The 239,490-nt window shown below is 42.6% G+C and overlaps 21 protein-coding genes across 31 annotated transcripts; 9 read left to right on the top strand and 12 right to left on the bottom strand.

The window, feature by feature from the left end:
• Positions 1 to 4,844: 4,844 nt before the first annotated feature.
• On the bottom strand, positions 4,845 to 23,648 carry klf13 (Kruppel like factor 13). The gene is made up of 2 exons (XM_076732407.1): positions 22,821 to 23,648; positions 4,845 to 11,566 (listed from the first exon to the last, which is right to left on the bottom strand). Exons 1-2 carry the CDS (start codon positions 23,296 to 23,298, stop codon positions 11,244 to 11,246), a joined length of 801 nt encoding a protein of 266 aa, XP_076588522.1. The 5' UTR covers positions 23,299 to 23,648; the 3' UTR covers positions 4,845 to 11,243.
• Positions 23,649 to 39,607: 15,959 nt separating this feature from the next.
• trpm1b (transient receptor potential cation channel, subfamily M, member 1b) lies at positions 39,608 to 60,068 on the top strand. Its single transcript, XM_076732100.1, has 27 exons — positions 39,608 to 41,564; positions 48,276 to 48,352; positions 49,141 to 49,336; positions 49,519 to 49,732; positions 50,047 to 50,171; positions 50,267 to 50,438; positions 50,782 to 50,956; positions 51,042 to 51,165; positions 52,834 to 52,906; positions 53,013 to 53,113; positions 53,721 to 53,888; positions 53,998 to 54,132; positions 54,259 to 54,309; positions 54,419 to 54,559; positions 54,657 to 54,686; positions 54,780 to 55,072; positions 55,161 to 55,389; positions 55,528 to 55,650; positions 55,735 to 55,866; positions 55,983 to 56,111; positions 56,212 to 56,463; positions 56,588 to 56,762; positions 57,436 to 57,456; positions 57,544 to 57,688; positions 57,787 to 57,992; positions 58,179 to 58,311; positions 58,405 to 60,068. Exons 1-27 carry the CDS (start codon positions 41,493 to 41,495, stop codon positions 59,780 to 59,782), a joined length of 5,070 nt encoding a protein of 1,689 aa, XP_076588215.1. The 5' UTR covers positions 39,608 to 41,492; the 3' UTR covers positions 59,783 to 60,068.
• A 3-nt stretch (positions 60,069 to 60,071) lies between these two features.
• On the bottom strand, positions 60,072 to 63,368 carry LOC143321648 (ras-related protein Rab-8B-like). Its single transcript, XM_076732103.1, has 8 exons — positions 63,119 to 63,368; positions 62,506 to 62,566; positions 62,352 to 62,412; positions 62,182 to 62,259; positions 61,968 to 62,057; positions 61,814 to 61,879; positions 61,678 to 61,728; positions 60,072 to 61,200 (listed from the first exon to the last, which is right to left on the bottom strand). Exons 1-8 carry the CDS (start codon positions 63,240 to 63,242, stop codon positions 61,108 to 61,110), a joined length of 624 nt encoding a protein of 207 aa, XP_076588218.1. The 5' UTR covers positions 63,243 to 63,368; the 3' UTR covers positions 60,072 to 61,107.
• A 630-nt stretch (positions 63,369 to 63,998) lies between these two features.
• On the top strand, positions 63,999 to 65,371 carry LOC143321649 (small ribosomal subunit protein eS27-like). The gene is made up of 4 exons (XM_076732104.1): positions 63,999 to 64,080; positions 64,697 to 64,805; positions 64,909 to 65,019; positions 65,130 to 65,371. Exons 1-4 carry the CDS (start codon positions 64,075 to 64,077, stop codon positions 65,156 to 65,158), a joined length of 255 nt encoding a protein of 84 aa, XP_076588219.1. The 5' UTR covers positions 63,999 to 64,074; the 3' UTR covers positions 65,159 to 65,371.
• Positions 65,372 to 65,374: 3 nt separating this feature from the next.
• On the bottom strand, positions 65,375 to 68,911 carry dnaja (DnaJ heat shock protein family (Hsp40) member A). Of its 2 annotated transcripts, none has more exons than XM_076732101.1 (8): positions 68,805 to 68,911; positions 68,268 to 68,408; positions 67,009 to 67,183; positions 66,805 to 66,909; positions 66,489 to 66,716; positions 66,162 to 66,392; positions 65,970 to 66,070; positions 65,375 to 65,878 (listed from the first exon to the last, which is right to left on the bottom strand). In XM_076732101.1, exons 2-8 carry the CDS (start codon positions 68,397 to 68,399, stop codon positions 65,663 to 65,665), a joined length of 1,188 nt encoding a protein of 395 aa, XP_076588216.1. In that variant the 5' UTR covers positions 68,400 to 68,408; positions 68,805 to 68,911; the 3' UTR covers positions 65,375 to 65,662. The 2 variants fall into 2 exon arrangements, with proteins under 2 accessions (XP_076588216.1, XP_076588217.1); XM_076732102.1 differs by having other exon boundaries at positions 65,382 to 65,878; positions 68,801 to 68,902.
• Positions 68,912 to 69,866: 955 nt separating this feature from the next.
• acsbg1 (acyl-CoA synthetase bubblegum family member 1) lies at positions 69,867 to 75,065 on the top strand. The gene is made up of 14 exons (XM_076732596.1): positions 69,867 to 70,165; positions 70,697 to 70,752; positions 70,943 to 71,211; positions 71,332 to 71,420; positions 71,554 to 71,674; positions 71,757 to 71,837; positions 71,928 to 72,077; positions 72,204 to 72,380; positions 72,550 to 72,731; positions 72,828 to 73,061; positions 73,153 to 73,370; positions 73,509 to 73,648; positions 74,061 to 74,307; positions 74,424 to 75,065. The coding sequence occupies exons 1-14, from the start codon at positions 70,119 to 70,121 to the stop codon at positions 74,498 to 74,500; spliced, it is 2,088 nt and encodes a 695-aa protein (XP_076588711.1). The 5' UTR covers positions 69,867 to 70,118; the 3' UTR covers positions 74,501 to 75,065.
• Positions 74,633 to 79,712, bottom strand: idh3a (isocitrate dehydrogenase (NAD(+)) 3 catalytic subunit alpha). Of its 2 annotated transcripts, XM_076732597.1 has the most exons (12): positions 79,619 to 79,681; positions 79,167 to 79,232; positions 78,262 to 78,324; positions 78,077 to 78,160; positions 77,750 to 77,864; positions 77,365 to 77,552; positions 76,950 to 77,083; positions 76,759 to 76,861; positions 76,562 to 76,626; positions 76,027 to 76,111; positions 75,714 to 75,866; positions 74,633 to 75,631 (listed from the first exon to the last, which is right to left on the bottom strand). In XM_076732597.1, the coding sequence occupies exons 1-12, from the start codon at positions 79,643 to 79,645 to the stop codon at positions 75,548 to 75,550; spliced, it is 1,167 nt and encodes a 388-aa protein (XP_076588712.1). In that variant the 5' UTR covers positions 79,646 to 79,681; the 3' UTR covers positions 74,633 to 75,547. The 2 variants fall into 2 exon arrangements, with proteins under 2 accessions (XP_076588712.1, XP_076588713.1); XM_076732598.1 differs by lacking the exon at positions 79,167 to 79,232 and having other exon boundaries at positions 79,619 to 79,712.
• A 971-nt stretch (positions 79,713 to 80,683) lies between these two features.
• lrrc61 (leucine rich repeat containing 61) lies at positions 80,684 to 86,197 on the bottom strand. 3 transcript variants are annotated; one of them, XM_076732601.1, is made up of 9 exons: positions 86,168 to 86,197; positions 82,629 to 82,724; positions 82,402 to 82,548; positions 82,235 to 82,295; positions 82,031 to 82,116; positions 81,879 to 81,944; positions 81,699 to 81,767; positions 81,412 to 81,537; positions 80,684 to 81,306 (listed from the first exon to the last, which is right to left on the bottom strand). In XM_076732601.1, the coding sequence occupies exons 3-9, from the start codon at positions 82,514 to 82,516 to the stop codon at positions 81,200 to 81,202; spliced, it is 630 nt and encodes a 209-aa protein (XP_076588716.1). In that variant the 5' UTR covers positions 82,517 to 82,548; positions 82,629 to 82,724; positions 86,168 to 86,197; the 3' UTR covers positions 80,684 to 81,199. The 3 variants fall into 3 exon arrangements, with proteins under 3 accessions (XP_076588716.1, XP_076588714.1, XP_076588715.1); XM_076732599.1 differs by lacking the exon at positions 86,168 to 86,197 and adding an exon at positions 83,713 to 84,189; XM_076732600.1 differs by lacking the exon at positions 86,168 to 86,197 and adding an exon at positions 83,489 to 83,668.
• cib2 (calcium and integrin binding family member 2) lies at positions 85,402 to 92,683 on the top strand. Of its 2 annotated transcripts, XM_076732603.1 has the most exons (6): positions 85,402 to 85,788; positions 87,302 to 87,336; positions 90,085 to 90,196; positions 91,054 to 91,201; positions 91,291 to 91,486; positions 91,899 to 92,683. In XM_076732603.1, the coding sequence occupies exons 1-6, from the start codon at positions 85,738 to 85,740 to the stop codon at positions 91,918 to 91,920; spliced, it is 564 nt and encodes a 187-aa protein (XP_076588718.1). In that variant the 5' UTR covers positions 85,402 to 85,737; the 3' UTR covers positions 91,921 to 92,683. The 2 variants fall into 2 exon arrangements, with proteins under 2 accessions (XP_076588718.1, XP_076588717.1); XM_076732602.1 differs by lacking the exon at positions 85,402 to 85,788 and having other exon boundaries at positions 87,025 to 87,336; positions 91,899 to 92,678.
• Positions 92,684 to 95,468: 2,785 nt separating this feature from the next.
• On the bottom strand, positions 95,469 to 98,718 carry LOC143322583 (uncharacterized). Its single transcript, XM_076733862.1, has 8 exons — positions 98,649 to 98,718; positions 98,416 to 98,558; positions 97,827 to 97,993; positions 97,093 to 97,182; positions 96,682 to 96,847; positions 96,447 to 96,602; positions 95,642 to 96,343; positions 95,469 to 95,545 (listed from the first exon to the last, which is right to left on the bottom strand). The coding sequence occupies exons 1-8, from the start codon at positions 98,701 to 98,703 to the stop codon at positions 95,498 to 95,500; spliced, it is 1,527 nt and encodes a 508-aa protein (XP_076589977.1). The 5' UTR covers positions 98,704 to 98,718; the 3' UTR covers positions 95,469 to 95,497.
• Positions 98,719 to 102,613: 3,895 nt separating this feature from the next.
• tbc1d2b (TBC1 domain family, member 2B) lies at positions 102,614 to 116,351 on the top strand. Its single transcript, XM_076732948.1, has 13 exons — positions 102,614 to 103,089; positions 103,815 to 103,959; positions 105,798 to 105,972; positions 107,039 to 107,193; positions 107,455 to 107,705; positions 109,701 to 110,126; positions 110,237 to 110,347; positions 110,553 to 110,749; positions 111,278 to 111,772; positions 111,860 to 111,977; positions 112,243 to 112,428; positions 113,466 to 113,587; positions 114,428 to 116,351. The coding sequence occupies exons 1-13, from the start codon at positions 102,748 to 102,750 to the stop codon at positions 114,621 to 114,623; spliced, it is 2,919 nt and encodes a 972-aa protein (XP_076589063.1). The 5' UTR covers positions 102,614 to 102,747; the 3' UTR covers positions 114,624 to 116,351.
• Positions 116,352 to 116,503: 152 nt separating this feature from the next.
• Positions 116,504 to 131,997, top strand: dapk2b (death-associated protein kinase 2b). 3 transcript variants are annotated; one of them, XM_076732950.1, is made up of 12 exons: positions 116,504 to 117,243; positions 117,842 to 117,976; positions 123,728 to 123,949; positions 124,658 to 124,796; positions 126,282 to 126,411; positions 126,519 to 126,567; positions 126,660 to 126,686; positions 126,783 to 126,935; positions 127,414 to 127,459; positions 129,925 to 130,014; positions 130,122 to 130,202; positions 130,936 to 131,997. In XM_076732950.1, the coding sequence occupies exons 2-12, from the start codon at positions 117,900 to 117,902 to the stop codon at positions 131,011 to 131,013; spliced, it is 1,092 nt and encodes a 363-aa protein (XP_076589065.1). In that variant the 5' UTR covers positions 116,504 to 117,243; positions 117,842 to 117,899; the 3' UTR covers positions 131,014 to 131,997. The 3 variants fall into 3 exon arrangements, with proteins under 3 accessions (XP_076589065.1, XP_076589067.1, XP_076589066.1); XM_076732951.1 differs by having other exon boundaries at positions 117,153 to 117,243; positions 117,839 to 117,976; XM_076732952.1 differs by lacking the exons at positions 129,925 to 130,014; positions 130,122 to 130,202; positions 130,936 to 131,997 and adding an exon at positions 128,143 to 128,845.
• Positions 131,998 to 140,223: 8,226 nt separating this feature from the next.
• Positions 140,224 to 149,588, bottom strand: ciartb (circadian associated repressor of transcription b). The gene is made up of 6 exons (XM_076733762.1): positions 149,421 to 149,588; positions 146,714 to 147,173; positions 146,167 to 146,242; positions 145,240 to 145,318; positions 143,273 to 143,399; positions 140,224 to 141,868 (listed from the first exon to the last, which is right to left on the bottom strand). The coding sequence occupies exons 2-6, from the start codon at positions 147,131 to 147,133 to the stop codon at positions 141,476 to 141,478; spliced, it is 1,095 nt and encodes a 364-aa protein (XP_076589877.1). The 5' UTR covers positions 147,134 to 147,173; positions 149,421 to 149,588; the 3' UTR covers positions 140,224 to 141,475.
• A 21,261-nt stretch (positions 149,589 to 170,849) lies between these two features.
• fbxl22 (F-box and leucine-rich repeat protein 22) lies at positions 170,850 to 177,031 on the bottom strand. The gene is made up of 2 exons (XM_076733731.1): positions 176,445 to 177,031; positions 170,850 to 172,361 (listed from the first exon to the last, which is right to left on the bottom strand). The coding sequence occupies exons 1-2, from the start codon at positions 176,909 to 176,911 to the stop codon at positions 172,013 to 172,015; spliced, it is 816 nt and encodes a 271-aa protein (XP_076589846.1). The 5' UTR covers positions 176,912 to 177,031; the 3' UTR covers positions 170,850 to 172,012.
• A 1,611-nt stretch (positions 177,032 to 178,642) lies between these two features.
• Positions 178,643 to 188,589, bottom strand: usp3 (ubiquitin specific peptidase 3). Its single transcript, XM_076733962.1, has 15 exons — positions 188,146 to 188,589; positions 187,763 to 187,823; positions 187,015 to 187,152; positions 186,544 to 186,627; positions 186,200 to 186,281; positions 185,805 to 185,884; positions 184,827 to 184,940; positions 184,310 to 184,423; positions 183,996 to 184,145; positions 183,489 to 183,595; positions 183,289 to 183,369; positions 183,036 to 183,154; positions 182,801 to 182,914; positions 180,514 to 180,581; positions 178,643 to 180,048 (listed from the first exon to the last, which is right to left on the bottom strand). The coding sequence occupies exons 1-15, from the start codon at positions 188,234 to 188,236 to the stop codon at positions 179,565 to 179,567; spliced, it is 1,887 nt and encodes a 628-aa protein (XP_076590077.1). The 5' UTR covers positions 188,237 to 188,589; the 3' UTR covers positions 178,643 to 179,564.
• Positions 188,590 to 190,958: 2,369 nt separating this feature from the next.
• On the bottom strand, positions 190,959 to 194,245 carry LOC143321810 (inter-alpha-trypsin inhibitor). Its single transcript, XM_076732469.1, has 6 exons — positions 194,179 to 194,245; positions 192,906 to 193,097; positions 191,697 to 191,879; positions 191,492 to 191,536; positions 191,167 to 191,245; positions 190,959 to 191,046 (listed from the first exon to the last, which is right to left on the bottom strand). Exons 1-6 carry the CDS (start codon positions 194,243 to 194,245, stop codon positions 190,959 to 190,961), a joined length of 654 nt encoding a protein of 217 aa, XP_076588584.1.
• A 1,627-nt stretch (positions 194,246 to 195,872) lies between these two features.
• On the top strand, positions 195,873 to 205,291 carry ca12 (carbonic anhydrase XII). Its single transcript, XM_076734152.1, has 9 exons — positions 195,873 to 196,126; positions 196,534 to 196,554; positions 199,135 to 199,314; positions 200,451 to 200,593; positions 202,375 to 202,470; positions 202,545 to 202,608; positions 202,793 to 202,950; positions 203,110 to 203,236; positions 203,905 to 205,291. The coding sequence occupies exons 1-9, from the start codon at positions 196,063 to 196,065 to the stop codon at positions 204,555 to 204,557; spliced, it is 1,506 nt and encodes a 501-aa protein (XP_076590267.1). The 5' UTR covers positions 195,873 to 196,062; the 3' UTR covers positions 204,558 to 205,291.
• Positions 205,292 to 210,248: 4,957 nt separating this feature from the next.
• Positions 210,249 to 219,933, top strand: man2c1 (mannosidase, alpha, class 2C, member 1). The gene is made up of 26 exons (XM_076732785.1): positions 210,249 to 210,384; positions 210,984 to 211,109; positions 211,366 to 211,489; positions 211,588 to 211,658; positions 211,767 to 211,944; positions 212,043 to 212,232; positions 212,486 to 212,592; positions 212,680 to 212,790; positions 212,877 to 212,969; positions 213,091 to 213,207; positions 213,293 to 213,388; positions 213,490 to 213,635; positions 213,976 to 214,099; positions 214,465 to 214,586; positions 214,683 to 214,768; positions 214,852 to 214,998; positions 215,098 to 215,177; positions 215,767 to 215,861; positions 215,946 to 216,050; positions 216,147 to 216,303; positions 216,408 to 216,551; positions 216,676 to 216,785; positions 216,882 to 216,961; positions 217,051 to 217,193; positions 219,398 to 219,501; positions 219,599 to 219,933. The coding sequence occupies exons 1-26, from the start codon at positions 210,284 to 210,286 to the stop codon at positions 219,708 to 219,710; spliced, it is 3,069 nt and encodes a 1,022-aa protein (XP_076588900.1). The 5' UTR covers positions 210,249 to 210,283; the 3' UTR covers positions 219,711 to 219,933.
• On the bottom strand, positions 219,907 to 223,613 carry neil1 (nei-like DNA glycosylase 1). 2 transcript variants are annotated; one of them, XM_076732787.1, is made up of 10 exons: positions 223,265 to 223,613; positions 222,181 to 222,664; positions 221,979 to 222,098; positions 221,149 to 221,257; positions 220,960 to 221,053; positions 220,719 to 220,840; positions 220,604 to 220,631; positions 220,420 to 220,490; positions 220,141 to 220,345; positions 219,907 to 220,048 (listed from the first exon to the last, which is right to left on the bottom strand). In XM_076732787.1, the coding sequence occupies exons 2-10, from the start codon at positions 222,633 to 222,635 to the stop codon at positions 220,002 to 220,004; spliced, it is 1,251 nt and encodes a 416-aa protein (XP_076588902.1). In that variant the 5' UTR covers positions 222,636 to 222,664; positions 223,265 to 223,613; the 3' UTR covers positions 219,907 to 220,001. The 2 variants fall into 2 exon arrangements, with proteins under 2 accessions (XP_076588902.1, XP_076588901.1); XM_076732786.1 differs by having other exon boundaries at positions 223,311 to 223,493.
• A 50-nt stretch (positions 223,614 to 223,663) lies between these two features.
• commd4 (COMM domain containing 4) lies at positions 223,664 to 226,341 on the bottom strand. 2 transcript variants are annotated; one of them, XM_076732788.1, is made up of 8 exons: positions 226,258 to 226,341; positions 225,909 to 225,980; positions 225,752 to 225,817; positions 225,615 to 225,654; positions 225,074 to 225,193; positions 224,450 to 224,530; positions 224,142 to 224,318; positions 223,664 to 224,025 (listed from the first exon to the last, which is right to left on the bottom strand). In XM_076732788.1, the coding sequence occupies exons 1-8, from the start codon at positions 226,258 to 226,260 to the stop codon at positions 223,985 to 223,987; spliced, it is 600 nt and encodes a 199-aa protein (XP_076588903.1). In that variant the 5' UTR covers positions 226,261 to 226,341; the 3' UTR covers positions 223,664 to 223,984. The 2 variants fall into 2 exon arrangements, with proteins under 2 accessions (XP_076588903.1, XP_076588904.1); XM_076732789.1 differs by having other exon boundaries at positions 226,157 to 226,264.
• A 2,176-nt stretch (positions 226,342 to 228,517) lies between these two features.
• Positions 228,518 to 238,325, top strand: sema7a (semaphorin 7A (JohnMiltonHagen blood group)). Of its 2 annotated transcripts, XM_076732947.1 has the most exons (15): positions 228,518 to 228,784; positions 229,107 to 229,189; positions 229,421 to 229,560; positions 230,354 to 230,395; positions 230,510 to 230,605; positions 230,867 to 230,969; positions 231,144 to 231,254; positions 231,543 to 231,685; positions 233,203 to 233,381; positions 233,889 to 233,997; positions 234,607 to 234,802; positions 235,003 to 235,115; positions 235,277 to 235,422; positions 236,105 to 236,163; positions 236,261 to 238,325. In XM_076732947.1, exons 3-15 carry the CDS (start codon positions 229,423 to 229,425, stop codon positions 236,674 to 236,676), a joined length of 1,851 nt encoding a protein of 616 aa, XP_076589062.1. In that variant the 5' UTR covers positions 228,518 to 228,784; positions 229,107 to 229,189; positions 229,421 to 229,422; the 3' UTR covers positions 236,677 to 238,325. The 2 variants fall into 2 exon arrangements, with proteins under 2 accessions (XP_076589062.1, XP_076589061.1); XM_076732946.1 differs by lacking the exon at positions 228,518 to 228,784 and having other exon boundaries at positions 228,935 to 229,189.
• Positions 238,326 to 239,490: the final 1,165 nt, after the last annotated feature.

Here is a 239,490-nt window from a genome sequence, read left to right as displayed (position 1 = left end):
GCCAAAAAAGGCTGGATCCTACGATTCCCATCATGCATAATGCAATAGTTCCTATTCTAAAATACTCCTGTCTGCTCTTTTACACTCTATGTCTCATGTTTGTAATGCAGACTTTCTCTTTTAAAAATTGAAACCTACAAGCTGAAGCTGAAATAATCCTGATGATATCACTATGACAAAACCAGGGTTCATTTTTTTAGACTTGACAAAGCGTCTCCAGAGCCTCAGAAGACGTAAAACTGTGTGCTACTCTGTGTGAGCACTAAGCTGATCTTCATGTGCAAAAAATCAGTGCAGTTCCCCTTTAAGAGGCTGTCAGAATTTTTAAGAAGAGGATGCTTTCGATGGTTATTTGTGAGGCTCAGCATTAGGAAAAAGCTAATCAATCTTGTGTCATCTTTTTCAATGAGTCAAACGAAACGGAACGAGGGGGAAATTTCCACCAAAATTCAGTCTGAGGTTACAGAGTTGAGATTCCGAGGAATGAACTTCCAAGTAAGGCAGCATTCCAGACTGAGAGCTGTAACTCTGGCTTATTCCTCCAGAGACACTCCTACACTGGCACGAGGTTTGACGCCACACAGCGAAACAGGCTTTGGAAAAGCAGCAGAAAATCTGCAAGTGCTTTCATGTGAAGTGTCCTCCATCCCTGCGACGGTTAAATCTGGTGAGGGCTTGCTTCATGTTAGCATAAGTCACACATCAAGACAAACGCTATCAAACACTACATAAAAATGACCAAAGGAAAAGCTTAATCATTTATTTGTCACTGTAGATGTGTAAGGATGAATTTGTTCATTAAACTTTTGCAGCTTGTGTGAATAACAGAGGATGAAGGGTTTCAAAAGCTGATACTAAAACCTTCCAGTCTTATTATCATCGTTAGTTTTACACACACGTTAGTCCAAACTTAAATATTTCCACTATTGGATGTAATTACATGGACCTTTGTACAGACGGTCATGCTCCCCAGAGGTTGAACCCTTGTGACTTTGGAGATCCGGTGAAATATCTCAACATCTGTCGGATAGATTGGCACAAAGTTTTTGCACAAACATTCACGGTTCACTGGCGTGTTGATCCCCTGACTTTTCCTCTTGCCATGTGGTTCACATTAGTGGTTTTTACTGAAACATCAGTTTCAAACAACAATTAGATGGATTTCCATAAAATTTGATACGGTTATTTCCCCCACAGGTTGAGTTGTAACTGTGGTGTTCACTTAATTTTTCCTCGACAACCATCATCAGGTTGAAATATTAATTAATCCAATGCTTTGGTTTCTGCCTCAGCTGTACTTGTGTAGGGCTAATTAGCAAATGTTAGCATGCTAACCTAAGATGATAAACAGGGGAAATATGCTAGCATGCTGATGTTAGTACTGAGCTCAAACCCACTCGTCAAGCTATGATGCACACACAGATCTTGAAAAGTGAGGACAGAGTGAAGGCCTGTCTCACTAAACAGAAGCATATACGGAATAAGAAATGAAATCAGAAACACAGAAACTCATGGGCTCTAAAAAGATTGCAATCTTTGAGGGTTTTTCGGTAGTCTCGGGTAAAATTAGCATTTGCTTTTTCAAGAGTCCACAGTCCGTACAGTAGCAGCTGACTGAGTTGGTGGAGTGAGAGTGAGGAGAAGGTTGCTCAGTGGGCAGCAGCCTGTTATGTGTGGGATGAATTGCATACTTCTGACTGAGCGTATAGTCTCGTGACTGGGCTGTGAGAGACGGCGATGTGGGCTGGACTCACTTCGCCCCATGCCTCGGGTCACGGTTGTGGACTGCGGCTGCCAATAATATGGAATGACTTGTTAAGTTTTGAGGATGAATTACATCTCCACGTGACGCCTACTGTTCGTTACACAATGGCACATGAGGGCCTCTTTCTCCAGAGCAATGTATCCCGAGCTCTTGTATCCTGCGTCTTCCATAACAAGCGCCGAATGAGACAGAGTGCATTGTCTTCCTTCTTGGATCCCCTTTTCTCAGAATTTCCTTTGAATTTGCATGAGGGACCTCCCTTTGCTTTTCAAGGCAACAAAGAGCCCTATCAGCGGCCGTTTGGCAGGCCTCTCATCCTCTCAAACAGCATAGCCTCCATGTTGTCAACTTCACTCAACTCATTTCAAACTAAGACTCATGCAAAAAAAAAAAGAAAAACAGAAAAAAGAAAAAAACACCAGGATACAGAAATTCTAAAGTGGCTTTTATTTCCCCTTCAGATGCATCTGTCTCCTCCCTCACATAATTAGAACCCATTAGAGGCCTTAACGCAACACAATAGTTCATAAATATTGATTTTTATGGTAAGCAGTTGTCTCATTAAGTCAGTGAAATTAAAACGTGGGACAATTACACATATCCATGGGTATATAAATTGAATATTTAGATCCTCTTTGCACAATTCTCATCATCAATTTTCATCAACTAGATTGTAAGCCACTCTACCTGACAGCGTTTACGGTGCTGTTGTGTTTTAAGCAGGTTGCTGGCTTTGATGCCTCTGCTGCAGTGAGTGGTAATGCCAAACTCCCCTCCCTCCCCACCTCCCATAGCTAAGCCTTGTTCTCAGCCAGTGCCAGCCTCCAATATCTGAGCTCATCCCACCCGCTCTGCAGGATCTCGCGCCAGCCCTGCCATGCACTGCACTCGAGAGTGGGTGGCATCACATGGCCCTTCAGCCTGCCTTCTGGGGCTTGGCATGGAGGAAGAGGGAAGTACACACACACACACACACACACACTGGCCCTGTGTGATTAGCACCACTGCTGCTGCTGCTGCTGCTGACCACATCTCTCCCTCGTTTTCTGAGGATTAATTCCACCGAGCCTTAAAGTTAGTGACGCCCACACACCTCAGTGGAGCAGAGACCCTTTCCAGCCCACCCAGCCTCCCACGCTCTAGGACTTTTGAGTGTGTCTAGGTTGGGTGCACCAATCAGCGCCTGGTAACACCACCCACCCACCGCCTCATCCTCGTCTTCCGTCTCTCTCACACACTGTACTGTACTTTCAGACAATGCATTCAAAATAACTTGGTTGAGGTTCTAGCCAAAATACTTGAGATTATTCTCCCTACAGAGCTCTATCTGGAGACTGGGTGCTCAGGAGTTGATAATCCAAAGACAAGGTGTGATTGAAGTGATAAATCAGTCAAAATGAAACCACCTCCTCCGCACCCACATCCTGTCTGCAAGGTGATACCAGCAGAGATGTGCTTTTACTACTCATATAGCTCTCTCTACTTTGCCCCGCATCTGCAGCAATATAACTCACTACAGAGGGGAAAATGTGTCATATTGAGAACAAACACGTGACTGAAAGGCATGCAAGCCAGAGAGAATATGTGCTTCACCCACACAACCATCAAAACCCGAGATCTTTCTTGTAATACGGCGAGATGCGTGAATCAGCTCAGTCAGTGGTCTGCAGAGGAACTCCAGTGAGACTCGACTGTTGCATGATCAGAGGCTCCACTATCCGCCAAGGAAAGATGCAGGATTTTTTCCTTGACAACAGCTCCCTGCCAACATTCAAAGCTTAAGACAATCAAAAAAATTAATATAAACACATTAAAACTAACTCTGCAGAAGTCCCTCATGTTGCCACACAAATATGAAAAACAGGCTCTGGGAACATGCCGGCTGTGATGGCACACCAAGTTGTGTGGCTGTGCCAGGGGTGGCAGCTTGTCTGTTTGTGTAGCGTGGTGTGCTGGGTAGCTCCAACCTGCCCGGAGACAGGAGGTGTGCAGATTGAGCAGGGAGAGCACCAGGCTCCTCATCAAGAATTTTAATGCCTTCGTTCTTTCTCTTCCTTCCTGTCTCACTCCACATCGTATGATTCATTGTGAGCAGGAAAGGCCACGCCTGTGATCTCTGCTGGTGTTGGTGGGCACACTCAGCTTAAGAGAAGGATAAGAGCATGCCGGCAGTGATTTTGCAGAGTGGCGAATGCAGATGGAGTGAGAAACTCTGCTTTTTTTGGTTTGTCACGTGGTGTTAAAAGTGCCCTTTGCACAGGAGGAGGCTGCAGTTTGTAGTGAATCATCCATTCTTCTGAAGTTGCAAGTGCAGCAGCTATGTGCAGGAAACTTCACATAATCTAACAGTCTATTTGGCCTGAAATGCAATAAGGAAGGAAGGAGTCCCCAGCATTTGGTGCCCCACCCATTGCTGATACCCCAGCAGTTACTGTAAATATTTGCATGGGTGAAGTAGGGGAACAAGGTGTACTTCCTGTTGCAAGAATAATACTGAAGCACATGGCAGGCTTGTGAGAAAAGGCTGTGTAACCACAGAGTATCACTGCACTCCTTCCCACAGGTTTATGCTGTTATTTTACATTGATGTCTCAAATATTTTGCAATTACAAATAAGGATCTTCTTCAGATGAAGACTGACATTGAAAAGAAAGTGTGTGCTTTAAAAAAAAAAATAAAAATCTGAATCTACAAGCAATAAAACATTGTTCAATTCAATGAGGTTTTCCCTTACAGCTTCACTTGATATGACCTTTAGCCTGTGGTGGCTAATATTAGCTAATGTAACTGACATTACTGAGTCAGTTCCTTGACTTGAAGGAATAGTTGGTAACTTTGTGAGTCACTGTTCTGCCGCAAGTTAGATGAGAAGCTTGATACCGCTCTCATATCTGCATGGTAAATGTAATGTTAAAGCCACAGAAAGCTGCTAGTTAGCTTAGCTTAGCAGAAACTCTGCCTCAGTGTTGCTTGCTTTAAGGACTCTCCTCTTCTTATGTTAGCCTACTAGCTTGTGTTTTAGCTACTGTCCAGCAACAACCACAAAGCTAACGGAGAGGGAAATGATGCACAAAACAAATTATAGCTGCTTATTTTATGAATTTATTTCCAAATGTAAACTTCACTATTTCATGCATACAAGTTATGACAACATACATTATTCAACAATCTGTTATTTTTCATATTTGCATAGGACATGGTCACAATATATTGTCTAACATGTAAAAAATAATGCCATAAAAAGGTACAGCAGAGCAGCTAAGACCAGCACATTAAATGTGTGTAGAATCCGAGGAACTGTACAACTGTAATACTTGAATGTAGTGATTTTGGTTTGCTGAGAAAATAAAATAAAATGACACCTGAAGGTTAGAGTGAGGTCATTGGAGAATGTACTGGCCATAGCTGAGTCAAGAGTTATTTACAGATTAGATTATATTGGCGCTGAGAGGGGAAACAGCACCATGGAGTCACTACAACAGGCAACTGATGGTGATGGGCAGAGGAGAAACGCACAGAGGTATCAAGAGAGCAACATTACACTGAGGAGGTACATTGAGGACAAACAGGTAGAGGAAACAGAACCAAAAGGCTGGTGAGAGGCTCTCTTTGTAATCAAAAGGAGGTCATTCACAGCACTGTGCTGCATAACCTGAAACAGACAAATCCTTTAAGGGCAAAAATATCCAACGCTTGAGCAAAACACTTTTTGTCAGCGTGCATTTCAGTGTCAGTTCAGGCAGTCAAGCAAGACCACATGGTCAGTGAAGGGTACAGACAGATATGGCCCGCTACGCTGCGAGTTCCTGCTCACTCCTTTGTCTCTCGTCTTTTTACTCATTCAAGATGCGTTTGCTCGTACGATTAAAAGGGTTTTGTTCATTCAAGTGATTTTTTTTTAAAAAAAACAACAAAGTTGCTTATTTGAGATGTAGAAAAAGGTCCATATTAAGCACAAGATCCACTGATCAACACTTACAGCATGTAAAGTTGAACTCAAGGGTCCAAAGTGGGTTGGGTTCAAAATTACTGCAACATTCATCTTTCCCTTCAAAGCCTTTGGTAACAACTTGTAAGTGCGGAGCCTCAGATGAGCTGCGAGAACTCCAAGCTCCTTCCCACCACTCTCTCCTGTCATGGCTGCCTCTTAGACACTAACCCCACCTTAAAAAGCCTCAGGCCTTTGTCATGAGGGAAGACATGCTCTGTATGTCCATCACTTTTAAAGAGTCTAATACTTTTAAATATTGCAAGTATGTTGTTCATTCAAATTGGCTTAGCCTACACAAAGAGCCTGAAGAGGAGAAAGGAGAGATTAAACCTGGGAAATGTTGACAATGACAAACGTACCTTGTGCACAACTCACGACGTGTAAAACCTCACAGTCAAGACACACTTCTATTCATAACCTACGAAAATGCAACGGGTTGATGTAAGCAGCACATTTATAGCAAATGCAATTTTCAATCCTTTGGAATGGTTGGGCGTTCTTTATCATTAAGATTGTTTATGTCAAAAATACCTGTAATAAGCCATTATACATTTGCTTGAGTATTGTACAGCGGAAAAAAAAAGAAGAAGAAAAATTAAATAACAAGAACCAAATGAAAACAAAGCTACACAATCAAAATGCTTACATAAAGCAGAAAAGAAATATTACTGTATATTACATAAAAACATGTCACACTGTATAAAACTGTACACATTTGTTAAATGTCTGATAGTAGCTAGTTTTTTTTTTTTTTGTTACCCACAACATTTGTATCATCTGTATGAAGTTACCATTATAGTTTTGGCACACAATTGCATCGATCATGCTTGTACGTCGAGATCAGCCATGAAGGTTTCAGTTGAGACGCTCTGATCAGTGATATATTCATGGAAATCAATATGAACTTCTTAAATAAGATTGTTAGTTCTTTACATACTAGGCAACAATCAGTCTGCTTTAATGCATTTTTTTTCATAATTAGCAGTAAAAGATATTAACTGGTACACTGTTAGCATCTTGCAGAAACCTTGCATTCTCGTTTTGTCACTGTTTAAAGTCCCTTCTCTCGAACAGATGTGGAAATCTGTAATCTTAGTGGGATTACAATTGTAAAGTTGGATTAAAAAAAAAATGCTGACATGGAGTTTCATAGTAATTTACAGCTGACATCATCCCTCACATAGACAGCGTTTAAACTAAGACGAATACGGAGCTCAGTAGGGATGTTTTAAATATTTTTGAACACAAATAATAAAAATAAAGGTTTTATTGTTTCCTGGAAAGATTACTATTTGAATCTACGAGGATGTGCAGGACCCTGACGACATGGGATGATTAAATGTAGCCCAGTGTTGTTGTTGTTTTTTTTTCCTTTTTTTTTTTTTTGTTTTCCAGAGAAAAAGTCTCTTTCTTCCTTTCCTTCTGCGTTCAAGTAGGGGCAAATAAAACCACCGATCATTTGTGCTACTCATCAAGCGAACATAAGCTACATGATGGATGTTCTGAAAAGATATGAAGGTACAACAAAAGTCAAATATTTCAAGAGGTATGATTTCTGAAAAATATACAAGCTTGAACACGTCATATGAGACAAAAACCAAAAGCAATTATAAAAACGATGACTACATTGCTAACTCACAATGCTGTGGTCTCTATTCTTATGGAAAACTTGCAAAAGAATCTACATAATAAAGAAAATTAGTCACTCCATCTGAAATTGTCGTACAAAGAGGTAAGGAAGTTTCCTTTTCTTATCGTCACCTCGAAAAATCCTTTCAGTTTGTGACTTGGAGGAATTTTTGGATAGCAGGTTAAACCGGAATAACCCGCATCCTGACATCAACAGAGCATTAACTGTTTCTGATTTAAAGGGGTGGGCCCCATCAGCGGGGCTAAAATTAGGTCTTTCTTTAACAAAGTACGGCGCCGTCGAACAGCCCGGCAAAAACAGTCAACCTTAATGCTGTGATAAATTCGAGATAGTCGCTGAAATGACCTGAAGACGATGGAAAAATCGAGAAAACGACAACAAAATAAATCAAACACGCTGTACACCTTTCTCCAGAGAGGTTAATAATTATTTGACAACAAAAGCAAGTACAGTAAAAATGGACAATGTACAAAACTGTGTTCAATGGCCTTTTGTGTTGAATTATTCAAGTAGATTTGGTACAGTGAGAGTAAAAGTTATGAGACACTCTGCCTGTGGAGGCCTACATGTCACCGGTGCAGTATGGATGGATGGATAGACTGGGCTGTTCACACTGTCACAGTCGGTTTGTTTTCAGATGGTAGGAGCTTCCTGCCACCTGCTGTAAGTCCACTGACACGAAGGGTCAAAGGTGTTTAAAGGGGCTTTTCACTGAAAACCGCTCCAGAGTGCCCAGTGCTTACTAAGGCTTATAGCAGGACCGCAGGATGTTACAAAGACATTATAGGCAGGAGCTGAGCCCGTATGGAGGCGTTCCTGTGTTTCCAGTGTGGTTGGACACTGACCAGCAGTGAGCACTAAGCACCCAGGAACACCGGTGGGGGTGGGGGGTGGGGGGGGGCTGGCAGACATTTCTGTGCAGCAACTTATGTTTAAAAAAAAATCCACAAACTGTCCCATATCTGCTTTGCGGATGTCGACCCTGAGGTAAATGTGCAGATTATGGGTTAAGAAGTGATCGAGGGTGAGCTACTCTCAAAAAAAAAGTTGTTTGTTTTTTGCAAGAGAAAGGTTCAAATCAAGTCAAAAAAAAAAAAAAAAACACAAAAAGCTGCTCAACAGCAATTTGAAGAATTTGTGGAAATCAAAGATTCTTTTTCAGAAATGGGGAAAGTAAAACCCTCTCAGCACCTCTTTCACTAAGACCTGCCGATCCGTGGCATTCAAAGTGTCATCTCGCAGCCTGAAAACTATTTTAACATCTTACAGAGGGTTGCTTTTTTTTTTTTTTTTCTTTTTTTCTTTTTAACGTGGTGTTTTGAGGAAACTACTGCATTCGATCTAAATAAGGGTTGTTTTCTTTCTGGAGGATGACAGAGCTGATTCTTCACAACTTTAAAGAGAGATGGCTGCTGTGGAGGACGAGGGACAAGGCCTACCATTCATGATCTTACACCTGCCAGACCGCCTCAAAAAACCCTCAGCGCTTCCAAGGCAAAGTTGTTAACATGCATATAGTGTGAAGCGCAGGACTGCGGTGCAAGAATCGGTCGGTAGGTTGAAGCTAGCACATGCAATTCACGATGGCAACAGTCTGGAGGGGTCTGACAGGACCAGATACATGGATGAAACTATTTCCAGCCGAAGCATTAAAAGAAAATGTAGGCATAACACAGACTGGCGGGGCTGCAGCAGTTTTGATAGTGGTGCCCGTGTCCATGGAAGGTTTACTGTGCCTTTTGCCTGACTTATTGAGGCATGTCTGTCTAGAAACACAAGTCAGCTTTCTCACGGGACATCTGAGCTTCACAGGCAGGACAACGTGAGGCTGGTGAGCGCTGCACTTTGCTGATATGTTCATTTTGGTTCAAATGTTTTTACAACAGTTTAAAAGCCCCCTTGTTTTGCGAGAGAGAAGTTTGAAAGCAGCTGTTTGAGAGCTCTGGTTGATCGGCGCGACCGCGGAGCGACATTTTTCCTTGGCATTGTGAAATTTGACTCTCCAGCAGTAGTAGAGGATTTCTCCCTGTGCTTAGGATGGAGTTGGGTACATCCCACCCACACTGCTAGCGGCGTCTAGGTAGTACTGTTGTTCATACGCTTTCTGCTCTTATCATACAGGTTGGATCAATCGCTAATTACAGCCATTTTTCCGCTCACAGTTTCTACAGTTGGAGGGAGGGAGGGAGTTGGGGAAGGTGGCTGCGACTGGGTGTCTCCTCCTCTGTGCTGCTCAGCTCATGATAAACCTCTCCTCTTTTATCAGGACCTGCCCTCTCTTGCCTGTCTGTTGCAGATAGCTGCTTTGTTCGCTGTGTTCTCCGCCACATCGCAGCCCAGCCCGGGCTCTGCCCAACACTCTCTGGCCTACATCTGACCCCCAAGTTAAGCAGCCTTGCACAATTTGGGAGTCTTGGAGCTTCACCACCTTCTAATAGGACAGGTAGAGCCAGATGGGTGAGGGAGGACTCCCGCAGAATGGCGTGTTAGCGCTCCTCCTGCGGGCTGTGAATAGCTTCTTGTGGGATGCAGCTGTTTCCTCCAGGGAGGCCACAAAAGGCAAAGGCAGGAGGAGGGAAGTGAGCAGGCCGTCTGGCTCTACCTGTGATACTGCCAAACACCAGCCCCGGGCCTCAATGAAGGGCGGCTTACAAGACTGAATAGAAAGCTTTCATTCACTCTTGTCTTTGGTACTTTTTCCTATGTGCTTGAGAGAGGGATAAACATTGTTTCAACTAAAGTCCCTTTGTGTCCATTTTGTGTGAAATAGCGGCTGATGATGCAGCGCTTTCTTTTTTAAGAAGAAGCATGAACAGCTGCTTTGAAACTTAACTGTCTCTATTTAAAGGGCCTAAAGTTTCTTCAACTGAGTGTATTTATAAAATCTGTCAACCCAATATAATCCCGATCCTCCCACAGTGCAGATTTACACAGTATATACTGCACACGCCGCTGTTTAATGACATAAATATTTAACCCAGTGTAACAGCAACTGAATATTAGCGTTGCAGTGGAGGAACAGATGTGTTTTGCTTGCTGAGGTGGGACACACGGCATTTTCATGACATATGCACCCCCTCCCCAGAACGCAAGGGAGAACAGGACAGGAGTCCCGTGAACGACTGAACGCTGGGCCAGTTTCCTCGAAACGTGAAAACCAACGAAAAACAAAGAGTGCAAATTGTGTTGAGTGTAAGGCTGCTATATATGTACTGTATGTTTCTCTTCACCATGTTCATTCTTTCAAGCTAACAAGGCCATCCCTGAGCAGGGCGTAAAATTCAACCCCTGTTGAATTTCAGAGTAAAGTGATGAGTATATTGTGCAGTCAATGTGAGTACTGTTAAGTACTGTGGTATTACAGAAAGAGCAACTGTCTTCAATCCTGAGGTGTGTGTGTGTTTGTGTTTGTGTGTGTGTGTGTGTGTGTGTGTGTACCCCATCTCCTCACCCGTTCAAAATAAAAAACTAAAACTAGGAAAAACAACCAAAAAAAGAGCCATTTTGATAAGACTTGTCAGGGTGTCTGTTTTTTTTCTTCTAAACCTTGTTTAGCTGACTGCAAACACACATTGGACAACTAGCCATGATCAGAAGCTAAAAAAATACAGACATATGGTACAGAATGTAAATATTGCCATCTGGGAAAGGCATTACCTTCTTTTAGGATCACACAAGTAATTGCACTACAATAAGCAGTTATGTACAGTATGGTACACCACATCAAGCGCAGGAATAGCAAAGGGGGGGGGTTGCTGACAACTGTGCAACACAAGTGTTATGACAAAAACACAGGCCTCCCAGGTCAGAGGCAGAAAGTGCGACAGGGTTTCAGTTTAAGGCGAGTTGGCTGGGCTGAGGGCGGGGCTGAGGGTGGGGCTGGAGGCGTCCGAGCGGCTGTAGTCGCTGAGGGAGCTGGGACGTGTGGTGACGCCGCCGCCGCTGCCGCCGCCGTGGGGCCTCTTCAGCATGCCGGGCTGGAAATCTGAGTGGCGCCGGGCGTGCTTCATCAGGTGATCGCTGCGCATGAAGCGCTTGTCACAGAGGGGGCACCCGAATTTCTTCTCCCCCGTGTGGGTGCGGTAGTGGCGGGCCAGCTCGTCGGAGCGGGCGAACTTCTTACTGCAGTCGGGCCAGGTGCATGGGAAAGGCCGTTCTCCTGTAACACACAGGGGGAAGGAGAGGGTCAGTGTTCAATCACAAGAAGATGGCAACATGGCACTAGGAACAACAACCCTTTCAATTAGCTTTTGTCATTTACACACTGCTGACCATTTCAGTTTTTGCACAACTTCCACCATGTTTCGCATGTTTTCAGGCCTTCAAGTTTCCAGCTGATGTTCATTTTGTGAAGCACTCTGTGAACATCATGCCTGCTATTATTCTTAAAGCTGATGATGTTTGTTGTGTGGTATTTGCAGGGCTGACTTTTCAAATCAATCCATGCTTTTGGCAATGGCATCAACACGCAACAGTACCAGTGCAGCTTTGACACAAATAAAAACAAATGATCTCAAACCAACTCCAAGTCTCTACAAGTTGATTTTAACTCCGTACTGAAGCGAATGGGAGCCGGTGGCTGCTGACAGATTGGAACAATGCAATCAAAGCGCAGTTTTCAAATCTAAAAATCTAAATCTTGGTTGAATGGTGGGCAGGAATGTAAAGCATGTGTCATTTGTACTAAATGGGCCAAAACATGTTAAATCCACCCTGAAGTGCTTTAGGTTCACAATCCCTTATATACAGTAAGCCTTTTCATAGGAAGAAACAAAACACATTGGAACATATGGAACTCAGGGATGTGCATATGTTCCTGCACTCTGATGAGAAAACTGCTGCACATCAAATAGTTCACCACAACAAGAGACGGTACTGATTGTCAGGTATGAGGTTAACAAGTCACGAAGGCTGCCGTGCACTCTAACAGACGTTTTTCAGAGAAGATCAGGCTTGCAGAACCAGACGGTGTTGTTTTTTCTGTACATAGTACACTCTGAGTCATCAAGGAATAATGATCACAAGGTTATTGCTGGGCCAAAACCACCCAAGACATTTTCATAATATTATAAAACGTCAGACAAAAAAAGAAGGATGTAGTGAGCCATGGGACTTGGGGGTAAATCACCTAAAAATTGGCGCTGTGCTGGAGGAGCAGACACAGTTTAATTATCTAAGCTCCAGATGCTAATCACACTCACAATGGTTACCCAGCCCATTTTCCAACACGCAACTATCTGTGACTCGGCACATGGGAAATTACACCCTTCCCCCCTCCATCAGGCAATAAAAGTGGGCTTTGACACAGATCTACTCAAAGCCAGATGGTACTATATATCTTGTGGTTTCCTTCCATTCTGATGTGGAAACAGTGTGCATGGAGCCTAAATGCAGCGCTCTGCATCCACTGCCCAATAGGTCTAATACTGTATTCCATTTACTTCCATTTCAGTGAGTTTCTGCCTGACAATAGCTACATCCAGCATCTAATTTTACCAGCGTGACATTGCAGCACTATCGTGAAGGACAGGACGGTTTCTTTTAATGTTATGGTTCTTTCCTGAGAATAAGAATAATCAATCATCATGTGCAAGCCCATACCGGGGATTGGAGGTATGAAAACGAATAGATGGGGAGATGTGTGCATGTTTATAGGTGGCATGACAAATGAGCACATAAGAACAGGCTTGCCAAATGCTTTCTTTGTTCTGTGGCTTCCCTCAGGGCCACAATGGAAACAGTGCCTGTTCAGCATCAAACACTCATATGCTACCTGATGCCAGTGAGTCTCAAAAACAAGAACTCAGTGCACTACTAGTCTTGGTCCCCCCCCCCCCCCATACTGCATGGTTACAAAACATGCAGACAGACAGAGCAAGTCTAGACAGCCCGGTCTGTGCTCCTGCCTCTGACGCCTCACCTCAGGTCCAGACAAAATCAGTCAACCCTGCCCACAACAGTTCATGCGGGCTCATACAGGGCTCAGTGTATGTAAACTCTGCAACTGACGTACAGACATTTGCATGTGCACGTCGCACACAGCCAAAATATCTTCACTGCTCTCACTCTGCTGCTATAGTTAACACACAAAGAAGCAATCCGCCTGCTCTGCATGAAGTTATTCATACAAACTGTGGTTGTTTGACCCCGTTACACATCCTGGATTACACCCTGAAGAAAAGGAGGCAGTTCGGCTTTTAAAGCACTAATCTCATTGAAGAGACTCATGATAGTCTGATTTCATACCTTATTAGCAAGAGAAGCAGCCTGTGCTGCCACCTGGCACTACAAAATGAGTTATTGGCTAAAAAGTGGAGCTAAGCTCTGCGGGCTGCTTAAGGCTCAATAACCAGTGCAACGGATCCAACAACATTAATATTTAACCAGACACCAGAGAGCTAGGCTGAGATATCCAGTCTAACTGCCCTGATACAGTAATGCAGTCATAGTAGAAGCATCAGGTATCCAACAGCAACTCACCGAGACGCGACAAATTATTTAGAGCTCCGTGACTTCTTAGAAACTGCAGAATAAACAGATAAACTGCACATTTTCACCTCCTGCTAAACTGCTTTTTGGCATTTAGGTCACCGATATGAATATGCATTCAAAACAATCCTGCCGCTTTAATGTCAGCCTTGGAAGATTCACTTACGTAAAGAAAAAACACGCAATGTCCCAATTAATTGTTGTGCTCGTTTCATAACATGAGGATTGGGATTTCCATGAGGCAGTAAATAACTATTTCTGGAAACAATGAGGAGCTTTAGGGAACAAACGCTGATCCTGAGAGGAAGTGATGATAGGGGCCATTACCCAGTGTGACAAGAGGATGTCACTGCCCAAGATATTTCAATCGACTGCAGCTATTACTCAGCATCGCTGCTGAAAGAAGAATGCTGCAAGCTACTCCCCGTCTCTGCTCTTACTCCCCACATACTACCAGTGCTGTCACAGCAGGGCGCTGTGGCGATTGTGACGCCAGACCCCACCGATTGGTTGTTGCATCTCTGGCAGCGTCCACATCCAGGGAGTGGTTTGTCTTTCTCAGAATGTGTCAGTTGCAGAGGGTGCGGGGGGGTGGGGGCTGCGTAATGAGGGAAGCTTTTCCCTAACGAACACAGTGACCCAGTTACCCGTTAAGTGAGTTACATCATGCACGCAAACTGTACCTCTACTAAGCACTAGTGTCCCCCCTCCAAGGAGATGCGATTATGTCACAGGTACCCTTGTTATATAACTGTTCTCTCAGAGGCCACTGGGTCAGTAAATAAACTGCTCATCTCTGCCCCTCTACCTCTACCCTTCTCTCATTCATATCAAAAAAAGTTTGGCTCCTTCGCTTCTCCAGAAATGGTTAAAAGAAATGGAATCTGAGTTCGCCTCCCTGGTGTAAGGGATGCTGTCTGCAGAGGCGAGATCAAATCTCTTTTTTGACGTGAGCAGCAGCGCAGGAACACAACTCGGTCACCTGCTCCAACGAGGGCTACCAGCATTTCAAACAAGAGCAGATAACATTCCTGGTGTGTCCTCAGGCATGGGCCAAATTCACACAGTGCACAGCTGAAACCTCCATGTGAGCCGACCATAAGAGAGCAAGAGTAAATAGCTCTGCAGGGTGAGGAGGGGGGAAAAGTAGAGTTCCTGTGGATACGTCAGAGATCACCTTGAAGTTAACTGTGCTCTGCCTGCACAGCGACAACCAGAACAGGAAATATCTTTCACAGAGCTCAGAACAAAAACAAGGTGCACACCAAACCTGCATGGACTTTTAAAGTAAAACAGCTTGAGAAAGTAAAGCTGGAGTCAGACTGTAGGTCACAGCTCATTAGAGTTTGGAGCTACCTCACTTCAGCGCTGGCTTAGTGGCACAGTCAGCTTGGCAACATGAAATGAGAGGGGCACCACTAACTCCAGTGGTAAGGCTCAGCACAATCCTGTAATTTGGTTGCATGTTTACAACAGACTATGACCTGTAACCAACCAGGAGCCAGCTACTCTGCCAGCAGACAACCATTCATGGGATTTTGGGTAATACCAAAATGACTGCTGAGTCCCTCATCAGCATAAACCACTGGAGCAGACAGGGTTAACCCAACCGTACCCAGCCGCTCCCTCTACACGCACCATCACATGCCAAGATGATATAAACACTAACGTGTGTGCATAACAATGCATATACGTTAAGGCGTTTGCAGCTCGTCTTTGTGTTGTTCACACAGCACTATATGCAGGCTGCGTTTGAGCAAAAATAACAACAAAGGCTTACAAAGTTCTGCGGTCTGTAGAAAGAGAAAAAAAACAGGCAGCACTGCTTGATTTGAAACACATCCGAGATCAGAACAACTGTTTACGTGGCTATTTGTCTATGAAAAATTAACTCAGTAGGAGAGGAGTCAAATTACCCCCAAAAAAATTACACAGTCAAAACATGTTTTCTCCGAGGCTCCTTTCAGAGTTTGTTAGAAAACAAGAACTAGTCATCTCTGCAGGGGCAATAATGGACCTTTGGGTGGGTCTGGTGCTCCTTATGAGGACTGGTTCAAGCCTGCCAGGAGACAGCTCCAAAAAACAGGCAGCATTTGATCTATTATCATCTTTTGTCTTTATTGAGAGGGACCTTGCTTGCAGTTGAATAGCCTACCTCCCCTTGTGGGCCTATAGCTGTCAGGTTGTGAACAATAGCAGCAGCCTCGCTCCCAGCAGGAGAGGCACTCCTGTAATGCATTTCAATCAGACAGGCTGTGCGTACTAACCGTAACTCACTCCCCTTGGTCTGCGCTGCGCAGGGCTATTGACATTCACCCAGAGACATGCAGCAGGGTCCAGTGTGACCGTCTGATTCCTGCACACACTTAACCATACGTTACTTCATCCCCTTAACTCTTTCAGGGAAAGGCGAGGATAGCATGTCCGCTTTGACCAGCTCATCACATTTGCTTCAATTAGCTAGAGTGGGCACTCTCTTTCGGCCTTGAGTGCATGTTAAAACAACCTGCAGCCTTGATGCGTTGCAGGCAGTCTCCTTATCTTAAAGCCTGGTTAACTGAGGACATGCAGACAGCTGCAGCCATTAGTGGGTGTTTACAGTTTGCAGAAGCAGGTGGGAGCAGGGATGCCCCATCATCCATGACTCTCACTCATACAGTACAATGCCAGCTCATTCCACTGATGGAGTCTGACACTATAGCTCATATGAGACAGACGTCCCTCGCTACCCAGCGCCAAACAAAGAGCCAATGCCCTGCGAGATCCTGAGAGGCCTCACTACACTGCGATAAGAGGAGATGCAGGCTGGAGATAGTGCCAGCTGTCCAGCGTTATACCTGCTACTCTGATGGCGAGTGGGAGAGAAATATTTTCACGTCTCACAGAAAATGATTATGCCCTCCTTCCCCCAAGACTCCACAAAACACTCCTCATCTCGTGCCGAGGGCCCCGCCCCCCATGTGTCGTGGTCCGCCACGGTCTGATTTATCACGCTGAGAGAGGAGACACACCTTACATACCGTGGGCAACATAAACAGCCCAGCCAGAGACACAACACTCCCTCTGACATTAGCTCCACAGCAATTTTCAGCCATTCCTCTCTTATTCCGGCTAAGCTGAAAACAACACAGTGGACACAGTCAGAGTCGAACTCCCAGACAGGACCCTGTGAGTGCCACGCTGACAGGGGTGTTCTCCACTGCAGAGGTCACAGCCCTTCAAACGTTAATCAGATTAGCTGCAGATGCAGCTGAATAAATGACCTACATCAATGGAGGGCATTGACAGTGAATATCCTGGTATCTAACCCCACCCCCACCCTGCCGCAATGTATATTCTCCGTCTTTCTGCTGCAGATCCCTCCCTTGCATGCGAGATGCAGTTGCTGTTTTTTCACATTGTGCCACAGGTCTGTATCCCTCTCTTCCTGCTGCTGGTAATCAACACCACACCACAAGCCGTGGCCGGGGCTCGGCCTTGCAACACAACACGCTCGAGCACCTATTTTGCTTTGCAAGCTGGAGGAGGGTGGGAGGGGCTGGGGGGGATAGACAGAGCAGCTTTTATAGAACTACTCCAGAGCAAACTAAAGAATACATGAGCCCTGTGGGCCACTGAAAGCAGCATGGCCATGGAACCATGGAACGGCTTGACAGGGGCCTTTCAGTGTGAACCATGCATGCTTGGCTGCTTAATCACAGTTAAATCAGGTTTATATACCAACATCGGCGAGGGGCCATCCTAGCTTTACATGGGCACATATAGCGTAGCATATGGACTGCATGTCCACCAGCACATGCTGGATGTCATCCATGGAGCAGCAACACTGCAGCAGAGGATTAGAACAGGCAAGATGGTGGCTCCACTTTGGTTTTATTTACAACCCGAGGATCAAGTAGATTTAACTAATACCTTGTCTCCATTCGACACATACAGCACTGCAACACGTGGCCTTCACGGGCCAACCAGATTTGATTCACGAGACCTGCTTTTGAGGAAAATGTTTCATCTCACAGCAGAACACTAGAATTTGTGCATCAGTAAAATTATAACAAGATGAAGAGTCTACAGCCAGGCTAGCAGCTCTGTGAGGCTGTACTTTGGCTCAGAGGCCTTTTGAATGCTAATGTTAGCATGCTAACATGCTCACAAGGACACTCTGATGTGAGTAGGTATTACTTATAATGTTAATCATCTTAGTTTAGTGTATTGCTAACACTGATAATTACCATTAAACAGTGGGGCTTGATGGGAATGTCATTTGTTTTAATGGAATTAATCATGAACCAAAGTACTGGACAAATTACAGATTCGATAATGCTGGCATTGAATGAAAAGTCAAGGGATCACCAAAATTATTATAATTCATCCAGAGGGCAGCATGTGCCGAAATACTGTATCAAATTTTACGGTAATCTGTCGAGACATTTCACTCAGAACCACAAACGTCAACCACATAGTCATGCAGAGTCATTAGGATTCATCATCTGGGAATCATGAATGTCTGTGCAAAATTTCATGGCAATCCATCACATAGCTGTTGAGATATTTCAACCTCAACCAAAGTGGTGAACCGACCGAAACAGTGCTAGCATGGCAAAAACATTTGTAATTCACCAGAATGGAGACAAATGGAAACTGTTGAGCATCTCCTGACTGAGGAGTCATCGATTCATCACATGTCAGGAGAAATGTGGCTCAGCTGGGTGGGATGGTGGAAATCCTGCTGTGTGGCAGGTAGACAGACTGACCTCTTGTGCCCCAGGAGGGTTTTTACCCACTGCTGTGCCAAGGTCAGGCTGAAGCAAGAGCAGGAAAACCCCATCTCCACCCTGCTACCTCATCATTGCCACCAGCCACACAGGAACACTGTGCAGTCTGTGCAGCAGTGCAGCCAAATATAAAACCACTGGCAGGGATGCAGTATACATAATCAGAGACTCCTGCTTCTTTTTTCCATGTGGACTTTGGGATAATTTCATGTTTAAAAAAGTGCCATTAACCACAGTTATTCGGCTGAAAATAGAAAGCATGCATGAATAACTGGGTCTATATGGCAGTGGAACTGTGCTGCCAGGTGGTGCCACTTATTTTTTTAGGGCAGGGATTTACAGCCAGCTCACAGTATTAGAGGTACCCCCCAGCAGAACACAAAAGAGGTGCACACAAAACATCAAACCAACTGTAAAATATGCCATTAGGCTCTTTGTCTTTGAGAAACACTGACCCTGTTCCCCGTGATTCCAATATTTTTCAAATAGGTCTTTGACACTGACAAGATGGCCTTTTGTGAGGGCCAGCTGTGGGGGGCACAGAAGGCCCGGGTTGTTCTTTCTGAAGAAGACATGACTTGTAATGAGCTTGTCAGGGGGTATCTCTCTTTGGAGATGGCAGTCTGCATGACATGACCAGAGCAGAGTAATGAGGCTTCACAGAGAACACCATGACCAAAAGACACCTCTTGGGAAAGTGGGTCTTCATCGTTAGAGTCGGTTATGCATCTTAAGACAAAGAATCTTTTTTGACTCCACGAGAGTGAAAAGAAACCAGCTGCTTAGAAAGAGTCACAGCCAGTTTCATTCATACGGCCTTCATTTGTTCTATTTAAAACTGAGTTTATCTCTACATCTATGTCACATGGCGGCATTTTCCATGCTGCAGGATAAGTGTATGTATTGGGAGAAAAACCCCACCTCCCACACCAGGAGATCAGACAAAAGCTGTCTGGTAACCTTAGACCCCTAAACTGCGGTGGATTCCTCGCCATCAAACTCAATGCAGGATAATGAGCAATTTAAATTCAGCATGTACGCTCATGTCTGCTACATCCTGGAGTCCGCATTACACTGTGTCAGAGCAGACAACTGTGGTTTGAGAAGGAACCTAAAATTAAACCACTTAGTCCCGACTAAGGGCACCAGGAACTTTTTAATACCATTAAAGAGAAAGAGTTCCCAGTTACTCGGGATAATCCACAGGCCTGGCTCTGGACAGTACATTGTTTCCTGATTTTTCAGTGGCCCACAGTTGTTTTTAATGCTTTGAGCACTGCAAATAAACTTTTATTCACCTCCATTGTAAAGCAAAAGTCTCATCAGAGGACTTCTAAAACCTAGACAAATGAAGCCGAAACTGTCTTCATGGCTAAGGGAATATGTAAATTAGGAGAACTGACACTTAACAGTGCTTCAGTAATTTGCAAAAACAATGCACAACACGCTGATACTAAAATTATTTACTTAGTTTTTCCAAAGTTGCTTAACTGTAATAATTCCTGCATGGCTTAAAAACGACGATGTCCCTCATAAGACACGACTACTGGGTGAAGTTCAGTCTGAGCTGGTAATGGGATTGATTTTTTTCATGTGCTGTAGACATCGCATAAGATAAACAGTGCAGCTCAGGTTTCAGATTCTCTGACGTGCTGACAAATCACACACAGGCATTGCAAAAGCTGGGATGATGAGGCTTTGGGCGTTACAGAAGTCAAATGAGGACGCCTCGTCCCTGGCTCTTTGTTTGGTGTTATAACAGTGTTCTCCCCCCCTCAATTAGATAGCGGTGCTTGGCTGGGACTGACTGGGCTGGAATCCATTCTCTCCTGACTCTGCTAGTATGGGCTGAGGGGAAGCACACTGCGAGAGTCTGGCTCTGTGAAAGCACTGCAAGGTTGGCTGAGGCAGCCCGCCTGAACTCAGATGACCCACATTCTGGGACTATCCAATCAAATAAGCAGAAAGAATCATTATTTTCAGGATTTATGGGACACAGACCAATCGTGAAGCCAGACGCGGGAGCATATCTAAACAGAGAGGCAGGCGAAAGGAAACGCTTAATAGGCATAGAGACAAGGGCAGGGCTAATATGGAGCAATAAAACTGCACTAAAAACACATGGTTGAGGCTGAAGGGAAGCACACAGAGAGGGCTGGGGGCTGGCTGCTGCAAGTCTGGGTTAGACGAGGCTGCTGAACTGAGATGACTCACGTTCTGTGACTACCCAATAAATACGCAGAAACCATCCTCATTATCAGAAATTATAGGACACAAACCAATCACAAAGCCAGACACAGGAGTGTGTCCCAAAAGACGGGAAAGACTTAATAGGCAAAGAGACAAGGGCAGGGCCGACAGACAGAAATAAACCTGCACTGAAAGGCACCGAGCAGATGATACAGGCATGTTGTTCCCTTTTGGAAGACATTTGACTAACGATACAGGAACAGTTTACCTTCATGTGCACACATAAAACAAATCAGTGCTCCATTCTCTTGCCTGTTCTTGACAAACACAGATTACACTCCACTGCAGCCAGCACCAAGCTGCAGCTGACTGACAGAAGGCGGTGCATAAGCAATCCTCAAGAAGAAGAATAGAAGAGAGGCATACCAGCACAGGAGTGTCCACCATCTACAAAGAAAATCACCATATTACAGCCTGACGGTGTTATTGTAGTGTGTACTTACAGATTCACAGTCACAGCACACTCTGTTATGCAACATATGGCATCCATGTGAAATTCTTCTATAGGATAATAAATCTAGTGATATAAGGACACAAACCCATCGCAAAGCCAGACAAGGAAGCTTATCCAAAGGAAGGAGAGCAGCTTAACAGGCAACAAGACAAGATTTCCCCCCTGTGAGGCTGGATCCCATTTTTAATATTGAGACAAATGAGGGATCACTGCAGGGAAAAAAAGAGAAAATGGCTCAATGCAAGGAGATAACTCACATATTTTGAATTCTGTGCAGATCTGCAGTTTCTCTTGCACACATCTCTGCAGAATGACACGTCTATACGACTGAAATATGGGTCAAGTTCACACGAGGTGTTTCTCAAGTGATCCAGAGATGTTTGTTGTCTGTGCACTCGGGCTGATGTGTGTTTTGTGTGTGTGAGGAATGGAGGAGGGAAGAGGGGGTTGCTGTGAGCTGCAGTCTACAGAGCACAGAGCAGAGGCTCCTCAGTCGAGGCTCAGCTAGCTGAGTCTGTTGCTGGCCAGATCAGCTGGCGGTCTATCTAGCGGGGGTGTGGCACATCACAACAAAGGGCTTTGGGCAGACAGGCGACTGCACAGCTCTTATCAACCCCCCAATTTGAGTCGATCTACATCTTTTCCCCCCTCTCTCTCTCACACAGTAGCCTATCCTGCGGAATGCAAAGCGCAAACACGGAGGTATGGTCCTTCAGGAAAGTCAAACGCATCATACAGCTGATCTGGAGCGCATGATAGCCGCTCACTCTGCAGTGTGACGGTACACTTCACTGGGTTGATCTTGAAAACTTTTTCTTTTTTTCTGTTTGCATGCCCATGTCAGCGCACACTTGGCTTATTCTGCGACGTGCACATGACACTTTTCTGGCTCGCGTCGCCGTGAAACCCAGCAAAGTTGACTTTAACGAACCCGCGCAGGAGGACGCGCTGGAAATAGGATCTGTGTAATTTTGTTGTGCGTTTGCACTGCAGTTTCGGTTTGTACACACTGGCCAATGCAGGGGGGTGGGTGGGAGGGGGGCCTGCATCGCAAGAGGAAAGCGGTGACAAAGCTCGGAGACTTGAGTGGGAGTGGCACTATTTTCGACTCCCTCCCTCTCCCGAAAATTAAAAGGACATTTCGCAAAGTTCACAGAACTTAAAAGGAACAATGCAATCATTAAACTGTGCGCCAGTGCCGCTTTTGACTCCACTGCATGTGCCGACTGTTACCTTTCCGGGCGGATCAGTGGACATTTACGCATATGGCTCGATGAAACACAGCAGTCAGTCACAATCCTCTGCACAAATATCGCTCTGACTGTCAGAGAAACCGCACTTCTCACCAGTATTCTCAGTTTTAATAATCCCGTCCGCTCTCACACAGGCGAGGGTGCTACAATAAGTCACGGTCACAGCAACAAACATTCGCATCCAATGACACTGACCTGTATGTGTCCTTAGGTGGGCTTTGAGGTGGGATGATTTGCCATAAACTTTTTCACAACCTGAATAGTGGCATTTGTGCTTTTTCTGAGGTGATTCTTGCTCAGTTCGACCTCGCGATCTTTTGCCTCTTTGTTTGAGCGAAGGATCGGAGATGGTGGTAGGTGTGGCAGAGTTTCCATCATCTATGAGGCTCGGCATGCTCTCATCCTTTATTTTTGCCTGCTCGGCAACATTGTTGGGAGTCTGCTGGTTAAAATCCGCCAGAATCCGCGCCACCACAAAAAGAGAGGAGTTATCTTTCACCAAAGGCTCTTTAATTTCCTCCCCGCTCTTGGAGGAGGACGGGATTTCTGGTTTAATCTCCCTATTCCCTTTAGGAGCGTGAACAATTGCACGACTGGACATTGAAACAAGGCACTCTGCTGCAAAGTGATCCATTTTGTCTTTGAAACAGCCCCCTCTGCTCCTTAATGACATTCAAAAAATAAAATGATGGCGTGTGGGGAGAAAAAAAAGTACTTGTTCCGTGGTTCCCTTTGTGTGGTGGTGGTGGTGGTGAGGAGGAAGAGGAGGAGGAGGAGGAGGAGGTCGTTCTCATCAGAGAGAACTGACTTTATGATCTTACCCGGCTTTCCAATATCATCAACATCCTGCGAGAGAAACGCCTCGGACAAAAATGCAGACAAGTCCACTCAGAGAGAGACAAAAGCGAGAAACCCACTGTCTTTTTCTTAGTGCAACGACGCTGGAACCAGGACCTCCACAAACTTAGATGTGTTAACTCCCATCGCGGCTACACACACTCTCCAGCATAGTGAGCGCGTCTCCTGAGCGCCTGTTCCTGCTGGTTGTATCCATGCTGGGGGCGTGTCGACCGGCAGCGCTCGGCAAGCATCGTCAGAGCAGCCGCTCATTCATTGGGCACTGCTTGTCCCCAAATGCACCGAACAAGACGAGTTACTTGGAAGTTTCACCTCAGGTTCCATCCATGCATTCAGATGATGTATCTCGACGGACGACACGGCCGTGCACTGCAGATGTCTTTACGTGGAATACACGGCAATGAAAATACTGATATTTTAGCGGGTGGGTGGGTGTTGTGGGGGGTGGATGAGTCTGCAGCATCCTGCCCGAGCTTGTACACCGAGATCTTTTGTAGCATTTGTTTTAAAAGGATAATGTTGGTTAAGCTTGGGACTGTTTGTTTGGTATTATGCTGCTGATTAGTCGATTAATCGCCCTAAAATAGTTTAAATACACTGGCACGAGGCCCAACTGATGTCCGCAACTTCTATTTATTCAGTTTGCAAAGATGTAAAACAAAGAAGAGTAACAATGGAGAAGCTGAAACCAGAAGCTGCGACCCACTAAGTGATGAATCGACTGATTGTTTCGGTCCAACTATGGGGGAAAATGAAATATATGTAAGCAAATTTGGTTTCTAAAGATATTAGCTGATGGGAAATTAGTGCTGAAGTATTAAATTAGAGCAACTTCCCCTTAATACACTGAATGTGCAACAGTAGGGGTCATTACAGTGGAGAAAACGTGATGCAGTGCAACATAGGCTGCTCTATACATGCTAGAAAATTTGTTGGCCTCTATTTCCCTTTAAATGGTTCAATAGTTAATACTTCTCTTTTTATTACAGAGTCATAGTAGTTGCACAAAGTAGTTAAAAAGTCTTTACACCCATTCCCCTCAGAGTCCACCCCTGTGATGAGGGCAATCTCAATAAAAGCCTTTATGCCAACTGTCTTCTCCACTTACATATAATCCAGCCACAAATGAGGAAGTAGTAAAGAAAAAGCGCACAAGTCAGAAAACAACTTTTCTCAGTCAAGTGAGTTGTCTGCTTTGCAAAATGGGCTGCAGCTCATCATCAACAGGACGTCCCTGATACTTTGAATATTATCGTGTCACCTTCTTGGAGCGAGCGGCACACTCTGGGGCCTCTGGCCAACGAGACAGCGCGCCAGCAGAGCGCTCGAACGCTGCAAACTGCCAAATTATTGGCTTCGCCTGCTGAGATTCCACACAGGAAAAATAATTCTTCTTCACAGCCTCTCAAAGGCTTTTAATTACATTCTAGTCAAAGACGGGATGGTGGTGTAAACACGACTACTGTGATAACTGATACACTTGTTCACATTCTTTTCCAGCTTGTCCGTTAAACCTACTTTTTAGAGACCAGAATGCACTGCTTTGTTTTGTAATGCACAATTATCTTGACTGTATAAATGCATATATGAAGACAGAAGCAGAACAGTTACATCATGTTTGCACTCTGGCCCTGATGATCCCAAAAAGGCATTCAGGAGTTGGTATATGTTGTGATTATGACCCATTTTCAAGTGAAATATTCTCAATGTAACATCAACAGTTTGCACATATTTTAGAGGATGGTAGCTTCCTTTCAGCAAACTTGCAATTTACCTCAAAACCCTGCTCAGAGCGACTCCGTGATCTCTGCCAATTGAAAACCAGCCAGCCACCACAGGCAGTGTCTTCTTCAATTTATCCTCCGGCAAGAGACAAGTGACACCATTGTGAGGAGGACAGAGTCAAAGCTGTGCCATATGAAGGTTTTGTCATTATTAGGCAACCATTTATTTCGTGGTGCTAGTTTTACAGCCAGTCGGTAGAAACCTGTTTCCAGACACCTGGAATCAAATCCATAAAACATCAACAATTCATTAGTTTTCAATTTCAAAATTTTCAGGCAGAGGCCAGCCTGGTGTGGGAAATAGCATGTCACCCGTCCTGACAGACAACAAACCAGCTGATGCTATTGATTAGCAGCAAGGTCACGCTTGAATGTTGCTGTTAACCCCATGCAGCCAAATTAACCCCACAGTTTTATATCAAAGAAGATTTCAGGATGCATTTGTCTCAGATTAGGAACACAAGAAAGTCTTATTTTGGCCTTAATGTTCTCTGATCATTTTTACAGCTTTTCATCTCTTATTTATCCATTTCGAAGCCCAATTAAGAGTCTATTTAGACACATTTATGAAGAATAAGAATAAACTTGCACTCTGCTGATACAGGATAAGACCTGCCTTCCTGCAGCAGCTTATGCTCTCCTGTGAGTATGAATGCACACTTTCAGCACTGTGCACAAAAGCCCACACTAGAAAGTTCCCAGTATTCAGTGTGAGCAAGGCAATGTGGCATTCAGAAGGCCATCTGGCTGTATTATTTTACATATTCTTTCACCACAAAAACGTGGTGTTCTTGTGTTTCATGTGGTGCTTTGGCGATCTTTTCTAACGAGAGCATGACAAGAGGGCATAGTTCCTCTTTCACAGGGTTATTTCCCAGAGCTGTGTAGAAACTGCAAGTGTTTATCAACTCCCACTGGGTGTCAAGCAGTAGAAGACCAAAAGAGACAGTGAGGAAATCAGCTGCAGCTTATACAGCTGAACTTCTCCAAAGGTAATAAGCAGCTGTAGAAGTGATCATTAAAAAAAAAAAAAAAATCTCACTCGGAGGGAAACGGTGAAACGTCTCTCTCTCTCTGTAGCTGCAGCAATGTGATGATTCAAGAGACCTTTTGTACGTTCCCAAATCCCAGCACCAACCCCCAGTGTCCAAACAGCACACTGTCTGGCACTGACATAAAGTTCTCAGGCAGGAACAGCATTTTGATTGGCCTCTTCACTTCTGTTTGTAATGGGAGAGATCCTCTTTAAGCACAGGACAGCCTGACCACTATAACAATCAGGCTGGGCTGTCATGTCAAGGCCAGGCTCTCAAGGCCGATAAAAAAAACAAAACAAAGAACTATAAAAGCATGAAACACCACAAGTGGATTTAGATTGTTGGCAGAGTTTTCTCTTCTCCGCAACGAGCGGTGATGTTCACTGGAGGGTGCTGACCTCTGGCTTATGACCTGAATTTGATCCCCACGTTTGGGTTGAACACTGAGTCAGACACCAAGCTGTCGTTGACTCTAGGCAGACTGTTGTTTTTCTCAATGTTACCCTAACGAATAGACCTGCATACCTGCTGCCAGGACTTGACTTTCTTTCTTATTCAAAACAAAATCCTTGTTTAAGTTGAGCAAAAGTAAAGACAAACAAACATAACAATAAAACCCAACCCAAAAATATTTTGTCTGTGTTTTTGCAAGACTGCAGGCATGCTAGCAGCTCTGTGCTAACATTAGCATGCTATCATGCTCGCAATGACAATGCTAACATGCTCCAATAAAATGTTTACCACGTTTTCATCTTAATTTCACGTCTTAGCACAAGAGTTACTAATTAGTGCTGAACATGTAAAAGTACACCTGAGTTTACTATGTTTTGCAGGTATTTTGGGTATTTGGTCAAATGAGCTATGTGAAATGTCCATCATCATCTCAGTTTAGCCTTTTAGCATGCAAATATTTGTTTATCAGTAACAAAGACAAAGCAGGCGTTTTAAAGTCATGTCATTAGTTCTGCAGGTGTTTCATCAGAGTCGGCCTGATCGTGGCTCTAGCTTCTGAAATGGGACGTATTTCCAAGTGAAACAGGATAGGCAGGTGGAAAGAATTTGATCTGAACATTCAAAAGTGGGGCATGTCATAACAAACATGCGTCATGTTCATGAGCAGGCAGACATACCCCTTGTCCATCCCGCGGAACAAGGTTTGAGGAGATAAACGCCTGAAGACACACCTATGTATCATACTAGTTGCTAGCGAGTTTGAATAGAAGATTGATGGATGGGTAGATGTTATGATATTACTGGCTGGTTCAAGCTTCAGTAAGCACACGCCATAGGAAGAAAACATTGGATTTTGATTTAATAAGACAACGAATTACATTTTAATTTATCAAAAAGGTGCACAACACGACCGGGGATGTGCTCTAAAAGGCATTATCACAGCTAGCATGGCTAAAACTGTCTTATGCTGTCTTCCTGTCAAATGCAACTTCACTCAGAAACTCAGGTCATTTATTGACTAAGAACTTCCTTCTGGGCTACCTTTAATCTAGGACATTCCATCTCATCAAACTTCACTGGAACTAAAGGAAACCAGCTCTTATCAGAACAGAACAAGTAATAAAGCACTTACGGGTATTTTAGTGCAGAGCCAGTCTTTCTGGAAAGGTCATGTATCTTATCTGTTATTGAATTTATGAGGATAGTACAAAATGACGTGTGGTTTCATGTAAATCGGAGTGAGTGGCAAGAACTGACACCGAATATAGGGTGCTATAGTGTGGTTTCTTATGAATAACCTACAATGCTGTCTGTCTTTTTTGTTGTTGTTCAGCAAAGCTTACTCATCCTAAGTCATGCAACAGTTGGGCCCCATGACTAATGATGACAAAACAGGCTGTAATTTCACCTGTACAAAAGAACCAAGGATTAGTCAGAGAGAAGACGTTGTACAGGTGTTAAAGAGGATACATGCTCACGGAAGTCAACAGTGAACACCCACGTTCTGAGCTTCTCTGTAACAATGTGCCTCACACGTGCTGCCGTTTCACTAGGCCACGGGTGAAATATTGTTCTTTGTTGCTTTGGCTGAGGAGGGAAAAGAACATCAGATCAGGTACAGCAGGAATGAACGCACCAATCACGTGAGGTCAAATGAGTCAGTCAGGCGTAGCCGAGACGAGTAAACAAGTCCAAACTACGTGTTATGGTAAGAAAGTGTGCCCTGGCTGCTGTCAAGCAGGATATACTTGTTACAGTTTTACAGAGTCTTTATCACCGAGACTCTCCTGTCACAACATTTCCTGTGCATACGTGAGACTTAACAAAGTGAAAGCCAAATAATTACCTGACATGAGATCACGTGTCCCTGCTATTCTTAAAGATCATCCAGTGTTGTTTAGTCAAGAGTCTTTATTTACTTATTTTGTCATAAAAGTCGTTGTTTTGCACATTTGGCTTTATTTGGGCTTTGTCCAAAAAGGACAGGCTGTTCTTTTTTAGTTAAGTGATACCATCTCTCGCAGAAAAGATCTACCACATGATGCCTTGGACATGAACTTTCCCATTTTAATTTGGTTCGTCTCAGCCAAATAATGCTGTTTTCTGATCACTTCATTCTTTAGTTTTTTATTTTGTAAAGTTCACCAGGGATATGCTGAGTGGAGGAAAACTTTGACATTTGGGGAACTACACTTTTTGCAATTGTTCCTGTGAGTTAGATGAGAAGATCCACACAGTTCTTATGTCTGTGTGGTAATATAAGGCTACAGCCAGCAACCAATTAGCCTATCATAGCATCAAGACTGAATGTTGTTTGTTTAATCTGTGGAAACCTGATAATTCATGGTTTAACTGGAAGTCATGTGACTATTTCTTGACTGGGCATGACCAGAAATTGCAGTGCCTGACTAAGAAATAGTCCAACACACAATCCCACGTGAAATCACACTTGTATTATGCAGTTTTTGTACAGATAACACAAACAATATGTAATGTATTAACTTGTGCTTTTAGGTGGATTCTGCTTCCTTTGAACAGAGCCAGGCTAGCTGTTTCCCCCTAATTCAAGTCAAGTTATGCTAAGCTAAGCTGACTGTCTCCTGGCTGTATGCTTATTTAGATGCATGAATCATATGTAAGGAAAAGTCTATGTGCAATGAGACAGCAGTGGCTGGCATATATACGTATGTGCAGTTAAAATAGCATGCAGATTAACCCACAAGCAGTGCAGGACCTCTTGTATACACTGCGTCATGCAGGTGTCTTTCTTCAGCATATACTGGTAGGTTGAAATGAGAAAGAAGACAAGGAAGCATTGTACAGTCTGATGGTACTAAAGAGCATGCAAAGGTGCTCCATGAGGCACCTTACCGGAAAGGGGGTGGAGATTGAAAGGGGGGCTCACTACATCAGTTCACAGAAGGGTGGGAGGTGTTGTTTAAGATGGAATTCAATTTGACCGTCATTCCTCCCTCTGCCTGTGCCTCCAGGCTGTCCATGTTCAGCTACACAACAGAGGCAGCCTTTTTCACCAGTATGTTAATCCTGCCTGCCTCCCCCGCCTTGGTGCTGCCTCCTCGGCACACCACCACAGAACAGAGTGCTGCCCAACACTCATTGATAGAACATGTTGAATTGTGTGTTGCATAACTTGAAAGAACAGCAGCCTCCTCAAGACAACCACTCTATCCGATGACGTGAAAGTGATGATTGCCATGCATGTAGAGCTGATTTCAGAATCACAAGATAAAACCTGACGTCACTCACTTGACCCTCGGCTGACGCTGAGCCATGATTCTGTACCACCATCATTGTTCCTTCACATCACAGCGTGGCGGCTTTGTCCTGCTCCACACAATACAGCTCAAAAGAGCAAAGTGAAGCGGACACAGTTTTGTTTTCGCACCCTTTTGCTGGCCAGTAGTGGCCCCATTCAGAATGCATTGATCAGTGCAGTGGCCGGGGAGGGATGTGCCTCGCAGGCACTGGTGAGGGGACCTGACTATGAAATACACCATTCAGCCGGGTGGTGAGTCCGCAGGCGCTGCATTAACTCTCCGTGCTGATGCTAAAGAGCTGAAGGTCTCTTTTCTAAGGCCATTCAACAGAAGCACTTAAATGGCAGGTCATTGACGAGGAACAAACCTGGACCCTGCTTGAGTCTGTGTGAGACTGCAGAGCGCTGCAACAACACACTGAAAATAGATTTTCTCATATCTATATCAACTTACAGTGGCAGCTGATGATTATTTTCTAGAGTAATTGTTTAATTTAGCGAGATATGCCCATTATCGCTTCCCAGAGCTCAAGCTAATGTTCAAAACTCATACATATTCAGCATACATCGATATAAAACGGAGAAAAGCAGCAAATCTTCAGAGTGGAGAAGCTGGAACCTGTCAAAAGGGCTGCTTCATTTTTCTACTGAAAAATGACTGAAACAGTAAATCAATTATAGTTGCCAATTAATTTACCTTGAGCCATTCATTGATCAAACCGTTAATTGTTAAAGCTCCATAAACAATGCCTTTGACGTTTAGTGTGATAGTAAAATGGTTTATGTGCACATATCAGTCAAATCCATACGGACAGTCTGTCCTCCTTAACTGTTTGCATCACATAAGAAAATATAAAAACTACTACAGCCGTGCAAAACGTCTTTCTTCATCAACTTCAGTCAAAAAGCTGCTTGGTCTTATAGGTCTTCTGGGAAAACGCTTTACTATGAGTCTGCCTGTACTTAAAGCCAGACTGCAATTACTGGGTGACATAAATAAACACGACTTTTTGTGTATGATTTGTCCTCACTCCAACTTTCAAGCCGCGTTTTTTCAGACTTGAAGATTTCCTAGTGTTTGAGGCAGTTCCTGGCATTTCCCCAGCTGTTCCTTTTACGTTGCTAGATTTCGATTTCCACTGCATTAATGAACAAACTCGCTCGCAGTTGCGCACGGTTCAGACGCATGACCATCGGCGTGTAATTTGGAGAGAGCAGATCGTGTGCGCTGCAGAGTTCTCTGCGGTGAGTTCAAAGCGAAAATAGCGAGGTTGAATTTCAAAACATATGATTTCCAAAGAGGCACTGTTACATCACATGACTGTTTTCACCGCTTCGACCAGAGTGCGCTCTGAAGTCACCGGGTTCACGACTGGGCGAGGCTCCACACAGACTGGAGCAGCGCACGCATGAACCAAGCTGGCCGCGGGGATGCGCCCCGGCGCGAGGAGGGGGTACGACACGAAATGTGAGAAGTTGCAGCGTCTCCCTTAAAACTTGTCGGCGCGCGTCGTTTTCGCCGCCACAACGCGTTTGCAAGGGACGCAGGTTGTTTATCCTCGAATGACCCCAATGCTGAAGCGAGAACATCCCGTTCCTGGGATATTAATAGCTCCCCTTGCGTCACCAAACTGTGGCGGACCGCTTTGCTAGACACGCAACGGAGCCACAAACTGTGCCAGCAACACATTTTCCTCCAAAGCAAACATGGTTATAAAACAGGTACTCATCATTCTCCACCAGCTGTCTGCGGGTGTTACAGCCAATGTGATTACCACTTGTAAGTGTTACGCACGTTGTTATTAAGGTGATGAGAGCTGAGACTCGATGACAATACCTCAGCCGGTGCACATTTGGGGAGTTCAGTGTCAAACTGAAGGACGGTTTATTTGCATTCATGCATAAGCAGAATATGAGCCAGTCTTTCAGAAAAGAAATGCTGCAAGAGACGTCTACAGTGCTGTTTTCCAGCCTGACAACCCAACACAGCTCTGCACCAGGAGGAGGGCCAGTGTTGTTGATGAGCTGAAAGCATAGCCTACAATGTACAATGTGCCATATGTTAACTCAGTCCCTTCCCCCAATCCTGGGGCCAAGTGAGGCTGGAGCTACAGAGCCTGGCCTGCATAGCTCCAGAGGGAGGGAGGGAGGGGAGAGAGAGGTGGGAGGAGAGTTTCTGTTGCTATGTTCTCTGGGAGTCTCCTGTCTGGAGTATCTATGGGCAGGCTGATTTTGAGGGCTGACATGGCAATGTTGTATGTAGGTCAGCAAACAGTGTAACAACTCAGGTGGCCCCAAAAGCACGCAGAAGGAAAAGTGTTCTCATGCAAAGCCTATACTGTACTGGAAATCTTTGCATATTACTGGTGTGCAAAAAAAAAAAAAAAAAAGAAGCAGTGACTGGATGGCACAAATGGGTGGTGCTCGTGTTAAACCTGACGTTTTCTTTCTTTCCATACTGTGGCTGCAGCTCCTCGACACCTGCACCCCTGAGCACAAACTGAGGCGTTTGGATGATGCATGTTTTCAGATGCCAAACAAAACATCTTGTGGAATCACTTGCTTTCTCTGGAGCTTTTGACTTATCACAGAGTTGTCATGAGAGGAATGAGTTTCCTTAGTTTCCATTAAAATGCAGATGTTCAAACTTTGCATGGTGTTTTTCCACATAGACTCAGAGGTTGAGCTTGATGGTTCATTCTTGACCTCAAAAGCAAAAGCAAACTTACTCTGCTGATTGCAGTAAATAAAGTAAACTGAAGTTGGGGCAAGATTGTTTTGTCACCTGCTGTTTCTAAGGTCAAGAATCAGCTGAGTTGGAAACTTAATTGAACCTAGTTTCTCCTTTATAACTGGGATCTGCTGATTTTGTGTGACTATCATCAATCTGTTTTATGAAGTTTTAGGTGCTTCATCAAGGCACGCACTTTGCTGCAGGGTGTTTCTGTATTATGTCAGCTCTGCCTCTACCAAACCCTACTTCCTGTGAGTGTGAGGACACAGGTTGTTTTTAAGGGAAATGATGTTGATTTGCGCAGATGTCAAGACCTCAGCAGAACCATACAGACGAGAGGGCTCAAGCGACACCTCTTGCATGAGACACCCGCACATGCAGCTCAAGATGGGAGTTAGCAGAAAGGCACTTACATTCAACACTTAAAGTAACTTTGTCATCCTTATAATAGCTAATCATAATAGCTTTGGAATGATACCTGAATGCACAACGTGTGCTTGAATGATGGCTTTGTCTCAATGACCTTATTCGATAAACTGCACTTCATATCCTTGAATTTCATTTCAATTCCGTCAGACTACGTTCACATCTCTAACTGTAACACAGCTGAAGAGATTTTCTTGACAATGCGTCTCCAGAGTGAGGACAGACTGGGTAGTCTGGACTAGATTCAATGATTCAAGTGTTTAGCCTTGTTCAGCTCCAGCCTTTAAAAGATTTGTCTGCTCCTGCAGCCCCAACCGATTACTTTACTGCCGTGTGCTTAGTCTCCCACCACCATCTGTGTTTCAGATCATCCAAGGCAGTTGTAATTACAGTCACAGGCAAGAACCCATAGATAATGACAATGCTGCTATGATCAGCAGGATTAGACAGGTGCTTGTCGACTTGGGCTTTTATGGTCTGTAACACACCCCGGACAATCAATGAGGAGATGAGATCCTCGCTGACTCTTTGTCTCCTGTTCCGATGCTACACTAACGATGCAATTTCCTTTAATAAACAGGTTTTCTTTTCCATGTCACGGGTGTAGAGCTTTGTCTTGACACATAAACACAATGATTAGTGTTGCAATTTAATCATATTTGGTGATCATGGTTTGCACGTCACACACTTCATGCAGGTGGTCTGTTAACCTCACACAATCTACAAGGTTTCATTATTAAATTCAAATTATTTGCTAGATTAATGAGACCAATTTCAACAGCTGAACAGTGCGTTTCAGCGTGGGGCATCTACATAACTGGTTATTTTTCTCATTTTGATTGAAAATAAAATTCTGATTCAGTATTTATAAAAATACAGTTTTACGCAGATAATGTCCAAGTTTACTTTCCTAGTTGCATGTTCGTCTCGCGACTTCCGTCTAAAGCAAGATAGACAGCTAATGGTCATAACCATTAATTTGACATGGATCTTCAAGAGGGTGGTTCCTAATGAGTTTGGGAATCCCAAAATTTGTCTAGCACAGATGCAAATGAAAACTTCCTCCTAACGAATGCTAAATTATCTTTCCATGAACTTTCTTGTGGGTATTCTTACTCCCCAGGAGATGAAACCTACAGTCATATATTTATATTTGGTGTCCTGACCCCTCCTCTAGTGGCACTATCAAAATTTCCACTTCATAAGAAAGTATCATAAGTTCATAAGAAATATCAAAATATAAAGGCCAGTTTGCCAAAAGACATTCCTGTTCTTCAGAGGATGAACCCTGGACATTATTGATAGCTTATTATGATACTGAGCTTACTCCCATTAAGGTCAAAGGGTATACAAAACCCCCCTGACCTTGTGCCACTCTCAGGACAAATTTTGAATGTTTAGTCCATTCATTAGTAAAACTCTAAGAAGAACTAAAGTGATGGTGTGATGTTCGTGTCATCCAACTCTTTTGTAATGCTTATTAAAAAGCTTTAGACTTTCAGTTATTCTTCTTATGAGTGTTCAACTACAGCCTTAAACCACCGTCATTTGTGGCCATGTGATGAATGGTCATCTACAGCTTTTGGTTTGGTCTTATCAAAACAGCTTTTTATGAATCACACATAAAGTTTATTTCATAATTTGCTCAGATGAATAATTCATTTCCAAAATAATGATTGTGCTCTATACTTTTACGCCGATTTAGCAAGATAACCCACATCCATTTGTTCTGTTGATTCCAGGTATTTAGCATATAAATGTGTGCACTGCTTTAGATTCGTTGAGACTGGAACAGAATAGTCAGAGTTCATGGCTTTCTCATGCCAGATAATACTATGTTTTATGTATGACCCAGTCATAGAAACGTCTCTCTGGATTATACAGAGCTAGCATGCATTAACAGCAGCCTGTGGCTCAGACAAAGCACTGAAAATATTGACTGTTTTTGGCTCGTAATGTTCAGTAATCCCACTCACAGCAGCTCTTTGGCCACAGAGGTAATCAACAAGCACAGCAATGACTATTGATTCTGCTTGTTTACATCCAAATCTGACATTCATTTACATCTATTAAACTGTGGTCGTGGTTTGACACATAGACAACTGTATCATGTGGCTTCAGTTCCCGGTGAAAAAGTGTTGATCAGCAGTTCTGTACTTTTTGTCTGTCTAGTTGTCTGTTCCCGTCTGGGATCTCCAGAGTGTTACTGGAGGGCAGCTCAGATCCATCTTTGATCCGATTCGTGGCGGTCCCTTAGAATAGTCAGGAAAAGTGTGGTGGGAAATAAGGCTTTTTAAATGTGAATCCCACATCTGGTTGTTTGGTTGTTGGACGATGAGTGGATTCTGGAAGTTTACGCAGCTGAGCGCAGTACTCAACACCCCCTCCTCCAGTGAGAAAGATCTGCTTCACTGCTCCCTGGGAAAGGCTTATGTGCCCCCACCCTGCAAGCACAGACACTGCAATCACAAACATGGAGGTTTATGAAAGGATCTGGTCAAAGGAAGGAGCCACTGTTCAGTTCAGTATAACATATTGTGAAATGGAGTCAGGGGTTGGAGTAACTTCCTGCAGGTCAAGAGAGCTGCTGTTTTACAGGCCCACTGCAGCATATGGATTCCCTGTTAACCTTTGTGTGGGCCCCAGGTCAGTCTTGGAAATGATTTACACCAGCATGCACTCGTCGAGGAGCCGAATAGAGATATGTACTTGGTCAGCCATTTAGCTGCACCGAGCAGGATATTCATGGAATGCGTCTGTCCCTTGGGACGGGTTTCCAGGAACAGTTTTGCTCTGCTGGTGTGCAATGAACCAGTCCGCCAGCAGAAGCAGACAGCTGGGTGTGCACAAGTCTGCCCTGGTGTTCAACAGAGAAGTTGTTAGCCACAAGCAGACCTGTAGTCTGCCGCGCCTTCTTCCCGTCTACTTCCTTAAAATCCATTTTGTGCTGACAGCAGAGTGCAGAGGGACCACTCCTATAAACACAGAAACAAATTGAAGCATCAGTGTTACCGTAAGCTTCAGGAAGACCCGTGGCTCAACACCACTGCTTATGCAATTTTTACCCATCACCACATTCTGGCCCCTCTTGAGCCCGAGACATTGTAAACATCCTTTTCTGACATGGGTGGACTCCACTGAGACTCCACCCCCCCTGCAGGAGGGACTCCTTCTTTATCTATATAATAACACCCTACATCATTTCCACATGTACCGCTAACATTACCTGCTCCAAAAAATGGGTTTAAAGAGCAAAGTTTTGCCAGGCCATTTTTACACTTCCCAGAATCAGCTATGAGCTTTTATCTTTACATCTTCAGTACAGAGGTTAGCTTCTGCTGTCATGTGATTAGATTTTATTGTCATTGCATGCAAAATGCATCTAACCTGACTGTGCAAACAGCAGCAAAAGTGCATACATATAATCGGAAATGCACAGAATTGATATATATAGAGTGACCAAAAAACAAATGTGTAGTTTCCTTTACTTAAGTACCAGCACAACAATCAAAAAATAACATAATAATCAATTACAAATAAAAATCTTGCTTTCAAAGTCTGACTCGAGTAAAAGTAAAACAGTGTAATCAGAAAAATGTACTTAAGGTATCAAATATAAAAGCACCTGTGGCTGATATGTAATTCAATATTCCATATTAGACTGTTAATGATGCCATTAATTTATTAAGGATTTCACTGTTGTGTGTGGTCAAGGCTGAGCTAGTTTCAGCTACTTTATACACAGTTTGGCACTTAAGCACTGTCATGTTTTTTATGTAAAGTCTTAATCTGAACAGTAACTAGTAGCCATAGTTGTTACATAAATAGTGGAGTAAAAAGTGCACTTTCCTCTGAAATGTAGTGGAGTAAGAGTAAAATGGAAAATACTCAAGTAAAGTATAATCACCTCAGAATTGTAGTTAAGTATAATACTTGAGTAAATGTACTTTCCACCATTGTCAGTATGTGTAGTTAAATATGAACACAAGCAGTTAAAAACCAAATCAAACACAGTAAATACTGCTTGCAGAAATGTGGATACTTTATGGCGTAAATCCCTTTTTTAAAAAACTGATTTCATATGTCTCCCACCAGTACTGTGTATATAAAGCAGAGGCTTGTACACTTGCATTAATTTTCAATCTTATTTTATATTCTCAACAACCACATATTTGTGGTTATTCCACACCTCTTTAATATATCCTTTTGTTGGATTTATGACATACAAATCAAGTTTTGACTGTCACGCCTAATAAGTGCTTATTATGTGGGGAGCTCAAGGTGCGTCCATGGACATGCAGAGGGAACATGTCTCAACACGAGCCACTCACAACAAACCACTAAAGACCATTTCCTGCCCTTAAGTTCAGGCAGCGTGCTCAGTCTGTGGAGAGAGATGAAATGTCAGCACTACACGTCGCCTTTGTGTTGTGTTATCTCCTTCCACACATGTTATGTTGTGTTTTTTTTTAAAAATCCTTTTCTCCAACTGTGTGCATGTTATTATCAGCTGAGTGTGTTTGCCCTCCTCTGCAGCACTGAGGGACTTAACACACCTGGAGCACCAAGGTCTCAGGTGAGGGTGTAGAGTCTTATTTCCTTAGCAACCAGGAGAAACACTGGCTGAGTCAAAAACACACAACTTTTATTGTTTTGTTACTGTAGGTCACTGCAGATCACCTTGATAAAGAACAGCAACGCACACGCAAACAAAAGCAGGCGCAGATGCCTTTGTTTGGTGTTTTTCACCCGCAGGTTTCTGCAGTTCTCGTGTTCCGTACATTTAAATGTTTGGGTTTCCTTGCCAGGGGTGGTGCCTCCAACCACTTTACAGGAACAAAGAAGGGCTTCCACAACACAGTGGATGTGCACAAAGTGAAACATGTCCGCTTCCATGATCGGTGTCTCCTTCCAGAGTATCACATGTGGAAGTCGTTTAGGCCTAACCTGCTTTCCAGCTGTTGGCTTTATCCCATCTGGCTTAACTGATGACATTAGACACACAAGGCATTTACAAATTATTAGGTAAAACAACTCAAGGTAAATTGAGCTTGATGCAAAGCAGGGGTCTCAAATAAAAAGTGGAGTCAAAGAAACCAGAGCAGCCTCTCTGTTTGCGTTAAGCATGCAGATTTCTGCTCGTGGTTCTGGCTGTGCTGATGGAAATGGCACACTGATAACCTCTGAAACAGCCTGATGGAATTAAAGCACACAGCGTTTCTTGTAACCACTCTGTGACCCCCATGGTCAGAGATAGGTGTAAAATCACTGACCATTCAAGATGTCAGAGCACCCTCTTGTGGCCAAAGTTGGAAACTCTCTGATCTCAGAGCAGCTGCGCCCACAGTGAAAGCAGTCAGTGGTTTGTGGAGCATTGAGTGCTGCGACTGTTACAATAATCCTGGCAGAGATTTTATTTGAATTACATAAAGCTGTCACATTGTTTCGACTCATGAACTAAACACAAGCTGAGTATTTGAATGAAACAACTCAAAATGAACTTTTTAAGGCATAATTTAGGCAACGCAAGGTGTCCACCTTCTCCCCCAACAGCATCCTGTTGTCGGGTTTACTTTAAATATGACCTGATGCATGTGGGAAAAGATCCTTTTTTTGTGGGGTCCAGTTTTTCCTGGCATGTGCTACAAATATAATGTACTTGAAATGTGCATTGTATTCTTCAAATTAAGATATGCTTACTGACTACGCATCTTTTAGCCAAGCCAATGTTCATACATGCAACCATAAAGCCAACAGACAAGTAACAGTTAAAGTAGTACAACCAGTAACAGCTGTACAACTGGGATATTGCACATAAGTATTTGTTTGTGCAATGCAATTAATTTTTATTGGAAAATACAGTTTTTGACACACTTTAAATGAATTATATCGAGAGTCATCCAGTTATTTTGCTTCTTACATTTTGTCAAAGTAGCACGTGGAGTATGTTATGCATGTCTGCATGAGTCAAAGAGACTAAATCTGAATCTGAAAATCCATTTAAAATCCTGTTAAATGCATTTAAGCTTTTTGAAGCACTTGTGGATTAATGTCCAGTATAATTCATTTTCAGGGCTAAATTTCCTGGTCATTTTTTTTCTTTCATAGCAACATTCCTCCTCTCTTCTGCTCCATTCAGTGCTCTACCGCCTTCTGGAGACAAATAATCTCCTCCACTGATACATGCAAAGCCACTAACAGATGATAAAGCTCATTTGTGTCTGCTTACTAGGAGAAATTACGCATTATCCGTTCTTAGAGGCAGGCAACGCCGAGGCCGGGGTAGAAAAGTCCATCAATCACTCATGGACTTGTTTATTGTTTGTTGTTTTCAAGGCTCTCTGTCAAGTTTGAGGTGAAGACCAATCGAGATTATCCGCCTTTCTTCACTGATTAAACCGGTAAGGCTGTAACTTGATGCTACAGTTGAAAACAGCAGCGCATACTTGTTGAGTTCACCGCGGATTAGCAGAATCGTTATCTCTTTGCTGCACTTACACATGGTTCCGCTGCAGTTTCATTTGTTACAGTGTGTCTCTGTGAGCCTCCATTTGAGAACAGAAGGATTTTGTTTATCCTCATAAACCCCACTGTCCCACTGGTGGATCAGTCATTAAAAACTCCAACCTCTGTTCACACCCACAGAGCTATACTCTCCACTCTAGTGGATCTCCAAAAGCTTATAAAGATATGAAGCATGCCACTCTAAATTTCGGGTGAATATAAAACAGGAAAAGGACATATAGAGTATTGGCATTTGATGGAAATGTGCATCTAGAAATAAGAGTCGTAGGTTTTAATATTTGACTCAAACATCGTATAATGTATCTTTAATGAGGAGCTGGAATAAGAAAGCTACTTAAGGGGCAATGCAAGGGAAAACTGGATGTTAAAGGGTTTTATCTGATCATCTTGTTTGATTGTAAAGCAAATATCCATTGAACAGGCTGCTCCCTGCAATACCCTGTAACCATTCCACTTAGTGTCCAGTAGAGGGAGATGCTGGATATTTAATTTCTCTGTCTGAACTGGACTAAATCTTGAATATTTTTCCATCTGTAGTTCAGACATGTTTGATTTGATAAAAAGAAGAAGGCAAACCTATATAAAAACTTAAGTACTATGTTTCTTTCATGTAAGCAACATCCTGTAATTAACCTGCCATAAAGCAGCAGGTCGCTTCAGTTCTGAGATTTAAAAGTTTTGGCACTCAAACGTCAGATTTCCTGCTCAGCTAAACATTCATTAGAAATAGCAAAGTCATAATGGTATTGCATAACAGGTTTCAGTTGGTCTGGAAGTGATAAATTCAGCATTAAAGTAATACAATTCATTAGTGCTAATGTTTCCCTTTTAAATATTCCAAACTCTGTTAATGAATAGCAAAATATTTGCTCACATGGGCCAAAAGCAATGTGGCATTAAGCCTTAATAGTTTTACTTTCCATCATTTTTGTTGGTATTATGTAACAGGTTGAACTCTTAACAATACTTAACATGAAGCTGCTCTAAATCTGTGTTGGGAGACTACTTTATGTGGAACAAAACTGCATTTAAAATGTCCCCATCAGATGGAAATGGGAGATTAAATCCACCATGCATTACATTCTGCTATACTCTAATGGTAACAAAATTCTAAAGAGCACAGGACAACAAAGATCAAGGTTCATTCTGAATGAGTGTAACATGGTGAACAGGAGGTGTGCGGTTTGCCTCTGCATCACCCTGCATGTATGTGTGCATACCTTTCTGTTTGCACCCTGATGGGACACTCCTGTCTTCCCTGTCAGACACACTGAGCCTCATCTGGTGGGACAACCTTTGGCTTTCCGCCGGCTAACTTTAGCTTCACAGCTTGCATGGTCTCTCTAAGCCTTTTTTGGGGTTGTGGTGTGCCAAAGTAGATTTACCTTCAATAACCATTTATTAAATCTCTATCCATTAGACTCTGAGGCTTCGTAAGAGCCGGCTGCATTAAGCCTGATTATGGGATGCCCGGCAGAGGAAAAGGGTCTATGTGTCAAGTGTGTCATCGAGTGATTTATATCCCTGGCTGGGATCTCTGTCTTGTCAGTCGGGAGTAAGCCTCAGAGAGGAGAGAGAAGCGCTGAAACCTTTAATGATGTGATCATTTTTCTAAGTGTGAATCCAGAGGTTGCTGCCATGCCTTGGTTCTGTAGTGGGTATCGAGGGTTTCTGTCTGTTTCTAATGTCGATGCTGCTGCTGAACCCTGACCTGCCGCCAGTCTCTGAGGATCCCTTTCTGAGTTAGTTTGTCTTAAATTCTGAGTCTTCAACATGGACACCAAGGGCCCGGGTACCACCATGAAACGGTCCTCCCTTAAACGCTCAGCATCCGGCTCGCAGAAGGTAAGATGAAGCCAGTTCTGGCACATTCAACAGGTGATTACTGAATTGGCTCTAATGGAGTGTTTTTCACTTGTCTTGAAAACTAAAAACTGTTATGATATTTTGATGTTCCTCTTGAAATGCATCTCATTTTTGAAAGTATTTGGTGTTGTTCTCAAAAAAAGTTATCTGTGACTGAATGACAACTGCACTTTATCTTAGTTTTTGGTCTTTGTTAACTTTTTTGCATCCAGGAACCATATTGCTGTGATAATGACTTGTGTTGCACTGCACGTCACATGGAACCTTTACTATGAGCTGCACACATTATTTCCTAACCAATCGTTTCAGAGCCCCTTTGTCCGGCATAATGACACGCACCATTCAGGACTGCTGCCTGTATATCAGTGAGCACATGGCCTTAACTCCAAGCCCTGCAAACTTACTGCTAAGTGGTGTTTGAAGCTGAGCGGGCTTCAAGAGCCGCTCAGTCCAGTACTGCAGTTTAATCCTTCATAATGGCCCAGTATGGACGACCACTGCCCTGACAGATTAAGGACTTTCATATCTTTCTAAAGTCTGCTTTCATGTGATTAACACACTCCTGTTAACGTGTCCTTGAAAGCAAGAAAGATGCGTGTTTTTTTTTTTTTTTTTTTAAATACATGCATATTTGAATACATTTGCTTCTGCTCCCAATCCAACCGGCAGTGTATGCCGGGATTAGAGCACACACACTATGAGCTAACTCAGTCTGTGTTGCTTTTGTAAACTCATGTAAGCACAGAATGTCAGTGGGATTTTGAAGGGGATATAGAACAAAAAAAGTTTCTTATTTAAATAGTTAAAAAAAAAAGAAGTAAATATAAATATTTCCAAAAGCTTCTGGAAAAGAAACAGTGACTTGAATCATTTTAAGTTCATCTTTTGTAGATTACATACAGTCCATATCCATAATCACCATGAAAACATTCCAGTAAATATGAGCTTTTCAAACACATTGCTCATTATATGGCTAAATCAGCCAGAGCTCCTGATGTATATATCAACAGTATATCTGACACTGACATCATTAAAAGAATTCAGTGTGATGGGTTTCTATAAATTAGAGCGGGCATTATTTGGTGAGATTAATATTCTTTGCATAATCCACAGCCTTTTTCTATGAGGTTTTACTCCATAAAGCAATCACCAATGTCATGGCTCTGAGCTGAATACGGCTGCACTTTTAATGAGATCGGATATGTTGCTAAATATAAACTCATTGGCTGCACAGACCAGACTGCAGAGATAACGTTCTGAACACGCATTTTTGTCATGTTGTTATGATTTTTTTCTTTGATCACCCATCTGCTTTACTCAAACGATATACTTCCATTTACAGTGGGTCTCGGTATGAAAAGGGATTTATGTTTCATCCACGGTCCAGTAAATCAGACATAGACTAAAGGCGATATCTCTTTGAAAACATTATAACAAACGATTAGAAATGAGGGTAAACGTCTGGCTTGTTTGGAACCTTAAGTTCGATTAACAAAGAGCGCATTCACTTAAATATGTTCACATGATATTACCTTGCCGCCATAAACGAACTTAGTAAAGAATTTCTGTTCATCTGTGGTGTTCTGTCTACAGAGGTCACCAGCAAATAAGCTGACCTTTAACCTCTTTTACTGAGAGTTAGTAGCCTATGGCTCAACAGTTAAAGAAAAGGCCTGAAAGCATCTGTAGCCTGCTGAGTTTGAATAACTACAGATGAGCTTTGGCTTCGCACCCTTAAAGCCAAATTCTCTGTAGCAATACAAACTGCTAAGGCAACAAAATCAGTTCAAATGTGATTAACAAATCCTGCAATTTTCACTGTGGGTTTGCAAGATCATATGACTGTGTGATGTAAGCATCAGGCTTCGGGTCAGGTGAGAGCCAAAAATCCTCACAAGCTTTAAGGCTCAGGCCAGGATGGAGCATAAAGCTGCAGGGTCACAGGCTGCGTGAAGCTCTGAGTTTGTGAAAAGATAAAAGTGAAACAAGTAAGATCTGCAAATGCTGCAGCAGTCTGTCGTAAAATCAAGAGAAATGGGTGTCTTGTTGCCTAAGTACACCCTTAATTTGGTTGTTGTGTCTAAAATCTGAATTTTAAAGGAGATGGTTTTTAATAAGAGGTGGTCAAAGCGAAGGGAAGTTGCCTTGAAGTTTTAATTCTGCTATGGAGATGGAAAACTCTGATATACATACAATTACATGTCAAAACAAGGTGATATATTTGCCACTGATGGGCCGTTAGCTGTCACACTCATGCTGAGCGTGTTGCAAAGTGTTGCAGTGGTAGCCCTAGTCTTTTTTTAAACATAATATGGAATATAAGGCTAACATTTGCATAAAACCATGGGGCTGTTGTCATGAACCTGTGAGATTTACAATGATTAGGTCATGATCTAACTTTCACTACAAAAAAGATCTGATAGTTGTTGCTAGTTTATTCTGATTCCCTGACTTTATGTAGAATTTCATTTGGTCTCTTATCAGTCAGACTTTCCTTTGGGCGGAAAACACAGAAAAACAGCAGCTTTAAAACATGTCTCATGACTCCCTCAACTCTTGGGCATAATCAGTGACATGTTGGACTCATGTGATGGCTAACTGGATTTTCAAACCCAGCAGGACAATGAGTGCATTTACAAACGGGGCTGAGGGGAAACAGTTAGCTTCACAGTTAATGCAAATTTGCCAATCCAGAGCCTATGACTCGGGCGTGTCGCTTTGTCCAAATATCTTTCGCCTCAAGTGAAAATGTGTAAAAGGCAGCTTTTTCTTCAGTCCACGTGGGATCGACCATGAGTCTGGAATATTTTTTTAGACAGTGAAGGAGTCTACGTGGGTTTCCTTCCTGTCACACTGCATCAAGCTCTAACCACATCGCCATTCAATACCAAACCCGAGCAATTAGTTGCTTTTATCTTCAACCCTGGTGACATCACATTCCATTAGGACCCCAAATCCTTTCTGATCCATTTCACTTGAGGCTTTTGTTGTGTGAAGTCCATCGTTACTACAATATTCAGAACGACACGTATAGTTTTTACTCAGCTTTAAAAAAGTCGCAGACCGTAAACAATGAGGTGTTCAGAATGCGCTGACATTGGCCAGGTCAGATGTCAGTGTACGCATACAGCCCCATGGCTTTGGAGCTGAACGTTCTATGTAATTGTAGCTGGAACAAATTTCTTGTGATCTAGTTGCTCACTAGGCTGTGAGTCAGAAGACCAGGACCATGTGATTCCAGGGCAAAAAGGCATGAATGTATGGCAGACAGTGTGTGTGGACTGTCTTAGCCAGAGCAATGCAAAACTCAGAGAAAAAGCACCACTGCACCACATCTGTATACCTAATATAAAAAGAGGTGATAAACATCTTTTCTACCTTTCTGCGATTCTAATTTCTACTTCACACAATTGCCTTTTGTTTGGACCGATCATTTCCTCAGAAATTGCTGCACGTTGGATTGAATGTTGTTTATTGTTCAGAGGCTTAAGTCTCACTAATTTGCTTGGTGTGACACAATCTGATCCTGCAGTATCCAGTTCTTCAAGGTTTTTGTTGTTTAAGTGCTCAAAGGCAGCTCGTAACAAGGCAGCTGCTTGCTGACTGGATTTTGGTTTTAATTGCAGTGGTTAATGAGTTTAAGTACGCTGAAATAACTGCGTCATACTCACCAAACCCTCCTGGAAATGCACTTTGTTTTCTTCGGCTATAATTAACAGCAGCTTTTTTCTTTTTTCTTTTTTAGCCGAAATGGGGAAGCTGGCAGGGGTGTTACGCTTCTCTCTCTCTGTGTCTTTCTGAGTCATCAACCACCAACCTCCCTTGTCTTTTTCACTGTGAGTTACAGTCAGGCTCAAACTGCTCACTTCAACCATAAAAGGAGTGCTTATCATACCATTTCACATGAGGAAGGTTTTAAATGGATGTCTACAACTTTGTGCTTGTTAACTCCATCTCAGCCTCTGGCTCACCTAATGCCTCTGTCTTGCTATTAAAGCATGCACCTGAAAGCCCTTAATAACATTAAGTCCAGCATGTACAATAAACAGGATTCATTTAAAATGTATCTAAATTGGTTAGATTTGACTTTGCTCTTTAATATCTAAATGATCTGTTTTAAACTGTTATGATATTAGACTGCAGCCAGGAAACTAAATGGGATTTTTTCAACAGTATCATCTGTTTTCCAGCCTGCTGCAGGGCTATTTATTAAATCGCTTAAGTTTTTGAATGCAAATCCACTTAACATGACCAAAATTGAAAAGCAACACTGAGAAACTACTGAATAGCTGGTGTGGTGAGTTTTCTTTTCCTCCACAAAAACATGGTGGGTGGAAATAGAGATTAACTGCAATTAGCATTGACTGACCTTGCCCCCAACTGGAGACCAGTCATGTCTTAACAAGGCGCCTTCCAAAAGAATGCCTGCATCCAATTCTCTCAATTATGCAAATTGGGTTGAAATCAAAGTAGTTGGAGGGGGTGAAAATTTTCTAATGAAAAGTTGGGGAGCCTCTGAACGAGACCGCAGTGCTTTTAGGTTAGCCAGCCTGCTCCTCACACAAGCTGAGATCTTCCACACTGTGAAGTGAACACAAAGAAAGGAGTTTTCAACAAATTGGGAGATTAGGGGCCGGTTATCAAAGTAGATTTATTGTGCCTTGTTCAAGCGAAGGATGAAAATACCCTGTGGGCATGGAGAAGGGGTCATGGGACTCCCAAAAGGATTACCTTGAACTGGAGTCATGAGACTTGGGCGAACAAAGACCCTGCTCACATGCTCATCATATTAACTGGCCCTCATAAAGTGAAGAAGTTTCATGTCTTGTGGGATTCAATGAGAGCACTCGACTGGGAGCGCAGCACCAGGAGAAGGCTCCGGTAGAGGAGCAGCAGACTGTAGACGTCCTCTCTGCTCCCTAGGCTTAATCTCCAGCAGCACTAGAGACAGGACCCTGCAGCTCGGACAGACGACTGTGCGTAAGTGTATGCACATTTTGTAACTGCAGCTCTATTCAAACTCCATTTCAGCTTTCGCTTTTATGGCAGAATTTGGAGGCTCGCACGGCGTGGCGAGCGGTAGAGAGTGAATTCAGATGTGGTGAATGTGAAGAGGCAGCACAGTATGAGTTCTGGGTGCTTAATGATGCATGATAACACTGAGATGGAAAACTGCTGAGACAAGACAGACAGCAACAACCACACGGTGCCTTGGAAGATACAACAAGATGGTAATATTTGAGCAAAACCCTACCTGAGTAAAAGTATTTGTATTTTATATATCCTATTCATAGCTGATTTGTATTTTAGCGTTTTGAACAGGAAAATGCAAAAATGCAAATATATAGTTTGAAACAGGAGCACTGTGTATTTTTACAACACGTTGTGTCCACTGATTTAGAAAAACATCATTAGTCATTATCAGAAGACAGTTTTGGATTAAGATCAAATGAGATGATTCTTTAATGAGTCTGGGGGGGAAAAGCAGGTTGGTGCAAGAGCAAACAATGAAGGGATGCAGAAAAGAAAAAGTTTCAGTTGTAAATGACAGGAAGAACAAAAAATGTTGATTCAAATAACATAATTCAAGTATGACAAAATAGTAAGTAATAAGCTAAATGTAATGAACACAGTGTCTGCATATATTTACATAACAGACACATTAACGAGTCATGCATTTGTATTCATAGTGTGCACACAGGTTTAAAAAACCCTATAGACCTCATTAAATAATAACATGTTAGCAGGTAATATTGAAGCCATCATATAAACCAAATATGAAATGATCTCTTTTGTCATTATTACTAATATAATCATAATATTTGTGTGGATGGAGAACATACACAGTGCACGCACAGAAAGGTGCTTTTTTCTTTATGGAGAACGGTCCAGGACAGTTTGTGGATTTGCAGCTGCCCGCTGCTGCTGCTGCTCCTGGCTAGCTGAGGCTATTTGTGCAGATAAAGAGAGAGAATAGTAACTGTAATGTGTTATGGGCACTTATGATTACAGTCAAAAGGACTAGAATTTATTGATGGTCTTTCATTTATACTCATGTGATTTCAGACTCATATTTAAAGCAAAGAGATTGTTTTTGTATGTTTTTAACCATTAACTCTGCTAAATAATATGATGATTTTTTTTTTCCAGTTAACTTCTGAGTGTTTTCTTGGAAAGATTTGCTTCCAATGCTTCAGTTTTAATTGGGCCTCCGCCGTCAACAATGGCCCTCAGAGAAACATTGCTTTGAACTCAGGTCATTTTTGCTCAGCACTGGAAAAAAAAACAGACAGCAATCAGAGCAGGATTTGACAAAGTGTGTGGGCACAGTGCTTTTCACTGGCTGCTTATGAAGCTCCAGCAGACAGTGAAAGGTGTCTAATTCTGCAGAGTTGGTCTAATAACCTCAGGGGTGGTCAAACATGCTAAGCCTCGCTGTGTACAAATGTTTCTGCCCGCAATCTAACCTGTATTTCAAAGTTCCCCTGAAACATTTTCACTTTGATTACATTTCCTCTTCTCTCACATGCTTTCTTTGCAGGACGCAAATGGTCTTCATCTTTTAGCCAGGATTACCACTAAGAGGATTTTGATAGTGAAACTTACATTCAGATATCGGCAGTCCCTGTGACCGCGGCATGACGCTGTGTGAGCTAACTTTTTTTCCTCTCTTCAATTTTCTCTCTACAGGCACAAAAAGCTTGGATTGAGAGGAACTTTCTGAAAAGAGAATGCATTCACATATTTCCCACCAAGGACCCGACCAGGTAATTCAAATGACCATTTAAATGGTTCTTTATTACTTGTGGTAAACATGTGGCCTTAGCTTATAACAGCAGATAAGTCTTTATTGTTTGTTATGAGAGATAAGAGGCAGAACATGACTCTGAAACTCCTCCAAGCCAAGTCTCACTGGCAGTGCTGCTCGTTTTTACTTCTTGAGACAACTTACTATAAGCAATTTTCAATTCACTTGATTACTTTAAAATGTGAATGCTGTGTAAGTCTACAAAAAACTGATATAAACTTCATCGTGATGCATTAAGACAGTGTTAATTATGTAAATGAATACACAAATAAGGATTCAGCTCCATATTCACTATGAGTCATTTTTTAAATGTATTCAAATTATTTCTCTCTACTTATTCATCAATTTACTAAATCGTGACACCTATGACTACAGATTATCAGACATTTATCGGGATTAAAAGTGATTTTTCAGAGCGTATTGTAGGACACGGTTACTATCCTGGGCTCCGAGAGCAGCCAGGCAGTGCAGCCCTTTGTTCGCTGAGGCACACGTTTCCCAGAAATGGGCACAGCCATGAAAGAGTCTGTGCGACGTGTGTTTCAAGGAAAAAACACAGCCTTCATGAGCAGACTAAACAGCCTTTGACTCGGCTCATTCGCTTCTGCTCATGGTTCAAACCCTCGGCAGCTATGGATAGCTCGCTGCTCAGGGATTTCTATGAATAATCAACACAGACCAGGTCACACAGCCACGCAGAGCCCCAGACTGACATGTTATCACTAAAGCGATGTTTCTTCTGTCTAGATGTGCCTGTGGTCAGCTGACAACGCAGCACGCGGCCATCCCTCCTGGTGCCAACTCAGTAGAGGAAGCGAACCAGTTGGTGCAGATTGACACCCCAAAGGATAAATGGAGCATGATCAAGCACACCAGGACCTACCCGACAGACGCCTATGGCTTAATCGAATTCCAGGGCGGAGGATTCATCAACAAGGCCATGGTGAGTCTCCACAGAAAAATGACTCCTGTGTTTACATAGCTGGTCTTGTCAGGAGTTACATCAGCATGAGAGAAGTGAGTGGATGTGATGTGGCCTTAAAACATGTAGGATTTAAAGCAGGCAGAGTGGTTTGAATTAAAATAAGTCACGTGACTCTACTTTCCCCTTCTTTTCTTTCCTAGTTTATTCGAGTCTCCTATGACAGCAAGCCTGACAACCTCCTGCATTTGATGGTGAAAGAATGGCAGTTGGAGCTGCCCACCTTGCTCATCTCCGTACACGGGGGTCTCCAGAACTTCGACCTCCAGCCCAAACTCAAGCAAGTGTTTGGCAAGGGCCTGATCAAAGCGGCCGTCACCACCGGAGCTTGGATCTTCACGGGCGGAGTCAACACGGGTAGGACGCTGACAGTTCGGGATAACGCTTTTAATGTCCACTTAACAAATAACCGTTTGTGACATTAGAAGATTACCTTTGCTCTAAATTGTCATTACGTAATACCTATTCTGCAATTTCCTGGGGGAGATTTGACCTACCCATTGTCACAGGTTTAAGCACTGCAATTAGAGCTTTTGTGGGAAAATTCATCACAAATGACAATCTGTGTGGATTGTGCGTGCAGTAACCACAGTGTGTCCCATGATGCAGCCCCATTAGGCAGCTGAAAGAGTCATTATTCATGCTGCTATGTTTTGCTCTTTACACCTCAGGGGTGATCCGTCATGTTGGAGATGCCTTAAAGGACCATTCCTCCAAGTCACGAGGGAAGGTGTGCGCAATAGGAATTGCTCCATGGGGGATCCTTGAGAACAAAGAGGACCTCATCGGAAAAGATGTGAGGACATTTGCAGCCACATTCAGTTTCCTTTAAGGAAAAACATTTTCCTTCTTCTAAAAACATTTCAAATTAATTCCATCTTCTTTTTCCAGGTAACCAGACCCTATCAGACAATGGCAAACCCACTGAGCAAGCTGGCTGTGCTCAACAGCAGCCACTCGCACTTCATCCTGACCGACAACGGCACCTGTGGGAAGTACGGCTCTGAGGTGAAGCTGCGTCGGCTGCTGGAGAAGCACATCTCCCTACAGAAGATCAACACCCGTAAGTCAAACAGTGCTCCACAGACAATGTTGACCCCAGTCCATCGTCCGTGGTGTGTGAGTGTGAGTCAAAGTCTTGTTGGCCATGTGGATGGAGAGCTCCTCTGTGACCTGTGGGCTTCCCTTTGTCATCCTATGCCTGGAGCTCGGATAAGGCAGGGACAGCAAAGGGATGCTCAGCTGTCACCACTGACTTCACTCCCTCCCTCCTCTGGTTTGTCCGTCCGCACATCACATCGACATGTTCTGCTTCAGCACTCTCAAAGTTTGGTGATTATAAGGTGACACGTTGGTGATAAACGGACGGATGGAAGGCCTGACTTATTTTTGCTTGTATGTTCCAGGTTTGGGTCAGGGGGTTCCTCTAGTGTGTCTGATAGTAGAGGGAGGTCCAAACGTGATCTCCATTGCACTGGAGAGTCTGAGAGATGAGCCTCCCATCCCTGTGGTGGTGTGTGACGGCAGCGGCCGAGCTTCTGACATCATTTCCTTTGCACACAAGTTCTCAGAGGACGGAGGGTGAGATTTTAAATCAGTTTCTCCTTTGCTAATATTACTCATCTAGTAAAAAGCTGAAATGTCATCTTTACATCTCCTCTTCCAGCCTGGTTAATGATGATGTGAGAGAGCAGCTTTTGGTGACTATTCAGAAGACTTTTAACTACAGCAAAAGCCAATCACAGCAGATCCTGCTCATGGTTATGGAGTGCATGAAGAAAAGGGAACTGGTGAGTAGAGATATAAAAGTGAAAAATACGGTTTTAATATCTGCAAGCTCCAGGTATTTCATGATTATCTTGTATTTGAATGTAACATGTCTGTGTCAATCAATAAACATTTCTGAGTTGTGAAACATCTGGTCTCCATCGTCATTCATCCATTCCACTCATCTGTGTGTTTCCATTAACATATTGAATAAACATAATCCCCTCAACGTGCTTGTCATTCCTCCTTCTTGTTACGGTCATGTGTGGCATGTCATGTAATCTGGGGCATTCGCAGCTTCGCTGTGGGTCATCATCCATCCTCAAGTATAAGCACACGGCCGTAAAGTGGTGGCGGGTGTCTGATCCTGCGGTGTTTAAACTGTTTACTTCAATGTAAACAATACATCTCATGGCTCTAGGATGAAGCACACAAGATAGCGGATTAATCCCTGAGCTGAGAGTGTTTCTCCAAAGTGTTGCTGGAGACTGCGGTGCACAAGTAGTGACAGCGTTTGTGCATCTCCAGCAGATGTCCGCAGGCGCAAGTGATGTGATTAGTAGTTTGTAATACCCAATGCATATAATCTCCAGACTCCATACATTTGGGTGGGAAAGATCAGCGCATACGACCACCTGCTTAGCAGAGGCTCTTACTTCATCCATTCACAGTAGACATGCAGCACACAGATGGAGGAGAGGATCCATCTCCCTAATCCTCAGCCAGGTTCCTCTCTCTCTCCATTCGCCAGGCTTTTTTCAGCCCGCAGAGTGCTATCACTTCATCAGGGACTCTGCATCCTCTATCCCCAATGTATTAGACCGGCTAATGCTCCAACACACTCAGATAAGCAACTTAAACTGCTTTTTTAAAGATCATGCTGCTGCGGGCTTTTTTTACGTACCATTTACTTTTCACTGATACCCGACGCAGACATTGTGATAGAACCAGAAGTTGTTTGAGCTCTTTATACGCAACTAAGAGGCCACACTATTGCCTGCTCTTAATCTAAAGTGCCATGACTAACCTACAGGTGAATCAGTGTCACCGTCTAGTCCCTGCATAATCCTTTCATCCTAAGTGCATCCCATGTGAACAGCTGGGTTAGACAAATAAAACACTGATTTAGAGGCAGAAATTTGCTGTTATGTAACACCAGAATACAATGTTTGACCAAATTAGGAGTTCACCAATTTAAAGGTCTCCCTTTTTGCAGAAAAGCACCCCATAACTGTCTGAAAGAGCAAGTTTTCAGTCATGATGCAGGCTGCTCATTACTAACGCATCCCGAGACCAGTTCTGGCACCGTGCCATACATTCATGCCAACCAAATCCCATTCATCATGGTCGCACATGTGACAGGCCCGTCAGCGTAATTTCATTTGATATAGTCGAGTCTATAACAAGGAAGGCACTATCAGACCGTCTAACAAGTAAATTAGCTGTTGCCGCTCAGGTCAGCCAGAGAGCGTTGCAATGAGAGCAGTGAACAACACGCATGTTTACAGCTACAGCGATGGTGGGAATACATTCCTGGTACAAATTCATTCATTCGTGTGTGTGTGTGTGTGTGTGTGTGTGTGTGTGTGTGTGTGTGTGTGTGTGTTATTAACTTATCAACCATCGCTGTGCGTGATTGTACATCTGCAACCATTTTGTCTCTTTTCATTTTTTTTTCTTCCCCTATGTAGATCACAGTGTTTCGAATGGGCTCTGAGGGACAACAAGATATTGAAATGGCCATTCTTACTGCCTTGCTAAAAGGTATTATCTCAACAGTATGTGTACTTTTACATAAGAACAATAGTTTTCTTGTGATGTACTACATGCCACTTGCTCTGCCTCTGCCTCTCTGTTTCTTCTGCATCAGGCACGAATGCTTCAGCAGCCGACCAGCTCAGTTTGGCTCTAGCCTGGAACAGAGTGGATATCGCTCGCAATCACATTTTTGTTTATGGACACAATTTACCAGTGAGTGGTGCTCATATCTAAATAGTGCAAATTAATCATTCCACATGAGTGCAGCTGCAAAGTTGGCAAGGTTGTATTCAGTACCGAAGGCCAAAATTCAGTTTTGAAAATCAAAAAGGCATTTGAAATACAGTTGGTTAGAATTACCCTTCTCTCAAAAATGTGTTTTTCTTCTAAAGAAGTGTGATGTGGAAAGTTGAAACCTTCAGCTTACATACACTGAGAATGGACCCTTCAGTGAGGTGGGCGATGTATTGAGTCTAGTCAAAATACTTCTGAAATGAAAAGATTCTGGATAAGAGGGAGATGGAGGAGATGCAATGTTAAGAATTCTAACAAGCTGCAGGAACTAAGCTTTCTTTGTGTGGAAAAACCAATCAGACATGAAATCAGCTTATGAATTATTCAAAGCAAAGTGTTTTTATATGCATTCAAACATGTCTGCAGGGGACAGAGTATGTTCTCAATATACAGCAGAAGGACAGAAAAGTCTTGTTGCCACTGTGTTGTGTTTATCAGACACACAAAATTCCAAAGATTCAGTGTAATAAAGTAATGCCTGAGAAAAGAGACTGCTGTGTTGATGCTTATTTATTTACCTTATTAGCCTGCCGGTGCTATCGCCAACACTGTGGCCCCGGTTCAGGAGAAGCAAAAGAGTCCTGCCAGTGCTCCTCGAAACAAAACCCGAGGAAAGAAGGGAAAGGGGAAAGGAAAGGCAAAGCCTGAACCTCCAGAGGAAACAGACCCGAGGAAGCTGGAGTTGATTCGTTGGGTAAGAGCAGGGTTTATGACCAAGACTATGGCTTTATTTTAAAATACGAGAATATAGTGATGGCTGTAATGTGTAAATAATCATTGTCTTATGTCTTACTCTGTCTTAGGTGAACTCACTGGAGCAAGCTATGATGGATGCACTGGTGCTGGACAGAGTGGATTTTGTCAAACTCCTCCTTGAGAATGGGGTCAATATTCACCACTTCCTCACCATTCCCAGACTGGAGGAGTTGTACAACACGGTGGGCCTGGCACACTGCAGTAAATGAAAATGACCAATCCCGAATCTCTCGAAATACAGAACTGACAAATATATATGTAAAAAAGGTTGACACTTGTGTATGTCCATGTTCTTCCTCTCCTCTCAGAAACTTGGCCCTGCTAATACACTGAATGCTGTGGTTCGAGACGTCAAAAAGGTAAAAATGATCTTTCCCATCAAATGTTCTTGCTCCACAATGTCTAACCTTTCAGACAATTTCAGGGTATATACTTGCTATATCATATATTTCTGTGGTGGCTTTGCAGGGAAACCTTCCTCCAGATTATCAGATCACTTTGATTGATATTGGACTGGTGCTAGAGTGCTTCATGGGTGGAGCTTACAGGAGCAATTACACCAGGAAGGCTTTCCGCAACCTCTACAATAATTTGTACGGACTAAAAAGGGTACGCATGGCTGAAAGAAAATAATTGATATTGGTGTGTGTTCATCATATTAAGTAACATTTGATATTAATGCTCATGTTTTGTTCTCTTCTTGCAGCCAAAGGCTCTAAAGCTTCTAGGAATGGAGGTGGGCTCTCCTTTCTACAACAAAATACTATCAGGTAACAACACAATCCACACACAGCAGAATAATCTATTGCCTTTTTTTTCATTTTGTTAGGATGATGAACCTCGAACAAAAGGCAAGAAAAAACCCAAGAAGAAGAAAGAGGAAGAGGTGGAAATAGATGTGGATGACCCTGAGGTCTGTCGATTCAAGTACCCCTTCCACGAGCTGATGCTGTGGGCAGTGCTGATGAAGCGCCAGAAGATGGCGCTGTTCCTCTGGCAGCGTGGAGAAGAAGCCATGGCGAAGGCCCTGGTGGCCTGTAAACTGTACAAAGCAATGGCCCATGAGTGCTCAGAGAGTGAACTGGTGGATGACATCTCCCAAGACCTGGAGAACAACTCCAAGTCAGTACATGTTTTTGCTTTATTAGGTCCTGTGTGACCTCAAACTCTTCTGAAGTGCTGCTTATAAATTGCCATTATTGTTTTACAGAGAATTTGGCCAGCTGGCCTATGAGTTGTTGGACCAGTCCTACAAGCATGATGAACAGGTGGCCATGAAACTCTTAACATATGAGCTGGTTAACTGGAGCAACTCCACCTGCCTGAAGCTGGCCGTGGCTGCTAAGCAACGTGACTTCATTGCCCACACCTGCAGCCAGATGTTGCTCACAGACATGTGGATGGGCTGCTTAAGGATTGGCAAAAATCCTGGTCTCAAGGTTGACATCATAAAATATTTTTCCCTTTAGGCATCCATAAAAATATTTCACAATAATAATAATAATAATAATAAGGTCACTGCCAATGAACATCTAACTCAGTGAGTCTTTTAAAAAAATAATAATTTTTTCACCTAGGTTATCCTGGGAATCATCTTTCCTCCTCTGATTCTGCTATTGGATTTCCGTCTTGGAGATGATCATGCAGCTGGAGGCAAGGAAGATGGAAAAGACAAGGATGATGACACAAAATCCAGCAAGGTTCACACTGACTGCCTGATTCATTTGTTACGAATGCTGTTTGTAAAAGGATAAGCTGAAACAGAGTTTGATGTTTTGTCGTAGGACCCAAATGCTGACGCAACTTCCCGAAAGGGGGACGAAGAGGAGGGCAGCGCTAATGTCCACAAAATCCCCATCGGCAAGAGGTTCTTTGAGTTTTACGATGCACCATTCACCAAATTCTGGTTCAACACCGTAAGTTTCTTTCATGTAAAGAAGAAGAATTGAATGCAGAATTTTTGCTTGAGTTGAACTTGAGAGTGTAGTTATTTAAGTGGGCCGACATTTTGGTATTTTTGTCCTTTCGACAGATTTCCTATCTGGGCTATCTGATGTTGTACAACTACATAATCCTGGTGAAAATGGAGCGATGGCCGTCTATACAAGAGTGGACTGTCATTGCATATATCCTCACACTTGGAACTGAAAAAGTCAGACAGGTACAGACTTTAAATCCAACGAAGTCAAGTCAAGTCATTATACTGTGTGTGTTAAAGATATTTTGTGGTCTCTGTGTGACCTTCAAACCCTGGTGTCTAGATTCTGATGTCAGAGCCGGGGAAGCTGAAACAGAAGATAAGCGTGTGGCTGGAGGAGTACTGGAACATCACAGACCTGGTGGCCATTTCCACCTTCCTTCTTGGGTTAATGCTGCGGCTGCAGCATGAACCTTATATGGGCTATGGCAGAGTCATCTACTGTATAGACATCATCTTCTGGTACATTCGCGTGTTGGACATCTTTGGAGTAAACAAATACCTGGGACCCTATGTGATGATGATAGGGAAGATGGTAATGACATTTAGTGTTTCAGTCTGAACTGAACAAATCACGTGAACCTTGACAGATGTGACATGCATTTGAGCAGAAAGAGTTCACACTGAGTTCAAATTTATGTTTACTTCTTGTCTTTCAGATGATAGATATGATGTACTTTGTGGTGATCATGCTTGTGGTGCTTATGAGTTTCGGGGTGGCTCGGCAAGCCATCCTTCACCCTGATGAAGAGCCAACATGGCGCCTGGCCAGGAACATTTTCTACATGCCCTACTGGATGATCTATGGAGAGGTTTTTGCGGACTCGATAGACCGTAAGACTAGAATTCATAGTAAGATTCTGTTTCCTGATTCTGGGCAGATGATCAGTGGCACATTAATTTCTTTGCTTTAAATTCTGTGATGTTTAGTAGATGTTACGCTGTGAGCCCCCTCAATACTTTGTCTCCCTCTGCTGGCACGTTTATCTTACTTCAGTGGTAGTTTTGCATTGAGGAAAAGCAAGATAGGTATTATTATCCCATCTCCTCAATCGTGATCATCTGCCTCCAAGTTTTTTTTCTGTCTGTCGGTGTTTCTTCTGTCAGGGTGAAGGCAAGAAGCAGCTATTGAAAAAGTGTAAATTAGGAGTGTTATAACTGCTATTTCGTGAAGAAGTTGCTAATACATCTGTTTTATTATTGATAATGAAAGCTGCATGTTTGATTCCCTCAGTCTTTATAACAAATGCTCACAGTCTTGATATAGCTTAACCAAGCTGTAAACTAATTTTAAAAATTGGTTTGACCACAAAGAAGTATAACAAGAGGCTTGAGGCAAGAAGTACACCAATTATTTCTAGTGTCTGATCGCCAGCCATTTGGAGAAACAGTTTGATCACAGTCGACTTGACCTTGACAGAAGTATGATGTAAAAATCCTACGTTTATTGATTTTAACGCTCTCTCCATGTTTCTGCATGACTGCGCCTCTCTGGGATTTCTCTAAGTCTATGCAATGGAGATCAACCGTGAGTAGCCCTCAAGTCAAGAATGCAGTTCCAATCAGTTAGTTTAGGATTTCAGAATAAATTCTGTATCTGTAACTTTCCCCACAGCTCCATGTGGTGAACATTTATATGACGAGGATGGGAAAAAACTGCCTCCCTGTATCCCTGGCGCCTGGCTCACACCCGCTATAATGGCCTGTTACCTTCTCGTGGCAAACATTCTTCTGGTCAACTTGCTCATTGCAGTGTTCAAGTAAGTATAAGCTCCAGTGTCTACTCTGCTCTATTATTTTCCAACACACATCCGCTATTATTGTGTGTACCCACTGCTCTTGGTCTCTTGTTCCACAGCAACACTTTCTTTGAAGTCAAGTCCATTTCCAACCAGGTGTGGAAGTTCCAGCGATATCAGCTGATCATGACATTCCATGACCGACCCATCCTGCCGCCACCTCTCATCATCTTCAGCCACCTCTACATCCTCTTCAACAGGCTGTTTCGACGATGTGCCAAGAAGAGACAAGAGGGCGAGCTGGATGAGAAGGACCGCGGACTCAGTTAGTCACGTCTAATGATACAAAACAATCCACACCAAATAACATGATAGACTTTGAAGTCTTTAAAATTAGGACCTAAGAAGAAACTCTTACCATACTGTGGCCCATAAATATACATTTACACAACAGTATTGGTCCTGACTGAAACACACTGACTGACATCATATTATCATTTGTTTCTACCAGAGCTGAGGCTGAATCCAGAGGAGCTAAAAAGTCTGTACGAGTTTGAAGAGCAGTGTGTGGAGGAATATTTCCGTGAGAAAGAGGACGAGCAGCAGTCCTCCAGCGATGAACGCATCAAGGTGACCTCAGAAAGGTGAAGCCCCTTTTCAAGTAGCTTACATATCAACAAGCATGCTGACTACATTTACACTTAAATAAACCTTGGTTTCTCTGGTGTTCTTGGCAGAGTTGAGAATATGTCCATGCGTCTGGAGGAGGTAAATGAGAGGGAGAACACTATGAAGGCCTCCCTGCAGACTGTGGATCTGCGCCTGGCCCAACTGGAGGAGATCCACGGACGAATGGCCGTTGCCCTGGAAAAGCTTGCAGGGGTGGATAGGCTGGAGCTGACCAGAACTTATTCACGAAACTCCTCTGTGTGCGACCCCTCCTCCCTACTTCGCCAGGGCAGTATTAACAGCGCTGATGGGTACAGTCTTTACCGCTTCCACATGGACATGGAGGAGTTTGCAGCGAAGCAGAAGGACACAGATGAGACGACTAAAACTGGTGTAGAAAGACAGAGGAGTCTGCGGCAAGCCTCCAGTAGTTGTACTCTCAACACAAAGGAAGGTGGGCAGACCTTAGAGGTTGGTGGTTTGGAGAGGTCGCGGCCAAGTTCGTGCGTGGACATCCTCATATCTCCATGTGAACAAAAACCTGCTTCTGTAGCATCAAGTCAAGAGACCCTAAGCAACATAAAACAAGGCAGCACAATGCTACTAGATAGACTAACGGATACCAATAGACTAAGGCCTTCTTCCCCTCCAAAAAGGACTAAATCCTTGAAATGCTACCCAGTGGAAGATCAACCCACCTCTCCTTTGACAAAGCGGAGGGCTATGAGCACCATCATTGTCAGCCCGCCTGATGAACCAGAGGCAGCAGCTGAACCCACACAGAAGGCTGAACTCCCACCGCCAAACCCCTCTTCCCCAAAGAGGACTAAATCATTGAGATATATTCCCAATGAAAGCCAAAGCCAGACATCCCCTATTACAAAGAAAAGAGCTATGAGCAGCATCATCTACAACCCAGCCGAAGCAGGTGATGAGGTGCTGCAACCTGCAGACTACAAATCAGTGGTGGAGCAGATCACTAAAACACCAAATCAGTGGCCAGCAAACTTGGAGTACCAGGTGGAACCCAGCCCCTTTGGTCGCATCCCTAAAGTCTCAACAGTCAGAGCTCTTGCCCAACAGTTTCAAACTAGCGTTACACCTACGGATCTTAAAAAAGAGGTGACCCAGACTGATCATATTCCTTTAGAAAGAAAGGAGGCTCTTCCAGCAACAGCGCCCGTGGAGGGCCAAACAAAGACGAAGGCCAAGAGGAACCTCTCAGACTCGGCTGAGTATCTGACTGTAGCTGATCAAAAGTATATGCCGTCTCACAGGTCACAGAGCTGGAATGAAAGCGAGAGGAAAGCAAAGTTCTCGACGGTCAGCAAGGAGCCGAGAGCCTCCAGCAGTGAGAGAGACCTTGCAGAAGCCTGCAGGGTGGATGAAGTGGGAAAGAAGATGGAGGCAGAGAAGAGAGAAGATGACGCACAGGAGACGAAATAGGAGCCACAAAAGAGGGGATTGATGAAAGCAGCAAGAGTAGACAATATAACAGAATGAAAAAAAAACATATAAGGAAGATGAACTGAATGCTACCAGTGAGGCAGAAAACTGGGAGGAGAAAGAGAACGTTTGGGGAGCCCACCATGGACTAGAGATCATTACTGAATTGATGAAACTGTTTTCACAACAATGATAAAAAAAAAAAAAATAGAAGGACAAGAAATCATTACCAAACTCTTTGAGATTTTCAATCAATGTTAGTTGACTCAACAAAGTTCTCTCTTAAAGATCCACTTTCTTTACTGTCTTTACTTTTCATTGGTGTAACATACAGTAGCTCACAATCTTTAACATTACAGCTTTTCCCATCACGTCTTTTAAAGTTGGATACGTCAAGGGAACCAGTTCGATTTCTACAGTTTGAGGTGAAACTAAAGTACGCACACAACAGTTAGTTGTGCAAAAACATGAACTTCCTATATACGAATGACACTTTCAAATACTGTCTGTAAACATTTTCTTTTCAGATACTGTAAAATGTGCTTAATAATGATCCACTCAGAGGTATCCCTACAGCTTTCATGCAAATACTGACGATCGCACAACAATATGTAGTAAGTACAGCTCCCAGGCAACAAATAACCTTTCTTTTCTTTTCATTTTGACACAGAAACCTGTATAAATAAAGGTTTCATTAAAAAGAATAAAAACTGATTATATTTATACATATTTTTGTCTTTCTATCACAATTCTGTGACTCCTTATAGGCACATGAACAAATACAAATGATGCCAGTGTAACAGGAGACAAGAGGCATATTACTATACATGAATTTACACAGACAAATACAATCAATGCTGAGACTTGATATGTCTATGTGGCAGCATCACAGTAGTAAATATGACAATAGGTAGTTTGTATAAAACAATGCTACAATTTATGAAAGTTTTCATTTTTTCCCCCCCAGTCATAAGACAACTACATGTAACTTATATATTCTCAAGAGATCCAACAGAGGTATCATATATGCCAGCAGACTCAGTGCCTCCTGTGAGCAGGCGCTGCAGGGCCAGCTACAAACCAATGCTGTCGTTCACGCACGAGTCTTTTGCATGATATACAGTATCAGGCCTCATTCCTCACTGGTCCTCTTCTGGTCAGTGGATCAGGGCGGCATGTCAAGCACTCATGAACCTGTGAGCTTCAGCTGGCAGTAAGGCCCTCTGAATGTGACCGCCGCTGCTGCAAGGACGTCCGGGAGGCAGGAAGGAACCCTCCAGAACAGCAAAGTCAAGCTAGAGCCGTGAACAGTTGAGATGAGCATCCTAGAGGAGCGAGCACTTCAACAGCTTTATTTTCTTGGACTTTTTCTCTGTGATCTTGACTGGTTTGCCTGACCCTCCGGCATTGTTGTCAGTCTGGGAAGGAGAGATATGACAGTAGAGAAAGGTAATGTAAATGTAACTACAGTGTTAAACAAGTAGGGCTTCTAGCAAGCACGTAGGTTTAGTTTCACAAGTGAGGGGCAGATTAAGTCAGAGGATAAACAAACAAACAAAGTAAAAATCTGAATGCAAACTTTCCAACATTAGAAATGCTATGTTCATCACAGTACTATTAAGTGCACGGGAGTGTGGAGAGTTTCTGCTGTCAGCAGTCGTTTGAGGCTCGAGGCGAAACACCGATTCTGATTCCACTGCTGGCAAAGCTTGATTGCTGTGAGTGCAGGAGCAAGCGAAAGCAACCTAGATGAGCCTATCAACATTTTTATCAGCTCCTCAGAGAGTAAGAGGACTGTTTCAAGAGATTTCAGTGATTAAATCAAATGGAACCTATAAATGACATGTGGACATTACGCCCCTGGCATCTATTATAAGATTGTCTTAACCACTTACTGTCTTTGAACTCAGATTATGTAAGATGTCTCTTCCCATGGTATAAAACGCCTAGAATGACAGGGAAACACAATGTTAACATACATATTCATCACTCATGTCATGGTACTTTCAGGGTTCATATCTTTTTGCTTACCTCTTCCACATTTAAGCTAGACTTTGCACTGGTTTCCAAGAACTTAACTCCATAATCAATAGCAAGCTAAGTGAGAAACAAACACAACGTCAGTGCCACACATTTGAATTTGTTTGACGCTGCCTTTTCGTCATGACTGGCTGCAGACACTTACCTTTTCACCTCTGTCTTTGGACACCTGTCTCCTGTCAGTCATGTCACATTTGTTACCCAGGACCATCTTCTCAACATCAGACGAGGCATGCTGGGAGAAGTTAAGCCACTCATTATGATAGGTTGTGAGTATTCTACTCTCAGTACACAGTAACACTATCAAACAGCAATTTCTACCAAATACAAATTAACTGTGGGTTTGATTCAGAACTCACCTCTTCAATATTTCTAATCCAGTTTTTTATGTTTTCGAAGGACTTCTCATTGCAGATGTCATACACCAGCATGATGCCCTGTGAAGACAAACAGTCATCCTCACTAACAATATCTCAGATCCTGTGATATGTGAGATAAACCCAAAGTGTAGGATGACGCACATACTTACCATTGCTCCTCTGTAGTAAGCTGTAGTGATGGTGCGAAACCTCTCCTGGCCTGCAGTGTCCCTGAAAGCATCAAATCGGCCTCAGTGGTAAATTGACAGAATGGGGTCACGCTCAGATTTTTGTAAGAGAAAAAGGCCCACAAGTGACACTCACCAAATTTGAAGTTTGACTCTCTTTCCGTCCAGCTCTATTGTTCTGATTTTGAAGTCTATTCCTGCATTTGAATACACGAACAGAGACAGAGATGGAGGCTTACTGCACTGATTAGTTACATATAACACAATTTTCACTTCTGCAATAAGCAGCTGCCCTTTGTAAACTAACCGAACTCTTAAGGCTCTTAATCCGTCAAGTTGTAGGAGGACATCATTCAATGTCACAGCTGCACTAACAGCTGTAGTTGCTTTATGGAGGATACAACAATCCTGAATGGAAGAAAAAAGGCTTCACATCTCAAAGGTTTCCTAAGGTAGTCAAACATTATGACTATGGTTTTGACCTCATTCTATATTTAACCTTACTGGTAGCGATGAGCCATCAAGGACAGGATATCATTCTAATTTGTCTCTCAGTCCCATTGTCTTGCTCTGATGCAGTGACTGCTCCTTTACACACCATAGGTCTGTGCAATATAATAAAAATTACAAGCCTATAGGTTTTACTCAAACAACATATTGATCGCCGCGGGCAAAGCGCAATAAATAAATATGTTCCGCTTATATGTGCATGTCAGATCGAGCCTCAGGGGCGGCTGCGGGGTACTCACCTATTGTGGATATGAAGGTGGTATTGAAGGAGTCCTCGCTGAATCTGAACAGCAGACATGTCTTCCCGACACCGCTGTCTCCGATGAGCAACAGCTTGAAGAGATAATCGTACGTTTTCGCCATTTAAACACAATGTAGACTCAAACGTCTCGAAAATATAAGGCCACACTGAGCCGGGATCCCCCGTCTGGAAGCGCTCAGCTGTCGTTTGCTGTCTGGCTGCAGCCCGGTGCCGAGATGAGTGACGTCACGTTTTGCTATGCATCATGGGGCATGTAGTTTAAAGGGATAAGTCGCCAGCCAGGTTCCGCGTGCTGGTTATTATTTCCTATCAAATGTAATTAATTATGAGGTGACTACAGCTTAACATATATTTATGGGTCTCTTAGTGGCCTATACCTCAAGTTATGATCATCTGAAATCATAAAAGCAAAGATAAGGAAAAATCTGTTTTTCCTTCTCCTTTTTCATAAATATGCCCTCATGTACACACAATGCATAATGTTGTCAAATATTGTTTGCCCAGGCTTGATGCTCAAAACCGAAAAAGCGCTAGAGCTCAGAGGCAGACTATAGAAAGTGTGCTATGATGTTGAAAAATGTGAAAATGCCATGAAAATAAAATCTCTGTATCTGCAACAAAATCCAGATTTTTTTCATGTTTTCATGTGAATCGTCCATGGACATCCATAATTCCTCTCTATACTGGATTTTTTTTTTTTTTCGTTACATATGTATGTATAAAAATATTGCAGTTGGATCCTCACCAGGACTTTCTCGAGCTTCTTGGCCTAAGACCTAACTTTTAATAAAGTTTCCTGGAGGCAGAGTTTTCATGCATCCTGTGGACAGTGCTCAGGGATATCTCGGCCCCGCAGTTCCTGCCGCCGCACAGCTTCTGTTCCTGCTCAACGAGCCCACGTATGCGCAGCAAAGCGAGCCTAGCACGCTGAAAATGCCTGTAAGTTACGATGTTTGTGCTCATTTGTTCACTTTGAGTTCATATTCAGTGTTGTCAGCTGTCTGTTCTTTTTATAATCGAGTCCTCACCGTCGTGCGGTGCAGCTGTGCTCGCTGTGTCAAACCTCGAAGTTGTGTTGTTGGTATGTGTTAGCGCCACATGGAGTCAAAGTTAGCTAACGTAGCTCTGACGCCACGGGCGACGACTACTTGCTGAAATGCGACTGTATCAAGCGAGTATGCGGTGCGACCTGTAGCGGAGTAACTTCGGTCCAGGAAACAGTCTGTGCCTGTATATATTTTATTTTGACACCAGGCCCTCTTTACGGTTTCTTTCACCGGATGGAGTTTACAAACACAAAGCCAATGTAACGAACATTACTTAGAAGAAAAACTAAAGGATGTGTATTTATTGATTTCCATCGCTTATGTTGTTGCTAAAACGTTAGCGAATATCTGGACGTGTTGAGTGTATATCAGAAAAGACAACAGACTGCTACTTATCTGGTTCATCACAGGGTGAAAGTAATGGCGAGTTCAGAAAAAAGATGTACTTTGATTAGCTTACACCGCTGTCTGTCTAACTAAATATCACCTCTTTTTTCCATTTATTTTAGCTGGCTAAAGATCTCCTCCACCCAACCATTGACCATGAGAGAAGGCAACATAAAAAGAAAAGACTTGTTCAGACTCCCAACTCTTACTTTATGGATGTGAAGTGCCCAGGTATATCAGTAAAGTATATATGTAATACATGCAGTACTTGAGTTAAATACATTGATAACACAATATGTTAGGCGTGTTGTTTACTGTGAGATACTGTTTGCAGGCTGCTACAAGATCACCACTGTGTTCAGCCATGCACAGACCGTGGTTCTGTGTGTGGGATGCTCAACTGTGCTGTGCCAGCCAAAAGGAGGAAAGGCCAGACTGACAGAGGGTAAAAACATCCACAAAATACTTCATTATTGCTACTGCTGTATAGTTTAAGAGTATAAAGTACCACTACCTTAGAGGACTGTCTAACTCGTTTTAATCTTTGCTTTACAGGTTGTTCTTTCAGGAGGAAGCAACATTAAAAAGAGACTACACTTAATCATGTCTGTAATTAAGCCATGCTGTTGATAAATCCCTTAATTTTCCATTGATTACAATGTAGTTGTGCATTAACTAACAACAGGTCTCTGTACAGATGTTCAACTTTTATGATACTTTTATAAAAATTGACATTTTTTAATATGCAACTTACTAAAAATGAAATCTGAATAAGTCAATAAAGAAAGCTGATATAAAAGTTCGGGCTTTCTGGGACTTTTATTGAGAAATAAGCAAAACATTTTGTCATGACTGCAATTACCTTCACAGAAAGCATAGGAGTCTGATGAAATGAAAGCATTTCTTAGGAAAACATCCATATAAAGACCTTAAATAGAGAACAGAAGAGACACAACACCAACATACAGTTTTGACAGATTGAGGTCCACTTGCATATTTGCGTCCCTGGAGAGTCCAAAATCCAAATCAACAACAAAAAACCCCTCACATGCTCTATAACATATTTTCTACCACATCACACATTTTGATCACTGTGTCTGACATTGCACTCCGCCTCTGGGACCCTCCTCATCTTCCTCATAAGCTTCCCTACTGTGGCTTCTCTGTTGTGCCTGCACGTCAACCTCACAGAGATCCACCTCCTCCATGTCATCGGTTATCATCACATCCTCCCTGGGAGGAAGCAGTCTTTCCAGCTGGAACATGAGATGCTCTGGGAGCCAATCTTTCTCTGGGAATTCCACCTGTGGGATAAATTACAATTAAGAGACTGATGAGATTTAAATCCAGAGAGTTGTGTCACACCAGTGAAATATTTTGCATTCATGTTCTTACCTGGAATTGAACAGTAAGCTGTCCCTTTTCATAAGGATACCTGTACTTTGGCATGCCCTCATTCTGAACACATTTGATGTCACCATGCTTTATGACTTCACCTGTTGATAAAAGACAGACGTTCATAAAATCTGAATTACAAATATTTTTTAAAAAACAAGCACACAAGACTAGCTGATCCCAGTCAGTTACCTGGCTGTGAGGTGATGATGAGCATTCTGCCGTCTAATGTTTGAATGGTCTTCTTGAAACCACACAGGGCCTCAACAAGTTTGATGTGCATCTTCGTCGACAAATTATCGTCTCGTCTCTGGAAAACGGGGTGATCCTTCTGATCCAGCACAATGATTACATCCCCGGGCTCCAGTCCAGGTTCCTGGTCACCTTCTCCATTGAATGTAATTCTCTGACCATCTTTCATACCTGCACAACAAATTTATCTTGAGTTTGCAAAACACATTTACACAAGTAACTTTTTTTTTTGTTTTAAATATGGGGAGGTAAACTCAACAAACATACCTTTGTCAATGTTAACTTCTAGAATTTTCTTCTTGCGCTCCACTTTGTGTCCATTGCAGTTCTTGCAGCGGTCTTTTGAGTTAAATTTCTCGCCCTGTCCCTGGCAGTCTGCACACATGCTTTGAGTCTGCTGGATCATGCCTGGACCAATCTGCTGTACTCTGATTTGTACTCCTTTACCTTTGCAATTTGAGCACTTCTCCAAGGCACCTTTCTTGCCACCATAGCCTGTAACAAACAAGATAATGTCATTTACTGAACTTCTGAAACACTTTCATTGTATATAGGATTAAAATAATAATGTAACAGTACATACCATCACATTTTTCACAAATGACATTCTTCTGAAGTCCAAGCTTCCTGGTGGTGCCGTTGTACATCTCCTCCAGTGTAACACTAAGCTGGTGGACAACATTCTTCCCTACAGGAAAAGCAGATGCATGTCAGTTGGAAAGTTACTAAGGTATAGGTACAGGAGCCTGCCGCTCGATTACTTGAACTGTGATAAAACACATCTTACCTTTCCTCTCTCTCTGCATCCTTCCTCCACCTCCAAAGAACATGTTGAAAATGTCCATTGGGGAAGACCTTCCACCCATGCCTCCCTCTTTGATTGCTTGTTCTCCTCCTTGATCATACAAGTCTCTCTTCTCTGGATTCGACAACACCTCATATGCTTGAGATATGAGCTTGAACTGTGGAAATCAAACAAAACACATTATTTGACATGATCTCAAAAGTAGCTATACCACACTGTGAAAATAACAGACTACAACTAAGAGTCCCACAGTCAGAACCTCACTCAAATGAAAGTATGCAAGATCGTGTCAGCAAAATTTAAGTGCATATGTATATGCACTTTTGGATTATACTGCATTAATGTGTATGTTGTGAAACGCTGAGCCAATTTTTACTGCTTTAAATGCTGCTGGGTAGTGTTATCTACAGAAATGCATCATATTCTTTAGGATCCTCATATATTGTAGTGTCACTGTCCTGTGACAACCACGCATCTCCAAAAAGTCAAGCAAAATAGTCCCATTTGCTTTGTGTGAATGAATTCCAGCTAATCAAATGAGATTTTTAAATAATTTGGCTAAAGGAATAGGACAATTTTCCCAAGCCATAAAAGGAACACCTGCTCATTCAATTCATTAGAAAAATGCAAATTCAAAATCACCAAATTTGTGGATACATGGTTCTCCCAAAACTGGAAGTGTATGAAACTGTTATCTGAAAAATAACTAGTAACTTAAGTAATGAGTGCAGTATTTGCCTCTGAGATGGAGCAGAAATGTGAAGTAGCACGTAACGAAAATACTCATGGATTTGGGTATATGTACTTTCCAAAACTGCCAGCAAGTGTTTGAAGACTGATGTAAATTTAATCTTTTCTGACCTATAATCTACATTAGAATCAGTGGATGTACATTTTAGGCGCATTTTATGATAATGATGCTGAATGAGAGGAGCCCAGTGAGGCTATAACAGTTGAGATATATCTTAATCTACAAGGACAGTGAATGGCCGCTTGATTAAATTAATTTCAAACACTACAATTTCACAACTTCCTGCCCTTTGACAGAGAATCATTTCAGCACAGTGAGGGCTAATCTTCCTGTACTTCAGCTCAGGAGCCGTGACTAGATCTTTCCAGAAGGTTCGCGCTGTCAATTCAACGAAGCGTGCGGTTTAAAATTAGACAGGGCATTTCCACCAGCCCATAAACAGCCGCAGGGCCAGCACAGAGATCCCTAACGCCATACGGAGCTAACTCACCTTCTCTCCTTCATTGGGGTTCTTGTCGGGGTGATATTTTAAGGCGAGTTTCCTGTAGGCTTTCTTGAGTTCCTCCGGTGAGGCTTTGGGGTCAACACCCAGGAGATCGTAGTAGCCGGTTTCGTGAACCATGGTGACGATCTAGCGAAAACATTAGTATGTTACATAAAGCTGTCACTTACTATTTTGTCCAAGAGGTTAGCGTTTAGAAGCCAATGCTGCAGTTAGCTTGGCAACCACATAACTCAAACATTAACGTTAGCAACCATAACCAACAACAAAGTTCACATTAGCGAGAGCGTCAAATAAACCTGACCTGAAAATGATATAAAACATGTTAACACATGGCTGGAATAAAGTGGCATAACTGTGCCTCAAACGCATCACCGACACCACGTGTGGACGTTAAACAACTCTATCAACCACAGGCTAAAACGTTACCGGCTGATCTCACGTTAAGCTTGAATGAAACCGCTTGCATTTAAGTTCCGCATCGCTAAATATTCCTTCAAATTCCAGAATAATGTACTAACTTACCTGGTGCTACTACTGGCCTGGCTTATACTCGACTATCTCCGAGACTGGCGAAGGAAGATGGCTGGTTCTTATGGCCGCTTCACAGTACAGAACTTTCTGGAGGGCTCTGGGAAGAAGGGGCCGGAAGTTTCGTTGGCTGGACAAGGCACGAGGAGGGAAGAGGGAGGAGCTGGGAGAGGAGGAGCTGTATGGATTTCCTGTGTATCTTCACCTGTTATTAGTCAAAATTACCTTGGTTTGGTGTATTATTGATTAAAGTGTAGTGGATCTAGCAATGGTGGGATATCTTTGATTTCCCCCCCCCCTTTTTTTTGAGCGTTTTATATGCTGCTGGGTAGCTTCATCTACAATAATACATCACAGTTTATTTGTGGTCTAAATCTGGTATTAATAATTCCAAAATAAGTAACTGAAGCAAATCAAATAAATGAAGTGGAGTAAAAAATAAATAAATAAATACAATATTACCATCTGTATGTAAGTGTATAGTTGCATAAAATGGAAGTACTAAAGTACCTCAAATTTTTACTTTGGTAGAGATCAGAAGGCTTTAAACTTTGACAGAATGAGCTTCCTGAGTTGATATAATGACCTAATTTATTTTTATGCCCATTTGGAAGTTCACTTGATAAGTATGTGCCACTTGTCACAATTTAAATAACACTAAGAATATGTACTTTGTTTTGGCTCTGCTATTTGTTTATTATCTAGTACTTCTTGGATACATTCGGCTAAAGGGACAGAACTGGAAATAACCAACAATTGCAATGATGATTGCACAAGTCCAAAATATAACTGCTGAAGATGTTGCTTTTACCGGCTAAAGACCACAGGAAGCTGAGATCATCTGCAGTGTAGGAGCCATATAAACACAACAGGTCAACGTTTGGAGTACTAAACTCAAATCTCATCCTGTTATAATCCCCATCAGATGTATAACCTTAGTCAAAGGTGAAAGTGTAGTATTGTTATGATCTGGGTTTTACCTTTCTGTGTAAGATGTAAGGGAAGATTATAATCACACTGTTTTACATATGAAAAGATTGAGCTAATTTAAATTCTGGACATGGTCATGAGCGATCGGTCCAATGCAATCCACACGTGGACTTTCTGACTTGTTTCGCAATCATTGCCGACTCCATGCAGTTCAACACTGCATGTCTTTTTAGTTTCCTAGTTCCTGAAAAATACATACTATTAAAGGGTGCATTTGTCCAGCAGGAAAAATACTGAAAAGCGTCTCCTTTCAGCAAATCCAGAGGCTTGGTCTTATAAAACCTGAAGCCACACGACCAGGACTACCACACAGGCAGTATGGATTTTCCTGATGAAGAGAAGGGAGATGATCAACTTGAAAAAGGGTAAGAAAAAAATCAGAAAAAAAATAACATTTTTGTTTTGTTCCATCTAGAGAACGAGGACATGCTGTAGTCTCATCAGACTAATACTCGTAAACAGAACTTAACAATTCATCTTACGTAGCTCTTGCATAAGTTTGAGTGTCTAAAAATGGCGCTCTGCCACCATTATATGAATATAAAGATAATGAATGGGAGCTAAAAGTCAGTGCACTCCCACTTAGCAGTTTGCTGAGTATTTTGTGATGTAGGTTTGCAACCTTTACTTCCAAATGCTTTGGTTAAATCAAACAAAATATGTGGATATAAAAGCTTTAATAGCTGAGAGTGAACTGTCTTTTCAGCTTTCATTGAATATATTCTGTCAAACAAAGCAAGGGGGCTTTAGCTGAGCCAAAAGCCCGACATTGTGTTGGATAAACAATGCGGCTGGAAATTAGACCCATGTGATGAAATGAGAACAGCAGCCCACAGTGTGAGGGTGGAGTGTATTTATGAACTGTTTGGAGCCCATGTTTCCTCTGTGTGTTTCAGTGTTCAGGAGTCTATGGCACACGAGCAGACAGATAGTGAAGAACATGCCTCTGTAGGTGAGTTTTGAGCACATGGGTCTGCTGAATGAGAGGACGTCCATTGTGGTGCTGGGATCGTGGTGGAAATCCTTCATCCGTACACCCTCCGGGTTCTGAATAATACTAATATGGCCACAGACATGGTTTTTACACCTCTGAGGGAAGAACTAGATTTGTTTTTCAGGTTTTGCTTTCTCTCTCGTCTTAGGAAAGAAAAACATAGAAGAGGAGCTCGCTGGCACACCTCTTGCTCCGGCTCATTCTCTTTGGACCACGGATGCTAAAGGCTCAGTAAGACTGAGAACAGAAGAGGGATGTCCGGAGGAACCTGTTACAGTTCACCAAATGTTCAAAGCGTCAGTTGAAAAATATGGAAACATGTACGCACTTGCCAGCAAGAAGAACAACAAATGGGAAAAGATAACCTTCTTAGAGTACTATCAGTTCTGCCGAAGAGCAGCCAAGAGCTTTATGAAGGTATATTATGCTAAAAGAGAACGTATTGTCTGTAGTGCATACTAACTGACAACTACTGAGTACTATTAATTGTCAGATTTGCAAAAAAGAAAAGACAAAAAGGTTTGTTAATGTGTGCAGCTTGGTTTAGAGCAATTCCACGGAGTGGCAATACTAGGATTCAATTCAGCAGAATGGTTCTTCTCTGCAGTCGGTGCCATCATGGCAGGGTGAGAAAGACACATGCTACAGCAACAACAACCAGACTTGCATCACACTAAATACTGGCCTGAGTCAGCCTTATATGTGCACTGTGCAGTTGTTGCTCTTGCTGTTCTATAATGATCTGTATTCTTCCTGCAGGGGCATAATGACAGGAATTTATGCCACAAACTCGCCCGAAGCTTGCCAGTATGTGGCTAGTGACTCCAAAGCCAACATTATTGTGGTGGAAAACCAAAAGCAACTGGATAAAATCCTGCAGGTACTTTTAAATTCAAATATATAAAGGTCTTTACACACATGCAAAACATACTGTGGTAAATTTCTCACTCTTGATACCTCAGATTCGTGACAGACTACCCCATTTGAAAGCCATGGTGCAGTACACTGGACTGCCCCAACAGAAGATCTCCAATCTTTACTCCGTAAGTTCTTGTGACAGCACATGAAATGATACAGATCACAGTGCCTGCAGAGCTCGGGCTATGACGGTGCATGTTGCTGTTTTGGGACAGTGGGAGGAGTTCATGGAGCAGGGTCTCGATGTTTCTGAGAAAGCACTGGATGACATCATCAGCAGCCAGAGAGCCAACCAATGCTGCGTCCTGATCTACACCTCTGGCACCACAGGCAAGCCGAAGGGAGTCATGCTCAGTCATGACAATGTAAGCGTTCGTGTGACTACTGTTAAGCTTCACTAATTATACCTATATGCAAGCAGTTGCAAAAACACAAAAAAGAACACAAAAAAGTAACCGAGGCTTCTGTCTAAATCTGTGATGAATATTCAGATCACATGGACTGCCTATCACGCCAGCAGGGCCGGGGACATGCAGCCGGCCGACACTAAACAGGAGTCGCTCGTGAGCTACCTGCCTCTCAGCCACATTGCTGCTCAGATCTATGATCTCTGGACAGCCATCCAGTGGGGTGAGCTGGTATACTTTGCACAGCCAGATGCCTTAAAGGTAAATGGAGAGGCCTGGATGTCACAAAGCAGTTTTTCATCAAACAGACTTTTACTTAATGAAATGAAAAGCAATTGTTGCTCCAGACATCCCAGAAAACTTAAGAAGTATTTGCTCCAAATGTTTGGGACAGTGTCTTCAAGCTCTTTCTGTACTTCACTGGTTGTAGGGAAGCCTGGTAACAACACTGCGAGAAGTTTGTCCCACATCCCACATGGGCGTCCCACGGGTATGGGAGAAGATGATGGAGAAGATAAAACAGGGAATTAGTGAGTGTGGATATGTGAAAAAGAAACTGGTGACATGGGCAATGTCAGTCAGTCTGAGAGCCAATCAAAAGTGTATGCAAAAGTAAGAGCTGCTGAAGGAGTATAAATGACGCTCAAAACAACCTACATGAATGCACTTTTGCAGAGAGATGATTCAAATGTATGTTGATGTTTTCAGGGATGAGGAGAAACCGTTTCTCTTCTCCCTGGCCGACAGCCTTGTGCTGAAGAGGCTCCGGGCTGAGCTGGGCCTGTCCTGCTGTCAGAAGTTCTTCTCTGGAGCTGCACCAATCAGCAGTGAAACAGTGCAGTTTTTCCTGGGTTTGAATATCTGGTTGTATGAGGCATACGGCATGAGTGAGAGCACGGGACCTCACTTCATGTCAGGACCCAAAGCTTACAAACTACCGAGGTAAAAAGTCGACAATCGTAGCATTTAAAATTTGTTATGCTTAAGTTCTGTGAGTATTAAATAATATGAAAAAATCTTTTCTCTGACCAAGCTGCGGTAAGGTGGTGCCCGGCTGTCGATACAAAATGGCCAACATAGACTCCGAGGGGACAGGGGAAATCTGCTTTTGGGGACGCAATATTTTCATGGGTTTCCTCAATATGGAAGACAAAACGAGAGAAGCTTTGGATGAAGACGGATGGCTGCATTCTGGAGACCTGGGGAGGATCGACGAAGAGGGTTTCTTGTACATCACGGGGAGAATAAAAGGTAGAGCTATCTGAGAAAATTGCTTGTCTTAGGTCACCACGGACTCACACCTGAGTGCTTGTAGAAAGAAGATCCATTATCCTTGTCATAAATCACAAACAGCCCTAATGTCAAGGTGCTCCCTCTCTCTCCATCCAGAGTTGATCATTACAGCTGGAGGGGAGAATGTCCCCCCTGTTCCCATAGAGGAAGCAGTGAAGAAGGAGCTACCCATCATCAGCAATGCCATGCTCATAGGGGACAAGAAGAAATTCTTGTCAATGCTTTTGACCTTAAAGGTAACTTTATTTTATTTATATAGAGTTTATAAAAAATAGCTACTGTCTTGACATATCCTATACAAAGTCCCTTTATGTAACTGTGTCTGCAAATAAACCTGTGCTTGATGAACTATTCACATACATGACAAAATGAACATTACGCGGCAGCAGTGTGCACATAAAGAGCAGTATACCTGCAGTACACAGTGCCTTTATGTTTAATTAATTCTTTAAAATACTGTTTTTCATGCTGAAAATTCAACTGTTGTATTCTAGCCCTGTGTTCATGTGTTGTACTTCCTGTCAAACTCCCTAGATAGATGTGTCACAAACCAGGAAGTGTAAACGAGGCGAAACTTTCATTTTCACAATTAGTCATGATTTATGAAGAAATATACAAGATTCCAGGAATTCAAATTCTTCGTTCCAGTGTTGCAGCGACACGGAAACCACGGAGCCAACAGAGGAGCTCAGTACGGAGGCGGTGGAGTTTTGCAAACAGCTCGGCAGCCAGGCAACCAAAGTGTCTGACATCATTGGAGGAAAAGACAAAGAAGTGTACCGCGTGATTCAAGAAGGAATCAACAGAGTCAACTCTGCAGCCATCTCCAATGCCCAGCGCATACAGAAGTGGACTATTCTCAGAAAGGACTTTTCTGTGTCTGGAGGAGAGCTGGGTAAATTTAACACGTTGATTATACTCCATGTTAAATAAACTTTCCGTTTTGTATTAAAAAGCCATGCAATTTTGAGGATGCATGGAGCTACTGCTCATCATATTTTCTCATTTCAGGTCCCACAATGAAGCTTCGTCGCCCCGTCGTGTTGGAGATGTACCGCAAGGTCATAGAGAGCCTCTATCAGGAATAGTGCTGCGCTCCTAGAGAAATGACCGCGTAACTGTTAGCATGAAATCATGTGGCACTTGCTTATCTCATCATTGTTGTGGGTATGAGCTGAATTTAATTATATCTGTGTCTTGTGTATAGAATGCATAAATAATAGAGGCATCAGATTTAATTTTATTATATTTCAGATGAAGCCAAGAGTAAGTTTTAAATAGTGGCTCATATGACAATACTGAGAATTTCACAAAGTCACACCAATATGATGCATCTTGTAATGAGTGAAGTATTTGTTTCTAATTTATATGTCTCTTGACAAGCATTCATTTTCACCGCAGTTTCTTGCATGGCAGGATCTGACCCCATATTTTGTGCAAATATTTGGTGGTGTTCAGTAACTTTGACCAGGAGTCTAATCACAGGGGTCATCATCATAGCAGCTGACGTGACATCTGACACTCACAAGAGTAATTTGCTTAACACTGGATGAAAAGTCTGACTCACTGTAATATTCATTTTTCTTCATACATTCGCCATAGTTGCAGAAAGAAAAACAGTACGACATGACAATAAAGACTTCATACAAAACATCTTTCCTGTCACAGAGGCCTGATTATATTTAAAGCCCAAATCTGTATTTTTAGCCACATAAATGTGAAATATATCAACACACAGTACATGCAGTAATTGAAGAGTTTGACCTGTTGACAAATGTACTGAGTGTTTCTCCAGTGATCATGGGGGTACAGATTCTCTCTTTAATGTCAAAATAACTGTGTCAAATACATTAGACAAGAGGCCAAATTCAGCCAATAAATAAGACAATATCTACCACAGATTTAACAGATTTGGAATAAAATGCATATCACATCCAGTATACAGTGACTGTTGGTCAAGAGTTTTAAGACGTGCGCTGGAGTATGCAAAGAGAAAAATAAAACATTCAGGATCTCAAACTCCTGAGTCTTTTTTAAATACATATTTTGGTTTAAAATGTGCAGATACAATACGACATGATGAAATAAAGTGATCCATAGCCTAACAATTAACTCGTGGCCCCATCAGCCTCCTTTTAGTTCATATCCTGCACTCTTTGACAGATTGCGTCGGTGAATTCTGAGCACTTTGAGTTTCCTCCCAGGTCTTTTGTTAGAACCTTGAACACAGAAAGCATTATGAATCAGGATGGGGAGATATTACTAGAAATGCATGTCTTCATTTCTTGAGAAGGTGATTACCTTTTTGTCTCGAATGGTGTCAAAGCAGGCAGTTTCAATCTTCTTGGCATGGCCATGCAGGCCCATGTGCCGCAGCATCATGACAGCACTGAGCAGCAAGGCGGTGGGGTTGGCCATGTCTTTTCCTGCTATATCTGGGGCAGTTCCATGAACCTGACAGGAAGAATTAATCACAATCCATCATCGTGGCTGACATTTCTCAAAACTCTAATTTCCGTAAAGATAAGAAATACAAACAGGTTATAGTTTGACATGAGAGTAACTGTGAAACCTGTGAAGAAAAAGACGAGTCTGACAAATAAAAAGAACATACCGACTCAAATATGGCAACACCATTGGCGCCAATGTTTCCACTAGGAGTGACTCCAAGACCTCCAATTAGTCCAGCACAAAGATCACTGTAACAGTAAACAAATAGAGTTACCTTTAGATGTATTCATGTGTTTACACTTTGGTAATTAGATTTAATTTACATGGGCACATATTTTTTAACTGATAAATACAATGCTTGTGCTATTTGCATTGTGCATCCTCACCACATATTTGCCATAACATATTGGGTTAAGTTTTTATGCACCTTTTCTTTGGAGGTTAGTAACGTTTTCATCATCGTTGTGCATCATTATTTTCTGCTAATACACTGCCTATTTGAATCCACTACTGTCCTGGTTTTAACATATTTCTACATGTACACTGAAACACATTCACGCAAGGCACAACTGTGTGTACATGCATGTACAAATATGCAGGATTTGCTGTATGACCAATGGCAAAGTAAATATGTTGCTATTTGGTGCAATTCAATGATGCACAAAAACAGGGAAAATGAGAACATGCCTCTATCTTACCTCAAGATGTCTCCATACAAATTTGGCATCACTAACACATCAAACTGTGTGGGATCCTGTACCATCTATAAAAACAAGTATAAGAATGCTACTATTAATTAAGAAATGTCAAAATTTTCAACAAAACACTGCTTCTTATCCAACTAAAAATGTATACACATGAATCAAATTCATGACAAAAGATACTTGGGACTTACATTAAGGCACACAGTATCCAAGTACATCTCAGTGAATTTTACATTTCTGTGCTTTTCGGCAGCCTCTCTGCATTTTCGGAGGAAAAGCCCATCTGACATGCGCCTATGAAACAAATGAGGATGACCATTTAATTCTGGCAAATACCTTCAAAATGACAAATGACATAATTTGAATACTGAATACAACTTACATAATATTGGCCTTGTGAACAGCAGTAACACTGGCCCTCTGATTATTTCTGGCATATTCAAAAGCATACTCTGCGATGCGCTCGCTGGCTTGCTCTGTAATGAGCTTAATACTCTGTACAACTCCATCAACAATCTGAAAATACACAAATCCAAGACGGATTCAGGTAAAACCTGTCAGCTATAAATAGTGTTTGAATAATTTCAAGAACAAAATGACTCAGTTCCTAAAATATAAAACAGTGTCTCTGCTGGAGAAACAAAAAAAGACCATGAGATACAAAGTTCTGCTCTAAGAAAAAAGAAATAGGCCTTCATGTTGACTCAGTGAAGAGATAATCAAAAGGTCAAAAGAGCAAAACTGCAATCAATAAAATGCAATAACTAGACATAAAGTGTGCTGTTAAAGCATCTTACCACATGTTCAATCCCACTGTACTCTCCCTCAGTGTTCTCTCTGATGGTGACCAGGTTCACATCAGTGTACGGGGTCTTGTAGCCCTCAATGGACACACAGGGGCGCACATTGGCATAAAGGTCAAAGGTTTTCCTCAGCAGCAGGTTCATAGATGGATGGCCAGCAGCTATTGGCGTCTTCAGAGGACCTGTAGAGAGTAATTCAAAATGATCCACTAGCTCACATGCCCACACAAAAAGAAAGCACATTATTCAAGTGGTACGATCTAAATCAATGTTTGTAGTAGACAAACCCTCTTTCCAACACAAAAGATACAATTATTTTATTGGTCTTGTAGTCTGGCAAGCATAATTCAGATCTCTAAAACTGTTTACGGAGGTTAACCTTTCAGTCCAATTTTGTTCCGGTCCATCGATTCTTTGGCATCAGGAGGGATCATCCACTTGCCACCTGGTCCTTGGATGGCTGTAACATTTCTCTCCTCCCACTGAATGGGTGCCTAGATCAAAAGTGTATGTACAGCAAAATCACTAGATTAGATTTTAAAGACTTTAATTGTGTTTCTGATTTGATCAGATTTTGTTTGTTGACTATCAGTGCTGGAGTGTTTCTAAGTGCTTCCAAAGTACTTGAGTGACTTAAGTGTTATCTGTTGCTGCTTAATGTTTCTGGTGAACAATGATGTTATTTTTCTGCTTCTCCAGAACTAACTTCAGCTGCTTCAAAGATCTTCATAACAGCATTGGAGATTTCCGGACCAATTCCATCCCCAGGGATTAAAGTCACAGTCTGAATCTGTGAGGAGCAACAAAGACACACAATGTTCATTGACACAACATTCAGTAAGACAATAAGTTAGATCAAAATTGTTGTAGCTCTAGAGAAAATATACACACCCCACGGGTGAACGTCCTGGGTCGTGGAGTCTCTTTCTTCAAAGCTCCAACCACCAAGGACACCTGATAGTCAAAAAAGGTCCAGGTTTTTACAGGCACAGAATAGCATTACAAACAGCTAGGATGTAATGTGAATTGAGCAGAGCGTACTGGAGTAATGCACATACTAGGAACAAAATGATTCAAGAATTGTGCCTCTCATGTTTTGTCAGTGCTTGATCTGGATAACTGTTGACCTGGAATGTACTGTTTTTTACCAAGATAGTACACAACTACTGTTGTACAAATCCTTGGTCACTCCATAAACCTCCTATCTGAACATGAGAAGCAGTACAATTACACGAAACACACAAGGGACTAATATCTAGTTGAACACAAAAGATATATATGTATGATTTTGGGAGCAATCTGCAAAGGACATTCTAGAAAAGGAGACTCCAGATGGAGTTGTCAGTCCTTAAATAGCATGTTAGCTGTGGTGAAAAGGCAATTTTCTGTTGCCTTTTTGGTACAAATGACAGTCAAATGATAAATTAGCCTTGGCTTAATGTATGGCTGGGGGTGAAGGCCCACCTCAAAATGCAAAAAGCCTGCAATAAGGGGAATGGCAACTAATATGGCAAATTAAATGTTGGAATGTAGATGACCAATCGGAAAAGTGAGGCAAGGGGTCACCTTTACTTCTGAAGCACAACTGACTACTTACAGTACATAAGCTACTTCAGCTCAGCTGAACTGCAGACACTGCAGACGTGCAACAGCGAAGGCGCTCTGATTTAGAAAAGAGGGCAAAAGAAAATGCCCATTCCAGATTTGGATAGCATTACTACTGAGGGAGTTTGTTAGCAAGCATTTTTCCTAAGGAAGCAAGGACAGTCAGTGTTGTAATACGTGGCTTAACTTACATCCTGTCCCTTGATTTTATCCTTGCCACTGAGCGATAAACCCCACTTTCTTAGTAGATTAAGAATCTGTAACGTTAGATGAGGAACATTTTATCGACATGTTGCCATTCTGGAACTAACAGAGAGATGTTCGACTTGAGCAATAAGCTATAAACTAACTATTACAACAATGTTTGATAAAAGAAAACATGTAGCTAATGCTACCTCTTTATGTTAAATGCTAGCTAATTAGCTAGCAGTCCACAGTCAGGTTGCTATAGTAACTATAAGCAAGTAGCCTATGCGTTAGCGCCTAGCTAGTTAGCTGGGCTGGGACTGTCTCTGGTTTTCTTCCTATCTTTGAATGTGTGAACGACAGTCAACGAGCCGAACGTCAGTCGATAAATGAAAACACAATGCCACGCGTTTGCTGAAATACTTATGAACGGTCAACATGTTTTTCCCGTACATACCGCTGACCTCCACGCCTTCCCAGCCATCCTGCACCAGCCAAGGTCGATGCAGCAGCAGAAGAAGAAGCACTTGTGAAGTTAACGACTATACAAAACGGATTTCCGTTCTGAACATTTTTCGAAATAAATCCGTCTTAAACAAATTTAGGCATTAGATACCGTCGTGATTTATGAGAAATTCAATTATTTTGTAGTAGCAACATTCAATTATGCACTCTTCTATTTTCTTCTATACTATTGACCAATTTTACACCCGTTGCAACGTTTGGCAGGATTCCCACCACTCTTACTCTGCATGTCTTCCGGGATTAGGGCTGGGAGTTAGGGAAGTGATTTTACATTTAGACTCGAGTAACACGACACAACGCAAACACTACACTAAATGCAAACTTTGCCGACGAAAAAAGGATATATTTGACCTTTCACGGGCTATTTTGTTGGTTGGAAGTATAGATGTCCTGCCTCACACGTGCATATCATCCATCATTGTCAAATAAATCCTGCAGGCTACACATAATGTATAGAGATGTATACATATATGCTGTACATAACCACCCACTTTATCTATATGAAGTAGTCCATTACACTACCCATTGGATATATATTCATTTGCACTACTCGCTTGACTGTGTATTAATGCACTGTTTGCACCTACTTGTACATAATAGCTGCTTATTTTTACTCATCTTTGCAGTCCTTGTTTCTGGAGTATGTCTATCTTCTTGTGAAATGCCCCTGTGTGCCAGTACACTAAAAGTAACCTGGGATTGAATTCCTTGCGTGTGTTCGCATACTTGGACAATAAAGCAGATTTTGATTGACAAATTTGAAGGATGACTACCACCAGCAGGTGGCGCCAGTGAGCTGCTTCTAAAATTGCACAAATTCCACCATTAGCGACTTTTAGAGATTGCTTATGTCTCCTTAAACCACATAATTAATGCAAGTTCTTTGGCTTTGGATCTACAAGCTGTGTACAGTACGTATCGCTCAGTTGTCCAAAAGTAGACTTTATAAAATCAAAGATGTGAAGTGCACCTTCATAAGCATATTATTTCCCACGAATTGATAGTACACATAATAAACTTTATGGTATAAAACAAGTAGAAACAGCTGAAACAATCATTCAATCACTTTTTGCAAAAGTTCACCTTACAAAGAAAGCATACAGCATGGGACACATTAACTCCCAAAATTATCCAGCAATGCAAAATGGAAAAAAGCTCTTAATTACTTTAACCTATAGAAATTCTTAAGCAGCATAGCTCTCAGCATAAACGCAGGGCAGGCTACAACATGGTACAAAATGCACACTGTGCAAGTAAAGACATCTTTGAACCAAACTGAGGGGTGTCAGCATGGATAAAGGTTTTCAAACCACTTACATGTATCGTCACTGAGCTAATGCATAGGATGTAAATTCAACAAATGCCCCACACAACGTGCGTCTGGCAATGATACTTATCAAGCATTTGGATGCAGCTTAGGAATTTGAAAAACCTACAGTACATTAGCCATGGTTTATCATACAACAAGAAGTTGCTAAATGTTGCACACATATGTGTCCGAAAATAGCCCAGCTCAGATGGCGTACTGCTTTGGCTGCTTCTTCAGGCTCATAGATCTTTCAGTTTGTGAAATTACATGAGTGGCTCTGTTGTTGAGGAGTCTGCATTCATGAAGAACATCTGCAGAAAAAGAAATGTAGGAAAAGGATTATACAGGATACCACACTGCAAACACAATGTATTTGAGATGACAATTGGTTAGATAACATGCAACACTTCTCTTACCGTTAAACTGTTTGTAAGCTTCTTCAATAATGGCATTGTTTGATCTCTTTATCTCCCAGTAACTATCCTCAACCCATGGTTTGCAGTCAGGGTGCTCAACGAGCTGTCCATTCTTGTATAAACCAGCTGAACATTTACAGAAAGCAAAACAGTTTGATCATCGTTTATATGAACAAGAAGACATCTATTCAAGCAGGGACAAACACAACAACTGCATCACAGGCATGTCAGTAATACTACATCAGACTAACTAATTATCACTCATAATACAATAACACACTAGTTACCTTTGATGGTATCATCAATGTCTTTGCATAATTGGTATAAGTCACTCCCACGTCCGACCACTCTTTCACCTAAAAATGAAAGCAAATAATAATAAAAAAAAGCCCTCCAAAATCCAGGGACGCAGTTAAAGAGTTAATGTTACATGAAAGACGACATGACCAGAAAACATAATATCTTACCATCCAGCACCTTTATGTTGGGGAACATCTCGAGAACTGTGGTTCTATATGATGCGTTCCTGCAAACTGACAGAGAGAAAAGTCACCATGAGTTCACGCATCAGGATTTTCCATCCGCTGGACTGATTTCAAATAAAGTCCCAGAAAATTACCAGGATTAGTGTAATTGTAAGTGTTGTCTTTCAAACGTATATTTTCTAGCTTTCTCAAAGCTTGAAGGCAGTGTAGGCTCTCAGTGCTGTCGAAAAAAAACAAAACAGACGAGAGATGATAGCAAAATATTTTTATGTTCAACATCAATGACATATTTAATTGTGTGTCTAATATGTAATGTAATTTAGGTTGAGTGGTGATACCTGGATACGATATTACCAGCCAAGTTTAGGTTCTGGATACTCTCACAACTGCGCAGGGGCTCTGAAATTACAAAAGCAACAATATTACATGGACGAATCTTCAGAGACTTCCATGATAAGTGAATACACAGCATGGAGGTAAGAACAAATCGTTCCTGACATCTTACCTAAATTGGAAATCCTGTTGGCAGACAAATTGAGTACAGACAGATGCCGCAGAGATGCTAGAGGAGCTAAATTTGAGATACTATTCCCAGACAGGTCTAGTCTCTCCAAATTCATACACTCCCCGATGCATCCAAGATCATGTGTTCCTGTGAGACATTCGATAAACAATTACAAACATTATGAACATTTTGAAGGCTTAAATAATGGTGCATTGATTAAAACTTACCAAGACCTCTCAATTTAAGGAACAGTATTGACTCCAAATCAAATTCTCCAGTATGGGACTTGAGCAGCACAGCAGTTATCTTGTCAACATCTGCATCTGGAAGAATCAGAGGAATGAGTCTGCAGCGTAACAAAGCACAGTCACTATGTGTACTCAAATACTGAACAAAATCACAGAGTCCTTAGTTGTGAGTCAGCGCTGCAAAAGCAGAGTGCTGGAAGCACTGTGTCCGTTCTGCTTAGGGTGGAACAATCACATAACCCATGCCATCATCTCGACATAGGAAAACACCAATTCAGGCAGATCATGAATTTCATATCTGGCAGCAGGCTGAGCGTTTCCTCTGCCAGCTCACAGGTCACAAACAGGGAGATTCGCTCTCTGTGATGTTATTAGCTTGAAAGCTGCATGCATGAATAACAACTGAGGAAGTTATATTTGGTTTAATTTCCTAAGGCAGAATCAGTCTCCAACTCTTACTCCACATGAATACTCTTTCATGAGTCCACACAGATGAAACAGTGATTCCCAGATGAGAACAGCGTCCCCGTAAGAACAGACTCATCAGTTTAACCACGGATAATGATGCTGGGGACTCTTTTTTTCCCGTTTCATCCGATTATATTTTCAGATTTACATCAACTATCTATTTAATTCAAATGTGAATTATGTAAGGACCTACAGTCAGGGTACTGCAACACTACTACAAACTGAGGAAAACGGTGGGTGGGTTAATTGGGGCCATCAAACACACATCTTGCATATGTGAACACCTGCAGAAATAAAGGTGACGGTATTTAGCTTAGCTTAGCTTGACAATCCAGTAAATGTTTTTAGCTAACGTATGTAGCTACCTGTACCTCAACTATAAACGTCGTGAAGCAGCCGCCTCGTGATTTCATGAGGATGACTCAGCCGGATGAAAGTGGGTGGGTGATTTAATGAAATAGTAATGTTAGTTCTTTTCTCTCATGATGATAAATTGTTGTCCAACGAGCGACTACGTCGTTCGCTACAGCTAGCTAGCGCAAGCTGCTACTGGCTAGCATAGCGACGTAGCAACAAGCTATCCATCACAACTTACCTTGATCTTTATCTCGCTTAGAGTCCATCGTGGGCAACTTTGCTACTTAAAAAGCTGCCTATCGCAATAAAAGGCGATGTTTTTAGCCACTGGAAAGGCAAGACAGTGGTTATTTTGAGTAAATGTGAAATTGGCATCTGTCCTGGGGTGCAGTCAGGACACGCTCACTGTACTGCTGTGCTGCTACAGCACGCAGGTGGATGAGACGGACTTCAGTCTCTGCAGTCCAGCACAGCATCAGCTAAAACAGAGGGAGGCAATGCACAGTGCGGCAGGGCCCTGCACGATGCAGACGTGGCTAGAAAAAAAAAAGGTCCAGGATTTCTGTGTAGCCTCCGAGCAACAGGTTCAGTGTCAATTAAAAGTTTTCTTCTTGGTGCATCACTGACCTGGAAATGATTCCTCTATGGGTTGTAATGGATCTGCACTAGTCAACTCTGAATGAACTGTAACATTAAGTAGTAATTACATAAAAACGGATAATAAATAAATAAACATGTGAAGTCTAATCCAATCAGGGGGTGAAATAAGCCGCAAAAATGTGCAACTGAAATAGAAGTTAATTTGTTATGACAAGACAAATTTGGAAAATGGATGAAAGGGAAGTGCCAGAATCACACATCTGCCAGCAAAGAGACTAAAAATGTCCCTAAGTGAAAATCCTGGAGTAGAAGTACTAATACCACACTTTGAAAATACTTCACTACATGTGGGCTAAATGTACTGCATTTAAAGCCTTGTATTAAGTAAATATTGGTGTAAGCATGATCAGTAAAATGGACTTAAAGTAGCAAAAGTACTAATTAGTGAAATCTGTCAGTGTTTAACTGTTATTGGATTAATGTACAGCTGCATTAATGAGTATGCTGCATTTTACTACTATAGATGTTTAAGGTTGAGCTAATTTTAACCACTTTGTATACTGTGGCATAGTCTAATCTACAGAAATGCATCATTTTCTATAAGACCATCATATGTTTGTCGCTGTTCTGAGAGCAGCATATTTCTAAACAGTTAACACTTAATCCTTCAGTTCAGCAGAAACATTCAAAATCACACATTTGGAGATATGTGGTTTTCACTGGACAGGAAGGGTGTGAAAAAATGTAATGAGGAGAGTAACTAATAACTTAAGATATCAGATAACAAATAGTGGAGTAAAACGTACAATGTTTGCCTCTGAGACGTGGTGGTGTAAAAGTGTAAAGAAGCATAAAATTGACATACTCACATAAAGTATGAGCAGTGCAATTTTGTACTGAAGTACAGCACTTGTGTAATTGTACTTAGTTACATTCTACCATTGACTACTACTGCTACTACTAAAACTACTACTACCACCACTACAATACAAACCATACAGTATGATCAGGTTATAACCCTAACCCCAACCCTATGTGCATTATAGATTAAATACACAAAGTCACCTTTTGACGGAATATTACAATACTAATTACATGTTAATGCATCAACAACAACAACAACAACAATAATAATAATAAACACACCCGGCATACACAAATAACAACTGTCGCATTAAATTACATGTCATGTTAGGGAGAGTCAGTTTTGTCTACATCAAGCAGCCCCACAATCTATTTAAACCAGCTTCTTTATTCCCTGCAGGTTGTAGTTCTTATTTATTAATTTATTTATTTGCCTGACCTCCCATTGGTCTGTCCAGCCTCCGGTGGACAGCAGCTGGGTGCATAAAGAGAACCAGATCAGTTTGCAGCTCTGGGACTCTGCAGAAAACCTCCACCGGCTCCGACACAACTGGACACTGACGAGCAAACTCTACTTTGCATTTTTTGCGTTTTTTCCTGCATCCGCTGTGTTTTGCGGTCATGGCGAACACCTCCTGTGAGGACGGCATCAAGAACCCTTTTTAAGAGTTTGCAGCGTCGTCGACCCTTCCTGCTCGGGGACTTTGTCTCCGCGGACCACCTAAATGCCTCACACTCAGACAAGGCTGCGGACGTTCAGCGTAGCGAATGTGTGCAAGCAACAAATGATTTGATTAAGATGGGGAATAAGCAAACTATATTCACCGACGAGCAACTCGATGCCTACCAGGTAAGCTCGCACGTCTGTGTCTATCTGCATCATATTGGAGAATGTGTCCAACTCCAATGACAGAAAAATCACGTCAAAGCGTAAAAAAGTCTTTGTATGCAAATGATGATCTGCAGTATAGACCTGAAGTTTAGGTAAGTTAATAAAAAAGATTAAGAGAAAACGTGTTTGTGAAGGAAAGCACTGAAAGGCAGAGTATATATGAAGAAGTATGCTTGTGCAGCATTATAGTGAATGCATTTCCCCATGACTTTTAATTACTATTGCACGACTATCATTATCATACATCAGTATGATATTGACCTCTTGACAGAATCACCCCCTGCCTGCCTGCCTGTCTTGGATTTAATGGGCAAAGAAGAAAAATTGATCACTTCACCTCAGTCTAAGGCACACAGGTGGTCCCGGGTCCCATCAATTCATAACAGCCAATAATCAATTTCCTCCCAGACTCCGGCCGGTTATGACTCTACTCTTTAAATATTTACAGTCTTGATAGGCGAGAGGAGCAGAGGGTTTTGATTTCATTGCGAAGTGGAGGATCTTGTGTTCACTGTGCCGCCGTCCGAGAAGATCTGACCCTCTGCTTCCTGTGATAAAAATCCAGGTTTGCCTGTGAAGAAACGCATCTTCATGTGCAGCACAGGTTTATCATCTGATCAGGCGGGGGCTTAATAATTGATGCCAAGCCAGTGCGATATGCTGTGAAACTCTACTCTCAGGAGACAGTTTAGTTCTCAAGAGCCTCTCTGGTTACTCCTGCTACTCCTTAAAATCCCTTATTAGAATACTGCTGCTTTCTGTTTGCCTTGGTAGTTCTTCTCCCCTCTGGGCATCAGTATGTTTAATATCTTATTTGTTTATTTTTAAGACCACTTCACTACCTTTTCTTCATGTAGGCATTACTTATAGTGTATTCTGACATTGTTGACATATTGCTTTATATATATAAGCCACATATCTTCAGTAGGTTGTGGGTGGGTGTAACGGTGAAGAGGGCTCCCAGGAGAGGTTTTTTTTTCTCTTCTTATTGTTAATCGCATTGTCTCTGGAGCTCAGCTGGCTGCGCTCTGCTTCTCACACTCAGGAGCACAGCTCAGACAGAAGGGATACAAGGGAAAATGTAAATTGAGGTGCCTCCAGTGGGGCTGTTGGATAATGTGTGCGCCAACACATGCATGTCAGACAACAGCAGATCATGTTCCCCCGCCGAATCGTTCCTATTGCAAGTGGCAGGTGACAGCACTCACACACACACACACACCATCATCTGAGAGACACCAGACACCTCGACAAGCGTTCACAGTAACGGGTTGCTCATCCCCCCTTCAGAGGAACGGTAATGTTACTATGTGTGACTCACAGATGTGTCATTGCGAGTGTTTTTTGGGCTTCTATAGAAGAGGCGGACATTCATTCCTCCATGAACAATTTGTCATGCCCGACAGACCTTTATGACACTTGGGTATTTTTCAAATTTGTGTTTTCACATGCTGTTTTTCTCTCATTGCAGGACTGCACATTCTTCACCCGCAAAGAAATTCTGCGGTAAGAGTTTCCTCAAGTGTCCACCTTGATTCTGATGCATTGCATCAGTTTCCAACCATTAGAACATTCACACCATGTTATACACATAAGACTTTCTTTTATTTCCCCGTGTTCCCACCTTGCTGTATGCACTGCTCTTAAGATGTGATTTAAGCGGATGCTGATTTGCATGACATGTAACACTGTATGTGAAATCACAAACCATACTTTCATTACAAGCTACTGTACACCACATCAGGCTGCGTTTGGCTCCTGTTGCAGGAATCGGATGTGTCCCACATGTGCGATCCATGCCAAGTCCTCCACACAAGCTCCTTCCCACTTTGGAAGATTAATGCTGAAGTTGAGTTCATTGGCAGCTTCAGTGTGTAATGTTTCAATGCTGTTCATTAAGGGGAAGATTAAAAAAATGTTGTGCATTGTGATAATATCTGACTTACAGCCTTAAGATGATAGTGAAATTATCAAATTCGTGAATTTTCATATAAGAAACACTATATTAGTAGTCACTTTGTCATAATTGGAGTATAAGACAATAACATGCATGTGCACAGTTTGTCTGCAGCAGATTAGAATAATTTCAACCTTGAATTCAAATGTAGTATAATACAGTAATCCATTATGGAGCACGAACCTGGCTTTTTAGGTGGTGCATGCGCTGTTGCAACTGTATAGAAGAAATAATGCATTCTGGCATGAAGTCTCAACTAATATAAAGTGAAGCATATGAAGCAGAAGAGAGCAAAATTAAGGAAAACAGCCATTTTTTAAAATACAGAATGAGTATAACGCCAGTTATGATTTAGTGGCTATTAAATTTCCTTGCGCAGACTAAATTACCCTCTTAACCAACCCATTAATAATCTTCTTGTATCTTCCCATCAGCTAACCACCCCAGCAAATACAAACAGGCTGCAGCACACCAACCAGTCCAGACACATGTTACAGCACAGTATGAGCGTTTGTTCATAGAGATTCCTGGTATATGTGACAAGTAAAAATGTCCACGTGATTGTCGTTGACGATCTGAAGGTTCTGCCCTGTAGCAGCATCAGTTTGTTAACTAAACCTTTGAAAGTCACACTGACCTTTTGGCTGCGGTGTTGTATTCAGTGCCACCCAGTGAGGTCTCACATTTCTCCCTGCTCGGACATGTGCAACGTAAAAAATGAAATAAATATCAATCTACTCTGAGTGATTGCACGACGTATCATGACTCACTGAGTGGCATCATATCTTCCTGTCACTCACCCCCTTGATCACAGGCATACATTAAACAAATCAGGTGCTTTTTCACCACTTTCCTCTGTGACTCTGGACGCTGGAAGATAAATTGCTGCTTTTAAATTAAATGCTGCTTCTGAAGGATGTTACTCAAGTGATATGCAGAAGTTTTGGGTCTGATTTGCCCTGACCCTGCATGTGCAGCAAAGGTTGTTTTTGAAATCCCAAACAGACCAACTGTCTTAAGATTTAATTAAGGATTCAAACTCAACAGAAAACACAACATGCTTGTTTCATCCAACATAATTAAAATCAGTTTTCAGGTGTAACTCCATTAAAATCACAGCAGTACCTGTGTAACTTCTTGTTTTTGATTTTCTCGTTGTAGCATTTAAGACAAAAATGGTGCATTTTTCTCAATGATGCCACTTTTTTCTCTCTCTGTGTGCATGTACCTCCTCTGTGATATTGGATTAACTCTGATTCCAAAGCCATCAGTGGACTGAAGACTGAAAATTGACAATCAGCAGAGGGCGTAATTGGTTCCTACACTTTATGACCTTCATAAAACACTCCTTGTTTCTGTCCCCAGCTGCAAAGGTTACAGCACAGTTATGTAACAGGCCATCACCGATAGTCATAAGGCCACTCATTTTGACCCTTTAGCCTTATGTCGTATCTTTGCATTAACACTACTTTGTAAAACATTTTAGTGTTTTGTTTTTTTTTTGTTTATCTTTAAATGTGCAGTTGTTTTGGAAATGAAACCAAACGTCAAGATGCAGCTGAATGTCATGAAATTTACGGAAGCTGTGCGGTCCAAACACTTTCCAGGGTCATGGTACATTAGAAGTGCAGCTTTACCCGTTCATTTGCTGCAGTGCACCAATGAAACTCCATCATTTTGACAGGTTTATCTTTTTTAATTGTAGTGAGTTTGCCCTGTAAGACCAATGTCCCTGCTGATAAAGTGCTCTGCTGTGGCAACAGAGGTACGCCGTGACAGGATTAGTCAAGGGACAGAGTGAGAGGGAGGCTGCGGCAGATAAGCACCGACTTTCTATCATGTGTTTGTCATTCATACCGTCTCCTTGAAGCTTGTTGACATCATCCTCAGTAATGAACGGCATGAAATTAAAGGTTTTCACCGTGCAAGACAAGAGAAGGACAGGAGAGATAAATCTTAAAAAGAGGAATAATAGTGTTTAAAATGATTTGATTGTCCTGCTGCAGTGTGTTTTCACACTCTTTATTAGTCACTCTGACCTTTCTCAGTGTTTTACAGTAGAGGACATGCATATACGCATAATATGTATATTGTTGTTTACATTATTTTCCCATTGCAGCTTGTTGCAGTGCTCAATAATTTTTATTCTGTGTTTTTGTCAACCATCTCATGTTTTTATTTATGTGCAGTGTCAGTTATGCTGCAGTTTTCTCTAAGTTTCAGATTCAGAGTAAAAATCACGGCTTGTGTTTTTTTCATAGTCTGTGTATTGAAAGTGTTTTGACCTTTTGTTCTAGGCTGCACGGCAGATACCATGAGTTGGCTCCACACCTCGTACCAATGGACTACACCAATGATCCTGATTGCAAACTGCCTTTAGCCTTAATAGTCAACATGCCAGAGTTAAAGGTAAAACAATCCTTCTTCACAGAATCAGAATACTTTAATGATCCCCTGGCTCAGTTGCCTCCGACAGCAATAAAAGTAGGAAAATAAATAAACCATAAATAGTAAACAGCATGAAATATGTAAATGCGGCTATGCAAACTATGTGCAATATGCAGCATTAAATAGCAGCTATCTGTATAGAATATAACTGCTGTGCAACTTTCTTGTTTCTCGCCGGCAGTGTGCACCGCTGTCATGTTGTCTTATTTTGGATTGTGCTGTAAGGACACTTTTAAAACAAACGCAGCGCCCACTCCTCATGTGGGCGGACGCCTAATCGATACGCACTCTCTCTCAGAGACAGAATTGATTTTTAACCACCACCGTCATCCCTGATCTGATTGTATGACGCCGCATTCTGTCAGCTTCTGAGAGTTAATGTGCCATGAAACGCTCAGCCTCTCTATCCTGACTGATGCATTCCCTCCTATTTTTAAGCACCTGTCATTTGAAGAGAGCATCCAGAAATTTCAGAAATGGCATGTTACATAACATCACTGTCAACGAGTACCGAACGATTTTATGTGGGCTCCTTATCCACTGAGGGTTTGGCACAGAGACTCTTAATGTGTCCTTCCTCTGAGCATAATTGGCCATTGCCTGTAAAACTGTCACATGATTGCAGGGCCTGTAAGGTTGGCAGGAAGAGGATGGAGACCACCAAAGGCAGGATTTATGAGGCCCAGATAATATACAGTCACACAAAGTATTCAGAAATATATTCCCTACTCTGTTATGATGAGCTGTGTTGTGTCGACTGCACTGATTAATGGCCTCGCTTTCATTATCTTACATTAAATGTGAATGTTCATCTGTAGGAAAACCCATTCCGCAACAGGATCGTCGAGTCTTTCTCAGAGGACGGGATGGGCAACCTCAGCTTCAATGAGTTTGTGGACATGTTCTCAGTCCTCAGCGAAATGGCTCCTCGAGAACTCAAGGCCATATACGCCTTCAAAATATACGGTAATGACCAATTTCTAAGACGTGCATCCTGATTTTTCGAATTAAATGAAAATGTGTGATCATTTGCTCTGAAACCTCGCTACCCTCAGATTTCAATGTGGATAATTACCTGTGCAAAGAAGACCTGGAAAAGACTCTAAATAGGCTGACGAAGGAGGAGTTGACTCCTGAGGAGGTGGAGCTGGTGTGCGAGAAGGCCATCGAGGAGGCGGATTTGGACGGAGACAACAAACTCTCCTTTGCTGACTTCGAAAACATGATATCTAGGGCCCCTGACTTTTTAAGGTAAGTAAATGCACCTCACTTTAGACAGATACTGTTGTGGTTTGATGTTTATGTAAAAGCATTCTACATGAAAAGCAGTGGCACTTTAAAATCGGGCGATGCAGGCGTTTCCCCTCAGGCTGCAGCGCTGCGAGCTGTGTCCCTGGTTACTTACAATTTCATTACCCAGATGGCTGGTAATCATTTTCATCATTTAACTGTCAGCCTTACATCGTCACTTTAATCCTGAGCCGCCACTGTGCCCATTCATTTATATGCAAATAGCCTCACCACTATCTGCCGCCACTGAAATGATGAACACATCTATTCCTGATTCCTGTGTGTTTATACTCGCGTAGTTCAGTAAGTCGGCGTGTTTGCATGCACAATGACTGCCACTGCTTCAATGCCAGTCCCTCTTTTGTCCCTCCAGTACCTTCCATATACGAATCTGAGGGAAAGTTCCTGAGGTGGGCAGCATGGTGGACTTCAGGACTCTACCTGCACCCTGTCCAGGCCACAGCACAGTGCCTGTCTCCCACTCCCATCACTAAAAAACAGTCCTTTCTGGCCTCAGTGAAGTCTGCTGAGGGACAATACTGGATAAGCTGAATTCCCAGGACCCTACATTTCTTTACTGTGGATGAAAATGTACTTTCCTTTCATCTGGAAAAGGGCTTGACCTGAATTGATCTCTCATTGGGAGAAAAGTTTATTCTTTCCATAACTGAAGAGTGAAAAATGGTCTGAAATGAGCCAAATGTTGCATTGCTGCTTATTGAGTGCATCCAAGTACACGTAAATTGCTTATCTACCTGTATTGCACATGAGATTCCCCCATGAAGTCTTCCTACAGTGACACACCAGATATGTAGTATTTAAAAGGACAAAGGACAAAGCTTGAAGTGAAAGAGAGCAGCAGTGGCATTAAGGGCATCCAGATATTTTAAATGAGCTATGCAATATTTGTACGTGCAGTGTATTGATTTTTGTCATTTTAGGTTGTGTTTTGCTCGTGGAACTGGAACACGATGACAATCATATCTTACTGTTCTCCAGTGAAATGAAGGGCTCTGTCATCTGAACTCATTTTGGTAGCTTTTATCTCCTGCCTCAGCCATTATCGTGAGATATTACACACAGCCATCTTTTGGATACACGTTACAGTATTTTATGTGACTTCAGGTACTTTGAATAAATGTTTTTTTGTCTGCGTCTGAGTGAATTACTTGGTGTGAATGCATTTGTGAGGTTTATGTTTATCACTGGAAAAGCACAAAATAATCCTTAAATGTCAACCAAGGATTTGTTCCATCATTAGTTTCCTGTCTGTATAACCAGTTAACCTCAACCCACCCACCCAATATCAGGAAACGGCTGTGCTTCTGCCGAGCCCATCACATGAGCTGTAATAACTTGTTAAGCAGGATGTGCCCATTAGGAGCGAGCTGCCTCAGCATTCACAAGCCTGATTACATCCTGCACACCCAGTTCATCTCTGGTGGAAATGGCTGTGCTCATGTTGTTTGATGATTAACGGGTCCTGGTTTCTAGGCTAATTTGCATCACGGCGTACAGTCCTCTGCGTTGTTTTCGTACAGTTTATGCTCTCAGCTCAGGTTGTGGTCGTGAGTCATATTGTGCCAGTATGTGTTGGGTAGCCAGACATGCAGAACATTTGTTATCAGTCACTGAGACGCTCAGGCCATGCAAGTCACATACGAGTCGTCTTTACGTCTTTGCTGCGAAGCGCAATGGCTGCAAAATAAATCTGACCTGGTTAATTGGTGCTGAGTCTGACAAATGCAGAACGGTTACAAAAGTGGAAAATGGGACAGTAGCTGCAGGCTAAAGCAACATAACAAACAAGCCAGCATAGACCATTTCATTAGGTCCTTTCCTGTTAGTGGTAACAAAAACAGCAGCAATTTTAGTGTGTCACTGTGATGATCTGTTGTTCAGGCTGGACCTTTTTGACAAAAAATAAGATAAAATAAACATACATACAGATCACCAGCAAAATATGAGCAGTGATGTGGCACTGCCAGCTATGAAAAATGAGGAAAAGTAGATATTGGGTGTCTTATTTGGCCTGAAAGAGGAGGATGTTGAAGTCAGTTAAACAGTGTGCAGTCGTCAGAGCAGCCATTTAATTCTTCACTCCATTATCTCCAGTTCCCTTTATGAGGGCAGTATCAAATATTCAGGGCAATACAGCGCAGATTGCGTGGCTTCATTAATTACTGGTCTCGCGGAGAACAATCTGTTAATTATGATTCCAGCAGAGAAGCTTCTGGTGCAATGCGATACTGAGGCTGTAAAGCAGCCATTACTGTAAGCAACCCTTTCTGAGGCAGAGAGCAGCCAAACAGTGTGTGACACTCACACTGACTTCACTCCACGGGACCTTGTTGTGTTTTAATTTGATCTGATTTAAGATGGGGCCTGAAGCTTTCACAGCCTGACGACAGCGGAGGTCTTACAAACTGCTCGATGGCACGTAAAGATCGTCGAGAAGAAAAGTCAGTGCAGCTGTGTGCTGTGTCAAAATCTCCTGCACATTCACATTTTATTAAGATTGATGAATTGTTTATTAAAAATGGTGATACTTTATTTTAGCACTTCCCTAGATAGCATTTCTAAGACGCATATAAACAGTGAAAAACTGGTTTATAACACACTGTGACGAGTTACAGTATAGAGTGACAATATAACACAGTTGCCATGAAATATACAATAAATATGTCTTCCCAGTCTTTATGAATATGAAACATAAAGTATTTATTTTGCTGTAATTATTTTTTATTGTTAGTAATTAGTTATTTATTTAAGTATATAGGTAAAGGCTATGAGATATCACTGAAAGCTGCAGGAGAAATTTGTTTTGTAAATAAAAACTGTTTATGAGAATTAACATGCCCCTCCTGCATGAAACCCACCTGTGAATGACTTGTTCATGTGTATAAAGAGTTGAGGTCTTAAAATACACTGTTAAAATTTGTTGTACGGCGATATCAATCATTCATTGGAGTGTGTTATACATAATTTGTCTTTATATAGTGCTTAAAATGCTAAATAGGGAGTTAAAGTAAAGTGTTACCATTAAGGGAAAGGCTTGTGCTGATATGATATTAAAATGAGGATGTTCCTGATTATATTAGTGTAATCTCATGATTGCGTTTTGTCAGTGTTGCTCACAGTTGCAGAAACCATCCGGCACTTGCGACATCTTGTTTATCTGTGAGTGACACACACTTGCTTCTGTTTTCCAGTGACACCTTATCATCTGTATCTCGAGTTGCCAAAGAGATAATGACAGAAATGTCATGAAGTATTGTCGATTTTCTAAGTATTGCTATTTCAGGAAGTTAATATATCCTGGTTTTCCTCATTTCTGCCACCCAACTTCTGCATTAAGTCGCACTGCAGCTGCTCCTGTATTTATATTTATATCTGTGATAGCTATGACCACAGAAAGCATTCAAGTCCACAGAAAGGCATTTGACGTATTAGTTATACTGTGGTTTTAGTGACTACAACTAGAACTATAATTAGAGAGTAAAGGAGCAGCAGATGGTAAAAGATAATAAATGACATTTCAGCGTCTTTGACCCATTTCCCCGTTGCTGTCATATATAGACATTTGAAATCTATGCAAATAAAGCTTCCTGTGAATGAAGCGCAGCATTGATGGCAGCAGCCTGCAGATCAAATATTTTCTAAAGATCGGCAGTAAACACAGTACACAGTGCTTCTCTGACGCTGAGCTGATAGAATGGATTTGTGTTTAATGACATGGTTTGTAAAATTTCAGCATACAGCTTGGCTTACTGCACATGTGGAGAATAAAATGTAATTCATATTAAATAAATATATTTAAAGGTAAAAACACAGCAGATGTCATTTGAATAGTTAGAAACATGAAAACCCACGTTGAATATGTAAAAGCTTCCACAGAGCGTGTATTAGGCAGGACTGTTGTAGTGTCAGAGTTAAATTAGTGAGTATTGTCTTCAGTAGCGGGTAACCTCGTCACCATTTCTTCTTGACCTCCGGGAACAGCCATTTCCATTTATCATTCTGCAGGAGGTAAAAAAGTCATTAAATAAATAGGATGAGCATTAAATACAACTTTTGGAGCATTAGGTATTTAAATATTTTCACTACTTCACTCACCTTTAACCCCCAGGACTGGGAATGTTTGGGTCTGATGTCCTCCAGAGGCTCATAGGTGTTGCTGGTGGGTTTGGGTGAGGCCGTGTCCTCGTGGCCAGGAATCGGCTCGTATGTGTTGACATGAGGGACGCGGCCACCGAGGGCTTCAGAGTTGACCTCAGCATACACTGCATCCGTGTGCTGCTCTGATCTCATCTCAGACGATGTAGTGTGTGCGCTACTGGGCCGGCCAGCCAGGTGATAGACAGCACTCTCGCTCGTGTATTCCGGGCTGTGGATGCTGCTCGGTCTGCTGCACGAGCCCGTCTTCTCTGGGCCACAGCAAGTGGCTTGTTTGACGGCCTTTGGGGAAAGTCTCGGTGGCGTGCTGGGGGGTGCGCTCAGCCTGTAAGACTGCTCCGCATCAGAGCCGTTGTCTAGAAGCGGGAGAGACCTGCTCTTGTTGTCCAGCGGGCTGAGCTCAGAGTAAACTCTGGAGTCTGGTCTGGATGGAGGACTACACCTCCTCATGTTCTGATCCTGGGTTGTGGATCTCTCAGCTCTCCCTGGATTATCTCCAGGTAAATTGTCCTGACACATGTGTTGGAATCTCGGTACCTCCCTGGGTGATTGCTTCCTGAGCTGAGCGTACAAAACCCTCTCCTGGCCATTCAGGGGAACACTGTCAATGTTCCTGCTCCTCCGAGGCAAAGGTGGCGCGTCCTGTTGTAGAAAACAAGCCAGGTTCTTAAAGTCAGCTTGGACACAGTCAAAATGTCATTGTAACACAGAGTTAAAATAACCTCATTGTTATTTATAGACTTGCCTTCGGTGTTCTGCTGCTCTTTGGTGGCCGTGTAGGCGGCTGCTCCGAGGCCAAATTAGTCTGTGGCTTTCGCATGCACTGCACAGCTCCAGCAGTGGCCGCAAGCTTTTCTTTAGAGCTAACCTGGATGATATCGTACAGCTCTTCATTCAGGTCCTGAGGAACAAAACACCAGTTAGACCTTCATTCCTGATCAATGTCACTTAAAGAAAGTGAGTAAGGAGTTTCATCGCACCTCAAAGCATGAGGATGTCAGAAACTCTCCAAACGGCTGGATGGGGCTTGTCTTGTAGTATTCGATGAGATCAGAGACCGTGTTGTGCCCTTCATTGTCTCCGCAGACTACAAACTGCCCTGATTTGGTTTGGTTTATCACAAAGTGTCGACACCGATCCCTGCCTCTGCAACAGGAGAATAATTGTTTGTTAAAGCCTCTGCACAACACATTCATGTCGGCCCCACGTTGCCACTGGAGCGGACTGAATCCAAAAATCAGATTAGACTTGAAGAACACAGAACAACGACTTTCCTTTGGCTGGAAAGTGATAACAGTTCGAATGGGGGGTGTTTGGTTAAAATGACTGAAATAAAATTTGTGGTTAAGACAGTATGATGTTTGGAGACTTCTGACTGAAGCGATACTCACTTATAAGACAGTATGTATCCAATGGCCTTATCACTGAGCCGGATCAGGAAACAGCCCAGCTCCTTTTCTCTCAGTATTTCTTCAGCGTCCCTGTAGATGGACCATAAAGAACTTTAGTACAAGTGTTTCCCAAAAGCCCACTGGGCCGGCGTTTACAGGAACAGTGGGCAGATTTTGAGAGAAGTGAAGTGGATCACGTAATTCACGTTGGAAATAACATCGCATCAAAGGAAAATCCACCTGGTTACATGTCTTTTCCAGAAACCTGTCATTTACTAACACACAGACTCTGACGAAAACATATCTTCTGCTGTTTATGTGGGTGTCTGTGTCTGCCAGCGGAGAGGACAGTAGGTGAGAGTGGGCGTGTTGTCAAGTGGACACTTTCCATCAGAAAAAGTTAGTTGATTCCACAATCCTCCAGACGTGACAATGACGTACTTTAGTGGCCTAAATGTCTGCTTTACTAGAATATCGCTTAAGTTCCACTTTAATAAATTAATTAATGAGTAAGATTTATTTTCCTGACCAAAAAAATAACACCTTTGATATCAAAAATACAGCAGGTTATTTATTACTACCCTTGATCCAGAAGTTAAATATAAAGAAAAGACACAGCAGCACCTCAGGACATCGGATAACTTTGTCGTCACAGACAAATTATGGCATTGATAAGCATTAAAATTAATTTTTGACCATTCTAATGTATACTGTGATGTTTCCTCAACACTTACTTTCTTGTGATGAAGCCCAGGAACCATGTGGGGAAGAAGCCGTTGCGGACCATAAGCGGCACTTGAGTATCTATGAACCACTTTGAAGCCAGTTCCCTGAGTCTTCCTTCAGTCACTACAGCGTGAGAATCCACCGGTGGTTCCCTTTGCTCCATCCTCGCCCGATCCTAATCAAAGCCACACAGGCAGCCGATGAAGAGTAATTTCCCAACGTAAGCACTGAGGCTGTGTTTTAACAGTCTAATTTGCTTATTTTCCAGGAGGCGTCAACCAGAGGCTAAAAGCAGCTCAATGTTCTCATTGTTAGAGGTTAACGATGGTGCTGTGAGAAAAAGAAACTATTATTCATCTACTTGAATTCACTTTTTAACATTATTCTATATACAATAGTTTTTCACTGTATCTATCACAATATCTAATGTCCCAATGTCCAAAGTGCTCTAAAAATACTCCAACAAGACTTGTATTTGCATTGACTTCCTCTGCTGTGAGGCCACACTGCCCTTAGGCAAACTTTTATTTGGCATGCAGATGAGTGATTAGTAAGTTAGTCATTAAAGCAGGAACCAGCTCTGGTGACAGCGCTTACCTTGAAGCAAAATGTGAGACAGGTCGTGAGGTTGGGTGATTTTGTGTGTTTTAGATCCTTTGTCCTTGACCCTGAAAAGTGGCAGATCTTCTCAGATCTGGGCTTCTGTTGTCTGTACAGTGGGCAACAATTCCTTTCAGTCCCTGGAAAGAGAATAAAAGTGGAGTTCAATGAAAAGCTCAGATAATGCTGCAATAAGGTGAGCTGTTTTTTAGTTGAGACGGCGTACATACCTTTCCTTGAGATTGCCAGTGTGTGATTTGAACCTGGTGTCATTTCAGCAAACATTAAAGTGCTTCCTCGACTTCTGAACAGTCAGTAACTGAGGGAGTATGACCCTACACGGGAGATATAGACACATGACATTTACAATTACACACTTTTTTCCACCGGCTTGGAAAGCAGCAGTGTTGAGGCAACGGCACACACACACACACACACTGTTCATGCAGCTCATTTGCATGACAGAGACGGCTGAAGGGCTGCTGAACAGAGCAAGAGCTTCCTGAAGAGAAACGGAAAGTAAGCTGTACAGAAACTGTGGTTTGTGTGCGCACAAGAGCGCCGGCTCTGCAAGAGGAGATGTTTTACCCACAGACTGTCAGATTACTGTAGTAATGGGAGATAAGTTGCGTCAGCAGTTGATCTTCTGTGTTTTCTGACCTAGGTGGGCCAAGTGTGTGAACGGATGGAGAGATTTGGGAAGATTCACAGTGTGTGCAGAGATTTCTGAGGGCATAAACAAAACTCTAGTGAGATGAGATATTTCCTGGCCTTGTTTTTAAGGTTGTCATAAATAATGGCTTAACTCATTCCCCCCATGGCTGAGGCAGTCGTCGTGAATCACCTCCTTTTGCTTTGTGCTCGGCGGTGAGCAGTAGGAACTCCCATGTGGGGGACAAACAATAACCAGAAACCGTCTGTGTCATACTGAGCGGGATGAGACGGCATTTCAGCATTCCCCAGTCTTAGCATGGCTCCCACTTTGATCTCAAATGCAGAGGTGGAATGCAGCTACTAGTACAATCACTCTGTACTTCAGAGGAAGGTACAACTTCGAAGTACTTGTATTTGTGTCACCTTTATGCAACTTTAAACTTCCACTCCACCACATTTTACTCCACTACATTTGTCTGCCAGCTTTTGTTACTGGTTACTTTTCAGATTATAATTTTTCCTACCCTTCCTGTCCAGTGAAAACCATGTATCTCCAAATGTGGTGATTTTGAATTTAAATTTTTCTGTTAAACTGAAGACTTACGTGTTCCTTCGTGTGTTAAGAAAATCCCCCTACTTCTTCAGAGAAACTATTAAAAACTTTTTGGATCGGTTGCAAAATGTGTCATCACAAAGATGAAAATAGGCTGTTTTTCCTTCTAGAGATACGAGGTTCTCACAGGACAGCGATTGAATTATGTAGATTAAACTACCATACAGTATATAAAGTAGTTATAATTAGCTTAACCATAAACACCTACGGCAATCAAGTGCAAGACACACATAAATGCGACACTAATATTAATCCAAACACATCATATATAATAACAAAACACAGGGAGCATTTTACTTTAACTTTTGACTTTAACTACAATTAATGTTACTTAAATCAGGTTTTAAATGCATTACTTTAACTTGCAGTGGAGTATTTTCACAGTGTGGTATCAGTACTTTTACTTCAGCAAAGGATCTGAATACTTCGTCCACCGTGGCTCAGACGACAGCCTGCTGCTTTTCCCTCTCTGCAGCTGATCGAACCTGCCCCTGAAGGTGAGCTCAGTGTGGCCGTGGCTGTCTACAAAGTCTGCTTTCCCTCCACTTGTCTTGAAGTTGAATTTCTAGCCCTGTTGTCCATGTTCCATGTATGACTAAGTGTTGCTACAGTACCACGGCCCAGAATTTCAACATCATCTTAGCAGTGCAGTCGGTTTTAAATGTCTTTGTGAGTCATTATGTGCTCCTGTGGGGGCGTGCAGAGGTTTGGTGTCAAATGTTATCACTGGTTCCATGTTTGTAACATTCAATATTATGTGCACTGTATCTTACGATGCACGTAATGAAGTGTTAACAGCGCGTGAACGACACAGAAATGCATTTTATCTACAGCAACTGTGAGGTAAACGGATCTATGAAAGGAAGCTGTTATCAGACAGTTACCAGACAAAAGGCTCTTTAAGATCTTTTTTTCAGTCTTGTGGTGACACACGAATGGGGGGATGTGGGTCTTTAAAAGGTCGCAAGTCTATAAAATGTCATTACAATAAAATCATTTTTGCTTACACTTAAATCTTCAACAGTGCATCTAAATGAATTCTCCCAAAAGTAAGCCAAAGTTCAGTTATCACAGGTGGTTTTACTGTATTATAATTACTGAAAAAACAGCATGAGACCACTCATCTACTGTTTGTCTTCCGGGGCCCACACGCATCATGTCACAGCATGTTCAGGTCTGAAACCATCAACCACCCAAAGCATCCTGAACAACTTGTTCAGTAGGAGCAGCTAAAATCGGCTCTGTTACAGGCCTTTGTTTTACTGTACGAGTCACGCCGTGATAACATATAATTAAGTGCATGTCGACATCACAAATTATACACTGGTGATAAAACAGCTGTAGATTCGATTAAGCAATATCCTGTAGCTCCTACCAAGAGCAGAATATAACAATAATAATCTAATCATCTAATTTAATTTTCTTAAGTGCTGCACTGTAATCAAATGTTTTCTGTTTTCTATTTCAGTATTTCTACTTTGTCAATGTCCTACTTCATGTAGACATTGTAGATTTTATAGTTTTTGTTTGTTTTTCTTTTCATTTTTGCCTTTATTGGATATAATGACAGTAACCATAGCACACATGAGGAAACAAAGAAGGCTACGGTATGCAACAAAGGTCAGCCGGCCAAAATCCAATCAGGGATACTGCGGTTATGCGTCTTAACCACTCGACCACCAGAAAGCCCAATATTGCATATATAAATATTTTCACTTGCATTTTTCCGTGGTTGCGTAGTTACTTTGCAGATTACTATTTTAGATTTCATACAGGCTGGGATTATAAAGTTTCATAATTGTTGTTTGCTAAAGAGTTTATGTCTCCAAAATGGAAATGTTTCAAGAAGTCTGCACAACAGCCCTGTTTCAGCTCGGTGACACAAACCTGAAGAGGAGACTTTAAACCTTCGGCTGATGCGAAAATCCCCAAAAGACACAAACTGCACAAAGGGGGGGCCCCAGAGGCCTTAGGCCCACTACAAGTTATTGGATTTTGGTGGTTTGGTTAAAGTAGAACATCTAAAGCAGGCCCTGCAGTGTTATCTTGTGGTGTTGTGTTTTAAATGGGCTTTATGTTGAGTCCAATTTTAAGACCTTAAACATCTTAGTTTATATTGTGGTTGGCAGCAGTGGAAATGGAAATGTACACAATTACTGCACTAAAACACAAATAGATTAGATTAGATTCAACTCCACAAATGCATGACAAGCAGTTGAAACTAGATTCACATCAACCAGCTTCAGCACTGAAGTTAACCTTACGTGTTAATGCATCAATAATTAGAGTCCAATGAAAGTAAATAAAACAAAGTCCTGGTTAGGCAGAATGGGTATTATTCTGCCTAACCAGGACTTTTACTTTTGATACATTAAGTACATTTTGCTGATAATAGTTCAGTATTTTTACTTACACTACTTTACTTACTTTACTCTATTTTGAATGTAAGAATTTTACCTGTGACTTGAGTATTTTTTTATTTTTATTTTTTTAGAGTGGAATTGCAATTTTTACCAAAGTAAATGATCATCATACCTCTTCCACTGGGCCTCTGAACATACATTGAAGCTGCCATGTAGACCTGCATAGGGTTGTGGTGGAACATACGCAGGGTGGTAGAAACAGGGGCCCAGCTGCAAAAATTTTATTAAGGGATCCCTAATCTAGCTGTTCACCTCACGATTTTAGCTATTTGTATTCTGTGTTAGATCTCTTATTTTGCACCTTTTAATTGTCTCTAATTATGGGGATTTTAATTAGACCATGACAGCGATGTAATACTTTTTAAATCTAACATCGAATCGGGAACCATTTTCCCTCTCTGGCCTTTTGCTTGTGTCATTCTTTCACCATTTGTTGCAGCTGCAGCCCTTCAGGGTGCGCACCTGGGCCAACACCGCCACCCAGCGGTGCCGCGGCGCGACGCGCGCGTCGTCCACCACGTCAGCGCTGAGACGCACTACATCTCCCATGCTCCCCCTCCCGAGGAGGCAGCCAGTCATGCGGATGAAAACAGGAGTGGGCATCCGCTGCGCTGCACGAAGAAGAAAGTTCGAGGAAAGATGCACGAAGAGGAGGATGGCAGCGACGCGCACTCCTGCACAGCCTCGCGGATCGTGGCCTCCCGGTCCGTGGATGTGGCCGAGGTCGAGGGAGCGAAGGAGCAGGCCTCCAAGCTGTGCGGATACTTGAACAAACTGTCCGGCAAGGGGCCTCTGAGGGGGTACAAGCCGAGGTGGTTCGTGTATGATCCAAGGAAGTGTTATTTGTATTACTTCAAGAGTCCCCAAGATGCCTTGCCGCTCGGCCACATCGAAATAGGCGATGCGTCCTTCAGCTACGACGTGGAGGGGGAAGAGGGTCAGTTTGAGATCCGCACGGCCGGGAAGGAGTTCCTCCTTAAGGTACAAACTTTTTCTGCATGTGTAGCTCAAGGCTGATCGCGTTTTGCTGTCATTTGTCTCTTCCTTTCTCACTGTGGAAAGGCAGACACACCCATTCTGACTTGACAGATGTGTCCTCGGCTTTGCTTTTCGTCGGACATGCAAATGTTTCTGCTGACAGGGATGTGGTTGGACAACTCTCTCAGAAAATCTGGCTTAAAAAAAAGAAAATCAGTTCCACATGTGGCTCATGTTTGCCGGACAAGATCTTAATCAGCACGTGATTCATCTGATTGCATCAAACGCAGCCCACTGTTGACATGCAGAGGCACTTTGAGGCTGATTGACATGAGCTCATCAGCCCTCATGACACCTCTGCTTTTGAAATGGTCACAGCATCTCATGTGATGGTCTTCCACGCTGTCACATGACTGTGAAGTCAGTGCCAAGACAGGTGCCTCTGCTGTGAGCCAGCCTGGCTGAAGTCTGCATCACTTTCAGCAGATGGTGGGAATAGTTAATACCAAACAGCTTGCACTGCCCCGAGGCTGGAACTGAGACTGAAACCAGCGTCTGCGCTCATTCACATGACCCATCTCAATAGTAACCTGCTATTTAAAGCGCTCTTTCATATGTTTTATGTAGTCCAACAGCCCAGGTGTCATATATAAATTATGATATATGAGCTTTCTTTTAACCGATGACCTTTGAAAGCTGACTGATAATGTGTGCGTTTGTGTTTCCAGGCCCCCAGCAGGCAGGTGATGCATTACTGGCTGCAGCAGTTACAGCAGAAACGTTGGGAGCACAGCAACACACGGGGTCAGAGAGACAGCTGGAGCTCCCCGACCCTGGCCTACCCTCCCACCGGCCTCGTGGGCAAAGACAACGGTAGGCAGACACGGGCCTTTTCACCGCTCTGCTCCACAGCTTCCAGCCAGGCACCAGCTGAAAGTAAACACCCGCGTCCGACGGATTAATATTTACACAGGTCGAGTTGTTTGAGCACGCGGGCGAGGCTGTGTCAAGCGTGCGTTACGTGAGGAATCAGTTCAAAGAAACAGAAATCTGACTGTGTCCACAAGCATCTGCTGCTGTAACACGGCAGAGTGAATGCAGCTCAGCAGCACCTACAGCACAGACATGAGGATAGATGTGTTTGTATCAGTCCTCCGGCGTAATATAAGTGTTCCATTTACCAGCTTTACACACCAGCTTAATGCTGTTCACAATCTAGATGTTGACCCTCGACCCTGATGGAGTCAGGCAGGTTAGTCACGTGGTTTGACCAGAAGAAAAGTTAGTGTTTGTTGTTGTTCTTGGACATGAGGCCAGAAACCTCACAGATGTCTTTCGTCATTTGGGTCGTTGTTCAGTAAAGAGCTGCCGCTGTCAGACGCCCTCACAACTGTCTCTTGAGCAGAATAAATTCAGGCGAACCTAATTTCCCCACAGATATGATCTTATATCCTGAATGCAACACACAGTAAATGTTTCATCATTTTCAAAACACTTGTGGTTATGCTGAATAGAGGAAGTGTAATATATCTACGTTTAAAGCTTCAGAGGAGATTTTTGAAGAAGTTTGTCATTGTGTTGTTTACAAGTCTGCTTACACTTGTTTGACAGGTGTTGCAGAGTGAAATGAGGTGTGAATGTCTCTTCCTTTTCCTGCCACCACATACACATGACTTTTCCTTTTTTAAAATGTCTCTGTCCATCTCAGTAAGGCACAAATACACACGTTATCACTGTGTATCAATACTGATTTTTGTTTTTTGTCTGCTCCATAAAAGACAAATCGTCTCGAATCACAGATCCTACAAACCGCAGCCGTCCCTGTAAAGAGATATAGAATACAAACTTGCTTTAAAGTACTAGTATTTTGTTATTCCACATTGTTTTTTTCATATCCTGTGTTAGTTCTGCCCCAGAAGGCCGTGACCTTTTGTCACTGAGCTGTGATGAAATGCAGGAAAAAATCAGCCAGCTGGGCTTCCAGTAATTTCTCCTTGACTGGATTTTTCCCTCCAGCCGTGAAGAGGACATTTAATGTTTTAAGTTGCTCTTTTTGCTCGTGAAAGATTAACTTAACTTCACGGTGAAGCAAAGCTAAACACTGATGACTGGAAAGGCCTCGATGCATCACAGAGAAACAAAGCCTGGACAGCCGTTACCCTGCCACCACCAGCTGATCTGCTGTGTAAATGAAAGCTTTAAAAAGGGTTAAATCATTTGTTTTTCCTTGACCGAATATGAATTCAAAGGTTGTATCAGAGTCTGATCATTGTCATGTTTGAATCGCACTGTAACACCAGCTGTGTGTCGATGACCACAGGTTTCCGCTCTGGGTGCGACAGCATAATTGTGGAGCTGCTCGGCCCTTTACGAAAAAGCTCCCTCACTCTCCCAGCTTATTTCCCACGAAGAGGAACGTTTATATTTAGCCTGCTGGGCTCAGAAATGCTACATGCTGTATTTTTCTGTTGGGGAGAGAGTCGCTCATGAACCCGCAGACATCCACCCTGCTGTAAATAGCATTCTGGGTAACTCAAGATATTGCTTCACTTCACTCTGGAATCCATTCAGGGTTGTTACGATCTCATTTCCTCTACAAGCAATGGTTACAGCTGAGGTCCTGCGAAACAGAAGTGGTCATACGAGTCATGCAATGTTATTATTATTATTATTATCATGATGCTATTCTGATGTTCTGCTTTCATTCTCAGATGCGTTTCCCTTTGAGAAGGTATGTGACAGCATGGAGAAGGTGCGCAGCGACTTTGCCATGGAGGCGGAAACAGATGGCGGGGGAATGGTGGGGCTCCAGTCAGCCAGAGGGCCTTCTGCTGCGTCCACAAACCCCCTCAACTTCTCCCTCAGAAACTTTGGGACAGAACTCAGGTACGCCTTAATTTTGTGTTTGTTTGGAGGCCCTGTCAAACAGGCACGACTAGTTTCTCCTCTGTGCCCCGGTAGAGCCGCGTTGAGGAAACAGAATACCTCTTCGCTTCTTCCTGAGGTTGACTGCGGCAGGGGAAATGGCTACATCCACACTTTGCTAGTTGCTCTAGTGTGCAGCCATCAACAGTTCCCCTTCTGGGCCACACAACACATCTATTCAAAGGAGGCAACATGCTGAAATGCTAAAAATGTGGCATGGTTTGGAATCTGCTTTGTGTCTGAGATGGGAGGAGAGTTCACTGATAAAGGTGAACGGGACGAGCTGCTAAGAGCATGTGTCCTTACCAGTGTGTTCTTCACAGCTCATATTTTATAATGCGACATGTGTTTCCAGGGATAAAACACACACAGCAACTAGACGTTTGCATGCAATCGCAAAATGATTCCTAGTGACTGAAACCTGTTATCTGTTACTAACTTATCTTAACTGTGTAACAAGCAGTACGTAACTCATGATCAGAGCAGAAGATCAGGAATGTTCACACCAGATATGTGATGTGAAAAGAGGGTTTGGGTCATAAAATGTGAGTGAATCCTTAATGATGCTGCTGCGGACAGATGCGTCGATTAAAGTGCGTCTGTTCTGTCACGAGCTGAAAAACATGGCTGAAACACGTCCAGTGCAGACGAGGTGCGAGGAAGTCGTGAGCTTCATTCTGCTGCACAGATGTAGTCGTGTATTTGCATTGAGCTCACGATCAAAAGCGTGAAAAACACAAGTCTGTATCGCCTTATATTTAGACCCGAGCCTGTTAATTTTACGTTCAAGAATGCACTGATGATTAGGCCTGCATGCTTCATTGATGTTATTTTTTATTTGGCGTGGACTCTGTATTTGTAAGCTCTGCTCTCAGGTTCATGTTATTATTTAGCACGAGGCTTCCCTCGTGTTTGACCTCGATGCCTGTGGCTTTGAAAAGCTCTAACAGAGTCTCAGTCCAGCTCAACACTGCAGCTCCACTGTCTCGCTCTTACTCGCCCTCTTGTCTTGTTTCTGTTCTGTCAGGAACTCCATGTCTTATCTGCGGCCGGGGAGAGGAGGCGAGAACAGGCGCAGTGTGTTTTACACTGGCAACAGCAGCTCAGAGGAGTGGGAGCTGGTGGACGCTCCACCCAAGGACTTCCCTGAACAGAAACAGCATCCAGACACACAACACAGACGTACGTCCACTCCCTGCTGCCTTATTCACCCTGTGGCCAGGGTTTCACACTTATTCTCTTCTATTTTTCCACTCATTTGCGCAACACTGTGACGAATGGACAAACAATGCATTTTTCTGCCTGCTTCAGCACCCTGAGTCATTTTTTATTACTTCTTTGTTGTTCTATTACCTTCAAGTGGAATTGGAAACAATAGGCGGGGCTCACAAGGCGATTAAAAATGAAAGCAGCAAAAAGTAACGCAGCCCTCTTCTCTCTCAGATTCCTTTGGATCAGCGTTTACTTTCGACTTTGTGCGCAACTCATCGCGGCCCCGGAGGCCTTTGCTCCACATGATGGGCTCCGGGAGGTTCGGGCGCACCGCTGAGACGCGCAGTGCCGAGAACTCCCCAGTGGAGTGTAACGGCAGCAAACCTCTGGAGATGCAGCTTCGCATCCAGAGCCAACAGGAAGAACTGAGCCGCATGCAGCAGGAGCAGGTCAAACTCAGAGAAGAGCTGGCCAGTCAGAAGGTACAGTTACCTCGCTCTCGTTATTTCAGGGGATTTTGAAAAAGAGTGTACTACACATATGCGCCCTGCCCCACACTCCCTTCTGGGTGAAAGCAGCCTCTGTAATTTGACTGGTGGTAGATGCAAATTCTGAGGTTTTTGCTAATTTAATAGCATAAGATAAGAATACTGTATTTCTTTTAAGCTATCAGGAGCTCAAATCATATGGCCAGTGAGCCAAACTGTTATTTCAGGGTAATGCATTTCTCACATCTGTCACTTTTTTGGCACTTAAACACTTAATTTTCCTGTTTTCTTAGTCCCCCCACTGTGATGTAAGTGTAAGCTAATTACATCACTGTGGTGAAGCGGAAACGTCTGTTTTGCCAGCTGTTTGTGCTTGTTACAGGCAGAGAGAAGCAGAAAACAGGTTGGTTTTAGCTCGTCTTCCCAAATTACTTTATGCTGTTTTACAAGGTTCATCGTGAGAAGTTAGGTCAGCTCAATTTATGTGACTTGTTAACATTAAATTACCCTCTGCTCCCTGCGGACCTTTGAGTGAACATACTCTTAAACCAAACTCCATTCTAAAAGCAGGTGTTTTATGAGACAGTCATAATTTTTTCACTGTGGAAATTATGATTACACCATCACCAAGACTGTTTCTGATCCACTTTGATCTACAGGCACAATCAGCACACGCTTCGTTTACTCAGTGATGCGATGTGATGAAATGTTTGCCACAGACATACACAGTTCCCACAGTTCAGCATTTTCATCCCCTCTGCAGATGGCCCGAAGCCACAGATTTCTGCTTTTTCTGTCCTTCACTCTTTGGGGAAGTAAAGGAAATTGTAACCAGTTCTTTTTTCCCCTTAACATGCAAAGCGTGATGCAGCAGCTTTTAAGCACTGTGCCATTAGCCTCAGCTATACTTTGCATTTAGCCCTCATTACAATCGTTAGCGCAGTACACAACTTTTTATTTTTATCATGAGTGAATTAGGCCAACATATTTCCTCCTTTGCATTTCATTCAGAGCTGCAATAATAAGCTGATTAATCGAGTAATTAATTGAAAGGAAACTGATTGCCAGCCAAGCTCTGCTCTGGTCTGGTTTGGAGTCATCGTCATATCTCAAAGTGAATGCAGCAAAGACTTGACGGTTCTCGCAGTGAACTGTAAAGCTCCAGACTTCATGATGTGTGAATTGTCCACATTTGCGGAAATACAAAGCTGGCTGGAGTGACTCTTGTTTCAGTTCATTCAGCACAAGCCTGGGGTTGTGGTGTCTGACTGAACGGCTCGGTATAATCCCGATGCTCTCGCTAACACAGGAAGACAGCGAGTGATTAGTCATGCTTAAGCAAGAAACAAGGAAACAGCAGTTCTCTGAGCAACAATCACAGATGCGTCGTTCCTTCCCATTACTCTCTGTTCTTGTTTTAGTGCTTTGTGAGCAGCCGATCACAGTGATCCTGGTCACAGTGGCTGCACCGTGAGCCAGATGAACGTATAAAGTACTGTATGTGAATTATCTGTTAAATTATCTGAGTTTCTTGAAGGAAACTCTGTTCGACCACATACATGCACACGGTCACACACACACATCAAATGTGTATTTGCACATTGGCTGCATTTTCTCAGAGCAGCACCTTAATGTTATACAGCTACGGTAAACTTCTGTTATTGGATGTCATGCTCTGTAAAACTGGTTATCTGGGCATAATGGTGGCTGTGTCGCTCGTTGCTGCTGAGGTCAGCGTGACTGTGGCCTCAGTCAGACAGTGTGAATGAGCAGTTTAGCGACCCAGACCCTGACACATCCTGATGAATGCTAGTTAACATAACAGACTCCACAACAGCCACACTAAATATCACAGCTTTTTTTAAAGGTGATCATTTCGTAAAGGTTTTTTATGGTGTTTTCTGTGAACCTGGCGACTGTATTTCAAGTTGTGATCCCGTCCCTGCAAGACAATATGTCAACCAAAAAAACCCCTCTTTCCTCACCCAGGAGCTGGTGAGACTTCTGCAGCAGACTCTGAGGACCTCCCAGTGCGACAGGCAGCCAGTACACCGTCCAGCCCCGGCCCCAGATTCAACTGCGACTTCAGACCAGACTGAAGGTTCAGCAGAAGCCCAGGGAGAGATCGCCCAGTTGGAGGCCCTGCTGCAGGAAAGAGATGGTCAGATCCAGTCCCTGTGTGGCCACATGGAGCGCCTGGCCTTGGAGAAGGACAGTCTGCAACAAGAGCTGAAGGGCCTGAAAATAAAGGTGGGGGAGATAAACGACCAGCTGGGGATGCTGATGGAGACCATCCAGGCTAAGGATGAAGTCATCATAAAGCTGTCACAGCAGAGCACCGAGCAGAGAGGCAGCGCAAACGATGCCGGTTCACCGACCCCCAACAAAGACCAGCAGGAGCTGGACATCCTCAAGGTACAGAGAAACTCAAACCAGATGATAAAGCTGCAGATTATGACAGCTGGAAACACTTACTGTGTTTCAGTTTGTACTCAGATTAACTTAACACATTTCTCCAATTTCAGGACGGTCTTCAAGGCTACAAGTCCCAGAACAAGTTCCTGAACAAAGAGATCCTGGAGCTGACAGTATTACGCAGAAATGCGGAGTGTAGAGAAAAGGCTTTAGAAGCAAAGGTACTGTCCTGTGTTTGTCGGCTAATGGTGCATCACTCTGTTATTAGAAACAGGAAGTCTGAGTAACTTTTAGGGGAAGTCCAGTGTTGACCTCAGCTGGTGCCCCCTAAGCCTAAAAATGCCAAGTTGGAACAATGAATAAGAAGCTTTAATGTTGCTGTTGACAACAAAGACAAACGTGTTTCTGTTTTCATCTTCGCTGCAGTATACGGCCCTGGAGGCCAAGCTGTGTCAGGTGGAGAGCAAGTATCTGGTGCTGCTTCAAGAGGTGAAGACCCCGGTGTGTTCGTCTTCAGAGCAGAGTCCAGCCCGCGAGGTCATTTCCAGATTATTAGAGGATGCACTGCAGGCAGAGAGCCCCGACCAGCAGGAGCACCCCATCTTCAAACCAAATACTGTCAGGTATGGACCAAGCCAACACGCCGGTGTGAAGAGGTGTTTTGCTCATGTTTAAGCATGTTGTCTCTGATATGATATTGTGTCTCAATGAGACATTGTCAGCCCTTCAGTATCAAAGCCCTGCAGTTCTTTGCAGACAAAGCTTTTTTTATCAACAGGGAAGGAAAAATCCATTGCAGGAGAGAAGGAGTCACTGCTGCCGCCTCAATAACCTTAATAGACCTAAAAGCGATGGAGTCACCGGACTGGTTTTACTTTGATTCACTCATTTTTTCTTGACTGGAAAAACTAGTTCTGCTAATTGGCATCTCAGCTGCTTTTGTTCTGACTCCTCTGCGAGCTCAGGCATGTCCTCTGCGGCTTGTCAAAATATGTTATTAGAAATTCAGGCAATCCCCAAGTGATGTGGAGCTAAGGGGAAGGTTTAGCTAATGTGGTTCACCTTAAAATGTTCATTTGGAGTCAGGAGTTTGAGTCACTGATTGGTTGATCGTTTTTCTCCGTTTTCTCTTTGCCTTGATTTAATGTCAGTGAGTATGACGTGTTCGGCTTCAAGACCGTCCCTGAGGAGGAGGAAGAGGAGGAGAAGCTGGTCGCGAAGGTGCGAGCTCTGGAGCTGAAGTCTCTCTCCATGACCGATCAGGAGGTGTCCGTCGGGGTGAAGTGGGAGAACTATCTGGCCGGCACCATGAACAGAGACCTGGTGCGCTCCCCTGAGCTCAAAGCCCTGATTCGCTGCGGCGTTCCCCATGAGCACCGCTCCCAGGTGTGGCGCTGGTGCGTCTCCTTCCACGTCAAGAAGTTTCGGGACCACTTGGCGCCCGACTACTATGAGACCTTACTAAACGTGGCCCGGGACAAGCCCAACCCGGCCTCCAAGCAGATCGAGCTGGACTTGCTGCGTACTTTGCCCAACAACAAGCACTACGCCTCCCCGAGCGCAGGCGGCATCCAGAAACTCAGGAACGTCCTGATGGCTTTCTCCTGGAGGAATCCAGATATCGGCTACTGCCAGGGACTAAACAGGTACAGGAAGGGTTCAGGTTTCTCTCCTTTTCCTTTCTCCTCTTTTATGCCTTTTATAACCATTTTTATTGCTTGTCATTTGCTCAGGCTGGCAGCTATTGCCCTGCTCTATCTGGACCAAGAAGATGCCTTCTGGAGCCTCATAGCCATTGTGGAGGTCTTCATGCCAAGAGACTATTACACCAAGACTCTGCTTGGCTCACAGGTAAACAAGCTCAAAGGTCCTTATCTAGGAGTGGAAGACACGGGACAAGTCGCTCCTCCTCACAGGGTTTCTCTGAGGTCACTGATGTCACACTCATGTGATTAGAATCAGCACTGTTTGCTTTCTGGATTTCAGCGCACGTTTTCTCCTGCTGTGAAAATAAAAATATATGATTGGGGCTGCTCAATTATGGCAAAAAAAAAACCTTTTAACAGCCCAGCCCCCGTACATGACATATTAATCTCTGGCGGCTGTGTCTGTGCAGGTTGATCAGCGTGTGTTCAAGGACCTGATGAGTGAGAAGCTGCCCAGGCTTCATGCCCACTTCGAGCTGTACAAGGTAGACTTCTCCCTCATCACCTTCAACTGGTTCCTGGTGGTGTTTGTGGACAGCGTGGTGAGCGACATCCTCTTCAAGATCTGGGATGCCTTTCTGTATGAGGGTCCAAAGGTAAGAGGCAGAGGAGAATTCAAAGCTGTGATCCCTCTCATCTCACGTTTCTGTCCGGACATGCTCACAGAGTTCTGACGAAAACCAAAATATTAGATAAGGAAGCATTCGAAAATTGTGATCTGCCATTCAGTCGGCTTAGTTGGAATTTCACTGCAGCTACAGATGGTGTGTCTGATTAATTTTCCGGATGCGAGTTCCCACAAGTACCCACTGTCTTAACCTCCAGCCTTATCTAACCAGCATTTGTGTGTGGATTTCTCCAGACCCCTGACATGGTGGAGTTAAGGCTGTACAAAGTAAGCTAAGCTGCTAAGCATTAAACCTGCAGTCATTGACTGTTGTCCACTTGGGGGCAGTGGAAACAAGCTCTCAACAACAATGACAAACCAGATTTTAAAATTGTCACCGTGAACTTGTCAGCAAACTGTTTGCTGTTTAAATCCAGCAGATACGATCATTAGCATCATCTTTGTTATCCTGAGTTGTATTTGTGCCACCTGATGAATGTAAGTCTAATCTTCGCTCTCCTTTTTAGTTGTGTTTCTGGTGTCCTCTGTCTCCAGAGGCAAACAGCTGGCTTTCTGGCTTCTAAATGCTCCACTTTGCTCACCAGCTGGTCGCTGACTTTGCCCGTCTGCTGTTTTGTTGCCGGGCAGGTGGCATGCCGTGGGTTTTTTAGAGCTTTTTCATAGAAAAGCAGCAGGCCACTGTGGCTGAAAACAACACAATAAGAGCAGAGAGTGAACCAGAAAACTCATGTGATAAAGCTTGTTGAACTGAGGGAAACTGCAGAGACGGGCGATACTTCCTGTGGGTTCATCACTGTGAGCAGCTGCGTTCACAGTATCATGTGATCCATCGTTGAGTATTGATTATAGCCACTGTAATCCTTTAGGTAATTAATGTGTCCTTGGTCCTCTACAGTGGCGCTGCATGTCAGATTGATGATGAGTGCCATGCGGTACGTTTGGTAAACGGTCACATGGGGGACGTCGCCAGGCAGATTTCAAAGCTTTGATCATTTTTCTCCACAGATCATCTTTCGCTTCGCCCTCGCGCTCTTCAAGTACAAAGAGGAGGAGTTTTTGAAGCTGCAGGACTCCACAGCCATCTTCAAATATCTTCGATACTTCACGCGCACAATCCTGGATTCAAGGTACAGTAACTGCAATCTGGTTAGGTACTTGTGATCACAATCACAGTCTCTGAGTGTGCAGTAATAAGGAGCAAGATAATGAACCTTGGAGTAGCTGATCATATCATCTATACAAACAAACATCTGAAGTCTTGCACTGGTAGATATTACAACGAGCATTAAAGCTGATCGGTCTTACATCAGAAGAGGTCAGGATCAGTTCATTCATAGTCAGAAAAGCTGCGTTTCTACCTAAAGCACCCAGAACTTCTAGTCCCAGGAGCTACTTTTCTAAAAGGGGGAGGTCTAAAGAAGGACATTAGGCAAATTAGTCTGCTGACATTTAACAAAAGCACGGCTGTTTTTGGTCATTTTTGTGTGACTAGACAATAACGAGGCCTGGACTTTTGTTGTTTGTCCATTTGTCTATGCTTTATTCTCCATGCTGATGTACAGATTGAGGCTGTGGACTTTCAACAATGGTGGCAAATAAAATGCTGCAAGTGCTCGACTAATCAGAAATGTTCACCGTGCAAGTCCCATCCCCAAAGTTCCTGTACTTTTGGAAAGTGCAACCCATCCTGAGCAGGGACTTTTTACGGGGTAAAACAGTGTCCCTGGAGCTTGAATTAGACCCTGATCCTTGAGGAGGAAACACACTGAGTTCCTCCAAAGGTTTCTAGTTCCTGGGGAAAGTTCCTGCTCTGGAAACGTGGCTGTAATAGTCATGATAGATGTATAGAGGAATATGTATAGTAACTTAAAACAAATGTACAAAACAGGGATAACAGGATGTATTCAGTAGATGCAGAGGAGTAGAAAACCATCCCAGACTGACAGAACTGTGCCTTTTTGTTCCAGGAAGCTGATGAACATCGCTTTTGTGGACATGAACCCCTTCCCCATGCGCCAGATCCAGAACCGCCGCTCCTTCCACCTGGAGAAAGTCCGTCTCGAGCTGACCGAGCTGGAGGCGATCAGACAGACCTTCCTCAGGGAGAGAGAGACGAGTCAGGACGGACGGAGCTTCGTCAGCGACGACGAGGAGGATAACTGAGCTGATGCTCGTCACATTTCTCGGCCTCGAGGCTGAAGTATGAAGGCAAAGAGGTCATCACCACCACGCCAGCGATGTGCTGCAGCTGTAAAGGGATTTTTTTTTATGAAAGAGTTGTCGGAGTTGGTCTCCAAATCAGAGCTGGAACAATCAACTTTGCAGACGTTTTGAGTGAGATGGCCTCAAAAGACCAGAACACGACAGGCCGCATGGGCCTTCCATCAGTATTCCTGCCATTTTTGTTCTACACGCCTTGTTTGTTGGATGCCTGTGTGTTTATATGACAGTATGCTTTGACCGTGGCTCTTCAACCTTCATTGCCAAGCTACACTCTTGCAGTCCGAATCAGTATTTTGAAAAACATGGCTGTGATCTTTTAATACCCGGCGATTTTATGCCTTTTGAAGGAGTGATTGTATTTTTTTTTTTTATTCTTGTTTTCATGAGGATTAAGATTCAGAAATGTCTTAAAATTGTTTACCTAAATCTTTTTTTTTTTTTTTTATTTCCACATTGCCACTCAGCCACACATCTTCCTGTGCTTGATCTCTGTGTCTCTTGATGCACGTGAATCACTTTTGCTGAAATTCAAATTCTGCTGAAACTGAAAAATTTTAGTCTTACATCCCTCTGATCACGAGCTCGCTCCCAAACTGAACACGTCATTCCAGCCTCCAGCTCTTATTGAGGGTTAAAAGAATAAACTCAAGGATTTCCCATCAAACTAGGGATCATAAACTAAATCTTCCTCTGTGTTATCACTTGCATAAACAGCATGTGGAACATTTTTTTTAAAAAATAATGTTGGATATCCCAGTTTATTTGTCCATATTTGTGATTTTATATTCAAGAACCACTTAATAACTTGAATTTTCTCAATGACACAAGTCTGTTTTGCACCAACATTTTGTACTTAAACTAAAACAATAGTGTATAAAGACCACCGGGTTTAGTTGGAAGAATGTTTGAATTTGGCAGCGACCAACATGGATCCTTACAAATCACCTCATTATCTGTTTTATTATAACCATTCTAAAATCTGTGTATTAAGATATTTTAACTTACCTTGGAAATCCCCCTGCTGAGCAGCACTGCACTTTTGTTTGCGTTTTCTTTCACCAATGGTCTTAATTCTTTGTATTTGGCGTTTAAAAGATTCATTTTCCCCAGACTAAAGCCTGCTGTGACAGACTCACAGTACATCTGTAATGCTGGGATCATGTTTCTGAGCCCTGTCTGAAAATGCTGATGTGTTTGCATTCATTGTCCTCAGTGTGGCAGTATTTGTCCATACAGTGTTTGCACCAGTTCACAGGTACCCTCCACACTTCATTATACTGTAGCTCAGCTTTGGTTGAAATGACTGTAGATTCAGTCTGTCAGCATGATTTTTTTTTGTGTGTGTGTGTGAAATGGAAAAATGATTTGTAATCAATGAGGGAAGTCTGTCAGGAGATCGCTGGACATAGCAGCACCTCTCCGTCTTCCACATCCAGGTACTTACAGATGACAGTTTACTCTTCAGCATTGTGATCATATTCTCTATTATGCCTGTTTTCTACAGTTTAACACACCAGAACAGTTAAAGTTATTATCCCCCTCATCAGAACTTGCTGAGAAAGAAGCATGTTTAGGTCTGCTTAGTCAGCTGTGTAAAATTGTTGTTTTAAATCTACAATGTTTTTTCTCACTTCGCCGCTTCTGTTGTGTCCTGATATGTTGTTTACAGTTAAACTTTTTATTTCCTTCATTGTGGTTTAACCGTGAGCTGTTTACGGGGATTACGTCATCCTGTTGGACCTGAACTCCGTGAACGAACGGCAGGACTGTGGTTGTTTCGATGATGGGAATGTGAATGAAAAATGGAAGTAGAAATGAGTTTGTCGTGATGAGAGCGGGCCTCTCTGCACATCCAAATTCTCAACCTCGGTTTAAGATAAGAGGTCCTTTTGGGTCCGCTCATTTTGTCAAATGGCTCATACAGTAGGCTTTCAGTGTTTCAACACACGACTTCAGTTTGCTGTCACTTTGAATAAGCTACATTTAATGTTATCATTTTCTTTCTTTCCTTTGCTTTTCCTAGCAGTGTATTGCACAAGTGTAACGACAAGATGACTTCAGAATATTATAGGGCACTTCACTTTTTTTTGTATGTAAACCTCCTTGGTATCTCGTTCAATGTTAATCGCTATCATTTAATGATGAAAAGTGCAAAGCCTTTGTTACAGCATAAAGCACGCACCACTGTATGTTTCTGGATTACCAGTCAAAAGACAAATTCAATAAACGACGGCTGACTCAGTGTCTTGTCTGCAGGTGTTCATAAGAAGCAGAAACAAAGCAGCTGGCTGTAGTGATCCTCAGTTCCTGAAATACACGTTCAGAATAAACACCAGACATGCCGGTCGTCTTTACTGACCGCCTGCCTCTCTCATGCTGCAGTTGCATAATAGAGCCATCAGGGGGTGGGACTTCTGCAGACACAAAAGCCTGATGGTGCTGCCACAAGTGACAGAACACAACAGAGAGGCCACAGGAGCAGATTTTGCATCTGAGCAGCAGCCATGAGGAGCGCAGAGCAGCTGTAGGAGAAGTGTATCATCAGCGTACGTGACTGGAGGTAAGACTTTAGGTTTGGTTGCAGTGAGTGTGTGGAGCCACTTTGAGTGTGACAGGAACTTACCAGATGGGAAGTTTGTGGTACTTCAGCTTGTCATCTTCTCACTTTGTGTATGTATGTTCACTCTTATAGTGTGCAATTAACTACTGCTCTGTTTTAAAATTCAGATTCATGGCAGTAAAAAACGGTTATTTGTAATGTTGGCAAAGCTTGTGCTGCTGTCGGCCTCTTTACCCAACAAAATGTTTCACAACAGGAGCAAATTTCACTGATACCCTGCCCTAATTACCCAAAATGCTCTTTTCTTTTCCTTTGTAATCCTGTTCTAATCACACAAACTAGACACTCTTATACTGGCCGGCTTGGAACAGCTGGTGTACTTATGAAACTTGTTAAAATTTAAAGCCAGTAATCAGTGTTCAGGACATACTACTGTAACTGTGCTGTTTGTTTCCTTTGCTGTCAAGTTGCAGTGTTTAGTCTTAGCAGTGAAAGTAGGTACAACTGTGAGATGGAATGCTTCACAGCGAGCTGGAACATGTAGTCAGCATGTTCATGGCTCCAGTCAGAAATCAACAGCGCCTCTTTGTATCAGCAGGGTTGGACTTGTGGAGGGAAGTCTTAAGTGTTGCACATCAAGGAGATAAACTACATCAATGAAGACACCTGGCATGGCGGTATTCAAGCAACAAAATGTGGATGATTTCTATGAAATTGGAGAAGAACTCGGGAGGTGAGTATGTTTCAAAGCTGCTTAATGAAGCGTGCATGCAGATGTTTCATTACCAGCTCACAGAAGATGATCCTCCTCACTTTGTGTGAATCACAGTGTGATTCAGCTCCCCCCTGCATGCCTCTCGGCACAGTGGTCCCCATGTGTACGTAGGTATGCAAACAGCTGGCCTGTTTAAGCTTGAAACGGGGAGTGTCGCCGCCTTCAAGTGGGTTGAAGTTTACAGAGAGTTAAAGTTTCAAAAGTAAACGCACTCTAAGAAAACAAGCCTTGTTTGCCCATGATGCACTCAATCCAGGAAAGAGACTCAGATGTAATTTGGTGCCTTTGCATGAGCCGGTTCTGGGTGGCGGGTCGGTGTGTTGAGGCTGAATGTTGAGGAGGAGCGGTGATCAAGCCTGTACAGGGCAGACATCAAGGAAAGCGTGTCCCATGGGGAAATACATTAAAGGAAGTTGGCAGGCTGCAATATGGATTTGAGGAAGCTGCAAATTGTGCACGGAAGGCCAGCTTGGGCATGTGCAGCACCTGCTAACAGACGTAGAGGGTGTGAAAGGAAAAGAGTCTGACCTCTAACTTTTCACTACTAGTCAAAATGTACATGATGTCCTGGTGTTTGCTCTTCATCTACTGCACGGCCTCTTTGACACACCCTGACAAGACAAACCCAGACCTGCTGCTGACAGCTGCATTAAAACGCCTGGAGAGGCAGGATGTCCAGCCGCCACGCTTTCTTTCTATTTTACATTGAGATTCCTCATACATTTGTGTCATTAAATACTCAGGCGAAAAGACTAAATATTGTTAGAATAAACACTCAATTCACTTAAAAGATATTTGCTTTTCAAACAGGGTAGCCTTTGTCAGTTGCAATTAATAATTTATTAATGGTTAAGAAATTATGCACTAATGCTTTATAGATCCGTATTAAGCCACCATGAAGCACTATAGTCTTCCACTTCTACTTGGAAAAACAGGCATAAAATGTAGAAACTTTATGTATTATTGAAAGAAACTTTTATTTATGACTTAGACAAGTTTTTTACTATCATATTTTGCAATATGGCAGGTGCCTTCCTGATTAATTGAAGAGCTAAAGAGCAAACGTAAGTGTCTTTCTGGTCACTGTTGATGGCTTCTAAGTGATCTTTAAAGGATTAGTGAATGATTTCTTAACTTAATAAAGCAGTTAGTTCCAACTGTCAAACCCTTTTAATAACAAGTTGCTTCTGAAGCATTTTTAAACTTCATCAACCATTTGTAAAGAGCACCTTATTGAAGAATAATGGTAGTGAATAATGGTGTGACTGACAATATCACTGAGCTGTGGTTTTAAATGTGTTCCTTGAAAAAACAGCTACGTACGTACGTGTTAAGCAGCACCATCATGAGAAACGCTAAAAGCTGCTGTGGTTAAAAGCCGCAAGTTGAAACTGAAACCCAGAGAGTCCTTTTCAGTCACAGAAGGTCTCTGAGAATTTTATTGCCCGTTCGGCAGCTGGACTTTGTGCTTGTGGGGTTTGTAGGTCTTATTGTGACAGCTTTGTAGTGAGTGTTGGAGGATGCGGCCCACCCCGCCCACCGTTTGTGAGAGCCTCGTGGGTTCAGCCCTCTCCTCCGCATGCCGCAGTGGAACTGTTACTCAACAATCCTCTTAAGAGGGTGGGGAAATTTGATGAGGGGGCCAAAGACTGATGAGATGTTCTGTGTGTCTCTCTGGAACTATTGAGCCATTTGCTACAGGAAAGTCCATTCATCATACTATCCCCCCATTGACAGATGTTAATGTCACAGGGCCCCACGCAGTTGTACTCAATGTTTCTTTCCACTAGTGATGGGGCGTTTTTGGTAAATCTATCTGTAAAACAATCCTTTGCTTGAGGTGTGACTGACAGCTGGATCTGTCCTACCATCTGAGTGATGACACTGATGATGACATACAGTAGGATCTGCCACAGTGGGAGCCCACAGCTGCCACCGCCCCCCCCCCCAGGAGACCGCTGAGACCGTGATGAGCGGTTACACAAGTGACCATCAAGGCAAAACAGAAAAAGACGTGCTTTTGTGCAGATGGTAGACGATGTGAACGCAACCTGTCAACAAGAAATTCATTTATGTCTAAGTTCGGTCATCACACTGGCGGTGTGGTCGAATACTTTTACCACCACTTTTGCTAGATGCTGATGGAAAAAACAAGATCTCTGTTAGTCATGATCAAGCAATGTCAAAGAGTCACAGGATACAGCGTTGGATGGGAAGTGCTATTGTCTTTGCATGCCTGTACAACAATAAAAGGCTCGTAAACTTCCTCCTGATTTTGAAATTTGTAAACACCGTCCTTACATCATCGTGGATATGACTCCTTCACAGGCTTGACACTGGTTAGTACAGAAAGCTGTGGGTCTGTGGTGTTTGTAGCCTTGCTAACAGCATGGCTCTAGAGATGGAAAAGGTCGGCCAGTCCACCACTTGGTCCAGACTCACAGTAAATGCCTTGACAGCTATTGGATGGATTGCAGGGAAATTTCATACAGACATTCATGGTCCCCAGAGGATGAATCCTGCTAGCTGCAGGAACTCTGAAAGGGTTAAACTTGCTTGTTTCCCAATTTGTCATCGCTAGAGATACTCTGCAACTTCATGCAGAAGGAAATGATTTAGAGAAATGTTTTCAGCTCGTCTTTGGAGAGGAAGCAGGGAGGGCAGCGATGCGCACTTCAGGCCACAGCCTTCACACTTTGGATGTGTTGAAGTGAAAAGAGCTGACAGTCGCGAGGCAGACAGGTGCTGCTCATGAGCGCAGTAAAGTGCTAGAATTTCTCCAAAGGGCTTTACTGTACATGATGTATCTATAGCACGGACAGCAGGCATGCGCGCACAAGGTGCAGGATGGGACTGCGTGTAGTCAGCTCTGAGGAACAGACGTTCCTGCGGGCGGTGAGCGAGAAATGTGTTTATTCAGTGCAGCCTGACAGAGGGAACTCCATGTTGACCTGAACATTCCCCGAGTTCCCATTTCACAGAGGTTGACATTGGAGCGATCAAAACAAGTGGGAATCTAGAGTATCCTGAACACTTTGTGGGCATATATGCAGAGAGACAGATGTTGAATTTACACAGTGACGTGAAGTTTGAGCCGTTTATCCTCACAGTCAGTGTTACAGATGGAAAGGGTGTGAAGGGACAGGGCTTGGTCAATTATGAATCTGGCTGTCTTTGTCACGCCGGCCCAGAGGTTGTTTAGTGCAGAAATGTGTTTAAATATTGGGCCGGCGCCACTTGTCCGAGCATTCCTCCAACCTTGGCTGTGGATAATGACCTTCAGCTGTTGGAAGTGGAAACTCTGCGGGGAGATGGTACTTTCAGCCCCACTGGCCGGCTTAGAGCTAAGACGGCCGGCACGCCTGGCCCGTTGTGGAATACCACTCCCAGCATCACTGCTCTCTCCACACCAAAGCAAAGACCTTACACTGACATTTGCGGTGTGCACTTTCCTGCATTTGGGCTTCAACAATCTGGACGAGGTGTAATTCTGTTCAGTCTTGCTTTAACAGGCAAATCAAGGACACTGTTGCTGCTCTCCTTGCCATGTGACAGCTCATCCCCTCTGGGTGCGTGATGCCTGTTTTTGCAAGTGGAATTCACTGAGTGACTTACCCTCCTTTTCAGTTCACACATTATCGTAGTCATCTCTAGCAGGGTCAGCCTTTCAGGGATGTCTCAGGGGTGGAAATGTCCTGTGAATAGAACAGATAGAGGGAGCATTTGAGATTCCAGCCTGCTGCTCTGCTTCAGCACCCAACCCGCCCTGTTTTTGTGTGTCTATTGCAGCATGTGTGAGACTCTTTGGAGACCATTGTTAAGATGTATATACCCCACCCTGACCCCTGCTCTCTGCGTTTTCTGTTGTGACATGTTCACGCTGAAATGTGTTTTTGTTGCCCTCTCATTTCAGACTGTGTCAAGAGAAATGTTGATTAAATATTTGAGGCCATAGTTTGGATAGTGTTGCTGCACTCGATTGCCTAACATCAGAAGCTCTAGTAAACATTTTATCCCTTCAGTGTGACACTCACTGAAGATCTGCACTTGCGTGGTGAAAGTTCACCCCCGCCGCTGTTGTTTTTGAGTGAGGTAAAAGAAAACAAAAAATCCAAGCTAAATGTGTTCAGTGGAGCTGCTCCCTTATGTGATGTGTAAGGGCAGGACAGGGAGTGCCTCGAAACAGTCCCATACTAATGCAATTAAGGAGTCAGCAGGGTTGTATTTAATCCATTTACTTGTTTTGTGATGAGCTGGTGGATGTCTCTGGATAAGCGCTCCTTGAAAGTACAAGTGTTAAACCGCTGTGTGAAATGAGTGTGGCACGAGCACAGGCAAATTGTTTGGGACTGTTTTTATCAGGCAGCTCCTCCAGCTCTCCTCCCCTCAGCTCCTCCGGCTCACCAGGCTTCGTCCCTCGCCCCAGCTGCAGCAGAGAGGTGGCAGGTGGAGAATGAGCCTGTGGGCCGGGCTATTCTTAGCCCACTAGACACCACGATGATAATGGACACAGACTGGACAGCGTCTCACAGCCACCCTGGAATCTCTGTGTGGACAGTTATGTCCAAAAAATATGAAAAGCCTGAGAGTTATTATCTGTTTCCACTCCCTGTGTACTCTTTCACAACGTCTAAAAATACACACGCTGAATATTTTGCAATGAGGGGCAATGGCTCGACAGGCTTTTATGTGTTTTGTCCACACTACTCTGTATGCATACTTGACTGAATGTTCCTCTTCTGTCTAGTGTTCATCTTCCCCACTCAGAAGCTCGTTGCCAGCTCTGCCACCACACTCGCCCTCGTACTGCTTGTTTTCACAGTCTGAATGCATAGGGTAGGGCAGGTCAGCTCACAGCAGCAGGAAGCGTGTGAAGTAGCAAGAGTGGCAGCAGGCTTAGTCAGGGCTGAGATTACAAGTGCTGGTCTGATAATAAAGCCATGGAGACTCATAACATATATTTAACTGGGTGACAGCGCTGGAATATGTTCTTACACTTCTTATTCAGGCTGTCAGTGGGTCAATTATGAGTGGAATGACGTATTGTTGTTATGTTAAAGGACAGCGACAAGTGTCCTGGAGGAGTCATCCATGTCTTGGAATATGAAATCCCCTTATTGGGTTAATATAGCTCAGGATCTAACCTCATTAACTAGACGCCATAACCACATGTCTGCAAGCTGTGGCATGCAATAAAAGAGCACAGCGAAAAGTGAAACAATAATCCACTGAGAGATGGTCTCTAAGCCACACCTCTGTTGTGAAATAGTCAGAGTTTTTGGGATTTTTTCAGTGGACTGATCTCTTGAGGATGGCTAGAAATTTGGCAGGAAGTTTGCTGGAGTGGGAGGACAGCAGCTCTGTCCGCACTGCCGGCCCATCTGATTGTTCTCTGTCTGGCTGGGAAACGGGAAGTGATGGACTATACCTCGATATTTCAGCTGGTTTTGACACACAGCTTCCTCCCTGACATCTATCTTCACCCGCTGCTATATCCTGTTGTTAATTGTTAAATGTTTCATGAGGAACTGTGCTCTATCTTGAAAAAGGATGCCTATAGTACACTCAACACGTGAGAGGGGGGACAAAACTTTACACAAATAATGCTGAAATCTGTCATGATGATAAGCTGGCAGATCTTAATCACATTAAAAAGAGTAAGTTAACATAAGGTAATGCCAGTGTCTTCTTCCTCTTTTGTGTCTGCAGTGGGCAGTTTGCAATTGTCAGACGCTGTAAAGAGAAGAGCACAGGCGTTGAGTATGCAGCCAAGTTCATCAAGAAGCGCCAGAGTCGGGCCAGCAGGCGCGGAGTGAGGCGAGAGGAGATCGAGAGGGAAGTGAACATCCTGCAGCAGATCCAGCACCCCAACATCGTAGAACTGCATGATGTGTACGAGAACCGCACAGATGTGGTGCTCATCCTCGAGCTGTGAGTCACTGCACGATTTTACAATACATTTGTTCGAAGAATGGAGTTTGGTCATGTTTGCACAATTACACCAGTGTCAGTCACAGCGTCAGTGTAGCTTCGATGTTTCAGACCAGTGTCAGTAAAGCTGTGTCCATGTTCTGATCTGTGAGCCAGTTTCTGTGTATATAGGTTGTTTGTTGAATCTGTGTTTGCTGAAAACCTTTTGCCTTGATCACCAGAAAGAACCGAACAGTGTCAATAAGGCTTGTGTTGAAAAGGGGCCTCAGAGGTCGTCTGGGTCCAGCGAGTAATCGGGAACATGGAGGGTACAATTAGGACTAAATCAAGGCTCAGTGCAATCAAAGCAGGGGTGAGCTGACGGAGACAGGGTGACACACTGTGTGTCATTCGGCCGATTGTGTTTTCTTTGGATGAATATGAAAAGAACATCGTGTTCATGAGCCACCAGCTGGTCAAAGGTCGTCTTATGCCGCTTTTCTGCAGCTTTTCAGGATTTTCATTATGAAAAGATTGAGAGTGATTCATAAGTAGAGCAGACTGACTCAGAGCACACCCAAATAGTTACCACAAACAAACATATCTAAGGCATCCTGAACCGCTGCATCCAAAGCCTGAGAACTCACTTCAGATAAGGTTCAAGAGAGCGCTTGCTGCAGATTACCGGAGCGCACAGGACAAATCTTTGAATGTGTGTGCGTTTTGCAGGGTGTCTGGAGGAGAGCTGTTCGATTTCTTGGCTCAGAAGGAGTCTCTCAGCGAAGAGGAGGCCACGCAGTTTATCAAACAGATCCTAGATGGAGTCCAGTACCTCCACTCCAAGAGGATCTCACACTTTGATCTGAAGGTACAAAATGCTCCGTCCGTGCATCGCATGTGAATCTATATTTGCCTCGTGATGAAGGTGAGATTCTTCTGAACTTGTGCTTGTATGCTAGGTCGAGCCAGACTTAATGTCAAATATATATAGCAGGTGTCTAATGGATGTGCTGGTAGAGTTTCGCTGTTTTGCATCACACATCCTTCCTGTTTTCTGTGGCTGAGGTCCAGGTTCTCAGATACAGACACCACAAGGTTATCGCTTCACTTTCAGAGAGCAGTGCCTCCCACGCTGCTCTCTGATAGTCACTGCCCTGCGTTCCTGCAGCTGTGGCTGTTGTCTTCACTCCTGATGCTTTTTGTTTGGCAAAATTAAGGAAAAGGGACACAAACCTGCCTGAGGCCTTGACCTTCAGTTCACAGATTCTTGCACTCACTTTTTCTGTGAACCAGATCAATATGTTAAAGTCTGAAATTCTTAATGTCTGCAAAAATGATGCTTAATGGAGGGAAAAGTTGGGCATTTCTGGAAAATTGCTACTCACTTTCTTGCCATCTGTGTGCTAAATATGAAACTCCTGCTATCAACCACCTTACTTGAAACTGTAGCTTAGCTCAAAGAGTGGAAATAGCGAGCATGGCTCTGTCCAAAAGTGACAAAATCCACCTTCCAGCACCTCTAAAACTCATGGATTAACAAGTTGTGTCTCGCTTGTTCCATCCATTCAAAAACTCAAGTATAAGAACTTGTTTTTAAAAGAGGTTATTTGCTGGTCCAAGTGACATTCAGATCCAATCAGGATGGAGGCGTTGCAGTGAATATCATCTCTATCATCGAAATACATCACTTCTGGCTCTAAAAAACACTTAATGGGAACATGACAAAAGGTCCATTGTTCAAGGGTGCTATGCTCCCAGGGTTAGGGTTTTGACCTGAGCACAACTGGAGGGTGAATGCGTGTTCAAAGAATATTGAGCATAAGACCCTCGGACCTAGATGCACTCCCATCCCGACCAAGAAGTAGTCCAGAAAATAATGCCTGTAAAACGGTGATTTGTCGTTTTTCCACTCTGGCTTTTGTGGGGCCTGAATTAACAGGACACATTATGTTAATTAATGAGCTTAGCGTAGCTTTAGAGGTGCTTAAGATTTTGCTGCTTTTGACAGAGCCATGCTAGCTGTTTCCTACTGTTTCCAGTTTTTTTTATTCTAAGCTAAAGTAAGTTAGCTGGCTGCAAGCAGGAGCTTCATATTTAGTGGACAGACATGAGAGTGGTATCAATCTTCTCATCAAACTACGAATACGAAAAAGTGTAGAGCTCCTCCTTTAATATTTCACACTAACACAGATGACTGTAACCGTTGCCATGTTTTTCTTTAATGCTTACACAACAGGCAGCTTTAACCAGGTAACTTGTTTTACTCACCGTTGTTTATGTATCACCCTGTCCTGGTGTTAGCAGAAATCTGCTGACCAAAACGCCTTTCTGTTTTGTTGTCTTTGCGCTTCAGCCTGAAAATATCATGCTGCTGGACAGGAATGTTCCTCTACCCCGCATTAAACTCATAGACTTTGGACTGGCACACAAAATAGAAGCTGGGGCAGATTTCAAAAACATTTTTGGAACCCCTGAGTTTGTTGGTAAGTGTTTTTATTTGAGATACTTTTGCAGTGTGGCACATTTTCTGAAGAGGCTCGGTGTTTGGCCTGGATGTTTGTGATGCAGGAGTGTGTGCATCTATTTTCAGCTCCAGAGATAGTCAACTATGAGCCACTAGGATTGGAGGCAGACATGTGGTAAGAGCCTTTAATTACCTCTGACTCTGTTGCCTTCCATGCAACAGGCTGCAGTGCATAACTCTGGATTAACCTTGTGCTGTTTTTCACAGGAGCATTGGAGTCATCACATATATACTGTAAGTTGGAATGATTCGTGATTATTAATGGGAATCTTAATGCACCTAAAGAGATTATCGAGGGCAGCCCAAGTGAGCGTGTGGATGTTGTTTCAGTTTGAGCGGCGCGTCACCTTTCCTCGGCGACACGAAGCAGGAAACGCTGGGAAACATCTCGGCTATGAACTACGAGTTCGACGAGGACCTCTTCAGAAACACGAGTGAGCTGGCCAAGAGCTTCATCAGACAGCTCCTGGAGAAGGACACGAGGTAAAAGAACTGACAAGCAGCTGAAGGCCGAAGGTCAAGTCTGACAATTCCAATACAAAGCCTAGTATTAGAGGTTCACTGCATAAAGCCTAAGCGTATTAAATTCCCAGACCTGATCCAAATGAGAATGAAAGACCAGCCAGTCCACAGAAATCTGGAGCAAGGATTTAGGCACATTTGTTTTTGGGACACCATGTGACACTAAATAAAATCAGCTAAATAAACATTATTTATATCTGAAACTAAATACAGCAGGCAAAGCACTGTTTGTTTGTACCTTTATTCCTTTTCTTGTTGCTTCACATGTGTTTCCATTTAAATGCTCCTCCAGGAAACCGAATATTCCTGTGAAAGTTATCCCGGCCTGGACGTATTCCTGAGAGATTCGCATCCCAAAGCAATGACCGCTCACAACGCCGTGCGTCTGATGGAGTTGTTCGGGTGTATTTACTCAGCTGCATTTTCTTTCTCATTTTAGAAAACGGATGACAATACAAGACGCCCTCAGCCATCATTGGATTAAGGTATGATTTATGTGTGTTGCAGCATGTTCTTTGTATTCTCAGTAACTGCTGTCAGCACATGCTACATGTGAAACGACTATTAACAGTTCATTTCAAAGACGGGTAACAGGTTTCTTTGTTATTACAGAGGAAATTCTATCTTTAAATGTGCCAAAAAAAAAACACCCACTAACTTTTTATGTATGTTCTGGCTTGTTGAAAACATACTTTATCACAGTTTCTGTATATTGTTTCCATCACTGCACCACACCCCTCCCTCTGGGAACAGCCATCACCTATGAACACACTTAGCTCCACACTTGTACAGCTGTCCTCTGCAGTCTGAAAGTTCGTCTTGAAATTCAAGTGACCGAACTTGAAATCTCACTAATTGTTGGTTTTAACGGCACGGATATTTAATAACCTGTAATGCTGAAGACGTCTGCTCCAACATTTGCTGCTGAGGTGCATGTGAATGGCGTTTTGCTGTGGAGTCTTCGTCCTGTTTGGAAACAAGCATGAAGCCAGGAAACGTAGGAATGTTTTTTGTTGTTTTTTTTGACGCTCTTACCTGCCATGGCTTTCGCTGCAGGGTCACACACTAATCCTACAGTGCCACTACAGTCACCACCATGTGTGTTTTCAAGATGCAACAATGTGACAGCCTCTCACTCAGTGTCCCCCCTCCACCCTTCTATCTGAAGTCCTGTGACCTCACAGAGGAGGATAGCGCTGCCCCTGAGGCGGAGAAGAAAGCGGAGCAGCTGAAGACGAAGCGTCTAAAGGAGTACACCATCCAGTCCCACTCCAGCATGACCCAGAACAACACGTATGCCAACTTTGAGCGTTTCGCGCATGTGGTGGAGGACGTCAGTCTGATGGAGACGGGTGTGTCGGAGGTGGCAGGAGCCCACCACACTCTGCAGGGTGATTTAGAAGCTCTGCTCTCCATCTATAATGAGAAGGAGGCCTGGTACAAGGAGGAGAGCGAGACTGCGAGGAAGCAGCTGTCTCAAATCCGCTACGAGTTCCGCAAAGTGGAGGCCACAAGGAGACTGCTGCAGGAGGACATGAAGGCTATAGATGCCAGTCTGGAGAGCATCAGTGGGAAGTACAGCCAGAGGCAGAGTCAGCTGGACGCTCTGAGGCAGGAGCTGAACTCCGAGCTGCACTGGCTGCAGGAGGTGATGACCTCTCTGCATCAGGAAGGAGCCAACGGCAGCATCCTCAGCAGCAGTCTGAATACAGATGTGAAGCGGGCGCTGATGGAGCTGCTGCATCAGTCCTGCAGGAGGGAACTGTGTCCAGAGGCCTCACAGCCGCTCACAGAGTCTGGCTAACGTGCACAGCAAATAAAAGAAAACACACTTTTCTTGACCTTAGAAAGCTCGAGAGGAGGTTTGATTTCAACATATAGATTTTTTTCAGCAGCACAGACTTTTGAATGTACAGCTGCGTAGTCTTTACATTTTCTTGATTTCATTGTTTTTTCTTGCGCGAACTCTGCGGTACGATACTTTCAGTTTGAGTAAAAGTAGGAATAGGAGTAATTTAGGAAAATATGCTTATTTACATTCTCGCGGGGAGATGAGACTGGCACCACTTTCTGGCTGCAGATTAACTGACAAATGTGACAGCGGTGTTGGTCTTTTCCTCTAAATCAGGGAAAGAAATAAGCATATTTCCCAAATGTTGAACAGTTCCTTTAAATAGCACAATGATGGCACATTTAGGGATTTTTTGTAAAATTAAGGTCATTTAACTAGATTTATTTCTGCTCTTCCCTTGTTTGATTAATCAGGTCCGGTAGCTCTTAATGAGATAAATATTATGAATGTTTTACTGTGTTACAGCCAGCAGAAGACACAGAACTTACTTTTGATGGAATGTATCAGAAATTGACATTTGTTGATTGATTTATTTTCTCATTCCATTCAATTGTTTTGACTGTATATTGATTTTTTATGTATTTTTTTATGTATATTTTATGTTTTTTTTACGTTCATGTGTAATCATGAATGATTTTTTTTCTTCACATTATTTTCGATGGATTCAACTATGCACTTTCACTAGACGTTAAATTTATTTATTTATTTTTAAAACCTTGTTTTTAATGTCTTTTCTGCAAGATGTTCTATGAGCCAACAGGAAAAGCATCATCAGTGATAAGATCACATGTTTGAAAATGCATCACCTCGTTATCTGTGGTTTGTAGCGTCTCAACAGACGAACACACCGACACACATTTTGATGTGCACACTGACATTTTTTCACTGTTGTCTAAACAACAAAATAAATGTTCATCCTTTATCATACATCTCACTGTGTTTTGTCATCTAGATTTCAGTATATTTCCAGGTGTACTTCAGATTAAAGTGTAAAAATTAGACCAGTAACTGCACAATGTTTTTGAACTTGCTTTAACAGTTGACATTAACATAAAAGACACTTGCTCTGCTGTCCCACCCCTCATTGTGTCTCCACAGCCTCTGAATCCCAGGCAGGCCATGGTGAAGAGATTGTCAGTGGTCAACTTGGAAAACTTCAGGAGACAGTACGCCAGACGCAGGTGGAAGGTAAAGTCCAGTTCGGTTATTTCCTGACAGCAATCAGGGATGTATATAAAAAAAATGCTCTTGATTGATTCTGGGACTCATTCTCTTTGCTTTTACCTGTTCAACAGCTGTCATTCAGGATTGTTGCTCTCTGCAACCACTTAACACGGATCATGAAGAAAGGCCACAAGCTGCCTGAGCAGGATGGGGTAAGAGGAGCTAACAGCAGAGGCTCAGTCTGGACTTAAAGCAACAGATCATCATTTTAGGAATTCTGCATGTTTGCTTTCATGACTGCAGCCGGTTTGCTTATCTAAGCACGGCATAAAGACTGGAGACGGGGGAAACAGCTAGCCTGGCTCTGTCCAAAGGTCATGCAGTTCACCTACCAGCACCTCCAAAGCCCACTAATTAACACGCCATATCTCCATTGTTTAATCCGTCCAAAAACCGAGGTGTAAAAATGAAAAGTTGTGGGTTTATGAGGGATTATGTGCCAGATGATTTCCAGTGGCTGAGACTTCCTGGGGTGTTGTTGTCACCACAAGTTTGCAGGGCGACCAATGGCAACTTCAGGAAATGACTCTTCCCAGCCAAGAAATAGTCCAGCATATAATCCCCTGTAAAAAAAAATACTTCAGTTTTTGTTTTTACACTTCAGTTTTTGTACAGATGAAACAAAGAAGTAATGCTTGTAGCTTCATATTAACTGTACTGTACAAACATGGTATCAGTCCTCAGTAAAAAGCAGAAAGAGAGCAAATAAGTGTACTCCCAAAAATGTCCAACTATTTGTTGGCAGTAATAACGCAGTAGCTGCTGTGTGACCTGTGCTGCTCTGGACTCACATGTTCAAACTGGTATTCTGGGGTGCTGCTAGTAACTCTGGACCCTGCTCTTCAAACACAATAACATAACCCCACAACCTTTTGATTATTTCAGAGGGACTGTGAAAGTGATCAAGAAGAAGAAATCCTGAAGAGGAGACCGAGGACCAGAAAGAGGAGCAGCACTTCCTGAGAGCAACAACCAGCTTCAAGTGTGTCAGGCAACAATGCTCCGGTTGCAAAACAGTGACGCTGCAGCTCTTTGACGCACACGACGCAGCTGTTAACTCGTCATAAAGAATCAGCTACAGAGTTTTTTTTTTTTGACTGCTGTAAATGAAGCGTTTTCATTGGTCAAGCTGACTTTGTTTGTCTCGGTGACCCACAAAACCAGCAGATCATCTGCTGTGTGTTAGATAGCGTCCGGCGATTCCTAAATTTGAGCTACCGTTTTCTGGCATGAGGAGATATAACTGGACTATTGTTGACAGGAACTGAGAAGCCAGTGTTAGCACATACAGAAGAATGTAGGCAGCTTCCTCTAATAACTGCAGTCTTAAAGGTCTCTCAGCTGTTGTTTAACGTCCGAGTATAGACATGGAGCCAGATTCTTTTACTTTTATTGTGCAGGCTGCATGTGGACATTTATAAGAGGCTGACTGTCCAAAATATTAAGGTTTAGCTGTGCAGGATGTCAAGTTGGTAGCAGATCTTCATTACCAAATGTTTACATGTTGTTCTGCTTAACATACACTGTTTACCGTTAACCTCTTCATTTGCCACATCAGAATTATTTACCTGAAGCTTTTACATTATGCAGAGCTGTGCGTTTAGGATGTTTTATAATTACCGTAAATTACTCACGCCCAGTGGGACAATAATTGCATTTCATCGTATGCATACTTAAAGACAGTATATGAATGGTTTCTATACTGTCTACACATATCTTAAATTTTGCAGTTCAATATTCTAAAACAATTGTTAGATCATGATATATGTTGATGTATTTATGGTGTAAATATACATGCATGTCAGCCAAATGTCTTAATTTCAGTTGTACTTATATCTTAGCTCATTAAAAGGAGCATTCACTTCTTTTCAACACACGTGTTTTTTTTTTCTGTGCACTTGTATGTATTGTAAATTCAAATGTTGTTTAATAAATTAATGAACATGATTGTTTTCATTGAGTTTCTATAGAGTAAAACAATCAGGGACAAGTAAAAATGACAAGGTCTCATGATTCCTGGATATAACTCAGCACTATTAAACCTTTTCTATTTTCTTTTGAGGGAGTTGTATTCTATAAAATTGGGCTTTTAACAATGTGATGCCCTGAGCCAGTGTCTCTGTCAAACCAAAATGAGACTATAAAAGCCCACAACAATAAATGCATTATTAATTCTGTCAACATCAGTGAGCACTTTGTGATGGTGCACTTCTACTGATTTTTCATCCGGCCATTAGTCAGTCATTTAGCCTCACAACAGTAATGTTGTTTGGACCCAGCTGGGCTGAAAGAGAGTGGAGGGATCATTTGACCTGGACTGAATAACATTTTGGCTGTGACACAATGTAGGCCATTTCCACACCGATGGTAAGAAAGGATTCATAATCAACAAGTGGGTCAGTCTAAAATCTGTAAGCCTGTTTGTGCTTCAGTACTTCACCACTACAGAATTACTTCATCTTCTGCACAAGGACACAAGCCATTTCATACACGGTATTACATATTACAATACAAGAGCTTTACAGGGGCACCTCCATAAATCATCCAATGGCTGATTTACAAGAGACTCATTACAAAATCAATGGTCAAAATAAAGGCTGAGAGATCCTGATTTTTAATCTCCAGTGTGGGCCAAGCTCCAGGACTACTGGATCTTACATTTCCCATCATGCAACCAATAACATCAGTTCATTTGACCCTCCCTGCCTGATAAAAACCCACGTCTTTCTAACTCCATGCCATGCAGGCTACAAGCCCAACCAGAGACGACCCTAACGACACCACTGGGTTGAAAAACAGGATATAAGATACTCAGTGCAGACATGTGTGGACCCTGAGTGGGGGAAGTTACCTTTAATCTACATGAAGAATGGCATTTGAGTGAAGGAAAACACAAAAACAGCTGGGTACATGTCATGTAATACTCTGCTAGATGTGCTAGGGAAAAGTCAGCTACTGTTCCCCTCTTATACACTGCATATTTAAATCTGCCATGTACTGCTACTGTACGTCTACTTTCAATATTATTCTCACATTAAGTTGAAATTTTAAAAGCATTTATTGATTGATATGTTTTCTTCTACAGTGATTCTACAGTAGATGTTTCATGACAACCTTTGAGTTACGGGCATGAGATGAATTCAGAGAAAACATCTACAGCACGCTCAGGTCGTCTATCTCCAGGCCGGTGACTGTAAATATTTCAGCCATGTCTCACTGAAATATGATCACTGAGTCCTTTGTAGCTTTGTCATTGGTACAGAGTGAAACGACATGCCTTCCAGTCAGCCGTTTCAGTTCGGTCTTAAGCATCTCATGTAACAGAGTCACAGCTAGTATGTCGGGATCAATTCTGTGGTCGACCTGCGGCAGAGTTATGGGATCATGGGATTCCAGCAGACTTATGGTGGGATGATCTGATGGATGGAGCCGTTCAGGGAGACAAATAAGGAGAGCCGTCAGAAATCGTATGGTGCATGTGTGTAACACAAAACCCCCGTCCTTCATTGAAAGAGATACCGATGGCTTTTGGAGCGGCTCTTGACTCAGTGATGTGTCAGGAGGCCATACTGTAATATGTAATGCGATGTGCATAGAGAGGGCTTAATCCAATGACTCCCCTCAGTAAAAATGTTACTGTAAATTACCTGCAGGTAAATCTGAAGTGTGAGACACCGCAGGGACATGTGACCCCAAAAGCCAGTCTGATGCCATTCACAATTCATATGTCCATGTTCAAACTTGAAGCATTATTGTTTTTATGCAGTGCTGGGCCTCTGCTGAGAGTCATATCTAATCGGTATACATACCCACCCTTCTGAGACATTGACATCATTGACATCAGTTACATGTGACCGTACTGTTGAAGAATTAGGTCACAGAAGTCTCTTTTCAGAAGTCTTCTTTTTAGTTTTTCTTTTGCAATGGCGCCACCTAGTGGGCATAACAAAGATCTGGCGTAAGCTCACTAGTAAGATATGATATGTTAGCAGAAAATAATGCAGAGAAAAAAAACTGTGGAACAAGATGCAAAAGTAGAGGTATGCAAAATGATCATTCAGCATGTTCATGGAGCAAGGACAAGCAAGAGCTTATATTATTGTGTGCAAATTAACCACCGTCTCCAGAGATACAAAACAAATATTTGAAAAGCATGCAAACAGAAGGAGCGACGACAACAGAACCTCATATTTACATATCAGGTACATTCAAATTGTGCACCTTCAACATGAAATATACAGTATGAATACAGGTAGTCTTGTTTACACATGTGAAAAACAAAATATTTGTTTTAAGTATGATTCTCTCCTGCAAATGCAAAAATGCTGAGGTGTGATGAAAGAGATTACTCCATTTTGTTCTGAATGAATTTTATATTATATTATATTATATTATATTATATTATATTATATTATATTATATTATATTATATTATATTATATTATATTATATTCATTATCATTACTAGGATTATATTGCAGCTGTGTGCACAGTGACAAATGCCAACAACGCGTCTCGTAACTCCAGTGACTCATAGCGCATCTTATTTTCCTTGAGCACGTGACGCTTTATGCTCAGTGAACAAAGCCATGAGAAGTTCTGACAGCGGAGGCTGTGTAACTCTGGAGACAGACCTGAGGGCATTAATCATGAATGCCAGCCTCTCACTTTATCTGTGTGATCATTAGGCCATACTCGAGCATGATGATCACTCCCTGGAAATGAGCTCCAGGAGGCTGCTTCCATTATTCATACCTACAAGAGCACAGTCTGCCCTCTATTCCTGGAAATGAGACTAAATGAAGGGTGGCCATATTTAGGCTCTGTGCTCTTGATATGTCACTGAGTGGCATGTCTTTGTTAGTGCTTTCTCCCCCCTCCCCCAATGCTTCCTCCTAAGCAAACTGCTTCCCCACTACCTGAGTGTTTTCACCCACGGGAGATGACAGGTGTTGCTCATTAGGATGCTCAGGATGACTAGCATGCCCTTTTAAGGCAAAGCCTGTCATTTGATTGATTGACCTTTTCATCAATGTTGTGTTTCACAGCTATAAGAGCAACTGCACGTCTGACAAAGCTTCACATTGAGCCACTGATTTATGTGGCAGACAGTCATTGCCTCAGGCCTGTATTATCAAAGCAGTATTATTCTTCTTAATTAATACGGATAGGCAGTGCCGCATGATCCGTTTTCATACATGTGCCTTTCATAATATTTATCCTAAACTCACAGTTTCAACAGGCCTATTGAAGCTTCTTGTCATGAAAGAATCTGATTGTTTACAGTAGCTGTTGAAAGTTTTGTTGTCCACTGATCCAAATATAAATATGTGGTATAATGCAATAATCTCCATTTTCTCCTCTGTCACAAGTAGGTATAAATTTTGGAAGACTCTCAGGTCCACGTAGCGTATATATACACCCAAAATGGGGGTGGTAATTCCAAATGCACTTGGCTAAAATCCATCTTGTTTGTTCTTTTACAGCATAGTTTGCATCTCCCAGGAATATCAAAAGCCCACAAGAATCAGTTCTGCTCCTCTGCCATGACACTAAGTGCAGATAATTAGCTGGCAATATGTGGACAGTTGTGGTGTGAGTTCCTGAAGATGCCTTGCTCACATAATTGGTCTCTGAGGCCCTGACAGTCCACATCTTCAAAAACCCCGCACAAATTAAACCGTGGAAAACTGAGCTTGCCTGAGACAGTCTGTGGCGATGTTAAATCGGTGACAGCTGACCACATTGTGAGAGGGTAACTGAGCACATGAATCTTGTCATTTAAAAGTCCCTGCCAACGTATTCCTGAATGCCTATCATTCATGAATTCATTATGGGTTAAATGTTTAATCATCTCATTAATGATTCCCTCATCATTTGGGCTTTGAACATACTCCGTGAAGCGTTTGTCACCCCTTTAAAGTAGTCTCTTCAACAACTGACCATGTATGTGTTAGCTTTTGCATCACGTTCAGAGCTTTCATTCACGACACTTTGCTGTGCACGTGTCATTCACCGTTTGCTATTTGCTGTTTGAAATATCACCTGCTATCTGAAGAAATACTGAAAATCAATGCTGCTGGTAAAACCCATGCAGAACATTGCTCTTTGAACATTGTTCTTCCTCTTTAAAAGGCCGAGGATAACCTATTGGAGACGGCAAAATCAATTGCATGCTGAATTGTGCAGGCCACTGCCGGTGGTCACAGGGCTCTGGAGACCAGAATACCCCCCCCCCCAACTATCCCCACAATAGCAGGAGAAACAGCAGCCTCCTTTAGAGAGCACTGATTTATCAATATACAGTGAAATTAAAGTATAAATAATAAATAACAAGCTATAAAGATCCATTTCTTTTGTCCTATTTGTTTCAGTGATGAGCCAAAGCTGACATAATGACTGACCAGACCTCCCCCAGTGTTTATGTGAACGCCTCAGAGTTTGGAGTGGCAAACGGAGAATCTCCCCGGTGAAAAGCAGCTGCGGCTGTTTCATCATTTGTGTAACCTGCTCTTCTAATAATTGAGCAGGGGATATTTTGGGTTCACAGGTCTCTTAATTAAAGGTGCTCAGTCCTCTGACAGATGAGACCATTATCTCTGTAGGGTGTGAATGAGTCTGCTGTACAGTTCAGGATAACATAATGAGTCTGTTCCTTGCATTGCAGGGATCAGATCAAAATGTGCGACAATCTCACACAGAAAGCTCTGAAACACGCTGTTCCTCTTCCCCGGCAACTCCTGCTGCTCTAACAGCCTGTAAATTATAAATCAGCGTTATTCTTTTTCCATTTTCATGCTCTCCTCAGCAAGGAGGCACATGTAACGGATCTGATTTTTCAAGCGAATCAATCGGCCTTAATTTCATGTACGAAAGCCTGAGTGACCATTTAGGTTTAGACCTTCACTCCAGTATCTGACATTTGAGCCATGGGAGGGTCCGAGATGCTAGCAGGTTACAATATGATGAGAGTAAATCAGTGTTGGTCACAGCATACAATTATGTAATATTTGTGATGACTGTGCTCATGACTGCCTTTTAAAGATCCCCTGCAGACATGCTTTAAGATGTATAAAACACATATAATGTGTTTCTGATATTTGTTCCACAAAAAAGTTCTAGTAACTTTTAAATCACATATATTCCTTCTCCCTCTTTAAAAAAAATCCTTAATCTATGATTATGCAAATATGTCATTTCAACTGCATCACAAGAGATGTCTCCTACTTTACTGTGAAGTCCGTTCTCAGTGTTGGTGCAAACTGTATTTTCAACATCTAGTGTCAAACATATAAAAAAAAAAAAACATATTTGATTGAAGGGGGACCTTTAGATGAATACAGCAGGCTTAGAGACACGGTGAGCATCAACACAAACTGCATGTGCTGCATTACAGAAGGATGTAGTTGGTAATTTGAATTGCACAGCTTGAGGAAAATTTGCAGAGGAGGTGCTGCAATTATCTGCCCCTTATTCTCTACCTGCAATGATGTCATTAGCCCTTTTTATAGCACCAAGGGTTTTTTTTTTCTTCACTTCATGCTACTTCTCCAGTATTCTTTTTTTATTTATTAACTGATTGGGTAGTCAACTGTCAGACGGTGACTTCGCAGCTGCCTCGCTCTGTCTGTGAACACTTGAAAAATTAAATACATAGATACAGCATACATAAATAACTGCAGCGGAGTGAAGCACCGCCACCTTGGCTCTGATTCAACACCACACCGCCTTGTCATTTCACACTCAGCTGGAGCTCAAATCAACGGCAATTTACAATGAAAGGGTAGCTGGAGAGAATGAAGGTCTATTTATTATTCCTTCCGGCTTTTTGCAACTGGAACCATAGACCTGTCCTCCTCCCTTTTTTCCTCTCCCACTCGCCTTTCAGTGCTTGCAACAAAGGGCTCCCATCTCTGCTTCTCCAGTAATGATTGGTCTTTGTAGTTTTGCCCACACATAGCCTGGACAAAAAAACCCAGACATCAATCAATCTAGTAATGCATAACCTCTGTGAACCTTTAAAATGGAGAGCAATATGGTTTCTTGTCCATGCCAATATTGGTCCATAATGTTAGAAGGCAATTCTGGCACAGTTTAGACAGTTGAATACACAATTGAGTAAATTAACATCTAATTCATGATCATTTATGGGGTATTCTGGTGCTTGCTGGTTTTTCTGTGCTCTTGTGAATTGCCTTTTTTAGGTTCACCAGCTGGCAGTAACACATAACATTCCCTAAGTATTAAAAAAAAAAAAAAACACATCAAATATGAGAAGCGTCCTTCAACAAACATTTTTGTTATTTTTAGATCGGGTCCTTGTCCCTTCATGGCCTCAGATTTTTGTTTTGAACCCAAATAAAGTATCTTAATCTTTCTTTTCTGTGCAATTTCCCAGCACATCACATGTTCCCCATTGGCAGCCTTATCACTGCACAATGTGATGTGGCCAACTCCCTCGGAGAGCTCGATGAGAAAGGTGCCTTTCTGTTGATGCAGCTCTTCCTTACATTCATAACAACTTCCCTTTTCAGGGCCAGCGCGAGGCAGATCTGTGCCAGCTGTCTTTGGACATGGATGCTGTCAGGTCCTCGGTGCACGTGAGTCCAGATCATTAGCCTTGCCATGGGAGATGGAATCTGGGGCGGCAACTCTGAAACAATGCAGTCTGGGTAATTGACCCCTCTAACTCCTGCAAATCACCCCTTTTAATCTGGAAAAAGAGACATGTGACTATACCGTGTCAATGAGAGAAAGACTAATCAAAAATAATGGAGACTCAACTATTTTTAATCTCCTTAATTTCCTGACAGATTGTTTTCCAGGCTGCATTACTCCCACAAACTGTTTTCACCCTCTGTGAATACACCACGTTCTTCCTGAAACAGAACAAAATGGGTCTGGCATAAGATGACTGAAACACAATCCACAGTTGGGGCATCAGAGTGGTTTCACAAAAATGTTCAAACTCACCAAGGCTGGCTTGAACAAATAAATGTGACTCAAGAGCATGACTATAACGCTGTTTTCAAGAATGTGTATTTTCCAAATGAGAGTAAGGAGAAGAAGAAAACTGCCTTCATGGTGTGCTGTGTTAACCGCAGTGCTAATGCGTAACATAATCGAGTCCATGAAGGGTAAAACTTAAGAGATTCTGTTTGCAGAGCAACCGAGGATGAATGCAGGGTGTTCACCTGTTCGCCTATAGATGGCAGTATTCAGTTTTAGATTTGGTGACAGGTTGTATTTAACTAGTTGGCAGAAAAGCGGCGCGTCTATTGGCAGTGTAGGTTTACAGTGTACAGGGTGCAGCTCCAAGCAGTAGGAAAAGAAAATTGGGTCTAATATCACTGAGAACTTTAAAAAGTACATTTAACCACCACTGGAAGGTAATGTGGCACAATCCAAATGTTTTCACTGTCTGCGGCAGCCTGCTCATCGTCTTTTTCGTGAGTTTGTCACCGTCTGTGCCGTAAAGGCAGGTCTCACAGCTTTAACCCTGCTGTCTGTTTTTTCTGCAGGTATGTGAAAGCAGATCAGCGAATGTACGTCAAAAAAAACTAAAACCAAAACTAAACCATCCCTTCCCACAACGCTTTCTGAGAAACATGAAGTGATACTGAGCTGGTACATTTCACTGCACCACTGTGAAAGCAGAACATTCACTTTGTCTGTACAGCAGGACTGAAGTGCTGAAAATTACATCCTGCCTTACAGACAATAAATCTTATTATTCCGTCAGGAAGTGAGCTCCCTTTGAGTGTTCCCGGTTGACGCACCCTCTAATTGGTCTAACTGTGATATAAATCAGATAACAATCTTTCTTTGGCTTCTTTGATGCTTAATTGAGCTTGGTTGAGACTTAAAAAGGGTTATTTCACAGATTCCTTTTGCTGACACGTGGGCTTTCCCCTTGTGTCTCACCCTTTAATATAAGCCTTTTTGTTTTACTGCAAAGTGGTTCTGAATATTACACCAGGAATAAAGGTGAACAACAGAAGAAAGAGATTCAAGATGGAAAATGCTTCGAACATTAAAGCTCCTTTTGGGGAGACTTAAGAAAAACAACAAGAAGAATGAACCTCTTTGAGCAATTGCTGAGTCTCTGCATTTAAGGTGACTTCTACCAGCCTGCATTAAGAAAGTTCACAATAAAACAATCTGAAGCCATTTTGCATCAAACAAAGATAACCACATTTATTTTGAAAGTATAAAATTTCACACTATAAAGGCCACTTTTTCAGGGTAAATTGACAACCTTTCTGTAAGATTTACACAGAGAAATACCTTGTCCCTCTCTGCTGGTCTAACACACTGTCCAGTTCTGTGGCAAAATAACAGAATTGTTCTACTCCACCACAGAAAGTAGTTGGCAAGATCTGAATAATTTACTCGATACAGGAAAATGGCAGGAGAGTGAGAATTCCTGATTTGTACATCCCACAGAGGAGCAGGTATTCTGAACGGTTCTCTCTCTTTATCAAACCGGCGTACAGGCACAGCTTGATGATACAGGCACTGTTTGCCTTCTACTGGGAGACTCAAAAAAAGAAATCTGCAGTTGACATTCTTTACAATGGCACCAGTCAGGCCACGAGAGCGTCCCCATGGAGAGAGCATCCTCTGTTTGTACAAGCAGAACGACTCGTACTGCAGACCTCGCTGTCAGAGGCCGTTTGGCTCACTGCAGATCTGGTGAGGTGTCCAGACTCAAGAGCGTAGCGTTCACATTCCTACTCACTAACTGTGACGTGGTGCCCACTGAGGTAGAACAGTTGTACCAAAAGACTTATTTATAAAGTATACAAATGAGTAACAGTCACATCAATAAACTTAAGAGTGGAGTCATGAGGGGACTGGGGGCGGGGGGGGTCGGGGGGAGAAAAAAAAACATCACATTTCACCCACATTTTCAGCACAACAATATGTAGACCACTGACATGTCTGGATATCTGAAATACTCCCTTCCAGCACAGACTGCTCCTGCAATTCTTTCCCTTTCAGGCATAATGGCAGTTTCACAGATACTCAAACTGTATTATTGCATCTACAAGCCAGTGGGAACCATTCAGTTGTGAAATCACTCGCTCCGGTGACCTCGGCATGTGAAATCGTCCCACTCTCACACACGCTATTCAAGAGTGCAACCAAAAAAAACAAAAAAAAAACAAAGATAAGTCAACAAAAGGGAACTAAAGCAGACACTTGTCATGTCAGAGAGGGCACATTCCCCACGTAGAGCGTACAGCATGTCCGTCGACACTCCTTCCACGTTAAAGAGGAATCTGTGATGTCCCTTATGAAGGCTCCCGTCTCCCCTGAAGGCTGGAATGGGCTAAGCGAGCTGACTGGCTCCTGGCAGGGTGGGCAAGGCTAAGCTGGGCTGTGCAGTGCTTACAGCTGGACACCCAGCCCTCTGTGTGGACTAGGACCAGCTGCTGTCCATCAAACCGCCCGTCCCCTTGCGGGTGATGATGCTTTCTGTTGACTTTAAGAGCCTCTCTAGACAGGGCGCGTTGATTTTACCCGGCGGAGGGCCTCTGGGCACAGAGTCTGTCTTAGTGTGGCTGTCTGTGCTGGAGGACACAGCGTTGTCCTGCGTTAGGTCTCTGACTCTGGGGGACAGCAAGTGCCGGGGGCCAGTCTGGGGCTGCTCTGCTGTAGGGGAGCAGATGGGTGAAGTGTGGAGCCATTTCAGGTTACTAGCAGAGTAGGCTCCAGGAGGAGTGAGGTCGGTGACTCTCAGGGCTTTGACGCCGGCTGGAGGATCACTGATGGTGACGGGGCTCATGGCTGCAGCGGTGGTCACTGGAGATAGCTGTTTGGAAATAAAGACACACATTTTAATTTCACGTATTTAGTAGTTTATTATTCATTGATCAATAAAAACTGTACCACCATGAGATGGGTTTGAAAATGTCTATATTTGGCGCCCCCCAGAGTTAATGTCTGACCTGCGAACATTAAGACGAACAGGCAAAAAGCAAGAGCATATAACCTGCACCAGTTTACAGTGAGTATGCCATCAGAATAAGATGAAATATATAACATAAGATTGTACACATTCTGGTTTTAAACCTTTAACCTTTAAACACAACACCGGTATATTTTCACCATTTAAAAAGGCTAATTTGTTAGCAAACAGCTAGCCTATTTATGCAGTCCACAGACAGAGCAGAACAGAACATTAGCAATTATTGGAAATGTGTTTTTTGGCCAACCAGGGAATTTAAAGAGGTCATATTGTGTTTTTTTTCTACACTGCTCCTGAACTGACTTGTCGGTACACCAGCCTTTTCCTCCATTACTTGTCTACGTCATGACGTAAAACAGCGTGACCTCCAGCTTGGTGACCATCCTCCACCTAAAGTGACCGTCCTGCCCATCTTACTGTCTGCCTTTGCTATACAAAATGTGGAGGGTAACGTTATGAGCAAAGCAGCCAATTTCTCTGTTGCTGGCTGCAAGAACCAACTTGAGAAACCATCTGCTCCCACCATCAGACGGTGTCAAGACCCAGTGGATTAACTGTATTTTTGATGTTCACCAGCTAGTCGCTGACATAACCTGTCTGCTGTTTGGTGCTGGGCAGGAAGTGCACACTAGTTTTTTCGGAGCTCGATCACTGAAAACAGCTGCCTGCTGTGTTTAAATCACAGTTGGGAATGGCAACCGGGTGATAATTCTCCACTATAAGTGACCCCATTCACATTATAAACACTCATTTCATCCATTGCTAATATAAACATATTGATTATAGCAGCTTTAAAGTTACTGTGAAGCTTTAACTCACAGTTTAACCTGTTAGGTTAAACTCATCCACTCGTCCACTCATCTTTTTTGAGTGGTGACTGAAAAATGGTACATGAAATTCGAGTTTATCAGAGGGTGTGTCAAGATTAGCCACAGAAATAAATCTGCGCTAATTAAATGCAAAGGAATGTACCACAGTATTCTAACCTTTCTTATCCCCTTAGGGACACCCCTCCAAAATTACCTTTTCTCCTCTGTCATTGTTCTTAGTGAACCTGAGACTGCAGTAATACCTCAGTAAAAATAGCTTTTAATCCTCCCTTCCACAGTCCCAGACCTGTGATTAAATAATAATAGATATTTTAGTCCCTCTGTCACTGCGTCGTCACCATTTGTTCTTGGCAGCAGGCCTTGTCTAACTCTTACACAACAGTTCTGCTTTTCTTCTTTTTTTTTTTTTCAACTTTACCTTCGGTTTCTTGGTAGGAACGGCTTCCTCTGTCTGGGTGACAGCAAGTTGGTTTTGGAGTTTTACATTGGGGAACCAGCTCTTCAGCATGTCCTCCATTTTAAGAATGATATTAATGTATTTCTCCCTGGAAAAGGGAAAGAAAGAAAGGTGGAGAGAAAAGAAAGATGGAGAGAGAAAGAGAGCCTGTTAGACATGAATCTGAGTAATCAACCAAAAATCTCACCAACCTCTTTTTTTGAAGTCTTATCTCTCCATCAAGCTCACACAGGAAATACACAAAACCAAGTGAACACTTAGACTCACTTAGCAAAGCCTGTAGCCCATGTGTGAGGGAGGAAAATTATCTTAAGCACATTTGTCACATGTTTCCAGCTCACACGTGGCCTGATGTATAATAGTTCTGCTCGCCTCTAAATATAAACACCAAAGCCGCAGCGATCTCCAACATCGTCATAGTGAAAATAAACTAGTCGTCGTGACGCAGTTCTCGTTGGAGGTGGGCAGCAGAGAGCGGCGTCCCAGCAACTCCTACCCGTCAAAACCAGATGGTGGGTAGGGATTAGCCCGTGTCATATGATCAGCACCTTCCTGCTATACTCCATTCAGAGCATGTTAAATTCATGTGAAAGATTATCCGCAACAGTGACTGCTAAAAAAGTCACTTTGATCCTATCTACCATTGTGTTGCTGCAGGGGCTGCCAGCTGGCAACACAGAGCAGGCACAGGGAGTGACGGAGTAGTGTGTGTGTGTGGGGGGGGTGTTTAGTCCACCTTCCAGCCTCTGCCCCGGCTGTCTGTGGGGAGGCTGCCACACCCACTCTTTGTCTCCCACATGAAGGCAGCAGCTGGTGGGTGAGGGCTCCAATTAGTCTGTGCCAAGCTCAGCAGCACTTAATCTTATATCAGTGTACCTTGATGCAAAGCTGCCCAGCGAGGCGAGCTTGAAAATGATACACAAAGCGGCCTTTTCATGTGCAGACTTTCAGTGTGATCATATCGTTTTGATATAATCCGAATGAGCGATAATTCTATAAGCTTGTGTTAAAATGATTTTTATTGTTTGGTTAGACATTGTATGGACTAAATTAATGAATTCCCAGAGATTAATCATTAAAGGACATTGTTAGTTGCACAACTAGTCCAAATCTAAAGGAGACGAAAATCAAAACTAGCTAGCTAGCCAAGTGGTTATGGATGTTTTTGCTTTACAAAATGTCAATTTATATGTAATGTTTCATAAATTTTAGACATTGCAGAACACATTTTTATCAGAAAATGTTCTTCTTGATATCGTGATGTTGATTTCAACCACGTTTAAGCCTTCTGCTTAAATACTGAAAATCAGATGCTTAACAGCCAGTGAATGGCAGGCAATTTAATGCCATGTCAAGGTATTCAGTAATGTAAAACAAATGTAACATCAAGGCATTTAGAAATGATCGTATATCAGGAACCGAGCCTTTCAGCTTAAAAGGGGTGATATCATACTCCATTATACCGTCTGGCCAGTGGAGAGCTAATCAAGCAGACACAAGTGTGCTGCTCCCACAGTGGAGCCTGATACATTTTTAACAAGATGCCCAGCGACAGTGAGGGCCAGCCGTCCCTGCAGTAAATTTATCCTGAATGTGTGGGGGTAGCAGCTCTTTGCAGGACAACCTGCTGTGAGCCATGTGTCACAGACAGGTTGGAGACCACTTCTTGACCCACAGACAGCAAAGCACCATTTCTAGCTCTTTTAATTCTATGCTAGGGTTTGAATGTATTGTTGTGATTCTGGCCAGATTGGAGGAAGCTCTGAAGCAACAGAGGTTTTCGATTTCAGTACAAGTCAACAAAGGCTGGAATAATGCATACTGTGCATATGCCTCAAAATACGTTTGGAGCTACACTGAATATTATAAGATGGTTGAGCCCATTGCTCCATGTATAACAGTATGTGGGCCACATTGAGGACACTCACCCCATGCAGGGGTTCTGCAGGACACCCATGATCCTCTGGATCCTGTCCATGGCCACGCTCTCCTGGAAACTGCTGAGTCCTGGAAAAGAAGAAAATTGTACCATGAGCCGTATGAACTGAGCTGACTGCAGGGCTGAGTCGGTGCAGCATACGGGTTGTGTGAAATGTGAACGGACTCCCTGCCTCTGTGGCCAGGAAGTGTTGGGTCACACAAGGTCTGGGTTTGACAAAGATTCCAAATTAAGCAGTTTTCAGAGCCTGTCTGAACACGATGCGACCTTCCAGAGACCCTTATAATGCCTATCAGACGACTCACAGCTGCTTTAGCAGACACTGTGGTACAGTATGTTCTCATTCACCTCTGCCAAGCTGCTAACTTACAAGGAAGTGTGACATTGCTTGTTCGCAACTCTCAAAAAAAAGCATTCAAATGTGCTTTTTAACTCTTAAAAAGGTACATTTTTGAACCGTATCATTCCTAATCGAACCTTTATCCAAAATGAGCTCCATTATAAAAGATACATGCACACACACACACACAGGAAATTCTTGTGGTTACTTGACAGTTCTACAATAATACATGTCTCAAACATCTCGCTCTCAAATCTCAGGGACACATATTCCATAAAGGGTAGCATGCTGTCTACAAAGTCTATTGTTTGTCTCTGAGACAGAAGACAGAAAGAAGACAGAAGCAGAAAGAGAGAGACAGACAAGCACTCTAACCGTATAGACATCACCGTGTAGAGCTGCATGTGACAATGCAAACGTCCAGATGGACCATGCATTAAGCAAGACTTTAGCATGCTAGCTCCCTAGCATGAAGTCAGTGTATAGAGACAGAGGTGCAGAAATAAATAAGACTTGGTCGTGTTAAACTGTATGAATCTACTAAGATTTTTAAAAGATATCAAATGACTGACTTACGTTCTCTGTATCTCCCTGAACGAAGGCCATTCAAGATAGATGACAGCGGATGAATGTAGCATTGGAGCTCCATGCACTGAAAATGAGAAAAGATAAATTTGTATGTGGCAACATGTGTTCAAAACCCCTTTTGAAAAGATGATATCAAACTGGCTTCCTCACATCGCTGTTCCCTTTCATATAAGATAAGATAAGATAAGATAAGATAAGATAAGACATTCCTTTATTAGTCCCACAGTGGGGAAATTTCCAGAATTACAGCAGCAAAGTGGATCGCAAAGCTGCTCAACGTGATTTAGATAACCTGTCAACTCCCCCTACTGTTGCGTTGATTCACCGAGTTTGATTTATGATAGACTGACGAGCTCCTTAGAAAACATGACTAATTGTGCTTACAGAGGATCATCTTTACTGGAAGTGCCATGCATGAGACACCCTGTAAAACCAGCAGGGGAATCGATCTCGGTGATATAGGGCGCGTTCTAGTTTTGCTGACGTTGGTAACCGCCTGGTGTGGGAAACAGACATAAGTCACGGAGGTGCTCACCTTACGGCTGAGATTTTGGTTTTTCTCCGACGCGTTGGAAATGAGCTGCCATTCCCTGCACTCCTCCTCCGTGGAGCTGCGAGGTCTCTTCAGTGCTTGCTGACTGTCTTTGCCATTCGTTTTTTCTCCTTGTTGCCTTTTATACAGTCCAATGGTGCTGTCCCATGTCTCTGTGCAGACGGGGGGAGATCCCCGACTGGAGGTCTCCCTGACCTCGCTCCAGTTACTGTCGCCCTCCTTCACCTCGCTGCTCCGGCGGCAGCTGCTGTCAGACGGGCCCAGGTGTGGCGGGGTGTTGGGGGAAGCCGGAGCCTCTGTCTGGCTCTGCTTTCTGGTACAGTCAAACTCCTGTTCGCTCTCATTGTCCTCATAGTCACTTGCCAGCCAGTCAATGGAGTTGTCCGAATCTGTAGCAGACATCCTCGGCTGCAGGCTCTAACTAGCACTGACCATCACTGACCTGACAGACAGAGAGTCGAGGTTACTAAAATCCAACAACACACAAAGGGCATAACAGCAGCACAGTGATGGAAATGAGAAACAGTAGTTAGAAATGACAAGCTTATATGCAGCAGCAGAGAAATTTCCCTATTGAAGTGTCCTTGAGCAAACACTGCAGGTTAGTCTGGATTAAAAAAAAAAACAACTGCACCTCCAACCGGGCAGGAGTGAATAAATGCAGAGACACAACAGAGCACTCTGAGCAGATGGTGGCAGCGAGACCACAGTTGCTGAGACCACAATGACCTGTTTGTTTTGCAGAAGCAACACCTGAGCCAGTAAACACCATCAAAAGCAAACACCAAACAGCCCGGTGTCCACAGTGACCCTGCGAGGCCCTGAAACCTTTGTCTCCCGCAGCCATTGTAAATCTCCACATCGTGACGTCACACAAGGGCAAATTTCTTACATTTTGCAGTCGCCAGCTTGGCTAATTTTCCCCATTCAGGCTCTATCAGCTGGCCTGCCAGCTGCTACCGCCACAGTCATTCATAAACATTGTTAGCTTGTTTATTCAAAGGGGGCTGGGGTCTGCCACCATGGCGACCTGCACCTCAGTCTGCAGACCTCCCATCAACACAAGTGACACTTGTGGAGAGCAAAAAAAAAGGGATTTTACAAAACAAGGGACTGGCACCATTTGTTCACAACATGCCTCGTGAATAAAAACTCCTCTGGCCAAATGCTCTGCACGGATGCTTAATTGCTTGTGGGATCTTTGCATCTCTCCAACATGGTTCCTCTGTGATTAGTAGATAAAAGGAAGTGAGAGCAGCAATTTGGGCATAGGGATTATTTTTGGCGTTTTTTTGAGTGGTTAACGCCTGGCATGTCTCTTGTCTCCTGTGAAATTTGAGGCTGGAAGAGTTAATTGCCCCCTAGCTCTTTGTCTCAGGGTGACCACCTTCTGATCTTATTGTTACAAACAAGGGTGGAGCAGGGATTCACTGATTTTACAAGCTCGAACATAACACAAACAAAACAAACAAAAATAAATACACACTTGGATATTTCTGATTACAGGTTATATTATGGCTCCTGGGTTGCAGAGGCCACAGCTGACCAGTTTCAGTCAAAACAAAATGATTTGCATGGATAATGTTTGCGCAGTGGCCAGGCAATCACACAACGGAGGAACAGCTGTGATAAAATGTAGTTTACATCCAAAGGGAGGCGGGAATTGTACAATATCGAAATTCAAGATGTCTGGCCACGAAGATTTAATTAAACTAATGTGTACCTGCTGTTTTAATATTCAATGCCAGATGGTCATTTAAATACACAATTATAGCATAACACAAAAAAGTTAAATATGCGTAATATGTAACTGTATAACTCCCTTTGATATACATATATATTTAGATATATTTTAAATAAGAGGTCTTCCTGTGACTATGATCCTTATGATATTCAATACAGCTTAAAAGATGCAAAGATCTGGTATATAAAGTGGGAGCCATGACTTCTTATTAGCATTAGTTTGACTTAATTCTGCCATAAAACAAGTGAACACTTGCTCAAATGTTCACTTGTCCCGGGCCCTTGAACACACCGCATACAGTAGGCCTCCAGTCTTTCAGCGTTTCAGACAGATATTCAAAGTCGTGCTGTGCTGCTGATAACAGCCTCTAGTTACACGTTTTTACCTGACACACATTTCTTTGATAAAACACACTCCAACCAGACAGCCTTTATGATCTCCATGTCTCCATCTACCTGTGTAGGTGGGGCACATGAATAGAAGATGCCCTCCACTTCACACACTCTCGTTTTTAAAAAAAATAGATTTTTTTTATGAATTATATGAGAATAATTCCCTCATCCAGAGATCAGACATCCCAAGAGGAAATAAGAAAGTATACATTGAATGATCCGATCTGTCTTTCTAATGCCAGGTCGGCTAACAGACACAATAGACTTCCTCATCAGTCATAGTAAATTTGGCAGCATACACTCTTACATTATATAAAACCATAAGACAGACAGAATAATGATCACGCCTTTATCTGTCAGGTCATATCAATCCACCTTTCACCACTTATAACTGCTTATTTGCGATCACCAGGTCTGCGTCAAATTCCTCTGGACGATTTTTTAAAAATAAAATCATCTCAGACACACACACACAAACAAACACAAACACACACACATACACGATGGGTGAATTTCATGTGGCAGCGGTGGTTCAGCTGTTGAGGGTACGTACCTTCCCAGGATGGAGCTGCTGGTTTAAAGTCGTTGCTGAGCGGTAAATCCGGCAGGACTGTCGGCGGGGTGCAGCTGATGTGCTGGACGTGCGGCGTGTGAGCGGGGAGACGGTACAGCCAGCGATCGGCCCGTGTTGCTTCTCCCAAGGCAACGTGTCTGGGAGGGCGGGATTAGCGAGGACCGCCTCTCCCATTCGCTCCTCAGACGGCCGCGACTGACAAATCAGCTTCCTCTCACCGAGCAGCTGCGGAGCGATAGGCGAGGCCGGTTTACATATGCAAATGATATGGAAATGACACAAACACGTGGACACGCGGATCGGTTTCATTTCAACAGCTGGGCGAAAAGTCAATCCGGGGCTAGTTTTGGTCATTCTGCAGGCATTCTTCCTCATTATATCATCCGGATGATGATGCCTGACTTGTGGCATGTCAGTAAGCGGAGCTGCCTGGTACAGTCAGCAGTTTTTCAGGAACAACTGCGATAATTCATGTTGGCCTGAGAGTTTGCTCAAGGACACTTATGTTTGTCTGGCGAGCTGGTCATTCTCCCAAGTATAAATTACACTGAGCAGTGGTGGGAGAAGTTTTCAAATCACCTATTTAAGTAAAAGTATGAATACATGACTATAGAAATACTCCACAAACAACAAAATGTATTGTAAGTATGAAAAGAAAAAAAAACTGACTTGGAAGGCTGTGATATAACATGTCAGTGTTATATCATCATGTAATTTTTGGTACATTAATATGAGCAACAAGCTTATAGTTGCTTTACTTTTTGGTACTTTAATCTAATTTCTAGGTTGTGTGTTTTTGTAAGTAAAAATTTTCTCCAAAGTATCTACTAATTATAGCTTTTAGGGGGGAAATATATTGTTTATAAATTGAGTAAAAAGTACAATATTTCCCTTTGAAAATGTGGCATAAAATTGAAATCCTCTAGTGAAACGTCTCAAAATTGAATTCCAGGATATGTTGCTTTAATTAACCTCAATTTGCATGTTTATGAGTCATGAGAGGTCTTTTAGTTTGGAGTAAGTGATAAATTAAGCTGAATTATCATCAAACAAATTAGTCATTATTTCATATTATCTCATCTCATCTTTAAAAGCTCCAGCCTTTAAACCCAAATAAGTAAATCATCTCACAAACAACCCTGGCTGTAACTGAAGATGCATTTGACAAGCAGAGTGTGTTCAGTCTGCATCTTCTTCTTTTTTTTTTTTTTTTCTTTTTGGCCACACTGATGGTAAAGGCATGACTCACAGGACCTCTGTTTGACTGCCTGAGAGGGTGGGATTAAGGAGCACTCTGTCAGAGGCCAGTCGAGGATCCTGAGCCTGGAGCCAGTGAGTCATGAACCCTCTCGCAGGAAACGTGATCACGTGCGAGTGGGAGACACCCACTCCTCCGCTCCTCGTCTCTCTCAAGTGACAAAGAGGACAAACTGAATGTAAAACATCACATTTCCTTGTCTTCTACCTGCAGACGGCACAGGTCACATGTGGAGAAAGATAGTGGGAGATGTTTACAGAGCCAAAGACGCTGCACTGGTTTAATAGCTGGGTGCAAATCTGCCTGACTTATACTTCTTGGACTGTCTTCTGTGCTTTCTATATCGAGCCTGTGCCATGGTGACTCCATTCTAAGAGCACTCTGCGGTCAAGTGATCATAGAGGAGTGAATGTGGCTACTTTTTGTTTTATGTGCTGCTGTCAAAGTGAGGAGCGGGCAGGACAAGGGCACCGGCGGCCCACTGTCCTAATGGTGGGTTTACTCTTTGCTGCCGTGCCTTTAATCACATCCTGCTGTGAAGAATGCACGCTGCAGACACCAGAGCACCCATAAAGCCGGTCGAGGTGACACGCCTGCTGGCACAGGGAGCCGCTCGTGTTGAGTTTTAATTGTCCTGTAACTCGGCTGCAATCTTTTAAACATCCCATAAACAGTCTCCCGTCGTTCTGCTCCCCAGGCCCAGATCCTCTGGTGACCCCAGACTTTGTGACGACCGAGAGCTTCCTACAGATTCCCAGCGAACTCTCATTTCCCTTTTTTGTCTCCATGGCTTCCCAGTCACTGTGGAATACATCACATCCACTTCAAAGCACAGGAAACAGACATCTGTATGTTTTTTTGGATCAAAGCACATACAAGTACTGTAAACTGTAAACACAGTATGAAATGTATAGAAACCAGCGTCTGTATTTATGTAAGTGAGCGATTAGCACAGCTACTCAAATGTCTTCTGGTGAAAGAGTGTTTCCCTGTTAAACCGCACATTGTTCTGAATGTTTCAGTAAATCTTCTGTGTGATCTACATGAACGTTTATGTATTAACAATAATCCGGCTCCATTCACTTGCGCCGCAATTTGTCAGCCACATAAAAAAAAGAAAAAAAAAAAAACAGCAGCAAATCGCCTCACAAAGGGAAACTCTTTTATCTTTGCATTCTCCTGTCAGGATCCCAGATGAGTCACGCAACACAAACTGGCACTGTGATTTTCAATTTGTCAGAGAGGCTGGCTGATTCTGTATCCCACAGAGACTGGATGTCTCCCGCTCTCATTCATAAAAACATAAAAGCCAAATCAGAGCCTCACGCCTACTTTATTATAGGGCATACACTGAACATCTGCCTGAACCATCCATCTTAGCAAACGCAGCACGTGTGTGTGGGGGAGCGTCGGTGCCTCACCTCACCCCCCCCCCCCCCCATGGACGAGAAAGTTTGGCCTGCTGAGGGCTTCGTGCATGTGTGTACAATTTACAGATATTGTAGAATGTGTTTGTCATTTTCAGGTCAGGGTGACGTGTCTAATGCGATAGCTAGCCATTGAAAACATTCGCTGGAGTGTGGAGCTGATAGCCTCAGCTGACCCTCGTCTCACATGCGTGCTGCATAGTGACAGAACGTGTCCTTACCTGCAAGTATGTTGCAAGCTGATACGGGTGAAGAGTGTTTGGGTGCTGTTGGCAAGGGACCGTCTTACTGACTGTCTTACCAGCAGGTGTCCACTGCAGCGAGCTGTGCATATGACTCAGCTCGGCCTGCCCTGGCTTTGGGACATATGTTCATATGTCACAGGCTACGTTCTGGGACACATTTCAGACTCAAGAGGTCTGAGGCAACAGGTGCATTAGTGACAAAAGCAGTGTCCCCATTGAGAAAACAGCTGATTGGGTCATTGGTTAAGGTTGGGGTAAAGGTTAGGGCTAGGCAAGTGGTGGTTATGGTTGGGTTAAACTCCAGGAAATGAATGTAAGTCAATGTAATTTCCCCAAAAGTGAGCTAAGTATGTGTCTAGGCTGTACAGCTGCACACCATGCAGCGTGTCTCTAAATTGGGACACCAATCGGCAGGCTTTCCACAGCATTGTTCACATTATAACTGCTCACCACTAATAGCCGGAGTGTTACCAAAGCACAGGTTTTGGTTTGAGGTCAGAGGAAGCAGAAGACCGACTGGAATGTTCATAACTGTGTTAACAACAAGTAAAGCCACTGCAAGGCACACAAACGTAAACACAAACATGCGAGCCATGGCAGTGTGGATCAGACCTTAAAGACACACGCACTGGCTGGGCACAATTGATGCTGGTGCAGAATATTCAGCCCTTGCAGCAATTCGGAAAACCAAGATTACATCATTTTTCCTGTAAAGTTTAAGGCCTTGGACCAGCTGCTTGTCTTTTGAAATAAATTGAGCATGTCAGCCTCTACAAAGGATTGAAACCTTACTGCACTCATCAGTCTTGTTGAAACACAACTTTGTAGCTCTGTAGATCTAAAGGTTTTCAGCGAAGAAAGCAACTCAAATGCCAACCCAATCACCAGAATAACAGCTGGATTTGCACGCTGCTACAAACCAGGGATATGCTGAAATGTACCTTTCTTTACATTCAAAGTTTAGATTTCTTTAGGTTTCAGTTTTCCCTTCTGTGTTGTGACAATGCTGTGGTTAAAGCCTGGTTAACTATGGGTGCAACAAACATCATGATTTAACTTTAAATACCCAGCTGGTGTCACGGCTGGAAAATGACCCGACTTCTTGTTAAAAATACCCGTTTTATGGCTGCAAACGTGGCTGGAAAATGTCCAGAGATCTCATTAAAAATACCTGGTTTTGTCACCGCAAAGAGGGCTGAAACAGCAGTCTGCTGCTTGCACTTGTTTCATAACATTCCCCACATACGTTCCACATGACTGACAAAAAAAACCTGAAAGAACCTAAACGTGTGTTTCTTGCATAATTTGGGTAGAGCTTGACTGTGTCTGGCCACTGTAACGCTTGTTAATCTTGGTAAGAAAACGTGTCTTCCACTTCTCACTTAGTGCAGCTCACTCCTCCAGATATGTCATCCTGTTACAGTAAATGCTAGTTTTGGTGAGTTAACCCCTCCCACACAGCAGAAATGTGACTGCACGTAACGTGGGCACGCTGCAGCAGTGTGTGTGTGTGTGTGTGGGGGGGGGAGTGCCAGTTGTGTGTGCCAAGGCTCAGCCAATCGCATTTAGAGTTGGTGTTAGAGGTTATGTAGTCAGAGGAGAAGTGATACTGGGTGCATTTTTGTGACTTTAAAGGGCTGGACTTCCGGCACCCCGTCATGTACCCTCCCTCTCCCTTTGTGGCTTCTTCCCGGTCCAACTCCACTCAGTCACATGCGCTTCACTCAGAGAGAACGCACCCTGACTATTTTCCACACAAAGTTCACATGCAGGCAGTTGAGAATGTCTGGCAGCGAGTCACTGTCAAATCTTTTGTGGCTGTGTGTGTGTGTGTGTGTGTGCATGTGTGTGTGTGTGTTTTTACTCTCTCTAATGTCTGAACGGCTGCCAGAGCAGCTCAAGCGACAGTGGGATATCTATCTGCAGGGCTGAACGTTACATGTGACTGGGGTATATTTTAACTGGGTTATGTAAGTGCTCCAGCCTGCGCTCTCCTCACACAGATGAGGAGGTCTACGCATGATGCAGAGGACTGTGAGCTCACCACAAGCATTGCCTTCGCAGCACATTGAATAATTCCTTCACTCGGCTGGAACTTGGGCCAACACGTATTTCGCGGACTCTGGTTTTTCAGTATTGGTTTCCACTTCAAAAGGGCCTTTTAAGATTGGCTGAACTCTCTTGTGATTCATAGTTATTGCAGCTTTTTGCTGCTTTACCATCAGCAAATGTGTTAATATTGATTTCAGGTGATGTAACATTTCGAGCTAGTAGCAGTATAATGTAATCTTAATGTGAAGGTTAGGATTACATAAGAGGATTTCTGAGACTAAAAAAAACACAGGAGTCAAAAAAGTGAACCTCACGCAGGCACTGACTGCTCTATTCACACTTTTCTGTCATTTGAGATTCATCTGAGGGTTGTGATCATGTGGTGTGATAACAGATAATGGGGTAGTCATTACATGCAGACATGATACAGACAGTTCTTGTGAGGCTGATCAAGTCTTTACTTGATGCTTCCCATGGAGAGCTTTTGAGATTTCTGACAACAGGCTAGCCGCCAAATCTATGTCCAATGTAGAACTGCCCACGCTCCCTCTGCTAGCACTTTTATGGGATCATTATGTGGGTGTTTTAGTGTGAGATCCTATCTAGAAGTGATGCAATATGGGCTGATAATTTCTTAGTAGGCAACCATCCAACCTCACTTGGAGAGGAGCTGATGATCATTGCGCTTTCATTGCAGAGTTTTGACCCCAAACTTCATCACAAGTCTGCTCTGACAGCATCACAGACGTGTACATTCAGAGGATGTTTTTTTTTTTTTTTTTTTTTTTTTTTGGAAATGATAGAACCATTGCTTTCGGGCTATTGTACATCTCAAACACACAGGCTAGCCAAAGATGTCCTGGAAGGTTTTATTTATTCTGTCTATGTTACTTCAATCCGTCAGATCAGTTTCATGAATAATTGCCTCATGAATCACGATACCCCAAAATCATGCAAAGCCATGCAAAGTGCTTTGTTGTGTAATCTGGCAGTTTTTTCCCCCCACTTTTTCAGGCAGGGGCTTGTTAGTTTTGGAAATAAAGTCTAAAAAAGGAATGTGAGTAAAAGTCTCAAAAATCATCACATGATCAATTGTTGATGTTTTTTTATTCTCTGTTATTTTTGTCACCTCCTGGTTCCTCGTCATCTGCTTGAAAGGCCAGTGTGTAGGATTTAGTGGGACCTATCGACAGAAATGGAATATAATCTAATAAAATTCTGTTTTCGTTGTGTATAATCAACTTAAACTGAGAGTTGTTGTGTTTTTGTTACCTTAGGATCATGCCCTCACAACTACACTGGGACTGGACCCTCTTCCATGGGGTCACCATACTGCACTGATATATTTCTACAGTAGCCCAGACCAGACAGACCAGACTCTGGTTTTCAAGCAGGCCTGTCGAGTTTTTCATGTTTTTTGAGGTCATCATAGGGGAGGGTGAGGTGAGGGGTATTCGGGTGGTTGCAGTCTGCAGCGCTGATGCTAAAGCCACTAAATCATAAACAGTGGAACTTAAAGAGAAACTCTGCTACAGTTCAAAGCAATAAGCACTACAAACACACATAGAACAGCTGCTGTGCAGTGTAAACCGGTAATTTCGCAATCAGTTAATCTGCAGATTATTTCCTTGATTGATTGATTAGTCGTTTAGCCTATAAAACACCAGAAAACAGTAGAAAATGTTTTGACAGTGGCCATCCTAGAGTCCAAAGTGAAGTCATCAAATGTCTTGTTTTGTCCAACTAACTACCTAAACTCCAAAGATATTCAATTTGTTACACTGTTAAGACGAAGAAAACAGTACTGTGTTTCTAACAATAACAGACTTCTGTATATATATTTAAATTGTTATTTTTATGCTCTTATTTTAGTAGATGTGTCATATTTTAGTAGATGTGTCATGCACCAATTTCACCAGAAAAAATTCCTCGTATGTGTAAAAGCATTCTTGGCAATAACGCTTTTTCTGATTCTGATTGTGATTCTGATTCTGAAAAGCAGCGAACTCTCACACGAGAAGCAAACGTTTTCCTTAAAAGCAAAGTTGTGAAAAGCAATTTGTGAAAGCAAATTTCGCTGTTATTTTAAACTGAACATCATGTAATTCGGCAGAACAGAACTATACTGGAGCATCTGATCGTGTCATTTAAAATGAGATCTTCATCCGTACGTTATATTCTTTGTCATTAGTGGAACCACTAATGTTCAGTGCTATGCTGAATTTCACTAATGATGTTTGTCAGGGGCTGCTGTGCGCGCTGGCGGGGGGCACGGTGCCCTTGTCCAGGAGGCAGAATGTCAGAGTGCAGTTTCACCTTGACAAGCTTCATACAGTCACACCTCAGCGCTGTAGCTGAGTAGCACACACGCATTAGTCACCCATTCAGAGTTACTTTACAGTGCGGTTAAAGAGTCCTCAGAAATTTCCATCCAGAACCAATCTTTAATAGCGGGGGTTGTTTGTGGCTAGCACGTGTCCTTGGCCCTGCCCCAGGTGTGAGGTTTCTGCTTTCCTTACCAATAGGAACAGAAAAGCTTCAACGTGGGCTTTATTTTTTTTTTTTTATCATGCTGCTGCTGCTGCTGCAGTCATAGACTTGCATAACATTGTGAGGCCCACATTAGGACCACAGCTCTTTTGTTTGGATGTCATCCCAACCTTTCAAAGTGAAAAAAGTACCTGGCATCTCTCCAGCCTTCATCTGAGGAGCGGTGCTGGGATTCAGCCGAGGCCACAGAGAGGAGTTAGCTTCTCCTCCATCACTTCATTTAAAACAGAAAGACCGAGATGGCAGTTTAAGTGATGACTGAATAGTCAGCCAAAGGGCACCTACCGGGCCTGCTCTTCTGTGTGACCTGAAATTAGCCAGGTCATACATATAATGGTTTTCAAACATCGGCAACATACATTAACAGCAACGCTGCATAAGAGCATGCGCACTGAGTATGCAGAGGCAAAGTCAGTCCAAACCTTCAAATGTTTACCGGCGGAGTGGGAATAAGGCTGAACTATTACAATAAAATGGTTCTGATTTGTGCTGGGAGCTGGAGAGCGAGAGAAACGCCTGGGGGTGAGGTTAGATAAGGCGAGGGGGAGGACAGGTGTCAAAGTGTGGTTGCTACAGAAAGTACATGTGGAAGGAGCATGAGGGACCTGAGGGACTGAGGGTCTGACTTGCTGCTGCTACTGTGTCCAGAGATCGCCCCGGTGCAGCTCTGTGCTTATTCTGGCATACACGTGACACTCTCTCTCTCACTCCCCTGCCCCCAACTTTATCTCTCTCTCTCTCTCTCTCTCACACACACACACACACACACACACCTTCTATCACTCTACATACAGTGCACTAATCCTGTTCCTGCCCCCTCACTGCCCTTTCTCACATTTTTACACTGCCTTCCTTAATTCCTTTGGTGATCTTCCAGTCAGTCACCTCAGCCCGTTTGCCACCCCCCCCAATCTCTCTTCTTGTGTCATCCCATCTCGCCCACAAGTACACACGTGCAAACAGCCGCATCCTTCCTCCATATGATCTTTAGCATGATAACCTCAGAGAATAAAGCCCCTGCTCTATGTCTTTCATACGCATTTGATTCCAGCACGCAAAGGAAACCATGATTCACAGCCTTTTGCGCTGTAACCTCTTCCGGGTACATTTTGTACAACTTAACTTTAAAAATGCTGGGCAGTGTGAATCTTATGTTGTTAAATAAAGAAGCCACGAGGCCGATGAGGAGCCTGAATATGACGTGAGCGGCGGTGTGCAACAGGATTTCTTTTTCTGTCAATACAGTATGTGCTTCAAGAAGCAGCCGCAGTCAAGAAAAAGGCTGGCTGGATGAGTCAGAAAACACTTTCTGCTGCCATTGGCATCATGGCTAATGTGATAATAAAAAGACATTTTTTCTGCTATTTATACACATTTAAATTAGATAGATATTACATTTTTAGGCCAGTTTTCCCATATTTCGGACACAAAAGGTCTTGTGACTTCAGAAATGAGGTGTTTTAAGACATTAGACCAGTGAAGTGCTCAACAAAACCTCAGACGGATATAAAAAGATAATTAAAATTGCAATATGAGGAGAACCTGCACACAGGAATCACAGCTTCCTCTAATTTATTAGCGACATTTCATCCAACTACAGTCCTTCCTCAGGCAAATCCATTAATATTCATATTAATGTATCCCATTATAGATGCCATAATTGATGATTTATGTTTCCAAAATCTCAATTTACTGCTCATTATAGAGTCTTTTTCTGTGTATGAAGCAGTGAATGAGTAAATGAGAGGGTGATTTTAGACACAGAGACAGACTAACTCAAATGGACCTTTTACACAGAAGACCTTTTGACAAAAGCAAAGGTATAAATAATAAAACAAATGATGCTACCATTTGTTATAAGTAACACCTGTGCTTTTCCTACTATGACATTTCCTACTACAACAGTAACAGTGACTCCAATAAGTGTCATAGTCAGCCATGACCGTGTGACAGCATGCACAACATCAGGACCTTGGACCAACCACATCTTATGGGAATGCAGCCACCATTAATTTGATCAACTACACCAGTGCTTTTCCTGTCATGATGCATTGAAGCGCCTGTTCTCCGGCAACCAGCGGTAAAAATGCGTACTTTATTCAGAAAGAAGATAAAGGAAGGCACTAAAACAAGAGGACAGGATTTAACAACGCTTGAGTTCAGGGGAAAGTACGACAAAGCTAATGCTTATTTCAGACAGCAAATGATTTTGTGGATGTTTTACACCCATTCAGCCTCTTACTACACTGACCATTGCACACATAAACCACTAATACCACTTTTACACCACAGTTAGTGCATATACGCAGGTTTTTTCAACGCAGGAAAACCTGCTAAAAATAGTTTTTTTCTGCGTGTCACGTTCGACGTCATGAACAGGAAAACAGGAAGAACATCGCCGTCACGCATTGTTCACAAAGACTATTAAAAAACAATAAATAATGTTCGAGGCTATTTATCTGGCAATATCTGGAACTTCAACGCACATCATAGCATCGCGCTGGAAAAGGGGAGAAAATGAGCATTTCCCCCACAGGTGTCATGTTTCCATCACTGTCCATTGGAGCTGGAGACTACTGCAAAATCACTTGACCCGGAAACGAATGCTGATAGTGCCCTTTCCCTTTCCCAAAACCAATGTTGGTAGGTGTCAGTGGCTTTTTTGTCCGGTGTGAAAGGGGTTTAAGTTTTTATCTGCTTACAACCTGTTTATAGTACATCTTCAGACATGTATTAAAGGGAGTACCAGAAAGGGAGATCTCTGAAGAGTCATCTGGATTAAAACTTACTTCTTAAAACTTAATAGCACTTCATTTTGAGTGGATTTTGGTACAAAAAGGGAGGCCTTAAACAGTAAATGATGTACAGGAAACCACCAAGGACAAACCTGCAAGATTGGTTTAAATCAAATAAAATCTGAAATATCACCAGGACAGAACATCTGGAGGCCGGGGAGGTATTTAATCAAATAAAAGTGGTGACCTCACTACGATCTGGCCTGGTATAATGTTGAAGTTTTATCAAGCTGTATAAGCTGATTGTCTTCCAAAAATGCCCCCCCCCCCCCCCTTCCCCTTTGTGGACACTAGCCCGCCCTGTGAACTGGGTGTGTGAAGTGTGGAAAATTCCAGATTTTCTGCAGAGAAGCAGTTGCGTGTGTTTACTCCTCCATCTCTCCAGAGACATTAACTAGGTCAAGCGCAAATGAATCTGCCAACAGCCTAAAGAGCAGTGGTGACAGCGGGGGATGGAGGCGTTGGTGGAGGGGGTGTGGGGGATTCTGTGGACTTTGACAAATCTGGTAGTCAGGATGAAACTAAGTTACCTAATTTTAGCTCAAACCTCCCCCGTGGCCCATTAACTTTCCAAGGAGTCTGAATGCACGCAGCACTGGTTGGAGCTCAGCTCAGCAGGATCCTGGTTAAACAGTTTAATGGTCACACTGCTAATTATGCACGGCCACAAACTAAGCCAGTCAAGGACGCTCAACATTACAACCATTTATCCAGCACTAAATCCTCATTTGCTGTAAACTCTGGGACTTTTAAATGACATGTTGTCTGTACCCATAAAGCACTAAAATTTCCTTATATATTTTTTGCGCATGTGAATCTGCTTCTACTCATGATTTCATCCTGTGTTGGCTAAAGTTCACCACCGCTAAGCCCATCCTCTCTGTGGTATTTCATTTAGTCAATAAAACGTGACCGTGTAGTGAAACTGTGGGTTATTTTTTCCACATACAGTCTCTCAACTTCCCTTGAGATAAATATCCGTGTCTGCAATGGTGAAGTAACAATACACAGTTTAGTATGTGTAGTAAAAGTCATTTTAGCCATGGACAACAGCAGTATGTTGAATATTTAAATAATGGTCTACCAGCAGCAGACAGAAGAAAACATATAATTATGTAAGGAGGGTACATGATGTAATGGAAATGAGCATAAATTTTGCTTTTTACGTAATGGTGCATACCTCTCAGACACATGGCGGCTAATGGGCGTGAATGAAGGAGAAACAGCTTTAAAACACAGCCAAGCGCATTGAGTCTGACAACTGATCCTCAGGTTTCAGCCAAATGTTTTAGGCTAATTTAACAGGTCTACTTTTCCACAAGGTCAGTAGGTTCAGGGTGTCACAGATGGCTGAGCCCAGGAGCCGAGGAGCTGGTATTTCTTAGCAAAGAGAGAAAGAGAGCGGGGGATGGGCTTTCAGGAGGTCAGCGGGTTTCTGTACATTTGTGTGTGTGTGAGTGTGTGTGCGTGCTTGTAAAATGTATGTTTGGAGCCACGTGCAGAAGTGTGTTTGTATTAGCAACCCAAATATTTTTTAAGAGCAATGATTAGTGTGCATTTCTGAATGGAAATTTGGATTCAGAACTCACTGTTTCCACATAACAAAGACTAATAAACAAATCTAAAATGATCCAATCTTATTTTGATTTGAAGGCCTCTCATTTTTCAGATTTATGTCAAAGTGTAGTTTTAGGGTGACTGATTTAGGAGTAATGAGCGTCAGCACACCAAAGACGAATGCCAGAAATTATGTCGTCATGTCTTAACAACTTGTCTCTTGCACCTGATTAGGAAACACTTGAGCAGTAAAGTGAATGTGCACTTGCTGCCGCTTAACACACAGTGACCTCCCATTGTCCTTGGCCTCAGCAGAGCTTTTCTGTTCCTCTTATGAAAACATGAGCACTGAACTGCCTGTGGGCCGACTGACATTTCCTGCTTTGGCTGTGACTTAACTGACACACATACACATACAGATAAAGGTTCAGGTAATTGTTCGTCACATACTCAGTCACTGATTTACTGTATGTTGATGAGAAGATTGATGCCACTCTTGTGTGGATTGTAAATTTGTAAAGTTACTACTAGCAACCAGTTAGCATAGCTTAGCATAAAGACTGGAACAGGTGGAAAAAGCTAGCATGGCTCAGTGTGATGGTGACAAAATCTGCCTTCAAGTTGTATCTCAAACTATTTTCTCCCTTGGAGCTGTTGTCAGCTCTCTGTCTGAAAAACTAAGGATTTTTACACAGATTAAACAAATAAGATATATAATGTTTTGTTACCTTTGGACAGAGGCAGGCCCAGCAAACAGACAGAGCTGTTACCTGTTTCCAGTGTTTGTGCCAATCAAAGCTAGCCAGCTGACTTAAATCAGAAAGTGGTATCCATTCTTCTCATCTAACTCAACAAAAAGTGAAGAAACATACTTCCAAAAATGCCAAAGTACTACAAACTTAACTTTTTTAAGATGATAAAATGAATGAACATCTTATCAAGCATCTGCTAGAATCATAATATTCAACTTCACTAACAAACAGTTAGCTTATTAGCATACTGCAAGTAAAGTATTTAAGATGCTTGAACTCTCCAGAGAAATGTCCTCTAATATGGATGAAGTTGCAAACTTGTTATGAATGTTTCTGAATCCAAGGTCACTTTGTGGCCATAAATGAAAACAGTGTCTATTAGTATCCAGTTTAGTGGCTACAGTCAGGGCTGCAGCGTTGTTGAAAACTGATGTGTACCAGGGCTTCACGGCAGCCTGGGAGTCTACGGCACCATGTTAATGCAACGCTAGTAGTTCAGATTCGTCAGGGGGCTTTAATTACGTGTCAGCCCATTAATTAATCTTTGGCTTCAAGTTATAAACACCTGTCAGCATGACTAGCATAGCATGACATTTATTTATTGAACGTAATGTCTTAAATTTACCCAGTGAGTAACTCTATGCTAGAGGAACAACTGAATGTTGACACAAATGTCTACACAAATTTCAGTCAAGCCACAAGGGAATTTTAAGTGCCTTAAATTTTACCAGTTTTATTAACACGTGACTCCAATTTCCATCATGTCACTGGTGAACAATTATTGAAATATAATAGGCTGCTACAGAAATTGGGGCAAAACTAAGTCCCCATTCATTGAACTGAGCTTCTGCAGGAAGGTATTGACGACAGAGACCTCCTGGCTATTCTGACTGCACCTGACCTGACCTTTGGCATCACCTTTAGAGTATAATGTAACAAGACACAATGTGAAATGTGAGGTGCCGCATGACCTGTCAGAGACTTCTTTTTCTAAAACGTTGTCGGAGAGCCGGCTGAAATGTCACAGCTGAGCCATATATCATCCGGGAAATCACATGAATGAGGTCAGAGGGCCCAGAGTTCACTACAGAGATGTGTCAGGTTGCTCTGTTATTCAGTGATGATGACCAGTGGTGAAAAGTAACTGTACTTGAGTCCAGTGTTGAGGTATTTGTGCTTCACTTGAGTATTTCCATCTTATGCTGCTTCTTACTTCTACTCCTCGACAGTTCAGAGGGCAATCTTCATTTTCTTATAAATAGCAAACAAAGTGTAGTGTCTTCCAGTTTAGTTGGGATATTTCAGCCTGTAATCAATGTCAATGAACATTTTCATAATTAGAATAAAATGGTGCTTAAAAGCAGTTTGAAATATTCTGACTGCTCTGCAAAATAAGACTTTAGTAATGACAGAAATGGCTTCATAAGATTGAAGAGCTTGCAGGTTAATCTACCAGACACAATATAAAACAGTCCCAGTCAGCTCTACCTCACTGATAACTGCATGATTTTGATTGCAGGACTCCTGTTTTTGCATTATTATATTACTACTTGTGCTAAGTAAAGGCTCTGAATACTTCTTCCACCGCTAAGCGCGACCAGAGCCATGATAATGACTGTCTGATGGCATGATCTGGCTGAGCAGGGCTAAACCAAAGCTTGTTATAACAGTGGAGATTCCATCAGTTCACATCCAGGTTTAGAGGTCTGGACATTAATCGTAGTCAGACAGTCACCTTACAAGAACAAATAATTGTAAGCAGACTTTCACAGCTACTTCTGCTTAAAAGAAAAAAAAAAACAGCCTGATGCTGCTGTGCTCTCCAAGGTTAGAAACCCATTACTGCTCTCTGGGTTTCTAATCCTCTCCATCAATGTTCTCCCTGCAATTTGAGTGGTGACAGCAAAAGAGTGAACGCATGATGAATTCAAGTTGAAAGCTTGTCATTATAAGTAGTGCGCTCATGTGCCCATGCTGTGACTCACGAGCGTGCTTCATTCAGCCTCCCACTCCTATTTGCACATGTCATCTGCTGCTCTGTCCTCCATCCATGCAAACGTCAGAGGAGGCTGGCTGTCCTCCTACATCCCCTGCAGAGTGCGACCAGTTGGATAGGCAGCCTGGTCCAAGTACGCAGCCTCTCTGTAGATGCTGTGATCGACAGCCGACACAGAGGGCCTTCGTACTGCCTGTCTAATTACCAGGCCACATGGGGCACAAGCAAACAGCACACGGCGTACGATATCAGCTCAGTTTGCTCCTTCACATCTCTGCACTGCGTTTGATTCTGTCCTTGCCTGAAGCCCAGCCAAAGAGAATCACCAGTGTCTTCACTGTCTTCCCCTGTAGTGCTCCAGTTACTCCCTCACATGCGCTCTGGCCGGAGCTCGGCAGCCTTTGTGGATGCTCTGACAGACGGAAACAGAAATAGCTCCACAAATAGACCCATCCGCTGGCTCACAGGGGAGCAGTAGCCCCACTTCTGTGTGCTCTTGCCTCCTTTTCCGTGTGTGCCTCGGGCCAAAACAAGTTAGCTAAGAACCACAGGGAAATCAAATTTGGAATTATTAGATCGTACCGAAAGTATCGAGGGAGAAAGAGAAATGTGTGCATAAATATATATTGTCATGAAAATAGGTTCATTTCTGGAGCTTTCTGCTGCCTGTCAATAACATAATCTGGAACAGTTTGGTTTGAAATGACATAATAGCAGCTAAATGTAGCTGGATTCACCTCACATCGTGTTTTGTAACAAATTTCTAGAAGCCTGTAAGTCGGTTTTAATCTGCCGTGTAATAAATTGAGAGACAGACAAGCTCTGAATGCAGGCAATGAGAAAATGAAAGCCATTTATCTCTGGATGCCATTAATGTGGCGATTAGATTACTTAATTACTCCCTTTTTAGGCAGACATGTTACATGATGCTTTCTGGGTGACAGGAAGGAAGCAGCATTGAAAGAATATGTAGAAGCTGAGTCTGCACAATGCCAGCATGATGCGGAAGGAAGAAAAAACTGTATTGAATTTTGGATGTTCATTTCACTCTTTCACCGGCAAATGTTTCAAGTGAAACGTGAGGACAGAGTGTACGTTCAGTAAAACTCACGTTCTTGATGTGGTTTGACAGCGTGTGAAAGTGGGAGGTGAGAGACTGTAAACGACTGAGTCAAACCTCCGTCTGTGATGCACCTCCTGTGCCATTTTTTTCTTTCTTTCTTTCTATTTTTTTTTGGTCGTCACGTTGTGACAGACGTAAACATTGTCTCTTGCCTGTACTCCATGTGTCCTTGAGCCGGCCTTCCCCTACCCGCCTGTTAGGATTCTGCTCTGCATCATCCCTTTTCCCCTCTCTTTATCTCCTTCTCTGCTGCGTGACCCATCTCATTTCAACACCTTGCACAGCATCAGCATGTGTGCAGAGAAGAAGACAAATCTCAGGTTTAAGTAATTAAAGCAGCACTGATGCAGTATTGCCATAAAAAAATCTTACTTTTGCTGTCTTGAAATCTACATATAATCCTGTATGTATCCTGGATTTGTATCATCATAGCTAGGATTATGTAAGTCTACACATGTGTAGTTTCAAAAGATTACTGCTGCTACGAAGCAGAAGCCAGAGAGCCTCCTACTGTAAGGAGCCTTTGAGTTACCCCAGCAGGAAATATGTAGAATAAGCTATCCTAGGACAAGGGAGAGGCTTCAAAGCTCTGCTATGTTATCAAAATTGCCTTTCCATCTGCAGACAGGGCTCCAAGGACAGACTCACACCTACCACAACAGGTGCAAGATAGCATGTACGAGCGCTGAAGCACACAGATGAAACAAGCATGGCACCATAACGTCACCAGAAATGAGACGGTCTTTCTCAAACTCTGATAGGAAGTTGTGTGCAGACGTCTCAGGATCAGAGACGTCTACGTTCATCACGCCGTGCATCTGTTTTCCAGATAAGATTGACCTACATTCCATGTTCATGTGGGCTGAAGAATTTGCAACCTATTTACTCCCTGTCTCTTAAAAGAGAAGATGCATGCCTCCACTGTCTAGACTGCATTACTCACCCCCAGTGTCGAGGGCAGGGTTTTAAGTTACAGCCTATACTCGAGACTTTAACGATATACAGCTTTAGGTTGTAAAAGGGAGCACGGTTACTGATTAGTCACTGAAGCCAGATGACTCTGCATCTGATATCACAACAAGGCTGAGATGTTCCCCTAAAGAGGTGGAGGATCAACAGAGCCCCTCCCCGAGTCTGACCCTCGACGAGCTTGTGGTCACGGACTCGCAAACACACAAAGTGCTGAAAAAAAATTACAAAACCTCCCTCCTTCCCTTTTCCTTCCTCCCTTCTGCTGAAGACTCAACACCCCCCTCCTCCCCTCCGTGGGGGAGTAATCAGTGTTGGGTGGATACTGGAAATGACTCCCATTGCTGACCTTATAAGGCTGTCAGTAAACTGCTGATTTCAGGTTTCAGGGCTCAAATGGCCACCCCCTTCCCTTTTTACCTCCATTGCTTCAGTCCCCCTCCCTCTATTACCACCAGCATCCTGTCGTTATCAGCTCATATTTCACACAGGGGAAAGGCCCGTACTACTTGCTCCACAAAGAGCCCAGCCTGAATCCTTAAGACAACACCTTTTCCCTGCTGTCATCCGGAGATCATCCACTGAATATACCATACGGGGGATCTGCTCTGCTAATTACAGGTTGCTTCTCAAAAAGGCTTTAGTACAATTGTGTTTTTTGATTTGATTTGATTCTGATGCTTTGCTTACTCTTGACTATTCCAGGAGCAGAAGGAGGTGCAGCACAAGTTTAATAAAACCTGACAGACAGTGTGTTTGAGTGTGGTTTGCAGGAGAACATTCAAACGTACGTCAGGCTGTACTGAGAATTTAAAAAGCTCATTTGTGATGTGGCTCATTGGACCATATTTAAACCCATTCAGAGGCTGCAGCAGAATGTTCTTAAAGGTAGAGGTATTTGTTATTGTGGTCAACTACATCTTAATAAAGGGAATATTTACACAAAGTCTGTTTACAGGTTTTGGGGAGTACCACATGCATTTGTGGAAAAAGTTGAGGGAGCTCTGTGGAATCGGATGATTTGTGTCTGTTGGGGTTGAAGACTACAAGGTTGGAAATAAACAACCGTCCGGGGGTGTGGAGTTAGAAAGAAGTGACCTTAACAGACCTCTGAAGCCGCTCCACATCTATGCATGAGGCCAGCGGCTCAGGTTACAGTAGCCTCTACTAGTATAACAGACCAGAGTCTCTGAAGTGGCTCTAGTGGCCGAGTTGCATTATGGGTAGTAAAGGTGCCAGGTTTTGACCAGGAAGAAGAATGCATGGAATTAAAATGTCAATATCTTTGGTACAATGAACCTCTAATGAGACAGAGTTGTTTAAAGCTGCTAAAGACCACGTTCATTGTGCAGACTCATTTCCACCCGTTCAATATACTAAGTTAGAGCATCATTGTGTGACAGAGGAGTTCGGAGCGCAAACTTTCTAAATGGCTTCAGGGAAATACAAAAAAAAGTCTGTGTTAGTTTTGAGGAAGTTGGCACAGATTATTTTGCCTTTCATATGCTAATACTGTCACCTGTCAGGAACCTGGTTTAGCATAATACATTCTAAAATGCAAAATTATATTAACAAATGCATTATTAAAATATAGACTTATTTTTGTTGTCTTTTGTGATTCACATTAAAATGTAATAAGCGCGTGTCTTCCAAACTAAATGCAAAAAATGCCACATCATTAACATCGTAGTCTCTTGTCTCTCCACATGATGCCACTTGCGGAGAGCCAAGCAGCTAATTAAAATGATTAGAGGGTTAGCTGTTTCCTTCTGCTGAAAATTTCTAATGAAATTTGTTATTCTAATGGAGCACGAGTGACAAATTTAATCAATCCCTTGGAATTAGCCTTGTATTTGCTGTTCTTTTTGTTCAGATGTGTCCAACCATGTGGCAGTGAGGGCCCAGAGTCTGCAGAGGTGTGCATTACTCAAATATTGTACCAACATATAAATTTGAGGTACTTATACTGTACTTCAGCTTGTCCATTTTATTCTATTTCCTTCTTTTACTTCACTATTTTTCACAGACAAACATTGTTCTTTTCTTTTCCACGGTATGTATTTGACAGCTCAAGTTACTTTGCACAAACAAAACATGTGATGAGCTTATAAAACATGACACGTTTTCTCATATTATACTACCCAAACCCAATTTAGCTCTGCCTCAACCAGCTGCCCCATCAACATGATGGTAAACATAAAAACATCAGTAATCATAATAAGATAGTAAAATGATCGACTACTAAGTACTTCTATTTTTCGTACTTTTCATGCATTTTTTCACTCTTTTTTACTTCATTTAAAGATCTGAAGACCTCTTCCATCACTGATGCCCTTTCGGGAGGCTTGAGCCAGTTGGGTGAGTTATTCGGCTGAAGTGTTGTGGAGAACATATCAGCCAGGAAGTGGATTTAAAATCAAATAGTTTCATGTCATCAGTGCTAGATAATAGAAAATGAAAAGGAGAGAACTTGCAATGTGTCTTTTGAAGCAGGTCATAAAGATGAAATGTTTCATCTCCTCTGTTTCTTCAGCCAGAAATCTGTTGGCCCGAGATTCCGCTTATGCACTTTTAACCATGAACCGTCTGGCAGACTGTTCTCATAATACAGGGACGTAATTGAAAAGTGCGGTCTGTTTGAAGACATAGTTGGCCCCAACCCCCAAACTCAGTGTGTTTCACCTCAGGCAGGGTTGCTTAAACAAGTCTGAGCCCCTCGACAGTCCATGGTGGAGACAGACCCGTGTGTGCGGCCGCATTTGATCTTGGATGATTTATATTGCACCAGATTTCTCATGAACCGTCCTTTGTGCGGTGACATGAAGCTAACCGTGGCTGAGGAGAATAAAATAAACCCGACCGACATTTGTGTCTTGTGTAACGTTTGCAAACTGGACAGTGGATACAGTGAATTTCCCTGTTATGGTTCTGACAAAATGGTTGTTCAGCTCACAGCGGGGTTTTCTCTCCCAGTATAATGGGATGATGTTCAACATAGTAGACGCTCTTACTGGGCACAAACTGCCCTTTTGTTCAGGTGCAAACCACTGGATTCCAATGGAGTGAAGGCTGGACTTTACTTGCAATTCACGTGGTCTGAAGAAGCTGCGTAAGCGAGGATGTTAGTCACATCAGTATTGGTGAGCAAACAAAAATGACTCCGACCAAATAGCTTGCACAGCAAAAGGCAATGCTTTCAAGGACACGCATATGGGCAACAGGTCTTTCAAGACTGTCTTCTTTAGAAAACGTACAACCATAAAAAAAAACTTGCCTCTGTGGAAACAAGCGGAGGAGTGAAGCTTTGATACAGTCGTGTCGTTACATGTCCACAGCTGAGGCCTGTTATTGTGTGGAGTGCTGAAAGGCAGCCGGATGTGCCTCAGTGTCCCCACCTGGAACTCGTAACTCTTAACGGTCCATCCTGATGTACACGTATACACAAATAAAACAGCATTTATTGTCTCGCCTTTAACCTCTTTAAGAGCAGAGTTATATTTATCCAATTAGTTTGGGGCTTTCGATGTTGGAAAACAACACGTTAATGTATATTAAAACAGAACATATTGTACTATCCTCACCCACATGTGGGGGTCGTCATTCCTCACCAGTGTGTGTTACAATGCTTTGTTCAGTAAGCCCGGTACATATATAAACAATGCATGGATCCTTCTCACCTATAATCATAAATATTACAATATATTCCTCATATTCACGCCTGGACAGATCTTTTAATATGATTTCAGACACCCCTGAAGTGGACCATACCATTTCTTAAACTTAACGTTAGTTGAAAGTCTTGTCTGCCTACCTCATCCCATTATTGCAGTCGTACACATCCTCATTAAAAACTATGCTCGTGTACGTCATGAAAGCCAGTGCAGACGCAGTAGGTTAATAATAGGTTACGTGAAGAGTTTTTGTTTAAGTGTGAGAGAGATTGTGTCAAGTGTCTACAGATGAACGTAGATGTTAGTTGGTTTCTGACTTTTTCCATAACAATTTTAGACATGTTGTTTAATTCCAGCTCCTACTGTGTGAGTAGATTGCCTGTGATGTAAAGCCAAAGCTCACTATTTATGTGTTCACCACTAGCTTCATGAGCTGGTGTGATGGATTTGGTTTTTCATCAGCTACAGACTGCAGACATTATTTGAAACAAGCAAGATACTGAAAGGATTGAAGGACTTCAGTTCACCGATGGCCGTGGTTGCATTGTACTGCACCCCCCCCCCCCAAAAAAAGTTACTGTTTTACTTTTCGCACTCTGAAAGTAGTATATCATGTGTCTACAGAGCAGCCAGCAGCATAATTACAATGTGCTCTCACTCATATCAAGTCAATGATGCAAAACTTTGGTTCCACTGAAATGACACAATTACTCTTGAATATACACTTGATGCTTTTTAATGACTTAAAAGCCAAAATGGAATTTTTGAAATTGACCCGGTAGCCCAAACCACTCAAACCAGCTCATTCTGTTGTGAGTAACCAAACACCCGCTTGTAGGGTTTGTGGAGCAACAAATGGAGTTCAAATACAAATTCTGCTCTTTTTTTATTTCATTAGATATCACAAATCAGATCAACTAGCAACGGATTAGGGTTAGTCAAAAACTCACTTCACCAGTGCTATAATTCTGTAGTACTGGATCAATACAAACCTGTTAACGTCTCACTGAGTTTCATGATCATATATACATGTTTATGTTTGAATGGCAGCACCAAAAAGGTGTTTTCCTAATAATATTTAAGCTGCTACTTAATCCATTATAGGACAATGTATACATCTAATATTGCAACAGATCTAATTAACAGGAGTCCTCGTTATTAAGATCCAGATTTACATTCAGAAAAACTTGACTGTCTTTGATGCATTTAATGAATAAGTAAAACAAACAAACAAACCAACAAAACACATAACACACTGCGTTAAAAAAAAAAACAGTAGAAACACACACAGTACAGTGACCTTTCAAAGGGAAACTGAAAAGCATATATGAATATCTGATTGGTGCTGGTAGGATTGACAGAAGCTCGGTGGCCTTGTGTGAAAAGATTTGGTCATTCTTCAGAGCTGCAGTCACGGGACTGAGAGCACCCTGCAGCAACAGCCTGCATTAAGTTTGTCACATGGCATTTACACACAGACCCACTCCCTTGATCAACCTACTTTCGTATGTCTCACAGTGTTATATAACGTGATTCTGATCACAGCTCAGGCACACTTTACCCTCAGAGATCCCTTCCCCTGAGCTCTGACATGTCATACCATAACAGAGCACACAGAGCGACCACGCGCCTTCTGTCCAACCGTGCAGGTTCACATGACTGCTCCCGTGTGAGAGATTTTATTCAAGCTACCGAATGGTATTACAGGAACAGTGTGACATGATGGGAAATATGCTTATTCGCTTTCTTGTCGAGCATATTTTGCGGCGTTTTTATCCCAAACTATGTTTTGACCAAGAAACATTTTGGCATATAACTCCTGCAAAATGTTAAATTGTTGTTTTTACTACCTTTAATATCTTTTATTTATCGCTGGAATTGTATGATTGCATGACGTCAGTGTTTATTGATTAAGAGTTACTAATAAGGCCACCTGTGCACACACTAAGACTTCATTGTGAGTGTCTCTGGAATTCCCCCTGGTCAGGACAACATGGAAATCATATGGATTAAAAGCAAACATCTTTGTAAGACTTGTACACTTGTAAAAAAAATGGTGCAAAGACTAATAAATACAGACACTGTACAAATCAGAGCAAAAGCATCACAGTCATGTCCAAAGTTACAGAACTGCTCTTCCTTGAGGTGCATATGTAAGGATGTGAAAGCATTTCCATCAGGAGAACAGCAAGAGCTTCTGCAGGGTCTTCCTGATGGGCTCGCTCTCCTCAGGCTTGCTGTCTGGGATCATATCAGCGCTCCTCTCTGCACTCAGCTGGATGCCCGGTCTCTTCTCCCTGACAGCCTGCAGCCCTGCCTGAGTGATGTTCCTGCAGAAGTCTACCTTTACCTCCTCCAGGTTGACTCCATGAGCTGCCACACCTTCCAGACTGCTGTCAGTGATGCGGACGCAATTCTCCAGGTGGAGGCGGCGCAGCTTCCTGCAGCTCTGCAGCAGGGAGATCACATCCTGGTCTGTGATGTGTCCACAGCCAGACAGGGTGAGCGAGAGCAGGTTGGGACATCTGCGGCACAGACAGCATTCAGTAACCTCATTAAACAAAGACAAGTTTCCAAGCACACGTTGAAGTGCAACCAGTATAAAGACCTTTACTCATCATGCTGTAGGACATATTGTATAGCAGAGAGGGATTAGTTTGTTTGGAGAAGGACTAGCCTTAAGTAAGCGAAGCTGTTTGGCGTGTGTGCCTAGTTTCAGATGAATACTCTCCAGGTCTCTTGAATAGAATCAGATAACAGCGGGGAGCATATAGATCGGGAGCCTGATCTGAGCAATATGTGAAAGAGATGTAAACAACACCACCGAGGGGCAGCAACATGATCTGTTTAACGATAGAGCGGTTTAATGCCAAGACCAAGCTATCTTTTCTTTCCACGCTGTCCCACTGGGCTCATGTGTTTCCGTTCCTCTAAAAAGCTGTTGTGAATAAATGGAGTATGGCGCTATTGCACAGAACAATTACAGGATGCTTGATGAATTATAGCATGACAAAAATGCATTTTCTCATGCTTAATTTTCCTTCGAAAACTGAATGTGAATTGTTGCTGTTGAAATGCATGCATTCACTGCATGTTTCCACCCTGCAGTGCACTGCAATCTACCGGCAGGCCGGCGAGCAGGCAGGCAGACAGACACTCTGATGGCAACGGATGGAGGATGTCATTCACGTTCACTGATGCAGATTACATAAAGACTTACATAATCTTACCACTTTGCCACATGTGAGCCAAACATATTCCAGTCGCCTGCAAGTGTTGAGGGCATTGTCCCAGTAACCTCTGAACATGGGGCAGCACAGTCAATCCACGTGCCCCGTTGCATTGTTGCATGGGGCCAATGTGGGGCTTTATCAGCGGATGTGACTGCACAGTATTGACATTAACCAAAAAAAAAAAAAAAAAAAAAAAAGCGGGGGCGGGGCAGTGGAATGACAAGAGCTCCAAGTATTTCGGGATTCAGTCTCTAATGACTGCAGTTAGTGTGCCTCAGCGGAGTCAGTACAGTACATGAGGGAAGGGAAACATGACAGCAATAAAAACTTCATCAACCTTTGTTACATAATCCACCCTCTCATGGCACCTCCCCTCACTTTGTGCAGATATTTGCGTGTGTGTGTGTTTGTGTGCAGTTGTTGTGTTTTCTACCAAACCATATATGCACGCCACCTTGCCTTAATCTGTCCTCATTAAGAATTGCTTTCTTACTGTCTCACATGCACACACACAGTAATGCTTCATTTTAGGCACGTCACAGAACTGGCTCATAGCACCTCTTGTGGTGGTAAACCAAGTCTACTTTTCTGTCTTTGTTTGCCTGTAGATAATCTTTCATTTCCAAGATAGTTTTCCATCAACTACAGAAATGCAGCAGCTGATTGGAGGTTAAAACAAAGTAAAAATGACATTTTGAGTGCAAGTTGGTAATCAGAGAACTGTAAGTAGAACAAATTTTTCATCTGGCCTGTTTTTGTTGGTGTGCGGCCATGTTTATTGTCTTCCAAGGTACTAATGTTCTTGCCCCGCAGCAAGTTTACTCCACTGATGTCTCCTCTGCTTTTGTGTGTTGAGCACAGTTGCAGCTCTTTGGAATGTGACATGAAAGAAAACAAATCACGATGTGGCGTTTACAAGACGAGAATAATCGAGTGAGCTGTTCACTGCAACATAAAAGGGAAATGCAAGAGATGCCATCCAATTTGCCTTCAGGTTATTTACCACATGTGTGTTGTGTCTCATATCAAACTATCTATCTATCTATCTATCTATCTATCTATCTATCTATCTATCTATCTATCTATCTATCTATGTCTGTACTGTACGCTGCAAACATGTCTGCACTGTTGCCTTCTTTGCATTCAGGTTTGAGACATGATGTAGCTCACATTAAAGCAAACAGCATGGAGGCCAGTCTGGTCTGAGCTGAGCACAAGCAGAACCCCACACCGCTAACCTGTAATCATCTCTCTAATGAGATGTTTGGTTTGCTAACGGTTATTTTGTCTGGTTAAATTATCCAGTGAACTCAAAAAGGAACGAAGACGTACATTTAACATTCAGCTGCTTTGGTCTCTGAAGTGGAAGGGTTTTCTTCAAACCAGTGACTGTAAATTGTTTCAAACATGATTTCGGACATCTTTTGCTCTCTAAATTTAGTCGCGAATGTTTCCCAAAGCAGCTGTCAGCTGAAACTGTACCTTGTGTGCAGAGGTCTTATAACTGAAGCAGTATCTGAAGATGCGCTTGTTTTGAGAGAGAAAGCATCAATTTTTTCACATGGTGCATATCAAATATTGGAATGAAGCCACTATTTAGCCATGGAGGCCTCATGCCAAAGCTCTTTGTGCCACCCACCGTGCAACCCACACATGGCATGTTGAGCATTTTAATTCATGCTGCAGCTGTAATCCTAATACAGTGAAATATATAGTCAAAATGAAATAGCCGTGTTCTTGACAACTGATTTAATGTAGTCATGTGGCATCAGAGGAGCATTACACTGGAAACTACACTACGAACAAGCCCAAAGACAAGCTATGTTTTATGGTGTTTTTCCATGAAGATCAAAAAAAAAAAAAAAAAAAAAAAAAGGACAGACATGAGCTTGGCGTCAGAGTTTGCGTGGAGTCTTATCCAGGAAGAGGCAGGCAGAGACAGACGCACATGTTCATTCCTCTGACAGCAACAAAGAGCCAATTGTAAGCTCCACCTGCCTGAGTAAACCTCTAGTCTGCAGCTGACTGGGAGGGTCAAATCACTCTTTATCACCCTTACAGCTTCCTTGCGTCCCCTCCCACTTTGTCACGTGCGCTTAGCTTTCTTCTCCCTGAGGCAGTTTGGGAGGGTTTATCAGTATGCAATGAGAGTGCCTTAAAGGCGTTGAGATACAGGACCCAGACAAAGCAGGGGGTTCTAGTTTTCTCTTGATCTCGCCACTCTCATGTTTTGCGTCAAATTTCACAATACAGGAAATCCTCACAGGGTCATACGCTGAGCCAATGAACCAGCCCCTCTTCCCTCCTCTTGTCTCGGCCAGCTGCGGTGGCCAGGCTCCCTCACATCAACGGTTATTACTGGCTGCCTTGGAGAAATTATCCAGAGACCTCATTATGCCTCTCCAGGCTGATTCCTGCATGCAGTCAGCCACGCACACAAGGCCAAAAGCCAATAGAGCTACATTTCAGTGACCTATCAAATCCAACTGTCACATCATTCAATAAATATAATTTGATATCTGACCACAGTTATGTTAGTTAATAGAATCAGTCTTATGTCCCACAGATGTGTCATTTTTCTGTCTCTACAGCCAGATACACCATCTGTTTCTGATGATTTTCTTCCCTGCTGCCTTTAGCTAAACATGGCAGTTTCAGTAAGCCATGTGCCTCTAAATGAAAACAGTTTTGCTCCCCGTGGCGGGTGTGAATGACCAAAAACTGTGATCATCCTCAAAACGCATCTGACCAGAAGTAGCACTTTTTTGAGACAAAAGTTTGAATGTTCATGTGTGACACAAAGCTGTGAAATCTCAGGCTCCCGTAAGATATTTTAGAGTCATCTTGCGAAAAGGCGCTACAGGGTTGGACAAAATTACAGGAACACCTTCACATACAAGGCACTCAAAATAACTTGAAGCTACTCATGCTCAGTTTTAATTGAGGATGCGTTAGAGTGGTGTGAAATCAGCTTTATGGCCCAATTTGAGGATGTGGTTTGTACTGTTGTCAACCTCAGGGTTGAGACATCCATGAGGGGTCACAGACTACATCTGAGGCGTCATAAGAGAACTAATAAGAGAGTGAAGCAGGAAAAACTCCCACTTTTTATCCCATTTTTGTGACTTACAGGATAATTTTCCAAGAAAAGTCATTTAAATACAACAAGGTAAGTCACCTCTTTGGCTGAAGTGGTCACAAGAAGTATTCTTTACGGGGCAATAAGCCAAACAGCTGCTGCTTTAGATCATATTACAGAGCAGTGTGAAGTGCTACTGCTGCTGGTCTGTTTCATCGCTGACCATTATAGTAAAAAACCTTTCGTCATTGTAAAGCACGCAGCAAAGCAGGTGAGAACCACACACAAACACTCACATGTGGCAGACCTGGGCCAGGAAAGTGCTGACCAGGCTTTCATGTTTACTGCAGATGTCCCTCTGAAACGAGCTCTTCAGCCAGTCCTCAATGTTGCACACTTTCAGGACCCTGCTGGAGTACCAGCAAACAGTCAAGTAGCGCAGTGAGGGTCCCAGCACGAAGTTGTCCCTCCTCAGCTCACAAGGGGAGCTGAAGTGGAGTAGATTCCACAGGCGGGGGTCCAGGAACACCTCGTGCAGCTGATGACAGGTAAGGGACAAACTCCTCCGGCTGTCCTTGTCCAGGAAGGAGAAAAGGTGCAGGAGGCATTCGCGGTTGAGCTGGGTGAGATGCATGGTGAGCCGTCCCAAGACAGAAAGACAGGCCTCGTCCCCGGGGTGGTGATAGGCCTGCTGGTAAGCAGCAACAATGAGCCTGTAGCCCGTATTGTGTGGCCTAGATACATGATGCCTCCTCAGGCACATGCTGGAGGCCTGCACATATAAGGCCGGGGAGCGTGGGCTATTTTGGGAAGACAACTGCCGGTACGGTCAAAGATGGAAGTGTTTGAGGCATACGCTCCCTTTCCATCTGTCATGGCTCTCAACAGGCAGCGAGCACTGGACTGAGCCAGATGTTTACACTGCCCTGGCCTAGTTCTCAGATACACAGTGAGTGACACACAAAAAGAGAAACACCTCCACAATGTACTGCAATACAGCAGCCCTGCAGCACAAACTCCCCGACTTAAAATGTTCAGTTGTTGTCGAGACTTAAAGACGCCCCTTCACTCCAAAATGTGTTTTGCATTATTGTTTCTTCGCTTGGCTGTTTGAGCTCCACAGAGTGAGCTTGTGGAGAACGATGTAGCCGCTGTTTGACAAGAGGAGGCTGTTTTCACATTCATTATTTCTCAATGCAGACTCGATGATGCTAATTATTGTGTGAAAGAGAGTATTTTTAAATTCTTATAACACGTCTGCGGGGGATCTTTAACTGGTTGTTTGTGTGGGCTCTTAATTCTTGATCATTAAAGATAGAGGTGGTGCCGCAAAGCAGGGGCGCTAATATTTTGTCATTTCATAAAGAGAGGAGCAAGAATATTAGGATCAACTTCAAACAAAGCAACCCAGTACACCACCACTGAAAACACTACATACAATGAGCCGAATTAACCTCTTGGCACAGTGCCAACAACAGTTAACTTACATTTCAACAAAGGGGGTGTTTACAATAGAAGGCACTGGATTAAATGAAGGCCGACAACAACTTTAATGACACATTTAAAACCTTAATGTATTATGTTAAAGATCATAACAGAGCCTAAGTACAAACAGCATTACGTAGGACTTTGTGTAAAAAGAACACAGTGAACTATGACTCACTGTGTGTTTGAACTTGCACAATTGGAGCGCAGAGGACATACTGAGATGGCAAAGAGGCAAAATACCATTATATCTATGTCATCACTCTACAGTGCATCACCAGCTATGTCCTGTTCCACTTGTTATCACCAACCTCGAAAAAGAATGCAGGACATTGGGAAACGCCACCGTTGGGAGGCTGATTACAGTTTGTCCTGTGACTCATTGTGTCACGATGTCCTTAACCAGAACCTCAGCGCTAACGCACACAATGCAATGTGAGCTTATTATTAGCAATCGCGATCGAGCCTTCAAGAGAAAAAGAAAAGGCGCGGTGGGGGGTGGGGGAGACTTGTGTCATTAATGGAGAGTAGCGAGCCCACAGAGCCACCTGCGAGCAGGCGAGGAAGAGCAGCTGTTCCTCATCATACAGGAGTGCTTGTTCCTGCCTGAGCGAGAGGGCTGACTGGCTGGCACGTGTCCCGAGGGGAGCGCTTACGTCTGACTGTGTGGGTGGAGATGTTCGCCAAAGGGGAGTGAAAAACAACAATTAAAAAAAAAAAAAAAAAGGCTTGCTCAAAAATTGGTTCTGTTCTCAAAGGTCGTACTTGGACACATCAATGGCTGTTTAGTGTCGCAAGCCATAATTAGGGAGCTGGGATAATTAAATTGGGCTTATAAACACAATGTACCGTCTGGTGTGCATGTGTTCAGGTTACAGACTCGAAACACAAAAGAAACAACAGATCCAAACACCAATTGTGCACCTGTGATGTAGAATTTTCTAGTGAGGATGCTCAAATGACAAAGACTATCAGTGACAGGATGGGCTGAAAGAATTACAGGCGAGCACTGAAAGATTTGGCTTTCATTTAGAGCTGCTGCTCATGATTGTATTCATTTGTCTCCTAAGGAAAAAACTCTAAAATCCGAGTGGATTTGACGTGTGATACAAAGTCTTTGAACTCGGTCGTGTGACACGTTGCTACAGAGGGAGCGGGTTCAGAAAAGGATGAAATTCAAGAGTTTTTTTTCCCACAAATACAATAAAAAAAGAAACATCGAACATATGATAAAAGATTCTCCATTGTATTTTATCACTTTGCCTGATACATGTTTGAAAAGAGCATTTCATCAGGGCCTGTTTCCAAGCCCATTTCAGATCAACATCAAACGTTAAATTACACTCCAGCGTCAATACAGACAAAACAATTTGAGAATGATCAGTTCTTTCACATTGGTTCTGCTCAAGAAGTTAAAACAACTTTCTAAAGCCCTAACGAGCACTTGTCAGTCAATAAAATGCATTGCATTCTTTTTACTAAAATCTTCCCTAATAACTGGAAAACAGAACTACGAGGTTTTTAAAGGCAGAAATTACAAAATTAGAAACTTTACAAACAATAGAAACTCCAAATATTGTTACAATGACACAGTGTCCTGACACAATCGGTCTCATCAGTCTAGACTTAACATTGAACCGACTTGAGGTTTTTCTTTACTTCATTATCTTAAACAATCACCTTCGGAATCTAATACATACGGAGACGTCTACCTCGACTGAGGAACACACCATCAAGGAAAGAAATGCAAAGTCATACTAAAGAAAACACAAGCAGCAAATTATACATGATGCCGTCATGCAGGTCATTAAAAAAAAAAAAAAAATAGTAGCACATACATTAAAAGGTGAAAATTAACTATTTAAATCAAGCACTGTGACAAATGTGATTGAGGTGAGGCCAGAGTGGAGTGACGAGCTGCTCTGACAGAATCATTGTGCAACAGCTTGTACAGCCTGGCTGGCTTCCTGTGTTGCAGCCTTGTCTGAGGTGTCCCTATCTGTTGCAGCCTCCATTGTAGCTGTGTCAGCGTTAGCCAGTCCAGGCATGTCCTCACCCTCATTGTACAATGCTGCATTACCTGGGGCCGTCACATCCAGGGTATTCATGTGTGAGGCCGCCACGTCCATCAAAACCATGTCTGTGGCAACTGTGTCTGCAGCAACCTTGTCCTGAGCAACTGCTTCTGAGGAAACACCGTCCGTGGCTGCAGTGTCCACGGCAGGCTTGTTCGAGGCAGTGCTGTGTGTGGTGCTCTTGTCTGAGGCCACCTGTTCAGTCCTCTCCACGTAGAAGAGGATGTAGGCCTTGGCCTTCCTCACTGCGTCCTCATTGGTCAGAGTCACCGTGCTGTCATTGAAGTGGTACCAGCGGCCCTCGTGGCTGCCATACGCTGTGTAATGCCCTGATCCAACCCTGTGAACAGACACATACATCACATTCTGCTGTCTGGCTTCTTCCAAGACTTCATTTGCTGCTGCTGAAGTGAGAGGGACAAGTTCAACACGCCGCCACCACCGCCGCAGCAGAACAACATCGCCACCTAGAGGCCAAAAATAAAACTGCAGCGCTTTGACAGACAGTTCATTTTGGCATATCAGAACACATTTTCAAGGACTTTCAGCCTCATGCCTTTCAGCATTTAGTGGCCACATGAATTTTTAAACTGCAGCTGTCCACAAGGCTTTTCAGCTCGATTGGATCTGAATTGCTTATACGGCGATTGGGTGGCTGACAGCCAGTCAGCAGAGCTGGTCAGTAGATGTATAGGTGACGTGTTTTGTTTATGTAATAACCCAGCTGTCCATTTTGCTACCATGGCGACAGAGCACATCTTGCATGCATCTGAACACGTGATCATCCGATACTTCACCTACTCACCCTGATCCATGATGCACTACGACAGCAACGAGGTCATAGAGGCAGCTTTCTGGTAATGAATTCTCTGGCTGTAAACATAAAAAAAAAAACAAAAAAAAACAATGATTTCCATCCTGAGCTCTCAATTCTACCCACAACTTCATGCCTCAACGATTTACAGTGGCATGCAGAAGTTTGGGTACCCTTTAGCCAAAATTTCTATTCCTGCGAGTAGAGAGTGAAAGATGACCCGATTTCCAGACAGCATAAAATGAAAGATGCCATTTTCTTTAATGTATTAAGCATTTGCGTTTTCATTTCTGTCTTTTACAGTTTCAAAATAGCAAAAAAGGAAAAAGGCCAGAAGCAAACGCTTGGCCACCCTGCATGAACAGAACTTAGTAACACCCCCTTTGGCAAGTAGCAGCTCTTGTAAAGGCTTTTTATAACCAGCTAAGAGACTTTCAATTCTTGTTTGGGGGTTTTTCGCCCATTCTTCCTCGTAAAAGGCTTCTAACTCTGTGAGAACTTGGGCTGCCTCTAATGTTCAGCTCTTTTGAGGTCTGACCACAGATTTTCGATGATGTCTACGTCAGGGGACCGTGAGGGCCATGGCAGCTTGAGCCTCTTCAGGTAGTCCATTGTGGATTTTGAGGTGTGTTTAGGATCATTACCCTGTCGTAGAGCTTTTTTTTTTTCTTTTTTTTCTTTTTTTTTTTTTACAGAATTTGCTGGTATTTAATTGAATCCATTCTTCCCAGTGAAATGCTCCCCGTGTCCAAAGCGTGATCGATCCACCCTTTGGTCAAATTTTCAGAGGGCAAACGTTTTCTGAAAGCTCAAAGCTCTTGGGCGTACCTACACTTTTGTATGGCGCTCCTTTCCTTTTCCCTCTAAAATTGTACAAAACAAAAATAATGCACTAATCTTGCATGTTGAAGAGGATGTTTCATCTTTAACTTCATGACTTTTGGAGACACATAAAAGTAAGTTTTACCTAAAATTATGGTACTCTCAAATTCCAAAAAACCTTGGTGGTTACAGAGTCGGCATGATAGAAGACTGACTGGCATTTTGTACAAGAACGAGAGGCTTTGACAAATCAAAAATGATACCATCTAAAGAATGACGATGAAAAAGGAATCAGTTACATTTGTTTTTCTCTTTATAACCATTGAGCCTAAAGATTATTTTAATCATTGATTGTCAATTATTTTTTTTAGTTTAGTTTGTAAAACATTAGAAAATCCAAAGCCCAAGCTGACATCTTCAAAATGTCCCAAAAATAATCAGTTTACACAGAAAACTAAGAAAAGTAGCTAATCCTCACATTTGACAGGATGAAGAGAAATGAAAATCAGCAATAGCTGCTGATTAATTTTAATGTCAATCAACGATTTGATTGATTTGTTTCAGCTCTATCAGTGTGAGCAAGTTGCGATTTTAAGACAATTTCTTCCTTTTTCAGATGTGGAGTTTTTCTGGTCAGCCAGCAGAGGCCGACAGGGATCTCTCTGCTTGACAACTAGCAAAACATTTTTTTCACAGTGGATATAAACCCATCATCTTCTGACTGTCAAAAAGAAAAAAAAACAGTTAGACTAAAACACCAGTTTGGCAGAAGAGCTATTGTAATTTTTGCAAATAAAAAATCCCCTATATCTCCATTTCAAATGGTCTATTCTTTATGCTGTCTGCGGCTGCTCGCTTTGTGCCCAACTTACAATGCAGCTGTTACAGTTCATCATCATATTTCACATGCTTTAACAAGTCAGATGTCTCGTCACATCATGGAAAGATCTAAAACGAAATGCCAGTGTTTTGACTCCTTTTTTAAGTTACCAAAGCATACCCCTTCATTATAAAGGTTCAAATTTGGCAGAAGTGCGCCAAGTCATTGTGGTATTGTGATGCTTCCTATAAGTATGACTGAAGTAATAATAAAATTTCCACAATGACGACTTAAGCAAACTTGTTTTTCTCTTGGAATCTTATGTAACAGTGGACAAAGAGAAAAGCAGCTTATGGCTTATGAATACAAGTATCTGTGAGGATGTTTGTTTATGTTGAACACTGTGCTATGGGTTCCACAGAGGCGAGACCTGTCACGGTTCTTACTGTGGTCTACAAGCTACGATCTTTTCCTGACTAAACTGCAGCATTTCTGTTTTCATAAATGTATTATTCCATGTTTTGTCATCACTTTTATACTTATTTTAATAGACAGTAAAACTCCCTGCATTACCACATGCCTTAAAATCTATACTGTGGAATTCTATGACAAGCATTTCTTCTGTTATGCGCTCACCTCAAGTAGGTAGCCCCTCATGTCCAGGCCTCTGAGTGGAAATTCCACATAGGTATCCACCTTGTTTCTCAAAAAGGCTGTCCAGTGGAACCTTTTTAGGTGCAGACACAAAACCTACGATTGGAAATGAAACCCCCAATTACACCAAAACACACCATTTCCCCCACTGCTTCACTCTCCAAGAACAGACAGACAAATTGGCTGATTGTAATGAAAGAATTGAGAATTTCTGTACCTTTGGCAGCTTCTGGATCCAGAACTTCTTGGTGGATTTCTGTCGCTTTTTACATTTGTGGCAATAGTACAGCTCTGTTTCATCAAGTTCTTCCAGGTCAGTGAAGCTACATAAGCAGTCTGAAACAAAGCCAATCAAATAGAAAATACTGTCAATGATTTCAGAAGTGCACAATTTGAAACTGACACCCTAAAAGAAAAGAAAAAAGGCTGAGGTAATGACACCTCTGAACCTCTGACGGTGGGAAACTTACCACGTAAGGTGCATATTGGCCCTGGTTCCTGGTCCTTACTTCTCTTTTGCCTGAACTGGCTGGGAATGTCCAAAGACAGATCTGAGAGAAACATACAGGAAAAAAGGCGTGAACATGCTTTAATTATACCTCTAAGTGAACGTCTTTACACTCTTTTAGAGAGCTTGCAGGGGAAATGGTTTTGCCTTCGACGTGCTTACCAAGAAATGGATCAAACTTCCGAGATTCTGTCCCACATATCAGGCAGTTGACTTCATTTTGAAGAATGCCACCAAAAATGGACGTGACAACACTGGCAGTCCCATTTCTGTAAAGCATCAAAAGGTAAGCATAAAGCCATTTTAATCAATAAATGCACATTTCAATCTTCTCATCATATTCTGCATGTGGGCCAGTGAATGTTTACCAACAACGTTAAAAACAAGCATTTTATGAAAATGTCCTCAAGTGGCTCATTGCTGGATGTGACCATTACAATATCTAAAGGCCAAGAAAACAAAGTTCAAAATGGACTGCTTTCAATGAGCAAATAAGAAGAAAAAAGGAATAGTGTGGTAAAATGGGCTTAAAGAAAAACTTCCATAAGCCACATTTGCCAGCATGTCTGCAATGATAAATGTGTCTGTTTTGTCAACAGAAAAATAAAGAACATAAAAACATTCCCAAAGTGGGAAAAACAAAATGACTGTAAAGTTAGATGGGCTTACATGCAGCATCTGCCCTCCGCCGTGGAGAGTCTGACCCCATCTTGAGGTGAGACTGGGTGAGACGCCCCGTTGCGACTGTACTGGAGCTCCCTGTGGAGGTGGTCCAGCAGGTAACGCATGAACTCATGGGCATCCTGCTGCTGATAGCCCCTGGATAAACAAGCACAGTTTTAAATGACATTATGGTAATAACTCACAATAGACTGTTCCAGTCTGTGATGCATGTTGCATCTTTAACAATATCTTGTTACACTTGCACACACTGACAGAAAACAGCTGCTCAACCACAGGAACTTAACTCAATGCTTGCATACCTAAAACTTGGCATGATTTTCCATATAGCATAAAATAAGGAGTCTGGACTGAAGGCGGTCTGGCTTCCTTGCCACAGAGAACAAAGGGTTTTCCTGAACTCCTCCACCAAAGACCTGTTCAACATAAAGAAACCCTGTCACCACGCAGCACAGCCGGGGCAAATTACAATCAAAAGCCTGTCTAATGCTCTTCTGGGCCAATTTAAAAAAAAAAAAAAAAAAAAAACAGTACACAGAAGACACGAAGAGTTATTGATAATTGACGCACAAAGACAACACCAAACTTGTGTCAGATTGCATTACAATATGCAATGATTTTATTTTCTGGTCAGTCGTCACACAACACCATTTCTGTACTACTTGGTGTGCAAATCTCCCCTTGATCTAAGATTTCTGGGAAGGCTGTCTTCCATGATCACTCTCAATAAATAATTTTGTCACGTTTACACTTGCTGACATTCACATCAAATAAATGCACTCGCACATAAATCCCCCCTCCCCCAGAAGAGGACCTTACACACTGTTGTCCCCTTGGCTGCGGGTGTGGTACATCCTTCTTCCTGCCGTCTTACCACTGCGAAGAGCCACTGCAGGCAACTCCTTGAAATAACAGCTGAACTGCTCGATGTTGCTGTCAAAGAAACAGATGTTTTGTGGTAACATGTTTCACACCTGAGATCTGCAAAGCTTGCAAAAAAAAAAAAAAAAAAAAGGTTTACACATCTTGCGTTTCAAAGGAACAGAATGCATTAAAACCACTATCGGACGATGCTAGTTGATGAAGCCTTGCATTAATCTCTAGATTTTGAACATGTTCCAAGCTTCCAGGCAGACATTAGCTAGCATCTGGTTAGCCATGTTAATCGTCATCACAGGAGGTTTTCATTTCACTTTCATACGTATGTTGTGATGATGAGCATCCAAGCTTTAGACTTTAAAGGCAAGAGTTGTTTTGTAAAACTTTAAATAAAAAATATGTATACGCTGCAGCCTGCCTAAGCTTTTAAGCTGCGTTTTTATACAGGCACTGACATGATGACTACAGTTCACACTTATAATCTGAATTACTTAGTCAGTCTAAGGGGGAAGCTGAGGTTGTCATTCAGTGTCTGCAAACTGATTTTGACACCATAGTGAATGGAAACTAACAGCTGCCTGGAAATGAGGAAAACAGGTCAAATTTCTTCCACAACTCTACAGCATGCTTTGGTAAATGATCAGCAGTAATATAAAACATACTTGGTATAAAGTAACTGTGAAAACACACCAGTATAATCCTTTAGGAACCAAGCAAAATATGTGTTAGCTGGGAAATTTGGCCTTTGACTGTGTCTTGTTTCCAAGCAGCCTGTGTAATTCCCCTGACTGTGCCCCAGACTGTATTAATAAAGGATGACTGGTCATGGGGCCCTGGGTCTACAGGGGCAGAGCTACTGAACCGTGCTGCAAACCCACTGCACCACCCATATACTTCATCTTCAGAGCAGAGCCTTACCTGAGGGACTGCAGGATGGCGTTCATGAAGCATGTGTTGCCTAAGTTCCGCAGGCCTGTAGCACCTAACGCTACCCCATCCTGACAGAGAAGAAGCGAGATGCAGAAAGACACACATTTTTTTAAATGCCTTGGGAAAAATCATGACTAAAAAGCAAGTTTTAAGCTAACTTTTAAAGATATCTTGATGGCAGCTTAGGGCAGAGCTCTATAAAGGCTGCCGTGAGTCCTTTAATTGGGGTCCTGTCCCACAGTGTGAATAAAGACTTGTAAAAGGAAAATGTGACCAAAGTTTGAGTGGTTAAACAGTCTCTGTGCTAGGACACAGTTGTGGAGCAGCTGTAGCTTTGCTTTTTCTTACAAAAGAAAACAATCAGAGTATCTTCAGGCACTTACACTGTCCTTTAGCAACTTGCTGTCTGGAGCCGGGCTTTCCTGAAGTTTCCTTTTCCTCTGCCTGTCACTCATCAGCGCTGAGCTGTAAGAGGGAAAAACTCTTTATCTGGACACTGATCCTGAGCATGCTTTGAAACATCTTTTGTGTGTGTGTATCTTCCTGATTAGGCTGATTTTATGGGAGATACGTCTTAATTTGGTATATTTTGTGTCAAACTATCAAAACTAATGCCACATTTTAATCAGCAATGTTTACATAATTTGGCAAGTGTAATGACAACAGCGGAAAAGAATGAAACAAAAACAACATACCTAACGACTTCCTTCCTGAGATTAGTACTTACTTTTCTAAACTCTGAAGATGTTCCCTCACCTTCTGCACCTGCCCGAGTTTGGTGTCATTGACAACAAAGTCATCACATCTGTAACTATAAAATCCACATTAGTCAGGTCACACACCCATTCGAAAAACCAATAAACTTATTGAGACTTTAAGCCATTAGAAATGTTCATGCATTTCACTGTGATGGCATGTAACATTTTACGACAGGTATAAATGTAGCAGGAATGATTTTCATCGAATAAATCTGAATACACTTATTGTAGTTAGTGTTGCAATTAGGACGTGATCATTAGAATTTTGGATCACTTGCAAAATAATTTATACACTTCAACAAATGAATCATGATAAGACATCTGGTCCCTGTTCCAACGATCCTTTGACTGTTAAATGTTTTCATAAGTGTACTTTTGCAGGGCCCCACAGTGAGTCACAGACAGTAGACATAGATAGGTTGGTCATGACAGACACTCACCAGAATACACTGTAGTTGCTGCAGTCCATGCAGACAGAATGATGTGATTTCTCTTTCTCCTGTTTCTCACTCTTCTTTAGACTAACGCCAGTGACTTGGCTCTCTTCAAAGTGTTTCTTTGCATGTCCATTGACATATCTACACAGGAAGAGATTACTTTATAAACACACAACATCTGGACTTCCTGAAAAAAATCTAATAAACACTGACAGATGTTGGCCTATGGTATGGCACACACAAAGCAAAACAAGCAAATCTACCATCTTAGAGTTCAAACACATGGAGTGGACAAAATATTTTCGATCCTCGAGATTAGACAAATCTTTGAGGATTTTGGAAATATTTCCGAAACAGTGCTGCCCTTCTATGTTTTTCCAGAAATCATCAAAGAAAAGAGAAAGGGATGCTTAGCTCTGTGACTTGGATGTAAGTATAATACATAAGCTGAAACTGTGGTGAGTCTGTCTCACCCTAATACAATCACAGCTCTGGAAAAACAGTTTGGCCAAATACTTAAACATGTATTTTTGTAAACCTCAGTTTTTGAGGCCCATATTTACACAAAGCCATCCATGTGACCACTAACAGAGTTCTATAGACTTAAAAACCTTAATCTATGTATAGCAGGCTGTATAATTGACTTGTCAGATCCAAAGTGAAAATGGTCACCCAAAGCAAAAGGACTGAGACACACCAGAGTATTACTTAAGTTACTTATGTGCCTTGCTTGCTAGTCACACCAACTCACCGTCCACAATGGACCATCAGACAGGTAAGGCAAATCCATGGACTTTTATTGGACCTACAAACTGGAGATAAAAGATGAAGGTGTCTTAATTCAGGAGTATTCAGTGTAACAAGATCAAGCATTGCTGTTATTTGCTTTTGAATGGACCATCCTTTCTTGTGTCACAGGGACACGCTGCGTATTTTGTGTGAACTGTGATCTGCCCTTGTGATAGCTGTTGTGTTGACTTGTAGCTACATTATCTATCTGCCTGACACAAACGTGGTACGATCAGTGCCGGCAGATGCTGGTATCCAAAATATCGCATGGACACCTGTAATTTACTTTCCCATTAACGTCAATTTCGGTAATGCTGAAAAAAGGGCGATAAACACTTTTCTTACCGTTGCAACACCAGGAGGACGGAGTACCGTTAGGGAACCTGGAGGAATCGATAGGACAGCTCACGTTTGAGTTCAGATGAGGGCACTCCATCAGTGCACAACTGGACGTCAACTAATGTTAGCCAACACTACAACACCAACTGTACCAGGAGCCGGGCAGCTAACAATAGTTAGCCAATTAACCTAAACTAGCTAGCTAACGTTAGCTGACCAAGTACTTCTGCTCGCGGACGCACGTTTTCCTGTCTTTGCTAACGCTAACACGTTTAATAGCCACTATGTTTCTTGCATAATTTAAGGGTATAACAATTTAAAAAAAATAAAGGCTCTGCTGTTTCCACCCTGACATACTGTAATATAAAAAAGTAACGTTATCTTTGGTGTATAAGGTACTAGATAACTGCTGGCGTTTGCCACAAACAAATGGAAATAACTTGAGGAAGTGACGTTATGTCTGCCGGCTCGGCGGTTTGCCAACTGCAAAACAAAGATGAAAAAGCTTCTGGGAGGACGCGGGACTACTTCCTTCTTCGCTTACATTGCCCAGGCCGCTTAGAGATGCAGCTGGTGCCTCATATTTGGGTGGCCAATCTTTTTCATTGTATTTATACCCACTGACATTTGGCAGATTTATTGTTTAACCTAATTAAGCCATATTGCAAGAGCGAGTTTGTATCACCGTGGCACGCATGCGCAGTAGCGAGCCACATCCGCGCTTCCGACAACGTACAGACGGTGAATTGTCCCACAAAGTGCGTTAAGTTAAACTGGTGGGCGTGTTTTACCGTAAATATACATTATAATTATAATTTCACAAGCCAAAGGCCATAATTCGCAATGTTTCAGAAATAAAATTGACCTAAACGAGATGGTTCACCACCACCAAAACTTAATTTTCCTATCCGCACTTAATGTCATTATCAACTTTCTCCGTTTAGAAATAGCATGACTTGAATTAATACCAAACTGGACAAGAAGTAATTGCTCAAATAAAAAGCTTCTTTTGCCAACATGACAATGTCAGACTACTGAAATTAGTATTTTTATTTGTTTGTCTACAAGTTATGATGGTTGACGTAAATACTTTGCATTTAGGGATTTGAACAATGTATGCCATTTTATTAGAATTAACCTTTATTTTCTTCACATGTGATGACTTATGAAATGCTTGTTCATGGTCAGTTATTATTATATTGAACAGATGATCTGGACTTCAAGGATAACAAAATCAGATTTTTATTTACTGAAAAAGAACCTTTTACAGAGTGGTTGGAGATTGTTTTAACTAACAAATCAATTCACTGTGAATGCAATACGTGCCAAATGAATATTGTTTCCCAAATACCTATTTTTAAATTAATATTTTTTTCTATCCAGATTTGTACACAATTCTAAAAAGGGGACATACTTCAAATTCTTTTCCCATTCAATTAACAGTCTTCACACATGGCTTGATGGGTTGCAAATAAAATTTACATTTCATCCATAATTGTGGGAAACTTAACATTAAAATGAATGCAAACGTATTTTATTGAACTAATCAAACAATCTAACTCTGGAAAATCCTGTAGCAACTTAAAGGAGTAAAGCACCTTGAAAACAAGCCTCTGCGATGTATCCAAAAAAAAAAAAAATACTGTCTAAGAATATTTTCAACACTAAAACATATTAGCCAAGATCACAATCAATCAATCAATTACACTACCTTCAGTATACGTAAAACAAGGCATTCCAGTGATTAATCTGCAAAACTTTGTCATCAGTGATTTTTTTCTCATTAATGCAGGGCATTAACAATACAGTCATACATTTAAGATAAATGCAAGAAAGACAGTTTTTAACACTTTTATGTAAAAACCTCTACAGCCTAAAACAAAAGATTCACAAATGCTGAGCAGGGAAACATAATAAGAGAGAGTGTGCAGTGGGCATCACGGTACAAAAACAACTCTAAATATATGTGTTGTGTTTTGAATTGGCACGTGCCTTCAGGAGACTTCAGACATTTTTCAGCAAATTTTTCAGCCGGGCGATGATGCAGTTATATTTTGGAAACACTGAAATGATTATGATACCACACTGTCACAAGCATGTCAGCTAATTCTGTGCAAGCAGGTGAGTGTCTGAACTTGAAATGATGCAGTTCTGCTGCTCCTCGCTTGCATATTTGTCTAAAATACTGACTTGCTTCAAATGAAAATGAGTGTTTGTGTGTCTGTTTTGTCTGGAATTAACAATCAACCCCATTTATAATTCATGTGCAGTTGTACAGCTCTCTCTCATCTATCACCTGGTCTGTACAATGTCTGAAGTTCATGAGAAAAGGATCCCAAATTGCCTGTTTTCTCCACCCAACAGTCTAAAGCCCAAAGTTATTCAGTTTAGTCTCACATAAGCAAAAGCAGGAAAACCTCACAAATGAAAAGCTGGAACAAAAGACACTTCAGTGATTAATCCTTGTCAAAAAGGTTTCTGATGAGCTTTCTGTATATCAGCTAGCTGATTAATTGTTTTGGATCTGGTCTCTTTTGATTACACTTTACCAAATCAGATTTATTTTGGATTTGCTGAATCAAAGTAAAGGGTAGGAAGAGAAAAGGGAGTTAAAAAAACAGCTTCAGAGACATCATCTTGCACATATTAAAAGAAAAATGCACAGACTTGCAATGGCTCTTACACATGTCAGTAAAACATTGAATTTGAACTTAAATGTTATAATCATGCGATATGTTCGTTGTCAAGACTAGTAGAGCTGCAATACAAAACCGAGCAGGTTAAGACTCCACATTTTGTTATCCAGGTGACATGATTTTCTATGTCATTTCAATCGTCTGCTCGCGAAGAGGTGTGTCAGTCTTGGGGTCTTTCTTTTTCCCTCCTGCCTTCCCCGATTTCTTTTTCCTGAGGAAGTACATTGAATATAAAGACAATTAAAGGAGAGTAGTTTTCAAGTCATGTTATTGCTTTTTAGTTGTAGTCATTATCATTCTTTATGTGAAACTAAAGAAAAAATGGTCTTACTTTGACTTAACGGTCAACACAATCACAGCTATGAGGCCACCGACAAGAGTGACAGCAAGCAGAACTCCCAAGATGATTGCTGTTAAAGAGGACAGGTGTAACAGATGATTAAGGTTCATGTATACAGATTAAATATATGTATTTTCTGTATCCAGTATAGTGAGGAAACCTAGCGTGTAATGTGCTAAAACCAGTTTGAAACAAAACTCAGATCTGTTCTGCTTACATCATCAGTGTTAGAATAAGAAATAATTCACAGTATATTGTCAAATAAGACCATGTGTAGTTTGTCATGGTTCCTTGAGTTCATTGGGTGTCTACTGACCAACAGGTGTGTCTGGCTCCTCCTCCTCCGTTTTATCACCATCATCTTCAAACCAAAACAATCAACATGTTAAAAAACATGATATCATTGTATCATATTTTAGCATCATTACTGACTCCCAGTTCAAAACATGAATTGACATTTTGATACATTAACATATATAATTGTCAATGGCAGTCTACAAACAAGGGAAATTTGCACTCACTGTGGATGCCAGTACAGATGGCAAGGCAGCTGTCTCTGTTGGGAAATCTGTTTCCGTTTCCATTGCATCCAGACCAATAGAATTTTATGCATTTGTCATTAACTGAATCATAGTAGAATCTCAAAAGGCGATTTTTACATTTGCCGGCACCTACGGCCTTTTCTAAGCTGCAAGCTTTCGTTACTGTGAAGAGAAAACATAATCCTCATTATCACCATCATCATAATTAGAAGCAGTCATCAATATCAATAATACTAATATAAAAAGCACAAATGTGGTTGTGTGTAAACTGCTCAGCTATTGAGACAGCGGAGATGATTATGTTGATGATCGATGCGGTTAACCTGTTTTTATCCTTATCTGATGCCTGGTGTTTAAAACGATCAAAATTAGAGTTTAAACTTGCTTTATTTCCACTGCATATATATATGTCTTTATGCTTGTATGTGTATATCTGTGCATGCGTGTATGTGTTTGTGAGGTAAAACCTGTTTGCTTTGTAAAGTGCAATATGCATGAATAAACTTAAACTTCATTAAATCTTAATCAAGCAGTTTGTTAAAGACTCGAGCACGTTCAACCTCTTTCATTTGTCACGAGTAGTCCTGCTCTTTCACCACTTGGTGGCGTATTGCTAATACTCAATGCTAAGACAACTGTGCTGCAGCCTCTGAAGAAATAAATACATGTGAAAAAAATTCTGAAAGAAGTAAAACTCAATGTTATTTCAGTCTATCGAAAACACACATAATATCATTGACATCATGTACATTTTGTGGACACATAATGAGCATGCTCCTCCATAGACCTAATGCACTCCTGCACTACATGTTCAGTCTTTATTTTTTGTCTTTTTGTCCTCATTGAGCTATATGTTTTTTTTCCCTATGAAAGTACATTGAGAACAGTGTTTAAACCAGAATCAAAGCCACTAAAGCTGATTCTGAAATGCAGGGACCCCTGCTTAAAGTCAGGTTGAGGCTGATCTCAAGTTGCGATCAAAGAGCCTTCATGATGACGTAGGGTTTCCTTTCATGGTCCTTTAGGCCATAAAACTCTACCTCATTGGCCAGTTCATGTTCCAAAGTCCTCAGAAGCCCGGAAGAACTGTTTTTTTTCCCCCTTTATATGGGTTCATCTACTTTTAGGCGGTCTTTGAAGTTACACTACACATTTTGCATTACTACACTATGAATTCATAAATCTTACCATTCATGGGGTAGATGTCCTCTGCCATGGTAGAACAGTTTCTTATGCATGCCATTTCAGTGTGAAAACGGTTAGCATTTCCTCCCTCGCCTTTGTAAATGAAAGGATAGCACTGGTCATCGTTGGAGTCATAATATACGACGTACTGGATGTCTCCGCCAGAACCTTCATCATATTGCAGTTGACAAAATCCTGTTGGATGAGAAAAACAAACTGTTAGTCTTATTTTCAAAAGGTGATGCTCAGGTTTTTAAACAACTAATAGTTATACTGGCAATACTGGTTACTGTACTGAGGTGTTTCTGTAGTCTGTGATCACACAGCTAATGTTTAACTAACCTCATCACCAGAGACCCACTCCCTCTCTTTATGACAGCAATAAAAAGTATCGTTTATGGTACACTGTCTGTCCTCCCGCCCTTCATAGATTTCACAGAAAGGAAGCGGTTTCCAACGGTTCTTTTTAGATCAAACTTTCAACCAAAATCCACTTGATTTTTGGAGGGACATCTAACTAACTGACTGACCATTCCTGGATGCTCCACACTCATTTGCTCAGTTGTGAGGTGACATGGAGTTGCAGGTTGACATAGTTTTAGCTCATCGTGCTCAGCCTCAGACAGAAATGATCTCAGTGTTTGAAAAGGTTGGAATTATAGAGGAAGGAAATGTCCAGTCAGCTTAGCATGATTGTTAGCAGTGTGTAAATAACATTTCCAGGGGAGTCAATGAACAGTAAATACCATCTTGTCTTTTTTTGGTGATGGCTAAAGACAATCATTGTTTGCTCCAGGTGCAGGTTACAGCATGAGCATAAAGTCAGTGAATTACAATTTCATCCTGCTGAGAGATGCAGTCTACACTTGTATAATAAAGTGTAACATTTTGTTCCATCAAGTCTATTGATTTTTGAATAATCACCCCTGAATAATAAGCAGGCATTACTCTTATACTGATTCAACCGGCAGTTTATCAAGTTCCCCGCCAATGAAACCGCCATGTTGCTCTGAAAGAACTACAGGTGAAGCTTTATCTTCATGATTCATCGCATGTAAGTGAAAGACATTGGCAATCATTAGATTCAAGATACGTCAAGCACAATATTTTTGCATTTATGTTTAAAAACAATAAACAATTCATAATTTTTCATTGAAACTTAGCCCACGTGCTAATAGCCTGGTCTGTTCTGAAAATTAAACCTCAGGTCTATAAAGTGATCATTGGCTACGGTATTAAAAGAACTTCAATTTAAGAAGAAGAAAGTCTGACGTACCTGGAATAGTCGAATGGCTTACGTGGAGTGTAACGAAAGCGATCACCAAAAGCAACAGGTGCTTCATCTTGCTGCTTGTCTTCGTGCTGTCTCTCCTGGACTGAGCGAGGGTTGTAAACTACAGTGGGAGTGGGTTGCCATTGCAGACCTTTGGACCGACATTTCCCTAATGGTGACTACTGCAATCGAAACAAAAGTTAACGGCAGGGACGGACATCTTCCTCTTTTTACGATGTTTGCTAGTAACAGGTCACTGTGTTTATTATATTAGGGTGTAACCAGATATAAGCAGCTCCATATACAGTGATCACTACGCAGTAGAGTGTGGTAATATTACCATGTTGGATGTTATGTTTGAAACATCATAACATCTGTGTGTTAGTCGCTCTATATATTTAATGGTGTTTTCCAAGACTCATTCAGGGAACGTTCAGGCTTCACTTAAACATGATATCAGCTACACAACAGCAGCATACACGAGTAGATTGAGGGATGGGTCAACACACTGACTGACAGTTATACTGATTCGTTATTTTTGTCATTTTCTGCAGCACTTTAAGAGCTCATACATCAAAACTCAGATTATCTGACGCAATGTAAATGACTGCAAAGGCAATCTAACCTTTTACGGATTGCTTGATTAGAGAGCATTTTTAGAAAGTTCAAATCCCCCCGTCATAGAGTTAACCTCAGGGAGTTACTCTATCCTCTTATTTTGTCATTTTGGCTGAAATACTCATTTCAGCTTTCCATTCTCACAGCGGAGGGTTAGGGTTAGTGTGTGATGATTCTCCTCATCAGCTCAGGTAAAAGAAAAAACAGAACTCATGAACAATGTGTAGCTATGTCTTCAATGGGCATGAAGATAGATTTTCCAAAATGTGAATGGAAAATAAAGGAGGAAAACTAGAATTGTTTAGAGATCCATAGACATATAATAATGCTCTACATGGTGTATTAATGTGTGTCTGAATTTTAACTGTCCATTCTCAGTGTACCCTATATCCACCGGAGGTTTAAAGTCTCCACATCATACTTGTGTGAGTTATCTATTAGACTACAACAGGCTTCCAGCCTTGAGGTGTGCTGTCAGAACATGGTGCTCGCATGCACACGTCTTAAAGGTGAGCACAGAGAAACTCTCCCCTCCAGCTGATGAAGGTGAAAACAGCTTTCTGGAGGAAGACTCTACATCATTCTGCACAGTGAAGCTCAAAAATCCAAGTGAAGTCACAACAAGCAAAGCACATGTTTGAGTGGAGGTGGGCTTTAAAAGAAGCTCTAGGACTAAATGTATCATGTGACAGCAAGGCTAAGAGTTCAAGTATTTATTTGCAACTGGACTGTTTATGTATAGCATGTACGCTGTTGTGGCATCCTTTTTTTATTCTGTGAGTCCCATAATCACCATGCCTGGACACCAGAGCGGTTAAACAGCCTGCAGTTTGCAGACAGGTGGGGCAAAGGGAAAACCCATTTAACACATATTACTTCCAGCAGTCTCTGTGTGAAGAACCCCTGAAGTTTCACCTGTCAGCATTTGGACAGCCCGTCACTCTTCTAAACCTCCACTTTCACGGAGTCTCGCGGATTAGCGTGGGGCGCACGTGCATTTTCCGCATCCTTCGTCCGCCGGCAGCTCGAGCCCCAAATGAGGGACTGCGCTTGGATGCGGTCGCCGCTGTTGAGCTGTCACTCTCCGGTGACCAGATGACTCTGGAGGCTGGTTTTGTTGTTGCTCTGACGTCAGTGCGAGCTACAATGAAGCTGGCAACATGGGTATAAAAGCCGGTTTGAGGGCTCGCGCTCCGGTGCTCCAAGCTCCTGCTCTTCACCGGGTCGACACCAGGCTCGCCACACGAAGGGAGGGCTGAGGCGATCAAGATGCGCTTTCTGAGCTTCACACCCATCGCGCTGCTGCAGGTGACTTTCTGCGCCGTGCTGCACGGTAAGATCTTTGAGGAGTGCAAAAAAAAAAAAAAAAAAGTAGCCTGTCAGGATGTAAGATCTAAGAGCTTGGAACCTCCAAGCTCTCAGATTTGTGTGGAGTAGAAGAAGAAGAAGAAGAAGATAGGCTGCTCTACAGCAGAATACATTGACTTGTAGCAGGAATGCAGAAATGACTCTTCATGGCAGGTGTCTCCATCCACCTGCACATACTCTTTCTGAGGAATCAGGGTGACATGAAATGTGGCTCCTTGTCTCTGAGATTAATACTTTGGAAGTCTGTTAGTTAAATTGTTTTCTATTTGCCTTCATTTTATTTATAAAATATACACAATATATAGCTGGACAGTACCTTTTAATAAACAGTGGGAAAAAATGCTTTGGCTTTTTTTTTTTTGTCTGTTTCAGGTGCCAAATGGACATACAGTGGTAAGTCTGATAATATTTTCTTCACAGTTTGTCAACAGTAGGTCATTTATATTCCAGTCCAAGTGCACGTGTATATCTTGAGCACTCACAGTGGTGCTCTACCCTTAAACCAGCATTAATCAATTGAGTGTTAGCATTTAATTTGATGCAACTGTCTGATAGACAATAACTGAGTCAGAGAAGATGCCATTGTTGTCCCCCCACAGCAGTGCTTATAATAAGACAAGACTGAGCATGAGGAAAAAACCTTCTTTGACCCGTCTTTGACCTCCAAAGACAGCCAGCACTGACATCCCCCTGTCACCTCATGTAATGTAATTGCAGAGGTCACTACAGACTCTGCAATTACAACATTTCATAAGTGGCTGACTGCCTTTGTCTTGTGCCTTAAGGACTATGGGCAGCAGCTTCTTGAACCATGACTATCTGTTACGTAAACTGTGCTCAGACCATGGCCTCTTGTCATTGTGTCACTGCTTTGCAAAAATCTGTTGCGTTCGAGGACTAAATGTTAAAACCAATAATTAGGCAGGTGAAGCAATTCATTGTGATGTCATTTTTCTTAATGCTTTCTGTGGACTAATATTAAACACAGTTTAGACAACAAGAATATCTGTTCAAACCTAATGTCCTCCTTTAAGGTAATGTGATAGTGTTCTAATTATTTTAGCCAAATGAATAAGAAAAATGTGACTTCTCTGCACAGTAATTTATAGTCAAACAATTATAGATGGAGGAAATTATACTTGCTTAATTTGGACCGCTATGAGAGGCTGATCTCTGTTTTTAATTATAGCATTGGCTTGGCATTAATGGGAGCAAATGGCCCTGTTTATACAGCTATTTGTCTCCTAGGGCTAGATAGGAACATTTCTAAATTATATCAATAAGGGGAATACTTTAATGTGCCAAAATAAATGATTATTTAAAGTCACGTACATGTAAACACTTCCAAAAATACATATAGGGCTCTATACTTAACACATACAATAATTAAACCTGTGCTATTTAATGATAAAGTTAACAAGGAGTCAGAGTGGAAAGATTTGTGATGACTACTGAGGAAAGATGTAACAAAAAAAAAAAAAAAGCCTGAGGCCTCCTAAGTGTAGCGTGGTGGATTTCATCCTCAGTTACAGTCAAACCCTGAAGAGGCCTTGTCATAGTAGTGAGTTGTCTGGAGGGCTGGTAGCGCTTTCTGTTGACGGGGGCACAGCTGAGTCATACGATTTATCTCCACCTCAACACTCCACCCTCTGGCAGAGGACAAAACAGTAAACCTTACCATGGGAATAAAGTAAATGATGTCCATGAATGTTGTTTTCTCACCCTGCTATTACTTTTTTCTACTCTGACCCTTGATGTGATGTTGAGCACTTTGATCTACAGAAAGCCTTATATAAATGATATATGTATATACAAATTCTCTATTATTACTTAGTATTTGCATTACAGAGGAAAGGCCCCATATTTTAAATTACTCACAGTCATGTATGTTCTAAGGACTGCCAAGAGGCCACCAAAGGTCACTGAAGGCCAATATTAAAGGGCAGACTGGGTCCAATTAAAACAGCAAATGAAGTGGACACTGAGTAATTATAGCCATAAGAGTAACTTCTTTTTTTACGATAGGGAGGGTTTGCCTTGATTGAACTTTGAGTTTTGCTTCAAACGAGTTTTCAGTGATTTCACAGCTTCACTGGATGCCTTTTGGCACGTCTTGTACAATCAATCCACATTTGTCTGGGAAGTGACAGTCAGGGTCGGGGCAGACTTCATGCTGCGTCATTCATATTTAATCATCTGGCATGTGGTGAATGTTGGACTTTTAGATGAATTCGGGACAGATAATGAATTAGTGGCAAGTATGCAAAAGTGATGAGAGCGCTGGTATGGCGTTCTCTATTCTGCCGCAGTTATGTTACTTCAGATTTGATAGGATCCATTCACTTTATACGGTGCGTCATGTTTGAAAAGCTCAGCATGGATCCTCACACTTCAGTCAATATACTGAATGAAAATGTCAGATATCAAGAGCTTCTTTACATGTCTTCTTCTTCTGTATTATATCCGAGGCCAGTGTGCCTCGTTGCCACTGCAGACACCCTCATGCAGCTGAGCTAGCTTTGTAAACTGCATGACTTGATCTGCAAATGTGGCCGTTTTCAGTGTCTTGTGCTTTATAGAAACCTCTCATTTGGAGAGAGACAGGGTTCTCACTGGCTCTCCCCGCAAACAACAGCCTGGTTCTCACTCTTGCTGGTTTAGAAAGGGCCAAGGGCGAAGCCACGGGCCTCTCCCTTGCCGCCTTGTGCATAGATAATAATACTTAACTTTGATTACACATAAAGTGTTCAGTAGGCCAAGACAAGCCCTGGCCCTGTTTGGAGCCACCCCCTATTCAACTTCACACTGGGGCATGATTTTCTCTTTTGCCCCTTAAAATGGAACAGCTTAAGACATTCTTAGGATAATACACACTTTCTGGATGTCTGAGAATATATGTAATGCCACTGTACGACATATTAAAGGTGCAGATACCTCCCAGAGGTGTAATAATTTACACTGATGCGGTTGCAGGGCCAGAGGGAGAGCACCACTGGCCCAAGCATTATCCATATTGTGGTGGAGCTTTCCAGTCTCCAATAAACATCAAGACGGAGCTGCTGAGGTTCGACCCAACTTTACGCCCAATTGAGGTGCAAAACTACGACCTGTCACCCAGTGAGCAGCTCACTCTTGGAAATAATGGACATTCCGGTGAGTGTGAAACACAATATTATCGACAAATTCATATTAAGGTACAGTATGTAGAGTGAAATGTGTATTTTAAGCTTATTTCATCACAGGTAACAAAGCTGTGTATCAGGCTAAGCATTTAAGAACAGCTCGAGAGCACAGTATGTTTTGTTTGTCTTGGGATCTGCAAGTCTCTTCACATTAAAGTGATGCACTAGTCTGTGTATTCATTAGAAATGGTAACACATAAACATGGAGGAGTCTGTTCTTGCTGTAGAGACCTAATTTCTGGGTCAAGCTAAAGAAAATGATACGTGGATCTTCTGCCACAGCAATTTTCCAGAATCACTCTCTTATTATCTTAGCTGTCCTTTCACTGAGAGAAAGAGCTCGATGTTTAGTCTGGGAAACTGTGAGCAGAGATTAGTCGTCTGCGCTGCCTCCACCGGGTCTGATGCGTCTTAACAAAAGCAACCAGCTGCTGTTTAATGTTCGATATCCATTTACAACATAGTCTTAAATTTAATTGCTAAATATAGTAATCAGAGGATAAACAACCGCCCATGTGCCACAGGATAAGAATATTCTGATGACTTCGGCACTAGAACGTGATTATTCCACAAAATTATAGTTTGTTCGACAACTCTGCTTTGTTTGAAGATTCAAGAGACAGTTTCAGTCAGAGAAAAGTGAGGTGAACTGTGGTACTAAACCATATGCTGCAGGACGGCGTTCATTTCACTGTCAAACTCTGTATAGGCAAACATGCATGTAATGTCTGCCCTGTGTTGGCCACAATTCGGTCGCTGTAACATCGATGTAAGTAAACTGTTAGCCACTGACAGAGTGCAAAGACCAAACAAGTGCTTGTGTGTGCGTGCCTGATGGGCCTCAACCCCACAAGCTGAGTGGCATCATCAGCGTGACGTGTGTCTGAAATAAGCTGACAGAGGTCTTTCACTTGTAAACATTCATCATACAGCGATGGCGCGCTTCTGCGTCACTCCATCATGAAGTATCTTAAAGGTATCTACACAGCGTTTGCAAAAAAAACTTCCTCAGTTAAGATGATGCTTCTTGATCTGTTGATGTCATGTGAGGTAATCCCCGCCCCGCTCTGTTCTGTGTGGTGGGGTTTCATGTCTCTTGATCCACAGTGCAAATATCACTGCCCTCCAAGATGTACATCTCCAGCCTGCCTCATCGTTACACTGCAGCTCAGCTCCACTTCCACTGGGGCTCCTCTGGCAGACCAGCAGGGTCTGAGCACACGGTGAACAGTAAGCAGTATGCAGCAGAGGTAAACACAGCAAACAGCCCTTCTTACTCCCCACTGTTGATGTAAAAGACACTGGTGCAAAGTAAATAAATGTATTTACAATTTCGAGGTACTTCAATCTTATTACTTACATTTCATTTCATTTTTACTGCACTACAGTATGTTTATCAGATGGTTGTATTTAAAACACCAATAAATACCAAAAAATATATATATAACATATATGGTTTGATACATAGAATACATGGAAAGAGGCCATATTCCATGTGTACTTTTACTTTTGATACTTTGAGTACATTGTGCTTAGAGCACTTTATGTACTTATGTTTGAATGCAGGACTAACACATGAAATGGAGTATCTTTATATTGTAGTATCGCAACTTTTGCTTATGTCAATATTTCAGTAGAAGGTCAATGAATAAATACTAATCAGGTCAGCTCAGTTCATTGACTTGAACAGTTATTTGCTTATCTGCAGTGTCAGGCGACAGCATCTCTGGCACCAGCTGAATGATTTAATACTTTATGACTTAAACATGTGACATTTGACCGACAGAGGAATCAGAGCCGCTAACACCCTTCAAGGCGTACAGCTGCTGCTCACACTGAAGAAACTCCACATCTGTACATTACAGTTCCAGTGTCTTGACACTGTGGCAGACACTCAGTTGACGTTTACTCACCAGTCAGACAGTTTCAGAAAAAGCTTATTGTGCATCTTCTACTTTTATTGCATAAGTGACTGTAAAGTACAACTGAGTGCTTTTATAAAACAATGCAATTAAAGAGACTTAGAAGGCTTTACCAATAAAGAAGTTGTGAGTCTTTAAAATCTTGACTACTCAGCTTATAAAAGGAGGAAAGTTAAGTTCATAGTTGTTGTTGTTGTTGTTGTTGTTGTTGTTGTTGTTGTTTTTTCAAAATAAATCATCCCTTTACCAATCAAATCAGAGTATTTTATCACTTTGTTGCTCATACTAAAAGGCAAAGAGACAATTTCAGTCAGCCTTGGTATGCACAGTATGACAGCATGTCTTATTTCTGCAGGGTTTAAGGGGATTAGAGTACCAGGCTATTATGTGCTTTGGTTTTCAACCACCTCTGGAGAGGAGTGGCTGTCTGCGCTATTTAATGTGTCAAGCCCTGAGAGCAGTTTTCACACAGTAGTTTGCTCTATTTACTGCTATACTTGAAGTACAGCGGACAGTAAAGTTTAAAAGTAAGAGTCTACTTTAGGAAATAAACAAAAATAGGAGACTTTTTTTTTTTTTTTTTTTAATACGATTCGGTGTCATTTGAATTATAGTGAGTGGAAGCTGAAATGGTTTCAACCTGTGTGCTTTGATGTGACCGTGCCCCAGCTGCAGCACAGCCACATGTGAGGTGCTGTGGTTTGACCTGGGTTTCAGAGTGGACACGTTGAGCACATGCATCTTTTCAAGTCCCTCCAGACTCTGGAACCACAGCTCCTTGATGACATGTTGTTTCGGAGGGGTGGAATGATGGAAAATTGAACATTTCCCAGAAATAGTGCAAATGTCCACCTAGATTCCCAAGACAGAACAAAGCCTGTAAATACAATTTCGTCATATTTGGACAGAATGACTAACATGACTTTGTTTTGGACCGAACACACAGCACAATACTGCCATCAAAACAACGACAGTCTGGTATTTATTTATGTGCTATAATAGACCAGCTACTGTAACGCATCTCCAGTGTTTCTCTCTTTTGACTCCTTGCAACTACGTACTGTTTGTTTGGTTTGCTCCTCAGAGTCTTGACTTCTTTTCTCTCACAGATGCATGTTGTACACTTCAATTCAGACAAGTATCCCAACATGTCCTCGGCTGTTGACAAATCCGACGGTCTGGCTGTGCTGGGTGTCCTGATTGAGGTGAGACAGTTATGGGCAGAGTTGTGTGAATTCCTTCCAGTCAGCAGAACTCATTAACTGTGTTTGTTGTACAGATTGGAGAGTTCAATCCAGCCTTTGAACAGTTTCTGAAGTTCATCAATGGTATCAAATACAGGGGTGAGTCCAAAGTGACCATTGTCTTTAACGGAATTTCTTTTGTAGTTTTCCTACATAATGTCATTATGGGTAGTCAATAATATCATTTAAAACAAATGTGGCAATGAGCTTTGGTTCATTTTTTCTGGGTTTGGGGTCAGAAATTCTTCATCATTACGTTATCTGTTCTTGTGTCACCGGACAGATCAGAGAGTGCAAGTGCCCGGTTTTAACATCAGAGCACTGCTGCCCGCACGTTTGGATGAGTATTATCGCTACGACGGGTCCCTGACGACTCCTCCGTGCTATCCCAGCGTCCTGTGGACAGTGTTCAGGAATCATGTCACAATATCTCGCAAACAGGTGCTCCGTCGGTGTTCAGTTCATGAGCAGATTTGATATTCGGATAAATAAGACAATGCTCAACTAATGTTAGATTGAATTTTCAGACATTTAACCTCAATTGGTAGTAAAAAATCTCCCCTGTGCGTGACCTGCTTTTGTTTTGCTGTGTCTTCGTAGTTTGTGGCCCTGGCAACGGCCCTCTACTCCTCCCATGCCCAGGACTCAGCTCCCGTGCCCCTGAATGGCAACTACAGAAAACCGCAGCTCATCGACAGCCGAGTTGTGCTGGTATCATTCAAGGACGGTAAGTATGGTCTTCAGAATGAGCTTGCTTTATTGTTGGAGCATGGTCACCTAGGTCACCTAAATGACATGGCTGCTGTGTTGCTTTAAAAATGGCAAATGGACAGGTTCGAATGATGGATGGGCATTTTTTTCCTCTGCAAAGCACAGGGCTGTCACACTTTGTATGGTATCACCTGCTTGTGGTTGAGCTTTCACGCTGATGTCTTTCTTAATGATCTTTCAGGTTGATTGACTTAGATGAGCTTCTTGGAAAGTAGGCCATTTTTTAAGACACAACAAATTAACCGTCCCTCTGACATACTGCGAAAGTCTGCAGCCCTTAAATTTGTCTTTAAAGGCTTACTTTTATGTGGTTGACTGGTTTACCACACTGTATGGTATTTAGGTCCATATAGTGTGGTATGAATGTGCATGTTTTCCTCATTCGCAAAGCTTCCCTCTCAGAGCTATGCTTCTCTAATGGCACATGTGTCTTGACATGGCAGTGTGGATTCCACAGCCATTAGCTTTCATGAGCGGCATTTAGCAAGCGATGGCTTGTGCTTTTAGTTTATCACTACAGGCAGAGCTGTTGCATGTTGGCTGTGAAGGCCCGTAGTCATTCCAAGGAATATCCCACAGGCTGGGATGTTTAACAAGCTGTGATTGGCTGTGTGTCTGATGCAGGCAGAGGACTGCATGGTATTCCCACAGTCACATCTCCACTCACGAGGAAGCGAATCGTTCAGCAGCTGCTGGTTGGCGACCTAGCAGACCTGGCTGATGAAGGGCTCTATCAGCTGCTACCGAGCGGCTTAGAGAAGTCCCACGCTGGCAAGAAGAAAGACCTCAAGAACCAGCAGAGTGAGACTCTGGCCAAATCCAAACAACAAACGCTGAATCCATCCCTGTGGAAGAAAAGCCAGACCAACCGCTTTGTGGGAAAGTTAGGGCTGGCTGAAGAAGCGCTGTGCTACGTCTCGCTGGAGCAGACAGTTTTCCATCAACTCAAGCACTCTCACGCTGAGACCCAGCTGGTTCAGGCTCTCAGGGACGCAGTTTTCCCTGAGCTCAACATCAAGAGCTACCTGAACTGCAAGTCAGACTTAGCCCTCCCCGCGGTCAGACATATCCTCCGTGGACGACCACCAACAGATGAGGCTTTCGAGTTAGATCGCTCTCTGACAAAAGCCTTGACGAATCAGAAGACTTCGCCTGCAATCAAGCAAAGTGTGCCAGTGACAAAGATTGGTGGTGTCGCCCCTGCTTCTGTTCCCAAGAAACCACCCAGCCAGGGTTATCCACATCCTTGGCTTTTGCCAATGGAGTGGGAAGACTAGAGAGATTCCTGACATAGTTGAGACTCACATTATGTCACTTCATGTAGCAGACATCAGTTGTGTATCTCACAATGAAAGACTAATTTTCAGCCACGCCCTACATTCCTTTGACTAATCTTTCTTACAAATATATTTAAGATTAAATTATTTTTTCCAGTATGTGCACATAATTCTAATATAGTTTCTATCAGTAGACTGTAGTATGAGTTCATTTACTGTAGTTGTTGTTTTTGCAGCATATGCCTATGCATAACCAGTCATCAGCAGTGGCTGCACTCAGTACTGTACACAGATTCTCAAACATTGAGCTAAGCTTAATGTGTAGATTTCTGTCATAAAAATATGCAAAAAGAAGAAACGTTTACTTTTTCTAAAGGACTTTTCAGCCTGTTTGCATAATTTTGCCTATCCATACAGTTCTTCAAAATAAACCGCTACAAAACACATATTTCATGCTTGGAAATCTATAGTGTACATCAAACTACATGTTTTTTTCGAGGAGTATTGTACACAAGGTTCAGTTCTATAGTATGGGAACTGTGGAGCTATACTTGTAATTACTGTCTGGCACTATATAGAGATGCATCTAAACCAAAAGAATTTGCAAGAGCTTAAGCGCTTCACATCACTCCCTGTGTTCTGTCACAATTTGTTCTTGCCATTTCCAATAAGTACGCAGACACTGTACTGTACATAGGGAACTATTTTCAATAAAAGCATTTTACATGAAGCATAAGATTTCTTCCCTACTGCATTTGCACCTTTCACTGTGAACTTACATAACTAGCATTATATAAAATTCAGTCTTTTTAAAGTAGCTCTGCCAGCGTACACTGTGAAAAACTGCCTGGAAATATTCTCACTGTCTCATGGAAACAGATAAGCTGCACAGTTTGCATTCTGTCCTGTGTGGCCAGGAGGAAAAGGGGGAAACGCACTGTGTTGTTTCTTATATTTAAAGCTGTGCAGGTACAGAACTCTGGTGGAGCTTAGAAGGTTTTTCAAAAAAAAATTCAACTCCAGCAATCTGATGAGTAAAGCAAGTATACATGCAATCAAAATGTTGGGAAAACAATGACTCTTGGTTGAAAATCTCTATCTTGCATAAATGCATTGCAAGGTTTTTTTTTTTTAATTGGGTTTTATTCATGTAAAGCCTCCATTACCACATGCGGTGCCTTACATATGACATGATTTGTGCTGCAATTTTATTCATTAAAGACTTTAAACTCATTGTTAGAAGGCTCGGCTTAAGAGACATTGGTTAAAATCAGCTGGGAGGGAGCGCGTGTGTGTGTGTGCATGTGTGTGCATGAGGACTTGGGTTAAGGTTAGGATAAGCTTAGGTTGTGGTTATGGTTACGGTAAGTTTCCAGGAAATGAAAGTAAATCCATGTAATATCCCCAAGGGTGTTGAAAACATGATTCATCAGAACGCTGACATTAAATTAGGTTAAAACGTTTCTGCAACACCAAGAGCATCATGTCTGAATGAGTCTGCACGACTGGGTTGTGTCATGTTTCTGATACGAAAGTTATGATTTGTTTGATCTCTCATGAAACCTCTTAACTCATGGTACCATATCTGAGGCGTCTCTTCCTCTATGAATGTCATTTTCACCTTTTCTTCTCTCTTTTTCTCTGTTACTCAGCCGACAAATCTTGGATAAACACTGGTATGTTGCTTTTCTATATTCTTTCTTCTTGTTGTGTGTGGTCTTCAGTTTCATACGCAGCATCGAGGGATTCTCCCTTTGTAGGCCACTAAGGACTCATGTGAGGTTTTAACAGACAAGCAACACGAGAGTTCAAATGACATTTTCTCTGTGTGAATTTAACTCATATTCTGCTCCAAACTGAGCTAATGAATCACCAAACTAAACCAGAGTAGAATAAATGTGTATATCACATAGTAGTAGTTTATGATGCATTAGTGCAGCAATCTAACTTTTCTTATACCACTAAAACACTTTAACTGCACTTTAACAAGTAAAAGGGTTAAATGTGCTGCATTTTTTGTTTTCATTTGCAATAACTGATTTCCACTTTAAATTTTTTAATTCACACACACATATTAGCCTACAAACCAAGTGAAGACATGGAGAAAAAGAGTACAAGACCCCAATTATCACATAATCCTTTGTGCTTCTGTTGCTCCATGCTCTGCAGGTTTACTGGTTCCCATACTGGTGGGCTCTGCAGTGGGACTTGTTCTCATTGTCTCTTTAATGTGCTGTCTATTAAGGCAAAAAAGGTAAGCTGAGGGCAAAAACAACTAAACAAGACCACAGTACATTTCATACTGCATTAAAAATCCTGAGAATAGTTTGTTAGAGGGATCGAACCTGGTGTGTATCACACTCTTTGAAGACATCTGTGTGCAGGAATCTCCCCAAAACGCTGTTAATGTTTGGTGAACAAATTCAGAGGTGATTTATTTCAGATGGTGATATATACTGTGGAAATAAAGTGGATGATTTGCGGAGTGTATTTCAGAAGAACGGTCAACCTTAATTGACCCTAACATCCGGGGTCAGAGTTTTAAAAAAAGAACTTTATAGGGGTCGTGTCCTCATTAGTTGGGATTTTTGGGAATGTACACCCACTCGTGCTGCTCTCAGTTACCCTCAACAGTGTGACGCCTCATAAATTATGACCCTATTTTGTATAATTTTGGTTTTTCTATAAAAAAAACTAGTGCCCTGGAGAATATTTTCTTGGGTTTACATTACTATATGATTTGCAGAGATTTCTTTGTGGTACATAGCTGAGAATACATGTGGGAATTAACTTTGACTTTTAACCAATTTGAGAAAACTGGCTTAGGAAGAAAGTGTAATCGTGAGTCAGACAACACTTAGAACATTTGTTAGAAAAACCTGTTCATAGCGACAAACAGGAGATGAATGACAGCTTTTTTCATGACTGTTTTACGACTGAGTAACCGAGCTGACACACCTGCTAATCTGCTCAGGTGTTAGTAGGAAGCGAGAAACTGAATCCACAGAGGAACCTTCAGGTTTAGTGCTATGCTATAAAACCTTAATAACTTCTACATTCAGGGAGAAACAAATGTGGAGAGGACTGAGTTATAGTTATGTTGTGTAAACCTTTAGTTTTACACAACATAAAAGTCATCTGTATCATAACTGCTGATTTTAAAGTAGAATATAAAATATAAGATGGAAGAAAACATGACTTTCTCTCCACATGTGGAAAAAATGAAAATAATAATGGAATATTTAAAAGAGACTGAAAAATAAAACAGGAGCCGTTTAAATTGTTGATGGTCTCCAGATTTAAAATCTGAATGGCAGATTTCAAATAGGTGTTTTTTTGTTGTTGTTGTTGGGATTTTAATGATGAAATGACCAAATCTCATGCACGTTATGTTAAACCCATCTATGAGGCATCATAAATCACTCATCTCAACAAGTCCTCCTGCTTTCAAAACTATACATGGAGAGAAGGAAAATGTCTTTGAGATAAAATATGTAAATAAGAGGCACTCCAGAGGTAAAATGTGCTTTGAAGCTGTCTCTTCATCAGCACATATACTTTCATTTCTTTATGCTAATTATGCGCAATCCGCTTTTAGAGGTGTGAGGCTAAGTGACAGGCCCGTCACAGATGGGTTGGTGGCAGGCTTTGTGCATTAAACAGTGTCAAATGTTCCTCCAGTCTTCACATGTTCCTCTTTCTTCCACCCTCCAAAGCAATGATGTTTACTTCCACCAAAAAAATCAGCAGCAGCAATTCTGCGTTTGCATGTGGCTAACGTTTTGAGGGAAAGAGAAACAGGGAATGAAAAGTGTGGATAAATTAAAAGAGCTGTGGTTCACACGACACTTTCACATCTTGCTCATATATCATGGAAGTAAAACGTTTCCTTGAGTGCAAAACAAACCTCAGCGAGAGACACTTGCTGGCCATGAAATAAATCTACAGCTTAAGGGGAGAACGCTTCATCCAAGACTGCAAAAATTGCATGTGTTTAGCGATATAATCAAATTCTGAATGCATTTTGGTTCTTTTATTCCTTAGAGCTGGTGCTCCACAGGACAAAAGCAAAGGTGTCGGATACGACATTGGGGAGAGCGACGAGTATGGCTCAAGAGTATAACTCATCTCGCTTCAAATGGAACTTCAACAACACCACGAGACCGTTGTCCTCTTGCATCACTCGTTCTGTATTTGTGAAATTGCCCCATGGGTCAGTTTAGACCGTTGTGGAAGCATGAAAGGTTTAAATAGATCACATGATAATGTTTGCATGTGGCTCTGGGGTTTTGGGAAGCACTTTTTTCTCAAGCCACAGTCTGGTCCGTTGCTGTGTTGTGGCAGGCAGAACATGGTAGGCCTCCGTGCTGGATGTTTAAAAGAGTGTTTTATGCTGTATGACTACTTCCTTAGAGCAAGAGGAGCAGCTGCCCTCTCTAATCCCCCTTTATTTATCCAACGTGATGTGGTGAGTTTCTTAAGGAGAGCCCCGCACAGAAGCATCCAGGCAAACAATGAGAATCGCAGGTCAAGTCCGACCATGGCACCCGTTCCCTTGGGCCGTCCTGGCATGGAAGGAAGCCCAGCCACAGTCCAAACAACAGGGGGATAGGAGTCGACAGACATCCCTGATGGTAGCGTGGCCTGAGAGGGATGGGCTACACCACAATTCCACCAAGCCTGTACTTAGAGCTGCTCTATGGATTTTATAATAAAAGGGTTCTTGGCTTTGCACAAACACAGAAACACACAGTCCCTTCCCTGCGAATAATGCTGAGAAAAAAAAGGCTTTTGTGTTTTTCTGGCTGCACGTGGGCTGACCCCTAACCCCTGTCCGCCAGCTTGATCACAAGACTAACTCCCCAGCACTCCTGAGAGCCTCTCAGTTAGACTGCAGCCGGTACAGTTAACCACAGGATCACTGAAGAGTTACTATGTCGTCATCCTCACAGGGTTTCCCTTGGCCATTGTGTCATCACCTCTGTCTTTATTACATTCAGATCATTTAGATGCGACTGAGTTTGTGCTCCATGTGCAGTATTTGCATGCTTTAGATACTTTAGACTGACTGAACAAGCTCTCTGTTGATGGGGAGCTGAGGAAAGAGAAGCACAAGGCGACTGACATCTGTCAGTCGTCCAGCAGAAGATTACTTTGCCTGTTAGATGTTGGTCGTGCCCTCATTACACTGCTGACATCCTATTGCCATATTTCAATACAATGTGCCACTCCTTGTGTTAAACTCTAGCTGTTCAATTTATGAGCTAGTCAGGATTTATTTGTGCTACAGTGTTTTTCAGGTGTTACATTGTGCATAATAAAGTGTACATAACTGCTGTGTCAGAATAAAAAATAAAAATATTTATGTGTTTTTAAGCAAAATGTCATTTTCATTGCCTTTTCCAAAATTCTATTGGAAACCTACCCTTCAAGATCATATTTTAACCAAATCCAAGTAAAGTAATTTGGTCTAATTTCACCAGTTTGACCTGTTAAAACCATAAATATATCCACTGGTGATACCGCAGGGTTCACCTACCCCTCATGAAGCCAAAGAGTCAAAGCCTTGTCACGTTACTTCCACGTGTTGAACAGGGCTGCCATCTAGTGGCTTCCTGCTTTAACTACAATCACAATAACTCTTTTACTTCCGGATCGTCTGAGGACTTTGAGTTTATCTTCCGCAGTCGTGGAGACCAGCTGGTGATTTGTACGTCTTGTCCGTCATGTATCAGCAGCCTGTGCTGAAAAATAGGCGCAGTCTCCTCGAGAGAGCAGAGAAGTTTATCTCTGATATTTATTTCACAGACTGCAACCTGAGAGGACGGTAAGGCTTCTTCCGATCAGCTGCACAGACCCGCACTTCTGACTGGACGGTGCACACAGCGTGCAGCTGTCTGATCGGTTCTACAGAGGGGTGTTTGACGTAAATCACAGTAATGGTGCATTATTCTGCACAAAGTGTTTCTTTGTAGATTATTAGCAGTTGGACAACAGTCTGCACGTGAGTTTCAATGAAAAACAAAACAAAAATAACACTCAATCACTGCAATCCCTGCAGCGAGTCCTTAAGTTATTACTGACCTCAACATACTTTTGCATGCAATTTTTTAGGATTTTTTCTCCCTGGTTTGTCTTTTAGGATAAAATTGCATTGAGGTCTAGGTCTGCTCTATTCTAAAACTGATCAGCTTGCAGACTGCTTCAAAGGAAAGTCCACATGCTGCCCACATTCGCTCATCTGCTGTTTAGTTAATGTGTAATGTTATTGCAAACTGCCCATTTATCAGACCTGGTCAGAGCATCATCGACAGTGTGAATGTGTTTTAGAGTTTAAAGTTATTGTAAAAGCCCACTGAGGCAAACTGAGATTGCAATATTCAGCGATATGAATAAGTGTGACTTTTCAGTGATTACTCCTTGCAGACTGTATGGAGACTCTTGCCCGCTGGAGTCCCTCTCCTCCTTCTTGTCCTCTAAACGGATCCCATTCACCGAAGCTTCCAAGCAGCACTTTGCACCTCATAAAGTGGGTGATACCTTTGGACCGACGTAAGTAATACTGTCAGATCTTGGCATGCATCCCAGCTTGATGTTCGAGGTTTATTTGCCACATACTCACCATTACTGTGCACTGTGAAGTGAAATGCTTTGCTGTCCCCTTCAGTGCTGTGCATGGCATAATAAACATGCAAAATATTCAGACATACAATATATATAATATAAAAATATGTTCAACAAAAATAGGCTAATGTGCAGAATAAATATGAAACACGGTACAAATAATAAGGTGCAAATATTATTGAAGGTGGTGGACTTGCTGGTTCAAAGTGACCCTGAAAATCCCCGAATCCTGGAGAGGGAAAGAGGTTCATCTGCTGTGGGAAAGTGATGGAGAAGCGATGGTTTGGAGAGATGAACAGCCAGTTCAGGTGACGAAGCAGCAGTTTTATTGAAGTCAGATTAGGTTAAAGTGTCTAAATTCTGCTCTAAACCCATAACTAGGTTTCATTTGACGTGTTGATTGCAGGGTTTGACTAAAGAGGGTGAGAAGACGAGCTACATCCTGTCTGACTGTCTGAAAGATGAGGAGCCACACAGGTCAGTCAGGCAAAACACGAGTTCATTGCCGCTTCTGTTACCAACTTTGCTTCCTGAGCTTTTGTGCATCTCTCAGCTAAAGAGTTTATATGTTCTCTTGTTTTTCAGTGTCACCCTTTATGTAGAGGTGGCCTGTAATGGGCTGTTTGGAGCCGGTCAAGGGTCCATGATTGCAGCTCCAGATCCAAACAGGAATTTTTCTCTACAAAGGGCGGAGCTGGTGGTGTTTAACCGGGATGTACAGGAGCTGCTGACTGATTTTGAGATGCTGATTGACATCGTGAAGGTGCGGTCACGCAGAACAGCACAAGCTGTGTTGGTTTTTGTTGAAGTGTAGTGAAAACGAACCTAAACTTCCCAAGTTTCTTTTCTTTTCCTTCACAGGAACTCGGAGAGGAAGAGCAACGAGGCTACCAGGCGCTCTTCACCGTCAACGAGATGGTGAACCTGTGCGACCCCGCTGATCCCAGCTCTTTCTCCAAAGCACGCAGTCTGGCTCACAAGTTCTTCAGCCAGCGGAACGGACAGAGCCAGCACACCACTCATGCCATGGGTCACTGCCACATAGACTCAGGTCTCAGTTCAACTTCTGTGAAGGATTTTATTTTTATTACGTGAATGTTGAAAACTGAAAAAAGATGGTGTTGAATGCCTGATATCTAGTCTTCTTCCCTTGTTCATTAAGTAGATATTTACTGATTTAAATCAGAATTTTGCCAATGTTTGACCACGGTATCATATTTTTCTAGTAGAAAATGCATGTAAATATCTTGCAATATCACAGTTTTTGTTAATGTGCTAATATTTATGACTCACTCTTTCTGCAGCTTGGCTCTGGCCTTATGAAGAGACCATCCGCAAATGTGGCCGAAGCTGGGTGACAGTGATCCGTTTAATGGAGAAGAACCCAGAGTTTGTTTTCACTTGCTCTCAGGTAATTCCCTGCTACTACAGTTTTGTGCGAGCCGTAACTGTTCTACAAGTCTGAGCAGTCCTCTCCAGTTTGCTGCTTTTTGTGCAGGCTCAGCAGTTCCAGTGGGTGAAGAGCTGGTACCCAGGACTCTTCTCCCAGATTAAGCATTACATCAAGAAAGGCCAGTTCATTCCAGTTGGAGGAGCATGGGTGGAAATGGTAAACCTGATCTTTCTGCCATTCAGCCCTTTTAATGAACATGATGTCCCACGTTAAGATGCACTAATTACACGTTTGCCTGTCAGGACGGCAATCTGCCTTCAGGTGAGTCCATGGTGCGGCAGTTCCTGGAGGGTCAGCGCTTCTTTAGCCACGAGTTTGGGATCCATTGCAAAGAGGTGGAAATTCATCAGAAATCTCTGCATAGTCTGAGTTGACCTCCATGTTTAATGTCTGCTGCTGTATATTTGTGGCTATTTTTTCCATCATGAATGCATAAAATAGGAATCTTTTCTGTAGTTCTGGCTTCCGGATACGTTTGGCTACTCAGCCCAGCTTCCTCAAATAATGCAGGGCTGTGGCATTTCCAGTTTCTTGACACAGAAGCTCAGTTGGAACCTGGTCAACAGCTTCCCTGTAAGTAAAGCAGCAAGGCACAAAGTTAAAAAAAAAAAAGGTTTCCTTTGAAAAGAACTTCAATTTTGGTTTCTGTTTCCGACAGCACAACACATTTTTCTGGGAAGGTCTAGACGGCTCCAAGGTTTTAACTCACTTCCCACCTGGAAATTCCTATGGAATGATGGCCAAGGTTGAAGACGTGAGTTTATAGGACGCTAACATGGTGAATGTTGAGACTGTGAAGAGAATGTTTACAAGCCTCTCAAAGCTGACTCTCGCCTGGGTTTTCTCTACCTACAGCTGCTGAAAACTGTGAAGAATAACAAAGATAAAGGCAGAGCCAACCACAGTGCGGTGCTGTTTGGTTTTGGTGACGGTGGCGGTGGACCCACACAGCTCATGCTGGACAGACTGCAGCGGGTCCAGGACACAGATGGACTTCCCAAGTCAGTTCCTGTCCCACACTCAACGCTCATCAGTGACGATGACTGAACCTTAACTGAGGCAGAAACACTACCCCAAATAAATGAGTCATGACGTTTTATATTCAGCTCTCCGGCACTGTGGGATTCTTGTAATGGGATTCTCAGTGAGGTGTGTCAGTATGTAGGCAGTAGGCAGACTCCAAGGGTTGTAAAAGCAGGATATTAGTGATCCCTGCTGATGTCAGTGTGGTGTTCTTACAATGCTAGTCAGTACGGTCATGTTTTAGTCAGTGTTAAATACAAAGGTGTAACCAGAGACGTCATTGGTCACTTCCTTCTCCAATTCTTGTGCGTTTCTCAGGGTCCGGATGACCAGTCCTGACAAGTTTTTCTCCCAGCTGTGGGCTGACTCAGCTCTGCTTTGCACGTGGACCGGAGAGCTCTTCCTTGAGCTGCACAACGGCTCCTACACCACACAGGCACAGGTCAAAGTCCTCATAATGAGAGGAAATGAAACTCCACAATAACAGTCTGATAGCTTTTCCAGTTTGTAGCTTCTTTGCAGCCACATCCATATTTGAAGCATTGTACCACAAGCTCATTGGTTCTGCTGATATTGACCTTTGGGTGATTGTCATTGCATCATGTGATGAAGCTCTCTATCAGTCCTCTGTGAAAATAGTCTCTAAGTGAAGACAGCATGTTTCTCACAGGAAGTCATTCACTGGAGTCATACAAGTCAATATTTCACCAAAAAAGGGTTACATGCTTTTTATTAAATTAACAGTTAAAGATGTTGCTGCTGTTAGAGAAAGTGCAGTTATTGTAACACTTGCTTTGCTGTTTCCAGATCAAACGAGGGAACCGCCAGTGTGAGACGCTGCTGCATGACGTTGAGATAGCGAGCAGCTTGGCGCTGTCTCTGGACAGGTCATTTCAGTATCCTGTGGAAAAACTGCAGGAGCTCTGGAGGTCCAGAAACACATATCCTATCATAGTTTGACAGTGAGGATAAATAAATAAATGGTGCCTGTTATTAAAGTGGTGTCTTTGTTTTTCCCCATACAGGCTGCTGCTTCTAAACCAATTCCATGACGTGATTCCCGGCAGCTGCATAGAGATGGTTGTGGAGGATGCACTCAGATATTATGAAGGTACAGTTTGTCGCAGCGTTGCAATTAGAGCCATGTTGTTGTGTTGTTTTCCAAAATAATAAGTACATTAAACTGTGTTTTAGACATCCGCAGTGATGGCACTAGACTGCTGCGTCATGCCTGTGGAGCCTTGGGGTCAAAGGGCACCTCTGCTGGTGTGTTCAACTCTCTGCCATGGGAGCGCCAGGAAGTCATCCAGATTGAAGATGGTGTCGGTAAACCTGGTCTGGGTATGTTTGTTGTTTAAATATATATTTACAATTTTTATGTGGTGGCCTTCCAAGCTGCAACTGCACATCTGATGCTCTGTGGCATCCATTGTTCTGCAGCTCTGGTGAGAGTTCCCAGCCTCGGTTTGTCTCCTGTCGAAGACACACAGCCTGTGACTCAAGTCTCTGTCACTGTTCAAGTATGTACTATACAACTCATTACATCCCACTTCCAGTTATGGTTAAGTCTCACTAAATCATGATGAGCTCAGCTGTGGCTTCTGCACAGGGCTGCGGTGGTCTCGAGGGGGCGGGCAGGGCAGGGCAGGGCAGGGCAAAGACAGGCTTCACTGGATTGAAAACACACTTGACAAAAACCTCTTGATCCCAGTAGAGCCACCACCCTCCTACGGGTTTGGGCACAGACAAAGCAGATTAGCCCAGAACAGTTGAGCGACTAGCAGATATTATCTGGAAACGATAAGATTTGGCACACCCTTAATCAGTTAGAAATACACACACACATACACATGTGTGCCCTGCATAATATTACTTGCTTTTCGTTCTCCCTTGTTCCCTCTGTTTGAATGCATGTATCATAGACTCATGTTGCTTGTAAACCTTTTCCTCCATCTTTTTCTCTGTATTTTATGCCTCTACCTGTGTGTATTGTCCCTCTGCACCCACGTAAAAAAACAAACATGTGTGCTGTATATAGAGAGAACATTTAATTAATTTAGCTTAGCTGTAATTTCATTTGGCTAACTAAGACGTTGTGGAACGTTACAGGCTGACGGCACCGTCCTCATGGAGAACGGGATTTTACAGACTGTCATAAACAAAGATGGCACTTTGATGTCACTGAATTTGATCAGTGCTAACAGGTACTGTACTGTGTAGTGTGTATTTTCTACCACAGCATCAACATTAATGAACTAACATCTGTCTCGCCACTCTTTGTGTTTCAGGGAAGCCATCTGTGACAGCTGTCATGGGAACCAGTTTGTCATGTTTGATGATGTCCCTCTGTACTGGGATGCTTGGGATGTAATGGACTACCATCTGCAGACAAGGTGCCAGTCACTACTGTTATTACATATACACAAAATGCTATTTTGAGGTGTTGTGGATTTGAATATCAAAGCCTGACTGCAGAAATGATCCTATAGGAAGCCGGTGCTGGAGGTGGTGCAGCCTGTTAGTGTGGTGTCCACAGGTGGGCTCCGAGGCCGTGTCTGCTTCACCCTTAGGATCAGTGATAAGAGCACTATCACGCAGGAGATTGTCATGGACGCCATGTGTCCTTACATCAAGTTCAACACAGAGGTAACATTTAAGATACCTGAAGAAACCTGAAGAGTCGCTGATCCGATAGCTGATAACTTCTTTAATACCCAAAAAATGCACAATGTTGCATCCTCCAATTTCAGGTGAAGTGGGCAGAGTCTCACAAGTTTCTCAAGGTGGAATTCCCTGTGCGAGTACACAGCCCCAATGCTACATATGAGATCCAGTTTGGCCATCTGCAGAGACCCACACACAGGAACACGTCATGGGACTGGGCTAGGTTTGAGGTACAGTGTCCTGTTTTGGCCCCTGCACAGCTAAACTGTAGGCCAGCCAATGTCAGTGGTGCTGTCCCAACAGAAGTAATGCTGCTGAAATGCTTTGTGTTTTCCATCATGGTGTCCACCGCAGGTTTGGGGTCACAAATGGGCCGATCTGTCAGAGCACAACTTTGGAGTTGCACTGCTGAATGACTGCAAATACGGCTATTCAGTCTACAAGAACACCATGACACTGTCACTGTGAGGCTGCCCGCTGTTCTTACACGACAGTAAAACAAGCAATTCATGCTAAATTTAAATAATTCATGCCTCTAACAGCTGGTGTCTGTGTCTCAGACTAAGAGCGCCAAAGTCCCCAGATGCCAATGCTGATATGGGGACGCATCATTTCACCTATGCAATCATGCCACACACAGGTAGGATTTGACTGATTTGTGCTCATTAAACCTAAAACTCTGACCGTGAACTCACAAGTTCATCACCAGGTTTCTCTGTCGTAATGTAGGATCATTCCAGGATGCGTCCATCATCCAGTGCGCATATAACCTCAACTTCCCTTTGAGGTCAATCCAGTGCACTCCTGATACCGTCCCTTGGAGTGCTTTTTCCGTCAGCAGCCCAGCGGTCGTTCTTGAGACCATTAAACAGGTATCCCATTACACTCTGAGCTTGACCTGGCTTGACTTAATCCACTTAGCCCGTTTAATGGCCATTTACTATATTTACCATAACACTCTTATTCTGTGCTTGATTGTCTTTGCTGTACTTTATGTCTCCAGGCTTGTTTCACTGCTGATTACCTGATTTGAACTTGTGTTTGATTTTTACTTGCCTGATTTGACCTTCGTGTTGCTCACTGTGAGGCTGCCTTTTGACCACCCTGTACCTCCACTTGTATCTGGAGTGTGCACTTGAGTCCATTCTTCTTATCCACTTTTTGTAACCACTGCACAGAAGAGGTGGTGACGTTCCTCCACTGTGTTTATTCTGACTTTGCGAGAATAAGGTATGATATGCCCACACAAAACCGCATAAGAGAGGGAGCCTTTCTGCTTGCCCTGTGCTTTGCTTCCTTTCTTTTGCTGACATCCTCGTTTTTTCTGCCAAAAGCCACAGAGAAGAGAGCTACAGAGTGGATCCTGGATAATTATAAATCACTGGGACTTTAATCTAAAAAAGACACAGAAGGCTACCACCATACTTTTTTTTATCACTTTTAGTACTCCTACAGTATTGTGCAAGCATGAGCTCAAAACAACACAAGCCTTTTTGCTGAAACCTGGGATCAGGACGGAGACAACAAAACCCGTGAGCTGTATGGAGTGTGAGCAACTGGCTGAGAGAGTTGCACAGATTCAAAAGAAGATTGAAATACTGCATCAAATACACGAGAATGAGTAAAACCCTGACTCTGTAGCAGCTACTGTACAAGGTGCTGACATCAGACGGATTTTTATACACAGGATTACATCAGCTGTAGAGCGTCCTGTCACGGATTTGGCTGACACGCTGCCCTGGATGTGTCGTAACGCCACTGGATCAGCTGTTGAGGCTCCAAAACCAGCCTTCTTTGATGAGGCCTCTTACTGGCACAGCAGCAGCACCAGACCACAAGCATCAGCTCCAGCCAAGAGCTGGTCTGACGTCGTTGGCCGCAAAAGCAAATCCAGCAAGGCACTAAATTAGAGGGCACCAACACTCAATCCACCACCTGAACTCTCAGTGCAAAACAGGTACAAGTCAGTGACTCTGAACAATGAAAGGTGTGCTGATTCTATGCATGTTGAACACAGGGAAACCAATCACTAACATTAAGGCTGCACTAATTCCAAGAAATAGCCTAAAAAGCACTGCTAGGCCGAACACTAGAAGAAGTACTGGTACCTCCACACCTGATGGGCTGAGGGCCAGAAGAAAGACCAGACACCATCTGATTGGGGACTCTAAGCATGTAATGATGGCGAAGACTGAAAATCTAAGTAACAGATCTGTCAGGGAGCTAACAGAGCTGTTGACGTATATTCTCTCTACACATCCAAATAACAGGAAGATTATATCTCAGGCTGGGTCTGTTGACATTCTGTGAAGTAAAACAGGCTCTGAGGTCCTGAAAAAAGACTTTTGCTACTGGAGAAGCTGAACATCTGTCAGTCACAACATGTATTCATTTCAGGCCCCATTCCAACTACGGGGAAATTAATCAAATCTTTCAGCAGACTCTTATCCCGGAATACATGTTTGACATTAGTGTGCCTCGCCCATGCAATCTTTTGGAACTGTGAAGATCACTTTCAGCCTGATGGGATGCATCCAAATATCACTGTTTGCAGGCTGCTCGGTGCCAACCTGCGTCAGGCTCCTGGCATGCTGCACCAAAACAAGAATGCACCGATAAGCATGAAGGCCAGTGTACAGAGGCAAACAGCCTGAATCTGTCCACTCTCATCCAGCCCTCTGCTCCACTTTACTCGAGGCATTCAGACGATGTCGCTGTCCTAGTCAAGGATTCAGTGCCTCCCTTCCCTCCCTCCATCACTTTCACCAGGGAGCAGACATCGCTCCACCTCACCTCCACCACAATCACCAATCAAGCATGGCCAAACACATTGTAGCGATGAAATGAGCTCTTTTAACGTCAGATCATTGGCTAACAGATCCTTTTTTGGTTTATGATCCGATAATTGAAAAGTATTAGCATTTAATAATAGCATTTCTTATTATACATTTACTTAATATCCCAGTTTTTTTGTTTGCTCTTCTTGTCTTTTCTTGACACCTGTAATCAGCTCGCTGCATTTCTCATATGAAAGGTGGCGTACAAATAAAGTTTATTGTTATGTTATTATTAATAGGCCGAGGATAGGAAGGGGGCACTTGTAGTCCGGCTCTATGAGTCACATGGGAGCAGCGTGACAGCAACTGTCTGCACCACCCTTCCAGTCAGGGAAGTCTGGCAGTGAGTATTTCTATTTTTATCATGTTAGCTGCTGTCTGGCATCTTTAATGGTGTATTGTCTTCTAAGAATAAAACTTTTTATTCTCCATGCTTTCAGTTGCGATCTGTTGGAGAGGCAAGACACCAGCCAGCCAGCACACATGACATCTGAAGGGATCACTGTGAACTTCAACCCCTTTCAAATTGTGTCTCTTCTCCTCGTCTTGTGACACTTATGGCATTTTATGAGGCGTCTGTGTGGTCACAAGTGGAGTAATAATACTAACTAACTACTAGTAATAATATTTTGTCTCAAAGGATAGAAAACAGAAATGCACTAAAATGCACCATGTGCTGTTCTATTGACAGTTTAGTGGAGGGCATCTTTTTGAAGTAGATGACTAATGTGATTACTTTGCACCAAATCAATAAAGAGTTGCAGAACTTTTGCAGAAATATGTTTTATTTTAAAACGTGTATAAAAACGTAAAAACAATACAACGGTCCCTCCCTTTTAGTTTTTATTTGCCGCTCTGTCTGGTCACTCTCCCGCTCCGCCTCTGTGGACCTGCAACAATGATGACAGCAAGGTCAAAATTCCTTCAGTTCTGCCCCCTGTAGAAAGAAAAAGTTTCATTTTGACTCATTATCATGTCTCACATGTAGCTGTTGGCTCCGCACTGCTGCTCTTCCTCTTACGTGCAGCTGATTTCTTTTCATGCTTAGACGTGTTTACTTCTGTCTTTCTTCTCTTGGATCCGGCTTCCTTCGGACGTGCATCCTTGTTTTTCTTTGGTGTTTTGGCCACAGTTTCCTGTTTGACCACACTTTTCTTTGTATTGCCTGCTGAGCGACTTCTGGCCACCTAATGAAATCAGACTGATGTTAAGAATTACGTCTTTTCACTGTTTTGTCGAGCAAAAACGCTACCATTCATACCTTTTTCTTGTCTGTGTAATCATGGTCATCTTCTTTCTTTACCCTCTTTTTTGACTTGGGTGACTTCAAATCTATTTTTTGAAAATGGAGAAAGATGAGACATGATTTTAGGCAGATACAGCAGCTATTTTCACATATGTTCCTGCTGATGTTCTCAGTTTCATGTATACAAAGTATTATGTACCTTTCGGGACCATGGGGCCTGGATCTCCCTGAAATTAGAGGAGTGGGTTTTAGTATCTGTGATGTACACGATCCTGTGCAAAAAGACTAAAACATAAGATTTTCCTTGGTCTCACTTTGAACCACATAGTTCTGCCATTGTGGTCCCGGATAGATTTCATTCCATCCACGTAGTAACACTGCAGCCATGCCTCAAAGCCAGAGTAGTCTGCCTTCTCAGGATCGTAGCCCTTTCCACCTAAGTCAGGTGTCAGAAACAGGCGGCAGGAAAATCAAATTATTTTCCACTTAAAAGCGAACAGAATCTTCGAGTTTGAGTTTCACAGAAGACCAGACAGTAAACAGATGATAGCCCACCTAGGCTCACCACCTCCAGAGGTACTTTATTACACAGCCTCAGCAGGTCATCCGTCTCCCCTTTCAGCCTCTTCTGTGAAGCTCTGTCTGTGGTCTTAATAAAGAAAGGCACTGTTAGAAAATTCAAAGTGGTTATGGTTGAGTGTCTGATGACCTGAAAAATGTGCATCTCTCTCCGGGTTCTTTTACCTTTGTGCCCGCAACCTCATTTTTCACAGGCTTGTCATTTTGACATAAATCTTCCGACTCAAGGCCTTCCAGTACGGCCCTGGCAGGCACAAAGGGTGGAATGTTCAACCTAAAAAAGATTCACGACTTTAGGCTCATTCTTCTGTACGGTAAGAAAGCTCTTTTGTTGTACGAGTCTGAATCATTACGCCTCCCCACGGGCAGCGAGAAACCAAGAAGTGAAAGAAAGTCATTCATGTCATATCAGAGGGAAACAGACCTTCAAAACACATGAGAGTTGGAATTGTGTTTTGGTCTTTTTCTTCCAATCAGAACAGGAAAAGGAAAATCTGGTTTAGTTTCTTTCTGAACTGTGTACAGGCTGACTGTTGACCAAGGTGTATCAGCAGCAGGCGGTCTGCCCTGTGTGCATGCCTGTGTTCTTTCACTTTTTGTTCTTTGTTACCACTAGTTACCTCCAGCAAGGTACTGCAGATGCAAACTAGCCATTACAGTTGCAAGGGTGTGATTTTCATGGTATCATGCAATGCAACTGGAACTCATTGGGGTGGTTTTTAGGAAAGAAAGCATTGCAAAATGAACATTTTTAGGGTTTTATAATCTTGGTTGTATTTTAGGACTTTCTATAGACTAAACAATAAAGCAATGCAAGAAAAAAGGAGATTAATCCATAATTAAAATAAGCATCTTTGATGATGCGCTATTTCTCATGCAGATCATCACAGCTGATACCTAATCCCCTTCCAGTCAGGTCAGTATCTGTGCATCCCCACCATGTAATTGTATAATGTGTCATTTGACTAGTTCTGAGGGTTGTGCATGTTTGTCACCTGAAAAGGATTTCAGCCCTCAGGTAGTTCCCGATACCGTTGAAGTACTTCTGATTGAGCAGGGCTTCACAGATGGGCCTGTCGAAGGCGCGGTCGGACAGGTGCGACACCACGTTCTTCCTGCAAAGTGATTAACTGGTCAGCGTGACAGCGGTGGTTTGGTTGAGCAGACAACACAAGTGACGCTCTCAGCATTACTAACCTGAAGCTCTCGTACTCAAACATGATGCAGGGCCCTCTGCCAGGCTGCCACGTCCCATTGGGATGCCAGCTGCCAAACCTGCGTGCATCCACAAAGCTCAGCACTCTGCAGGGCTTCTCTTTGGAATAAAAACGCAGGTGGGCATGTTTGGGCAGCTCGTCCTCTGGGGTGAAGCGGAAATAACCCGACATCCCGAAGCGAAAGACGACATCCATGGGCTGGTCTGCCTGTCCTGCCCTCGCTCTCCGTTTTGGATCATCACTCTTCATGGGCGTCAGTGTGAGCATCACTTCCTTCCCTCTGGATGTGGCTGTGATGCGATACGCCTCACAGGTGAAGGGCACATCTGGACTTTTGCTGACCTCAGATTTTCTGACCGGCCCAGTAAACACCACTCCATTACACATTTTGTTCACGTAAAGGCTTGCCAGGTGGAGCTCTGGTCCCTCAGGCATTTTGTTGGAAGAATGAAGCTGTGCTGCAACTGCAGAGGACAAAATGAATGTTACATCACTTACACATGCTGGGTATTTTTGGCAAATTATTCCAGTATTTCAACATTCAATGTATTTAAATTCTAAAAGTAAACACAACTTTATTTTTAGATTAAGTGTAACTGAACAGTAAACCGAGTGATTACAGACAACACAAAAGATCTTGATTTATGTTCATGTTTTTCCAAGAGTGATGAAGTTTGTTTCGGGTGGACTTCTGACCTCAGTATGTCTGAAAACATCATCTACTACTGCACAGCTTCAGACACACAACAAAGCATGCACAGTCTACCACACAATGCACTCTCATACCTTTGGACCTTTGGCAGTGCATTGCAGTCATTCGTAGACCACACAACATGATGCACACCGATGCTTGACATCAAACTACACACATCCAGCCAGACTACATAATATGACACGTGGCCTTTGATCTACCCACACCATGCGTGTCCTGAGTGTATCGTTTAAACCATCTCCGCAAGACTGAACAAAACATTGTGTTTTGCATTGTGCACAGATCATAAAAAGGAAGTAGTAGACAGGTACACTTCTGAATGCAAATGGACACTGAGGGTCGAACAACTTACCCAAACTAGGAAATAGGCCTCACCGGTGATAAACTAGTTATTTCACCTGCGCAGTTTAACGTGTTCCTCTGCGGTCTGCAGGGCTGCCACAGTGACCAGGCATGGCACATACCACACGGCTCTTACAACACGCATGTTATCAAACATGTTGTGTAACGTTCGTTTAGTCACACGGAAATGTCGCGAGATCTGCATTATCTCCACGCTCGTTGTTTAAAGTCAAGTATTAATCACGTATTCCGGATCTAAGCGAGTGTTTTTGTCTCCAACAACTCACTGATAACGAGACAAAAATTAACCGGGCTTTTCAAGCAAACACTGAACACATAAGCCAACAATCCAGCACAGTGCATGCTGGGATATGTAGGCCTTAAAGGAATAGGCACAGAGATGAGTATCTCAGCGTGTCACATTTTATTTTGTTATTTATGGGCACGTGAAGGTAAAAACAGTCATCAATTAGCAACAATTATCAACAGCATTGAAAATGTGTGAATTAATATACAATATTTTACAAAAAGGGTCCATTCAGTATTCATATTTCAGCGATGAATCACTCAGTCCGGAAACACTTCCACCAATTATTGCAGATGCATTCACAAGACAATGACGTGACTAAATTCCTACAAAAATACTACACTGTACACTGTACAAGCTGTAAGTATGGCACTTTTGGCAGCCGATCATGGGACACTGAGGTCCGACGTCACTGTCCTCTCTTCACTGCAGTGCATTCATCATAGTCTGGGCCTGTTTGAGCTCTGCAGAAAGACACAGAGGAAAAGAACTATCACAATATCATTCTGGCTCATACAATTGTGTGAAAAGGCAAAACTGTGAGAAAAGAAGTGTGGTGTTGACAACGTGCAGAACTAACCTGCAAGCAAGACTCGGAACTTGTCAGCAGAAACAGAAACAACAGTGGTCTGTGAGGAGCCTGACTCTGCTCCTTGTGTCTGCAGTTTAAGCTGAATCACTGGTTCATTCACCTCCCTCAGCTCGCTGGAGCTCAGAGTGTAGTCGACGCGCCAGGCCACGCTGTCCAGGCGTCCCACTGAAATTCATTGCAGAGCAGAATGGACGCCTTGGTCAGTGCTGAGTCAGCCACATCACAGAAGACAGCTCTCATCATCAGTTACATTTGTCTTCGACTTTGAAAAGGGCAAGACAGACTGAAGTACTTACGCCTCAGGCTCGTCTCTCTGAGTTTGTCTTGCAACGCGGAGTGCTTGTCTTCATATGATTTGCAGAGTCCCGTTGTGTGTTCTAAAGAATGCATGTGTGTGTAATTAACAGTCAAGCAGAGATTTATTTCAAGGGGATAATCGCACGAAAGTGTTTCAACACAGGCTATTAGCTGAAGACATTAATGCAGCATTAACCGATCAATAAGAGAAAAAAGAAATGGCCACAAAGTAACTGAAAAGTAGTTAACATCAATCAAATAAAGTGGATATCTTCACAACACCGAAAAAGAAAATACAGTCTTAAGCTGGCTGAGAGTCAGCTGTGACTGTTTTATACCAAAGTCACAATGCACCACCACTGCATTTCCTCTTTGCACATTGTGTACATATTGTGTCCCATTCAAGTGCCAGCTGAGTTTTATGATACTTAAGTTACATAATTGACAATGATACAATGCAGTAAGCTCCAATATTAACACAATAGGCTGTGATTTGGGGCCTGTGCATTTCTGGAAACGAGGCCATTGTCTAAATTGTGAATTTAGATTTTATCTGCTTGGGCTTAGATTATGTAACAATAATCATCAGTTTCTTATTAAACACGGGGAACCAGCGGACTAACCTTTAGGCAGACCGAGCTGCTGCAGCTCGCTGGACAGAGATTCACTGTCGACATCATGCTTTGCTGCACTGGACAAAATGAAGCTGAGCACGGCCACACTAGCTTTGATGTCTCCACTCTCTGCAAAATGGATTAATGTCATGAATGCATGTTATATAACAGAGCAAGTTTAACAGTGTTAAAAGGCTTTTTTGATTATGAGCAGGATTGCAGTACCAACAGACAGCTATAGTTACTAGTTACTCTGCAGATTAAGGTTTTACACGCAAAACATGTTGATCTTATAAAACATGATTTAACTCCCCAAACAGAATTTAAAGTCGATTCCCCTTTACCAACTAGAGCAGTAAAATGCTGCTTAAATAACATCATTATATAACAATCATTATTATACTCACAGTGGCCATTTTTCTGAACAGCCAGTGCTTTTACTTTGATTCTTTGAGTACGTCTTTCTTGCAATACTTCTGCACTTGCACAAAATATTTTCTCTATCTGTAATGGAGTACTACCATGAGTATAAGAAGTGAGGGAGACTTACCAAACTTTGCATCTGCAGTAAGCTTTGAAACCTTGTCGTACTAAAAATAAATAAATAAATAAATAACACAGCACTAATCAGTGTTATTGCATTGTGCATATGACGAGCGATTATGCTTAATTATGTTAAAGTCTTACATCAATGCCTTCCCCAAGCAAGTCCTTCAGCACTTGAGCACAGAGGAGTTTCATTTTCACGCTTGACTGTTACATCAGTGAGGCAGAGGACAGACGCATTAGTAGAAAATATTCAAAAACATATTATTTTAAGTGTTGGACGTCTGTGATTACTTACGATCTTTGCTAATGTGCTAATTTCGGCAAGTACCCAATCAGGGCAGTCCAAATCTCCACAGAAACGGAACCGCTACGACAGACAAGACACCACAAGTGTTGTTAAGTGTAACGTTACTATAACAAAATAGCGCAACCCCAAACACTGTAACGCTAGCATTCACATTAGCTATCCATCATTCAAAGCTACTAGCTAAGCATGCTAGCTAGCTTCCGGAAAGCCGGAGTAAACATCGAGTGAATAATTACCTAAAACATTTATAAATCACGCAGCTAAATTGTTCCATAGAAAGACTGGCTTCTAACTGAGCAAACTACTGTTAAATTATACATTTATTAAATGTGTTTACCATGGCTGTATGTCAGCTGAGCAGCTGCACGGGGAAAAAGGCTTCCCAGGCGGAAGTTTCGGCTTCATCACACCTGATTGGCCGATGGAAAGGGGGAGAGGGGCGGGGCGCTCCTCCCATGGCAGAATTCATGGTGCTGATGTTGCTTGACATCGTTGATAACTTCTGTTTGTACCGTATGTGCTTCACAACAGACACAAATATTAAAAGTCAGTGAGGCCGAAAACATAAGATATAACACAGTATTAGATAACTAGTAGTAGTCACAGCAAATACCATCATTTAAGAAAAGTCATACAACAGTAAATCTTAAGAGGAGATTTAAACCATGACACTTGGTTTTGCCTGCATAGGGAGTTCCACAGCTGACAGCAAAGACTGAGTCACCTTTGGTAACAGGTTGAAACCTTGATACCATTAGTAGGATCTCAATGAGCTGTCAGGGTCATAGGGAATTAGCAGATCACATATACTGTATATGCATGATGTGGTCTCTGAGTAGGAGTTAAGAATTGAGCAGCAGTGTTTTGTATAAGGTGCAGTCTTTGGATGTTTTGTCTGCTGATACCTGAATTAATTGCCCTGCCATATAGTTCAGTCTGGAGGAGGTAAAAGCACAGCCAACCTTTTCTAAATCCACAGAGGAAAGGAATAAGCTGATCTTGGTGAAGTGTCTCAGTTGGTCAAAGCGGGACTGCAGCACTTTAGGTACCTGCACCAAAAGACAACTGTTAGTCACAAATAGCACCTTGTTTTCAGGCCTCTTTTCTTCTTCTTTAAAAAAAAAAAAAAGTTTAATAAGACACCCAAACCAGAAGAGGGATTGTTACAAATAATACATTAGTTCTGTTTGGGGTCCCAGCTGTAAAACATGGTTAAGTACAATAGATTTCACATGATATATGGAGAAGTTAAAGTTTAATTTATGCATTGACGTTAGCCTGAGAGGCCTTTTCAGAGTCCTTCACACTTGGCATTCTTCATTTTATTTTGGGTACAAGGTTTAGATAAGATGAAGACCTTGTACATGCCAGACTCCCCTGATAATACTGAATAAGGAACAATGCTGACCGAGAGTAGCCCACACGGTCTCCTGCCTCCTCTGCAGTGGCGTGATGATTTGTGATTCTTTATGGCGTGGGACATACTGTGTAAAGCTTTGGTATTTGACTGTGTCCAAGTACAGATGTCAAGATCTTTTCTGATATCAGAGTTGTGTTATAATAAACTTCTATACCTATTTAGATAAAGACAGCTGGGATTCATGTTTATTCTTTAACTCATCAAAGTGAAGACTGACCAGAAGTGTTTCCACATCATGTAAGTGTGATGTTGACAGTACAACACTGTCTCTCCTACATCTCACATAGGTCCATTGACCCCTATAATGTGTAACATTACACAATATATTAGATAAGACATTTCTTTGTCTGTAAATGACTTTTTGCAAACAAAAAGAATAAATAACTATTTACTCACTGCCTATAAAACACAATACAAACCATCAAACGCAACCCCAGTGTGTCAAAGGGAAGGGTTGCCTCTCCAACACTCTTCTGTATAATGGAAACAATTTGTCTGAACAGCTTTGCTGGAAACAAAAGGACCCATAGCATCTGAAACTTTGTGATAATGTTCATATATCTATAAATAAATGAGGAAGTAATGTTGAGAACAGTGGAGAAGGAAATATAGCAGTCAGTCTGAGTATGATTCAAATCAGATGAGTCAGTGGACTGACTGTGATTTCCAAATCAGAGAAGCTCCATTTGTGCTATAAAATCTGTGGGGAAAAAGTACTTCAGGTTGTGCGTTAGGCTGTCTGTTCCTATCAGAGCTTATGCTGTGGGCTTTTTGTAGGATCGGGCAGGCAGAGCCAATATAAATCGCTCAGACTGCAAATGTACCGCTTCTCCTCTTTAAATCAAGCGAGCCGTGAGATTGTTAATGTAGTTTCGCCCTCCACATACCCATACAACACACATTTTTTCCTCACATTTCCCACTGCAATGCGCTATTTAAAGTAATAAACACTGCTGCTCTATGGTGCACAACCACGTAATGAGAGTCCCTGAACGTACCTACTGTATCACATTTACATGATATTTCATTACCTTCATTATTTTCCATTACATATTTTAACTTAGACTTAAGTCTGTGTCCTCTGTTTATTCGCTTGCATATTTGTTCTATTTCATGCATCTACACGGGTTTTGTTGTTAACCTCATCAAGTCGTGATTTAATGACATTGACAATCTTGCAGGGGCAGCCTGCTGCCAACCACCGAACAGACTGCAGGTGGAGGTCCCAGCTGACTGTGCCATGGAGACGCGCTGATCGGGAGAAATCTGCTGTGCGTATCGGGTACACCATTGAGGTGAGACGCTGATGGCGACAAATCACCTGTCTTCTCCTCTCCTGGGTCGTGGGTAGATTCCATACACAGAGGACACAGCACCTGTGTAATCTGATGGTTTTGTCATCGCCCTTAAAAGCCTGCGTCAACGCCGCCTTTTAATGGCACAGGTGGGTAAACGAGCATTACGATTTTTTTCCCACCATTTTCCCCGTTTACTCCTCGCCTATTCGAAAGGATGCAATATGTTTTTATTTCCAGAGTTTAATGCTTAAATAGATTAATATTCTGCACCGGTCTAATTTGACATTTAATCCCTTGAGACCGTGGAGGAGGAGGAGTCTGGATAAAAGCCTGGCGCTCGAGCGGCTGTTTTCAGACTGTGGATAGACGGTGTTTGAGTACAGTGCACACGAACGGAATTAACAGAAATACTCACAAACTAAGGGACAATATGAGGCGATTTGTTTCCATGTGTATTTGTCTTGCAAGCGATTTTCTACTAGTCCTTAGCGTTGGCTGGGAGGACACACCGACTCTTGGATCTAAAGATAATCCCAGAGTGTTGAGCAAAGGTAGGTTCACTTGTCACTTCTTCACAGTTAGTTTTCTGCAGCGTTTTAGACTCGTTCAATGTGTAAAATCAGCGGAGGCGTTCAGAAACATCAGTTATAGAGTTAATCCTGTCTCCAAATCCTCCTTAAGCGTAGTTCAGTTTTGTGATGTTGATACACAATGCAGTCACTGACATGGTTGACCACTAACATCCTCGCAGGTTAAAAGTGTGACTCTTGATCTTCCCTCAGATATGACAAATGGTGTATTTGAATACCAAGTCTATCAGAACCACACTGTGCTCTTCTATCACGAGGACTCTAAGGAGATGTATGTTGGAGGGACAGATTTTGTGCTTAAACTTAATGCGGATGACTATCATATTATAGAGGTGAGTATTTTTCATCTAACAGATTTTGAACCACTCCTTTTGACCTTTTTGTTGTGCTGTTTCACCTACTCTTCCTCAAGTTGTCTAATGCTTTATTGATGGGCTCCCAGCTTGGTGACAGTGGGGTATGCAGCCTGGGTTATAATGAGATGCTGTACAGTAACAGATGGCTGTCACAGACGCCTGTCACAGACGCCTGTCACAGACCCTTTGTTACACAAGGAGCCTGTCTGGCAGCACTCACAGCACTGATACAGCCTTTCAAAGCCAGCTAATATGCAGCAAGTCAGTAGGCGCTGCTGATTAACTACTGGGGGTGAACAAACAAACCCTGATGATGTCCATAAGATTCTATAATAAGCCACAAAATTCTTGCAAATTCTCTTATCATTGAATGAATAATGGTTTGATGTTTGCTGCTTGTTTTCCAATGAAATAGCAGAAATGTGGCCTCAGTTCTGGCCATAAGATAGACGTTTCTTCTTTTCACTAATGGATAGGAGCAGCTGAAGCCATCTGAGCAGAAGACATTATCTTGAGTGAAATAGATTTTGCTGAAGAGAGTAATTCTAAGACAGAAAACCTAAAATGGCTTTCAGATTGGCAGCCATGAGTTCATTTTCATCTCAAATGTTAAAGCTCTGCCTCACCAAGTTGTAGGCAGAGCTTTAACATTCTTCACTAGTTAGAAACTGATAAGGGCTGAAATGTTATTTTTCTATTCATGATGTCTCATTTGAAACTACCCTCAAGTGAAAACTTTAATTCATCTACCACTTCTTGCCCCCTGCAGAAATTTTCTCTGAACACAACAGGGCAACAACAGTGCAAAGAGGTTAGTAACTGGAGGGCGAGGATGTGTGTATCAGGAATGGCTGCTCAACAAGTTTGAACAATATGGAGGCTCATTCTGTGTGATGACTTGGTAATAACAGCTTCTGTGTTGCAGGGCCCCTGTGACAATGTCATTACAGTCATTGAGAAGTTTCAAGACAGCCTGTTTGTCTGTGGAACAAATGGACAAAAACCACAGTGTTGGAAGCTCGTGAGTGCTTGTGTACATCTCTTAATATGTGTTGCACTTTATGTCACATCTGTTTGACACACTGCAGTTTTTGTGGTTGGTTAATTACTGGCAACAGCCGGGCAAAGCTGATTAAAGCATAGTGCTGTTGGTGAAATGGCTAGGGTTGCAATTACTCTTTAATCAGCAACCTGTGTGTAATTTCAGATGGGTGTTCAGTGCTTTGTTATATTTCCATCGCTGTTGTCTTCAGCAATATTCTGTTGACCTTCTGTTCTACAGTTTCCTTCAGCGGAGAATCGGTCTCAAGAAATAGTGGAGAGCTATGAGGGGACAGGCATCTCTCCATTCACCTACACACATAACTACTTTTCTCTTACAGTAGGTATGTTAAATACAGCTTCCAGCACAAGCGCAAAATGTGACTCAGTGCTTATGTAACCATATCAGCAAATGTGTGAGTGCAGAGTTGGCGAGCTGGTGCATTTTCACAGAAATATACTCAATAACTGAACATCTTTCATCCGTTTCATGCAATGTCTCCATCTGCTAATTTTAGACCAGGATCTATATTCAGCAGCACCTTTGGACGCTGATGGAAGTTCATTACAATTCAGAAGGAAAGCCGGCAGCAGAACTAATGTCTGGATGTACGAGAGCTGGGTCTCAGGTGGGTAACTGACTGATGGCAATTCATAATGTATGATGAATGCTACACTGTAAGTCCCATTAGTACTGTGATGTGCCAGCGCACCAAATGAAATACAAAAACATAAACCCACAATCAGTGGGGATTAATAGTGCTGTTAAGGCTTTACCTCATACTGTTCAGTCCACTCCTCTGCACAGTTTCATTATCTTTTGTTTTGCTTTCGCATGCGAAGCTTTTTTCATCACATATTCTCTGCTGGCACTGTCAACAGTGAAACACTTGGGTAAACATGTCCTCCCCTCACAGACCCCACCTTCATCTCTGCGTCCTGGGTGAAGCAGGAGGAGCACCCTGATGACGAGAAAATTTACGTCTTTTTCCGTGAAAAGAACTCAGATCACAACCCGGAGGCTGACCCCTGGATATCGAGGGTTGCCAGAGTTTGTAAGGTACGCTGGACACTGGAGGAGGCTCAGCTTACATCAGTGAAGCTCTCATCTTACTGGATTGCTAAATTCCCGCAAATCTCTTCAGCTCAGCCTCGGTAATCAAGCTAACAGCCATCCAAATCTTGTTCAAGGTAGAGGCAGGTAGGAAGGTAGATGCCACTCGCATGGACTCAAGTACAGAAATTCTATGAAAAGTATTCTTAGTTTTGAAGATATTTACTTGAAATATCAAACTGTTTTTATTCTTGAGAAATAAACTGAAGCTTCATAATACTCATTTCAGCAAGTGGGAGGGCGTGGCCATGACTCAGTCTTTCTTTGACTGAGGGTGGGCTACACCACACGATTTGGATATGATCCCATATAAAGTAACAGCGGGACTGGAATCACTGTTATCAATACAGATGTGTTTTAGTCATTAAAGCATCATTTTATCGTGTAGGGTGAGTGATGAGCCATGATTTATCATCTGAGTAAATGATCTGATCTCTGATCTAAATACATTTGTAGGTTTATTGTGAGTTTATTTCCTTATCACAGAGAGATTTACCAAACATTTAGTATTTTTCAAGGTGATCACTGTTTGTGCACACATCTCCTGCAGAGAAGCACACATAGAGTCCTAATTTCATGTGAGACAGATGAATTCCCGGGTATCAGTCCTATTTATTTGCTAGTAATGGTATTCAAAGCAAGACTTATTGTTCATTAGTATCAATATTTGGTATCGATCCACCCCAACTGTTCAACCTTCTTTGGTCTGGTTGGATGAAAGGCCCAGCATGGCCACCGTGAGGAGGGCGGGGTGCTGGCTCTTTTGTTTTCTAGTGTCTATTAGAATAAAGAAAATCTGAATATTGGGACACTGACTTCAGCAGAGTTTAATTGTAATAGTCTATGGGCGAGTCTGCTGTGTCTCCTACAGCGACCCCCCCCCCCCCAAAGTTTCCAGACAAAGGAGATGAAACGCCATCTGTCCAACCACTTTGTTTGATGTTGACTCTAGCCTTCATTTATTCCAGGAACAATGTTTAAGTTCAGCTACTATTCACAGTTTTTCCAGTGGAGTGGCTCGTATTGATGTACTCATACTGAGCATGCAGGTTGTTGCCATGGGTAATATGACAGGATCGGAAATTAATTATTTATTTGCTCTGTGCTAAAAAAACAAAGGGTGATAGAAGATACAGAAGGCACAATGATATCCTGCAGCTCTGTGAATATAATGCCAGACTTTGACCAAGGCATAATTAAAGTCTTTAACCAGATTAATGTCCAGTGTACCAACAAAACAGGTTTCTTCTCCCTCGATTAACTCACCTGTAATACTGTTATTGTGGTGAAACACAGTCTTTTCAACATCCTTGTTATTTGACATCTGTACAAAACAAGACTTGCCCTAGAAGCGGTTTTGTCCCAAATGTCATGGTACATGTAAAAACAGTCCTATCAAGTAACCCTCGCACGAAAAGCGAAAGAGCGTCTTCCTCGTGTCATTCTTTGGTCTCATTTTGCAGGTAGATGAAGGTGGATCGAAAAGATTCTTCCAGAACATGTGGACATCTTTCCTCAAGGCCCGGCTTGTCTGTGGGTTTCCGGAGGAGTCACTCTATTTCAACCGTCTCCAAGATGTTCACGTGATGCACGCCAATGACTGGCGTGACACCAGAGTCTATGCCCTGTTCACGAGCAGCTGGTTAGACACTTTCCCTTCCTTAATGATCCGCAACTAAGCAACAACCCAAGCAACATGCTGACAGGGGGACACAGAATGGCACTCACTTAAAGTTGAAAGCTCAGCATTTTGAAATGTTTTTCGCCCATGGAGACAAAAATAACTCTGGCCTGTAGCTTTTGACCCACACAGCCGGTTGCAGAATAGGTTTTAATAGGAATAGCAAAGAGCAGCAGAGGCAGAGATATCCTGACTGTCAGTCCTTGGTATGGGCCAAGTTACATGGCCAAGGGAGCGGCCCTTTTACCCCTGAGTCCTATAAAACTGGCAGTACTGTTTGGTCTGAACTGGAAATGAAATATTTATTTGTATGTGTAATAAGGGTTTGCCATTCATTCTGTCAGTCTGATTGATTGGGTTGCATGAATTTGGTATGAGCCATTTTGTGAGTAGCACACCCTATTATCTGTTAGAAGTCACTCAGTGATCCAGTCACAGTTCACTTCAGGTATTTTGTTTGTCTTCTAGGAACTCCACAGCAGTGTGCGTCTATTCAGTGGGAATGATTGAAGACATATTTGAGAGCTCAGACTTTAAGGGCTACAACAAGGACATCCCCAATCCAAGGCCCGGATCAGTAAGGATCTGTTTTGTTGCTATGTTTTGTATCGTCACAACACTTCATTCACATTTATTGTGGTTTGTCTAGTGTATATCACATGTCCTTGCGTAGGACTGTAGGTTTTGAAAAAACATATTACGTAAATGGGTGGAGACATGGAAAGTGCGTGTCTGCTGTACCGAACCCCAGCACGTGTGCTTCAGTGTTTCCATGTGTTGATTTTGATTGTAGTTTTTTTTTTTTTTTTTTTTTAGTCTACTAGAGTTTTTTTTTTAGTCTACTAGAGTTCAGCTCTGTAGTTGAGGAACTAAAGAGGCCCCACAAACATTGTTTGCAGAATTTCCTCTTGTTGTAGTAAACAGTTTACTGACCCATTGAGTAATGACAGCTTTTCCACGAAGGACGTGGTCTTTGCAGCTGGCTTGTATAGAAAACCACCCCCTTCCTTCCATCTATCCAGCTTATAGCGCGATGAAATGTTTGTGTCTGACTTGTTTTCATACTTTGGATGCCTTCTGTTTTGTATAGCTGAGGTGTCCTACAAACATTTAGCTTATGTTCCCATTTCCTACAGTACACAGACCACTTTTGAATAAAAAAATGTTGTGTCCATGTATTTTTCAGTGTGTAAAAAACAGCAAAAGCCTGCCACTGACCACTGTCAATATAGTGAAGGAACACCCAGAAATGACTGACTGGGTTCACTCCATGCATTATAAAGCCCCATTTTATGTAAGCACCAACAACTACACCAAGATAGCTGTGGATCGAGTCCAGGCAGCAGACCAGCACACGTATAACGTCCTGCTTCTATCCACAGGTAGGTTCTGACTGCAAAAAAAAATTGACATTGTTCAACATATTGATAGTCTTCACTACTTTATGTGTTTCGCTGTTGGTCTGGCTTGTAATCATGCATTGTCTATGATCTCTCTTAGGAACAATGGGCTAAAAATATGCACACAGTGTCACTCCCAAAATAACAACAAACAAATTGTCCTTTGTCTGCTCTTTCCACAGATTCTGGCAAGATCCATAAAGTGTTAGAGGCTGGGTCCAAACCTTTCATCATCTCTGAAACACAACTCTCCAGCCGTTCGACCATACAATCAATGAAACTCGACTCCAAAAAGGTGCTGATCATTCATAATGCCATCTGAGTGTTAGGCATTGTGCATGGTCATTTTCTAACAAGCAGTCAAGTATAAAGAATAAATAATAAATATACTAGATCTCGTTAGTGACGTCCAATTAGACTTTCAAAATAATTGTGTTTCTGTCTCCCTCTGCTCAGAAAAAGTTAGTGGTGGGTTTTTCAGAGAAAATTTTTACTGTGGACCTCCAGAGGTGTCAGAAGTACAACAACTCCTGTGCAGATTGTGTTCTGGCCCGGGACCCGTACTGTGCCTGGACTGAGTATGGATGCACCCCGACTGTCCCGTAAGTGTGGACGGCAGAGTCTTGCTCTTAAGCAGACTTTTGATATTCTGTACACAGCCTTTTCATGTTACAACGTATTAAAGTCAACGATATAAAATAGCTGCTCTCTGCATGTCCTTTTGGAACTCAGTATCACGTCAAAGCTTGTAATAGAGCTACCGATTCACCTTGTCAGCGTCATGGTTTGCCTCGCTGTGGCGTGAAAACGTTAAGTTAGCAATAAGAAATAAGCTTTTAAAGCTTTTTCGGTGACGGTAGGTCTAGGTACCAAAACTGCTTGGTTAGGTTAGGATAAGATCATTGGTTGGCTTAAAGTAACCACTTCCTTAAAATCATCAACACTTACTATTGGCTGCACAGGGAGTCAAACCATGGTCTCCTATGTCAAAGTCCTTCTTTTGTGCTTCACTCCCTTCATTATCAGCCCCTGATGATACTGCACCTTCATGCACGAGTGCACTTCTCAAGCCTCGGGGAGGCATAGCATGACACTAACAAGCTATCCTCTGGTGGATCGGTGGTTCTGTTACATGCTTTAGTGTCACCTTTCTGCCAAAGACAGGAATAAATGTTGATGCAGGATCAGAAAAAAATGCTTTTTCCAAAATTAAAAAGGTCAGCAGGGCAATGTCAAAGTCAATCATCTCTCACAAAAACGTATCTGTTTTGTTTTTGTTCACAGTGGAGGCATTCAGAATATCATGGATGGGGAAATAAGTGTGTGCAGTACATTAGTTAAAGGTAAGTAATGCTGAGACTGTTATTCATAAAGCACACTTACTAAGAGCTCAAAACATTTTGATCACATCTCTATTTTATCTGTTCATGTTTTTTTTAGAACAAAAGGAAGTACACCGGGCCAAACGGGAGACAGTTTCACCTGCGGATCAGATGACCAGTCACTCTGTCCCCCTGGGTGTCCCTTTCTATCTGTCCTGTCCCATAGATTCTTACCATGCTGTTTACACCTGGGAGCATGGAAGCCAGAGCAGCCCTTGCCTACAAATGCAGTCTAACTGCCTGCACCTCATCCCTGCCATGACACGAGAGAGCTACGGCACCTACAAGTGTGTTTCCGAAGAGAAAAACTACACCAAAACGGTGAAAAATTATCATCTTACGGAGCAAAAGATCCAAGACACAAATACTGACAGAAGCAATATGCCTTTCAAAATGAATGATGCATCAGATGTTGGGCCACAGTCATGGATCATCCTTGGACTTGCTGTAGCAATGATGGAGATTTTCAGATAGAGTTTACACAAATTACGAGTTAATCTTTACACTCTCTCTTTACCTCATGCTTGAAAGTGTAGGCTCAATATTTTCAGGCCCTTTGTCTTTGCCTTTGCTAACCAGGCCAGGGCGCAGGCGGTACGAAAGGAAATCCGCCCAAACATCGGTTAGGCTTTCATCTCAACAGTTCAGGAACGTTCCCACTGTGAACCTAAAACCTCATTTGTGTGCATGGCCACATAGCTGTGTTTGAAAAAATGCTCAAGTTCACAGGAACAAGCTGTGGCCGAGTTTATTTTCAAAAGAGAACAGGAAGAGGTCGTTGTGTTGGAGGGAGAAAGGAGCACAGCTGGTCAGCAGTAGAGCACAGCGTGAATGAGCTGAAGAGCTCTGATGGCGTTCGTTGGGATCAGCTGATGGTCAGTCACTGATTTCAGCAAAGGTAATCTGAAGGAATTCCTTTTACAGTATCAAGGGATCAGGCTGATTGCAAACACTCAGACCAAAGCTCACCATTAAAACGTTGTGGTCATGAGTACAAAAGCTTCTGGTGGAGAGCCACAGACAGTGCAGCAGACAGTAAGGAGGCGTGGTGTAGCTGCAGTGTGGTGCGCACATGTTGAAGCCAGCTTAAAGCTTTGGTTCATTAGAGGTCAGGGAAATGTAAAGTTCCAGTGTGCATTTTCCCTGTGCCCCACTCCAGTGCACTGATGACAGATTATTTGTACCAGAGTGTTTAAGGAAGGGTGGAGGCAGCCAAGGACCGTCCAGAGTTCCCCGTTTTCCTTAACTCTCCCACTGTCATAACAGTCAGAGGTCAGGGAGGTGTTACTCTGAAAAATGATCTGCTGCAGAGCAGACAGCGTCAAATAATAAGCACCTTGTTTCATTTTCACTTCCATTTTGGCAATAAAATGCACATTTCTATGAATTTGTCATTTACATATTGAAACTTGGATTAGCTGCAGTGTGAACAATGGATATTGTGTGTAGTGCCACATCGCACTTTAGGTAGAATAGAGTTGAGATGGTTGTTGAAGGGGATAGTTTTGATCTCTGAATCTACACAGTGTGCACACATCGTCATTGAAGTTTAATATGAGCCACTTTTCTTGTCAGTTATTTATATTGAAGTGAGAGACTATGTAAAATTAGCCACTATTTTCATAAAGGACAAATGCGGGATAATGCTAAATGCTGCAGAATAGTGCAACAGCAACAACAGCAGAGAAAACTCAGAGACCTGGCTGAGTAGTGTCCATTACAGAGAAATATTTGGCTTCAGTTTGCTAACACTTAAAGCACTAAAAGTTACCCAAAGCTCATATCAGACCAACTAAAGCTGCAGTAGCAAATCCTGATTGTACTGAATTGAGCAGCAACTATTTCTTATTTCACAAGTTCTCACTTTAATCTACTACCAAGCTAAAACTATTTATTATTGAAATTGTTTTGGTACAGTCTCAGTTTTTATGTTAATACTTAATCTTTGCTTCATACTGGAGATTTTTATACATGCAAGCAATATGTGTCCTTACAATTTCAATAATCATATATTTTTGCATAACGATTGCTTGAAAATCCTTCCTGAAGACTGTGAGTGAATTGTATTGATTTCCTAATTATTTAAATAAATAAATAAAAAAAACTGAGCTGAAAATCCAAAACATGGTTCACGAGGAATCCATTCGTTGGTGGTTTCAAGACAGGAGTTTGTGCTCAGTAGGTCACGTTATCTTCAGACAGGGCACTCAGGAAACCAAGTGCAGTCTAATCAGAGTACAGACAACCCTGTAAGGATCTTTAGTTTAATCTGTCTTATTCCTGGATCTGATGACCAAGTGAGCACATCTTGTTTACACCAGGAGAGGAAGTCACAACAACTACACTGTGTATCTTAGCCAACACTGTACAACCGCTCAGGTGGAAATCCTGGATTCTCATCAGATTTGCTTTCCAGTGAAATAATTGTGGTTTGGAAGCTCCGTGAGAAACCTCCTGCTGTTTCATCTCCGATCCAAGATGAACGTTCAGATTACACAAGCACAGTGTACAGTCATCTCTGGATGTCTGTGACCAAACCTCTCCGTTGCTATGTTGGCTTATGGGGGTTGCCTGTTATCCTCATCTTTGGAAAGTATTCACTTTCAACACAGCAGTGGTACATACATATATATGAACTGAAATACCACAGACTGTGTCAGTTCTTTTCATCTGAGGTTACAACACAAACTCCTGACAGTTGAAACTGTTTGTTTTCCCAGCACTGCACGACACAGCAGAACACAGATGAGCCACCTACTGCGCACGTGTCTTGCTGTCAGGTCATTTTAATGAAGATCATGGATGTTCAGGTTTAAGCCGGAGCTGACACGACACCTGACCTTATATAGCTAAGTGGCTCCTGTGGTGAGGCGTGCACCTGGCCTGTAGACTTACTGCTGAGAAGCTTACTCATAGTCTAGGTGGAGATGTAAAATGTGTTTTCATACATCTGTGGTTAACATAATTTGTCTGTGGTGACTGCATGAGTCATGTTTGAGCCACCCTGCTAAAATATATCCAGACCCTCCCAGCTCAAGCTGCTTGATGTCAGCAAAACAATAGAAACACTGTATTTAAACAAGTACACATCATTATGATTTTCTGCCGACCTACTTTAAGAAGCACCTCTTCTTAAGTGTCAGCAGCTCTAAATTGGGATAGCGCCACACTACAATCTCTGTGTGATATGGTGACCATGAGCTCTGCTACACTCTGATATGACCATGAGCAGACCTTGATTCCCACAGGACTTGGGCCACAGTTAACATCTCAGCATTTTCCTGTTGT

The sequence above is a fragment of the Chaetodon auriga genome, chromosome 6 (genome assembly GCF_051107435.1).
Source record: "Chaetodon auriga isolate fChaAug3 chromosome 6, fChaAug3.hap1, whole genome shotgun sequence".
NCBI lineage: Eukaryota > Metazoa > Chordata > Actinopteri > Chaetodontiformes > Chaetodontidae > Chaetodon > Chaetodon auriga.
This window is presented reverse-complemented; position numbering and strand designations above follow the sequence as displayed.

Coding starts and splice junctions, on each gene's coding strand:
- klf13 (XM_076732407.1), bottom strand. CDS start 23,298: ATGTCATTAAGGAGCAGAGGGGGCTGTTTCAAAGACAAAATGGATCAC. Junction 11,567..22,820: donor CCACCTAAGGACACATACAG/GTCAGTGTCATT, acceptor TGTGTGTTACAG/GAGAACGGCCTTTCCCATGC.
- trpm1b (XM_076732100.1), top strand. CDS start 41,493: ATGGACACCAAGGGCCCGGGTACCACCATGAAACGGTCCTCCCTTAAA. Junction 50,439..50,781: donor CCTACAGAAGATCAACACCC/GTAAGTCAAACA, acceptor TGTATGTTCCAG/GTTTGGGTCAGGGGGTTCCT. Junction 58,312..58,404: donor ATCAAGGTGACCTCAGAAAG/GTGAAGCCCCTT, acceptor TGTTCTTGGCAG/AGTTGAGAATATGTCCATGC.
- LOC143321648 (XM_076732103.1), bottom strand. CDS start 63,242: ATGGCGAAAACGTACGATTATCTCTTCAAGCTGTTGCTCATCGGAGAC. Junction 62,260..62,351: donor CTTACTACAGAGGAGCAATG/GTAAGTATGTGC, acceptor TTGTCTTCACAG/GGCATCATGCTGGTGTATGA. Junction 61,729..61,813: donor CTAGCTTAAATGTGGAAGAG/GTAAGCAAAAAG, acceptor CTGTCATTCTAG/GCGTTTTATACCATGGGAAG.
- LOC143321649 (XM_076732104.1), top strand. Junction 64,806..64,908: donor TATGGATGTGAAGTGCCCAG/GTATATCAGTAA, acceptor TACTGTTTGCAG/GCTGCTACAAGATCACCACT. Junction 65,020..65,129: donor AAAGGCCAGACTGACAGAGG/GTAAAAACATCC, acceptor TTTGCTTTACAG/GTTGTTCTTTCAGGAGGAAG.
- dnaja (XM_076732101.1), bottom strand. CDS start 68,399: ATGGTTCACGAAACCGGCTACTACGATCTCCTGGGTGTTGACCCCAAA. Junction 66,717..66,804: donor CATTTGTGAAAAATGTGATG/GTATGTACTGTT, acceptor TGTTTGTTACAG/GCTATGGTGGCAAGAAAGGT. Junction 66,393..66,488: donor AGAAGTTAACATTGACAAAG/GTATGTTTGTTG, acceptor TTTGTTGTGCAG/GTATGAAAGATGGTCAGAGA.
- acsbg1 (XM_076732596.1), top strand. CDS start 70,119: ATGGATTTTCCTGATGAAGAGAAGGGAGATGATCAACTTGAAAAAGG. Junction 70,166..70,696: donor GATGATCAACTTGAAAAAGG/GTAAGAAAAAAA, acceptor TGTGTGTTTCAG/TGTTCAGGAGTCTATGGCAC. Junction 72,381..72,549: donor CACAGCCAGATGCCTTAAAG/GTAAATGGAGAG, acceptor CACTGGTTGTAG/GGAAGCCTGGTAACAACACT.
- idh3a (XM_076732597.1), bottom strand. CDS start 79,645: ATGGCTGGGAAGGCGTGGAGGTCAGCG. Junction 78,161..78,261: donor CCAGGACGTTCACCCGTGGG/GTGTGTATATTT, acceptor TGCTCCTCACAG/ATTCAGACTGTGACTTTAAT. Junction 77,865..78,076: donor AGATCTTTGAAGCAGCTGAA/GTTAGTTCTGGA, acceptor CTTTTGATCTAG/GCACCCATTCAGTGGGAGGA.
- lrrc61 (XM_076732599.1), bottom strand. CDS start 83,740: ATGGACTCTAAGCGAGATAAAGATCAAG. Junction 81,945..82,030: donor TTACAATTACACTAATCCTG/GTAATTTTCTGG, acceptor TCTCTCTGTCAG/TTTGCAGGAACGCATCATAT. Junction 81,307..81,411: donor AGCTTACAAACAGTTTAACG/GTAAGAGAAGTG, acceptor CTTTTTCTGCAG/ATGTTCTTCATGAATGCAGA.
- cib2 (XM_076732602.1), top strand. CDS start 87,131: ATGTTACTATGTGTGACTCACAGATGTGTCATTGCGAGTGTTTTTTGG. Junction 91,202..91,290: donor ATACGCCTTCAAAATATACG/GTAATGACCAAT, acceptor CGCTACCCTCAG/ATTTCAATGTGGATAATTAC. Junction 91,487..91,898: donor AGGGCCCCTGACTTTTTAAG/GTAAGTAAATGC, acceptor TTGTCCCTCCAG/TACCTTCCATATACGAATCT.
- LOC143322583 (XM_076733862.1), bottom strand. CDS start 98,703: ATGTTTGCTGAAATGACACCAGGTTCAAATCACACACTGGCAATCTCA. Junction 97,183..97,826: donor CTGGGCTTCATCACAAGAAA/GTAAGTGTTGAG, acceptor GTCCATCTACAG/GGACGCTGAAGAAATACTGA. Junction 95,546..95,641: donor CCCAGTCCTGGGGGTTAAAG/GTGAGTGAAGTA, acceptor TACCTCCTGCAG/AATGATAAATGGAAATGGCT.
- tbc1d2b (XM_076732948.1), top strand. CDS start 102,748: ATGCACGAAGAGGAGGATGGCAGCGACGCGCACTCCTGCACAGCCTCG. Junction 110,127..110,236: donor AGGAGCTGGACATCCTCAAG/GTACAGAGAAAC, acceptor CTCCAATTTCAG/GACGGTCTTCAAGGCTACAA. Junction 110,348..110,552: donor AAAAGGCTTTAGAAGCAAAG/GTACTGTCCTGT, acceptor TCTTCGCTGCAG/TATACGGCCCTGGAGGCCAA.
- dapk2b (XM_076732952.1), top strand. CDS start 117,900: ATGAAGACACCTGGCATGGCGGTATTCAAGCAACAAAATGTGGATGAT. Junction 126,412..126,518: donor TGGAACCCCTGAGTTTGTTG/GTAAGTGTTTTT, acceptor ATCTATTTTCAG/CTCCAGAGATAGTCAACTAT. Junction 127,460..128,142: donor TCAGCCATCATTGGATTAAG/GTATGATTTATG, acceptor TTCTATCTGAAG/TCCTGTGACCTCACAGAGGA.
- ciartb (XM_076733762.1), bottom strand. CDS start 147,133: ATGTCTGCTACAGATTCGGACAACTCCATTGACTGGCTGGCAAGTGAC. Junction 146,243..146,713: donor ACCAAAATCTCAGCCGTAAG/GTGAGCACCTCC, acceptor TCTCATTTTCAG/TGCATGGAGCTCCAATGCTA. Junction 141,869..143,272: donor TTCCTACCAAGAAACCGAAG/GTAAAGTTGAAA, acceptor ATTTCCAAACAG/CTATCTCCAGTGACCACCGC.
- fbxl22 (XM_076733731.1), bottom strand. CDS start 176,911: ATGTGCCTGAGGAGGCATCATGTATCTAGGCCACACAATACGGGCTAC. Junction 172,362..176,444: donor CTGGCCCAGGTCTGCCACAT/GTGAGTGTTTGT, acceptor TCTGTGCCGCAG/ATGTCCCAACCTGCTCTCGC.
- usp3 (XM_076733962.1), bottom strand. CDS start 188,236: ATGGAGTGCCCTCATCTGAACTCAAACGTGAGCTGTCCTATCGATTCC. Junction 185,885..186,199: donor GCAAGTTGCTAAAGGACAGT/GTAAGTGCCTGA, acceptor CTTCTCTGTCAG/GATGGGGTAGCGTTAGGTGC. Junction 184,146..184,309: donor AAAATCATGCCAAGTTTTAG/GTATGCAAGCAT, acceptor TTGTTTATCCAG/GGGCTATCAGCAGCAGGATG.
- LOC143321810 (XM_076732469.1), bottom strand. CDS start 194,245: ATGAAGCACCTGTTGCTTTTGGTGATCGCTTTCGTTACACTCCACGTA. Junction 191,880..192,905: donor GGACATCTACCCCATGAATG/GTAAGATTTATG, acceptor TTCTCTTCACAG/TAACGAAAGCTTGCAGCTTA. Junction 191,246..191,491: donor GGAGCCAGACACACCTGTTG/GTCAGTAGACAC, acceptor CCTCTTTAACAG/CAATCATCTTGGGAGTTCTG.
- ca12 (XM_076734152.1), top strand. CDS start 196,063: ATGCGCTTTCTGAGCTTCACACCCATCGCGCTGCTGCAGGTGACTTTC. Junction 202,471..202,544: donor TGCTGGGTGTCCTGATTGAG/GTGAGACAGTTA, acceptor TTTGTTGTACAG/ATTGGAGAGTTCAATCCAGC. Junction 202,951..203,109: donor TCACAATATCTCGCAAACAG/GTGCTCCGTCGG, acceptor GTGTCTTCGTAG/TTTGTGGCCCTGGCAACGGC.
- man2c1 (XM_076732785.1), top strand. CDS start 210,284: ATGTATCAGCAGCCTGTGCTGAAAAATAGGCGCAGTCTCCTCGAGAGA. Junction 212,593..212,679: donor TTGTTTTCACTTGCTCTCAG/GTAATTCCCTGC, acceptor CTTTTTGTGCAG/GCTCAGCAGTTCCAGTGGGT. Junction 215,178..215,766: donor AAGTCTCTGTCACTGTTCAA/GTATGTACTATA, acceptor GGAACGTTACAG/GCTGACGGCACCGTCCTCAT.
- neil1 (XM_076732786.1), bottom strand. CDS start 223,374: ATGTGCCATGCCTGGTCACTGTGGCAGCCCTGCAGACCGCAGAGGAAC. Junction 222,099..222,180: donor TTTGAGTACGAGAGCTTCAG/GTTAGTAATGCT, acceptor ATCACTTTGCAG/GAAGAACGTGGTGTCGCACC. Junction 220,841..220,959: donor TCTGGAGGTGGTGAGCCTAG/GTGGGCTATCAT, acceptor CACCTGACTTAG/GTGGAAAGGGCTACGATCCT.
- commd4 (XM_076732788.1), bottom strand. Junction 225,655..225,751: donor TGCTTGGGGAAGGCATTGAT/GTAAGACTTTAA, acceptor ATTTATTTTTAG/TACGACAAGGTTTCAAAGCT. Junction 224,026..224,141: donor GTTCCGAGTCTTGCTTGCAG/GTTAGTTCTGCA, acceptor GTCTTTCTGCAG/AGCTCAAACAGGCCCAGACT.
- sema7a (XM_076732946.1), top strand. CDS start 229,069: ATGAGGCGATTTGTTTCCATGTGTATTTGTCTTGCAAGCGATTTTCTA. Junction 229,190..229,420: donor TCCCAGAGTGTTGAGCAAAG/GTAGGTTCACTT, acceptor ATCTTCCCTCAG/ATATGACAAATGGTGTATTT. Junction 233,382..233,888: donor GCCCTGTTCACGAGCAGCTG/GTTAGACACTTT, acceptor TTTGTCTTCTAG/GAACTCCACAGCAGTGTGCG.